Genomic DNA, 281,513 nt, shown 5'->3' with positions numbered 1-281,513 from the left:
GGTTCCTACTTGGCGCTCAAATAAAATTTCATTATGAATCCTACCTAGTACACTGAGTGCAGAAATATAGATCTTAAGGAGCACATACTTATGTCGTGAGTCTCATATTTGATGGGGTGTGATAATGAGTTGAATGGCTTATTACAAAGATATTTTCGAGGGGCAGTTTTGTAATTTCTGCCAAATTATCCATACTGCTTGCGCGATGACATAATTTGCGAGAGCATATCAAAAATTTCGATTTCTTGGTAATTCCTATATATAGATAGATTTAATTTATGTAGTTTTATATTGATAATTATTTTAAAATTGTAGTAAGTCGAATGGTTACAAGTTTTCATTAAAAGAGATTATTTTCAAATCGGATTTTATTCCGCATAACGAAAAACTTTTGTATTTTTATTTTTTAATTGGAACCCATTGTTATATTTTGACCTTGTAGAGGTTATGATTCCAGGCAGAACCCAGCAGGATATTAATTTTCTGTCATTTAAATTATATAGTTGATCCGTTTTGAAGGATTCTTGACGAAACTTTCGCATAAGTCTTTTTTCTATTGATTTAGTAATATAAGTAGAAACGGGAAGCATTGAACTACTATATTGTGCATGTATTTGCCATAGAAAAATTAACCTTCGTTGTTTTTGATCATAGTGTTCCAGTTCGGTATATAATAGTTTTATGTCAATAAAAATTAACGGGATCCATTTGATATAAATCAGGGATTTAATCAAAAAGCTGTCATAAAAATTTATGGAAAGGAATAGAAAAGATATAATTTTTTATTATTTGCTATACATAGTTTTTTTTTTTAAATGTTTATGGATTTGCAAGGGTTTTAAGGTCTTATGAAATTAATTATGCAGAAACAATTCCAGCGTTATATAATTATACAAAAAAATACAGCAAAAGCAATTCTTATATATAGAGATCGAAAATAAATATTATTTTTCTGCAAATCAGTCAAATGTCCAAGTATCCACAATAAAGGTAAATGATTAATTACGACAGGTAAGGAATGAAAATGTGAATGTTTAATATTTAATCTACCAGTAACCACCGCCATCTGCGAACAAGCAAACTGCAACATTTGTAAATAGAACCATTTGCCTAGGCCCAACCCGAGATGGATACCAAGACACTTGAGACATCTCACACTTTCGGATCGAGTGAGCGCCATGGAGAAACTATCAATAATCACTTCGCTGGAATTAAGACAACACTTCAAGAAAACTAAGATAAATCATTAATTACGGAAAGCAAATTGAGACCGGTTGAGAATTTGTAGGAACAAAGCAAGATGTCAGAAATCCACTCGAGCTAATAATGAAGACAGCGCGATGTGATCGGACAAGTGCTTGAAGACCGGGTTCACACAATCCATCAATCGATCGGCCATCGATCCATCTCTCGATCCATCAATTCCCATAAATCATTGAAAGGGCGACTGCTTGATAATTAGAAGTGGAAAACAAACTTCATTTGCTTGGTTCCCAGTGCCGAATTCAATTGTGCAAAAAAGCCATTACACATCCTAGCTGGCAATCAGCCAAATGAGCTCCTAATAGAATATTAACTCCCAAAAAGCGATTTGGGCAACCGCCTAACCGACTGCAGTGGTTATCCCGGGAAATTGGAGTCGCATTTGGACTTAGCACACTCACAGATGCAAAGATACGGATACAGATGCAGAGATACCCGAATAGAAGGCAGGTAAACAGGGCCCAGAGTAAACCAGTTATGGGACCAAACCGAACACCGAGTCCCAAGTCCGGTTTTGAGTCGAGTTCGAAAAGCATTCGAAATTCGAAAATTCGGAGATCGCACCAATACCAGTGCAGCATGTCACCAATACACTGACATTCACCTGAGAGAGAGCGCACCCACACCAGCGAAAGTTCGAGTTCGAATTCGACTTCGAGAGCTCGCTGCCGGACCAGAATCCCAGACCCTCGAGCGGACCTGTGCAGTTCCTCCTTTTCAGCCGTGGGATGCGCATGCGATGTCCAAAGGCAAAGCGCTCTACTCCACACCATCAAAAACACAGCGATACAGAAATAACGGTGGCATGGCCGCTCCACATGCGACGCATTCTACGCACACACTTGTCGCCTCGCTCGCACGCGCACTTGCCCCATGCGCATGCGCGTTGATTGGCTCCGCCCCCGAGTTTCGAAATACTTGACTGACTTTCAATATGGCCACCGTTTTGACAGCTCCTATTGTTGTGTTTGCTGTTATTGTGCTAGTGTGAGTGCTAGTATGAGTGGGATGTATTTGGTTAGGGGCAACCATTTGCCGACGATCCGAGAGAGTCGGCATGCACTTGCCGTCGGCGGAGCGGAAATTAAAACCATAAAGTGAATGCAGATGTTAAATTTTTTTATACGAATTATAAAAAGGAGTTTTTTGCATTATATTTAAAATTATTTACCAATCTTTATAAAATGAATGATAATATAGATCAAGATTTCTTTAGTTTTTAACTTAAACTTCCATATTTTAAATGTTTTATTAAATTGATAGAAAGTCATTGCTCAAACAATTTCACTGGTTTTAAAATAATAAGAAAAATGCATATTCAATGTATTAATAATATTTGTGTCAAACAAAAGAAATTGCATTTTATAATTATTTATACATTTATTTAATATTACATATATTTGTTTAAATTATAAATAAATACCAAAATTTACATTGAAAAAACAATAATAGTTTTATAATATCTTAAAACAATGTATACATTTTTAAAAATTTAGAATGTCGCATTTATATAAGTGCCGAACCTAAGCACATTTGCATATTTTTTGTAATTAAAAAATCATTATATTATTATTACAATCAATTTTGTATACAAGTCAAAATGATTCAGATTTGGATTTCAATTATCGCTAATAACTGTTGAGTTCATAAAACGAAGAGGAAATAAAGCTTTCCGCCTACAACATTTCCCTATATGTTTCAATCTTTTTGTGCGATATGGCTGGCCATTAAAATTAAGTAATTTGAAGACAAGGCAGGGAAATGTTGTCACAACATTCCAGTAATTACCCGTAATGCCAAAAGAACACAACAATCCCGACTGCGACCAGGAACGACGTCGCTAATGATCGAATCATTTCGGATAATGGCCCGAATGAAGAAGCAGGGAACGGTATCTGTAACTGTATCTGGAACTGTTGGCCATAAGAAAGGCCAGCGACAAAAAGCGGGAGAACGAGATACTCGACTCTCCAGAAGCCAAACTGAAAATTGAGCTGCAGATGTAAGTAAATCAAATAAAATCACGTGTCATTTGTCTCTGCGACTCATTGAAAGATAAGATTTTCGGTAGAAAGACCGTTCGCTGGCAGCACCAGATACCGATTCGGATACGGAAGCCGGAACTTGGAGCTGGTCAAATGCACAAAAATGATGTGCGAACCCATTAATCAAGGCTTTACTAAATTTAATATGCGGTTAAAAGTGCTAATGACGCTGGTCGGGCAATCGTTTAAGACCCATCCCCGAGTACCAACCTCCTCCCCACACACAATAACACTTCGAGGAGCGGGACAGGAGCGGACCGAGCTGAACGGATCCAAACCGAACCGAACAGCCGGCGGAGAGCAAGGCAGTACATAAAGTTTAATGAGCAGCCACTTAACACTTTCAGAGCTTTTTGCGTTTTGCTGTCATTAGAATGATTTTTGCCACTAACTACGATCCCAAAACGCACTGAAAGAAAGCCGTATTCCTTGGAGAATGGTTCATAAAAATTCGAACAGTAAGAATTGGCTTACTTGGCTTTAGCATTAAGGAGTAACTCAAATATTAAATATTTATTGAATTCTTTCATTCTTCCATAATTATTTATAATTATTTGAATTGAAAGATATACATATTCAATTCCCTAAAAGTTTAATTTTATACGATTTAAAGTTTTTGAGGACTAACAAAAAAAGGGAAATAGGTGCAAAGAACTACAGGCACGACGGCACTTAAAATATCCTCTGTTAGGATGTTAAATTCAAAAAAGGTATCTCATTAACATATAGACACTTACGAAGTTTCTTAATTTAATAATCTGAATCTAAATTAGAACTTTCCACGTTCAGTAAGAAAAATGGACTACATTCTTGTAGCATTTCTTACTGGCGGTGTACTTACCTATCCCTTTAGCCATTTTGCACCCGTCCCCAGCCTGCGGCAAGTGCATATTTCCTCTCGAACCCACGTCGGCGTCAATGGCTATGACGCTGTCGTCACTATCGGGCCATGTTCGCAATATTGCACTCTCTCAGCCCCACACCCAAACGCCGCTCGCATTTGGCACGAGAGTAGAACCGAAACAAAAACTGAAACTGTTTCTGATGCCAAAGCCTGGCCTTAAAGAATTGGGGGAGGGGGAAGGGGGCACAAGCTCACCGCCCTCACAGTATTTCTTCGGAGGAGGCGTCAAACCCAAAGGAGCTGAGGGGCTTCCTGGGGAAAAGGGAAAAAACGGGAGAGCAAAGCAAGCGCGTGTATTTTCAAAACAAATCGGCAACAATTTCATTAAATGAGTATCATATTAAATTTAATGATGCAGCCGTATTTCAGTTTTCGTTTCGCTTTCTGTGTTTTTCCTTGCCCTCTTTTGGTTCTAGTAGGTGGGACTTAGGATCAAGGAGTTCTGGAGGGGATTCACATGAAAGAACCAGGAAATCCAACGGTAGCTGATTTCGGAATGTCTTCATTTATGTATAGGGATAGGGGCGTACAGAAATCGAGGTGCTTGAAAATTCTATTTGAAGAGATATCCATATTACACCCCTGACCATTGACCCCGAAAACACTCTCCGCTTTTCCTCAACTTGTTCTACTGTTTTCTCGAAACTAAGTGACGGATTGCCATCGTAACTGGCAACGATTATGGATTGTAATACATCTCGCAACTTGCACCTCATTGATAAGTATCCGCCTGTGTGCTACGACATTGACTTTTAATTATCACCGACTCAGATGCCATTTACGAGTCAATGCATTATAATTAAAAAAGGAATAGGGGAAATGTGTTATTTTCAAATAATGTTATAGAAAATGGTTTGCAACTTGTTTAAAGTGGATTATACGAGCTTATAATAAGGTTCACTTTATGAAACATATTTTAAGAGATTTAAAGAGATAAAAAAAACAGTTTTGATTATTTAACTCAAATTGAATAGTTTACATTAAATAATAATATTGAAACCAGAAATTTTTTAAAGTTATACTCCATATTCTCCTATAAACAAATCTAAAAAAAGTATATTGCTCTAAGCTTCTACCTGGTTAAAATACCGATGGGCCAACAATTCAGTGTCCTTCCCAAGCGTCCAAAAATGGGGGACAAAGTCGGGAAAAACTAAAAAAAAATATCCTGGGAAATATAATAATGCGTAAGCTCAGTCAAGTTTACCAGAGTGAGGGAGATAGCATCCGCGGGAGCGAGATGGAGACAGGAACATCGACTGATGTCTGAGTGTGTGCGGGGCGGGGGAAATTAACCAATTTATCTTTGTTTTCTGCAGAACCAGAAGAAGCTGAGGAGAAAGCTTCTGGAACAAAAGCAGAGAACAAAAAGTTTATAGTAAAAAGGCAACAAAAGGATCTGCCAGTACACATCAGCAACAACGGCGACAATGGGGGCAAAAAAAAATCTAGTAAAGGGTGGCGGAGTCGAGGAGTTGCACAGAAAGGATCCAGCCATTATTGGGGGTCCTTCGAGCCGTGGGCGGAGTGTATCGCCAACGTGTGACACATTTCTGCTTTTAAGGAGGATTGCATTTGTTACGCGTGCGTTGCCTCCGCTACGGTTCAACGGCAATCGATCAAGAGCAAACATTTTTCGGTTCGGTTCGGTTCCGTTCAGTTCAGTTCGGTTCGGTTTTTTGGTTGGACTGTGATGTCAGGGCGGGGAACCTGGAGAGAACCAGGCGAGTGGGACAGGGAATTTAGTCAGTTTGAGTGAGTGCACTCATATATTATTCGCCAGCTCCGCCTTGCCGTGCCCTTCCTTCCTCCTTCCGACTCTTCCCCTTTTTGTGTGTGGCATTAACGAGGAGAGGACGACAGCAAGGACAAAGACTGGAGTTTTGAATTTCCACTTCCCAAATTAAATGTTTTTTTAACCAGAATTCATTACAAATAAAACAAACATTTCTTATTTCATTAAAAGGTGTACCAATCGACTTCGAAATATTGTTGATTTATTTGAATGTGTACCGTTTGGGATAAGCGTCGCAACATACTTATGTAAGCAAAAATCGAATCTCTAGTGTGTATTAACTTATACCTTTAAAACATTCCGCAAGCATTCAATTCAACTTCAGTATTCCAGTTTTCGCCAGTGTATCGGCGATGCCCCGCCGCTTCCAGGCACACTTTACCCCTCCCACGCTGAGTCGCTGCCTGTCACGCAATGGTGCATGAAATTTGCCTGCCATCGCGACCTGACTAGGCGCACTTTCACTTTCACTGTGTCCTGGCTAGGGCCAACCCCTACCAAGATCCTGTGCCTAGGTAACAGTTGGCAATATTGCTACTGCCGTTGGGCTAATGTTATTGGGTCGTCCTGCTTGCGGTGTCATTCCTCATTTTCCGTTTTCCTCACTTTTCCATGTGCGCCGACTGCAGATGTGCCGACAGCAGCAGCAAAAGCAAAAATAGCACCAGCCTGTGGTTGTGGCGAATATTACGTGTCACTCTTCACATGGCCACGCATCCGTTGCATCCTTGTTTACACTGCTGACACCCTCGCAAAATCCCACAGAACCCCACAAGGCTCCACTTTCCACGGCTGGCCGGGCAGGAAAGGCAGCTCAGGAAATTAAATTCCATAAATCTTAGCTGCCTGCGAAGGAGTTGCGAGATTTGCTGCGGGGTTAGCTCACTTTTTAATATGCTAAGTGGCTACAGCAACATGTGGTTGCCGAATTGAGAAAACTAAACGTAAACTAAGTCTTTAAAGCGCTAAGACATCTTTGCGAGGTAAGACATTTATATTTTACAAATTACACCACAGTCCAGAATTTTAACAGAAATTAGTAAAATAAAAAGAAAACTATATAACTCAACTGACTTTAAAATCAATCTATTAAAAAGCGTTGCAACCTTAATTATTCTAATTGAATTCCTAGTGTTTTCTTTAAACTTAATACAAGTCATATGTCTCAGCATTGTCCTAGCCTTTAGATGACCTGATCTTTAGTCCGAATGGACGTCAATTTGACCTCCACTCAGTCATTTGGTGAACTGCCGTTTGAGGACATCATACGAGGCCATCGGCTCCATCATCATCATTAGAAACTGTGAAAAGTCCACCGAATACTCGGCGGTGGCCTTAACTCGTTTTTGATGCTGCTGCAGCAATCAGAGGCAATCACGACCCACCACATATATGGCCAGACAGCTGATGAATCGGACGAGGCATGGAATTCATTATCCATTCATCCAACCAATCCGCAGGTGCCGCTCCAAACTCGAAGCCCGTCGCTGGTAATGCAACTTTAATTGCTGATCGTTCGTTAATTGTGGCAAATTATGGTGTGAAATTGCGAATGCAAAAGCCCAAGCCAAGCCAAAACAGGGATTAGCCAAAGAAAAAAGGAATCTCTTGATTAGAGTAATTAATAGCAACGCTTTTGAGCGCCACCAAAGGAAGTCGCTTGATTATGTGCCTGCATATGGAAAAATTGTGGTAAAAGTCGAAGCATGATCTTGATGAATGTTAGAGGAAATAACAATTTTTTTGGATATTGTACTCAAGGAAAAACATCTTCCATTTTGACTTAACTTCCTTTTACTCTAAAATATGCATTTTCTCTTTTTTGTCCTTTGCAGCAGTGTTCAAGCTACGTGGTTTGAACGGCAATATTCCTAATAGCATGTGACCAGCAATCAGGTTTAAAATAAGTATACGGCCATAATAAAATGATTTGATCAGAATGTAAAACATTTTCGTTCGTTTTTATAAGATATTTTTGGCGTAAAAACATAAATGATGTGATGTTTTGATGTCCCACTTTAGAATAATTTCATACTATTTGGAGCTGCTAAAGCGTTCGATTTGAGTCGTGTAACGGAAGTATGGCGATCTTCCCGATCAGGACCCTAATTATGGTTCTTAGTCTGTCTGTCGGAGGAGCTCCACCTGAAACAGAAATAACCCGCCTGAGTTCAGGTGTGTGCATTCTGAGCAGCTCATAAATATTTAATCGCGAATTTAGAAGGCAGCGTCGAGAAAACGATTTAGCCTGTTGCACTTGGATGCCCCGGCTTCTGGATGTGCTGCCTTCCTCTTATACGTGTATGGTCTATACAAGCGTGATTAACAAGAATGGTGGCAATTACGGGAAATTGCTTCCTTGCACCTTCCGCAGAGCCAGAAAAAGGGAAAAATAAAGGAAGGCAGGTTGATTATTTCATACGGAAAATGTGCGTGCACTTTTTACTTAATCGTAAATTTGATGCATGTTTAATGAAGACGTTTCACCGGCGAGCCTCCTCTCTCCAGCTCATTTTGCAATCACTTTAAAAGCCATAATAAGGGTGAAATTTTAATGACTTCATCGGCAGTCCTGGGGCAGTCCGGTTGCTGTTGACATAGCCATTACCCACTGTACCGGCAACACTCCAGTCCACTCCCCATTTAGTGCGTGTTTTTGGACCTAATTCGCCGAGTAATTTTTATTTTTTGTTGCTAAATAATTCGACCGATTATGGAAAACTGCCTTTTAAGTGGCGGTCGGCAAGTGCATTCAACATTCCCAGGTCAGCCATTTTGGAAAGGGAAAAGGTAGAAAGCAGGGGCCCACACAATCAAAGGGGTCTACTGGTTTATCTTTGGGATGCCATTAGAGTAGCGCTCATCTATTGACAGGTAGAAATTTATCGCCTATACGCCGGACTGACCAAACTCAAATGAGTTGGAAAACCAGTTTTTCCACCGATTTCCCAGCTGCATGGGGTCAATGGCTGATTTGGGTTCTATGTCTCTTCTCCGATTGCTTCGTTTTAAATTTAATTAGGAAACAAATCCGTGTGATTTGCATAAAGTCTAAATAGTCTACTGAATCGAAGAAGAGAATGAATAAATCCAAAATGTTACCCGGTGGCCGAAGACAAAGGCTACTGAGTTGGTTAGATAAGCAGATAATTGCGATGGTCATTTTTCATTTCGTGTGTTTTGAAATTAAAAATAAAATCGTTTATATACATTAAGCTTAAGCAATTTTACTTACAGCTCACATTCACCATTTTTATTTCTTTAAACATTTTTATTAAGCTGTTCGAAAATTATATGTAAATGTATGCATTTCAAAATACAATGAAACAACTTGTTGCCTTCGAAACTGGTCGAGCGTAATTGTTATGGGGCTAATTAAAAGCGAATTAAATTTAAGCATCAGTCTCACACTAATGAATATATATTGATAATTACCATAATTATGCAAATGTGCAACCGTTTTATACGGTACGAAGGTAAGTTTCCCCAACCCCAAACCTCTCCCATTTGCATTAAAAGTCGGCGCATGGCCCAAATACAATGATCAAATTGCGGCCAATTTATCTGAGTGTGGGCATATAGGAACCTAAAACGCAACTAGAAAACCCCGTCAACACATGTCCTTCAATTGCAGCAGTCCGATTTATGGGACCGCTCTCCTTTCGCAGAGCCTACCCTTAACCTTTGACACCCTTACGACCCGACCTACTCTCACCCATTTCACCCATTGTGTTCGAATGGAATGTCCTTGACATTTTCGGGATGCGTGGCGAATTGATATGCAAATATTGCCCATTCGCTGGTTCGGCAATCCTTTGTAATCCTTCTCTAAGGTAGTATATGTCCTTCAAAACGTCAATTGTCGAAGGACACTGACCGTCATAAAACTTCACTATGCAAACATCCTTTCACCGCGTGGGCAGGATATTGGGTGTCTGTTTGTTTTGTGTTTTGACTTTATCCTTTGTGGCCCACTGTCTGTCTGTGATTTATGGCCTATGACTTTTGACTTTGACGGGCCAGATGCGAATGGGTCTAGATACGCCAAATGGTAATGGGAATGGGATGTGGCGAAAGCAGTAGATCAGTTTCCATCTCATCGCCGCTACTATCGGTTCTGTCCAGGACTCTCTCAACTCCAACTGTAAGTTTAAGTTGAGCAAATACCTTAACATTTAACAAATACTTTTTAGAATTCACTTCAGACAATTTTACAACAATAGTATGCTTGCAAAGTACAATTTTAAGATTATAGAGTTTAGACTACAAAAACATAATTTTGGGTGTTTTTAAAGGTACATTGCCAAATTTGTTCAAGTTTTATACATTGTGAAAAGAAACCCGATAATAACAATCAACAACAATTAATACTTTTAAAATATTTAGATAATCTGATTTGAAATGATTTTCACGACTTACGTAAAATGGAAACTAACTAAAATACAAAATTTGTTTATTTTTGAATAAAGAAAAGGAATTATTATATTTGTAAATACAGTTTACAAGTTTACGAGTCAATTTGATATATTTTATATTCTATTCCGTAAATGAAAAGAAAAAGCCAGCCTATTTTTTAGGCTTTAATACCATTTTTAAATTACACATCCTCTAGTTTTAAAACTATCATGGGTATTTCAATTTCACATTCCACTTTTCCCCATTCCACCAAACAATCTCTATTAATATGCGTGTGTGTGGTCCTGGCCTTCCTGATCGTTCTAGTTCACTCTTTTCAAAGCGAAACCAATAAATTGGAAGCCGAATAACGAAAACATAAACCGATCAGCCAACACAATCAACGGGATATTTAATTATAATTTTCCTGAGCGAAATAAATGAATTCTGGTAATGAAAATTCGCTCACTTTAATCGACTCGAGCGGCGGCGTGACGATGATCGATTTCGAAAGCCCACGATCCCCGGACGGCAGAGAGTTGCGGGGAAAAGTGGAAGAGGGGCCAGACACACCTGTTTGGCCCTGGTCCGAGTTACTCCACAAAAGACTGCTGCTGCCATAAGACCTTGTTCCAATGGATTATTAATGATTGGCGATCGATCGTGGGCCGATCGAGGCGAGCACTGCTACAGAAATAGCCACAGATTTAGCTGGTAGCCGCAGCAGCAACTCCTACCTTTGGCTCATCCACTTGGCTCCCAAGGCAGCAGGCGTTAGCGTTTAGCGTTAACGTTAACTCAATCGACCTGTCATTTGGGCCTCAGCTGGCTCCTCGCATAATTGCCCCCGTCACTTGAAGCCGTTCTTCGGCACATCATTTATCAGAGCCTTCTATTTATAGGATCTCGATCCGGCTACACTCGGCGAAACCAAGCTGACACGGCCAAGAAAAAGGAGAACTTTCGATTCGGAAAGACGAATTGGACAAATCAATTCGGTGCTATTTAAGAAGGCGAATATTAGAAGAAACTAATATAGAGAGATTTATAGTACTGTAGTACTATGTCAAAAGTCATTGCTTAGCTAAATTTATAGGTGAATAATCAATATCGAGGCTATAGAGTGGTTTTAATTATTGCTGATCAAAAGTACAAAGTAGATTAGTTTCCAGCTTAAAATAGTTAGTCCAATATTATGAACTCCTATTTGAGTGTGGTAAGAATTGTGCGGTTTCTTTGGTTGTAGATTTGCATTGCTGGCCGGCGAGTCATTTATCAATATTTGGAGGAAATTAATTAGGCATCGTTGGGCTCTGTCTTTAATTCGATTTGTATGCGATATCAGGCTGGGTGTGAAATTCACGTTTGTGCTTCATCAATCACCCAACTCCACTTCCAAAGTGGAAGTGGACCGCGCTCCACTCGAAGTGATCAAACAAACGCAAAGTCGACATGGAGTCTACAAAAGTGCTGTTAAAGGATACAGAAAGTCTCTAACGAGGCAGACAACACGGTACCTCGATATGGGAGTTCTATGACCCACCCAATCATTTCGTCGTGCGTCGACACACTTTTCAATTGTTTATGCATTTCGGTTTTGTTTTTCGGTTTTAATTTCGGGCGAGTCCATTAATTTCCGATGCGACCGACTGCCCACGGATCGAAACGGATCCTTGCAGTGGGTCTGAACCGGACTGGAACCGTATTTCCTGGGCTGGACGTGCGTTTAGCACATCTTTGCAGTGGCATCTCATAAGCATTCATTAATTCTGACCACTCCGCTCGTTGTATTTTGTAATTAATGATGTTCAACAAAACGGCGGCTCCTCGGCTCACTTTATTTTGGTTTTGGTTTGGTTTCGTTTGGTTTGGAATGTTTCCTTTTTGCTTGCTGACACATTGGCGGGTGGTTTCTGTTTACTCTGCTCAACCTCATCATTGTTTCAGTTGTTCTTCATATTTTATAGGGACACGCAGGTCTTGGTTTATCATTACTTAATGTTGAATGATGTCGAGTGTTTGTTTTGACGGCGACTGTCCCGCCCGACCTGCTAAATTAAACATTTAGCACTGTGATTAATGGTTTTCCAATTAGTTGCTAGTAACTCCTTTCAAGAGGTGACGTGTAATAAAGATTTGGTTGGGATAAAATCTGCACGAGAGTTGTCTTCGTTGAGGCCGAAAAATACCATACTAAAATGGGTAGACATTGTTTTATTTGGATGTTTTTTTCAGTATGCCATTTGGTAATTGATGGTTTCATGTAATACATACTATTTAGTTTCTAATTTCTACTACTTTTAACCCCTATCTTAATATTTAACTTACCTGAATACGTTCCCCAACTACAAGAGTTGGAATCCCCATAAGAATGCAAATATTTGTGAATCGAAAACACTTAATGCAAACACATTTACTGATTTCCGGTATAAACACGCTGATTCCCAAAGACACTTAGTTCAGGGTAGAGGGGAGCAAGATAACAACCCCCAACACCTAAGAATTACCCCATTGCTTCGGGGACGCACCCAGAGAAGCCAATTCTAATTCTCAGAAAATACTTTTCATAAAAAATTGTGGAGGGAAACAAAGGAAAATATTTGACATTAGATTCGTCAAACTCATGCGTCGAGGGCGTTTTGGTAGGCGGTGTGGGTGGTGTAGTCGGCAAGTGGCTGACTGACTTCAAGGCCCCCGGAATATCTGAACAGGATACAGAACACAGGACCCAGCTCGCGTTCCTGTTCCGGCTTTTTGCCTTTCTGCCCGTCTGCCATTAGAGGCTCGAATGGAAAACGAAAATGTCTGACATTGACAAATGCCATCCGTCATTGCAAACACAAGATTGATATAGATTGGAATGTGACACAAAAATACGCACAACTGCCACCACCATCGCAACGGCACCACCACCATGGCACCACCGGAGCACCACCATGATGCCATGCCAATGGCCGCCATACGCACCATTGTGAGTGCGTGAGTATCCGCAGAAGCCGTGTGCACAGAAAACAATTTTTCTAAATCATGAATATTTAAATTATTTATTGGCCTCGTGTTCAATAATTTTGTTTAGAAATAAAAGCCTTTCAAATTTTTATTTTCGATAGATAGTAATTCGGTATTCTAGCGAAAATATTTTATTTTATTTATTAAAATATCTTCAGAAGTATCAAAAAAAAAAAACATTAATAATCTATTATGCCTATTAGTTTAAGGACGAATTTATTGCAAGGGCATGATTTTGCTTAGCTGTTACTGGTTTTTACATTGACTATGAAATAAAACTAAACATTTTATCCAGTAGCCGATGTCCTCTTAGGTGATTTTCTATTAGGAAAATTATTAAGGACTACAATTTTTTCGCGGTGTACATGTCGCCGTCTGACGATGACACAAGATGACGACCGCTGATGAAAAACGTCGACGTCTGTCCATCATGCCACCCTTGTTTTCCCGGAGAAAAAAAGTAACAGAGAACCATGGTTTCCCGAAAAGAATATCCTTGTGGGGATGAAAAGCGGATTTTTTCACGCTATGTTCTTTCTTGGGTGGTTTTAGGAGTTCCCAAATACGAACCGGGAAACCAATAACGCCAAAACAAAAAAAAATGTACCATTATAAAATCGCGTATCAAAGCAGAGCATCTGTACATATTTTAAATTTGTAGTGTATTATAAAAATACACGCATATTGGGTTTTAAGAGGAATGCTTGAGACCAAGAGCTTAAGGATTTGAGAATAAAGTTTTATATGATTTTGATAAGCTTTGAATTCTAGCAAGGTTTTGAAAAATATATAAAGCCATTTTTATATGTATATCACAAACTTTTTGATCCGCCCCAGTAAAGCAATGTTAACCGCATTTCTCCCATTCGCATTTGTGTGTGTGTGCGTGGCACATAATAATGGTGGATTTTCTTTGTTTGACGTTAATTTTTTATTCTCGTCGCTTTTGTCTTGGCGTCTTTTGTCGCCGGCCTGCAAGTTGCACTTAAGTTTATTAGAAAGAACAAAGGCGACGCGGAAAAACATTTCCAAGGGTGTGGAAATTTTTGATAAATTAATGCTTGCATCCATCTTGCTGCGCAGAAATTTGCATCCCCTAACTCCCCAAAATCTCAGCTGCTCTTCTGCATTTTCCATTTTCTGCTGCTGACAGCGAAAAGTCTAAATCTGTTTTTAGATTGCAGTGAAATAGTTTTCAGAAGAGCTGGCAAGCAAATTAAGTCGATGTCACCCGTGTCGGCACTTAGGCGAAGTTGCCAAACTTTCGTCCAGTCATCGCTCCCCGAATAATAATCAAGTGCTAATTGTTTTATGGTTTTCACAAACTTTCAACTCACACACACCGCAAATCATCGCTCGAGATACGCATCGATTTCAGCGCTTCGCAGGAGCGGGCATTCGTTTCATTTCCTCCTTTGGGCGACTGTAATGAAACTTCCGCTGGCAAGCCCCAGATGATTCCCCTGCCCATCCTGGACGGCACGGGAAACTAATGCCCTGCCATCAGTTGACGATGGCATTCAGATTAAGCGCTGCCGGCACTGAATGAACTCGATGCGGTGATAAAAGCATTAATCAACCAAAATAGAGGAATAATCGCAAGGGGCCAGAGCAGAAAAACATGCCGATACCCAAAAGGAGCCAGCCAATTCTGAATTCGACTCTGAATCCGACTCCAAGGCCCTTGGCTTTACTCGGACGCGATTATGTAATTTGTGTGGCACTTAAAAAACAATTAAATGGTATTCATGAGCTTGAATTATGTTTGTATAGATTTCTGGAACAAACGCCCTGTTCTGAGCAACCTTCCTTGATTTATTGAATATGTTTTTATTTGTATAGTAATTTATCTATATTTGACATTATAGACTTATATGGAGCTATTCTGAAAACAGATAATGGTATACTGATCAAACTGACTCTTAACTATTTTTTAAAATGATCCGGAATAGGACAAATGACTAAATGCTAAATTTTTGTTTTTAATTTATTCTAAATATGTTGTGGTTGTTGGCAGGTAATAATAATACTTTTAAAATCAAGTTATGTGGGAAAATAATTGCCAGTTAAAAATCGAACAAAAATCGAAAAATTGAATCTTCAACTATAATATAACAATATAAATACTAAGATACAACAACGAATGAGTATTTAGATTTTTCTTGGTTCCCCCCACTCATTCCATATATTCAAATAAGTTCCCATATTGTGTTTTGGTGGGAAGCTGCCTAATGAGAAACCAAAACCCCTCGCAGATAGAGACAAAGTACACAGAACGGAACAAGATCTTCGCTTTCAGGAGGTGAACTGAGATCGGGGAACATGAACTCACACTTTGGGAATGCCGACCGGGCCCGACATTGGTTATTAATCAGTTTCCGATACTGCCGTCGACCAGGAGACAAGAGTTTTGAATAAAACTCACAGATGTCTGGGAAGAAAGAGGCAGAGGTGCACTGAGATTGCTTTGAGCACCGAGGACGTGTCGCAGTCACACTTTTGTTGTTAATTGAACGTGGCAAGCGAACGACACTGCTCCCCCAAAATTTCCCACTTTCCCGATGTTCTCCTCCACCATGGCCGATCTCAAGTATCTTCTGGGTATGTCGATGCCTTAGCACTAATGCCGGATTCATGCTAAGTGGTGTGCCACCTCGATCTCGTTGGTAAGTGTGCTGGCGATGGTCTGGGATCCGAGATCTATTCATAGAAGCGCTGTCATTGGACCTTGCCGCGAGATGCCAGCTCTTCCGGCAATTGATTGATCACGGAGTCTGCCTGGGCGATGCACTTTGACGCCTTTGATTCAAATCTAAAAGGATATATGGTTAGTCAATAATCACTCGTACTATTTTACTGAATGCGACTATATCAATTGTGAAACTTCGCAATTTATCAATATCTTCCGATTTGATCATCAATTTGCAGATACATATTTAAATAAGGAACTCGTTAAAATACTTGCATAGTTGCAGAGACTATAAATGAGCTGCGGGTGTGAAACGTCGTACATGCTGTCCTGTTGTCTAGTAATCCAGTAATAATCATTTTGTTTAAATTGATGTTTATTTTTCAATGTTTTTAAAAAACATTCTACTTATGTAAGCCTATCGATCCTAAAAGCCAATATGAGCTTTAGTGGTCGGAAAGCCTAATAAAAAATGCACAATAAAGTCAGGGAGTTGGGAAGAATAAAAGCCCAAAGAACGCAGTAAACAAAAAACCCAAATTTTGTGCCTTTTTTGACTGGCAAGCTGGCAACGCACCCCCTTCTCTTTCTCCCCTATTACCCGTCTCACTTGCTCCTGCAGAGCTGCTGTACGGACTGGCTGCTTCTTCCGAATTTTCGGCTGTTCGTCGTGTCCATCGAGTGATTTTGATGGATTGCTGCCATTAATCTATGACGTACGCAACTACCAAAGGAAATGCCATCATCATCAAAAGCAGCCCAGAAGACCGAGCCAGCAGCCGGGATCTGAAGCCAAGGGAGTCGCTATATGCTCCATAGAGGCAACAGGGAGGGCAGAGTACGGAGAAGGGACTGGACTGGGAACCGGGAAATGGGAACTGCGAACCGGGGCCACGCCACTCGGAAAACAATGAGCAGGCCAATGCCAAGGGCTCCGAAAGAAATCCAATCCATGCGGCATAAATTGAGGGCCTGCTCCTGGCTGAAAATGTAACGTTTGGGAATTGCTGCGTATTTCGCCTTTATTTTCTCAATTTCAAGCTGTTGCCTTTACCTGCCAAGGGAAATAGGAACACGACTAGCACGGTAATTTTTACTATTAGATGTGAAATATCTTGTGATCAAAACTGTTAGCTATTTTTAATTCACATTATAGCTTTATTTAGTTAGTTAAATTTCTTTAAATCTTGACAAACTCATCTAATTTGTAATGAAACGAATTGTAAACAAACTTACGAATTTTATGTGAAAAATGATATAATGTTATTTTTTATAATGTTATTTTTGTTTAATTTTTAAACTATCTTACGCTTGTACTAGAACATTTTTCTCTAAAACTATTCGGTAACATTAAAGATTTCATTTTTACCCCCATCCAATCCGAGTGAGTCTCTCAACTGAGACGCGCCATGTCACACCATTTTTTACCCACAGCAACTTTGCATCCTCCCCCAGATGACGGGGGATGTTTGTATTTCGCGCAGATATTTTTTCACATTTCTACATAAATGCATTTCATGTTTACATTTTTCCAGTGACAAGTGTCTGAATCACTGGGCGCTGCAGTCGGGATGACATATGGAGGCAGGGAGACCCAGCGACACGCAGCCGACAATCGATTAATCAGCGAAAAATAATAAGAAACACGTTCGTCGCTCCCCGCCGAAAATCCTGACCCGCGGCCCCCCAGAGATCCCGGGGATGGAGATGCAACTGCAGTCGGGAATTGGAATCGGAATCCCTGAATGCGGAACTGATGTCGCTCGAGCACTCAAAAAATGGGAAACTCCAACATTTCGGGCAGACGAATAAATAAAAAGCAGCAGCATCCAAGGCAGCGCTATGACAAAAATTTGTAGATGAATAAAACTTTGGGTCGAGTTGGCTCTACCGATGTATTTTCACTGGGCGGGGGATAGGAAAATCGTTGACAAAGTCGCGGGCGATGAAAATAAAGACAACAAAGCCAAATGAACGAAATGTCAAAGCCAAATGACTGACCAAACTCATTACAACGAAACTTCAAATTACCCAAATTAATCTAGTTTCTGTGTGAGCGGGTTTTGTTTGGTCGTTGTTGCTTTCAATGTCAATAAGTTGAGTGGTTTGTCAGTGGGCAAAGTTTTGATTCTTCCCATCGTTCGACCGTCATTTGTTTGGGCTCTCTGTTTTTTTTTCTCCTGTTTTTGTTTTGTCAATTCCCGTGATTTCTCTGTTAACACATTTTCCACATAATGGGGAATTGTGTTTGTCATTTGTTTGGCATTCGCCCGGGGCATTTGAATATTGAAAACAGATTTCACTTCCATTTATTCTTTGCCAATTTCGGTGTGCACACAGTTAATTATATCTTAAACGGTTGCTACGGGTTCCACATCAAAGCATCCTTCAGAACGAGCTGTCACTCAAACAAGTCTGGCAAAAGCCAGACAGCGATTCACCAGCTCTTTGATGTCGGAAACGGCATTTAAATATTTGAAGGATATGACAGCGTGACACGACCTTGTATATAAAGAAAACTTTGCATGATATATAGCATTAGGAAAATTGTGAGTTCCCTAGAAACTTCACGCAGAAGACAAGTTAAGTTGAATTATAAATGGAGAGTATTAAAATTAGTTCCCAAATCGTAGCATTCACAGTTTTGATTTAAAATATTACAAGTTAAAAAACACATCGAAATCAAAAACATGAGAATACTATTTTCAGCACAAGCAATATGTAAATTTTCTGTGTTAAAATTATAAAATTAAATAGTTCATAAATATTGTAGTCCCCAAAACGGAATTAAACTTGAATTTGATTTACAATATACGTACTGTGAAAATTTTCCATTAATGTATAGCTTCTGTACACGAATCTCTAAGTTCAGGTGTAGAATTTTGCATGAAACTCATCCAGCACACATCTCTAGGTGCATTCTGCTGCCCACCCGACTGCATCTAGATCCATAGCCATGTAGCCTCGTCGCCCCGTCGACGCCGTTGGCGTCATTATTAATTTGTGCCTGAGATGCGGGAGCGGGTGTCTGATGCAGAAGTTTTCAAAATGAATTTTTATGCCTCTGCCACTCTGCAACTCTCATCTCTCATTTCGATATTTTTATTTTTCGGCATCACGTTGCTGCCACTCCCGCAGTCTGCCTATGTTATATTTGACATATTGCCGACATTGATAGTATGAGACGTTGCAATGAAATTTGTTGTGCTCGTCAACGGGAGTTGCGGCCATTATTCAACCGCCGAGCGAGATACGCATTCAAATGGCAGGAGATCTCCTTGGCCTAGGCACCCTATACCTCTTGGTGGATTCAATTTAGGCAGATGTTGCGATTGGATAGTGTAGGAGGAGACTCAGCCAACCCGATTGTGGTAAAGTTGGGACAATAATTTTCAAAGAGGTTTAGTTTGAATATGGTACGTATATTTATAGTTTAATCAATTTAATTTAATCGAAAATATAAAAACGGAAATAATATTAAATTAAATAAAATCATTCATTCTGTAATATAAAATATGAGCTGACATATAGAACTAGGATCATCCGCCTCAGTCGTTGCTTTGCATCAATAACAAACGATTTCCTTTCGGCCATTACATTCAAGTCGGCCATTTTGCAAGTGCGCCGAATGACTGCAATTAGTTGTTCCCAAACGAATTACACTTTTCGATGCACGGGGAATGAGTGCGTAATTTCCTTGTTGAGGCAGCCACGCATAAAATGCAATTTTTCACTTTCCCTTTCGCCGCCTGGCTTTCCTCCCTTGCTCCGTCAAAGCAACATCAAAATAATTATGGCCACTTTGGTCATAATAACAGAAGAATTTCCACATGTACCTGTGCTTGGCGGCAGTTTCCTTTGAGTCGGTTTGGATTTGCTGAAATTGCTTTCACATTAAAAACACTCTCACCCACCACAAGTCCTTTCAGCCTACCTGGACTCCGTCCGGCAATTAATACCTTTCACTCTGGCCCGTTTGATGTGCCCTGTCATTCCGACGTCCGCTGCCTGTTGGCCATTTGTTCGTGTCAACGCCGGACCGACTGCCTCTGATGCTGCCACGGATTAGAAAGTAATCACGGCCGATAAGAGCCGTCCACCGGCAAGCGTCTCCGGGGACCTCAAGGTGGACAGCGGTCAAAAGCGCTGCGTTCCGGCCAGACTGGCAATTTAAATTACACTCGGATCCACCACCCAAAATAATTCCACCCGCCGACACTCAAACAAAGTGCGCAATACACACTCTAGTTGTCCTTTTGTATGTCTCAAATTAAATGATTCTAAATAAAATATTTACATATATTCCCTGGAAAATTAATAAGTATGGGCACAAGCCCATAAGATCTTGCGTTTATATGGTCTATATATAAAATGGTGTAAATTTGTATACTGTATGTACATTTTATATTATCTGATATTATGTTTTCGGTAATATATAATATAAAAAAGTGGTTAGTTTTTAAATTGAAATCTCTTTTGGCGATATAATTATGAAAATTATCGTAGTAGAAGTATATATTTTTTCAGTGTACATACCGCCCACACTCGACTCTCTGTTCGGTTACAAATGCCCATTGGGACTTTGCTAATCTGTCATTCGCCATGATGTGCTCCCGAAGGCGGCCCTTCTGGATCGGTTCGGTTGAGTTTGGTTTGGAGTTTGGAAGTTCCACACATGTGCCCAGACAGAGATAGCGAACTGTCGGGGGAGCGAGGGAGAAGGCGATGCTGGGGGAACGGTGCAGGGACACCAACTGGCAATGAAAAAGGACGAGTGTTCATATAAATGACCAAAATGCCACGCACTGACCCAACGAATGCCCATCGCCCATCCCCTGTCAGATCTCACCCACTTCGCAGGCCACCCACCCATCAACCACCGCCCACAATCCACCCTCCTCCCGCAGGACTACGCCCATTGGCATCGACGACATGGCAGATAAAATGTTTCAATGTCCAATCGGGCAATTTGTCAAAATACTCGCCAATGGACATGCTTATTTCGTTTTTTGCCCGATCTGTCCGAAAAAAGTATTTACTTTTTGTGCTGATGTGGAAATTTGTTTAATATTGAGATGAACTTTAATGCTCGAGCTTAGAAAAGGTACTTTGAAAATATAAACTATAGCTTACATATTTGCTTAGCATAGAAAATGGCGTACATCTTCGAATATTTAGTACAACGTTGCTCTATTGCTTTTATTAATTTTCATTTAGAACGGCATCAATTTTCCGTTGTCATATGGTCCCACCCCGTTTGGTTGGCCTGTCAAATTAAAAATACTAATAGAAAACACTTTTGCGCCACTGAGTTATTTAATTACTTTATCCCGACTTGGGCTGACGTGAGGTAAGGTGACATTGGAGCATATCAAATTCAATTCTAGCCAGTTACTCAACAGCCACGAATGCACACGCCGCCTCACATTGCCATTGTTGCTGTGTGTGGGCGCCAGGAGCTGATTAATCACCTGCAATTAGTCAGCATAATTTCCGCTAGATCATTTTGCATTGGCATTTGCATGGCCTGCATATACGCATGTTCCCTGCTGTCTTAGCGCACTGTGAGAAATAGTGCAAAATTTTCATTAGTCTATCAAATATTTTATGCCGATCTAAACTACTCTTAGTGGGCGACAAAACAAAAATGCATAATACATTAGGCAATTTATGAAGATATGTAGAACTAATGTATAATAAATAACATAGTATGATAAGAATAATGTTGTTTTTAAAAATTAAGTACAAAATCATTAGAACTATATAAGTATTTAACTAAGTTGTGGAAATAGCTATGTAAGTAAACTCTGTTTTTGCTTCAAGTGTATTTTTTTATTTGGTCCTCAGAACTTGCATGACCAAGTCAGGCCAAAATGTTGCGAATTTATGTAGTATATTGAATGCATAATATTGAAATGGCATTCCGGATACGGAGCAGCAGCTTGCCGAGCCGCTGTCGTTGTTTGCGATGCTCTGGCCCGCATCCTGAACGCATTTTTAGCTCCTGCTCCTACTCCTGCTCACGGTCCTGATCCTACCCCCTGCCCCATTTCATTCCCTTCGGAGAGCTGCGGACGTCGTTGCTGCTTTGTAACAGTCTGATTTTGACATTGACGGATTCCCCGGCATTTATCATGCACTACGCCCCTGAAGGGGGGCCGAGTCAGTGAAAGAAGCGAAAAGGATACTCTCGGACTGGCCCCGTCTGTGTGCCTTAAATGCCTACCATCTTGGTGGATGACGGCGATGACGACTGGGCCAAAGCCCAGCCAAACTGTGGCAGCATTCCGTCAGAGGTAAGGAACCCTCGATGGCGTTGAAGTTTTCATTATACATATTTGATCCCCGGAACGTTGCGTGGAACAAATCCATATCAGTCAGCAAGCTGACCGGGAAAACCCACCAAGCGATGCGTGTAATTAAAATGTTTTAATCTATGAGATACATTCAGAGCACTGGGGGAAAACAATCATCTAATTAAATTTGAGCCTATGAAGAAGCTATCTCTCTGCAAGCTACACAAAATCATTTTTAAACGTCCTCTTTATGTCTATTTTTATTGGCGTTTTAGTTCGCGTATGATTTTTTTTTAATTCAGAATGTATTTTTGCGCAAAACTTTATTAGCACATGTATTAAAGGGATTGTTGAGGAATATAGTTACAATGTATAATAAATAAATAGTATCCGAATTTTCCCTTTTTCTATTGGATGTTAAGAGAAATGAATAAAATAATAAAGACTATTTGCCTTTGCGATCTCAAGTTTATCATTAAAGGAGTAAGTTGAGAATGCAATTGAAATATCCACACCTAACCGATTGTAATCGATTCGGTTTCCAACAAGACAGAGTCTTCGACGGGATTCGGAGGACGGAAAAACCTGTAGAACCTGTAAATGGTTCCGAGTATTCTGGATCCCGACATGCAAACGAGCCAAATATTAATTGGGATGTCAATTTTAATTTTTCCCTTTCGTTTCTCCGAGACTTACATTTAACAGCTCAATTAATTGTGGGGACTCATGTGACCAGGACGGTGGTTTCCAAGTCCGAGAGCCGAGATTTGAGTTATGCGATCCATTGGCATTATCTGAGGCCCGACTTGGGCGCATGTGACAAGCGGCAACTGATTCATTCGGGGACTATCGATGGTCGGAGGGATCGGCGAGGCGATAAAGATCTCAAAAGGATCTTGCTGACTGTTTTCTCTCTCTCTCCCTCTCTTTCTTCTTTCACTATAGCCTTCTTTTTCTTTGTTGGGGCCGGGGAGAATTAATGAGCGCCATTATAGTGCGACAACTCTTAGTTGTGGTGAAAACGACTTTAAGTCAGTTTAAAATTGAATAATATTAATTCGCGAGATAAGGCGTGTGATCGCGGCCATTAATCAATTAATTAGTTTACCTTTTGTGCAAGTATCTCGGCATTTAAGCGATTCGGACTGCAGCAGAAAAATCCAGCGTGAGCAACTCAATCTAACAGAATAATAATTGCCGAGGAAAGCCTTCAGCTCGGAACAAAACAAACCCAAACACAATATAAGTTATTTCTCCTAGACTTCAAGCTCAAAAAAAATGAAACACCGCCTTGCGGCACTTTTATTACATTTGTTCTCCCATTCTCAGGTTGCTGTGGCTTTTAATGACCGTCGAGCAAATAAAAGAAAAATGTGGTTCTGATTGACGAATTGCGTGCGTATAATTGTGTCTTCCAGATATTTCTGTTTACTTGCGCCATATTTACTCAGACCTCGCATTGTGTGTCTGCCTTGCAGGGGAAATTAAGAGGAAAGGGGAGCATTGGGGCACGGGAAAGTTTAATTGAGGAACAACTGTAGAGAGGCGCCATACAAAACTTTAGCCGGTTCACGCTCACGACTCACGCAAGACAAAACAAAAATGTCGGATATCTTTGAAGTTTCGGCGAACGACAGCCATGTCTGTGAGTCCACCGGTTTCTGTATGTTTTCCACAAGCATTGTTTGCGGCCGTGGAAACACTTTCATAGGTCGTAATTAGGAGGACAAAACGGGAAAGCAGATTACTACGCAGAAGCAGTTAAGGGGGAATACTACATATTCTTCCCGAAGTATCAACGTTTTAGGGATATTATGCAACATTATTCAATCAAATGCAATTATATTATTCTGAAGCCATATTTGCCAAAGAATAACATTATATGCCAAGCACCGGTGGATAAACGCAATATTGATACAATATTGATACTTTTTGGACTAGTAAAATAAGTTGCCCAAAATCATTTTTCTGCAAGAAAAATTTTTTTTGCCAAAAATACACAGCATTTATTTATTTTAAGTTCATTATGTATTTTGTTTTATTGATTTGATGATGATGTGATTCTATATATCTCTTAAGATAGCATTCGTCGTTTTGGTTTCAAAAAACATGTTGCTGGTGCTTACGTACATGTTGCCTTATAATAGCAACAAGTTCTCAAGCAGTTCATGCAAGCAGTGTACGCATGAACACGAGTTGTGGTTGTTGTCTTCGATATATGGATGCTTGGTAGCATGGCTTATGTAGATAAAGGATGTTTCGAATTTTCAAAGCATCAAGCTAGAATATTTCCAATTTGGGATTATAATGACCTCAAAACTCTGCCACTTACCTATAGGTGATGCTGTATGCTCACATTTAAAAAGAACAAGAGTATATAAAAATATTACATAAAAACAGACTTAGTCATAGTAAACAAAACAAATTATGGAATCAAGGGTAAATCAAGCAATGAATTTGCTGTATTTTTTTCATTATGTCAATGGCCTACAAACTGCTCCAATTTTATCATTTGCTACGCCAATACCATCAGCTATGTCTAAACAAAAAAATAAATTATTTATTAATTTACTAAATGTAATTTTCTTCTTTTCCCGTTTTACAATTGCGTTAAATGTATTGCCTGTGTACTAAAATTACTACTAGTTACTATAAAAAGTATTTTCGCCTATTAATTTTGGAGAACTTATACCGCGCAAATGCGGTCAAAAGTTTTTCCACACCTCTGATGTAATGCAAGCTTTTCTTCTTTTAGGAATTTAGTTTGGCTGTGCCATGGCCGTGAACATGCGAGTATAATGCGTGATATAGCTAAAGCTAAATACCGCCGATGCGGAGGCGGTGGTAGTGGCTCTCTAGTTCTCAAGATGTGCTACGTCGAGCGGTGCCATCCGCTGAATCCGAGGATGCATATGCATCCTCACATGTTGTTTCGGCGGCCTCTTTGACACGAAAATCCGCGGTGGATGCCGGTCCTCTTCGGTGCGGGCTACGCAGTGCATATGTTTGATTAAAAATTAAAATTATCTTTTACGGCCCATTTAAAATAAACCGACCAGAGATTTGCTCGCAGTCGCTCTCATTTTCAGAATAACGAAAGACTTTTCATTAGCTGGCGGGACAAGCATCAACAATAATTTAAATATGTTTGCAAGATTACTTTGCAAGATGCTTTCTTTGTCTTAAAAACGGTTGAAACTTTAAAAGGATTTGTTTTATTCTAATAAAAGCAAACACTCGTGAATCACAGACAGTTATATTTAGGTGTAAGTATAAAAAAACAACCAAAACTGTTTTAATTTTGGGTTTGCCAAACGGCAGCGAAACAATTTGTATAATCCTCCACTTGAACGGCGATATTCAAAAGGCATGTTTTACAAAAAAACCCGAATCAAAACCGATTCGTGTATAATCAGCTTAATCATAAATTAACAATAAAAATTCGTGGTCAGCGCCGTCGCCTTTTGCAGATAAATTAGTCAAAGCGACACGCCATAAAGCATTCGGTGAACTCATAAATCCCCCAGCCTCACAAGAGGATGGGTTGGGATGGCGGGTTCTCAGTGGCTGCGATATGGCTTATTACCATATTGATGTTAACCTCTAGTTGGATCAGGGCTCAGCACTGATCTAGCCGCTGGCGGGCGGTCAGGTTTGGTTTAGTTTTGGTTTTGGCGCTGATTTCATCGGAGATTTCATGGAAAGTACAAGAAACATAAACTTAGTTATGCACTGGGAAAAAATGTATAGATGTATAGAAAATTCACCAGAAGGACTTTAACACTGGGAAGTGTACATTTGTATTTTACGACGTACCAAGTTGACTTCAAAAGAATGGAGACCATATTTATGTCAAATATGCGTGCCTGGAAGTTATTAAAATGAAACTTGTTTAGATCACAGCATTAAAATAAACACTTTTTCCCAGTGTGCATAGAAATAACCCATTTGGAGCGACATCTTACCGCAGTGGCCATTACTCATGCATCATACCATGCCGATCTCGATCTCATTACCATTCCCACTACGTGCATATATCCATTCCTGTTCCTACGACTTGGTCTGTGGAAATCGGTGGCATTTGCCGGGCCATTAGATCGGGCTGCCGTGTTGATATTGCCAACCATTCGGAAATTGTTGATTTGGGTCACAATTAATTGCTTTTTGAGCGCCATAAATATATGGCCATCACAACAAAGGGCGCGACAGCGGCAGCCATAGAAGTGCTGACCCCGCGATGACTTATCAAAGTCATTTTAGTATCGTTATATCAGGTCGATTATCATCTCCTGTTTGGTGATAACATGACAGGCACGAAATTTTACTGCGATTTTTAAATATGTGGTTATTACCTACCCCAGCAAGCATTATAGAACGCCGTAACGACAGGCTAATTAAAATATTTATCTTCAATTAGGGTACATATGTATTATGACAAATGTTTTTCGAATCCAATAATTTAACAACGTCATTATTGCTTATCCTACCTGAATGTCTTTCAATTACAAACATTATTTTACATGGTACATACATTAACATTTAGGTACTAAATACAACTCTAGTTCGATTAATTTGCAAAAGATAAATCAGCGACTAAACTTTCCATGACCGACCTAATTTGAATATCACGCTTGATCTAATGTTTTGGATTAGTCGCTCCCTGTTTATCTTTAACATAAGGATAATGCAATTTAATCCCTTCCAGCTAAAGGCTTATCCTTTGCATTCCGGTTCTGGTCTGTCGTCTTCCTTCCCCTTTCGACAGGGTCGAGCCATTTGCAAATTTCCTACTATCTCTATCTACTTACTGGCTATAAACACGGCACGGATTAAGGATTCGGCAGCGGCGACTGAACGAATAATTCGCCAACCGACAATGCTGCGCGGACAAAGGTGTTTTGTTTTTATGACTTTGTAACTCCTTCGCCAGCTTAAGGCGGTAACCGTATGCTCGTGTTTGCGAAAGGATAACTTTACGATCGTTATGGCTGAGGCTGGTGGAAGGGATAGAGATGCAGACCAAGGAGTCCTCCGCGCCCGAGGGTTTAGAGGAGGCGGTACCTGCCGGCTAAGTGGACACAATAGCACGCCTATTCGCAAATGCGAGTTCTGCCAGCGAATCGCTTTGTTTTGACAAAGGCGGGCTTTATTTTGGCTATTTAAAGGATTATGCTAAAGGATTGACTTTGCAGCCTTGACTGAAACCGGGTTTGCAAAAGGATTCCGCCCACATCGAATACTCTTTCCGCGAATCTCGGGGTTTATGGCGAATGAGTTAAGAACCGACTCCGAGGACCTCAAATAAAGCAGAATGCGAATAAAACGGATAAAAATGCTTCGTTTCGCAGAAGGACACAGGAAGAGTTAACGTAACTCTTTCGCAATTTACACGTAAATATTTTACCAGTTTCTTGAGTTTTTCTTTAGCTTCCAAGGAAACGCATGAAAAGGGATGTTGTCTTTTGAGAAACGGGTAAATGTCCTTGCAATTTCGTTTATTTAATGTTGGCTAATTGATGACTTTAAGGAGTCAAAGGAACCAGTAAAATCCGCTTGGGTAATGTTTGCAAAACAAGCAAGAGAACATGGTTTTGTCGAGTTACATAGTTAGTGGGATTAGGAACAAGAACTTTAAATTTATTTAAATTTAGCTTGGCATCATAAGGAAATATGCATCTCTGGAATCTGCACTCTTAATCTTAACATCCTAGCTTTTACGGAATACCCAAACTTCTGTCTGTTACATACTTTGTAACGTACATAGTATTCCCTTTTTTCTATGAGTAAGGGGTATAAAAGTAGTTGACTATATAAAAGCCATAAAATTTGTGACGACTGTACAATATTGTATTTGTAAAGTAGTTTGCTGAAAAAGTGTTATCATGTATGTCAGTTTAGAGCTTTTCTACCCAACCACCATCGTTTATTTATATTTATGGGCTAATTATTGCGAAAATTCAATACATTCAAATTTGCAATGGGATTTTTCAGTTTTCAAACTATTGATATATCTTTATTAACTAATTTTTCTATTATAACTATATTTTAGAAGGTAGGATCGAATCTGATTTATTGAAGATTTTGGGATAAAATAAATTATACATTTATTTTGTAAAATATTTGAGCAAAATGAACATGGTTTGCAAATCAATTAAGTGGTTTTCAGCGCATGGTAGCGCATTTAAGCCATCTGAACTTTAATCTAACTCATTTCTGACCGCCCTTGACTAAAAATTTCTTTCGCACCGGCAAGGATACATTTCACCACTAAGCTTAACCAATGCCATTTCGCACCTAACAGTAAAGGGCCAACAGATGCCACTTCGAACTCACCCACAGGCCACTTTTGTCTAATGAGTCGGATAAATGGTGCCGGGATATATGCGACTGCACATGGATCCCCTTTGCCTTTGATATTGATTCTGATTCCGAATCCGATTCCGCACCGGGATCCGAGTTTCCTTTTGCTTTGCGTTACCCATAACTGTCACGGGTGTGCAATGAAAAATGACCAATCAATGTCTCACTTCAATAGAGGAACGCGCAGCGGCGGAGGGAGCAGGGATGCGGTGCTAGATATACCCCGAAGCACGACCAAAATGTGACATTTTCTCTGGCGAAAAGAGTACATTTAATAGAAAATCCGGGAGACAGCAATGGGTCAGGGATGAGGGGGACTGAGGCGACAAAATGCAGCTGCTCTAATTTGCACAATTCGTGATAAACATTAAATCGTTTGCGTTTCGTATATGTTCGGAAGTAATGTTTCGACCATGTGCAATTCATCAGAAAGTAAACCAAGAGATCCCGTAAGCTCAACGAACTCAGCGAACTACAGTAATTCCAATTAAATATTAGGCTTATACTTAAACTCCTCTTCTCTGCAGCCATTTTCTATATCATACAGTATGTAAATCGGCAGAAGGTAAAACTTGTCTTGAGATATTTTTTTGATGTAAGTAGTTAGCCAAATACCATACTTTGGTCCAAACTATTTTAAGAATTTATTCCAGGCCTTAGGTGTCGCGATGATTTAAAATCATTAAATTTTATTTCTATATATGTATATATATGAAATGTATTTCACATTCCGCAGTCAAATTGCAGCATGCCTCAGACTGTTCTTCACAAACTCCCAAATTAATAACATTGATTTTTTTAAATTCGATAGATTTACTTTACTCGTATATTTAAATAAATAGAATTATATGGTAGGAATATCTTAACTACTATCTGTACAAAAACATGTGTTTCAGTCTCCAAGTCTCTTAGCCATTATCACTCCCAGCTGAGTGTTTTGGGCTTGTGTTTGGCCGCAGCTAATCGATCGCTGAGAACCCATCATGGCCAGCCACTGGGTTCCGCGCGCAGCAAGGCTCCTTTTCCTGTTTGCGCTGCCTCTTTTGCCTCTGCCTCTGCCTCGGCCTTCTGCACTTGCGCACTAGTCCTTGTGCCCAAAATGTCCTGGGCACCGTAGGGAGTGCGCCCTCTACTGTGCAACTCATCGTGTCGCAGCTTCGTTCTCGGCTGTATCATTTGCGTGTCACCTACAAATGGTCGAGAGAAGTGCGCTTCGGTTTCGTGGCGGTACGGCTTTCGGTTCCGCTCTGGGGTAGAGAGCAACTGAGCATCGCCCGACCTCAGGACAGATGGTAGAGGTCCTGTGGATGTTGCTGGTAGCTGCACTGCTGTTGGTACTGCTGCGGGTAGGCATCGTACTGCTGGTGTGTCTGCTGCTGAGGGTAATCATTGAGCAGGCCATAACCATGGCTGTGACTGTGGCTGTAAGCGGGGTAGGCGGCGGTGGTTTGGTGGTGGTGGTACATGGGCACTGGCACCGATGGTGCCCCGGTGGTGGCGGTGCTTGTGGCCTCCAGTGGCGGCAGCATCGCTGTGTAGCCGGCACCACAGTGCTCCGGGGAGCTGTCCAGGGTGCGATCCTTCTTCGACTTCATGCGTCGGTTCTGGAACCAGATCTTGATCTGCCTTTCGCTCAGGCTCAGGGCGTTGGCGATATCGATGCGACGACGCCGGGTGATGTATCTATTGAAGTGGAACTCCTTCTCGAGCTCCAAGGTCTGGTAGCGGGTGTATGTCTGACGGGTGCGTTTCGAGTCTTTGCAATCTGTAAGCATAAGCAAAGAAAAAATGGGTTAGAAAATGACATTTATGACTGTGTTGTGTTTAAAAATATGAAAAATATATACAAAAACATATTTTCAATATTTTAGAAATGTATTTTTAGGGGTTGTTAATCGTGTGTGATGCCTACCTGATGCCAAAGTCTCTTCGATGTGCGACCAATTGAAATCGCCGGCTCCATTCGGGGCTGTCACAATTCGATGATTGATCTCCTGGCTGACAGCTGACGAGGATTTCTCCCCCGGCGATTGGGGTGGCGTGCTGATGCCTTCGACGGGCGACAAAGAGGTGGGCGTGGTTGGTGGAGGGGTGGCAAAGTCGCCATTCTTCAGCTTCTGCGTCTGCGACTGGGGCGAGTAGACGTCCAAGTAGTCGACATCCTCGGAGGCGCTGGGCGTGGGCACAGTCACGTACTCTTGTTCGTAGCTGGGAGCGGGGCTGGCGGCGACCTTAGTGGTTACGGCGGGGGCCTTCTTCACCTGCTCGACGGTGGTGTAGAAGTAGTCGGGGGTGTACTTCAGCTTCTTCACGGGGTTGGTGAGTAGAGCCCTCAGTGTGCTGGGTCGCTCCTCCACGGCGGCGATGATGGAGGCAGCATCTTCTTCCGCCTTACGCTTGGTGGCCTTGGGCGGCGGGGTGGTGGGTTGCAGGGGCGGTACAGTCTGGGTGGTCACCTGCTCTTGGTTGTTGTAGTAGTAGCAGCTCTCCGAGTAACTCTCCTGGGGATAGTAGCCCTGATAGCTCTGGTAAGTGGAGCTGTTCTGATAGTAGGCGTTGCTACCCGAATTATCATAGTAGGTGGGCGGCAGGCTGTGGGGGTGATACATGTTGTACATGTTCATGTTGTCGGCGTAGCTGTAGTGGCTCTGGCTGTTTGTGGTGGCCATATCGGATGTGTATTGCTAGATTTCTTCTCTAACTCTGCGATGTGCACGCAACGCTGGTGAGTTTGCGAATGAGCTGGTCCTGCGGCAGATCCTGCATATATAGCAAAATCAGAGAGCCCTCGGCACACGCTCGCCGTTATAGCGCATAAATATCCCTGCGCATGACACTTTGCCGCCTGCTGTTCGCAGCCACCCCTCCGGTGAAATGTCCTTGCAGGCACGGAGAGGGGAAGTTATCCGAGGTCCTGGCAACTTTATCCGTACGGAGCCTACCTGCTGCGCGGCTTATTACCTACCCATCGCGCCCATTATCATCGCGATTTATCCGCCCGCGCACTTCTCCTACTCGGCGGCCTTGAGACCCTGCTGCAGTAATTACGGCCATGAGGTGCCTACCTATGAGGTGCGCAGAGCGAGAGGGCGACTCTCAGCCGATCTCCCTCTAATTGCAATAATCATAAAGACATAAAAACTGTAAACTGTTGCTGAAAACGTTCCTTCGGCGCAGAGGCTTTTTCCCCGGCCCGTTTATGGTTCCCTAAAAATTTCTCTGGATTTTTGCCAGCGCGCAAAACACCGAAGACTGGTTGCCAGTTGTTCCCGGAATCCGCTGCCCTTTCCCTCCGAATTTATTTCGCGGCACTGGGCGGCCAAAGGATAACATTACGTCCGATCCCTGGGACCAGGACTACGCGTGGCCGAGGGTCGCGTGTTTGCGCTTTTTGTTTGCCCTCGTGGGCAAGCAAGTGCGCAACTCCCGATTCCCAAACTCACTCCTGTGCCCGTTATTTGCCTAAAAACCAACAAACGCACTTCCAAACTGACTAGTTAACAGTAACAGCAAACATCCTTTGCCTAAATTTAAAAAATATTATATAAATTATATGCCCGCCGATTTTTCAAATTAATACTAGTTTTATTTTATTTTTCGAGTTATACTTTTAAAAATGATTCAATAATAGCAAAAAACCAGAACAAATAAAAAAAAATAGCAAAACATCTGAACATAACCTAATGTGTGATAAAGATAAATGAGACCAAGTGGTATCTTAATTATAAAGTACAAAAGAAAGAAAAATCTTGTCTAGTTATCAATTACTTAAAGTGTAATATGTTATATTATCCTCCGGGTAAGGAGATCGCTGGGGTGTACCCTCTTCAGTCTTCGGAGGGAGATGGGATCAGCTAGGATAGTTGCTAGTCGGTTCGGGTGGGCCATAAGCCTGTCGGCCCTTACTCTACAAGTAAGGGGTAAAAATACCACAGGTTTTACGATATTATTATTTCTGGTAATCTACAATTCTACTCCCATCTTATATTTGCGTAGAACCGATTTCAGGTTTAACTCAGCTAAATTGACTGGTAAAAAAACAATCACTTCGCAGCCACTTTTGTGTTTACATGACATTCTGATCGGCTTACGCGGCCTCGATAAATTTTATTAGCCACCCCCGTTTAACACCCCTAACATATCGATACTCCTGACATATGTGTGCATGTGCGAATTCTACCCTTACCCCATCCGCATCCTCTGGCAGATTCCATTGTTCCACAAAATTTATGGCGTTTTTCAGTTTGACAGAAGAGACTGCAGTTCGCATCTCTACGATGTCCTCTGATTGCTATATTGCCAGTGAGTGTTAGCCTCCTTTCTGGTTTTGGAGTAAACTTAACAATAAGGGTGTAAAAACTATCCGACCACTTATGTTTAAATATATCAATCAAAGAAAGGAAAAACAGCTCCCCAAAAAATAAAATTCTTTGAGAGACCGAATTATGTACTTAAATATTTTCTTCTCGTTTTATTAAAATATTGTTAGGATCCCTTTTTAACGATATAAATAAGGGCGAGAGCTACCATTTTTGACTACGTCTTTGATTTTAGATACCTATTGAATTATACTTTAAAAAGAATAATTAGTTGAATTATTTTACATGAACTTGGCCTAAGAGTATAAACTAACTTGACTAGCTGTTAATGAATGGTTTGTTTTTGTAAATATTCAATGATGGGTTTGCGTGGCAAACTTTTTAACTTAACTTTTTAACTTTCGACCGATTGGATTTCACAAATTCCTTTGTTAAGCTTAATCCAAACCTAGCACATGGTCATATAATACTTTGCCCACCCGGTTCTCCATGGAAGTGCAGCGAGCTCAGGTCCAGGACCCGGGCAACTTTAATTGAGTTGTAAGGCCCACATACGAGTGTCCGACCACAACACACCCCATCGCAAGTCCGCACCCAAACCCAACATAGAATGCGAATCCGGAGCTCGTCCCAAGAACTCGTGCGATTTTATTGTCGAATTAATAAATTACCTTGACAGTGAATCGGGACCATCCCATTGTGCCCGACTAGCTGCATGTCCCTTGTCCCTTATATCCTTTGGAGTTCGAACCCCTCCCCGATTCCTACCATCTTTCCTGCCGTTCTTTCGCTGACGCCGTTGCACATTTTTGCACTTCCACAGGGGTTACCAGCCAGATACCCATCTACTCGTATAGAGCTAGACAGCCGACGGTTCGGTGGGTCGGTCCGGCAGACTTTTGATAAATGCACGGGAAGGTGAAACAGGCACGCGCCTGGAGGAGGCCAATGTGTTAATTCCCAGCCCTCAGATATATTCCGGCTGCAGTTGCAGTCAATCTCATCGTTATTTTTCCCGGAGCAGCGTTATCAGCTGCCGTGGGTCAAGCGAATCCAAAGTGACCAAGATCATTAGGAAACTAAGCTGTCATTTCTTGCCAAAAAGTTGTATACTATTATCCACAATCATTATTAATTATTGAGTTGTCGCCATATAAAACGTTATCTGATTAAATTATGCTCATAATATAAGCATTATATATATATATACATATTGTAGTAGTTAAAGCAATTCAAACCATTTTAACATTTTTATAAGTTTATAATTATCTTTTTATTGGGTTACCATTCTTCTGATTGCAACACATTAATATTTCAAGCTTCAAAGGATTTTTATAAATGGCCCAATACAGCACCTGCCAATAATGGAAAAGCTGACTTTTTACATTTTGTTTACACAGATAATGGGGTATTGTTTTTTATTGGCCTATCGATTGGTTATGGTTATCCTGCTGCCTGCAGCCGATTAATATTTAAAACTTCAAAAGCCTATTAGAAATGGGCCAATGCAGCACCTGCCAGCCAGTGGGGCATTACATAAGTTATCCCAATAGGATACTCCAGTGTCAGTTGGTCTCGGGAATTGTTTGTTTTCCTAGCTTGAGAAAAAGTACGATGATCACACGCTGGGGCCAGTTTCCTTTGAAGTTGCTGGTTATCTCCTCCGGCGGTTTTCTCATTATATACCGAATACCACGTAAATGGGGAAGGGGTGATAAAAACCATCGAGTATATCACTCTCATTATCAGAGTGAAACAGGCGACGACCCGCTGGGAATAAAATAGTAAAGGGCCGAGAAAAATTATCAACAAACAAAACAAACAAACTCGAGATTGGTGTAAATTCCCCGACTATTCCGATACACCGTCTATATATAGTATCAGCGTCAATCGGTCTAAGGTGGGTTCGGGGATCCCAGCGTGAGGTTTTCTTTGGTTCGGATCGCAGGCAATTAATTTGATTGCCTCAATCGGCGGCTAATTAGTAGCGATGCTCGAGAATTATTCAAAATTTCGTTTGCGTTATGGGATTTGTTTGAGTTAACCATCAAACTGCACGCAGATCGGATCGAGTCGTTAAGTCTGCGCTGGGGAAATCATTTTGATGAATTTGCCAGATGTCTAGATAAATGAAGTAATCTTCAGTTTCCAAAATTCACTTTAGACTGAAGAGAAAGCTAGACAGGATGCATTTCTGAGTGACCTTCGATCGGAGGCCCACCGACGACTCCTCCGGAGGTCATCTCAATGGGTGGATATAGCGTTTCGTCCTTGGATCGGCACCAATCAAAGTCAAGGATGCCGAGACGCTGTGCTGCTTTTCAGATTTCCTCAATGTTTTGTACAAATATTTTCCCAATGCGTCACGCGTCGCCTGTGTCCTTGGCTTCTGTTCGAGGTCCTGTGCGTCCTACATATCCCTGAATTGCCTGCGATGTCTTGAGCACTGTTGTGTTGACATCGAAGACATCAGGATCAGGCTGTAATGGCTCCTGTCACACTTATTCGAATTGTTCTGCCGCTTTAAAATAGCAATGATGACCCGTAAGCTGAATGAAATGTAAACTATGCATCGCAATAGTACTGCTAATGGCCCCTAGATAATAATTTCGAACTGTTCAAATCTCAGCTAGGACCTCGTTAACACCTTCTGTTACGGACGCTCCAACTGAGCTAAGATTGATGGCTTTTTGCAAAATGTCAGAGTGTCATCACTTAAAATCTATTGATAAATAATGTTTTTAAACTTTGTTTATTCTGTGTTTATTTAACCAGGCTCGAAGGTTTTTAATAATTTAAAAGAAAATTTAGGAGATTATACAATTTGGCCTATAAAATGCAAAGTGATTTTTTTAAAACGGAAATCACAAAATTCACATAACTTTAATCTACAATTTATTGAAGATGAACAACAACTGAATCACATCTTAATGCCCAAGATGGGGTACGCATAAGCATATATTTTCCTTTGCAGGGCAGATATGTCCCGTAGCTATTCGACATCGTGGGACATCAACAGCTAATAAGGATAACGTCCATTAACAATGATCGGAACGGAGGTCTCCGGGGAGTTCGACGTAGGCTGTCAATGCGATTCCGCTGACGAGTCGTACGCCGGGGCATCGAAGTCGCGCGCGCTGCTCGGAATTCGGCGAATTCGCTGATGGCATTGGATGGTCTCAGTTTGAATCTCAGAGCTCGCAATCCGAGGTGAAGAACTCAACTGAACTGGACAGGAAAGCGAAGGAAGGAGGAAGGAGGCCCCCTGCGGCCTGTTTTATAGTTTTATGATGTGCCAATAATATTTCCGCCTTGGAAACCAATTGCGCTGCTTCTCGGCGAAGGATACGCGGGCAATTAAGACGCTTAAGGACCCATGACACGGTGCATTTACTATCCATAAACAGACGACTCAAGTCGGTCCAAGTCGAGTCGCGCGAGCCTCGTCCTCGATTCGGCCAAGCATTTCCAGTCGCGTCCTTCAACAGAACATCAGTCTAATGCGAGACACACGCGTCTTCCCTTCCCAGGTAGGCCTTGATTCGTCCGTGGAAATCAGAGAAATCAGAGGTGGAAATGGCTGGTTCGTGGGCGGTGGCGGTGGAAGGGATTTTCGCTCTGTTTACCCAAAACAGACTTTCCTTCAGCCAACGCCCCCGTCTCGCAAGAAATTGAACTGTAATGGCAGTAATGGTTAGGAAAAGGATTAAGATGTCAGACTCCAAACGTAAAAGACATTTTGTCTGGAAAAAACCATTGAAAAATTGTTTATAACTATATTATAAATTAAGATTATTTCTTAAGTTAACATAAATAAAGTAAAATAAATTAAAAAGATAATCAAAAAACTAAAAACACAACAAAGTATTGCAGGGCAAGTTTTTCTCTTTGATTGAATAATAAGCATTGCATATATATACATATATAGTAATATAACATAATTAATAATAATTAATCCCTTAAATCAATATTTCATAGTAACTTTTTTGGAAGAGAGATAAAATATTATATTATCGTGTTTTGGATTGCTTGTACAGCGGAAATATTGGTTTTGTTAATTTATTTTTTGCAAAAAAATACAATTATAAGAAAAACTAAAAAAAAATGTTCTTAGTTACTATTTGTTAAAAAAAAATTGTTTTCAATTAAAATCTAAAATTACACTCTAAATCAATTTAAGTTATGAAAGTAACCAACTACTTTCCTATTGCTATTTTAATCAGTCTGATCCGACTTCTTCCGCGAAGCATATTTCCATTTCCCGATTTCGGAATTCGCAATATCTATTCAAAAAATCATAACATCATAAAAATGTTTGAATTCGCGGAAACTTTCACCATGTTTAGGTCATAAAAACGAAAGACTTGTAACGAAAAGTATGTGGCGTAAATTAGGTCAGTTTTTAGGAAACATTCCAAAACAATGCAGAATGGTGATTTAAATTAGAGCAAACGGCGACTGCGGAAGGGCATGATGCACAAAACCTTTTGAGAACGCCGGAATTGTTCCTAATCCCCAGATTTGCAATAACGTTGTGAAATATTGTGTAAGAGGTGAAGGTGACGTTTTATTGACTGTCTTCCCGGCTCGTGGGCGGTACCGGGGTGAGGGCAGGAACAATGCCACCAGGACAATGCTAACTAGAGCAGTTCCCAGTTAAACAAACATTTACCTCTATTATGCAAACCCATACGTTGCATAAACTTGCATAATCCGGCGCGTCCTTGGACTGGCTTAATTCGCAGGATACGCGCTTATCCCGAGGAACCTGGCCCTGCTACAGTTTTGAGTTTTGAGGCTACCAAAGGAGGCCTACTACGGTAAGAAACTCGAGCAGAACTCCTACGACCGCCGGCAGCCTCAATAAAGTTTTATTAGGACCTCCGGTCGTAAAGCGATAAAATCATAAATTCGTGTAAAAACTTTTGTGCGTCGCGCATTTTAAATGGAAAACGAGGCCAGGGTCTGAGAACGAGGCCAGGATCTAGAGGAATCCTGGAGACACTACGGCAAAAAATTGTGTCGCGACCCAAAAAAATGCTCGATTTTTTTAACAATGACGAGAATGCGCTAAACACAAAAGTGAATTCGGTCTAAAACGTTTTTACAGCGCGTCGTTTTTTTTATTGTCCCGCGTATTCTAGTTTCCATTTTTTCCCTCCGAGCGAACAGAGAATTTCTCGAAACCAAACTAGAACTGAGGCACATTTTTTGTGTGCTTTATTTTTTCTAGTTCACGGGAGTATTTTTTGACGATTTTTAGCGGAACTGACTTTATGGCAGTCAAGGACGGGTCTGTGGACCAGGTTCCAGAGATCAGTGTAAATTGTCACAATTTTTTGTAGCAGTTCCAGCGAAGACATCGACAATGGCCTCAAGCGGCGTAGATAACTTGACAACCCTAGGATGATAATGGAAGTACAGCTACGGACAGTCAACACCCGATAGGAGGCCTATATTAGATGTAGAGCAGGAAATAATGACCGGGGGATTTTAATTAAACATTTTGACTAGAAAATCAAGTCAAGTAATCATTTGTTGAACTGCAGTAAGTGGGAGTAGTGTATGAACATTTCCAACAATTACTCCCGTTCCTCATAGAATAAAAGGGTTTTATACATTCATTGAAAAGTATATATCTAAGGAAGGAAGCGTATATATATTCTGCATCGGGATTACTAGCCAATTCGTTCTGGCCATGGCCGTCATGGTCAGTAAGAACGCTGTGATCTCGGGAACTATAAAAGCTAGAAAGTTGTACTTAATCAAATAATAATATCACCAATAAAACCATCAAAAATTGTTACCAATCATTTTTAAATGTGTACTACATGCATATGCTTAAAAGACATATTGTCATTTAAGAAACTCGTAAGACAGCTTTCATGTTTTTAAGAATACTTTTTTTATTTTCTAACGGTTCAGAGAGATTGTAAAATTGTCTTTGGGCACACAAAATTACAATAAAATGCAATGTATCGTATCAAAATCATTATGGATATTAGGCGTTTTCTTTTAACAATCTTTTAAGGGAAATAAAATATATCAATACAGCCAAAAACAACTGAGGAACTCACAGAAGAGGGAAAGCTGTCGCATAGAAGGATTGGTGGTTGTTACAAAAAATTTAAAAAGTGCTTAAACTTTTTCAACTTTCTGATGGCAAGATAAGTATTGCTATCATTATGTGTTGCCAGGCTTTTGTTGCTGCACATTCGGGTCTCGGCAAAATGTGGCTGCAATTAAAAACTGTTACGCCTCATGCTAATCAGCCCGGGAAATTTTCTGGCGGAGATGGGTGAAACGAAGGCCAATCCCTTCACCAGCAAGGCAGCCAACCAGCCAACTCCGACTCCGAATTCAACTCCAACCTCGAACGAGAAACATGCCAGAGACTGGCGAAAGAAAGAATTCATTATTTCAGTTTTAATTGCTTTTTTCATACTTTCGAAATTTCAGCGCCAGGCCGGATTCCCCATCCTATACCCTTCAGCCCCGTATTTCTGCGATTTTGCATGTTCGGGCCACATCTTTCACAACCAACAACTGTTTACAAGAAATTCAATTATGACTTTTAATAACCGACAGCTCGGGTCAAAAAGAGCGTTTAGCTCGGAATGATGGCAAATTGCATGTGACGCTAAACGGCTGCAAAAGAGTCCGCGAAATGATATTTGCACATGGGCGGTGCAGATACGATCGTTGGGTGGTTTGCTTTTGGGGCTGTCTGCAATCCCACCTTTCATGCTGATTTCAGGAATTATTGAGCTTTGTGATGCAGAGAAGCTTACTTAGGTCGTTGTTTTCCCACAACCATAACCAAACCGTTTACATACATACAATTATATGCAATATACAATGAGAGTGATGCATTAAAGTTGTAATGTTCATTGCAAAAGAACTTAACTAAAGAGCTCTTGGCGCTATTTCTTATAATTCTTCCTTTTTAGAAAGACTGGGATACATACGTCAAAATTCAGTTTAAGTTATTACTTTGTGCACAATTATTATATGTAGCTTGTAAAACGGAATTGTAATAGAAACAAGACTAGTTAATTTTACATTTGAAGAAAACTTACGTTTCAGAAACTAGATTCACTGAAAAAACGTGAGCCATACTTCCATTGACCCATATTCAGTGCGTATGTTGCATCAGGCTAGTGTGTGTGCCAAGGTGTCTCCGTGCTCGAGTTTATGGGCCTATATGAGTGCTGGGTCATTAATTTTGATCATGCCCAAATATGTGTCAGTCAGTCAGTTAGCGAATCGCACACAGAATTTCCATTTTCAGACACACTGAAAATCCTCCTCCTGCATGTACTCAAATAAGGCAAGGCGCCAACCTGCCCCGCTCACAGATTTTGTCTTCCACACCCCATGAAAACCCTAATTCTGAGCAGCGGAGTCGATTGCCTCAGCTCCACGGCAATGGAGGTGGAAAACTTCACTGGGTTCTCGTGCACATGTGTCGGCGGGTGCGGAGGAATTTTCTAATTTATTTTGTAGCGTCGGTTCAAGGCTTTTCGTGTTTTGTGTGCTTCACGTTTCAAGTTCGCCCAAGCAAATTGTTAATGGAAATTCACGCGTTCGGAATTATTGATTTTTCTGCTGACGCGTCGGAGGCTGGCTGAAAACTTTCTCCATTGACATTCGAATTGTCCAAATTTGACATGAATGGGACGATTAATGGCCAAGGTCGGTGTTCGATTTTGACAGCTCAGATGGGGAATTCCGCCCCCTTGAAACATTTAAATATGTTTGGAGTTGGCATTTGTTTCAAATTTATATCGTACTTTAATGGTTTTGCCGGGAAAACGCTACGTACTTCATTACAAAATAGCGGCACCTGTGAACAGGAGGCTGGAAGCAATGCACGGATATATATTTCCAGTTAGATCGGTGAAAATAGAGTTAATCAGATTAGAACAAATTATTGTTTACATTCTACAAACTAGATTTTGCGAAACCACATGTATTTGTCTGCCCTGGACACAAACCCACCCCTCTATAACTATGGTAGCGCAGAGCAGGATGCACTGCTTGCAGCGGTCCTTACAGCAACACTGTTTCAGATACATTGCAGGCAATGTTGCAAATGCAATGTAATGTTGCAATACTTCGCAACATGGTTAAGATATTCTTTAAAAAAATATTGTGTTCGATATTTAGTTTTCAAGAAATCATTTTTCCTGAAATAACTCCACAATTTTCGCATTACTCTATATTCTGTAAGCAAATAGCTTCAAATCAACATTGATGTTGAAGTATTATATAGTAAAATTAAAAGACTTTATTAAAATTAATAATTAATTTTTTTTTTGGCTTAAAAACGCCTGGTATAGTATTAAGTAAGTAAGAAATAAATATTTAAACCATTAAAGGATTTGATAACATGACAGATGCAAAATTGTTTTAGTTCGAATCATTTCCGCAGTTCAGACGAAGGTTGAGTTTCTTGAAACCGTGACGAAACTGTCTCATTTGCTTATTCCAAACTCTGCTGCAATCCTTCTTTCCCTTTAATGTGGCCTTGATGAGGTGGACTAATTAAAGCGACGCTGATTAGCGACGGCAGGAGGCCAAAAGTAGAGCAAAAGGACACAATAGAGACACATGTAGCTTAGTCCTGTGTACAAGTGAACGCCCGCATTGTTCACACGCATAGTGTGGATGAATAAGGATGAAGCTAGGGAACTGCAATAGAAGGATTCCGTTGGCGGCGCGCCGCAGGACGATAATGAACACAAATGAGCCCTGGCTTCGAAAACCGAATTAAAATCGGGCGAAAGGAGTTTCGGCTAAGAAATTGGCAAGCATTTGCTAAAAACTGCTAAACTACATGTTGAACAATGCCAAAAACCTGTTAGAAGGACATTCAGCTGAGAGTTCGACCTTGGCGCAGTATTTCAAGAGCAGCCAGTCGGGAATTTATTGAATTTTTAGGTTCCTTCTCTTTTTTTCTGACTATGTATCTTTTGTTGCGATCTGATTGATTGCTGTCAGGATTTTAGCTGGGAACGAATCCTAGGGGCTGCTTGAGAATGAGCAGCTGCACTCCATCCCTTGCCGGCCATTTTAAATATTTCACTACTTAGTTTTCACTTTAAGGATACTTTAAAGTTACTTATAGGTTCGTGGCAACTTTCGCCGCTGTCCTGGAGAATTAATCATTGCACAAGTACGCAGCTTGTGGCTAAAGACATGCGCAACAATCCTCGACCCCTTCCCCGAGTCCCATTCTCCCACTTTCCCCCCTCCGAAAATCATCTCGTCCTGCAGCAGCTGCTGCCAAAGCGAGAGCAATATACAGTTAAAGCTTTTCCCACTGCGGAAAAAGCTTGGTTATCTGGCTGGCTGGCGATGTGTCCTGATGTTCCTTGTATATGTATTTCGGGGGATGTGTGTATGCGAATAAAAATTCAATCAAAATGGCGTTTGCACGACGTCGGATGCTGTATTGTTTTTACTGTTTTTTGTTGATTTATTTATGCATTCACAGAATGGCTTGGAAATATTGAAAATGGAATCTTTAAAGATCAGATTTAATGCTTTAGCACTTCCATTTTGTATAAATTGAATGTATAATCATGATGTATACAATAGTGTATGTTACATGTTGCATTAAATTGCAGTTTAAGTAATATAGTGACCTCAAGATATATTCTCATACAGTCTTGAAAAAGCCCAAGCACTTTTAATTGCAAGCTGTTGAATAATTATCTCATGTATCGTTTTAGGTAAGTGTATTACTTTGCATAAAATATATTATTCTGGGGTATGTGTACATTTGGGGATTATAACTTTAACAGAGTTGATGTTAATAGTTGTCATATGACTTTAACAAAGTTGATGTCAATAGTTGTTATATGAATGAATCAGGTGGTAAATATTTATATTGAGTTCCTTTTAAAGCTGATTAAAGCCATTTTACACGCATTACATAAAAGCTACATAACACATTTTAAAATATGCGCGTAAAGATCACATAGTCATAATCTCGTGCCTTACTGCTTCTTTCGTGTACACCAGTGCCTCCTGCCCTGGCTCATCGCTTAAGCTCAGCTGTTGTCTCCTCCTAATGACCTCCAAGGCCCTTCTCCGCAGAACCACTTACCCAGTCTCAAGACCAAGAAGTCCTCCTCCACCCCTAACAACTTGGCCAGCCATCTTGTTCAACTAAGTAGCTCGCCTGACAGCTGAGCAACGTTTGTCATAATCAAATGTGAATGGACTGACACTGACACAGGGGCTCTGAGGACCGAGGACTGAAAACTGGTAGCTGCCAAAAAGCAGAGAGAGGAAATTAATTTAAATTGGCCTTTAATGTAAATGCATCTCTCAATGCATCGCCAAGTGCAGTTGGTTCTGTAGGAGTTTGCTCCGCTCCAGATACAGCTTATATCCCGACTAACACCGACTTGTGCTTGCCCCCAAATGGAGGGTATTTATCAACTACTCGTAGACACGGACTACCCATCCTACAACCAATTTCGAGAATCCCCATTTCCATTACGGATGCGTGAAGAACTCAAATGGCAAGGTATTAACGAATTGTCGTGAGTTTGGTTCGGGGAGGGGTATTCATTTTTCTTGGATCGTTTAATTGGAAACTGTTGCTTTTGCAGTTCCGTTGATGCACTGAGGCAAAATCACACTAAAATTAATTTTAGCCTATCTTGTTATTCAAATATAGAAACTGAAAATATTTGTTTTAATAAATATTTTGAAGTTTGGAAAAGTAAATATAAAAAACTGTCACAAATTGAGTTTTAAAGATGTTACATTGATTTCTATAAGTTTATATAAGTGACTTACAAAAGTTACAAAATTTTTCTTCGTGCTTTTCTATGTTCAGATTTAATTTAAAAATTCCAACTTCGCGTTACGCGCTGTTTTAACTAAAAACAAACTACAAACTCTGCTGATTGTTTCATATTAAAAATTGAGCGAGTGTGTGCGAGGGGCAACATTTACAATCGGAGGCAACATGCAAGCGATGATGAAAAATCGCCTGCAACATGTTGGATGCTGCTGGGGACCCTCCATGGATCTAGAATGGAATGGGATCCGAGAGGATGGTATGCTATGCTATGGATTGGGGTACGAAAGTCTGGCTCTGGCTGCCCGCTGGCATCGCCAACATCAACTCCAATTACAGAAGTACACGCAGGCGTCTCTCTTATGATTTCTTTTTTTAGTTTTTCATTTATTTTCCATCTTTTGTTTTTTTCTATATTTTATATGCTTTGTGGATGATGCGGGCTAACCATAAAGAGCTGACATGTGTGTTTCAAAAACACAGCGGAAAACATATGGCAAAAATATACGACTCTTTCCTATAAGAAGAACAAATCGCATTGGTTCAGAAACCTAAGCTATAAACTCCGAAATACGTATGTTTAAAATTTGTTTTTTTTTTTTTTGTAAACTTATATTCGCCGAAATTGCCGATTTAAGTTTCTTGGCTTGGAAAGTAACCGTAAAGTATCACATACATATATTTTTAAGACACTCACTAGAAATAGTTAGGCACTGCTCACAATTTAATAAAACAAACTTTTGCTTTTTACATATATTACGAACATACTAGTATGACCTATGCCATTTATGTGCATTTGCATAAAGGTATGTTTGTGGTTTCGCAACATAAACATTTGAATCCAAAAATAAAAATCTAAACAATAATCTCATTCAAAATCTTCCTTGGGTGTGTCTTAACCAGCAACTCATTTTTTTGATAAAAATAGCTAATCAACCTTTAAAACTTCGAGACAAACTAATCAATTGAATTCAAATTCAAATGACGCCGAAATCAAACCATATGTTTGTTTAGCTCTGAATGTGTTGCTGGATTGTTGGTAGCAAACATGAAATCGACTTTTAATTAAGGCATTTAGCCAAACAAATCAAAATCGTTAAGCCCCGATGCTGAATGAATCATGGGAACTTGAACTTGGCTACGGCCCAAAGAGAACCCGATCCGCAGCCCCGAAACAGACCGATAAATTTAAATTCAGAGACAACTGCCAACGAGCTCGTTTTAAAGGAGGAATAACTTAAGCTTCAGCAGGAGACTTTGCATTTTGCCAGGCCAATAAAAATGGAAATGAACGCGGGGCGGAGCGGAACGTTTATAAAATAATAATGCGAAATAATAATGTGGCGGTGATTTAGCGGAACAGTGCCACGATTGAATACAAATAAAGTGGGGGAGACGCCTAATATAGGATGATTTCGGCCTAATCTGGAGCGTGAACCGGGGGCAGATGTGTCCTGGAGTGGCTGCCAACTACCTGTTTTTTTTCTCGCTTTTCTCGTATTTCTCGCTTTTCACGGGAGCGCGCTTTTCCCCAAAGCGAGGGAAAAGCTGGAGCGCCATAGGCCGGTTGCCGTGGCACCCTCGGCGCATAAATCAAGGCTGGGGGCGGAGTCTGCCGTGGGTGCAAGTGGGACAGCACGATTTTCGAAAATGCGCACTGTCCGTCCTCTCTCTCGCACTCGCTGGCCGGGTCCTCAAATGATTTACAGTGTTCGAAACGCACACAAAGGCAACGCACTAGAGGGTCGTTTTGTCGGTTTTTATGGCTCAAACGTGAATCGAACGTGGCGCACTTCAGTCGCCAAGCAGCGCGCTCGGTCTTCTGCACACATAAAAAGAAACAGATACACGTTCTCGTGTTCGTACGCGTAGCAATCCGCGAAGTTTCCGCTCGAAAGTCAGTCTTGCGATTCCATGGAAAGCTCTTTGGCGACGGCAAGGTGCCATGGTCTCCCCATAGCGGATACTCTACCGACTAACTCCTTTACGTAGGAGCGGAATTACCTACCCACCTGAAATAATTTCTCAAAGTGCTCATTATCGCAAATAACTAAGATATCAAAGTGCAGTGCTAAAGGCAAATACAATTAATACGAAAATAAAAAATATACAGTGAAGTGCTGGCTAAGAAAACTTATTAAATTTCAACGACTTGTTCGTAGCTTCTGATTGGATTTCCCCAAATCGTCCACATAAAGGTAAGAAAATAGCAAACGTAGAAAAACTAAGCTCTGGATCTAAGAAGAAAATTAAATGGTACTCCAAATGGTTCCTTTTAACCTTTATAAACTTCTTTTTGAGATATTGATTTTTATTTCTTGAAACTCAAATCATTCCGAATTAAAACCGCACTGTTATATGTTTTTTAGAAGAATGATGATTTTAGAGTCACATTAACATGCGTTTCAGTTGTCTTCATTTAAACTTCATTTTCATAATTCAAAGATATATTTTACCCCCAAAAAAATAGAAAACATGACAAGGGGTCAATTATAATAAAATCAATATAGATTATATATTTATATATTTTATGTATATATTTTTGTTTAACAAGTTCAGAAAAAAATCGTATCATTTTACATCTTTTCAATACCTCAAAATGTTATATAAACTAACTGCACATTTAAATAAAATATATATATATATATAATCTTCAGAGACTGTTTTTACTTTTGCGAAGGCCCAAAATGAGTCCTCTTGATTTTATCCCAACTAGCCCAAAAGTACGGAGTTCGAATGTTTATGATTTGGTCCGCCGAAATCGATCTCACACGGACAGTGTCGGTGAGAACAATAAGACTTTAGTCGCAGTTCGAAACATGATTTTCGAACTCCCGAATAACGATCTCTCTCAATAAGAACTTGTTCGAAACACGCGAGAGAGGTGTTTTTCGAACTGCTGCTCTTTCGAACTCACACACACACAGCGATACAATTTGTGGGAACGAATTTCTGGTTTGGCGGTTGATTCGAAACGTTCTCCGCGTCCGCAAAGGTAGTTTCAGTACATGCCTGAGAGCGAGCGAGACGGCGGAGCGGCGCAATGCCCGTTGTCTCTCTCGCACACTTTTCGAATAATGAACGCTGCACTTGGACGACGATATGTAGCCGTATAGTCATATAGCCCTACTTGCTCGTACTCGCAGATACAATTGGACGGGGGAAATGGAGCAGTGTGAGTGAGCCAGAGCGCTGGCGTATCTGTGTTTTTTATTGATGCTCAGAAATTTGAATTATGCCCGAGCAGTCAAAGTGAGACATTGGCGCTTCGAGCACGTATCCGCGGATACACCGGAATAACAAAAAAAAAAAAACACAAAATAAAAAAAGCTCAAACAGCTCAAACAATCCAACACTCAGCTGTTCCGCGTGTAAAGACCCTCGAATACTGTTCGATTTTATCGAAAGATGGATGGACTGCAAAGTGCTTGCATCGATGCTGGCGCTGATGGACAGTCATAAATTCGGCGTGAAATTCGCGCAGATACTTAGATACTCGGCCATAGCGAAAATACTTATCGTGATCTGTGACAAATTGCTCGTGTGCGTGTGTGTTTGTGATACCAAAAGCCGTCCAAATCCGTCGCTTAGCCCTTTGCGGCCAATTACCCATTAGAACCATCCAAAACATTCACCTGCAGGTAGAACGCAAAAGTCTAGCCAGTTTGCCCTCAGGATGCCATCGGATTAATTTCCCAGATATCCGGCTGGTTGTGACAATTGTACCTTTGTAATTGTGCACGTTGATTACCGCACTCAGCACAAGTGAAACAAACTCACTTCAACGGAGGTGAACGCCGTCGGCTAACTAAAATTGTGAGTAAACGAGTTTAAAGGCAGAAAATATTTTAGGCGCTTTCGAACAGGTGAAAACAGTCATGGAAAGGATATTTATACGTTGTCAGTTTTTGTTTTGTATTTTTGGTGTTTTTTTTTTTATGTGTTAAAAACTTATGTAGCAATATTTGGTTTAAAACGATTTTATTATATTTTTTCTTAACATTTTGATACGATTTTATTTATGAAATAATAATTTAACAACAAAAAAGTGTTTTGTTCGTATGTACATATTTTTTTAAGTAAAAATATTTTTACCACCTTAGATTTTATTTTTAAGCATGGTTTTAATGATTGTCTTCGAATTTCATTGAAATTAGATTTTTTATTGAAGTAATAATACTAACAATAGTTCGTTTTCAAATAAAATAAAAAATTTTAAATTGCTTTTATACCTCAATTAAATATTCTTAAAAGCAATCAGTTCTTAAAAAAATCAATGAAAAATATTTTCATACTTAGTAACCGAAACCCGAAACTACATTTTATATATTTCCCTATATCTGGGCTTTGTTTCTGTATTCTGTTGAAGCAATTTTTCATAAGGTTGCGTGTGCGGTATCAACGCAAGGAATTTTCACTTCATTAAAGCGAAATGCAGCCGCTTTTGAAATAATTAAGAGGCACAAAGGCGAAATGTCACAGCGAATGAAAAATGCCTAACAAGCTCCGCATATAGAAGGTTAATCCAGACACATAGCGTTATATACCAAGCCCAAGTAGGGATAGGGATGAAGAAATGCCCACGATATAGGCTTGGCTACTATACGGGGAACTCGAACTCATGCTGGCCAAGACGCCATGGGGCGAACCTGAAATTATGTAAAATAAAAGAAGACGCACTGGGCTGGAACTTCATGGGACTTTGCCAATGACCGAGTAAAGACGATGCTCCTGGCCAGTATTCCACATCCCGGCATGGCATCCCACATGTGCTCTAGTCGTAAGTGGATGAAATTCCACTTGATGTAGGTCACTTTCATTCGCCCATCTCGCCGAGGGTGGGCCAAGATCAAAGAGAGCTGGAGAGCTGGCTGCATCGATTGCATAATGTGGGCACAACACTGAGACAGTTGCAGGCCCAGTAACAATTCCACTCCGAATTGCAGTCTATACGGCTAATTGGAGGGAAGAGGCCAGTCCAAAGTTCTACGAGTGTCTTCAGCAGCGCTGTAATTTATTTGCCCTGCGCCTGTCGGAGACATTCATCATGGCCTAACCCCGGCTCTTCCTGACACCCCCCTCAAATATTTCGAATATACTCGTTCATATTTATAAATCAAAATCGCAAGCACGCAAGCTGAAAATTTGTGCTAGAGTCGTTGATCTATTGGCCGCAAAAATGGCAGACTAGAGTAACAAAATGAAAAGACACTAAACCTCCAGACAAATAATAAATAGAAAAGAGATTGGAACAGCATATATTTAATGCCATTTGTTTAGACTTGAAATGAATGTATTGAACCAAACTATTTTACTTCTCATGAATGCAGCGAGCAAATACAACTAATACTTGTTATAATAAATCTTGAAGCCCCGCCCCTCTACCTAAATTTATCCTAATAGATGTCCGACAGAACTGCTTTCCAAAAATATGACTACAAATTAAGTTGGCCAAGGATTACCCATAAACAGTGGCAAGACCATGATACATTACTCAATTGAGATATCCTTGACCAGAAACAGGACTACTGTAAGGATAATTCAGACTCGACCATTGCGCAAAAGATCATAAATTATCGCAGTGGAGAGGCGAGGAGATGACAAGCTGAACCACAAATGGCCGCTTGCAGCGAGGATCGCAATCGATGATTGGTTTTGAGTTGGGAAAACAATTGGAGAACTCATAAAAATTATGAGAGCCATGACAAACAAACAAACAAACCACAAACAGCAACTGTGACGAGGGTTGCCACGGCAGAAGAAGATGCATGTTTGGGGAGTGAGAAAAAAGACACAAAAAGATGAAGAGGAATAATATTTATGACTATTTTTATGAGGTGCTTACAAATTTTTATGACTTTTTAATGGGTCCGCACACAGTGTCTGGCCCTCTCGCTTCCTCGCGAGCCACCGCATGGGTAGCGTGAGCGGGACAACAAGTGTTGCCAATGAGTGTGACTGCGCGTGCGCAAATACCTTTTATTTATCTTTTTGTTGTTCTTTTTTTTTAAGAGTTGAACTCGTGCGTACCGCAGATTGAGGTTCTAGAGCGGCGTGTTTACATGCACACAAGCTACGCCCCTGTTGACAACAAATGCTAAAAATTATGATTTATGGCCAGGGCTCGTTTGGGTACAAAATCCGTAATGGTGACGACAAACAGCTCGGTGACATTCGTAGGAGAAATAACTGCTTTGGGCGCTTTGTTCGCCCCATAATTAAGATGGCCTTAGGGCCGGTGACGTAGATGATGACGATGACGGAGTGCTAAGGAATGAATGACGGTTCCACGATAGTTGGTTAGGAGAGTCTTTAGGCCAAAACGGATTTGGATACGCTTGAAACTAGATGAGTAGATGTGAGTAGAACTTGTAAAAGTGGCTAAGCATCTGGATAAAGTACAAAAGATTGTTTAGTTGCACTCAATACTCAATACAATCGGAAAGTTTTAATAACGAAATTATTAGTCGTAAACAATTGTGCACTATACTTTACATGCTTCTCATTTTAAATGCTCCTAAGTTGCCTTTTTTTAATTTTTCACTTCTGGCATTTCTCAAATGAAAATCCTTTTTATAATAAGCTCATATGCTAATCCCAACGACATCTATTGATTATTCAAAAGTTAATCATCTTAATTGGGCAGATGCTCAGCGGCTTGCTCACAAAAAGTTGGCATAGAAGAGTCGAACATACCGTCAATGTCTTGAATGAGGGCCGGGAAAGAAAACCCTTTTCAGCTGTCGCCCGGAAATATTTCCCCAATTGATTTATGGCATCGGCAGACGCATGTGCAACTCAATTGCTGTTTATTTACTCTCACTCTGGCTGACTCCTACCCTCCTCTGTAGTTTAGATAGGGTCTGATCCTACCTGTGGCAATGTGAAATGAAAACGCTGAAGACGGGAAAAGGAAATTCGTTCTGCGGTTTAAGTATCGGGGCAAAAGAGAAATTTCACTCCCATTTGGAGGCATATTAAAAGTGTTTATATAACAAAGGAGGAACAAAAGAAAACTCTGTTGCCCGAGTCCAAAATGTCGCTGAGTTCGATCCCGAAGAATTGCCATAATTTATGGGTTTCTTATGAGCTCGACCGACGATCGCCAATCTAAGACAACGTCTGTCCCTCCTCTCTTTCTCTTCTCCTCTTCTCTTCCCTGTCTCTTTCGTTGCCCGCAAAATTCGCCTGCGTTTTTTATTATTCATGGATTTAATTAACACCAATTGAACCGCTTGTCGCCTCAGCGCCGTTTTAAACTATTTGGAAAACAATTTTCGAACTCGTTTAATTTATGGCTTCTGCTTGTCTTCCCCTCTCAGAGTTTTTGGATTTTTTAATTTGCTCAAAATTGAACAGTAAATCGAAGATGGCTCTAGTTGGGGTTTCAAAAATGCATCTGGAGAGAAAGTCAATAAATTTGACTATAGCAAGAATGGTATAAAATGAATAGTTAATACTCTAGCACGTTCCTCTGGTAAATTTGTTTACTTATAATTAATAAATTTGTATTAAACTATGACATCGTTAGTGAAATAAAATTAATATTTGATGAAAACTTTGAAAATTCATGTAAGATCGAAAACTTTTGCTGCTCCCAGTACGTTTGCCATGCAATCAATTGCCACCAAATCGATTCGACCCCAGGTTGTTCAAATATCTGGCTGTCAAAGGTTCAAAGTCAGCCAAGACGCTGATCCTATAATTTCGCAGATTTCGGCCTTGTTCGGCTTAAACACGGGCGCTTGTCTACAACTATAATTCTCATATTGCCAGGTCGAAATGGTTTTCTCCAAAGCACCGTTACCGGGGCCTTATAGCCTATAATCGCTGGAGATCGAACCAAGCCGTGAGGAGGGGGCAGAGACCTGAGGGCAAGTTTACAATATTTCCTTAATTTTTATTTTTTGTTGTGTTTTCCCCGAGAACCCTGCTCATCAAATAAATCTCTGTCCAAAGTTGAGCATTCGCTCCTTGGGTTCTTGGCCAGTTTCGAATGGCGTACGGCGTTTTAATTTAAGCCCAAGTTGAGAGCTCCTTTCATTTGGCCAACATGCTAAAGGGTTAAATTGCCCACTGAATCAAAATTATTGGTTTCAAGCCTCTAAAAAGGGCAGGGAAGTGAGGGGCTTGCATTTGCTGCATTGTTTTTAGCCAATGTTCTCCGTTCTCTGCTGTTGTTGCTTATTTCAATACCCTTTAAGGTGGGTATTATCTACTCACATATACAGATAATTACAAGAGTTTTCCGACTCTCAATACAATTTTCTCAGCCATTCCCAGCCAAGCTTATCTTCAAGTTCCACATATATTGGGTAAATGTAATATTTGGATCGGATCGAAAGGGTATTTTGTAATATATTGAAGCGTATTTTAAATTCGGCTCTTAAACGTAATTTTGCCATCTTCGTTTTTAGTTTTGGGCATGTTCATGTGCAGCGGCCTCGCTTGGCCTCTTTTGCCTTATTGCCTTTTTGCACTTTTTCGGCTCTGGGGCGATTCGAGAGCTCCTTTCCTTCAGCTCCTTTGGAAGCGGAGGGTCAATGCTTTTGTTTGCTATCTGCGCAGCGGAGAATACGAGTTTTCCGCCATTGAACAAACAAGCCCAAGACCAAAGCAAGACTGCAATATCTGCGATGGTTGCACCGAGAGGAGTGGGTCTGGCCAGCAAGTGCAGCCGCAAGAAGTTTCCGCCAAGTGTGTCCAGAAGAGTGGGCGGTCCCTCGGCATTCTTCGGCCAACAGCTCCAGTACGTTTATATATAGTATCCACTTCGGCGGCTGAAATTGCATGCTTAGGCAGCCCCAGCTCTCTCCACCAGCGGAAAATAAGCTCAAAAAAAAAAACCGACTCTTTACCGTTCTCAAAGAAATAATAATAATAACCAAGTAAAAGGCAAGTGAAATTATCAGCGGTTAAGGAAACACTTTGAGGGAGTAACCAATCAAGAGGCCTGAGTGGGAAAGAGGCTTTTGGGTTAAGTTTCTATAAAATCCTGAAAACAGCTTGCTTAGCTCGTCTGTTCAACAGGTATTACTATTCTGTTGCTCAAAATCTTAAAGAAGTTTCATTATATTTTATAAGAAAATTCTGTTAAAAATGGATCATGCAAATAAATATACATGCGAATTTATAACCTCGGTGGTCGTATAGCGATCCCTTTCAAATATGTTGGAGCCAGGAACTGGCTTCCACTCGGGGTATGTTTACTTAAATGGAAATACCTAATCCCCCGCAGCTTTTCCAATACAATGTTGCCAATCGCAAAGTGAGATCTCAACGCTAAAGTGAACAGCAAGAAAAATGTATTTGTATTTTCTGAGTCTTCTTATCAACTTCTGATCAGTTTATTCAATTTGATGTACGCTACAAAAATATGGCAAAGGTATATTAGCCATCAGAAAGTGTACAATTGCATTATAATTTGTGTTAAGAATTGAAAAAATGCTGGCCCTATTTAATATCCCATCCTCTCATTTCCAGACTCCAATCCACGACTACGACTCCTGGCTTCAGAATGGATCCCGACTGCTTCGCGATGTCCTCGTATCAGTTCGTCAACTCGCTGGCCTCCTGTTATCCGCAGCAGATGAATCCGCAGCAGAATCACCCGGGAGCGGGCAATTCGAGCGCGGGTGGCAGCGGAGGAGGGGCGGGCGGTAGCGGGGGCGTGGTGCCCAGCGGCGGGGCGAACGGCGGTCAGGGAAGTGCGGGGGCGGCCACTCCAGGTGCGAACGATTACTTCCCAGCCGCGGCGGCCTATACGCCCAACCTGTACCCAAACACACCGCAGGCCCACTACGCCAATCAGGCGGCATACGGCGGACAGGGAAACCCGGATATGGTGGACTACACGCAGCTGCAGCCGCAGCGACTGCTCCTGCAGCAGCAGCAGCAACAGCAGCAGCAGCAACATGCCCATGCAGCGGCAGCAGTTGCTGCTCAGCAGCAGCAGCAACTCGCCCAGCAGCAACACCCGCAACAGCAGCAACAGCAGCAGCAGGCGAACATCAGTTGCAAGTACGCCAACGATCCAGTGACGCCGGGCGGAAGTGGGGGCGGGGGTGTTTCCGGTAGCAACAACAACAACAATAGCGCCAACAGCAACAACAACAACAGCCAGTCGCTAGCCAGTCCACAGGATCTGTCCACCAGGGACATATCGCCCAAGCTGTCGCCCAGCTCAGTGGTGGAGAGTGTGGCCCGATCGCTGAACAAGGGCGTCCTGGGCGGAAGCTTGGCGGCCGCCGCAGCCGCCGCCGGTTTGAACAACAACCACAGCGGATCGGGAGTGTCCGGAGGTCCTGGGAACGTCAATGTTCCCATGCACAGTCCGGGGGGCGGGGAATCGGACTCCGAGAGCGATAGCGGCAATGAGGCGGGCAGTAGCCAGAACAGCGGCAACGGAAAGAAGAACCCGCCGCAGATATATCCGTGGATGAAGCGAGTGCATCTCGGAACGAGTGAGTACTAATTAAATTACGTTAATAAGTGGCAAAACAATTCCTTGTCCGAAAATCTTAGAATATGTTCATGTAGATGAGATCCGTAATTCTTAAGTAAAATGTTTTTTTATGTACTTATCACTTTACTGACGGCAACTTAAGATCGAATTAGCTAAAAATGAGCTCTATAAATCAACATCCATCCACCGATAGCTTACCTCAATCGGTGCGTCATTGAGTGCTCATTACCACTTCTACGAGACACTTGCCTCACTCACTGGGAATGGGTGTTGCAACTGCCAACCAGCAATCTTCATTGGGCAGCAAATCTTGCCTAGTGCTTAGCACCAAATTGTCTGGCAAACTGTGCCCGCGGTGAATCTTGTCAAAATAAATAAACAATAACAACATTTCCCTCGCACTTACGCTCTCCGGATTTTCTCCAGATCGAAGGGGTGTGGGGGAACGAAGGAACGCTGCGTGAAAACTCGACCGCGAAAATCGTAGCTCGTGAAAATTGTAAACAAACCTGAAGCGATCCGATCCCGCAGCTAAGGCCGACCGACTCCCACAATAACTCATAATACCGCTGCAGATACAGATACAGATGCCGATACGGATATATATATAGGTATCTGGTCAGACAGATACTGCGGCTTGATATAAATCTCAGCACCTCGCTCGGTTTATATTTAAATTTAACAGAACAAATTTCCACCCGAAACTTGTTGGGCTGGAAAATTGTGAACGAAAAATTGTTCGGTGATTTTTCATCATGTCTCTGGCGCGCACACAGATTTTTCTTTCTGCCACCCCCGCCTCCGTCGGATTCCCCCATATTTCCACCTTTTCTGACCCATCGACAGGGCAACTCACGAAGTTGTTTTGGGGATCCAAAGTATAATCAAATTATTGAGAAAATTCTTTAAATTCGCCGTTGGTTTGGGGAGATTAATTGGATTGCAAATAGTTTGACATTTGCATGGATCTGACTGGCTGCAATCTTACCTGCAGCTCGTTTATTATTTTAGTTAAAAAATAATTAAATATTTCTGTTCGGGTATAAATCATTACATTCAGGTTGTGGGAAATATTTTGGCGAGTCTCAGCGGGTGTCCCATAAATCAAATAGCGCACTCATTAGCTCATCGAATGACACGTGAATTTGTTCAATAAAGGAATTAAATATAGGGGATTTCTCCCGCTGAAAGGGTTAATTGCTAATTGCTGGACAGTATATTGAATTTCCATATATGTATGCTTATTCAACCAGCTCTTGACAACCCGAAATCACAACATGTCAGCCAATTAAAGAGTCGCTGAAGTGCTGCCACATGTACTGCATATTTATAGATAGTCGCAACGCCAACAAGTCAACAGATACAGATTCATATTGACTAACAACTTGGCTGATTTTCCATTCCGATTCGCGGGAAAACTCGTTCTCCATTCGGCTCCAATCAATGGGGCACATTGTTATTATTTATGTATCTGTTACTCATGGCAGCCGGGCAATAACAACAAGAACGGCGCGCATTTGTTATGCAAATTGCAGCAAGTGGAAGCGTGGAAGGAATTGATTGCAGCGGGGTGCAGTAATGAAGAGCATGAACTTCAAGAGACATGAATGAAGTAGGCTCAGTTGCAGATACATTTGCAGATCATATGTATGGCATAAGCACTCAGAGATCTGAACGCAGGAAATCGTGTATTTCTGCCGGGGAAGAGCTCGTGTATCTGGGCATCTACGTCTGGCTCTGCCATTTTCCCTGAGTTTTCATGCATCGCCGAGATTTAATTACTTTCTTAATCATATTCGGTTGAGGGCAATGTGAAAGGCAGCCATCTATACAACTATGTGCAGCTATATCTTTTAATATATAATTATATCTCCTAGAAACAGAAACAACTGTAATTGATCTTTGAGTCTATTATGTTAAAGATACATTGAAGCCGTGCAATTAAGTGTAAATATATCGTCGGATTAAATTTTAATTCTAGTTGTTTCTCTATGGAATATAGAACCATGTGCAGTTATTCCTTTTGGTAGCCCTGCATTTAATTGCCCTCTTCTTTAGGAACACAAAAGTAAACAGCCAGGTGGACAATTAGGCTAGGCTCTTTTATCGTCCCAGAGCACAACTTAATTTTCGACAGCAAATGTCTTTATTAGAATTTATTGCAGGGTGTGTTGGCATGTGCAGGATGTTCTATAATTGCCGCCGAACTAAAAATCCCTATTAAAAAACGCTGTTGCAGGTGCCAAGCAGCGCAAATGCCAATAATAAAGGGCAATCTTGAGGGTAGCATCTAAAAAACAGGCGCTGATTAAAGTCCAGTGAATATAACAGCAGCAGCAGCAGCAGCAAAGGCAACTACCAACATCATGTTAACAATTATGCAAATTTCGAGTGCATGTTGCTCTTGTGGGGAGAAGGGGCCGAGGGCCAGGGGGAGTGGCAGGGGCCCGCCTGATTGCATATAATCACGTAAAGTTGTTACTGTGGCAACCATTTTATAATGCAAAGAAAAAACGCCAGTTCAGACGCCATCTTCAGAGCGAGGAGATCGAGGCGAGGCTGTCTGAATTCTGCGAAACACTTTTCGCAACTATACTTTTTAAGAGCTCCTGGCATCAAGTATCTGCCAATAAGCAGAAGAAGCTACATGTTTGGTTAATATCGCATGCAGCCTTGTGAAGTCGTTTGGCATTCATTTGGGAAATTCATTCCCTAATTGACAAGACCAAAGCTGGCAGACCTCCAAGCAGATCATCAAAAGATGTCAGCCAGCGGATACCTGCCACACATTTAGATTCAGATACAGATTCAACGATACTCATGCTGCCTGCCGAAATGTCAAAAGCCTTTTTAGCCGCCGCCCCCTTCTTCCATATGCATATGCATATTGACAATTTGTTGACATTTCTATCTGAACTTTTTTTATTCAAGCAGGCCGCTCCCCAATTAGTGGACTGCTTTATATTTATACAATCTGCCAGGCTATACATTTAAGTTATTCCCCCCACAGTGGCCCCAGCGGAGCCTTAAGTTGGCGGCTAATTGCACATAAAAATATATTCAGGCTTGCATGCAAGTTTTTCTTTAGAAATTTCCATAAATTGCACACAATTCGTGTAATTACCGAATATCGTGTCAATAATGGTAACCAAACAGTAGAATGAAAACGGAAGCTGTACCAAAAATGGAGAGTCCAGAAAAATAAATCTAATGCGCTGGAAAACGCAACCAGCTAAAAGTCTATTTTATAAATCTAAATTGCAAATATCTGTAGTTCTATTTCGCTTGCCGATCGTGCCGTTCAACCCGAAGGCTTTGGCCACTCGATGCCGCAGATGCCAGGATCTGCACAAAATTAATAGTTTGCAAACGAGTTGAATGCCAGATACAAGATACACGACGGTCGCTGCCAGGCAGCAGAATGCATCAGCCTCTTAGACTGCAAATACACTGATCCAAAAAACAAAATTGAAGCTTAATCCAGATTCAAGACTGGTTTCGTTGAGGAAATGGAGCTTCGACATTAGAAATATCCTTCCATCCTAGAGATGGAAACAAGTTAGATATTCTTAATTCAATTTAGTTTGTTGAGAGGGCAGTCCGAAATTCTGAATTTGTTAGGTATCTTTTAAGATGCCTGTAAATAATTATGCATTATAGTTACAGCTTATAACAGAGCTCCATGATCTGCCTTCATCCTGTGCGAAATTAATTGAAAGCAATGAAATTAAAGCTAATTCGCATACCAAAGATCTGCATCACATAAAGTGATTGTTTTAAAAAGTTCTTGAATGGGGACTGCGTTTTTCTCTGTATGGGAACTGGGGTTGAGTTCCCGATCTCGGAAATGGTCTGGGGTGTCGCTGTCTGCTGGTGGACCTGCTGTTGCAGATCCAGCTCCTGCCGCCATGCTGCTTTTGCGCCTGCCAGTCGGAATCCGGAGATGGAGAAGCTGAAGCTGCAGATGCAGAGCCAGGAACGAAAACGCGCCCGGCACTCGCTGCTCAATTACATTTTCATTAACTTGGGACACGACTTCTCAAATAGCTACGTTTAATCATAATGATTGTTATTACTTTTATTTCGGTGCTCTGCGCTCTGCGTTCTAAGGTCCACGAAAATGAAAATGATTTTTATAATGCCCACCGCGCGAGGTGAATGCAAAATGCCAGACATCGGCGCAAGGTGCTGAAAGTGCAGTAGAACATAAATTTATTTCGCCGCTCCTCCGGCTCCCAGATGACGATGATGGCTCTTGCCCAAGCCAAAGCCCATTATTAGCCAACTCTGCGGTATTCTGGGCCGCTATTAGGAGCCTAAAAACAGAAGTGCCTGTCGAATTGTTTCGCACCAAGCGTCACATTTTGGCACACGAAATACAGAGTGTATTTTGCTGGCGATTGTTCTTAATGAATTCGGTGCCCCATTCAGTTTTCGGGGGATGCTGCTAAGCGAACTCATCACTCTGCTTGAATTGAAATTCATTCGGCTTTAAGTTGGTCAGATACGGGCACTGACAGAGAAGAAAAACCCTACAACACAGGGCTACATACAAATTGTAATAACATTGATTAAGATTACCTCGCCGGAAGAGATAAATAATATCTGTAGAGAAAATGTTTTATTTGAATATACAAATTTTTATTTTATTTATGTTAGCAACGCTAAAATATATTTATTTCACTGTAGTGGTTACGAGAATGTCCATCAAATGAAGTTTCTTAAAATATTCATATATATTAATGGAATAAATAATTAAAATTGTGTATATATACATATTTGTTTTTAAAGACGGTTTAGAATATATAGTTCATAAATATGTAGTACAGTGTGATTAAAATGAGCTGCTCATTAGCGACTAGATTCAGCTAGATATCCCCCACATAATTTAATTTGTTTGTAGGTCAACTCTAGTGCAGTTCTATATATACATACCTAGTTCGTTCCCGAAGGCATTGTCTGCCTTAAAAATATCACTCATCGGATGGCTCAAATCAGTCTGTGAAGAAAACGCTTTTAAAGCGTCTTCAACTCGACACATACAAAAAAAAAAGATGAATGATGGCCCGAAGAGCTTGTTGTTTATGAAACTTAGTTGTCCATTGATGCCTTCAAGTGGCAGTCGGCCACATTTTGGCCAAAGTTAATAAAAGCGCATAGAAAGGGGAAAGGAGAGGGTCTAGAACTCGAGGGAGACAGTAACAATGGGGGGCCACTCGCCGCAACAAAGACGGCAATATTTAAGGAGCCAACAATGGCGCCACTAATGACTGATGATGTGCCAGCGCTGATAGATACAGATACATCTGTGGATGCAGCTCGGGAACAAACAAACACATATAGATACGGCTTTTACAGAACCATTTTACTTTGATAAGACATTCTAATGGACTTGCACAGCATCCGAAAACTGTTTACTCTTACTTCATTGTTTAGAGAACCACTGGATCGGTCAGTGCATATATCCATATCTGCCAGATACTCGATTGCCGGCTGGGTAGGGGGAATCTTAAATTGCGAATCAAGCAAAGTAATTGCGATTTGAATGGTGAAAAAGTGCGAGCCATAAATTCAACGGAGTGTCACGGCAGCGCTGCAATGCGAATTTATCAAATTCAGTCGCAAATTGGCGCACATCTGCAGATGGCCACGGATTCCCGGATCCCCATCTCTCCAGTATCCACTTCTCACCCAGTTACCGTTTTCCCCTTTTTCTTGGCCTTCTTCGCCGAGATACGCATAGAATATTAATCTCTTTGCGCATTAACTTAAATGAAATGACGCAATGACGATAAGCGAACCGGACACAGTGGGTCGCAGGGGGAAATTCACTGATCAAATCTGGGAAATCCCAGAAAATCAGGTAGATAGTTAATTTCCTATCTCACTTATCCTAGGGTTTCCGAAATTAAGCAACGGTGTTTATCTTAATTTGCAAACTTGTTTGCCATATTAGATAATTGATCAATTCAAATTTGTACATTTGCGCAGATAAACGAAGTTATATATGTTAATATTGCGGTGCTAGAATAAACAATTTCAAAAAATTTGTATATTTCATAAAACGTTTTCAGAACGTTGTACGCACTTTCTTATTTATTTTTTAAATGCTTTAAGTTATCCACATCTCAACTTAGCTGCCCACTGTCCCAAAGCTTAACCAGGAACTGGTACAGTGGGACCTGGTCTCGAGCGCAGACCATTGCTGGGCAGCAAGCAAAACCAAAGTTAAACGAAAACCATCGCAAATCGCATACAATCCGAGATGAAATTGTGAATTATTAATGCAGGCGGCAAAACTATTTGGCTGAGTAGACAAACCCACAAGTGAGCCGGGTTTTTGGATCCACTCCCCGGACTTTGCTGACTGCGGCCTGAGGAGCGTGTGCTGCCACCTCCTCCATTGAAAATTGAGTTACACGCGTGGTACGGGTGTGTGCGAATGTATCTGGCAGATACATATGTTATCTGCTGTCTGCGGCTACGTGCCCCACGAACTGGCTTACATTTCGCAGATTAAAACCGGGCTGCCCGTTGTGTGCCACCTGAAGCCAATTCGATTTAAATGTCTAGCACTTCCACTTGGCTTTTCCTGGCCATATTTCGTACCAGGCATTGAATTGGGGCTTTCTTCCTGTGCATGGCATACTAAAATCGCCGGGGTTCAAGGGTCAGCTCCACGGCTTTACCGCGCCTGTGTGTGTGTGTGTTGTCTCCCTTTCGCAGTGACAGCTCGAATGCAATGGCAACAATTGCAATTTGTTGGCAACGTTCTGCCCTGAGGCACAGGACCACTTTAGCTTGGGCTGGCTTTACTTTCAATTCGCTCAAGGTTGCACCGAAAAAAAGAAACTAAAGTTTTTATAAATTTAATTATTAAATTGTACGTATGTTTACAAAATTTATTTAGATCAAAAAGAAAATGAAAAAGTGGCACAAACACACCTGCTTTTTTATGCGATGCTGCATTGTATGAAAGAAAATTTTTAAATATATATCGTATTATTCAGATTAAATTCCAAATACATTTGCTTTTCGATTCTAAAGACTACGAATATACTTTTAATGAAACACTTAATTGCCATTATTTTAAAACGGTAATGTACATATTGCTTAAAATGAAACAAATATGTAACGTTTCCTTATAGAGTCAAAGTGAACCAACTCGTGAGATATTTCTTCTTGTGCAGTAACAGATACAAATACATTTGCTGCACTTCGCGCTTCATTAAAAGGCGGGCGGCGACTCCCAGCTCCCAGGCCCTTTGGAGCTCCTTCTCCAGCTCCATTTTCAGTTGCCCACTGACGACAGCAAATTTGCACTTTGCTCGAACGGGCAAAAAAGAAGGGTGAGCCGTCGGGGGAAGGAGTCGAAATTAAAAGATTTTTAAAGACACCTTTGTAGCAAGTTTTGAAAACTTGTTCCGCGCCCAAACTTCACCATCTTCATCTTCATCACCGCAGCCTCGGCTTCAGCCTCCGCCGCTGACTCGTTTCCTCGGGTTTTAATTTTGTTTCTTTTTCACTTTTGTATGCTTTTTTCGTGTTCACATCTTCTCTGACATGTTTGCTGGGCAGCCATGTTGAATACTTTTGTTTTCTAAAAACGAAGCTTGCAAATACATCACTTTTTCCGACAAGTTAGGTTTCAAGATAATTTGGCAGCGCCTGCTGTGTATCTTGTATTTCCATTTAATTACCTAAGTGGCAATTTTTAGACGTGGCTTGGAACTTATTTATACAAGAACCGGTAGAAAGAATCAATATATACTAATATATGAATTTAATGAATGGCAGAAATCAAGAGACGCTTGACGATAAAACACCACACAATCTACAGCTCTATTAGCAGAAATTCGAATACAACTTTCCGCTTGATTAATGGATCTAAGTAGATCGGCTAATGCCTTGTGTAGTATACTCAATCTCAGCCAATTGACCTGGGCCACCTTTAATGCCTCAATTTCAAATCTGTTTGCTTAGGTTTGCTGTTATGCAACCCAGAGCCAATCAGATAGCTGGATTTAAATGCATCATTAAAACCACATCAACTAGCAAATTAAGTAGTAGTGGAGAATCCGGGGGGCAATACCTCAAACTCGAATGCAAATTGTTTTCCATCCGTCTGACGAATCGCAAATGAATTGCCCTGCTTGTGGGGCTCAAGAAATATGGAAGATAATTGAACCTAACGCCATTGACAGTAGCTTTTAGCCCGCTCCCGCCGCACTTTGCATTAATAAAGAATTCATCACAATTACAACAACTGCCACAGGATGCAATTTACAAAGGAAATTATTAATGGAAAGTCAATGAGTGCGACGCGAGTAAATCAAAATCGCGGAGCAAAAAATTCTTCAACGTGCCCGTGATTGATTACAGATCTGCGGTCGGATGTCTGGGGGCCTGGACCTGGACCAGAACCAGACCTAAAAGCAGGACCTGTGGTCATCAGCGCCAGTCAAAGACCCCGAGCAGTTAATCATGGGGCTGCGGGAAAATGAAAATGAGCGAGAACTCCAGAAGCCAGACGACGACAATGCCGCATTTTGTAGCGCGTTCATTCAACTGCAGACGACAGGACACTCATTAAAAATGGGTGCACCGCTACCGAGCGCAGGGTATCTCGATTCAGAGGGGTATCTCGGTTGACGCGGTCTTTTCACGGGGGGAGAGCACTCGAAAACACAGAACAGGTTTTCCGCGCAGCTCGGCTAATTTATGTGCGCATGCGCGACGCTCGCTCCCTACTCGGGAGCCCCATAATTAACTGAGGTAGTCATTTTGGATTCGAACACGAACACACTCCCCATCTCGGATGTGTATGGTGTGTGTATGGTGGTCAGCATCTCCTTCTGCCGGGAGAGAACTCTTTAAATCAGAGATAAACGATAATTATCTGAGCGAAAATGCGCGCATAAATAATTTGCAAGAAGTCACATTAAAATTGTATCTAAAAGATACGCCAGGCCTGATAACCACGCCGCTTGGTGGTTCCTCGTTGAGTTTTATGTGGCTCTCGGTCCATTTGCCTGCTCGGACCCTGGGAGCTTGCGCCGCGCCATTAAAAATTAAAAGCTCATTAATTATGCAGATAATTCATTTATTATATTTTCAACACAATACAAGCTACAAGCGGCAAAATTTGTTACCCAGCTCATTATGTTAGCGCAGGATTGAGGAATGGTGTTCGGCGGGGCTGGCAACTGTCTCGAATTGAAAACAATTATGGAAAGCTCTCCAAGGGTTGATTGTCTATTGCCGGGGATATACATAACAGCTCAAGGGGCGGGGACAGGTGAGGGGGGTTGGTCGGGGCGTCACGTGTCTCCCGGGGGCGTTTGCTTGGCTTAATCCCCGAAAAGCACTTAAGTCCTGAGTGTCCAATCAACAGGTTGATTTCGATGGTAAGCTTAATTGGCTTTTGATTCGCTGGAGGGAGGAACTTCGAGTTCAAGACAGAATGGGATTAATTATGCAGTTAAAAGTTTGACAGCGCTACGCCGCTACATTTTAAACTTTTAATTTTAAACAACTATTGAACATATACACTTAGTACGTTTAAGTAACTACTTGAAAATCAACTAATTACGTGAATAAAATAAAACAAAACACAAAAGTTCTAACATCCTTTAAATTTATTAAGGTTCGAATCGTTCAATTTGCCAACGAACCGCATCAGCTGTTGGCCAAAAAGTCGAGAACTAGAGCTTGTGGCACATGATGTCATTTCAGTTGAATGGCTTTGAGTAAGTGGAGAAAACGGCGAAAAAGAGCTGGAAATGAAATGCTGGGCATTGTGGCGGCTGTCGGGCTGACGAAACTGAATGTGTTCGTGTTGACAACAAACACGGAATATAAATTGAAAAATGCTTTAAAGCGAAATAATCAATTTACGTCTTGACATAATTTCCATTTTTCACGAAACCAAGCCAAAAGCAGCCACGCGAATGCCCAAAAGCATGGGGGCGGGTTGGGTGGTAAGTGGGAGGGCGCAGGGCAAGGCCACGCACAATTCGCACCACAAAACAAGAAACAATAAACCAAAAAACAATACAAAAAGTTCCCCCAGGGTCACCAGAAATTGGCTGCATCCCATTTCCTGGAGTGTTTTTAATATTCTTGCCATTTCTCTGACCGCCATCCTGCGACTGCAGCGCTTCCTTTATTTGAATTGTGATTAATGATCAAGCTGGGCTGCTATTCTGCTGTTCTGCTCCTTTTTGCTTCGGAATTCCCACACTATCCATCCCTCATTCCCAGCAAGGTTGTGACAAATATATCCAGACAGAGGCAGACAGTAGTTGTGACTACGATTTAATAGTGCTTTAATGGTCTGTGGACATCGATGGACCCTGAAACACCTGTTGTCCAGCACGTGCTGAATGCCACAAAGTGGGTGGAGTTAGTGGTGGAGGGGGGTAACACTTTCATTATCACAAATGTCACATCATTTGTCGCCTGCCCCCAAAAATAACACACACAAAATGACTCAAGTCTCCGGGCAGCATCATTTATCACCTAAGGAATGCAACGCGCAGCGCAAGATACAGCCTGCCGAATAGAGGGCCAGATACATGCTCAGATAGCCCGGCGACCGCATACTTGATTAATTTTCTTTTTCCGAAAGAAATTAACCCCGCGGCGGCCCCTTTGACTCCTCCATCTGCCTTCTATATCCCTCCGATCGGGTCGGCCGCAGGGTCCAAGATTTATCTCTTCCAGCAGACCTCAAGCGTGGCACCTCCGGCTCTGCGTCTGATTTATTTCTGGAACTGTTCGAGTTCGAAACATATTTTTGAGGCAATTTCAACTTTCAGGGAGCCGAAAAATAGCTCGGAATTCTTTGTCAATTCAAGCGATCTTGGCCGAGATCACTTGTTGTCTTTAATTAGTTCAATTTGTGACAGAATTCTTCTCTGACTCGCTCGCCTCTTATGAGTAATGACCCGCGGCTGGAATTGTGACATTGATAATGGTTTTCGGTTAAACGACTCATTAGCCAGGGGTTCCTGAGTAGCCAACGATGATCGGAAGTGCGTTGATTTATGAACCTGTCGCTTGGACACCAACCTGACTCAACCGATCTGCACAGGGAGTGAACTTGAGTGTTTTTGTTAATACTTTTAGTATATGTTTCTTATCAAGAAATTCGTACTGCCAGTCAATTCATAAATAGGGGGACTCGCGATAATACTGCCATGTTTAAAGTTTACAATTCGCTGTAAAAAGTACAACAAGTTCAAAGTTGTTTTTGCATGATAAGATCAAAACTGAGGCCGCCAGATGATCATGCTCCCGCCGCTCTCCTCGCTTCCAAGCACTACCATTCCATCGGATCCCAGGTGCTGGGATCTTGGAGTGCCGCACACGTTGCTGACTAGGATGACGATGTTGAAGCGAAGTGTTTTTTTTTTCGCCTGACCAGACGCCGGAGCGTTGACAAATGACCAGTACAAGTGTTTGTGACAAGCCGCAAGTATGTTTTTGTCGTATTTTTTTAATTCTATTTGCGCCACGGTTAGCAGAAAACAATTAAACTTCGTCTCAAAAGGCCCTGGTGTCTGACCTACGCCAAAGGTTTTCAGCTTAACTTTGAACCTGGCAGAGATCGAGCCGTATGCTAATCCCGTGTCAATCACAGAACTATCGAGGAGTATGCAAAGAGACACTGGCGAAACATCGAAGGGAACACGAACATCCCGGCCAGACAATGGCAATTTGAATTGCAGAATCGATCCCGATGACACTGCGATCGACGGAGCTCCGAGACGATCGTCACTTAATAAATTCTGAAACAGATTTTGCATGCAGGCCGAAATGGGATGCACCAAAAATTTCAAATTTCCAACTGATATGTTAAGCGGCTGTCAGCCGAAGTTCTCTTAGCCAAGTACACTTGACGTCATCTTACGCGAAATGCAAATGAAGTGACCAACAACGCAGGGATCTTCCAGTCAATACGAAGTGTTGATACTCTGTAAAACAACGTGTACAAATATGAAACTATGCGTTCATGGTAAAAATTCTATCAAAATAAACGATCCGCAGATACCATTTTACTTAATTTACATTTATTTTTTTAAAATGGAACTAATTCTATTTATTAAGGTTTCAAAAGGAATCGTTCAGTAATTCCTCTGAACATAACCTAATGTGTGATAAAGATAAATGAGAACAAGTGGTATCTTAATTATAAAGTACAAAAGAAAGAAAAATCTAGTCTAGTTATCAATTACTTAAAGTGTAATATGTTATATTAGCCTCCGGGTAAGGAGATCGCTGGGGTGTACCCTCTTCAGTCTTCGGAGGGAGATGGGATCAGCTAGGATAGTTGCTAGTCGGTTCGGGTGGGCCATAAGCCTGTCGGCATAACGGCTGCTGTGGAAATTAATCTGATCCCCAAGAAGGGTAACTTTCATATTTTAGATTTCATAGGCTCAACTCCGTTCAACTTTGCATATAACGTCCCTACCCAGAAATAGGGTATTAGTACAAAGGCAACGCCACAAATTCACACACATGCCGATTCTTCATTCTTGGGGCGATCTGTTTGGGAAATATGTGCACATATATGTTTGTACATGCAAAATCCAATATGTCTATATAGTATTTCACAAATGCCCAGACACAGACAAAGATACAGCGCGAGTCTGAGGCGCTGGCATCCCGATCCGAATCCGAATCCATACCATCCCATCCCATTGAGGTGGCAGGGAAATGGGAACAAACTTGTAAAACGCTTCGAATGTTCGCTCATTGGCGCTGTCAAGAGATCTGGCCCCTTTGGATGCTCCCCTGCAAGTGATATAAGCACCAGTGATATGACATGCCAGGTGCCGTTGGATCCGAATGCGATGGGGCTGCTTTTGGATGATGCTCTGCCCTGTCAACTCGCTGGGGGCTTTCGCCTTAGATATTGCGCCTGGCCATGACGACAGCGATGCGCTACTTACTCGCATGTAGTTAACCAAAAAATAAAGAAAAACATACATACACATACGTAGTCCGAAGAACACGAGAGAAGGGCCAACAGAGATCGCAGTGTTGACATTTTGCTGGGACTCAACGGGTTGCGGATGTGTGCTGATCTTTAGTCGGAAATCAAAAAAATCTGAGTGGGAATTAGTGGCTGATGATGCCTGTGATGGTGATCTTCTATGGAAGGAGGATGATTTGGCATGATGGGGTTAATTTAGATATAATGAGCAAAGGCAATTTTGCTAAAGAAATCTTAACGGTTCCTTGGAAAGTACTCTCGTAAAAGATTATAATTTTCAAGAACTATTTTAACATGCACAAATAATAATTATGCATATTATATTACCTTCAGATTTATGTTTTTATTTAATAGCTATAAATTTAGGATTTGCAAGTATTCTAAAAGTATCTAAATATATTGTAACATGCCAATTTTCGAGGTACTTTCATAAGACTTTAGGCGACCAAAAGTCTTGCAGATAGCGGCACGCATCCGAAAGATACATTTCGCCATGCTGATACTTTCCCCTCCATTCAGCCTTTGAGTGGTGTAAACAAATTGCTACATATGACAGAAGCATTTGACAATTGTAAATGGTTGGCGGCAGTGCAAGTGTTCATCTTGTCTTTTGTTGTCTCCCTGCCAGGAGACTAAAGAAAAAAGATGAAAAAAGAAAGGATGTCGGCGACCCTTGTGGAAAACTATGGCCACAGGATATATTGATTTGGCAGGACGCGTGGGCAAGGTCAGGATTCTTGCTTATCAAATAGTAAAGGGCACTTAAAAACGTCTGCACATCATGCATCAGTCGGAAGTCTGCCAAGTTTTGGGAAAAGTTTGCACCAAAATACAGAAGACGAAGTCCTCTAATGGTAAAGTAGAAATATTACTTGCGGTATCAATTTTGATGGCCTGACTGACAGTTGCAGCATATCGAAATGGGTCAAGACTAGTGCAATTCAATTTGTGGCCACGGCCACAGCAGTTGCCCAAGTAGAAAGAGTCCCTCTCTATTGCCGGCTGATCCGGATGACTGATGGAACCGATGCCGGTTGTCTGGTTACTGTCTGCTCGCTGTTTACTTGGTCATTAGTTTTAAGCCCGTTCAGGATGGCAGTCAGCTGGGGAAGTGCAGGAGCTTTGATGTTGGCGCTATCCCTGCGCTTTGGCCACACTCGCCGCACTTAAACTCGCTTTAATTAAATGACCGGTAATTAATTTCAACTTTAATCAGAAATTCCATTTAGATTTTGGCCGCTGATTGATGTGGCCCGACATCTTCCGCCAACGAAACATCGGAGACCACTAAACTGTGACAGCGGCAACAACGGGGGAAAACTTTTGGAAGTGTGTGGGCGGTTTTCTTTTTTGCGTGTGTGTGTTTTAGTTTTGTTTTTGTTAAAGCGGCAACAGTTTGTATCTTTAAGTAGGCAACATGAATGATAAACTTACGTACAACATCAGTTTTATAGGAGACTAAGCTCTACGAAAGAGAATTGCACGACGGGTCTTTTGAATATCAGTTGCTCGAATATACATAACTACATAGAGTCAATGAGAGTCAAAACCATTGACTTGAACTCTGATTAAGAATAAGCAGCCTGTCCTAAGCAGTAAGCCAAACTGCTTTTCATTTAGCAAGTATGCCGTGACCCATATAAACTATGAACCAAGCGAGACAACAATACCCCAAAATCAAAGAGGGACGCACCAGCAGCAAGTCAGCGGTTGCCGTCTATCACATTGACTGACTGCCACACATTTTGCAGATATAAATACTAGAGATACAGATACAGTGTCTATGGCAGAACTGCCGCCTTCTCAGCTCAACTCTTTATTGGAAATCCAAAACAAAGCGGGCGGGCCAATTGAGTTGGCCGTAATAACACGCCACGGTAAATGGCTTTTAAAAGTCTACTTTGCCACAGCACGCCCCCTCATTACGAACGACGCGCTTCGAACGCCCTCGTGCGGTGGTTCCCTCGAATAAAAAAGGAAAACCCGATACAGATGACAGAATAGTTTTCGGGGGCGACTTGCAAAGAACGGTAAATTGTCATTATCTACCGACGATTGCAGATACAAGGATACAAGTTTTCAGCAAGCGACAAACATCTGTCCGGGGTGAGATACCTTCGCTGAACTCCTCGGGCCAAACACAATTCCAGGCATGAACTTTTTCGGGTGCCACCAAATGGCAGTTTGGCACGTCATATTTATGAAAATGAAATGCGCAACGTTGCAGAAAATCACAATATAAATGAGAAAATTAACTGCCTCGAAGCGGTGAGAAACATAGGGGGATTGGGGATATGATGGTGGTGTCCACTTGAACGTTTGACGATTGCCTAGAAACGCCTTGAAATAGTTTACTGCAGAAACAAATGACTTTCGGGTATTCGCAGGTACATAAAAAAGTGTGGAAGGAGTATTTCAACGAAAAGTTTATTCAAAATTAGTTTATTTAATATATATTTATTTAATTCAATTGAGTTCAGTTTATATATCATGTTTGAATTTCCTGTTAATCAATAGGTATTCCGATATAAGCAAAGTACTGTTGAAAAGAAAACGACTTTAGAGACCCAAATACTTTATTGAAGCGTTTACTACGTTATTCAGAAACTTTCTTTCTAATTGTTTCTTTTATATAATCAATGTATTGTTTTGCTTTAATATTTAATAAGCACCTCCATTCTTGTATTCCAACTGCAACTTACAAAACTATTCCGGTTTTTCTTTCAGGTACTGTGAATGCCAATGGCGAGACGAAACGACAACGGACCTCATACACCCGCTACCAGACGCTGGAGCTGGAGAAGGAGTTCCACTTCAACCGCTACCTGACCCGCCGCCGCAGGATAGAGATCGCGCATGCCCTGTGTCTCACGGAGCGGCAGATCAAAATCTGGTTCCAGAACCGGCGGATGAAGTGGAAGAAGGAGCACAAGATGGCCTCGATGAACATCGTACCCTACCACATGGGTCCATATGGCCACCCGTACCACCAGTTCGATATCCATCCGTCGCAGTTCGCGCACCTGAGCGCATAGGACGCGTGGCACTTTTCGGGTACTGGTTAGAGACTCAATCAGTTGTATCAGGAACCATATCAGACGGCGGCGGCGGCCTCGGCGGCAAGTGGTTATCAGTCGCAGGACGGCGGTCAAATTGGTGGCGGATCGGTGGGAGTGGGTGGTGGTGCGGGGGGGCCGGGCTCGCTGGCCAACGGTGGCAGCAATGGCAGCGGTCCCAACTCTCTCTTCGCCTCCGCCGCCTCCAGCTCCCAGGCTCCCGACTGCATCAAGTATCCGCAGGAGTTCTGATCTCAGGTTATCATCAGGCAGCAGCATCAGCAGCAGCAGGATAACTCCATGGATCGGAATCAGGAGCGGGACCTCAAACAGCTTTTGGAAACGGACTGTGAGCCCGATCCAGAGATACAACTGGAGTTCAAGGCGGACATTGTCGAATGCAACTTGTTCTGCTGCTGAGCTTTGTCCGCCTGCCACGCCCCTGCCGCCTCTTGCCTACCGCCTACCGCCCATCGCCTACCGCCTGTCGCCGCCCGTCGATCAACCAACATCCAGTGATGTTTCTTGTTTGCAACTGATTCGTGTTAAGCTAAGAAACGAGCCATATCCGCATGGTTCGTTTGGGTTTATGATACTGCAGATGGAACCTCGAGCAATCGACGTCACTCTTTAAGAAATTAATCATCAACCGTTAACTAGTATTTGTGATACGCTGAGTCTAACATATCAAGATCATATTATTCACGTCGATTTGAATCAATGACATTAGTATGTGATGTTAGTTTGCTGTTGAATGATATGCATATGATTGATATTACTTGTATATGTCCAAGTAAGGTGTTATCCCACACTCACTTTCTACACCTTTCTAAGCGAGTGCTCGAGAGTCCTGCCAGTATGATGAATCTCTTTCTCTAAGCAGTATTCGAAAAGCCGTTAGTTTGTAAGCCTAGCATAATTTTAGCACGTAAGCTGCACGATGAACAGACGAAGCTGTCGAGTTGAACAAATCTAATATCTGCAATAATTTCAAAGTGATTTCTAATTAACATTAGGTCTTCGTTTGTATCGCCCAATCCCCAACCTTGATCCCAACCAAACCCCCACCCAGCACCCTCCAGGGAGTCCTAAAGAGTGTACTTAATTCCTAGCTAGTAGAGAATATAACTCTAGTTACCCACATAAGGCTTTGTTTAGTTTGTAAATAGCAGAGCGCCCCAGATCGGGGATCGCCTTTTTAAGTTTGTGTTTCGTCTTGAAGAGAAAATTTGAAAGTATCTGCAACTGTTTAATTCAATTTATTTTGAGTGTTTGCGTTTATGTTGTTGAAATTGCTCTAGCAGCTTGGAAAATGCTTTACTAATTTTATCAAAAAACAATCGTTTTATTGCCACTGAAGAACAAATTCGGAAGATAAACAGGAAGTAAAATATTTCAAAATTAGCATAGACCTTGCTATAGTAAATCAGAGTTTTCTTTAGAACAGCAGCCGATCCTTCCTCTTTATTTATTCAAAGGCCTCTCAACAATGTCTGTAAATTTAATTCGGTAGTTAATCGATACAGTAAGCCAACGAAATTTGATTAAAGCGTGAATTGTTAAAGCCTAAAGCTAAAGGAACCCATAACCGTAATGTAAAGTAATTATTTATGCTGTACTTTTCGCTAAGCTAAGGTTAGTGCATTCTAGAACTATCGGTAGTATATGTCAACCTAGATCGTAAGCCTAAATTATGTATATCGAATAGCAAGACAAATTTTAGAAAAAACAAATCAGATTGAGCAAGGCAAAGCAAAACGAACAAAACTATGGAAATGAGAGAATCAAAAAAAGTATACCTAGCACAAATTAATTAATCGTTTTTTGTTTCCCCATTTTGTATATTTGTTCAATCTTAGTTTGTACATTTTCGATTGTGTGTTCAATGCAATTGGTCGTAACCACACTGATTTTCGCAATCAATTGAAATAAAAAACCATTTGAAGTTTTGGGTTAAGGGGCACTCAGAGTCCGCCAGGACAAAGTGGGCGCAAAATGTTTAACTGCATTCCATGTAAAATAAAATTACGCAACTAATTTTTAAAGAAATTCGCATGTATGTATACCTTAATCTGGGTTCGATTGCAATGGCAATTATTAAACAAAAAATGGAATCGAAAACGAAAACAGATAAAACTTCAAGTATAAAACCACAAAACCATTCAAATATAAAAAATAAAAAGTATGTAAACATGTATGAATGAATATGGCATAAAAAATAAAAACTATTTTAAACTGTACACATTTGCGTTCTTTATTTTACGACCATAGATTTAAAATGACTTACCCTGCAGTCTTGTTGGCAATATTTTTTGGCGGCTGACGTTTACATGCCCGGATAGCTCAGTCGGTAGAGCATTGGACTTTTAATCCAAGGGTCCAGGGTTCAAGTCCCTGTTCGGGCGGCAATCTTTTTGCCTTTTTTGGAAGTGTCGATTCGAAAGGCAATATCGAAATTATTATTATCACTTCCTTTTTTATTTTAGAAGCCATTTTATTTATATTGACAAAAATAATTAGCGATAATTTAATAAAAAACAGAAAAAAGGATACTATAGAAGCAAGAAAAAGAAATGTAGCAAAAGATTGTGGTCCAACCATATCGGTTGGGCTGATAACGGCAGTTCACTCCGGTACGCTGTCCCACTACTGCCTACCACGGGAACTCTTGGCTGCTGGTTTTCACCCCTGGCCCGGTTCATCCCTCCTTAGCCAACCTGAATGCCACGGACTCCTCCATGGTACCCATATTGATGGCAAGCTTAGTGCGGACGTTCCGTCAACATGAGCTAGTCCGCTACGCAGTAGATCCCAGCCTCAGGCCATCCCACAATCAGACCTCACAGAAGCGTGATTACAGAAGCTGCCAACCTTCCAGTCGAAAAGCGTTTGGCTAAAACTCAGCCACACGCCTCCGGCTTCTATTCGGTTTGGAGGGAACTGCTTTATCGGTGCACCACTCCATCGACACGAAGCAGTATCGGTGACCGCGTTGCCAACTGCGGTTAATAGAAGCATTTGACCAAAGCAAAATACACCTACTGGCCGAAATGGTCGGTTCACTCTGAGACTATTATTTAGCACCTATTTTGAAGTACGGGGGTCAAATTCACTGGGAAATGGCTTACGACAGCCAAATCAATAGGATCCAGGTTATCCAGAATAGGGCTAAGAAATTGGTCACTGGTTGCGAGTTGTATGTGAGAGACACCACCCTGCACAAGGTTTTTAAACTGCACAGATAAAGATTAAGACTTGCTGAGAATTAATTGATTATTATTTCCATCTTGTTAACAAAATAATAAAATGTATAAATTTTTTAAATAAAAAATCTGACTGCCCGAACAGGGACTTGAACCCTGGACCCTTGGATTAAAAGTCCAATGCTCTACCGACTGAGCTATCCGGGCTTGGCACGAGGCGTCGGCGAATTGCCCTGGTATCTATAGCGAAGTACAAGCGAAAAATTGAAATTGGATCCTTATTCAAATCTGTCCGGACAATTTTTGAAGGAACCCTGCACTTTCACAAGTCTTGCCGTTTTGGCATGAATATCCAGAATCATTTTTCTCTGTTTGTCTATAGCAAATAAATTATGCCTATTTATATTGCTTAAATCATTATAAATAAATAGCTTTTAAATAAAAAAGAAATTGATAATTTCGATATTGCCATTCGAATCGATACTTCCAAAAAAGGCAAAAAGATTGCCGCCCGAACAGGGACTTGAACCCTGGACCCTTGGATTAAAAGTCCAATGCTCTACCGACTGAGCTATCCGGGCATATGATCGTCATCCGCCAAAAAACATTACTAATGCATGTTAAGCCAATTTAGATCTATGGTTGTAAAATTAAGAACACAAATGTGTTTAAAATATTTTTTTTTATGCCATATTCATTCATCTGTTTTATCTGTTTTCGTTTTCGATTCCATTTTTTGTTTATTAATTGAATTTAATTAAAAATTAAGTAAAATATAAATAAATTGAATTGAACAGTTGCAGATACTTTCAAATTTTCTCTTCAAGACGAAACTTATGCTATACTTACATACTACTGGCTCGTTTCTTAGCGAGCCATTTCTTGCAGAACAAGTTGCATTCGACAATGTCCGCCTTGAACTCCAGTTTCAGCTCTGGATCGGGCTCACAGTCCGTTTCCAAAAGTTGTTTAAAGTCCAGCTCCTGATTCCGATCCATGGAGTTATCCTGCTGCTGCTGATGCTGCTGCCTGATGATAACCTGAGATCAGAACTCCTGCGGATACTTGATGCAGTCGGGAGCCTGGGAGCTGGAGGCGGCGGAGGCGAAGAGAGAGTTGGGACCGCTGCCATTGCTGCCACCGTTGGCCAGCTTGCCCGGTTTTGTAAGTTTTGTAAGTTGACAGTTGCAATACAGGATGGGAGGTGCTTATTAAATATTGTAGCAAAACAATACATTAATAACAAATAACTGCTAACCAAAGTTAGCTGTATCTAAAAATATGAATTACAACAATAACAAAAAGGGACAATGACAGATAACACGTTGTATAAATGTTAGTGTCTACTGACCCTCCTTGAAGGAGATCGAAGAATAAGGATTGGTTGCCTTCTAATATCTCTCATTGGTGGGCGAGTACTGTACAGGGCATATGTGTAGCCGATTCCTGAGGTGCGGTGCCTTAGCCTTTCATGGTAGCGACTTGAGTGCTAAGTTATTTCATCAAATACCGTGGGCAGTTTGAAATCCTTGTGCTTGTGGTGGTGTTTCTCACATACCACTCGCAACCAGTGACCAATCTCGTAGCCCTATTCTGGATAACCTGGATCCTAATCATTTTGCTGTCGCAAGCCAAGCCACAGTTAATTTGACACCCGTACTTCAAAATAGGTGCTAAATAATAGTCTCAGAGTGAACCGACCATTTCGGCCAGTAGGTGTATTTTGCTTTGGTCAAATGCTTCTATTAACCGCAGTTGGCAACGCGGTCACCGATACTGCTTCGTGTCGATGGAGTGGTGCACCGATAAAGCAGTTCCCTCCAAACCGAATAGAAGCCGGAGGCGTGTGCCTGAGTTTTAGCCAAACGCTTTTCGACTGGAAGGTTGGCAGCTTCTGTAATCACGCTTCTGTGAGGTCTGATTGTGGGATGGCCTGAGGCTGGGATCTACTGCGTAGCGGACTAGCTCATGTTGACGGAACGTCCGCACTAAGCTTGCCATCAATATGGGTACCATGGAGGAGTCCGTGGCATTCAGGTTGGCTAAGGAGGGATGAACCGGGCCAGGGGTGAAAACCAGCAGCCAAGAGTTCCCGTGGTAGGCAGTAGTGGGACAGCGTACCGGAGTGAACTGCCGTTATCAGCCCAACCGATATGGTTGGACCACAATCTTTTGCTACATTTCTTTTTCTTGCTTCTATAGTATCCTTTTTTCTGTTTTTTATTAAATTATCGCTAATTATTTTTGTCAATATAAATAAAATGGCTTCTAAAATAAAAAAGGAAGTGATAATAATAATTTCGATATTGCCTTTCGAATCGACACTTCCAAAAAAGGCAAAAAGATTGCCGCCCGAACAGGGACTTGAACCCTGGACCCTTGGATTAAAAGTCCAATGCTCTACCGACTGAGCTATCCGGGCATTCAAACGTGAGCAGTCAGAATACGTTTATAAGGTAAACGGCAAGTATTGTTCTTGCAATCATGCGTCACCTAAAATATTTATAATTGTTCAAATAATATATTTTATTTTTTCCATATGTTGTCTGTTTCATTCTGTTGTCCGCTTTTATTATTTATTTTTTATTATGGTAAATTTGATTCATCAATTATTATATGGGGACTGATTTAATTAAGTATTTATATCCCTCCTTTAATAATATTAATACTTTAAATTACGATTTCTTAGTTAATGAGCTCACCGGTAAGTGTGTTGATTAGTTGTCCCTCAATAAAACTACAAAACATTCAGAAAGTATTCGCCTTGGGACTGGAGAATCTCCTGTTATAACAACAATGAATCTGCAATTAAGGCCCAAATGGTGTTAAAAAAAAACATAGTTACAAGAAAATAAATATTTTTGATTAAATATATTATAAAAAGTTTTAAAATGCTTAAAACAAAAACCGTGCGGTGAAAGCTTTGTGTACTGCTTTAAACTGGTTTGTACTGCTTTGCACTAAAACGTGTACGTTCTATCTCTTCCGTATAAATGGAACATTTTCAAATAGTACGCGCTCTGCGCTTGAATAGCTTATTTGGTAAAGCGTTGGATTCTTAAATCATAGGTACAATGTTCAAGTCCATGCTCAGATGAACCTCGGTAAAATATGAGATTTAAAATAAAATCACCTTTTTGGCAATACTTTTTGGTAAATGTTCTGTACTAGTAAGTCGTGCATAGCATAAAACGAAACTCGTAACTCGTAGAGAAATCGTACAGTAGTCAGAGCAACATCTAATTGAACCCTCAGGAAATTAGCACATTTTATTTGTGCTACCATTTACTGTCGACATCGTGGAAATACCCAAATTGTGCGACTAACATCGTTGCCTCTGCATTCGGTATCTATAGACACTGCCATATCTTTTACTCCACGGATGTGTGACTGAGAGTTTTCTTAGAGAGTCCGATGTTTGCTAAACTCCGGCGGCAAAACGGAGAGCCCGGGTTTTTATTGTTGGAACTCTTTAAGGTACAGAGAAAAAAACGAATTACCTTTCCCGAAGTTAACATATGTACGTATCTTATGTATACGCATAGCACAACTTATAGTTATGACGCATTTAGATGGACTACTTATCAAATTAAATGCTTTACATATATAAGGCGCACGTGGGAATCAAGCGTTAATTTATTTTTTCTCCCTGCGATTGGATACGCTCAAGAATTTTTGACACACTTTCCTGTCCCGCCGAAGACAATGGAGACGGGTCCATATAGTATGTACCGATACCAAATAGTGGCCGCTCTGGTCGATTTAGCAACGGACTTGGATGGATGCTGGCTGTTTGTTACCGCCTGCCAAGTGAACTAGAAAACGAATGCGTTTAATTAGCATTCATTACGACGAATCATCAAATTGCCCCACCGCTCACGATGCAACAATAAAAGCAGGGACGAAAGGCCCGAGAGGAGAAAACGTTTGGTGTACATGCTAATTTACAAAATAAACGCAAATATTTAGATGATAAACCAAAGTCAAGAAACGTTTTCCAAACAGTTCCATGACGTTGGGTGATGTGCCAGGGAGAAATTCCACCAAGGCTGCGACCATTAGCAACCATTTACCAGTTACCTGTTGTTGGGCCGGAGGTCCGGGCCATTTCAGGTAGCCATTGCCTAAAAAAGAAAATCCGAAGGGAAATATGGGTCATAAATTAAAAATGGCAAACAAGAATGTGACAATGGCTTTTCCTCGTTAGAGTCGCAGTACCGCTTCGTTCCTCTTTTCATATTTTTCTCGGCCGTTTATGACAGATTCTGAAAAAACAAATGGCGAACGTAAAAAATGCATCGGTATTTTTTTGATTGCATCTGCCTAATGCTGGTACAAACACTCCGTATGACATTATGTCTTATATATTTATATTTCCTTATATAATGAGATGAAAAAGTAATTGTACAGTTAAACGCAGCCAATACTGGTTAATTACAAACGTTATCATCAATAATTTGTTAATAAGGAATAAAATATATAAAGAATAATATACTTTTGGCCAAATTCAGATTGTTTTAAAATGGTTTTGTATCCGATTCTTTATTGGCCAAAGAGATCCAAATAAAAATCAAAGGCCTCTTCGCATTTAAAAGAAGCTAATTAAAATGTTTGTTATATCGGCTTTCATAACGAAGTTGGCAAATGACTGGACTTAACGTAGTCCCCTTCGATGGCTAACTGTAATTATCAGTGCAACAAATTTTAATTTAACGAGCGCATCAACACCCGACTCCGCCCACAACTGTAATCCCCTCCCCGGTGAATGGGGTCTTGCAGGACCTCTTGAGGACCTCGAGTCTCCCTAGCGAGAATTTTCCTCCGCAAAGCGACGGTCTGATTAATGAGGCTTTAAATATCCCACTTTGATTTCATTCTGAAAACACGCGGAGAGTTCTACTCGCCGCTCCTTCGACGAAGAAGTTTCATTGACTCTCAGCTCGTTGGAGAGTACGAAAGGGAGCAGGGGAGTTCTGCAGGGATACAGATATGTGTATATACATACATGTGTAAAGAGAGCTACGCTGGCTGAGGACCTCCTCCGCACACACACACACACAAATCTATTGGGCAACTGAGAGCTCTGGAAATAGAGTCCTGGAAAACTTAGAACAGGAGATGCCAACACTTACTGAAACAGTCGAAGAAAAATAAAAAATTCGTTTACGTAAGTAAACCATCATCATCAACATTATCATATTTATATTATTACTTAAATGTTTTACTTACAGGCCAGGTCTAGAATTTTAACACTATACATCTACACATCTTAGAATGATTTTAAGTATATCCACTTACTGCAAAAAATACAATTGTTTTTTGTTTAATTAAACAAGGTGCATAATTAAAAACAGCTTATAATTAGACTCTAAGCTGAAACATTTAACAGCTTACAATACACTTGGCATAAACGAAACACGGAAATCGTATCAGGGGCACTGTTTCTCATTGATTCGGAACATTTTTAAATTGCTATTAAATATGGATATAACATTTAAAGCTTTTGTAAAAATTTACATTTGGTAAAGGGAAGAGAAAAAAGTCAAAAAACTTTAACAGTGGAAGGTCTTAAAAAATATATTAAAATATTTACTCAAATTTGGAAACAGACAAATATGGGTTATTAAATATATTATATGTAAGTAAAAATCTGTTTATTACCTAACCAGCTAAACTACTAAACGACTGAACTCAAATAGTGTGGTGTAAATTTATCAAACTCGAATGATATATACATATTAAAATATTACAAACTTTTCTGTAGGAAGAATACATACATTTTTCTTCAAGTGTGGTCGCGCGGCTCTCTTCTGCAGCCTGGTTCTCTCCGTGGTTGCTCCATATAACGTTCCTGGCCCGATTCTCTCCCTGGAGTTACGTACTTGGGCCACACACAACCCAGATCCAGATTCAGATCCCGACGAAGGGCGGGACGGTGGAAGCGGGAGAGCGGGCATTATGGCTGTTGGCAAAAACACCGCTTACCGCTCGGCGGACGTCGACTGCGCTGAAATGGTGAGCTGAGCTCACTTCAGTTTCAGTTTGAAATTTGACGCCGAGCGCGGCGGAACGTAGAGCGTTCTGCTCACAGACCAAACAAGAAAATGCGGCCATCGCCCGCCGCTGCTTCTGCTGGCGTCGCACCAGCAATGCGGCCATTATCCTGCAGGAGGCTGCGACCTGATCCCTGGGCCATCCGATTAATAACTCGGCGAAATAAACGAAAAAAGTACTTCCAATCCAGTGCAGAAACACTCCAGAAACTCGGTGCAAAAGTGTTGAAAATACAGACGAGAAATACCGTCGCATCAATAAATTAATTATCAACCCAGCGCAAATTTTAAAAAAGCGGATTTAATTCTGAACTGCAAAGCACATTCCAACCAGGTATGATCCAAAACTTTACATTTAAACAACTATGAATTTTCTAAAAAAAAAGCTGAGCAAAAGTCACCGTGTCACTACGCATGTGCACTAAAAGGGGCTGAGTGGGTGGCTTGGGGAGGTGGGTTGGTGGGCGGGAAGGTTTGGTAGCTGGATGGCCATAGTCAATTGCCATTTCCAAAGCCTGCGCCTGTCCTCGTTCTGACTCGTCGTCGCCCCTGCGTCAGTGTGCCTGTGTGGGCTCCGGTTCGAGAGTGTGGTGGTGTCGCGAGCGCCCGGAAATGTGCTCCTTTCATCCACTTTTCATTTGCGCAGAGCACACACCGAAAAGCGACCTAAACTCTCACCCCTACAGTCCCAAAAGTCGGGCGCAGAAAGAACGAACAAAAAAAAAAAAAAAAAACACGAAACTGAATTTCAACCTCGTTGTCGCGCTATCAGCAGCAACAACAACCCCGTGGCAAAGCGGACCAACCCCCTTTCCATTCTCCCATTTCCCACTTCCAACTTCCCGTTTAGCAATTTCAATTTCCCAGCTCCTGGTGCAAAACACTTGTCCCGCCATTTAGTGCATGGGTTAAGTAGTATACCGAAATATTAGTGGCTGTGCCCAAGAAGCGGCGACAGCTGCTCCAGGCCACCCACCCACCGTGTTCCCGCAGTGAAATCGGTACCGGGAGGCCAAGACGACGATTATCGGGTCCAGATACGTCGAGTGGCAAAGTGTTAAGCCGCGGGATGGGAGCGGGTTGCGGATACGGATGAGGCTGATGGCGATGAAGATGGTGACCCAACCCCAAGATTGCTGCGGCGGCTGCATTTGATGCGAGTGCGTACATAGCGAGTTGCAATACATTAAATGCACCGCGAGAAAATGCAAGCTTGATAATATTTCAAAGTCTAAATCGGGTTTGTTAACATTATACATAAATGCACTTTTCCAAGAACTTTTTGAAGCCTTATAAATATTTGGTTTTAAAATGATGTAAAAGTTTCGCTGAAAATGTTAAGTAAGCAACGTGATTTCTGCCATTTAAAGAAAATTTAGCTCTATAATCTAAATATTTATAGTTAACTGAGACACAGCTGCTTATTAAATGTTTAGAAATACATAATCTACTTTAAAATGTATATGGGCAATCATAACACTGTGGGTTCTTCGAAAACGATACTTACAAAAAGTATACGTATACTTTATAAAAGTATACGTATAAAAGTATGCGTATACGTCAACCTCTTTCCATTGCGCTGTGCTCAGCGGTTAAACTTACTTATTCTCCTGACCAATAAAGCTCAGTGTATTGACTTCTCACTGGGGATAATACAGATGACCAAACATTTGTTTTCCATGTGGCTGCATATAACCCTTTACATAGAGCTGATGTGCAAATTTTGAGTGGGGCTGCGCGTAAGGTGCGTGCCATTCGATTTCTGGCAATATGGCACTGCTTTCGCTTCTTGGGGGAAGCCCCTCGGAAAGCCTCTCTTTTCGTAGGAGAAAGCGGCTGCACTCAAACCCAAATAGTTTTATAGACCGTTTTCCGTTTTACCAATTGTTTCTTTGCTCATTTAGTATGCAAATGGTTCGAACTAAAACCAGCTACTGACTAATAAGCAAATGAGCAGGTGACGGCTAACCAAGCTCGCTAGGTCACAGGCTTTATAGGAAAGGCACAACAAATAAGAGTTTATGGCTATTTTATGCATTCGCTGACGTTGGCTATTGAAACCATGGACCGCGGGCCAGCTTTTTTTGACAAATTCGGAGACCTGTTCGTCTCAGAGTTTGGGTGATATCTTTATGAAGGCACTGGCTGTGCCAACAAGTTCGTTTGTTTTCTGGTTGGGCTTTGACCTGAATCTGAATCATAAATTTGCCTGGCCTGTTGTATAATTATTCGGATTGTCCATATGGCCCACAAACTGCATGCAATGTTGTCTCAAATTCCTCTAGGCAATGAAACCTTTTACAAGCAAATCTGGGAAATGTTTGGTGAGAGGGAGTGCCCGAGATTAGATATGAATTTTGAAAAGTTTGCATAGGAAACGTGCTTATAAATATGAAAGAGCTAAGGAAAGTGTCAAGCGTTTTCAGATTCAAATCTGTTGACTGTTAACGAGAAACCTCTTCCAGTGTTCTGGGTCATTGGGTCAACAAATAATTGAGGCCATGTTGCATAAGTTAAAAGTGCAAGTAGGCAAGCGAATACATAAAGAAGAAGCTTTATATACTGCTTAATAATTTGTAAGATTTACTATTGTATATAAATTAAAATTTCGATACGGAGTAAACCATTTGAAAAAAATCCCCCAAAAACTAGTAGTGGTCTTAAATTCCATTTTTAAAATTAATGATTCCCAGCCGGGCACTCTGTTAGCTTTTACAAGTTAGCTTCAACGTCAGAACAAGCCACTGTTGGCGGTCAAAATTAGTCAACCATTTTGGAAACCCCAAAAAAACCCCATGAGAAAAACATTCACCCCAAAGTTGACCTTGCCACATGCTGTTATTTTTTTATGAGCATATTCCCTTATCGAGTTTCTGATATTAACATACCCTTAGTATCCCTTATCAAACAACCCAATCAACCCCATGACTACTTAAAACCAAAAGGAGCTGGGCTGGGAACTTCTTCCATCTAAATTGGGGTAACTGCAGTATGACATATTTATTGGAATTTCATGCAAATTTTCAAACAATCAGCCAGTCGAGGGGAATCCAGCTGGCCTGCAAACTTGCACTTCATGAAATGCACAGTGAAGAAAACTTGGCGGTATTTGCACCAAAGCTATACAAATATCTTGCGCTATTAAGTAAAAGAAACGATTTGTCGACAGAAGTTCTTTATAGCCCTCTGTTCCACAGAACAAACGTACTCCGCCACCTAGTAGCGCATTTCTGTTGCCCGCGCATTTTCATTAAGCCCACTAAAAGATAAATTAGGACACTAAGAATAAATAAAATGCACAAAGAGAAGAAAACAACCGGAGTCGCGAGAGGAAGGCGCGTATTTTTGTAAACAACAAACAGACACCGACAAAATCGGGATAGAATAAAACGGACACGCAGACCGGTATGCGAGCCCCATACAATGCATATGGGGTAAAGATGCGGATACCTACCTATACAGATTCGGATACAGATGTACAGATACAAAATGCCGCAAGCCAGGGCAGGTTCAAAATAAATGCAAAAAAAAATCGCGGGCCGCGAACCGTTTTCGGAATTTCTTTCTTAGTTCTCTTTTAGCATTTCTACCTGCCTCTCGATATTCGCGGCGAATGGCAGGAAGGTGAAGCAGCGATAATAATATTATTCAGTAAACTGAAACAACCTTGGCCTCCGAAGCTCCCCGCTCTCGATGCATACAACTCAACATGGCAGAGTGCACAGTGGGCCAACGCTGATTGAATAGTGATGTGCAAGCACAATGAACAGTGACACTTGGCACCGAACTGACCAAGGTAAATGATCTGCTACCTTTCCCCTCACCTCACACCGCCGCAAGACGGCGACTTTGATTTATGTGCGAAATTGTCTTCTTCATGTGCTAAAAGCAACATTGCAAAAATGTAGCCAGTCATTGCCCCTTTGTGCCGCCGTAACTGTTGCTGGAGGGTCGATGGTTTACGGGTCTGGTCAGGGAATAGGTTAGCAGATGGTGAGGGGGGGCACACTAAAGAAAATGACCTAGGTCCTGTGCCGCGTATAGTTCTCAGGCGGATAATCAAAATGATTCAAAATGCAAATGAATGAAAATGGTGTAGAGAGTATCCTTACAAAGAGTACTCGCTAATTCCGCCCATTGAAGCAGTAATAAGAGCATCTTGGTTACATTCTTTTTTTCGGTGCACATTCTTTTCTCGCCTTTTCTGCACTTTTCGCGGTACTTCCGGAGGGGATTGCTCTGGGGTTTCTCCTTGTATCTTCCCAGTGTTATTGCATCTTACAGCCGAATATATCCGCTGAGGAGCTACATACTGCCATACAAAGAGAACAAATTGATTCAGTGAGGCTTACATAACTGAGTTATTAGGTTAGTCAAAAGTAATTAATGGACTTCCAAAGCATGCGGTGCGATTGAAAATCGTTTCGGTGTATCTATCAGCGAGTACAAATAGCAAAGGAATTTTCTAAGACTGCCGAAATTATATCTGACTCGCTCGTACATCATACTTATCGGTACAGATAGGGCGGAGTTATCGGGGAAATACTTTGTAAATTAAATAATCAATATGTTTAGCTTACAATGAAAAGGCGATTAAATTTGTCGAATTAAACATGAGAGGCATAACTTACGTTTGTTGTGAGTGTGGACTCAATTTTTAGTTGTTTGAATTGTATATTGTCATATTGTCTTGCTCAAAAGCAAAAACTTAAGTTTTGTATTTTTAAAACGAAAAGGGGTGACACATATATATAAAAATATAACTTTACAACACCCGAGTATAAGTGCGTTTTCTATCATTAGCATCTCGGCATGACTGTACACAAAGACTGTGAATTGTCGGTTTGGATAACTATACGCTCCCAACCGAAAAATCCTTCGCTCGCTTGAGTGCAAAAAATTAACGACAGATCTATTATTTCCATAATATATTTAATGTTGCCAAATATTTGCGCTGCATTAGCGAGTTTTGGGAGGTCGTCGTGAATGTGTATTTCCTGACGATTTCGCGTTAACTTTTGCTTCTGGCCACGTGAAATCAATTAGCATTTCTGATTCGGGGGTGCTGTTGGGCTGGGGTGATGTAATATTTTTTGCGGACTTCGATTTGGCAAGACGGCGATAATTTGGCAAAGGTGCTGAAAAGTGGAGCACTTCGCAGCGAGCTTCAGCTGGATGATCACAGAGGCAAGCGCGACTTTGTCCCAGCTGCCTTTCGCCAGCCTGGTCCTTCACCCTTATATTACTCTTTATTCGCTTCCAAAGTCCTTGCTACCCCCTGTGTGTGTACACATAGGAGAGCCCCGTCTCTCGCTCGCTCTCTCTCTCTCTCTCTCTCGCTCGCTCTCTGAGAGGCAGGGGTGAAATAAAATCCCGAGCAGCCATGTTGAGGCTGCAAAAAGGACAACAGGGGCTGCAGACAAAGAGGCACCGCAGGCAGACAGAAAGAGAGGGAGCACTAGAGGGTGTGCAAAGTCAAGCGATTCGTCCTCCTTCCTTTGTTTACGCAAGATTTGTTGCCATTACGGTCCTAATCCGGGGATTTCTAGGGTAACCGTAACCCGCCGGCCCGAAAGGTTTTTGACTTTGCCAGCTTAGTACTGCCGCTTAGTGCTAATGAATCCTGCTAAAAAGTCATTAATTAATTGAAATTTGATTACAGGACAGCCGAACTACAATGTCGGAGCATCTGCCGGAGCGCCGTCCTCCTCCACCCCTGGCCATTACTCAGCAGTCTTAGCAGGGCTTAGTGCTGAATCATCGGCCACGTCGTTACCGATTCACCAATTTTCCGATTTGGAGCAGGAACGAGAAGGCTTAAAGAAGTGCCGCCGAGTGCTGGGAACCTCGACTGGCGACAGCGATCCAGGTCGGGAGCTTAGCAAGGCGACTCACTGATTGATTTCAGTGCAAACAGAAGACTTCGCAGCTAGCACCTAGCCCATGGGCAGATCTATCATTCATTAAATGGGTGTCGTGTCTATCCAATTTCCAGGCCTCGCACCCATTTTATCGACGTGAAGAAAGTGCTGTAATCCCCCGGCAATCAATTAGATACAAGCGCTCTAAGCACTCCCGAAGACATCGCGCCGTATCTTATCTTATCGCCGCTTCTTCCGATAAGGTCTGGCATTACCTTTCCGCACTACGTATTTCGGACGGCCTCCTAATCTCGAGTCACTCGGTGAGGTCTTGGCTTCAGTTGGTTTCCAGCGGCGAGGGCGAAGACAACGCGGAGCTGGCTTCTCCGGCGAAAGGCTTCCGTGACTTTCCGGACAGGAACCCCGACTCGAACACGGACACGGAGAGCCCGCGAATGCCTCGATTTAATTGGCAGGCCACGGCGGGCTTTGTAATCACATTTATGGGTCATTCCATAATTTCGAAAGGACTACAGGAAACTGCTAGCCACCGCCGCATCACGTGTGGCACTATAAATATAATTTACCCGAGGCGCATGTAATTGCGGCGCTGCCTAAATTACCCCGCCTTGAACACACACATTGTATATGTTTATTAATATTTTCACTTTTTTTTTGCAGCCGCGATTGCCCAGCGGAGTTCATTTCGCCCCAGCGACTGTTCCTCATCAGTTTGCTCCACGTCTACCCTGTAGATCCGAATTTGTTTTATACTAGCTTTAAGGACAAATTCGGTTCTAGAGAGGTTTGTGTGGTTCAATATCCATCGAAAAAGTGTAGCTGATGGCAAGCGATAAAGTGATTTCACAAATAAGTTTTAAGGCCAGAAATGGTGATGTGAACAAATTCGTGCATATGTATTACTCTCTTGATAAGATTGCGTTTATTTGTTTAATTAAATTACTCAGCATTCGCAAGAAATTAGAAAGTAGACATTGTGAGAAACCATACATAAGCTTAATGATGCTCCCTAATATTGGAGCAGAAATTTAAATCATTAACATAGAAGATAATAAAATTGTTATAACTTTTTTGGGATGACTCATTTCAATCAAATAATAACAATTACTGTTGCCAACTAACACATTTTTAGTGCTTACCATAAAATCCATGATAATGAATTGCTGTCTTGGCACAATTTTCTTTGGCTTACATTTATAGATAAGAAAACGATGTATTAAAGTTTCACTTTTCAATGCCAGTGATTCAATGGCGAACGAATTTCAATGAACTTATCACTCATGCTCACCGATAATTAATGTTTTAGTTTTAATTTTAGAGTGTTTATCAAAATAATGAACTTAATAATCAAAAATATTTAAGCCTAAGTGTTTAATGTCAATAATTTCTAATAAGCAAACAAGATTTTGCACAGATTATGCTGGGAAATAAAACAAACACAGTCGACTGCTGATATGATAAGATGTAATCTATTTTAGAGCTTATTCAAAAATGATGAAGATGAATGTGCGACTTTTTTTTGAAAAAAATAAGACATATTTTGTCAAAATAAATTTGTATTTTAAAATTTCCTAATTAGGGAAATCTATAATTTAATCTTTGTAGTCATAAGAAAAATATAATATTTTAGACGTATTTAAAATGTTTTATGCAGGCATTAAACTGTAGTTCTTATTATTAAAATCATCAAAAAATACACTGTGCAATCTGCTGACACCAGGAATATTCACATCCTTCAATTGAATTAAGCAGCACTTTTCAAATTTCTTGTTACCGGACATGGGACACTTCGTTGTTATTGCTGAATTCTTTGGGTTTCATTTAAATTTAATTTATTCGATTTATTCGATGTGTTGCATGAAATTTACATTCTGACAATTTTGCATACAAATTGCCATTACAATTTCGCAAATGGGTGTGGATGGGCGGTTCTTGGCTACTTGGCTGTATGTGTGTGGAGTATCTGTGTCTGCCCCTCAACAAGGCATTTGGGTCAAGTCAATTGTGTGGCGTCGATTTCTGGTCGTGTTCGTGAGGGGAGGATTGTCAAAGTTTGCAGTTCGGCTAAAATGTCCATGCACTTTGCCCAATTTGCATAGAACGCCACTTGAATTGCCCATTATGTACGGATACCTTTTCGTTACCGGCAGCAGTTCGGAAGTTCAGTCTGAGTAAGCAGGACACATACAGTAGCGACAGAAAATGGAACACATTCAATGAATATAGCTATAATTTGTTATCTTTTGGCAAACTTTAGCGAAATCAATTTAGATATTAATAACAGCAGTAGCCAACAGTCAACTATGACTCGACAAGGTTCTACGCAACGTTTTGCTGGCATATACACATAAGAACCTAACTTATTTGAAAATAATATAAGAAGTTATTCTTTTGTTCGACTTATCACTTTAAAAAATTCTACATTATAATTGTAAATAAAATCTTCTGAAATAAAAAATATTTTACAAGGGCATATTACAAAGTATATTATTATTCTCGACTTGCACCCACAGATGCATATGGTATACATGGTATTCCTTTTCATATAATTTATTGATGGTCTATAAGCTTTTGACATTACGAAATGCCACGAAATGTCACGAATAAGTCAGTACAGACGGTGCAATCTTCTTTTTGGACGAGGAAGTTCAACGTACACGAAAATGCTCGGTAAAACTTAGAACTCTTAATTAATTTTGCTAAGTTTGTCATATGGAAATAAAGAGTATTCTTCATAAATTTGACCCTTGGTCAGGATCACTACGCAAGAATAACCATGTCTGTATATAAATATGGTAGTCAAGTTTTCGGAAACGATGATTTTATAGGAACTTGTCATTAAGGAATAATCTATATTTTCTTGTTTTTGATTTTTCTCTGTGAGGTCACTGTAAAAAATGATCCAATTTCAAGAATTTTTAATTTAAGTAAATTTAAGCAATTTACTTTTACCAAATATGTACGCATATATGTACATATTTTTGAATAATGTACAATTATGACTACCAGTCAGTGTCTATGTCTCAAAATTGGACCTGGATTTTGACCGAATAACTACAGACACTCTCTTATACCGATACTTAGATCGATAATACTAGCGATTCACAAAGCGTTTTCAAAATAGAGGAAAGAACAGGCGTATAATCTTAACAAATTAATTAATTTAGAAAAAAACTTAACTTTTTGTGGGTTTTCTTTTAGCGAAAAGGTCGTTGTAAAATAAAATGCTCTTCTAATTGAAAGTTGGTTCATAGAACATGTAGTTAGTCGTGAGCCATATAACAATCAGTCACAAAATAAAAATTTTTCGGTAGCAGAATTTGTTATTTGTAGAGCCACCCGTTTCAAACATGTTTTTCTGTTTTTCTTTGGCCTTTGTCCTGCCAAACTACACTGTAAATAAATTTGAAAAAGAATTTCATAATTACGTTAACATAGATCAGCACCATTAACATTAAATTGTACATTACTGTTGAAAAGCAAGCAGTACTTATTTTTTCGTTTCCTGTACCTAATTTTGAAAATATTGAACTTTTGTGCCAGTCGCTGGTTTTTATAAGGGGTTGTTTTTCTAGGGAATTTTGAGCTCTGTTATTTTGATTATTCAAATTGTAAAATTGTACAGGTTTGTGTATTAGCTAAGCGTGTAAAATTTGCTGATACATTCTACATTTTACAATCAAGTTCGAATAAAAACGAAGCGAATTTGTAGGACCGCACGAGTTCGAATGATTGTAAGCAAGCTTGAAAATGTCATTATGCATTCGAACGAAAATAATACAATGTAAATAAACAGCGATTTTAACTTGTTTTCTCAGTAAATTAAAGAATGATATATAAATAAAAACGAATAACATCCTGTAAGCTGTCAAGCTAAAACAACAGTTGGGAGCATTAAATATTGTGTAAGAGTTCGTAAAGTGAAAATATCTGCTCAAATAAAAATACAAAAAAGTCAAGGCTTGCAAAATAACATAGTAAATAGTAGAATCTGTTAGGAAAAACATGTTTTCAAGTGTGTGTACGCATCTATGTATATATTTTTTAGTTGAGCCTGAGACAATGCACGTCAACGAAATAATCAGGAAAGGACATAAAAAATAACATCGTGGCAAAGAACTAAGCGAGCGGCTGAAATGACATTGACTACTATGTGAACGGAATAAAATTTTATCAAAAATGCCACTGTCACAGACACACTTACTCCGCAACGAGGGTAAGAATTGCAAATGGTTGGAATTGCTACTTTCATCTGGGTCCTTTTTGGATTCCGTTCAAGGGGAACTTTCACTCTGGCACCGTGGTGGTATGAAATCAGAGGGTGAGGGTGGCTGACGAACGAGTGAGTGTGGATGTGGCCGATGAGGGTGAGAGCACACATCATATATGGGGATTTACGGACCCTTCAGGTCTTCTCCAGCTGCCATAGCCTTGTCAAGGGGCTGTCAGTAGCAAAAACAATGCCTTCAGATGGCAGCCATGATAGGTACACAGTAAAAGAAACCGCTCCAAAACAGAAATGGTTTCTGCAACATCAGCTTTTAAATTGTATTCTCTATTAACTACTGTCTTACAAGTTATAGAGAAAAACTGAAGTATATAGTATAAAATAAAATAAAAAAAATAAAATTACGATCAGCTTAAAATTAAAATTATTATCTTTCTTACAGTTAAATTCAGAATTCGATCATCTATTACCTTATAATTAGTATCTTTCTTACAGTTAAATTCTGAATATTCTCTTTTCAGAGTAGCGTCATTCATAAATTGTAGTGTGACAAACGTGAATAGAACATATACAAAAAGAAGGTTTAGTATAGTAAAAAGGTGTTGACAATAGTATCGCTGGCTAAGTCTTGTAAGTTCGGAAGGAATAATGTAAAAAATGTGTCTTTCGATTCGAGTATTTTTCTTTCAACGCGAATGAAATTTTAGAAACAGAACGAGAGAAAAAGTCTGAAATAAAATGAAAAGAAGAGCGTCCTGCTGCATTGTGCAGTTTGATTAATGATCAAATGTCAATTACCGCAGATACTTTTGCTTCTCGGCATTAAAAAAAACTCGCAAAAACAAATTAAATAAGTTTCACAATGTTTGCTATAGGTCTTATATGTAGAATGTGAGAATAAAATTATATAATATATAATAATATAATATAATATAATATAATTTATTTGATAATGTATTTGCTTCGTCGACATTTCTTGTTAACATAATTGACTATTGTACTTTTTAATTAGTTTGTAAGCTTATATTCTCAATTTCATTAATATTTCTCAATTTTCATTATAGGCTTAGAGGCAAGGTTTCTATCTTCACAATATTCCTAACTTTTGACTTTACGCAGCGGTAGTCAAGGCATATTTTACCTTTGGGATAATCCAGTCTCATCCTCTTTCATCCAGGATTATCCCAACAGAAGTCAAGGGACACGGCCCGGCCCACTGTCTCAACCCTTTGATTAGAGCCTAAAACGATGCCCACATTTTTCGTGAGGCCCTTGCAGGCAGAAAAGGACGAAACAAAGCGGAACAATTAACTGCGTCTACTGTTGCTAATTTCGTTTTTGCATACGGAAACAGCGACACGCCCACCGAAAACGCCCACGCGCCTTCGGGCGGCACAAGTGAAGGGATTAGAACGGTAAAGGATTCTCAGCCCACTCACTGGGCTATGGGACATAGGATACTGGATTTCCAGTTTGAGTTCTCTCCGTACTCCGATTGATGAATGCCGCAGGACATTTTTGGTTTTTTTGCCTGCTACTGTTTTTGCTTCACTCTCTGTTGACTATTCCAAGAAATGACAGCTAATTGTTTTCACCTTGCCAATTAGTAGGCCATTTAATGCCAAAACAACCCGGAGCCAAAACAAACAACGAGTGGTATCAAAAAGCTGAAGAGGCATAAATTCTCATTAAGTTTGAATTGGAAACAAATTCCAGGGGACAAAGGAGTGCGGCCGCATAAATAAATCAATGTGCAGCCAAGGCCAGAGCCACAATTATGTGCAACAATGCACCTCAAGTGTGGCCCTCGGCAGGAATCAATCAAGTCTCATCACTCAAGTCGCAACTCCAGTCCTCCCTCCCTTTTTCTTGTGTGTTCCCTCTCCTTTCCGATTTAATTAATGCTTGGCCATTTATTAAATTGGCAGCTTAGTCTCCGTCCTCAAACACCCTGGGTAAGCACACTAGCAATGGACATGGTTTTTTAGATAATCGAATTTTCGACCTTTTAGCCAAATGTTCCAATTCACTTATACTGTTTATACACAATATATTTATACTTTTGAAATGTGTTTCTCATGTTTGGCATCAATAAGCTAAAACTTCAAATTACACCTAAAATGTATCCGGCTAAAATGGTTTACTATACTAACATAGGGCTTATTAATTGCATCTTTATTTAATAACTATTAACAACATTTCTCCATACAATTTTCTTGTGTAGTCTGTGAAATAAAATAATCTGGGTACTACTTTTTCAACACAGACTGTGATTCCAGTCCGCCTCGAAGGATGCCTGCGGTTGGTCCACCTTGCCACTCCCCTCCACTTGCGTGTTGGCTGCCTGCAACCGATCCAGCCTAATTTGTAACCATTAACCCATGTATTATGTTGGGCATGCGAGTGGCCAGGCGATGGATTGGCTCTTTGAAGCCGCCCTGGGATATAAATGGCCACATGAATGGCTGCGCTGAGTTTTGTCTATTAAAAATCATTTAGAACAAATGGATGCAGGATTTGTGATCTCCTCCAGCTGTTACCAGTAGGTGTGATTTTGTTTCGTTAAGGTAAATGGATTAAATTTCCTAGAAACATACGTATTACCTAAGCGGATTCCGGTTTATATGGTGGGGGAACATGATTCATATTTATGTAATTTGAGAGTCTTGTTAAAGTTTAACAAAATAAACTAGTTCTTATAAAACGACGTTTTTAAGAGAACTGCGTGCGGTGGGTCCTTGGTAAGGATAAGTGACAAGTGAAGCTTCCGTTGGTCATAATTACGAGTTCCCTTTTCAGGACTTTTCTCCCTCTCTGAGGGACCCTAAAGTCCCTGTCAAAGTGTTAAATTATTCCCCTAACACGCGCTCATGCTCTCGTAATCACTTTGAGCTGCTAATTTCGACTCCGGCCCAGTCCTCGAGGCAATCTCCCACTTATTTGGCCTGCTCCCTGGACAAGTTCTTGGGTCGTTCCGGTCTATAAGTAGGTCTTAAGCCTTTTATCGCCGGGGGAAGAGTGCGCGCAATTTCCAGTTTCGGGTCCCGGGGCCCAAGGAGCACTACTGATCATTTCGCAATGATAAATTAAGAGCTAAGAGTGTTTCCATGTACCCGGCCGACAATCCACTGCCAAGGATCGGGGGTAGATTGATTATGTCCCCATGTCGGTGGACACTCTCCCGGCGACGCGGGCTTGGGTCATTGTCAACGCAGGCCACGCCTGACTAACCAGCCACAATTTGCAATAGGACCTCGCCTCGAGCCGATTCGGGCGAAGTGAGCTAAGACCAGTTTATCGCACACACTCCCCCGGCAGAGGATCTTCAGTCTCGGAGACGATTTCTTGTTGAACATATTTCCAGAAGCCAACAGGTGCCAATGGGCTGTGATCAATCATTGGCGAATCGATTTTTAATTAAGAACTCTTGTTAGCATTTGGAGAGCCAGCTCCTCTTGGCCTCCTTGGCCACGTTGATTGCCAACAAAGGCCTGTTGAATTCTTTAGCGCGAAATTCCCCCAACAAAGGAGCTCATCTCAAATCGACTCTGAATTTGGCTACCCAGCAGCGTTTGGGCCATGATGTTTAAATTTGTCCTAATTAGTTGACAATGAGCGATGATGAATCAGCGGATTATAGTCGAGCGCACAAGAGTGCACATCTTCTACTGGGATTCGTGTAGGTGGGTTAAGAATCTTATATTTGGGGTTTGTTTAACTCATTCAGAAACAATAATTTTCGAGTTATTGGTTTATAAATTAGTTAAAATGCACATAAAAAAGAATGGTTTTCATTTTGTTTCCATATACAATATATTCTCTTTATTTTGATATACTTCTCGTTAGCGGTTTTATTTGTATCAATAAAATATAAGTACGAACTTACATACATCTAGAGACGCACAACAAATGCCAACTACATTCTTTAATAATAATTATAGTTATCGTAGTTATACAAATAATCAATTCTAATGCTAAGTTTATGCCACTTATCTGCTATGACGAATCGTTCTAGGCTTTATACAAACTCTTAAACCTGAATCCTAGGGTGCTTAAGTAAAACTCATATACAACACTTGTGGGGAATTGGGACTACAACATTATAAAATGGGAGTCGTCTACCTAATGGTTGGTCCTTAACTAACTACGTTCACTGTATACTCCGATTTGTCTTTAACCTTGCCTGAAGTTCAAGGTTATTGATTCGAAATGAAAAACAAAAATCTACAAAGAATGATAGGGGTATTTAATTTACAATGCTGAAGTCATCTTGAAGATATTCCTGCTGATTCTACAGGGCCGTCAGATCGTAGTCCTGCTTGATGTGTAGCTGAAGATTGGTCATGAGATCGGATTGTTGGTGCTGTTGATGGTGTCCATGCAGATTCGTGTGACCCATTTGATTGTTATTGTTATTGAGGTTGCTGTTGTTGTTATTATTGTTATTGCCGCTGCCATTGTTGTTGTTATTGTTGAGGTGCTGCTGAGATCCCGGATAAGAGCTGGTCGTCTCAGGTGCCGCCGGTATATAGGGCGGATTGCCCAGGGACGAGCTGACGTCACCGATACTCTCCAAACTGTCAGAACGAATGCACTGAAACGTGGGATGTAGAGGAAATCGATTAAAATGGCGATCATTTGGACCATTATCTATATTTCCCAATAGCAAAGGCATTCATTTTTTAAATTGATTCTCGTATTCATATTTTAATTGATAATATTTAAATGTTAACTTGTTTTAGCACCGCGTTCTAGGCTAAATACAGACTTTTCATTCCACTGTTCATTATCAATAAATGCACTCGCAAGAGTGCCGATTCTGGGCAGTAGACGGCCCTTAAGTGCCTGTTCCTGTTGACTTTCAGCACGCTCCACTCACCTCATTCATAACCGGAGTCTGCTGCGCCTGCTGCTGCTGCGACTGCTGCTGCTGCTGCGCGTGCTGCTGCTTTTTGGAGGCGGCCCGCTTGGTGGGTTTCTTGACTACCGGTGTTGGGTTGCCGTTGGCGTCCACCGTCTTCTTGCGCACGTTCTTGGTGTTGGGCAGCTTGTTGTCCTTCTTCCACTTCATGCGCCTGTTCTGGAACCAGATCTTGATCTGCCGCTCCGACAGAACTAGCGTATGGGCGATCTCGATGCGCCGACGACGCGTCAGGTACCGGTTGTAGTGGAACTCCTTTTCCAGCTCCAGGATCTGATGGCGTGTGTAGGCAGTGCGCTGGCGTTTTGGCTCCATTCCCGGCTGATAAGACCCGTTCGCTGCACAGGAAAAGACGCAAGTGAATTTTGGTCAGTAAAAACTAAACTTTTTTAAATCAATATCAATGCATTATATTCAATAGGTCTTAATGGATACTTAAAAAAAATAAGAACAAGACTACCACAACGTTACAAGTTATTTTCATTTTCCATAAAACCTCCAAAAGTTAAATATTTCCGCCGTGTATATCTCGCGGAGGATGCTGGATTTTCATAATTAATGATCGGATGATATTAACAATATTGGGGGTGGGTATGGGGCACCACAATTAATACACTTCAAATTGCGTTCCATAACAGGCCAAGTTTTCAATAAATCTCCCAGATAAGTTGACAACCCTTAAAAGGCCCCCGCCGAAGTTTTCTCGCTTTCACCTTGGAACTGGACAAGTCAATGGAATGGTGGAGCGGTTACGGGTCACAGGACTAGCCCGCGGGCACAGGAAAGAGCCGTGTCAGTTGGGACTAGGATAATTAATCAAAATCAAATGGCGCGCAACTGTTGGGATGTCAGGGCTTGTCCTTGGGCCTCCCGAAAAATTACGCGGCCACAGTTAGTTTTTCCGGCTGGAAAATTAAACACATCTGAGGGTTGCATCCTTCCGCTTCCCCCTTCACTTTCTTACTCCGTTTTCTTTCATTTTTATCGCCGCCAGATAAATGCCTCGCACCTGCCACCCGTCCGAGATGGACATCCAAAATTATACGCGCTCCATCAATTTCAATTTGCTGCCATCTCCGCTGATGTTTCTATCAGAGTTACAGCCCTTCGCACTTCCCGTTCGGAGTTGTGCATTTATAAAAATTTCATTGCTCTGTGACAGACAGCTTTCGATTTGATAGAAATATTTCAATCCCAGCTCGGCCGCCCGAAACTTAGATTAATGATATGTGTCCAGCCAACCGTTGACAGGCCCCCAAAACAGGGGAATGGGGCGTCCGTTGGTCTGGGTGGTCCATCAGAGAAAAGTGAACTAACATGGGTCAGGTCACTGCAGATGTACTGAAGTATAGAGGGAACTGGACAAATGCTTTGGAGAACTGCTGACAAGTTTTTATTTTGTTTTCTTGTGCCGGAGTAGCATGTCTAAAGTTTGAGTTGGGAGGTGAAAATACAGCATGAAATTTTAAAAAACCTCACAGACGACATCTACGTTTTTCTGTATGAATAAAAGTTTTGACCGCAAGGTGTATCAAAACAAGAAGTTTTTTAAGAACATCGCAGAAGCCCAAGTCCTAACTTGGACAAAATGTCTAAGATGATGACAAGCTTAAAATGTTTTGTGTATAAATATAAATAAGACTAACATGTAACACTAATCCATCAATTATTGATTTGGGTGTCTAGTGAAAACCCAAAATAACACGAATATAAAATCAAAAGAAACCCTAGAAGGAGAGCAATAAAAACGAAACAAGCCAACTGCAATATCAATTACAAAAACCCCAAAGGAGCAGGGAAGTTAAACAGATAACGAAACAACACCGATCCCAATGTCAGCTGCTCGAAAATGTAGGCGCTGTCGGCGGCGGCATGCTGCGTTAATTCGTTTTTAATAAGTGCGTATCATTTCATTTCAACATTTCAACGAAACTGCCAGGCCGCGCGAAGCGGAAGAACTTCGGTACAGGCCAAAGGAAATCGCAGTGTCATGGCTTAAGACGAAAAACGAAAACCAGAAAGAGTGCCAATTGCATTTAAAACCGGCAAGAATGGCAGCCAATTTAACGAAAATGCCACATCATACAAGGCCAAGGAAATCAAGATTGCACAAGCCCCAGGGGAGACGTTCCTCAAAAGGGGATGTTAGGTGGAAAAGTGCTAAAGAGCTGCGAAAAAGAATTGGCGCCCGCGGGTGGATTCGCTGCGTAGGCAGCAGCTGCTGTCCCTTTCGATCCCACACTTTCGTTCGGCGGTCTGAGTCAGGCTGTCGGCATGTTTGTCCCATCCAAAATTTCATATGATTTATCATGCGTTTGTGACTCTACATTTTCATTCAGCCAGAGCGAGGGAGAGCGTATAAAAACTATGTCAGGCATTATTTCATAATCTGCTGTTGTCTGGCGGCCTCATTTGTGGGCTTAAACCAACCCGATTTTGAGGTGCGGTGGCCACCAGACAACTTCCGGGCTTCGGTTCTTTACTTCATTCATTTTGCATTCGAATCGAGAAGATGCCTGCATATAAATGATTAATTGCCAAGCCGATAAGCAGAGAGTGCGTAAATATCTTTGGTTAATCCGAAAAAGAAATTTGACTCGTGCCAACCCGAAACGAACAACAAAAATTGTAATGAAAAATAGAAAGAAATCAACAAAAATATTTAACGGCTGTCATAATTCATTTATATAAACATTCATCAAAAACATTTATAGCCAGCGTGGAAAAAACGACGAAAACCTGTTCACCTATTAGAGGAAATCGCATTTCGAATGCAGCTAACAAATGCCAAGAAATTAATTTTCGGTCTTCACTAATGAATGCCCAAACGGAGATTGCGCATACGCCGTGTTATCCAGCTGGGTTCTAAGTTTAAAACTTTACTTCGAGCTCGGGGATTTGGTTTTTATTTCTGATATTAAAGTGTGTGAGCTCATGGCAACAACAACAACGAGCTGGGGAAAAAGGCAAGTCAACATTTCAACAACAGCGGGAGCTGCATCAGCAGCTTGTCAAGTGACTTGCAATTTGTGGCAGGCAAATAATAAAAATAAACATGAGCTCATGCTACTTACACATGTACGGGCAGAACACCCAAACCCTCGTGTACATATCACATAAATATATATATACGTTTACATATGTGTAGAATCGTGTTCCAAAGTAAAGTACCCGCAGCACTTGAACTGGTTGCCGAGCTGTGGGAGAATCGTTCTCCAACTCGAATTTTGTTAATTTAAAGGCAAATACTTTGGGCGCTTTTCAACTGCTTAGGCCAAGTGAACAACTAAATGGTAAAATATGTTAATTTAAGTAGAGTCGAACGAGCAAATGTAAAAATATTCTGCGCTGTACTGACCGAAACTAATTGCACAGGAGGAGCTGAAGATTTCTCCGGTTCATGCTTAAAATTAGTGCGTTAAAAATTTATTCGAATTTAGCACATGGGTTTTGTAATCCACTGAATATACTTTTGTAATCCAAAAATGACTTAAGGTAGTTAACTTTAATGTAAAAAGTTGTATTTATATATTGACAAAAGCCCTTAAAGCAAAGATTTTTTACTTATTAATTAATTCAAGTAACTGTTTAAAAATCGTTATATTTTTGTAGGACATCTTGTGAACTTTTATTTGGACTTTCATTTAAATATAGAAATATTGTTTTTATTACTTTTATAAGATCTACCTTACTTGAGCACAACATTCTTTAAAAAAGAAAGTAAAATCCATTCTATTTGAAACGTTTTCTAAGCTTGCTATCGATTTCCCATTTGTTAAATGTATTCGTTTCACTTTCGATTCTGGCACTGAACAATGAAAGAAGCCACTCGAATGACCATCAACAATGTTATTCAACTAAGTCGAAAATTCAGCACTTGTCCCAAGATGAATTTGCTTTGTTGTGCTAACGAAATGGAAATAGAATGGATCCGTAAGATCGAGCGAAACCGAAACCGAAAAGACGCCAAAGTGCAGAGTACCAGAAGAAAGACGAGACAAGCTAAGAAGCTCACGACTCAAACTCGAAGACCGGCGAACAATGGAGAACGCGTAAGACGACCTTGGAGATTCGTTGCTTTCGAGACAAGAACCCACGAAAACCCCACCGGGTTCGTTTATATTTTTCGTATATATGTACATAGCCCGGTGGACAATGGGCAGAGTGCGGCAGCGGCAATAAAAGCTCCGCTAATTAAAGCCAATTTCAATAATTTGCACAGCTCCAGAGAACTTTATTGGCGTAAATTGCCGAACCAAAACAGAGACGGCAATAAGGGGAGTCAAACATAAATAGAAAAAGAGAGAGAGAGAGAGTGAGCTAGAGAGCAGGGATCGCTAATTATGCTTTGTGAAGAATCCAGCTGAGTCTCAGCTGTTCGTGCCCCATCTGTCATAAAGGCGAACTTCTTAATTTTTACTGCGTCATTTTCATCATTGTCGTGCCCTGGGCCGCCGGTGATTACTCCCCTGATTCCTCGCCCTATGCCACCCCCTTTCCCTTCGATTCGCACTCTTGCGAAGGCGCAATTCCAGATGAGTTTTTACAGCATCTGCGGCTGAGACTCATGTATCTGAATCCGAATCTGTATCTGTATCTGCGGCTTGCACTTTTTTGCCCGTCTCGGAGGCTTTTCCGCAAGTCATCGGGTAACTGTGACTCTCAGGCCAACTCTGCCTCATGGTGGAAACTTAATCGTGGACTTGCCATTGAAATTCAGGTACAAGGCTGTTCACGTTCCACTGTTCATTGAAAGCGACTATACCGTGTCTATAGCTCAGTGTCTCCCCCTCTATAAACACGAAACTTGTACGAGTTTTTAGCCGCCTCATCTTGAGCCGCCTTCGTGCATGAAATCAATATTATTCAGTCAAGACATCCCACAGAATTTATTCCGTTCAGTTTTGGCATTAGCATGTGGTCAACAAAATGACTTTATGGTATAATTTCATTAAAGTATTGCGTAACTATATATTTAAATATAATTTTACCGATCTAGGGAACCATAATACACTTCGTCGACTTTACCAATATATGTTTACTTTCCCAATGTTGCATAAATTTGTAATTGTAATTAGATTTGTCCAATGGAATAGACTTACTGAAGTCTGTAAATTATCTAATCAAATAGACTCGAATATTAATATAAGCGCTCTGTTTATTTTGGTCCATCACATCAAATTTAATAGTTTCAACTGCAACCTGATGCAGACCGATTCCATTAACTTTTCACAACCTTTCAACACTTTTAATGGCACCTATTAAATAATCCACAAATTGCTCTCCAAATGCGATTCTCACCTAGCTCTGCTTCTCTCATTCGACGGAGGCACAAGTTTGAAACAAGTTTTAGGCCGCCGCAGGGCCAAAGCAAATTAAATTGGGCAAGAGACCACACGCCACATCAGCGGCATTCATAGTTTGGGCCTTAGTTTCGGTCAAGTGCTAAGCGAGTGTAAGTCATTTGTAAAGGGAACAACATGACACCGACGGGGACCCGGGGTCACGGGTCTGAGTTTTGGGGCACAACGAGACGGAGAAGGAGACGATGCCAAGACGCTGGATAAGATGATGCACTGGCGATAATCAAGCCCCGTCTTGTTCTCGTGGTCGTGCGCTCATGATAAATGTCACAACATTAACATCAAATGACACGGACCATCCGTCACTCAGTCGGAGTTATACCCTACCGATGGAGGGGCGGGGGCTTGGAATCGAAATCCGAGCATGAGCCCGAAGATAAGTTGGTATGGTGTACCTTGCGAGTGTGTCAAATATGCCCCCGAGCGATCGTTTGCTTGCCTGTCTCACTGCGCGCCGCACTAATTCGATATTTTGTTTTTGTTTTTGATTTTTGATGCTGACACTTAGAAAAACTTTCCACAACAAAGAAAAAAAAAATACGGACTTTGTTGTTTTAATTTAAATATTCCTTATTCGAAATAGCATCTTAGAAACTGGCACTAACACAATGAATGTGTAATGGTATGTTAAAATATAGTTATACCATTGCTTTTATATTTCAGACACTCGATTCCTGCTGTTAAGCTAAATGTCATCCTGAAAAAACATAATTTAAACTCCTTTAGTTAGTATTATGTATATTTAGTATATTTACTATTATGTACTATATATTTTTTTCAGTGAAACAACAAATTTCCAGAGTGAAGTAAATTGGGAGTGGGTAGTGGGAACCCGATGAACCGATGAGGCATTTGACAATGAGCGAGTCGGAGTGGCGTTAAGCGAAACGTTATAATTACCCATTTGGGTCAAGGTTATGGTCGAACTGGAGTATCCCTGTGTGCTGTGCTGTGCTAATTAAAAAGCAATCTATCAGAAGTTTCAGACCTCCATCCGATCCTCTGGGAAACGTATTTGTCACCTACTTGCCGCCACGAGGCATCCCCATATTGGTTATATTAAAACAATAAGCGACGACAATCTACAGTTGGCCGTCAGATATTGTTGGTAACACACTCGACACATGGCTGAATGAATTCCCCGTTTGGGGTGTGACAATTAATTAGTAATTATTTCTGCCAGGTCAACACTGTCCACTCAACTCGACTGAGCCCATTCAGTCGGTCTCTGGATCTGGTGAATGAAACCAAGCCAGAAACCTGTTCTCCATGTCGAAGTTGCATTCAGTTTTTGTGCCAAGAATGAGTCGAAAAAGCTTTCATTGTAGGCCTTAGAAAATTACTGTGTATAATTCAGAGAGCCTGGAAATTATTTTCTGTGGGCTAAGCATATGAATGGATATTGTCGTATAGCTTATATGTATACATACATATTTTTCAGAAGAGTATTGAAAAGAGAAGCAGTGTTCATTATAATATCTTCGAGGTTTAGTTTAACGATTGTTTCTTCATAGACAAAAATGTTTCAATTCCGTAACATAAAACTAAATAAAACATAAAACTACATATATGCAGCTCTATACTACATTCCCAGGATGAATCTTTACGATGTATCAATTGGCACCGTACCATTCAGCAGTCCAAGTTGATTTTATGTCACTTCAAGTGCTGAAAGAACCTCTGAAGAGGCCTAATAACCAGGAGCCGCTTGAAGTGCTGATTGCAGCGAGTGGAACTCACTCAACGTTATGTGCATTATATTATATAGGAGTAGTATGTACAGGAACTTGTCGTTTGGTGAACACGGTTCGCCCCCCGCCACAAGGCGTGGCACTCTTGATTTTGATTAATGAGCTTGGAGTCGCAGTTTTCTTTTTTAAGTTACTCGGTTGGCTGGTGTCTTTGGCTTTTATTTTGTTTATTTTCATTTTGGATTTCGCCCAGGAACGAAAATTACAGGGGCCTGTCAGTGAATCAAGTGGGTGTTGGCAGCTAAGTAATTTAATTAGCATACCCCGAAAAATGGGACACGACATGGGCGCGAAGGGAGAGCAGGAGACGAAGAGAAGCTTTCAACTTACCCACTCCCGCCACATGGATCTTCTTCATCCAGGGGTAGATGATCCGTTCGCCATCGGTCGTCTCCGCCATCAGATCCTCATCGCTGTCTGAGTCCCCGAGGTCGTCGTCGTTGTCGTTGGAGCCCAGCTCGTCTGGAGACCGATCCAGCATGAGCCGATCCTCCTCTGACATATCGTCCTAAACAAGTCAATCAAGGCCTCGATTAAACATTCTCTCTTGGCAAATCTGCTACAAGTACTTACGTTTTCGGATCCCATATCATCACACCGCAATCGCATCCCCAGCTCTTGCAGTTGTTGTCCGGCAGGTACAGCTTCTTCTATGCGTTTTTCTAGTTTTAGGCCTGCATGGAATGGAAGTCACTTTAGTTTGGTACAGTGTAATAAGAGTATCGAATTGAAGGGCTTATATATGTACAAAATATAAGAAAATAATATAACATAAGATCTTTTTTAATATTACTATTTGGCACAACAATCTTGCGGGCTTGTTTTAAAAGGTTTTTCTTCATTTGCTCCCTAGGCATATGCCTTAACCCTTGCTTAAGTCATTTTAAAAGCATACAAATGTAACATGACTTTACTGTGGCACTGATATATAATAAAATAATAATACTATTATAACTTTTAACGGGGCACTTTTACGTAAAATTGGCTGGAATTTTTTAATTGAATATAATGTTGCCAGTTTTAAACATATTAAGGCAATGGCGTTGTTATTTCGATACTAACAAGGATCAATTTATAATCTTCAGATTATTGAAATGGTGCTAAGTATATCCTCCTAACAAATCTCAACTGATTCGAAGTGGCAACAGCAATTCTATAAGTATGGTCTCACCTAATTCCTGCAGTCCCAGCGCCGTGTTCGTCGGTGGTTCCGTGGAGGTGCACTGAAGGGGCAAATCCATCATCTGGGAGTGCGGCGAGTGTCCTTGCGAGTGGGTGCTGCCCACACTTCCGTTCGCCGTCCCATAGCCCCCACCATACCCGCCGTAGTATCCATTTGCCGATCCACCCACTGCGCCACCTCCGAGCACTGCCCCACTTCCTCCGCCACCACCTCCATTGCTCGAATTTGGAACGTTTGCCGCCGGGCCGTATCCGTTCGTGGGATCGGAGTGCACCGCTCCTGCGGATATGAATTCGGGGGCGTGGTGCACGTAATAGCCGAGGCTCTGGTGCGGATGGGAGTGTGGATGCGAGTGCGGATGTGAGGGCGGAGTGGCATTGGCATAATTGGAACTGTAACCGCCGGCGGATGCCTGGTGGTGTCCAGATATTGCACTGTTGCTATGGTGGTGCGGTAGTGAGTGGGTGTGCGAATGGGAGTGGCTGTGCGGATTGTGGTGATGCGCCATATAGTCGCTGACCATGTCCGCGGGGTGCATGGAATGCGGATGACCCGTCATCCCACCTGCTCCACCACCTCCGACAGACCCAACACCTGCACCACCACCGACGGCACCACTCATATGGCCCGTAGAAGCGGTCATCGAATAGTGTCCATTGTAGTGATGATAATCATCGGCCACCGGCGGAAACTTTGGGTCCAAGCCATTGCCCATGGACATGGGACTCTGGACATGATGTGGTGCATGCGGATAACCCATGAGAAAAGAGCTCATGACGGAAGATCTGATACCGTATGCGATTTCCTGGCTATTTCTGTGTTGTTAAATTTTTTCTTGGGCACTATCACTTGGTTTGCACATACTCCGAACCTTTTGCTTTTAGTACATTAACTATTGATTAAAGGCGCTGCTTTTATAAGTAGTAATTACTTTTAAGATTGTATTGGTTAAAATAAATCTCGGATTTTTTTATTTTTATAACCAAACATAGGGGTTAGAAGGCTCCCGTTGTCTTCATATTTTCACTTTTATTGTTTTGATTAAACTTTGGTTGCACTTTTTTGTCACTTCTAAAAGCCGTGGGACCTTGCAATTCTAAGAAACTTGATTATGGTGCTTTTTTCCGGTTATAAAAAACGTTTTCACTATGAATTTCAATCCCACACAGGGAGAAAAGTCGGACGTTTCGGTCTTACGAGTGCGCTGCGAATACGAACCGTTCCATTCGAGCCGATTTTTTGTTATGCTCGCTGGCGATAACGCTCCGTGCGAGCGAACCTGTTTCGCCACTCTTCGCTCTTGTTTGTTCGCGCTCTCGCTCGCTCTCTCTCACCGCCATTGCCATCAAAACGGGTTTTCACTGCCGAAGCAATCGAAGGACGGCCCACACACACACACAAACAAAGCCATTCATATGTAGCAGCCATGCCGGTTCGCTTTTTCTCACCCTTCGCCTCGTACGCCATTTTCCACCACTGACCACAGTTCTCTCGCAAGCGCGACTGAGAGGGAGCATTAAGGTTAAAGCGGGACGGCCAGATTTTTGGTCACACCCATTTTGAGTTGCGAGAACAGTCAAGGCATAGAATATTGAACTAGTTCAAAGAAGTATTCTTTAGAAAAATAAAAAGCCATTGATTAAAACTTTAACATTTTATTTCAGAGAATGTCACCCTTACTTTAACGTGTTTATTTTATGTTTATATTTTAATAATGTTTTATTTATTTATTTTACAAAATAAGCTTTTGCTACTATCCACGGATTAGAAAATTAAAATGACAGTACGTCGAAGAGAAAATTAAAAAAGGTTTGGATATTGCCTACATAGAAAGATAGGATTTATGAATTTATTCAATGTTATCTTATTCAATGTTTATATCTTGAACAGCACTGTTTAACTATTTACCTACCCTCGACTGTCCGGCCCTCAGACTTACTATTTTGGTTGTATTTTTGCTGTCAGTGTGTGTGCTGGCACCTTCAAAGTCATGGCGCACGCTCGAAAATTGAACTCGACGAAAAAGTTGTCTGGACCCAAGAAACTCCGCCCATTTTCAGAAGGCTTTCATCGATCCCGGACAAGACGCAAGTGTGGATATGGAGCACACCATTTATTTTCCACTTTCAGAAATGGATTCTGTGCGAACGATGCAGAGAAGAGCGTGGGTAATAACAGTATTGATCGTAACAAGGGGACGGAACTATTGGATGCCGATTTCTCCGTCTGAATTCAGCTACCGAGTTGGAGAGTCCGAGCTGACTTGCAACAATTTCAATTGAACAACCAACGAATATCACTTTGGCATAATGTTCTCCTCTGTGATTATTGTTGTGGTCTGGCTGGGGTTAAGGCTGCTATTATTGTTGTCATTATTACCGTGATTTTTCCTCCGATTTTGTTGTTATGGCGATGACGAGCACATATTCAAATAAAGCAAGCAAAACGTGGAAAATCAATAGAATGATTGTTGTATAATGCACGTCGAGAAGGTCGGATATTTAACGCTTTAATATTGTTTTTAGTAAATATTTAGACTGATTCATAACAATTCATAATGCGGGTAAATGAAAATATTGTTTGTACTTTTAATTTCGTACTTGCTGCCATGTGAAAGATTAATAATTTATTTATTGGTTATATCCTACAACCTGCAAGTAAGTTTTGATTTTTTCGCATAACGAATTCAACAGCTTCGAAGGCTGCTGACCCTAAAGAGCCAGCCCCAACTCCCCAACTCACTTTAAATAAAAGTTAAATTGAGCATAAGTTCGTGTCACACTTCTGGAGTGTGTTTCTGACAGTGACTCTGGCTAATTGCCGAATAATTGGTCCGCCCGTAAACCCACCAAAAATATCTTAACCCCCTCACAATCAGGTCCACGTGCTGTGCCACCTCCGTCACCAGTTCCATATGTGAGCGGTATAGGGGCATGGCCACTAATTAATCGACTTCCAACTGATTCGATTTTGATGGTCACCATCAAAACGTCATTAGGCTAGTTAAGTTTATAAAACTTAAATTTAGTCCGTGGTCCGTCGGTCAGACTCATAGGAGTAAATGTTGGTTTAGGTCTTCATTCCACGTTAAAGTGTTCGAATTAATTGACCAGCGAGTGTTAACTAATGGGAGTTGCATGTTTACTAATTTTACTGTGTGGTTCATTACGCATATTTGTTTACAAATAAGTTTGGTCAAAAACCAAATATCTAATTGTTCTTAAACTAAATTATTACATTTCTCGAAATTTTAGAATTCGTAAACTGTCATTTAATTTTGTATTTATTAGAATTTTTGAAGATACAGTGTAGTTCCTTATATTTAGTGTGGTAAAAACTTTACAAATACTAAAAGCCAAGCAAATTTAACTTTTTAGCAGATAAAATTTCTTTTTATTGTGATTGTATTTTATTTCAAATTTCACTCTTAGCTTCACTTTTCCTTGCTCAATTGGATTCCATCCTTAGCATAGTACACTCCTGAGTAACCGCTGCCTGAGGACCTTTAAAACTCAGTTGCATTAGCGACTGCTACATCGAATTTTCTCAGTTCTGACGTAGATCCTTAGGTGAATGGAAGCACAATGTGGGAGGTTTGGGAAAGTAACAGAATGCGCAGGGATGAGGGCTCCCTGAGCCACCAGGGAGGATGTGGTACAACGAGGATGCCTCGGTTGGGGGACAGTGGGTGTTTGTTGCTATTGCTTGCTCTTTGTCCGGGGCATTTGAGTCCAAATCCCAATTCAGATCCAGCAATCAGTTGCGACTGTCAGGCGGCGGCAGAAGGAAGTTCACTTGCTGCACGAGGCAACACACTGAAACGTGATTAATGATGTCGCATCCACATCCACCGAGGCACATTACGACCACCAATGCGAATACATATAGAGAACCACCATGCTTTGAGTATGGGACTCTCTTTGTTTTCAGCTCGCTTCTTTAAGCCAGCCATCAAAAGTTTGTGATATAAAATTAAGAAGCACTCTACGGCGATCGAATAATATTATGCAAAATGGTGGAATCCACAGCCACTGATAAGTTCACTAATATTTGCAACTAATCATTGGAATGGTACAAGAGACGCTTAAAACAATTTGTATATTTAGAAAAATTAGGCTTAACTTTCAATTCTTAAACTTTTTTGAAGTTATTTTGTATTTTTTTTATTTTTAACCTATGAACTAATGATCGAAGTGAAGATAATAATATTAATATATTTATTACACAATAATCATATATAATATGGGTATATTGTACAGTTTAGTAGTTATGTGTAAAGTATACAGAATATATTGTCTGGATCAGAATCACTTGCTGACCCTTTCTCGACATGACCGTCCACCTATTAGCCCATCTTAAAGGATCAAGAGACTTCAGATTCAATATGGAGATTTTGGAAACACATAACATAACATGCGGCCCAAGTTTGTTTTTAAACTTTGGCAACGCCATGACTCCCAGCGGTTTTGATACCACTGCTGAGTGTTGTAATTTGATTTTTTCACATAGCTGCTAAAGAAATCGTCTGTAATGTGAAACATCACTGAAACCAAAGTCAATACTATTATATTATATATATTACATATATTTGCCAATCTTAAGTCGAGATCTCATAAAACATACGACAAAAAACTCTCTTCGCAGGGATATTTGTTTTAAAAACATTGCAGCTCTCGATTTTTGACAAAACATTATTTAATTAAAAGAATATTTTCTTTAAAGCGCTAATTTTACCAAACAAAATTTTCGAATCTTACCATTCAATAGCTTAGTAACCGGTATCTTTTAAAGTTCTCTTTTGGTTTAAGCAAACTGCGTGTAGTAACTACATTTAATTAAAAAGAAAAAACTTGTAATGTCAAAATACAAACTTATTTTAAACCTACATTTTTGAAAAGGCGATAGCTTTTTCCCTACTTCTTGTTGCCCATAACCCACCCATTTCCTCCACATAGACAGCCTTCAGTTAGAGGCTGGCATTCCAATCAATCTGGTATGGAAATTGTGTTAACGACATGTTGACAAGTCGACGTAGATTCAGCCTAACCAGGGGAACTCTGGGGATATGGAATGGGTGTGGGGGATTCAGGGATGTTGATTAGCTCGAGACGGAGTGAAAAGCTGGAGGTTCTTCCAGCGAAAACAAGAGGACAATGAAGGCTGCCAGGAATCGTTTGCCAAATGATTGATTGAGTGATTAATGATTGACTGACTAGCTTACTGAACGCCTCTAGAGTGTGTGTCTCTCAGAATTAAAGCCAGTTTTGACTTTTATAGTCATTAAAGTCATATTTACAATACCAATCGAAAGTTTTGCATTCACCTTCCCTCCTCCCCAAAGACTCGAAACAATTAAATGTGGTTCAAAAAATCTCAGGCTATTTATCACCGGTTTCAACTGTTTACCTGTCATATTATGCCCAATTCGGGCCTAGATGAACTCAAAGTCTAAGCGGAGATGAATGTTTAACGAAATTTACACTGCGGCTGCTTAAAATAATTACACGAATCACTTAAATGAGTCGAAGTCGATCGCTTTGGGGCTTAAACAAAAAACCTGAGACTGGGATTGGACAGGCACCCATTACGATGACAGATTATCTCTGATTGATTTAATTTTGCTGCACAACTCACCATAATGAAGCCTCCGATGGGGACTCGGAATATCGCGGCGATATATGTTGCATGTGGACCATTTAAAAGCTTCGGGCCAAAAGCGAACCATCGATCGCTTTTTGCCGCCAATCGGTTGGAAAAAATGAACCCCTAATTGCCACGCATTAGCTCCAAAAACTTAAGAAACCTCCTCAAAATTATGCTTAATGATGTTGGCTGTTTACGCATTTTTGTAGCAAAAGCATGTCTTCGAGTTCTTGCAAGAAAGTGAGAAGATCTCTGGGAAGATGCTCTTTAGATCGAATAATTTAAAGGTGTCATTAAAATATTAACATATCACTGGAAATTTGTCATTCCGAATGCCGTAATTAAGTCATCAAATTAGCAACAATAAAAGGATAATTGTTTTCAAGAACCTCATTTTTCATAAGCTCGCCGCAATTATCCATAATTTTGTGAATGACTGTAATAAAATTTCAAAGAAAACGAAAATGAAAATCATCTAATGATGGGATTGATTGAGAAAATTGAATTGATTGCATCATTTGGTAAGTTGTAGACAATGCTACCTATCATATTTTTGCAATAAGAAATTTATAAATACTTAGTTGACAATCTAACAGGCTTAACGATAGAACAAACGGAAAACTTAGTGTTCTTAAAGTATATATGGTGTATACTTTTTGTCAACCCCTTTCAATAATTCAGCTTTGTTTAGCTTAACTTAAATATAGTTCTAGTAAATTATTTAAGAAATGTAGGGCACTTTTTAATAGCCTCTTATTGCCCCACATTTCTTATATAGTCCTTCTTAGTCACGATTTTTTATTTCAAATAAGGCTCAGTTAAAAGTTTAGAGATTTAGAAAATTCGATAAGTTATATCTTACACCACGAGTTTTTATCGAATGACCCAATTATACCGTCCAGGAAGTGACTAAACTTTCTTTAAATATTTTTCACACCATGCTTGATAAATCCCCTCAAAACTTGCGCTTATCCATCAAAGAAAGTTTTTCTTTTCGGCTAGTTTGAGCTAAAAACCTTTAATTTAGTGAAACTTTTTGAAGACTGCCGAAGTCGAAGACGAAATGCCAGAAGTGGCTCAGATGGAAGCGGTAGGGCCGACAAGCTTTGCTCAAATTTCCAATTACGTCTGTGTCAATCATAATTAGTAACAACGGCGATTTTTCATTAAAGGGCCAGGGAAATATCGAACGGCAGCTACGGAGAAGAAACCGGAGACCGTAGACCGGAGAATTCAGTTTCTCACACATATCAACCCGCGGGTCGGGAGCATCTAGTAAAATCTGATGGAAACGGGGAGGAGCATAAACATGGCTAAAAGCGAGGCTCAGTTTGTTGTAACATGTAATTTGGTACGGCTAGCTGCCTGGCGGTCTGTTATGAATGTGACTAATTAAATTTAAAGATATCCCAGAGATTATCAATCTTTGAAGCGCATCGAAGATGGCCAGCGAAAAGGAGGAGCTGGGGATGGGTATGGGGATTTCGGATGGTGGTTCGGATTGGGATTATGGATGCGGGGCTGGCAGAACACCAACAAAATTTCACAAGATACAACGCAACGGGAACAACAACAACAAGCATCAGCACCAAGCGAGCACATTTGTTTCATGATTGAAATAATGATTAATGAACGCGCCGCCAAAATTCAATTCGAATTTACTATGTATATGGCCCGGGAGGGATTGGAACCTGGGACTCGCCGAAAAAACCGAATCCACACTTGAAGAACAAGATTGAATGAAGAGTCCTCATTGGAGTCATATGGAAAAAGTGAAATAAAAACAAATATTAGAATAATTATCAAATTTCTATACTATATTTTATCTGAACCTAATTTTGTATACTAATATCTATAGAACATAATTTTCTAATGGTTGTTTACTTTTTTTCTTTATATACACTTTGTAACCGGATAGTATAAACTTTTCTCATAGTGTAAAACAAGCCAGACGGGACGCCGACCGAGTTCCGTGCGTGAAATCCAGTCAGGAGTGGGACGATACGCCCAGAAAGAGAGAGGGCGACTGCAAATGCATGTGGGCTCCATGCTGGTCGAAAGCAACAACTGCACTCGCCGTCCTGGCCAAGACCATCAATTACCGCTTTTTTCAGGTCCAGAGACACAGAGACACTCTAGGTCGCAGTTGCTGGCCCCTCGACGCCCCCTTCATCAACTAACTCATGAACACCTTTTGAGAACGTTTTCATTTTCTGAAATGGCCAAATGGCTTTGTTAACAGCTTTTGTGCAGTGGCTCGGTTAATAAATGTTTATTTAATTGCATATGTTCACGACGCGACTTTCGGACCGCTCCTCTCTAGAAATCCGATCAAGTTCGGGCTCCGTTCGTTCAAACACTCGTAATTATCATCGCGCCTCGCAATTGAGCAATTCATTTGGCTCCTCATGGCGATAAGTACTTGTCTGTAATGCACAGATTAGAAGCCCGCAACAGCACTTGCAATTGCAGCCCGGAATTCGCCGTCTAAATTAATGAACAAAGCCTAATTGTCTGATGATCAGGTTGCACTTTTTCGTTTCGGTTTCTCAAGTCACGCAGCTCGGATTTTATGCGCGGTTTCAATGCCCCTTGTAAAAAGTGAACTCTGGGGAGTATAGAAGTATTGAGAACAGAATATCGCATTTCAAATCCACGAAATATATTATGCATTTTTTTAACATGTGAGAAGTTGTAATATTCTGCCTAAAATGACTTATTCGTAATACATAACTACTTTTATAAACTTGTATAACTCAGATTTCGTAACCTATTTCTTAACAAATATGTTAATAAAAGAATAAAAAAGAATAATAAAAGATTTAAAAGTAAATATCGTTGCTAAAGGTTATTATAAATGTAATAAGATGTGTATTTTTTTACCCGTTAATAGTTAAAGATTTGTTGAAAAGTATATAGCAGGCATAAGCGCTTCCGACCCTATAAAGTATATATATTTTTGTTCAGGCTCACTAGTCGACCCGATTTGGCCATGACCGCCACCCTGTATGACCGACGTGATGTTTTGTTGGCATTGATCCGGAATTTATTATTATATAATTTATTTAATTTTTATTTGTTTTATTGTCAATTGCTATCGATAGATGAGTAAAAGGTATGTGGTAGTTGAGGAACTCAACTAAAGATGTTTCTCTTATCAATCTTAATACAATTTTTGGTACTGTGTTGTTTACTTAAAGCAATAGTTTTAATAGCAAAGGGATTAACAGTTTAGTTCGGGACTTTTAAAAGAGTTGTTTTATAGTCCTTTCTTCGTAGTGAAATCATCTTCAAGAGATGTCATTAAAAACAGCTCAATTTGGCGAAAATTCTCAGCGGTGCCTTAATAAAGTCCTAGAACCAAATCCAATTGATCTCCCTCGGCTAAATGCACTCTGCATTTTCCATCCGGAGGAGTAACTTTTGTAAGTGCTTGTCCAAGGGTCCAGGCATGTGTGTCGCCAGGAAAACAAATGATCTCCGCTCGCCAGAGGAACCCAAGCGGGTGAAATTCCTTTATTTTTGTTGGTAAGAAATCCACAGGAAGAGCGGCCAAGGAACGGAGAACTTTTCAATACCAAAAAATGTCAGATGAGTCGGCTCAGCGGCAAACGCAGGCCCATGGGCATAATTAATGATGTGCTCCATATTTACGCATTGGTGTAGGTCTCAAGTCTCCCTGAAACTGAAACTTGGACCGCCTGCATGTCCATCGACTGCATGATTTTGGAATTCACCATCTTCCTTTTTTCTACTCCTGGCAAACTGTCACTTTTCTGTATCCGTATCTTTTCTCCGGCGACAAAAGTGACGTGCGTACGTCAGAAACACGTGAGAGAAAGACTTCCCCGCACCATGAAGATCAAGGTTCCGATTCCGTTTCCATTTCCATTTCGCAGATGCATCTGCTGGCGACTGCATCGGAGCAGATGCCTGGCATATCTTTTATCTGTCTGGAAACTGGAGAGCCCGCTCCCCAGACCATCACTCATCCGCCCCACCAAAACCCAAAACTTCCCCATTTCCCCACCCGAAATCTAAGACTCCAAGTTGACAGACAGGTGAAACTTAGTTGTGAGGTTTCCGTGCCGCTTTAGTAAACTTTATAAGTTTAAGAAATAATATAAAAGTTGGAAGATTAGGAAAAGTTAAAAGAGTTGGCAACATAATTCACCGAAAAAGTATCCTTTAAAATGATAGTGTATACCATTTATACCTATAAGGGTATACCATATTTTTAAATATTAAATCAATTACTTTTTTAACCACTCAACTTTAATTATTATCACAAGTAAAATGTTAAAACAGGTTAAGATCAACTCATGTTTTCTTTAACTTAACCATATCTAAGGGCAAGTGAAATTCGTGATGTTAAAATAAAATATTATTTTCTTTATTCTTATCACTTTAATTCCATTTCCTATTGCTGCATTGTGGATGGGGCTGAGGGAAGGAGTGGGTGGCATTTCTGGGGGGTGCCACCCGCACTCAGCTAATCAACGCGACCTCAAAATGTAAATAAGGCCGAAACCATCGTCGAGGGCTCGGTGGTTCTGGGCAAACATTGTCGCCATTTTCTTGATGCTTTTTTTGGGTTTCCTTCTTGCCCAACCCTGATCCCTTGTATCCTGTTCATCCACTTGGACTTTGCTGCCTGCGTAGCTGTCAGTCAAACCCATGCAAAAGATACTTTTCTTTTCTTTCTCCCTCTGGCTCGCTCCCATTTCGCTTTCTCTGCCGGTTTTCATTTCCCCCACTGTTTTATTTTATTTCTTTCTCTCACTCGGTGTTTTTTCTTCTTTTTTTTTGACACATAAAAGGACACGCACCGCGTCACATCATGAAAGGATTGATTAATGATTCTTTGATTTTCGCCCTTATTCTCTTTAGTTACACTTGGGCACATAATCCGCCTCGTCTTCATCGCTTCTATTCTATTTTTGCGGCAGGCAGCAGCAGTTCTCGTGGGTCCGATGTAAAGACTCTGCTGCTAGTCCAATTTTGCGTAAAGTGAGTTTTCAAGAGAAAGTAACCTAGTTTGAGAGTACTGACAGAATCCTCAATTAGAAACTACACGTATAACATATATCATAAGCGGCGAACAGTACCTTGAAAATAATCATGATTTAGATTCAATACGCACCAAAACTATTTTGCAATGACTTAGGCCAAGATAAATCAGCTTTGTTGGCATTCCCAATTCATACGTGTACAGTCCTTTTAACACATAATATATTTTTGTGTGTTCTTAAGTTACTGCCATTTGCATCAGCGAATTAAGCATTTTGGCATATCGATTTGGTTTTGGAAAAAATTCAATAGTGGGTGCTTGACAGTTTTTTTTTTTATACCGATTCAAATATTTAACATTTTTCATAAGTTGGAGCTTAGCAGTTTTCGGAGGATTGTTGGAAGGGTTGGCATAAACATCTTAAGCATTCTTTTATAGTTCCTGACTCGGATAGTAATCCTGGTCCAGAATATATATACTTTATACGGTGTGGTGGTATATATTGTAGATCATTCACCTGGCACATACTTTTCATTAAACGTATTTATTTGTCGAGATTTTCACACTATCCGGTGACTAAGCATTTTTAATAAAAATCAAATGCAGTTTAAGGCAATTATTTTCATTGGCTAATTCCTGGCTCCCTTTTTCCGCGCTCATTAGCAAACCAAATTTAGGTCAGTCAGCCCCTCAACTTTGCGACTTCTCAAGAAAGAACCATTAAACGAAAACAAATTTTAGCTGAGTGCTGCTCATGAATAAAACAAGAGAATGAAAGTAATTATCACCGGCCATTTCACACGTGTGAGTCACACAACCCACATTGAATTCTGGGGCGCAGGATAGTGACAATTAAAAAGGAGAGATGGAATTGGTCTGCTGGGGCAGTGTGGTCTAATGGCCACCCCATTCGAGAAGCCACCCACAGACACCTTAATGAATAGCGCATTTTGACAAAGTGTTGATATTCCAAGTAATTAAAAGGGACTTGGGTAAAGGACACCCACATCCGCACTGACCAATTCCTGGCCTGTGTCCATTCGTTATTAGCAGCTTAGGCAGCTGTTGAGAGCTTTTCATGGGGGATTGTATTTGTGGAAAGTTCGGGGATGGTTTCCGACGTGACATGTGCCCTGTGTGAGTTTCACTTTGTGGGAGTTTCACTAAAGTAAATCAGTTTGGCATTCCACAAACATCAGCAGATTGTGGGCAGTGGCCATTCCTTTGAGAGCGAAGCAAACATCAATGTCTACTGTAACGAAAAGGAAATATAAATTCTTCATCGAATTAATTTATTCGATTCGATTCTTATTCTATATACGACAAATACTATAAATTGGTGGTTAAATAGTTTGTGCTTTCATATATTTAAAAATATGCTTCATATATTAATTAACAATTATAATTGTTTGGTTTGTTAAAACTATGATTATAGTTCTTGTTAGTCTACTTACTTATTTTTTGGAGTGTAGTTCCTTATTTTGGGCCGGCCATTTGCTTATTTTCGGGGGCGGGTCTTGGTGTTTAAAGTGTCGAGTTTAGCGTCTTAAAACTAGAAAAATGACTCGACTCGACATTCATTCCCTTTCTCTACCTACCGGTAATTTTAAAATTCTCTTCTTCGTATCCGTAAAGCGCAGAAGGATGGCCCAAAACGGCGGACAGCGTGGGGAATGGCATCAGCATAACGAAATAAGTCCAGAAGGGAAAGAACTGAAACATTTAAAAGGCGAGTTGCGTAGAAACCTTCATCAACTGGGACTGACAGGTTTTTAAGATGTTCGCACTACCAAACCATTTTGGGATGGAGGGGGCATAACACGATTGCTTAAAAGAAATGAAGACAGCTGTCTTTGTCATGAGAGAGACTTCCAAAAGTTTAAATAATTCTAAAATGTAACAATGACATGTTACCATCTTTAAATATAACAAATCTTTATGGGCTTGGCTTTACCAAAAGCTACTAAAATATTTCTGGGAATGTTATTTTTAACATACTTGTTAAAATTTGTGTTTATTTATTTTGCAACATTTTTAGCATACCTTCAATGATTAGGTCAATAGAAACCTCCATTTTCATCTCAATTTTCCTAATCCGAATTTATATTCGCTTAATTTTTTTCGAAGTCAATCAAGTACCCTCGAATTCGCTTAGAGTCTTAATGTCGGTTGTAAAATGTAGAATGTAAGTTTTACACTTAAGTTGGTACAAGAACCAGCACTTTTGTCAAATGTAACAAATGTAAACTGCTTGCTTAACTGCTTGTGAGAAAAAACTTTGGTTGGTATACATGCTAGTATGAAGATTTGATTATTTATAAAAATGAACAAAATTAAGTAAAGTAAATAAATTATTCTCTAACACGAACCACTTTTGCATGTCTAGTTAAATATGGGTAGAAGTGCCATTTATCAGGAAAACTTGAACCTATTGCATAAAACTCTCTTCGTATCTATTGTGGAAAATCTATAAGGACAACAAATATATTTTGTGGGGATCCCACAATATGCGACAAAACTTGTCTTAAGCATTAGCCATTTATATGAGATGACTAAAATGTTTTGATCAGAAAAATATATAATTAAATATCTTTATAATATGTATAAGAATATTGGTAAAATAATATTTTGATTTGATGCAAGTATATGCAAGTGATCCACTTTCCTCATTCCAATGGTAAAGAAATTAAAAAAAGCATTAATTTTTGCAAAGTTTAATTATATGCTGTGATTTATTGGCATAGTTTTATAACATTCACAATTAAAACCCTTAAAAAATACAGTATGCAGCGAGTTCAATATGCCTGACCGAAATAATGAACAACGCCAGATGCGACCGAATTCAGAGTAGAATCCGATTCCGAAGTCATAAATCCAGGCATTCAGTTTATGTTAATCCAATAAATATTTTGAACCCCGCACTTGCTGGTGCGCGTAATCAATTTTGTTTGCAAAACAATTTGTATTTATTTGACTGGCTATCGTCCCGAACGGGGGTCCTTCTCAGACTCAGATTCCTTCTTTTACTGTTGCCGTGCTAGTCCATCCTGGGACAAATTTAAAAGCTCAATTTGTCCATTTATGTCAACTTGTCACGCGAAGCAAAATAAAACGAATTAATAAAATGGACAGCGTCGAAGCAGAGAAAGAAATAAAGGACGGACAACCTTGTGGAGGAGGATAAGGAAGAGGTGCAGGATAAGTACACTGAAAAAGAAATTAAATAAGTTACAAAGTCTTATTAATGTTAAGCAATAGTTGTAATTATATTTATTCTTACATTGCAAATAATTCCTATAATCATAACAAATTGGAATACATGTCATATCTTTTTATTACATTTTCACAATTCATAATATACTAATCTAATTTTGGAAAATTCGGGAATTATCAGAAAAGTCTTTCTGAAATGTCAGAAAATATTTTGTATATTGTATAGCAATCGTTGTTTACCTTGAAATTATCTGTTCTCTAAACGCGTAAAATATATTCAGCAATTGTTTGTCGCGCAGCGCACCAGATACAAAGATACTTCAGCGCGAAGATACGGATACACCATCATTCATCGCTTATGTTAGCTTCGCCGCCCGTTACGCCCCTTTCCCTGGGCTTCCCATCTGAATTTTCCCGCCTGCCTCCGCCGTTGTCCTTTCCCTCCTGCGCTGTTGGCACTGCAGACAAATGGCAAAAACTGTCGCTCATTCGCATAAATCCTGACGAATGATTTCAACGCGCTGGTGAAATGGCTGTGGGTGTTGAACGCGAAAATGGGGGTGAACGGCGCCGTGAGGAGTTCCACAACAAAAGCAATTATATGTGCGAATCACTTTACGAGGGTCCCACATCTTCCACCCACTTTTCCCTTCCACCCACCGACAATGTGCTGAGGGCTGCAGCGCAAAGCTCAACAAAGGCGAAAAAACAAAGGACATTGCAAAGCGGGTAAAACAAGGAATGGCAACAAGCGAACAACAACAGATCAAATGACAAAGAAATAGCGAACTCAATAAAAGCAACAAGAACTGAGAAAAAACAGAAACCATCCGCACTTTGCAAGCCACCCACACGCTGGATCGTAAAATGGGGGAACGCAGCGAAAATCAAACGATTGTCAATGCGAAAATAAATCGCATTCTTTCATTTTCGTTATTTTGCCAGCACTCGAACCCTGTCATTCCTCCCCAAGGACAACAGCTGCCATAAAAGCAACTTTCGTCCTGGCATCCTTGATGAGACGTGAGGCAGTTTTATATCGCTCGTTCTCTGGCATTTGGAAAAGCTAATTCGATTTAAGTTTGCGCTTTAAATCAGAAATATCAGAAGACATCAACAAAACCAAATGTGACTTTGTGTCCAGATAAACACATTTATTTTCCACTCCATTTACTGAGATAGTTGTACGCGATAGATGCTCGATATTATAATTGATGTCTCACTTGGTTTAGCTGAGATTTTACTGAATGTTTAAATATTTGCCTTTATTTAAACTTATTTCTGGGGGCAATATCCACAATGCTGGAGCTGTGAGCCAACTCAAATATATTAATGTATAGAATATACACAAGTATTTTATATATTCTATCTCTTGTATGTAATTGTCTTAATTTACAGACCTCAAACGAAAATATTTTAAGATAGATATTGCTTAGAATAGGCTGTTAAAATGCGTCTTTGTATCCACTTCCACCACGCCATTTATATCTCAGACTGATAACCAAATAACTAACGTTAAATAAGTAATAAACTAGCAAGTCATCGCCAAGCTTTAAAATTCTTTTGGCCAACAGAGCGATGACAAATGATGTCAAAGTTGTTTCTTCGAAAGTGGAAAGACTGTAGGAAAAACCAGATGAGGAGGAAGAAAAGCCAAGGAAGCATTAAGCTTTCAGCCAACTTGTCGCAGGTGACTTACCAACTACTTAGCACATAAAACATCAACTCAACTACGGCACGGGAAACGAGAGAACTAGCGGAAGAACACCTTCAAATACCTGTGGAAATCGGAAGGAAAATGCTGCTGGTGTCTGAGCGCTGGCTCAGCAATTGGCGTTGCCTTTTAACGTTTATTAATAATTAAGGCCCACGTAAAAGTTGCGCTTCACTTAGCCGAACTCCCCCGTAAAGTGCTGGAAAACGGTGGAAAATCAGAGGCGAAAATCACAACACGACACGCAGAGGAAGTGAAACCACATACACAAACGCGCTGAAGCTATTGTCTGCAGATGCTGTCGGGAAAAGAGAGAAAATTCCGAAAGGAGCTGGGTCTGCTCGCCACGTTTTCCTACATAAATAATGATTTCGATGGGCCTGACGTGGTGCTTTTTTCCTCATTTCCGCGTTCCCGTTGTTTGCTGGGTTATGATGACGTTTATAGGTGGGTCCTGGTACTGGTCCTGCGCCTGATATTAAGTATACGCCGCATGGTGTTTGCCTTGTTTATGTCTGGTATTTGCTTTGGGGTTTGATGCCTTTTCGCTTGCCTCGCAATCCATGCTCTTCGCTTTTGTATTTCTGCGGCATAAAAAGGAAAATCAGATACGCTGAAAGCTAATGTTGAACTTCTGCCAAAAATGGGGTGAAAAATCATATAAAGTGTTAATGGGTGGTGATGTGGAAAATAAACGAGAACTACACTCGTGCGTGTACTAAAAGCATGGTTTCTTAAAATCAAAAAATCATCGAAAAATGATCTAAAATTTCGGTTTGAAAGTTTTTAAATTACACTTACACTTCATCTTCATCGATAATATATCAGTATCGGAAGTAAAAACAAGAAGAATGCACTACACTCACGTTTTCAGTTACTTCAGTTCACTTTTCATTGAGGTTTCTTTCTACCCTGTGAGATACCTGTAGAGACGAGCTTCTGATAATCGAGCCAGCAATCCGACAATGCGCCGAACGCCATTTAAACAAAAGCCCGGAACTACAGGGTAGGTCACGGGAGCGTTACAATTGGAGATCCCATCCGGCGGGCGAGATAGCCGGAAGCAGCCATTCCGCAGTGAAGAAGAACTGCCATAAATATGGTGGAGGAAAACTTTTGGCAGCATATCTGCCTTCGGGGCGTTGAGAAATTTTGTAGAAAAAGTAAAATAACAATTTGGAAAAACACGACAAACTTCGCGCACAGAAACAGAAGCCAGCAAAACGGCAGACAGCCAAGTGTACTTGGGCCAAAAGTTGGTCGTTGGTCGTTGGGCGATTTAGTTACTTCTGCGCGGTTCTGGACGTGGGCAGTCGAGCAGATGTCCTGTCGCCCTGGAAGGACACCAAAAAAACCCGCTGCCGAGCAGCAGCATTCACCTCTAAATACCTACCTTTGTCCACCGCTCGCATCGCATTTAATATTTAAATTTGTTTGCATTCTTAACCCGTTCCAGGAAATTGTGGGGCTTCACTGGCGTCCTGACGTCCTTGTGTCCTGGAAGGAGGAAAGGTTGTGCAAAACTTTATAAGCAGAAATCATAATTTCGAATTCGTATCTACGCTGGCCCTGCAATTTACGATTTTGTGTGCGCAAATGTGCAATTAAATGAAAATGAACTTGTTATTTATGTCTTCAGAAACAGGGCGGCCCAAATTTCCGCCTGACACGCCCTGCTCCATTTTAGCTAGCATTTTAATCTGTAATTTACAGCAAAATTGCGTTTATTTATGACGTCGGGCGAAGTGTGCATAATGGGCTTTGGCTTTGGCCCCACCATAACAATAACAGAACTGCGAGTCTATATACTCCACTATCTGATGCATATTCCTCATAAAAACATATGTATTTGCGTTAATTATGTCCCTTTTTGCCGTTGCACTGTGCGTCGCATTAAAAGCAGGCAGCAAAAAGCGGTTTGCTCACATGTGTCCGCCGCAACACCATAAATTAATGGAAGGACAATGGAATGTCCTGGCCAAATTGTTTTCAGATTCAGATTACAACATACACGATAGTTAGTTTCATTAATTGCAACCTCGGCGCATAAATCACAGCCAGCTGAAAGGCCTAAACTTTATGATATCTCCCGTGAGATAGCATTTTCGGTCTTGGGTGCATTGCGGATTTAGACAAGCCAATTTAATATAAATTCTTGGGGCGTCTCAGCTGCTTGCAGTTCTCGACCCACTTTAATGAAATATTTATTTAACTATGCAACTTTGTTGTTTGATTTAGAACATTCAGATTATTTTTTTTTTCATTGAAACAATATATTTTATTCAAAGTCCACTTTGCATTTAACGCATCTTCATAAAGATAAAGCAAAAAAGCTATTCAAATTTAAAATATTTAAATGGATTCATTCCCTGCTCTTTCATTGGTGTAGAAAATTGCTTTCTTAACTTTACGATTTCCCATTTTATTAGTCGTTCTCGTAGAATGCACCTGCATAAAATGTGTATTTCCATAATTGAATCCCTTTATCGTGCAATGTATCTGCAACTGCAGTCTGCAGTAGCATTGCATTGCTGCCAAGAAGTCAGGGACTTGGCCAGAGTTGCCGTAAACTTTAATTAAATTAGTTCCACGATTTATCGTGGCCCGGCAATCGCTTAAAATGCCCAACGAGATCGGAATCCTTACCCACTTTTTCCCGGCCCTCATATTTCTTCCCTTCGTTCTCTGTTTTTTCGGTGGTGTTGTATCCTTGTACTGGAATTAAAAGGTCTGCCAGTTCCCATCCCTTATACACATTCCGTTCGGATACGCTCTTCGTCCTCTGACCCTTTCCGGCTTTTTTCGACTGCACCAGAAGGTCATTCGCTGTGAGTTATGGCCAAAGCGGTTTGGACCACGTACCTCTCTAATGGGCGCGTTTCGACGCAGGCAAAAAAGGCCGCAATATGAACTAATATCAACGGACTGACTGGGGTGCCCAAAAAATGGTGCAAATGTAAGCAAAGTAACTTTAAAAATATTTAAAAAAAGAAAGTACAATCTTAAAAAATTAACCATTTTGAATTGTTTAAAATAAGGATATTGCATGGCATATCTCAGTTCTAGTTTGATAGTTAAAGACGCTGACTGGCAGATTCCATGGCTTTGTGGTGAAGTAGATAGAAACTTTACTTCTAATTATAATTCCCCAATTTCAGTATTTTGATTTTTAACGATATTTTCTAGAATTTTGGTTGTGCTTTAAGAATTTAGCTCCCGAATTTTCGCAGTTCCGCCGTTTAATTTTCCATGGAAGCATGTTGCGGAACGTGCCAAAAAAAGTACTCAATGAAAGCCTGGCCAAGAAAAGCGTTGAAATTCGAACGAGGAATGTGGCGAGGCATAAAAAACGGAGGAAAACGAGGGAAAATAATTCGGTGCAGGGCCTGTGCCATTTGTTTTCAATTTGTGCGCTGCGCTGAGCACTCGCATTTGATGTTTGCTTTTCCTACTGCGCTTTCCCGCCCCGCTTTTCCAGCATCCAGCTGTGCTTCCGCTAGCTCACATTTTCACTTAGCCGAGTGCTCAGCCCGTGCTTATATACTCGGTAGTTTTCGGTGGCCGAAAGGAAAATGGCTTCATCGGAAGGCGACTGTAAAAATTCGCCATGAAACTCACGCTTTGAGGTTTGCGAACGGACCTTGCGGGGCATTTCGCACCGAAATGCACCGGATGCAAAAGTAATTTCAGCAGCAGCGTGAGCTCAAGAGTTCTCCGACCAAATCTCCCCCAGAACCCCCGAAAGCCCCAAGCCCCAAGCCCCAAGCTTTTACGAGAGTAAAATGTTTAAGGTCGCGCTGCGTGTGGCATGGCCAAAGTTTCCCTGGCTGTTGCAAGCTTGTAGCAAGAATTCGCGCATAAATTTGGTTAAAATTAAACAGGCATAATTGCATGCCCGATTTGATGGTGCCACTTGGTGATGCACATTGTAAGCGGACATTTCGCGTGGCACTCGCGCAGATAAAGACACATTCTGTAGACGGGCAAGCACAGATACGGATACATGGCGCAGGGGCCACATTTGCCAGATGCGCCGACTACATACTCAAATATGAATTAGCATAAATTCAAAAGGTAATTAAAATCTCCGACTCGCCTTCCCCACGACCCTTAGCCCCTGCGTGCCCTTTTGGCCGAAAGCGAACCCCATTAGCCATTATCCTGTGCGTGTGAGCCGCATTTATGCAAACGGCCATTTTGGAAAACGCACTGCAAAAGTCCAGACGAATGCATCGAATGGAGTGGAGCACGAGCCGGAGTGCATTAAACAATTAATTAGTCGGGGGAATTGGAGATTTGTAATTGGTGCATATAAAAGATACTTAAATTAAACGGTTGGCAAACTGATAAGGTTGTGCTCATTGTGGATTCACACATAAAAACAGGGAAAACCTATGAGATTTACAGATATCGAGTATCCGAGATGGGATAGTTTAAATAAGTATTAAAAAATCTATGCATACTTAATATTATAGATACTAAAAATATATGGATGCAGTCAAAATATGTAAATTTTATGTTTAAGTATTAAAGTATCTAAAGTTTTCAATTGGGTTTTTTATGGATTTAAGTTGCAATGCCTTAGTATTTCACTGATATAAATTTGTACCTGTATTCGTATGATGCTGTTCTATCTCAAGGACTGTTTTATTGAGTCCACGATATTCCGGTTCCCACCATTACCATTTCTCAAAAAATACTTACAATGTTCGAGGCGTCACGCCTCCATTCCGTTCCGCTCGAATTTCCAAAACAAGCTGAGCACATAAAATAGAAATGGGCCAACAGCAAATAAAATAGAAAAAACAAAAAGTATACAAAATATACTGAAATTATATGCAAATTTTATGCGACTAGCCTCGGGTTAGACTAAAGTCAGACTAAAGCTTGAATGGAAAAGGGGGCGATGGGAGAAATTGGCGCAGGAAAGCATCACAAGTGGAAAGTCCAGACACACCTCTTCCTCCTGGCGTTGAATCTTGATACATATATGGGAAAATAAAAATACACGAAATTTTGTGGGGTTGACGTTAAGAAGCGGGTTGATTCCTCATGTTCTTGTTCAGGAGTAGGACTTTGAATCTGTATTCCCATTTTCACTTTTGCCTGGGCATACAAGCAAACCAATTTAGAAATAAGTATAAATTGTTGTCATTTTTAAGCCCCTTAATATTAAAATGTAGTAACGAAAACAAAATACTCAACTGCAAATAGTTCTGAGCCCCGACTAATTTCCGGTGCAAAGAGATACAAAAATGAATGATACAGAAGCGAAAACCTGTAGCAGATGCCAATTCGTGTTCAGAAGCAGGCTGGTAGCGGATCTAAGGACCCAGCTCCTGGCTGGTGGTCCTGCCGAGTAGAAGTTATGGGCGGCATCAACTGCAGAGCTAGAAGGCTCCTTCTGGCTGGGCCCAATTCAGACAGTAAATTCCGACCGTTCCGCCCCTGCTCGCAGATACGCAATTGCAGATGCGACGATGATGCTGGCGATTGCGGCAGTTTATTTATACCCACTGGTAAAAGTCAGGGGCGTGCAGAGGGGTCTTTGTGCGCAGGGGCGGGGGTGGTTGGCAGAAGGGGCACCGCCAGCAGGAGGAGGTTGCTGATGTTTGTCGGCGGAGTCGGTTGCCTGGATGGCAACATTTTAATGTAACCCATGATGCTGCCTTTGCCAACCCAAACCATGAATCTCATCTCCGGGTGTGGGCGTGGCAGCTGGAATAGGGGCCGGTGGGTATTGGTCGGTGCAGAGTGTGGGATGTGTCCTTGCCGCAGTGTGTGTTTTTTGCTGATAGATATAGATACACGGGTTCCAGCAGCTCGATGTTGCCAAGCGATAGCGATAAAGACGAGCGCGGCGTGCGATGCATGTTATAATGAAAACCCCTTAAACCAAATAATGCGCACCACCAGTCGCCCACTTGGCCACCCACACAGCATACCACCCCTCTCTAGTGGATATACGCGAAGGGCTGGGAAATCCCAAGGATGAGTCGGGGGACGGAGCACCCTATCTGGGACATTCATTACACAGCAGATTCTTCCAGATTCCGCGCAGATAAATTGCTCATCATTTCACATCGGATTTTGGCTTTCTGGCAACAAACAACAGACAGATTCCACCATCAAAAATGCTGCGAAATGTCTCTCAAGCTATGCGGCAGGGTGTGCAAGAAGGTACATAGTTGGCGGAACGTATAAATGAATATGAATGGCATTCCATTCAGGCAAAACATGAATTTATTATAATCATTACTGGAAAATTTTTATTATTTATTTTACAGCGACTGGGAAATATAAATGAGCAGTACTTAAAGGCATTTGAAAAAGTAAATGAATTGGAAGAAAAGGGCATTACTTAAATACATAGATAGGTAGTGTTCTTCAATCAATTTAATTTACAAGTACTAGAACTAGCTAACATTAAGGGTGATTATTTAACTTTAAATACCAAACAAATATAAACGAATCTCTGATAGTTATATATAAATAATAGAACTGGGTACCGTACTGGGTACTGACCAACTATAAAATATGTTCCCCTTTTACCTCGCAGAGTTTTAGCCCTATCAAAGACCCCTCATTTTCCACTGGCTCATTTTGTCATCGAGCACTTAATTGAGCTGCAGCAAAAACATAAATTAAATGTCAAAAACATAAATATTTTCGAAGGCACACCACGCAGAAACCCAAAAGCTTCTGCTGGCTTCCCCTTCCTGGCTGAAAGTCCCATCCTGTTGGCCCGTTCGCCATTCTGCCAGAAATTGCGGTGGCCCAGAACTTCCGCCAGAAAGCGCCAAAAGAAAAGGAACCACCAAACCACGGAACACATCAGCAGTATCACTGGGTGGCGATGGCGAATAAAGTGCCAGCAGTGCGAAAACTTTTAACATGCAAATGCGTCGCTGGCTTCGCTCTTTGTCTTTTCGTTCATTTTTCCAGGCTGTCCGTCCCTTTTTATTTTAATTTTATTTCGTTTTTAATTTTCACAAAAGGGGACGACCAGAAGCGAACGTGATATCGAAGTTGGCTGAGATAAGTGCCGACAGTTATCTGCCGCACGACCACTCCCCTCCTGGCCACGCCCAACGCGGCCGTCAAGGAAAAGTTTTAATTTCAGTTTGGGCACAGAAATTTTTAACGGCCAGACGCGCCCCGTTTGCATCCGCATCCGTGAGCTTCTCCCGTATCTGTATCTGCATTTTGCATTTTAATTGCAAATGGAAACAGTTATCTAAATTGGTCGAAATATTAAAACGGCGCATCGAGCGGAGTGCCCTTTTTTACGGGCGTGGCCCGCAACGAATCCACCAGATGCGGCCCAACGTGGGACACAAAAAACATTCCGGCGCATTCGAATGCGAACTGCGAAATGCGTTACACATTTTTGGCGCAAGGCCAGCATTCATATCCGTAAAAAAGGGTCAATTTAAGCCCTTTTGCGGTGGGGCGCCATCCTGGTCGCCAAATCCGCACCTCATACTGCCTCGAAATCGTTGGGTGCCACTCGCTGCCCATAAAGAGTTACATATGGTCTTAAATCTTTAAGGCGGATTTAAACAATGGCACAGCCCAAGCAAGCATCAGCTAATTTCATGATGAAGATGTTATAAATACTTTTAATATTATCAATAACTTGTCTTTATAATATGAGCTCTTGACGATACTGCAAGTTCTTAATCTGGCAAATAAGTTTCTGATTAAAATTCGCAGTCCTGACTTGTTCAAATTTATCAAGTTAATATCGGCAAGCATCTAAGCAAGTCCCCGCCCTCGATTAATTCGGGTGTCAATGAATCATCAATAGCAGACTCTATAAGCTCCCAAGTTAAGCCGTTCGTAGAATCTGACCAATCCATTTCCGACTTCCGCCTGACTTTGACACTGACCACGCCCCACGTCGAAAGTTTCCGATCCAAGTTTTGCCATTTAAGGAGATTATAGGATGCCAAATTCGGAGAGAGACGCACACTCTTTGGCAATGCAAATCGTAAATTGAGCTTGTTCCTTTTGTGCACTTGGCTTGGTTTGTTTGGCCAATCGCTCGGGCAATTAGTTAAATTTATTATTTGAGCACGCACCGCAACCGCAGCTGCAGGATCCCAGGGGGCGTGGCCGGGCGGCGAGGACGGGAACAAAGCAGTTTGCATTTGTCTCCGCATGAAAGGATTAATGACAGGCAACAAACAAGCAAACCGAAATCCCACCAAGGCCCCTTCCGTTTCCCGCGCAACCGATGTATGTATGCAATCTTGTCACTCACATTTACTACACTGTGGAAAATAAGCTGGAAATTGGGTCATTATGTTTTGAGCAAGAGGCTATGACACTAGTTATACTAGAATAGACCAAGAATTTTTGTTGAAATATAATTTTGCTTGTGAGTAGAAATATAAAAAAGTAAATAATCATTGGGTCTAATCCCAAATAATATAAATTCTGGAACCGACTCAATAACAACACTCCCACTGTAATATACATATTTTATTCTCTGCGTTCGGACTTTCATTCCGTCGCCATTGTAAATATTTGGCTTTAAGGCACCGCGAGGCTAATTCGTTTTTATGCCCGGACCATGAAATATTTAAATTATTATTTATGGCACAGTTTTTCCCATTTGCATTTGCCATTTTCCATTTTTCCACTCGTGCATCTCCGTCGCTTGCCGCATGTTAACGGATATTGGGGAAAATGGTTATGCATTCGTCCATAAATTGCGCGGGACTCATAAATCAAGCGCGCGAGACTTCAATTAATGCCCCACTATTGCCAGCGATAATTCATTTACTAATTTATCTTTTGCAAACAGAGAGCGGCGTGCCAGCATTAATTACAATGCAATTACTTATGGCGCGCTCTGCGAACATGCTCATAATTATCTGATTGGGGGCGTGACCCTCATTCATTTGCATCTTCTCCGCCCATATTACAACCTCCTTTTGAGAGCCCCATCATAATATGTAAATTTGTGCAGTTACAATCTTCAGAGGGCAATAAAATGGATCTTGTTTGAACATGGCGCGCTACTGCAGACAAGCAGTTTCCTATGCAAGCAGTTTGCGGTGAATTTCGTTTGCAAAACTGCTTGACCAGTGATCTATTGATCGGTTGGCGCAGTTGGCGTCAATTAAATTAAATGCTTGTACATTTTTGTACATTTTTTTGCTGAAAACAAAAATTATTTTGCAATAAAAATAAAAACAATGTAATCCTTGCTCATACAAATTTATGTCTTTTTCAATCCCAAAAATTTGTCTGATATTTAATGAAAATATTGGAATGATTAAACCGGATAGAGAAAATTTCGAAGGTGATATCAATTAGAATATGTTTCTGTTCGAACCTTTTTGTATATTAAAAAATAATGCAATCTTGATTCATATAATTTTATTACCAAGTCAGCATTATTGTAAAGAACTTTTCGTTACATTGATAAACAAAATTGTATATACAAGGTTTTAAATATGATTCACGTTACGAATGTTAAAACATTGAACAAATTTAATTTAAGGAATCAGTGAGGATTTTAGCATTCCGCTCTTGTGCTTATACCTCCCAAAATATCGAGATACGTAACGGATAGACGGAAATGGCTGGAGACTTGGCTAATTATCATGATCGATAATAGAAATATAATAGAAGAAACTACTTTCGATACTGCTAAATACTTTCATCGAATTTAGATACCCTTTATTTTAGCTATTTTTTATTATACTAGGTCTGAAATTCTTTGGTGTCTAGATATATAGTTCTAATAGGGTGGAAATCAGAAATGGTGACACATGCGAATTTTAATCAACTAACTAACTAATACTGAATATATCTAACGCAGTATTGGATAAATAGTTAAAAGCTACATTAAGTTCATTTTGAATTATCTACCAAAAAGCATTTTGATTATTTACACTCTTGGTATTAACAATTTTAAAACAGAAAGCAATCGAAATTATTCATCAAAGTAAATTGTTTTTACCGATAAGCCACTTAAATTAATAAATTTAAATTGCCACCATAAACAGAATGGATCACATAATTCGTTCCTGGCAAATTACCAAATACATTTTAGACTTACATTTCTGGCGACATGCCAAATACACAGTTGCCAAAAAACCTGTACTTGACAATATAGTCAATATTCACTCAGCTCAAACTAAACTTTTTCATAAATGAATATGAGATTTGTTTAAAATTTGCATACAAAATTTGGATTATGGACACGCGGTTCATCTTATCCAAGTCAAGGTCCGATCATAATTTTTATAATTATTATACTTTTCAAACACTCTGCACTAGAAACACAGTATTAAAACACCAAAATCCTTTTTCACTTCAGCACACAATTTGGTGGCTTTGTCAAATCTTCAACGAGATACTCACCCAATCGAATTTCACGTGCCGCTGCCCGCGTTTTATTGTGATGACAGCTCCTTGGCAGTGCATATAGAGTCACAGAGCCGAGCATCATCATCACCAGCCATCATCAACTCGTAAAACCAACACCACGGCCTTTGTTTACAACCGCGTTCGTCGTTGAGGATGTGGAAACAGTGGGAAAATGGGCGCTGGAGCCGCGGAATCTGGGCCACTGCATCCTGGCCAAAAGATCCCAGCCGAATGACCGTCCTTCTGTGGAGGCGGCTCGTTTTGGAATCCAGAGATTGTCGGCGGATTCTGATTCCAGGTTCCAGTAACAGCATCCAATAAAAGTGCAAGTCGGAAGCAGTGTTGACGTTTTTCTAGATTTATTAGCTGAATATGTACGAATATTAGCGAAAAAATATTGCTAGGGTTGAAATGATTTAATAATAAGATGTATGTATACTTTAACTTTATATTGCATATTCGTTTTTGGCAAGCGACCCATATTCAAGACATTCAAGATGTTTTGATCCTACCTTATCCTGTTTAAAGACTAAGTTTGTCATATTCGGATATCCAAAATGAACGGATTTTACAAAATTGTTTATAAATGTTTTGTTTCTAACAAGGTATTCTGAATATTTTATATTTTATTTCGCTTATAATATTGTATTTTTCAATATCTTTATATTATTTTAAGGTCAGAGGATGCCGAAAAGTGTCTAGGATGGCATCACTGGTCCTAAGGTAACCACTTGCGGGAACTGCGCAGGCGTCAACTGTGGCTTCGCATCCGCCTCCATCAGGCTGGAATTCGCTGGTGGAGGAGGAACTGAAAGTGGGCTCTCTTTGAAGCCTTTGTCGGGCTCCTTAGCCAGGGCTTACTGTTGCCATTTTCTGCGGCATGGTGGCGGCAAGGAAAAACCCGATTTCCACCCCTAAATTGGCCAGAGTCTCACGTCTGGCGTTCCAATCGACTTTTGCCGACTCTCTCTCAGGGGAGGTTTTGGTCCGAAAATCAATAAAAGTCACGTCGACGTCCATGTTGCTCTGCTCCTGCCGCTGAGGCCTCAACCTCCGGCTCCGGCAGACAATGAAATGAAGTCCTGGCCAAAGGACGACAGAATGGGATGTCGGATGCGGGGCTGGGAGTTTCAGACGAGGACGCACGTGTTGTCCCTGGACTTCAGGCTCGAATGCGTGCGAGTAGCAGCAACAATACCAATTACAATAAAGACAGACATTTAGCCAGGATTCATTCCGAGGGGTGTCCGCAGGAAGGAAAGCCAGCAGGACATGTGAAAAAAGGAGCTAGGAGCGAGGATGAAAAATTTGCCAAATGTATTCCAGCAACGGGTTTCTAATGGAAACAATTAAGTCATTAGCAAGTGTTGATTTTAGTGAGCGATGAGACGGGTTGGGGATTTAGTTAAACTAATGTGCTCCGGCCATAATGGAGTCCTTTGGGGACTCCGGCTGGATCCCCGCACAAGCTCCCGAATAGTTCATGTACCAGTGGCAGACCCAGCTCGTTGGGCCGCCTTACAAATGCCTCGTATTTTTCTCAATTACAATGAACAACTTACATTCGGGCTCACTTTTCGCCACACAACCCACTCCGCATTTTGGCCATGTGAGTGTTTACGTCAAGAGGTGAACTGACTGCCATTTTTTAACCATGATTGAAGAGTTAAACGCTGTGGCACTTTGAGCGGGCTCGGTTAACTTTTTGGCAAATGACTTTCGGCAGCGTTAACCGTTGGAATACCAGCTCAGAATGGAGGTTACATGCTGTTTGTGGTGTCAAGGTGGGACCTTGGTGGCTCAGATGGGAGCTTTAAGGAAGTTTTACGCGACTTATCTTGAAGGATCTTTTATTTAGGGTTTAGAAAGTGGCAACAAAAAAGTTAATGAATTTTTTGAACATTAAGATATATATACTAGCCATCATTCTAACGAAAGTGTGGCTTTTAAAGTGTAAAGTGTGAATGGTTTATTGCTATAAATTAATAGGATTCATGGAGTATTTGCATCTGCATTTACCATGTATTTTTAGATTCCCTCTCGATAATACAATGAAATACTTTTGCCAATGGCTTCTCTCCTTGCTTAGTTTTATTGAATGACAAACCCCTTAGTTTAGTGGCTTTAAGAGGTATTTATTCTCTCGTGGTATCTAACTTACCCCGTATACAAGCCGACCCAACCACATAGGAAAATACCGATTAAACTTTATCAGAGAACTTCTTTTATTTACTTAAGCATATTAATGTGTGTTTGCACGAGCAGACGGATGCAGAGCAAAATTCATAAGGCACAAGCGGTGGCTCGATCTCAAGTGTGTCCGAAAATAATGAAGTCTGAATGGGAGCTAATTGAATGAATCATTAATAATATAAACACAGGCCGCATCCGGACTGGCGAATTGCCGAAAAAGCGAGTCGAGAGGCGAAAGTGAGGGTTCCAGTCTTGTTGCGTGGGAATGGAAATCAGACGTTGAGGGCTTATTACGACAAGGAGGGCACTGGAATGACGGTCTGGAAGAGATGCAGTCGCGCATCGGCGTGTCCCAGCTTATTGGTGGCATTGCAGTAGTAGTCCCCGAAGTCCTCCTCGCCCACGCTGTCGATGCGCAGCACAGAGGTTGTGGTTCCCGAGGAGGAGGCGGTGTTGGCCACCTCGTGGTGCCGGCTAGACTGCAGGGGCACTCCGTTCTTGTGCCAAACTACAGTCGGAGCCGGGTAGCCCTGCACGGAGCACTCCAGCTCCGCGGAGTGGGACACCATCTGGGCGATCTTGGGCCTCTGGACGGCAATCTGCGGACGGAACTCCACCTCGACCCGGATCAACCTCTTGTCCGGCTGACCCTCTCCGTTCTGGGCGATGCAGTAGTAGCCGCCGCGATCCATTCGGTGCACGGCACGAATCCGGAGAGTTGGTTCCGCCAGCAAATGGCCTCCGGCTGGCATCACGGCATTATGTTCGCGAGCCCAGGAGATCGCGGGCTTGGGAAAGCCATTGGCATGGCAGGTCAGCTCCAGATTCTGACCCTCTGTAACCAAGGTGCTTTTGGGGGTGTTCTCCGCAATCACCGGCGGGGTCTTGATCTGCAGGCTCAGCTTCTTGGTCACCTTCTCCGTGGCCGAAACGAGCACCTGGCACTCGTACGGACCCATGTCACTGACTTCGATGTTCTGAATGCGGAAGGTGTAGATGGCACTTCCGGGCTTGGGTCCGTCGGTGACCGTTACGTTGTACCGCTGGTCGGGCAGACTGAGAATATTCCGCATTGAGAGCACCACCGAGTTGGTGTCCGACTCGCTGGGACGCTTGGCCCAGCTCACGGAGAGCTGTCCCACCTCCTCCACGGTGCAGTTGAACTCCACAGAGTCGCCCACACTGGCCACCACGTCCTTGCTGATCTGGCTGATCACTGGGGCACCAAGCACCGACTCCATGCTGATCGCAAGGCAGATTATAAGACCGATATGAAGCCGCAGACGCGTCATGTCTGGTCTGTAAGAAATCAAAATAGATTTGAGATTTAAAAGTGTATCACTTTATGTTGAATCTTTTGATCGCGTTAGCAATTCTAAATATTTCGTATGTAATGGAGAACTGCACTTTCAATCCATCTTATATTCTTCGAATTTAAAATAATAAACTAAAACTTCAAATATAGAATAATAATTTAAAGTTCACAAGTATATATTTTACTTTTAAATAAGAAAGAATGAATTCTGCACACACACTCGCTTTGAGACATTTATAATGCTTGCACACACTTATCAGTTTTATCGTCTTATTTTAATATAATTCATACATTTCTGTTTATTTACAGGATGTTGCTGTTGATTTTGTGACTCTTTTTCCTCGACTATCTCGGTTGTTGTGGGTTCAATGCGCTTCACTTCGCGTTCGGGACTCGACTGAATTGAAAGAGGCGACCGAGCTCGGCTCAAAAATCCGTATCTCTGCTGAGGTTCTGAGTATCTCTATCTGAGAATCGAGTTCTTCTTTTCGTATTCTTCCTGACGCGCCGACGTCGAGGGCTCGGTTTCTCAAGGAAAGTCCCGAAATTTGTACACCGCGAGAATGAGGCAGATAGACATCATTATAATTGATTACCGCGGCTGTGTCTAGACAACGTTGCTTCCTAATCGTTACACTCTAAAAAAAAAAGATAACCTTTGTTTTCTGATATATCATTACTTCTTTTTTTTAGTGAATAAGCAGGTAAACGTGATCAATTTGATTTAAACTTGATTTTTTTGTAGTTAATGATGTGAAAAAAGATTTTAAATGGTTTAGAAAATCAAAATAATTTACCTTTTATTATTTTACATATTTGTTAATAATCAGTACCAGCTTTTTTCAGTGTATTTGCCGATGAAGAAGTCATCGACGTTTTGGATCTTATCACCCCTCGGTTATGTACTTTGTCGCCTTCACAGTATTTGTATCTGTGTTTGTTCAGTATCTCTATCTGTATTTTGTATCTGTGTTTGCATTTCAGCTCGTATTTAAATTGTTTACTTGTGCGTGAGTTTGACTTCGGGCTCAGTTATCAATGCACTTTCCTTCTGGTCTTTAATTGAATTGTTTTGCTGCTCGCTGCTGTTGTTTTTGCCTCTGCCTCTGGCCCCCCTGCTCCACCCACTTGACAGCCCCCGCCCCCAAGATAAGCGGTCAGTTGCAAAAACAAAGCGCCAGCGAAAGCGGCCGCAGGCGAACTGAGAGACCGCGTGCGAAATTCAAATTCAAATTTGTGCCGCCATTTGGCCGTAAACGTTTCGGGGTTCGTGGAAGGAAGGACAACAGAAGGAGCGGCGGCGGGGTGGGAAAGTTGGAACTCTACCCATTTGTGTGATTTATGGCATGGCGCGCTACTTTCCGCTGGCGGCTAACAACACAACAGCAACGAGGACGAGCGGTCCCTGGAATATCCTGGCCGCTCTGGAAATGCCAGCGATCCCAGCGCCGTCTCTTTAGTGCTGTCTCTTTTGCGCCGGAGCAGGGGCGCATGCGCGAAAAGGCAAAAACAAGGGGGTGGTGTACAACGCATTGAATCGAGTCCGGCTTCAGCCATGCTGGGAAATTCTGAGGGATATTTAAAGAGCAGCATTCGGGAAATTTAGGCACCTTTAACTTGGCTGTTCATAGAAATTCTTTTATACGGCTGATGGTATAATATGCTATGTAACATAGCTTATGTTGATTATAGTTGCACTGAAATGAAAAATCATTCCATTATGTAATACAAATTATATTATATCCACTCAGGTTAGATATGTGTCTGGATCTCGATCAATTAGTTCCTATGGAATCTGATTTAAAGATTAAAAGCGGTCAAATACCACTTTATACTATATGTCAAATTCACTTGTTGTATATAAGCACCGAACCATTCGGAAACTTTCTGCTGGCCAAACGCATTTAATTTTCATATTTCCAGCCCGACTCCTGATCAGCCCCGGGCCAAGTCTCCCCCTAAAATCCTTCGAGGTTAACCCGGCTTTACTCTGCGTGATGATTGATGACGACGCTGTCTGTCTGGCGAAGAAATTCCCCCGAAGAGCGACGAAACTATGGCCACAGTTTCTGGAAAATTAAATCACATCTTAAATCGTTTCGGGGACTTCTGCTGAAATGAGGCCGTTCCCATGGGAGAGCAACTGCATCTGTCGTCCGAACTCGGACCCGCACTCTCACTCGTACTCGTACTCCCCATCTGCCGGAATCCTCGTCTCTGAGTGCACATTCGAATCAGATAATTGTAAATTGTGTAAAATAATAAATTTCCAGTTAACTATCTGCGGACCGCATAGGTCGCTTCTATTCCGTCCCTTTCCCGCTCCCCACAGCCGGCTCTCCTTGGCCTCAGCTGCATCCCGGCAGCGTCATTATGACCATTGCGGCGATTCCTTTTGGATGCAGGTCCAGGTCCTGGTCCAGGTCCTGGCAGGTCCGGCTGCTTCATGCTACGCTCGACTTGGCCCGACCGAACTGGACACACACCGAAACCGAACGAAAGGGACGGCTAGACGGCGTGCGACAGAGAGGGCTGCCGCTCGCATTCAGGCGCAAGCGGATCCAAAACAGAAAATGTCAAATTTTGTAATTTATTACCCGAATCCTGTTTCTGTCAGTGACTCTTTGGGTGTTTCGCTTCGGCAGCGGCACACACGGGGGCATTCAGCATTCAGGGTCGCCGAGCGGGGAAGGGAGAAGTCCTGTGTCACACACTGCGTGTGAATTTGTGGCCCAGTTCCGCACAGTGGTATCTAGCAGATACTTTTTTAATATTTCAAAAAAGCAGGATATTTTAAGGATGCAGTTTTATTTACTATGCGCCCAATAAATACTTTTCTTTTTCTTTCTTTTCTTTAATATATTCCTAAAATGTCAGCTTATACAGAGCTTATTGCTTAGATTTGAGTTTAACATAAACTAAGGTATACAATTGGTAAACAGGACAAGAGCTTATATTGCCCTGTTTAATTTGTATTTGTAGTCAGAGTAACCACTGTACCTTTGTGTGTATCCTTGGGCTTTGCCTATGTGAGCGTATTTTGTTTGCCTTTTGGCTGCAGTCCGACTCCGTCGACTGGAGTGTCTGTGAATTGACTTTTGTTGCCAGTTGGCAGCAGCAGAAGCAGCAAAGCCCGGCCAACAGCAACAAGCTCATGCCAGATCCCAAAAGCAAACACGACAATTATTCGGTAAATGTCATTAAAAAATATTTCACTTAAGGCCTTGGTAAAGATAATAACTATATGCTATTTTACAATCGATTATATGATATTTAATGTATATATTGAGTGAGAGTTTTCTTTCGTATGTAGTCGTTAGAGATTCCTTGGCAAAACAAACTTGAGCTCCAGCTTCCTTAGTCTTTGTCCCAAATCCTTATATATCCCGCGATACTATGATTAAACAATGGAGTGAACAATAGCGAAAAGTATGTAACAGAATAAACTACAAAGTGCACATTTTGTTCAATTCAGGCGACTGAAGCATATTAATATTATTATATTAATTAAAATAAAAAATAAGTGGCACATTCGACACATTTCCAATTTATTCCTAAATTTGTAAATTAAATTTTATAAAGTTCCGAGAAGAGCAAAGAACATTCTGGTTCTACTAAATAGTTTAAATATTCAGGCTTTATTATTATTATCTCAAATGCAAATAAAACGTTCACCTTTTGTCAGCGAGCACAACCTTCCAATCAAACCCGACAGGGGGCTCGACAGTGCTATGTCGAGCGCCCTCTGGCGAATACTTTTTGTACTTATGCAGCTTGCAGCGCTGCCGTACTGTGCGACTACGAACTTTTAAATAAGAGGCGAACATTTTAAAATAAAACATCCTAATATTTCTAAATAATATATTGTAGACGTTTATTGATTTTCGAATTACTCAAAGGAAGGCACATCGATGGAAGGCCGCCAATTGTGTCATCTCTACATCTCTTCGCTCATCCCTAAATAACGGCACTCTGCAGATGCGAAGCAGTGGATCGCAAAAACGCAAAATGTGGGCGAAATAAGTTCGTGAGCGTCTCAAAAGTAACCGGTTACTGAAAATACAAGAACGTTTCCACACTCCTTTGCCATTTTCCCGAGCGGCGCTAGGAAATACGTAAAAATAACGCGGCGGAGTGTTTGGGGAAAATGGCGCAACCGCCGCCAGATCAAAACTTTTACCATCATCCGCTGCCCCACTCGCACACACATCCGCATCCGCACTCGCATCCGCACCCACATCACCAACATCCGCAGCTCCAGTTGCCGCCACAATTCCGAAATCCCTTCGATCTGGTGAGTTCCCATCGCCGCAGAGAAGGGTTCTAGTCCCAGGAAAGCTACAGTACAGATTCCCTATGGCGAACAGCCGCAGTAACCCAGTGCGATCAGTGATGACCATAAACATTTATAAATGTGTTTTCAGTGTCTTGTTTGTGATAGCACCTACTTTTAAAGTATCGTAGCCACTCACTGCAGAATCGAAATAACAATTGATATTATTAATCGTTACAGTTAGTATATTAATTGTGGGGCTCGTGTGACAACATATGCTCTTAGTAATTTTCCGAAATGTTTTAAAAGCATAAGGATGTTTCAAAATAAAAGGATGTTTCGGTGCATTGGACGAATGTTGAACCTGTTGCACTCACAGCTTTTTTCATGATCAGAATATCAGTAATGTCTATTTAGCAAAAGCCCAACCTATAGTCATTGTGTTTACATTATTGTTATCCTGCATTGCATTGGTGAAAGTAATATTGCAAGCTTCGGTCCCCGAAGCGAATCGTCCTTTCACGTTTTTATATGAAGACAGTGTACCCTTTGATTCTTTGAAGCTTTTCGATGAGCGAACGGGAGCGATAAACTACAACTACATACGCCCGTATCTGCCCAACCAGATGCCCAAGCCAGGTGAGCTCAAAGCCAACAATGTCAGCCATCGTCTTATCGGATGTCTATCCCCCAGAGGAGCTGCCCGACTCCCTGGTGATGCGGCGACCACGTCGCACCCGCACCACCTTTACCAGCTCTCAAATAGCAGAGCTGGAGCAGCACTTTTTGCAGGGACGATACCTCACAGCACCCCGACTGGCGGATCTGTCAGCGAAACTGGCACTGGGCACAGCCCAGGTGAAGATCTGGTTCAAGAACCGTCGGCGTCGTCACAAGATCCAATCGGATCAGCACAAGGACCAGTCCTACGAGGGGATGCCTCTCTCGCCGGGTATGAAACAAAGCGATGGTGATCCCCCCAGCTTGCAGACTCTTAGCTTGGGCGGAGGAGCCACACCCAACGCATTGACTCCGTCGCCCACGCCCTCGACGCCCACTGCACACATGACGGAGCACTACAGCGAGTCCTTCAACGCCTACTACAACTACAATGGAGGCCACAATCACGCCCAGGCCAATCGTCACATGCACATGCAGTATCCCTCCGGAGGGGGACCAGGACCTGGGTCGACCAATGCCAATGGCAACCAGTTCTTCCAGCAGCAGCAGGTCCATCACCACCAGCAGCAACTACACCACCAGAGCAACCACGTGCCGCACCAGATGCAGCAGCAGCAGCAACAACAGGCTCAGCAGCAGCAATACCATCACTTTGACTTCCAGCAAAAGCAAGCCAGCGCCTGCCGTGTCCTGGTCAAGGACGAACCGGAGGCCGACTACAACTTCAACAGCTCGTACTACATGCGATCGGCCATGTCTGGCGCCACTGCATCGGCATCCGCTGTGGCCCGAGGCGCTGCCTCGCCGGGCTCCGAGGTCTACGAGCCATTAACACCCAAAAATGACGAAAGTCCGAGTCTGTGTGGCATCGGCATCGGCGGACCCTGCGCCATCGCCGTTGGCGAGACGGAGGCGGCCGACGACATGGACGACGGAACGAGCAAGAAGACAACGCTACAGGTCAGGCATAACCTTATCTGATATCTTTATACTGAGTGTGGCGTTTTTAAATCGAAGCTTTAAGCTTTGTAAAGTGTCCTGTTAGAGATGTTATAGTATATTGTCCACCGGTTCTGAAAGTACTACTCTTTCTGATTGATGAGATTTGGGAGTAATCCAATATTTAACATTTTACTTATAAAGTTTTTGTTTTCTAAATTAGACAGCATTTTTGAAAGTTTTAAAGATATAGCATTTCTTTGACCAGAAAAATGATTTATAAATTTTAATGGTGAAAACAGACTCATATGCTGATGAACATTTGTAGCTATAAATTGTAACCATAATTTAGCAATTTCAATTGAATGTATTCATGTTCTAAGTACGTCATCTCTCTCCGTAGATCTTGGAGCCTTTGAAGGGTCTGGACAAGAGCTGCGACGATGGCAGCAGCGACGACATGAGCACCGGAATAAGAGCCTTAGCAGGAACCGGAAATCGTGGAGCGGCATTTGCCAAATTTGGCAAGCCTTCGCCCCCACAAGGCCCTCAGCCGCCCCTCGGGATGGGGGGCGTGTCCATGGGCGAATCGAACCAATATCAATGCACGATGGATACGATAATGCAAGCGTATAATCCCCATCGGAACGCCGCGGGCAACTCGCAGTTTGCCTACTGCTTCAATTAGCCTGGACGAGAGGCGTGTTAGAGAGTTTCATTAGCTTTAGGTTAACCACTGTTGTTCCTGATTGTACAAATACCAAGTGATTGTAGATATCTACGCGTAGAAAGTTAGGTCTAGTCCTAAGATCCGTGTAAATGGTTCCCAGGGAAGTTTTAAGTACTAGCCTAGTCAGCAGGCGACACGGATTCCAGTGCATATCTTAGTGATACTCCAGTTAACTCCATACTTTCCCTGCAATACGCTATTCGCCTCAGATGTATCTGGGTGGTTGCTCCATTAAAGCCCAGGAATATCCAGCCAGTTACATTTGAGGCCATTTGGGCTTAAGCGTATTCCATGGAAAGTTTTCGCCCCACATTTCGGAAATTAAATTCCGAGCCATCAAGAAAATCTTCTCTGTTACAATTTGACATAGCTAAAAACTGTACTAATCAAAATGAAAAATGTTTCTCTTGGGCGTAATCTCATACAATGATTACCCTTAAAGATCGAACATTTAAACAATAATATTTGATATGATATTTTCAATTTCTATGCTATGCCAAAGTGTCTGACATAATCAAACATTTGCACATTCTTTGACCAAGAATAGTCAGCAAATTGTATTTTCAATCAATGCAGACCATATGTTCCAGTTTCGGAGATTTTTTGCTGCCAAACGGAATACTTATAAAAACCCAAATTCTATTTACATCACTAAGAAGAGCATTGCAATCTGTTTAGCCTCAAGTTTAATTTTAAAATGGTGCACCTTTGACGCTGTCTCTTTAAGCTTTGTATTTTTAATTACGAAAATATATAAGAACTACTCCACTCGGGTAAATTGTGACTAACTACACAACTTAACAAATTTCGGAATTATACTTAGATACTTATCCCATATTTCCGTCCCTTTCTAGAATGAACGAAAACAGTATCTGGTTTTCCCGAAAATCTTATGAATTTAAAAATGCACTTTATGGCACATACTCACACATGCCTGCCATAAAATGTGATTCGCGATTTTTCCGCGAACACCCGCGGATCATAAAACTTTTGCACCAGCTGCCTGTGTGTACTCAGCTACCTGAATCCGTACTCTTATCGCCTGATCCTCGAGCGGTCGCACTATTTAGGTAGGCACTGTACAGGCAGCTCTTGCGGGGCGCCGCCAGGCAACTTGTTGCCCCTATTTTCTTTGATATAAGTTTTGGAAAATCCAGAAGTCCAATAACGCGGCCTACATGAACGAATGTTGATTGGGTTTCTCCCAGTTCTAGAGTTTTTATTGATCTTGGGCGCGTTTTAGTAGGTGGATATGGATGTACTGGAAAAACCAAGCTCAGAATCTATTCTTACTTATCACGATGCTTGTTTTCATATGCCCTTCATCACACCTAGTTTAACAACTATAATTAATAAACTACTTTTTAATGCGCCCTTTAAGAACATATATCATCTTTCGTCTTTCAAATATCGCGAGATATCGCAAAGTATACATCATTTCGTTTTTTATTAATATTGAAAAGCTTTTTAATTTTGTTCAAGTTTTGTATATTGTAATGAAAAACACCCTTCATATTAAATTATTGTAAATACTTTTCGCAATTGACAAAAATATTTAATAATTTTTTGTACACAGCGATGTATTAACTTGGTTGTAATTTTCACTTAGGATTTAAATAAGTTAACTAAGAATTCAACAGGTCAACTTAATTTTAAAAAATTATGTGAATTATAATTTTTAATGAATCTTTTCGACAATTCAAAAAATATTATTTCAAAAATGTTAATATTCATATATAACCTAAGTTAAGATCTTTTAAACTGTACCTCACTCTCGCCGCGCCATTTCCACACGGTTATCCCGTTATGACTTTTCCTTTGTTCCAGAGTATTTTTAGCGAATTCTCGGAAGGAGCAAATCCGATAGCGCCAGTAATAAAATTTGCGAACAATTCCCAAGTTCGAGGACTGAGGATAGGCCCAGGGACCAGAGAACCGAGACAGATTCGCATTCGCCGCGACGAGACTTGAGCATATACTCCTTGGAAGCAAGCAGAGTCATAAACTGTCCAAATCGAGCATGAAACCCCGAGGAGCATCCTTTCTCACAGCGCTGCTTTCATTGCATTATGAGGATAATTGCGGACGGCGAGCGACCAAAAGCCTCGGTTTCACTTTCAGCGCCGCCACCGGAGGCTCTTTCAACAGGTGCTACAAGTTGGACAACAATCGCCTCGGATCTACGATCATCATCAGCCCGTCTACCTGGCGAGACTCCTGCTCTTGCGGCCCAGGAACCCTGGAACTGTCTCTCACGCAACGCCAGATCCTGGCAGGATTTCGATCAAAACAAGCCTCTAGATTGCCCATTGCCAATGGCCGGGAGTCGTCGGACTTGGCTAGTCTCCGAGGTGCCAGTCCAGCGACGAAGGGATTTACGACTCGCGGGCTTAGGCAAATTTTTTCGCAACGATGCGTCGGCGGAATTGACCTGCTTATGTCGTCTACCTACAGGCCCTCCTATATAAGCATTATGTTTGCTTAGGACGACAGATCATTCCACTTTTGACAGCTCACTCGGCAGTACCAGAAAAAAATGTCATCCGTCATGCACTACTATCCAGTTCACCAGGCTAAAGTCGGCCCCTATCCAGCAGATCCTTCCGAGGTTAAATACAGTGATGTGAGTACTCAGATCAAAAATCGAATATCAGCAATATACTAATTTTTTGTTTAACGCTTACAGTTGATCTATGGTCATCATCACGACGTGAACCCCATCGGTCTGCCTCCCAACTACAACCAGATGAACTCCAACCCCACCACCCTCAACGATCACTGCTCCCCGCAGCAGTTGCATCAGCAGCAGGTGTCCTCGGACGAGAATCTGCCATCACAGCCCAGCCACGACTCGCAGAGGGTGAAGCTGAAGCGATCCCGAACTGCCTTCACCAGTGTCCAACTGGTGGAACTTGAGAACGAGTTCAAGAGCAACATGTATTTGTACAGGACGCGCAGGATTGAGATTGCTCAGCGCTTGTCCCTGTGCGAACGCCAGGTGAAGATCTGGTTCCAGAACCGCCGAATGAAGTTCAAGAAGGATATACAAGGTCACCGCGAGCCCAAGGTCAACACCAAATTGGCTCAACCCCAGGCAGAGCAGAGTGCCCACCGAGGCATAGTGAAGCGCCTCATGTCCTACTCCCAGGATCCCAGGGAGGGCACCGCGGCAGCAGAAAAGCGTCCTATGTTGGCAGTGGCTCCTGTGAATCCCCAGCCAGACTATCAACCCAGCCAGAAAATTAAGACCGAAGCATCAACCAACAACAGCATGTGCTCCAGCGCCGATCTCAGCGAGATCTTGGAGCATCTGGCTCAAACTACAGCTGCACCACAGATCAGCACTGCCACTCCAGGAACACCTGCCAACTCCAGTTCTAGTTCCTCTTCCGGGCACTATTCCTACAACGTGGATTTGGTTCTGCAAAGCATCAAGCAGGATTTGGAGGCAGCGGCCCAGGCGTGGTCCAAGTCGAAATCCGCGCCTATCCTGGCCACTCAATCCTGGCATCCCAGCTCCCAAAGTCAGATGCCCACGTGCGTGCATGCGGCTCCCTCAATGAATCTGTCGTGGGGCGAGCCTGCTGCCAAGTCGAGAAAGCTGAGTGTTAATCACATGAACCCGTGCGTAACCACCTACAATTATCCCAACTAATTTGGAGTTAAATAAGTTATACTAAGTTTTACTATAAATTTTTGTTGGAGCTAAGCAACCGTCTCTGGCCCTTGGACGCAAAATTCTAACCCAACTCAGTGACAAAAGCCATGAATATTCTTAGATTATCGTGAAGTTTAACCCTTTTTTTTAATAAATATATATATATAAATGCCTCTGTATTGGAATCATAGTTAATAAACTAAAATTCAAATAATACAAAGCAATATTTTCTTCAATTTAAAATAATCCTAGCGTCTGCTTGGTTGCCGTACAACTTTTATAAAACTTTGCTTTAGTTACAATCCATTTAGTATCCATAAGCCCACTCCACTCCAAAGTGGACACTTGGCTTCTGAAAAGGAGAAACAGAGGAATGAAGGTGGGGAGGAGAGGAGGAGGGTTAATTTTTAGCATTTAGCTAGTGTCCCAGTTGTCTTCGGTTTCACTTTTGCATTTAATGTCCCATTGCGGGCGACTTGAGGTCAAGTCGAGGAATTTCCATTGCATCGCCCATCTATTAGGGCCCAGAAAAGTGTCAACCGCATTAACTCGGACAGGTCCAGCCCCTTCCCCTTCTCCATTCCCAATCCGGATTCGGATCCGGATCCAGGTTCAGTTTCAGTTACAGCGGGTTCCGTTGGTCATCTTGAGCGGCGGACGTGGAGTGTTAGGATTTGATTTATGGACATTTAACCGCACACATTACTTGCTACTGGCTTCGGCGGCTGTCCAGCGTCTTGCAGCGCGGAAATGCGGCACTCAGCCTCAGCTCCAAGGAATTTCCACCAGCCCTTTGGTCCTTGGTCCGGGCCCTTAGGTGTGGAGTGCTGTATGTGTGGCAAATTGCTTCCCCTGGGAGGAAATTGTCGCTCGCACTTGCCACGGCCAAAGGACTCGCAGGAAGTGCACTTAGAAAAATAATAGTGCAGTGAGAGCTATTTGCAAATATTCACATAATCAAAAAACTCTAGTATTGTTCAATAATAATATTTTGCTATACAATTGAACTAGAACTAAACTTGTGTATTTTAATATAAGGAAAAAATCGATTTAGTTACAATTCATCAGTTGGGTCACTTTTTAGGAATTACACATTTTCTTATGACAAGTTTAAATAACTTTTATTTTGGAGCTGACGCGGAACACATTTCATGACATGCTTGGAGCCATCCTAGAATATTGAATAAATTTTTTAAAGTGCACCCATGTGGAAGTCACGGGTCAAAGGGGAGGACCTTGCACAGGGGGTGAATCCTTGGAATTTTCATGCGCGTTGTTGACATTTCCTGACATGTGGTCCGGTTCGCCTCGGTCCTGGTCTGGTTCTGGTTTGGTTTTGGATCGGCCTGCCCTCGCCGGGAGCATGTCCTACACATGTTTGGGCGCTGCCATAATGAATATAGATGCCGCATTGGAGGAGCGTGGGCGTGGCTAATCGCCCGGCAATCAGAGGCAGCTAATCAAACTCGCATAAAAAGCGAACAGCAGGAACAAGTAAACAACTCGACGCGGCCAGCTTCAATTACGCGAAATGCCAATGTAATAAACATGTCCGACAGCGCAGCGCAGATTGTTGCCATTGCTCGAGTGGCCAATTCCTGAGCTCAATCACTCGCTCAGCAGCGGTTTTATTAGCCGGAATAGCGAATTGGCAGCCGGAGCCCATGGCCCGGAGGCGGGAATCCGGAGCCTTGATGACAACGACATGGCCGCAGTCGCTGCCTGGTCATAACAATAAATTCAGCGGCCGCAACGGAGGCTGGGCGAAAAACATTTCAAATTGTTTCTTGTTAATTAAATTAAATATTCACTTGGGAGTCGCACGCCCACTCCCCGATGCCCAACCGCAGCGTTTTGTAATTAGATTGAATCTATAATTTTTATGGCTAATCGCCTCTCGGAAGCTCTTAGCTGTCAACCAAGCTCACCCCACTCCTCAGCAATGAATTTTGGATTCGCGACCAGGACGCGAAATCCAAGTGCTTGAGCTTGGACTCCTTGCGTCAGCCGAGCGAAATGTATTTTGTGTGCAAATGAAATGTCTTCGCTGAGGAATCCCTGTGGTGAAAGTTAATTAAGCGGGTAAAATAAGTTTAATGCATCGTTTTGAGTCCTAAATCGAACAGTTTTAACTTATATATTTTGAGTTAATCTCACAAATTATTAAAATATATTTGCCTATGAACATTTTTGCTTTCCAAATTCATTTGAACCCGGTGCAGCATCATTCGTAAATAATAAAAACCCTCCTAAAAGCTACCCATCTGCATTTGACTCATCCTTTTTGGCAATCCTCAGCCCAACGGTTTTGGCTCCAATTTGGATATTTTTGGCACGTTTAAACGTTATGACATTTCACAGACGTGTTAGTCCCTCAACGCCAGCGGTATGGCCAACACCTGTCGTATAAACAAATCGTGCTGGGCCAGAAAAACTTTGCGTCCATTCCACACATGCCGGTGTGTACTGTTGGCCCAAAAAATGTGCACATACTCGTATAGTGAACAGCAGGCACAGGTAGCGCTTCTTATTCTGTATTCCACGACAGATTGTGAATGCGTGAAAAAAATCACTTCAGAATTTGAATGCCAATTGCCAAGGAGTGGGTCGAGGGTAGTGGAGCATCCTGTGCCCCAAACTGAGATTGTTGGGCTTACAATAGGATTTTCGTTGCCCCAACCGAGGTGTGAGCCGTGATGTTGCAAGAATCTGTTGCTTAATTTATTTCACCTCTATAGTGGGTCTATAATTTTGCATAAAATGGGTTTCTCACTTAAAGGTCAGCATAACTATTTATGTTTTATCAGTTAAACGTACTGTGTACCTAAGAACAAGCATCCATTCATTTTATTAAATCCCCTCCCCTCCCTTCTGCCAAAAGGTTGTGGTTTGATTTTTATCAGTAAATATATTGATTTAGTTGCATAATGATCAATTAGATTTTGTATTGTGGTGACTTTTGACCCAAATTAAATTTTTTATCATACTATAAAATAAACTCTATTGGATAGTGTGACAGATTGGCTTCTAGGCAATCAAACGGACTCTGTGGGTCTTATTTTCCCATCATTTGTAACTGAGGCGGATACTCAATCCCTATCCCGGCGAGCCGTGCCCATTTCACGGATAATTCGGGCATTTCCTCAACCCTCTCCCTCTCAACAGCTGATACGCATACGCAGCATATGCAAGTGACCGCCCATCTGTAGGGTTGGCCGTATTTATGGCCCGTTGGCTGGTGTATTTTTCATCGGTCTAAAACCCATAATTAAATTACGTGGAATTCATTTATAACAATTACGTCGAAATGGCAATCTATGCTGATGATGCCGCCAGGCGGCGAGTTGCTGCCGCAAGGAGCGTACCAACTTTTGCTTACCAACAACGAAATTCGTGCGCAATAAAAAATGCGGTGCGTCATGTGAGCAATTTGGTGTCGTTGTCGTTTGTCCATTTGCTGCTTGCTGGTTTGCTGGTTTGGTGGCAGGAGCGAAATGGTGCCACAACCAGTTCAGGCTCCTTCTGCCGCACTGCAATTATTTATCCCCGTGCACTCTGCCCCGCCCCTTCCCAGCTAACGTGGCCAAGAGAGCCCGGCGCCTAAGCATGTCCATGTCCGGTTGCCGCGTGTGTGCCGGTGTGTGTGAACCGGCTCCTAAATGCCTGGCCCACACGACACAGACACATATCCGCCACCCAGCTCTCGCTCGCCAGGATCCTTTTCGCCACCCCGCCACCCCACACCCCATGCACCAATGCAGGTAATGTGCCAGCGACATGCACTTCCAGGTGAACCATGGGTGCGGGAGCAGGGGGTTACACATGCACTGGGAGAAAATTATTCAAAATGATTAATATTTTAGTTTAATAAATATTGCCATGTTCGGAACAGCTAAAATGTCACCATTTTAATTGCGTTTTCTGTCGTTCAAGTCAAAATAAACAATTTAGCGCCCTTGACCTCAGAGTTCGATAAACCACTACTTGTAGGCATATAGCATCATTAGCAAAATTCCTTTATTTTTTGATTACCTACTGTTTAACTTTAGCATGAATAAAATAATTATAAACCATTTAAAGAATTACTTAATATCGCTTCGTATTGCTTGTTTCGTTTTATACAGTTCTCAAATTTATTGGAAAAATGTACTATTTATATGTATAACAATAAACAATATATTTATGTTGTTTATTGCAAATGTTCATATTTTAATAACACTATGAAGTGCAATTTTAATATTTTTCTTACATTTTGGTATGGGCGATTAATATAAAATTTTGATAAAAACATACATATGTATAAAATATATTTAAAGATTCAAATTAAATAAGTAAAAAAATGTAACGTAAAAATGTAACGTAAACGTTAAAAGTGTAGCGTAAATTCTAAAAGTATTCAAATTTATGTCAAAAAACAATTTTTTTTGAAATAACTTTATTATACTATAACTTTGTTTTTTTAAGCTAGTTTTGTTAAGTGTAAAGCCTTTTTGATCGGTGAAGGAAGGATTGAGGGGGTAAGTTTCAGTTGTGTTGAGATTGCGGCTCTACTATTATTAGACGCCATTATGTTTTATAGACTATAATTGATCCTTTGAGCCATGCTGAGCTCAACATGCATTTGTGCATTTCTTTATCTTACAAATTGTATGAGATTAAATGAAAAGTAATGTGAGTACGAGTATGACTATCAGCCAGAGTCCTAGTAACAGGGTGTGCAGGTGTGTGTTTCTATGCACCCATAATCATGTAAACGATTCAACGCAAATTACTGGCAAAACCAAAAAAAATCTAAGTCGTTATAATTCTGCTTTCGCTACAATAAAAGCATTTGATCATAGTTTAAAATAAAAATTTATTAAATTCATTACCAATCTGTAGAATAAAGCTATACAAGTTGTTTAATATTATTTAATGACTTCTAAAATAAATTTGATAAAAACCATCTCGTAATACTATCGATATTTTTCCCATTGCCCAAAAACATAATGTTGCCACGCAACCAGTTGGTTATAAGCCATAAATAGCACAACCCCAAGTTGCCACGCGATTCGTTTGCCCAGCTGGTAAATATTCAGAGTAAACAAACTGCCACAACGGTCAAATCAAAAACAAATATTTATTTGAATCCGAGGGTCATTATTTAATATTTGGGAACATGTACTCCTTGCAACACCCGCAAATCGATGAATGCTTTTTAGATTCCGAATCAACAGTTGAGGAAGTGGTCAGGTTACTCGAAAACCTTCAAGTGCTCGAAAACCTTCAAGTGCCCAACGAGTAAGTAAGAAACACTCACCAGTGATAAAAATTAAAATACTTTTTATTTAGGGAGGAGGCGGAGGGCCAGGAAAAAGCTGAACGGATTCCCAAATCTCCCACTGAAACAGAGGACAGTTTTATAATCACAGGGAGGAAATCTCCCATTCCAGTTATTTCCGCACCTACTTCTTCCAAAGAGAAATCAAAGCCCAGAACTTTCACCCGCATAGATCGAAGTAAGGATCGCTTTCCCTTCATGCGCCAGGTGGAAATGGATCTTGATCAGCGCTCAAAAGCTCGCTTGGAAAGGGAACGAGTGGCTCAAAACTTTCGAAAGTGGGTCTGGCTTATTGTATTACAAACTTCATTTACATAAATGCATCTTTAGATTGGGAAACGCAGAGTATCGGAAGGGTAACTACGAGTCTGCTATGAAAATGTACACCGAAGCCATCGAAAATATCCGCGACAGTCACATCCTGTACATAAATCGGGCTCTTTGTTTCATCAAGTGAGCAAACGATATGTGAATTCTATTGGATACTCCTCGACTGACGGCTCCCCTTTTATCCCCATAGATCGGGCAAATTCAAACGAGGCATAGTCGATTGCGATTTTGTTCTGAACAAATTGGACGAGAAGAACCTGAGGGCGTGGATGTATCGCGCCATGGCCTACAAAGGCCTTAACGATGAGTCCAATTTTGAGAACTGTGTAAAATATGCTCGCAAATTCAATTCGAAGCAGATGGATTTCATTGATGATTTCCTGGAAAAGCTAAAATAAAATTGGGGACTGGATGATGGATATCTCGTTGTCTTCAATTTTTGGGAATGACCCAGGCGCATTGAGGTAAAGGTTGCTTTTAACTCCATTCGAGTGGATAGCCACTTGAAATGTTTATTTAAATATAAGACGGCTGTCAAAACGAAGATTAAAGAATTTCGAAATATGCATGTTTCTAGCACTACTATTATACCAACATTAAGCCTAATTCACAGCTTTAAGCAGGAGCAGTACCCCGTCTGCGATTTAAAAAGCAACCCTATCCCTTGAATGCTTCAAGTGTTGTTTACATATGACAGCAGGAGTATCGTGTTTGGTAGCTCCTCAACTCTTTCGATTCCATTCCGATGTGCCATTCAATCGAAGTCAGGCTGGCACGCAGGGCACATCCTCCGCTCCCCCCATCCCGTGGCAGCCACCCTGGATGAGGGCAAACAATTCGATGGCGGTAATCAATCTTCCTTCACTCTCTGCCAGCTGACAGCTCCGTGGTGTAGAGTCAAATTGCGATCTTTGTTTGTGCCGGGTCCGGGTCTCGGCCAGGACAGCGGACCGGAGAACGGAGACCGGAGACCGGAGACCGGAGACCGTACTGCGAGAAGCTGACACTCGGCAGTGAAATGCCAGTACACTCGAAGAAATATTGAACGAAGGGGTTCCTCGCATTAATAGGAAAGGTGTTACCTATTTACTATTTTCACTTATGTTAAATCTTGTATTCGGAAATATTTTCATCTATCAACAATACAGACAAATAAAATAAAATAAATCGCAACACTCAATGTTATACTAACTTCTTAAATTAAACAATACAATGGTGGTTATTTATGTAATGTAATTCGTTGTGCATGAATGTATATAAATAACTTAACAAAAGAATTACTCACTTTATTTATATCAGTTTTTAAGCTTAACTAAGCTTAATAGATTACTTTCAGTGCAGATACGGAAGCAGGGGCTTCCAGAGGGTGGAGCACAAACTGGGGGTTGACTGTTCCATTTATGCGTGTCAAAGGTTGCGTGGCACAGCGGAGGGCGACAGATTGAAGCCGAGGCAGGCGACACAAATGTTGTACTTGTCACGGTTGTTGCGGTAGTTGCATCTTGTTCTTGGGTGGGTGTGGGTGTTTTGGGGCAAGGTGTGGGTGTGGGCCATGGGGGAACGCAAAACGGGTCGTCCCAAAATACGTATCCACTCATTAATCCCTTCCATTTAACGCCATTATCTGACAGTTATGTCTCCGTTTTATTGCATCTGAACAATAGGAAAAGGCTAAATATATATAAGCATATAGCGCATCAATCAATTGTTTTCTGCAACTCATGGAATGTTTTTACTGCTGGTTTTATGTCAAGCAATCGAGTAAAAATATTTCAATTAGAAATACATTAAGCGACAGTTGATCACGATAAGATCGAAATAATTATCTATTATGGCCATGACAGTCTATACGACAATAAAAATAATTATTTATGTGTACCAATCGTTGAAGGCCGTTCTTATATATTCAATTCACATGCTCGACATTATTTGATGATTCCCAAGTTGTTTATGAGATTTTTCACTCCGGTAATAGCAAAACTTTACCGATAACGAAATTCTACAAGTTAGTTATTGGCATAATCAAATAACTAATAAAAAGACACGACTCTGTGACAGCTGACGATGAAATATTGTTCCCAAAACAGGGCAAATCTAATATGATCCGAGTGTCCTCATCTCCTTTCCATGTGACACAACACGCCGGCCAAGATGAAAACGCTGCAGAAACTTTCAATATGCTGGAAATCACTTTATGATGTGATGACACCAATTTATCTGAGCTCACTAAGGAGCAGAGGGGCCTTTCGTTGTGACCACAAAATTGTTCGACCAAATGGCTTGCAAGTTGGCTTCACATCTTAACCATGCATAGGAGCTCTGACTAAATTAAAGATAACCTGGCTTGCAGTCTAGAATTATGAAATTAAATTTAAAGTAAAATCTACAATTTGCTCTTTCTGTAAAGGGGTCGACTTAGATTGTGTCAAAATGGAGAATGTAGAATCTTACGGATCATCTGATAGGCTCCTCAGGGCTACAATCTCGTCTAAGAGATTTGTTTTCGGGTGGACTTATGCTATCCCCTCCCAGAAGACCTAGTTTTAGTTTACATAAGCCCGGGCGATCGTAAATCTGTGCTATATAGCACGTAGCTCGGGGGATATGGCCGATTTTATATCGGGCGATTGGATTAGTTTGAAGTGACACTCTTTTTACAATCAGGGATCAGGGTCGGATCGGATAGGATCGCTTACCCATGCTAAGCAGGTAGCTCAATCCTTAGATATTCATAACTAACGCGGAAAACCCCGGGAAAAACCAAGGTCTTTCCCGTTCATGACCAAAAGATACCTGGCCGGGGGATTGGGGTCTCCAAGGCATGCAAAAATGCTGGGCTGATCCGTAGGTACGAGTATCAGTGGATATTTTGGATGATTCTAGACAAAGTGAACTTATAAAACACTTATTTTCAAATTAAAGTCAGTTTATATTTTTATATATTATTCATCACAATTAAAATAATATTTATCTAAGACTTAACTTTTAGGTCATACCTTTAGGTGCCTTGAAAATTTAGATGTACTTTCATTTTTTCATCACAAAATGTTTCAGATCTTAAAATACATTATATTTGACTTTTTGCAAGCATTTATTTGAAAATTTAGATGTACTTTCATTTTTTCATCACAAAATGTTTCAGATCTTAAAATATATTATATTTGACTTTTTGCAAGCATTTATTTGACGAAATATATAAGATTATATAAATAAAACAAATAGATCCAGACTTAACATTAATATCCCCTGAATAATAGTTCCAGACTAGCCTATTTTAAAGAAGGCTCAAAACGCGACTCACACCGCCAAGTGTGACGCTACTTGGAAGTACGTCGCTTTCTCTGGAGCCTGGAACTCACCTTGATTCGGAGCCAGGCTCAAAAGACGCGACATCTACCAGCCCAGACCAGCCGTCTGGGAATTCGAAAGTGTCGCAGGCGGGACAGGTAGGAACCAATCCGATCCGTCACGACTGGCTTCTGGGGTATATAAGCAAATAAGGAGATTCCAGAGGTATCTAGTTAAAAAACATAGTTCACAGCGAACAGAAGTCAGCAAATCGCGCTCTTCAAGAAAAATGTTTGGAATTCAAAGCGAAAACTATTTTGTGGACAACTACTCAGTCAGTGATTTAATGGTAGGATTTAGAAAAATACTGCTTATTTAAATAAAAACTAATCTTAAATTGATCAACATATTTATAGATATATCCTTGCGTCGAGTTCAACGTAGAAGCTGCTCCCGTGGCAACAACAAGATCCTCGGAGAAATCGAAGAGGTCTCGCACGGCATTCAGTAGCCATCAGCTAATCGAACTAGAAAGGGAGTTCCATCTCAACAAATATTTAGCCCGAACCAGGCGAATCGAGATATCCCAGCGTTTGGCACTCACAGAGAGACAGGTTAAGATCTGGTTCCAAAATCGTCGCATGAAACTCAAGAAGTCGACCAATAGGAAAGGTGTCATTGGAGAGCTGACCACGTCTATTCCACCTTCTTCCCAGTCGAGCGAAGATCGTCAAAAGGACGAGCAGATCGTGGAGCGCCTCCTTAGATATGCCAGCACAAATGTGGAAACAGCTGCACTCCGGCAGGTTCATAGCAGTGTCCTGGAGGAGGGTCAAATTACACCACCCTATCAGAGCTACGACTACCTCCATGAAATTTGTCCTGAGTTCATGGCTCTTCCCCAACTGCCTTTCAATGAATTCGACGAAAACTGGGCGAGTTCTTGGCTGGGTCTTGAGTCAACGATTCCTGTCGCAGAACATGTAATTAAACCCAATACACAGGATCAGCAAATGCTACAGAATTTCTGCTGGGACTCGAATAGCTCTTCTGCTTCATCGGCGGATATTTTGGATGTTGACGATGACTTTATTCAAAATTTGTTAAACTTTTAAATATATCTTTGACTATATGTTTAGGCAACTGTATGTACATATATAATAATTGTATTATACTAGCAATATCTTTCTGTGACTACCTTATTATTACTTATTTTGGAGGAAATAAAATATGGTTTATAATAATTATGTGCATTAATTTTTTCAAATAAAAAAATGCTGCTTGTGCATCATCTGGGAATATATTTTGCGAACTCGATTTTCAAAAATTTCTCCATCAGACAAATCAAATATTTTTTAACAATATCAATTTTTGTGGACGATACAGTTGACAAACTAAATTATCTTGACTTGTTTTGTTTTAACATATATCTAATGACCCTGGCTTGTTTTTTTACGTAATGCTTCCTTAAAGTTTCTTTCTTTTTACACATACATCTTTTTCACAGTTTTAAACAATCTCATGGTGCGCTTCGTCACTACGTAGGCTGCTGATCACATAGCTCCCTTCTATATCTATATCTGTCAGGCAACTTGTCCGCCAGAGCGTCCAAGTACGAACACCCCCAGCTGCAGTGGAATAATGTGGCAATATTTTTACACCTGTAGTGACACCCGTGTGCATTAAAATCCGCACATAATTACGAACTCTGTGCGGAGTGGATTGGAGAATGTGGCAAAAAGAGGTCGAAAAAGCGGCCAAAAGGCAAAAAGCAATGCCACCAAGATTGACAGGAGAAGAGGCGCCCAAAACAAAAAGAGCGATGAGCGAAGCGAAATGTCAAAAATACACATACAGAAAGCCAAAAAAGCCGGAGAGCGAGAAACTCGCTACTGTGGCTTTTTCTTCTCATTTTTTAGCTGATGCGGAATGTGTAAATAACAAAAACCAAATAAATTCCGTCACAAGCAACACGTTCGCGTTGGAAGTGAAAAAAAGCGAGTGAGGCAAGAAAACGCCGCGGAAATGATGGCCCAAGATACAGGGGTTCCCGAGCTACACGACCGCAAAGATACAAAACAAACTGCCGAGCCGGCCAATCAGAGGGCCGGAGACTTGTGCGCCCGTGTGCGTGAACTCCACCCCCTGGGCTCTGCGCGTAATGGCTATGGTAACCAGTTTCCAGATGGTAGCGCGCATGTGCCGACCAGGAAAAAGCGTGATGGATGCGGTGGCTGTCGCTTAGGCCACTCCTTGATACTGGGTCCCAAAATCCCAGTTCAGTGCGTTCGGTGCTATTGGATGGAATGGTTGTTGGCTGCTCTCTAGCTCTCGGGAACCGCACGAAGCTCCCCAAAAGCCCTCTGTCTCGCTCTCGCTCTGAAACGGTTCGGTGTCTAAAAAATAATATTTAATAAAATGACAGCTACTAAAATAGTTCAACAATTTTTAAAACTAAAAAGTGATATTATTAAAACGTGTTGAAACCAAAAGTTTTACTGTACGGTTGAGAAGTACTTTAGGAACCCCTGGAAAACCGGTTCTGCGCACCTCTTGAAGGCCAGAGAGGGACAGCTAGTGCCCACACGTGTATAAGTGCGAGTGGAGAAAACTATCTCAGACGAATTGCAACGACTGAGTGTGTGTCCGTGTGTGGCCATTGCAGCGATCGCAGCGACTCTACAAAACTCTACAAAATCAACACATTCCGCATACGCACCGTTGTACAGCGCGTACTTGCACTATCGTCGTTATCGCCGTTGTTTCGTCGGTTGTGTTGGCCTTTCGCGTCGCCATGGCTGCCAAAAGGTGTGCGTCTATGTCGACCTGAAAGCGAAAAACCAACTCCAAACACCACTTGACGGTTGAGCAAACACAACGGTGGCCATATTTACATTCGGATCTGGGTTCCCTCGCCGTCGTCGCGGTTGTCGCCTCTTTTCGCGGCCCACAGATAAGCCCTGACACACTAAAGTTCTACGCCAAACCCGCATCGCGAAAGTTGTGCCGGTAGAAACCAAAAAAAATAAACAAAAAGTTATGCCAGTTACTATGAGCGAGTGCAGACAATAGTGAAAACTGTGACCCAAGTGATACCGGTGAAATTTTCCACAAAGAACGCATATGTCAACGTAAGAGGAGAAACATGGAATACTGTGGTCTGTAAATGATCAACTTAATATGGTACGAAATTCTCTTACACATATTTCTTACCTAAATTTAAAAATAAGTGTTTAAGATAAGCACGAGAAAATCAATGCGTGTCGTTATTTCGAGTTCAAAACAACATATTAGTATAAAATACAAGTCTCTTAAGTCGTCAAAAAGTGTGTACACCAAAAATTTTTTTTCTATAATTGCCGGAATTGCGAAATTAGCTATGCGGCATTTCTTATGTGCTGAGGATATGTTACAGCAATATAACTTTTTCTGTTCAAAATATGTTAAATTACTTACTGACTATCAATCCTTAAAAATAATATACTATCTGCGAACCAAGCCAAGTAACTCTGTTAATTTTTTGTTAAATTGAATATTAAAATATTGTTATGTTAGGCTTTAAATTCTTATTGTTAATAGCAGACAAATCTTAGTCGGAATTAGGTGGACCAAAATTTAATATACAGGCGAAACAATCAATACAAGAGCAATTGTAAAAATGCAGACAATGAATACAAAGGCGATAATGATGAATTTATGGCACAGAACGCTGACAGACTAATTTAAATTTAAATTGGAATATGCAATTTAAAAATGGTCAAGAGTTTGACATTTACAATGTGAAAAATTGGATCGCTAATTTTTGAGTAATTCCTAAATCTGCTTTATAACATATTATAAATTCTTGGTAAAAATATTAGAAATAAATTTTTAACAAAGTTTTTGGAATGATTACTGTTCTATGTGATAATCTTATTCTTATTACAATGGTTAATTCGCTTATTTACGTATTTGTATTAAATCTATATGAATTGACGTAATTTAAGTAACGATGCCAGTATTTCTTAAAAGGATAATGAAAACATTTACGTATTTCGATAAACTATATACTTTATATTAAACGTATATACATATATTAATTACATTATTATGAAATTACAAAAATGGCTCTCATTTCCAGGTTCCCAAGCTGAGGAATATCTAATACACTCAGGAATTGAAATAGAAAGAATCTAAATTCAGAAAAAATATATCTAAGCTATGCAAGAAGTCTGCAGCTCCTTGGACACGACCTCGATGAGCACCCAAATCAAATCGGAATCTCCACTGAACCCGCTGCAGGTGCAAACTGGGCAGACGTCCCTGCCAGTGGTTGGTTGCGGTGGTGCGGGCGCCGTGGGTGGTGTGGGTGGTGTCGGTGGCGTGGGAGTGGGTGTTGGTCAGCCCGGAATCGGCCAGCAGGGGGTGCCACCTGTGCCGGCGGTGCTCATGGTCAACAAGATGACCCCGAACTGTGATAAACGGAGCGCGGACACGGCCTATTGGATGACAGCATCCGAGGGCGGGTTCATCAATTCGCAGCCGTCGATGGCCGAATTTCTCAACCACCTGAGTCCGGAGAGTCCCAAAATCGGAACACCTGTTGGATCCGGCGCCATCGGCGGAGTAGGCGTCAACGTTAATGTCAATGTCGGCGTCGGAGTCGGATATCCGGTTGGCGTTGTCCCTCAAACGCCGGATGGAATGGACTCGGTGCCGGAGTATCCCTGGATGAAGGAGAAGAAGACATCCCGCAAGAGCAGCAACAACAACAATCAGGGTGAGTCCACATGCACCTTACACTGCACCTCACAAAGTATTTAATTTGGCGATCTACCATGTAAAATTTAAAACCATTTTTTGAAGAGTAAGCGTCCTCAGTCAATCTCAAACTATTGAATTTCAAAAATGTAATAAAATGACAGATATTTTCATATACATTTTTCCATATTAAACTGATGACCTGAATCAATTGGGTTCTCTAATCCCGACCACTTTTTCTTGCCGTGTACTGGCTGGTGCAATGCGAAACTCTCATTAATCACGAAATCAATGCAATTTACCTTGCATCAAATGAGGCGCAGCATGGCGGCGCCTTCGCCACTTCCCGTCCAGAAAAACAGGACCAGAACTCTATGTCCGTACTGCCCGATCCCGATCCCGATCCCACTCCCAATCCTCCCTGCACCTTTACCTCGCCACTCGATCACGCACCGAGAGGGTTCGGCTCCTTTGATGGACAGCTCGGTCTGTGCCGGCAAAGATCTGTTATTTGCGATCATTTGTAACAATTTTCGAGAGCAGAGCGGACCAAGCTGGAAATGTTTCATTTATTTCCCTTCGCTTCGACTCGAGTCGAATGTGTCGATTTCATTTGCGCAAGAAATACGAAAAGCGACGAGCAGAGTACAAAATATAAAAAAATACAGAAAACTACGGCTGGGCCAGGGATCGAGGCAGCCGCATTTAAAATAAATGAGGTATCAAGGTTGTCCGACCATACGTTTTCCTGTCCGACTTGCCCAAAACCCGAGCCCCTTTCCTCAGAGCGATTGCAACCTGTTATTTGGGTTCATTTGTCAAAATATTTTTTCCTGTCCCCCTTTTTTGCTTTCGATCGAAGGGGACTGCGGATGCGGAGGGAATGCCGCGTTGCACGTTGCAATTGCAAGCCTGTGCGCCGCTGGCGATGTTGCAGCACAGAAAATACGAATTTCATGTCTGCTGCTGCACCATTTTAAACCAGTGCCTCAAATTCGCCATCTCTGCGTTCTCCTGGCCGAGGAAGGCATACAACTGAGGCAGGAAAAGTCTGCAAAAGGGACAAAATAGTTTCAATTTATCAATTAATTCTGACACACTTTTTAAGCAAGTCGTACATTTAGGTAAATATTTACTATGACATTTACTGCACGATTATAACTAATTATTGTAATAAAACCGTCCTTTGTTATCGTCACAAAAATGTTGCGTTTATGACAAATTTAACCATTAGTTTCAAAATCTGATTTAATATGAGAATGATGGAGCTAAATCTTTTATAATAATTTTATCTGTTACTTTTTTAAATCTGCAGTTAATACTTCGTAGCCAATATCTTAAATTCTTGTTGTTAACATAAAATCAAGAAAACAAGTCCATTATTATTAACCTGACCAAACGAAACCGAATGTTTGTGGGAGCGGAGAGTGTTCACCGACTTAAACTAATACATTGCCAATTAATATTGACCGCACTTAGCAACCATACATCCTGTTGACAAATGAGCAGGACTAATCCCCTGGATAGTGTGTGTAAGAGTGTGTTTAACCGCCAAATCCCAACACGTGGCCAGTGCGGAGTGGCAAATGGAACCGTCAAGGAACTCCCCAGAGGGGAGAAATCTTTCTCCGGGTCCGGGTCTCCGCTTGCCTCTGGTTTCCCGGAGTGAAAGTGAGCCAATAAATAGCGTGAAGCATTCTGAAGCGCCGCTGAAGGGTCAATACATCTTTCACCCACTCCCGGGCACACTATACGAGTATATCTGGATGTGTATGCACGCCGGGTCGAAAGGCAATGGGACGACATGCTGAGCGATATGGATTACAAATGATGTTGTAAATGTCCGTCCGTCGACCATTTGTTTATCTCAGTGTGCGAGCGGACTAGTGTGTTTGTGTTGGTTTAACAGTTTAATTTGTTAACGTTGTCAAATTAATTCCTTGTCAAGTGGTAATCGATCTAAATCATTCTCAGGTGGGCGGATCTGTGAATGGGAAACGGGTAATTCGTTGCCAAAACATCGCGATTGTAACTATTGGAAGAAGTTAAATCTTCATTATCCATTATAAGGGTAATGGATCTTTTTATACTTCTTCCTATTTTGCATGCAATAACTTCCATACTCCAAACCAAAAAGGGCCTGTTGAGCCATATCATTAAATGCCGCATTTTGTAAATTCCGTTTCCTGGCTGAAATAACAATTTGAATCCGCGCACCTCCACCCCCTTTGCAATCGCACATTGTTTACCGCAAATTGTTCGCAACGCATCCTGAATTTTAATGTGTGCGGCTGAAGTCACATCGCTGAATGGGTTGCACGAGTGGAAAGATGGATATTTCGCCTCAGAAATTGTTTTGTTAGCCTGTTTACATGAACATGAAGGGGAAGCAATAAAACTTCCGCTCAGTATCAAGTGTTAATTAGGCGTAATGAACTGCAAGAAAAGTTCGTAACTGTCGAGCAACATGTTCGCGTTCTCCCAAGTATCTGCGAGATACGCGAACGGATCTCCCCAGGACACTGCGATACGTTCACTGAAAGGAGCGGCTTTGGGGGTAAACCAATAAAAAACAATTTGACTTCGTTGGCCCTGGCTATTGAGAGGCGGCAATCCATTCGAAGCGCCATCTGTATCATCCACCCCGCGACCATATGTTGCTCCATTGAGAGGAGTAGCAGTTCATCCTGGTCCTGGATGGTTTCGTGGGTGGAAGGGCGGAAGAGCATAAAAAATGCGTGCGGCACGACTCAAAACTTACCCCCCGAGGATTACGATTATAACAAACCATTTATCATAATATTTATGTTGATGCGATGTACTTTTTCTCAATGAAGGTCTCAAAGTCCGCCAGGGTCAGAAAAAAGTGGAGGACAGGGCCAGGTTCGCGGTGCCTTTTATTAATTTTATTTATCATGAGTCATTCGCACATTTATAATTTTAACCTTTACAGTTGAATTCATTCAAAACGAATTCGGCGCGAATGCGAAAAAAGCTGGGGAGCGATAAATATTCAGCGATATTCCTTCATTCAGAATACTCTAAGAAAATCAAAGAGATTTTTGGAAAATCGCATATTCAGAGGGATGAAATGTTTTCATGGTACTCTGATACTGATATCCCACGATTATGTGGTTGACATTAACAAGCTCATATTAACAGAAAAAATATATGGTAGAAAATTATAAAATTTCACAAAGAGTAAATATTTGTTTTGCAACATAAATTGGGGATTTTAATGGAGCGTATCAACAATGCGATGTTTAATTACACTATCAAAAATATAATGTTTTATTTGATGAATGATAGCTTAGAGCATGCCAATGGTTTATTAACGCACAACTCGCTAGATTTTCTATCTTTCGAGAACATCCAAATCAGAATTAAAGTCCTTTTAACGAGAGAACTTCTCGTGGATAACTGCCTCTAAAAGGTAAAATCATGTCGCCGAGCATTAAATTAATTGGCGGTCGTCAAATAATTTTTGAGCACTAATTACGCGTCAAACGATGAAAAACTTCCAGGGCCAAGGAAAAGGCTCCAGGAAGGCTCAAGGACTTCAATCTTTTGGGTAAGGAGGCCCGTTTTCGGGTCGCTCAATTAATTGTTACGACTTTATTATGGAGATAAGTGCACGGCGTCTTGGCCAGAACAAACAAAGGGTTCTAATTGGCCCACCGCAGCCAGGATAATGCCGGCCAGACGTTTACGCCCCAGAGGGGTTTTCCATATTTTTCTTTCGCTTTCCTTGGCCTTTCCCTTTCCAAAATGACTCAGAAAAAATCTGTTACAATTAGTTAAGCCTGAGCCGGCGGCTGGCCCAAATAAATTTTAAGATTATTATTTTCTGCCACATTTTTTGGGTAGCTTTTTTCTGCGGTTTTATCTGCAAACTGATTTGTCATTATTTTTAAAGGGAAAAGGGCCCGCGAAATTATTTGAGTTTCTTACGATTTTCGGTGAGTTAAAAGTAAAATGTATCTGTTTTATGTTCTTAAGTTTTATCATTACTGGCAACGTTGTAACAAAAATCTTAAATAAGTATTGGGGACTAAATTAGTCTTATATTACATGAATAAAACTAATATATGTATACCCTGTGAGTTACTAAAAGAGAGTTTTGTAACTTAATCCTGGATTATAGACCACATAATCATTTAGGCAAATCAGCTTCCTGCATTAGGACACTACCCAACTCACTGCCATTGTCCTTTAATTTTCCCCCAATTTGGTCATTTGAGGTTTCCCCTAAAACTTTGACGTTAACCAATATCGATTTAATTTTATTTCCACTCATTTAGCTAAGAGCGTTTCAGTAAGAATGGAAATATTTGCCCGCGATTAAATTAAAAAAAAAAACTGGAAAAGGAAAAAGTTGAAAATGGGGAAAAGTGGAGGGGAGAAGCATTTTATGAAATGAATGCACTGACACTCTGGCCTCGCCTTGGAAAAATTTGAATACATTACAGAGGGTTTAGAACTCCCTGCAAATAAACCGTCGGAGCCGGAGCCGCCCCCTCCTCAAGCCCAGTGCACCCCGCCTCTTTTCGGCCAGGACGACGGCATGACAATGACACAAAAGCCGCGCACTTAATCGCCGCGGATCACATTCCGTAAAACCGCGACGATAAAAATTTTTTACGCTCCATTCTTGTGTACTTAGTGGAATGGAAGGACACCACCAACCACTCTACTCCACCACCCGTGGTGGCTGACCCGCCTGTCCGCAATTTCTTCGCCGGAGACGTCTCTCTGTCCAGTTTCCCGCGCACCAGAAAATCAGATCTGAAATTATTTCAATTTGTACGCGATTTATTTTTATGTCTTTTTTTAGAGAGCCCTCCTTCTCATCAGCAGAGATCCGAGTTTAAACGATTTGTAAACATTTGAATTGGATTTTCGGCCATAAAAATAGCTTGTTTGCGACCTTATCGCAAGGACTGGGCTAAGTTGTCGGCATTAGTGCTATCATAAGTAGGCCTATATCATAAGTACACCTATATATTTCCGTAACTCAACTCCACGCTAATCGCACTGCATTCCGCTTCACTGAAGTCACTGGGGGGTCGATTGGTTGCGGTCACTGAGGTGGGGGATGTCCCTAACAACTATAATAAATTAATAAATTACCAAGTTTTTGCATAAAACACAGTTTTACTTATCAATGGGCCAGGCCAACTGCAGTAATTACTAGACAGGTTCAGTCGAGGGTGTTGCCAAAGACAAATGACTGTAAAAATGTAAAATGCAGCCCAGGCAGTAAATGTCATAAATTATCATCACGCACCAAGTGATTGCCGACTACAGATTCTGACTTCTAGATTTTGAGTTGCGCTCCGGTGAGTTGCATAAACAAAGCAAGTCTAGTATGTTTTATAGCTTTTACGTATTAAAAAAGTCTTAAATGAAGGCATTATACCGTTGCGCGAAGTTCAAAGTTCTTACCATTAGATTTAGGAATCAGATATTTACCACTTCTATTTACTATCTATACAAGCAAATAATGAAAGAAGGAATGTTAATGTGTTTAATTAAAGTATAAGCGTACATAAAAATACCTTAAGTTCTTCACGTACCAACATCATTTCCTGTTGCTTCTCTTTATCTTAGCTGTCAGCACTCGAAACAAGTATGAAAATGTTAAATTTATTAAAAAACAACAACCCACATGTTTAAGTTTTGATTAATGCTACCGAATCTCTCGACAAGGCCACCACATGTAACGGCATTTAAAAGAGCGTGAAAAGTCAACTGGGACGAGCGAAATCCTATCCACACACGTGGTGGCCCAACTCCAGGATAACCCCTGTATCCGTAACCCCTCGATGTGAGTGTGTGATTTAAATAAAACTAATGTTTGTGTGAAAATGGATTTTCTGTTTGTCATCGGCTGTTGACTTCCCCGTGTTTTGTATGCAAGGGGCGAACCGCAGGGCCAAAGGATTTCTTCCGCTCCTGTTCCTGGCCATATTCAAATTCGGCGCCAGCAGCAAACAGATTTAAATTCGCATACGCTTAGCACGTGAATGTGAATCCTTAAGGACGACGGGCAGGAAGAGCGTCAACGACGCCGCTTTCCGCCGAGTCATGCATCATATCTACAGCTGCGGAAACCCCTGAGTTGGGAGGGGTTCGTCCTCGGGACAGGACTCGATTGGATTGGGTTGGGTTGGCTGCGGCCTGGGTTTTCAACGTGGCTAGATGGGATTTGGAGTGGGGGTGCGTTGAAACTGAAACTGAAGCGGAGAGCGCGCGTGGTTGCCACGTGATTCCGCTGCTCGTAAATTTTCAAGAACTTCCCATACTTTTTAGTGGTTCTTGTAGTTTTTAATTTGTGGCTCGTTGGGCCCTGTTAACAGTTATTATTTATGCGATGTGCGGAGAGATAGCTAAGTTATGGGATATTTTAGAGCGGATATTGAGTTAGCTACCTGTGATAAGGATTGCAAGTATCACCGAACCCAGGCTCATTTGCAACCCTAAAAAACAAACCATGAAGAGAGCGAAAGATGTCACTTGGGGATGCTTCCCTTAAAATACTCGTATATGTGGGCTTGAGATTCTGCGATTCTGCGTGAGTGAGTGAGTGAGTGTCACAGCATCATCCATCATTTTGGACTTGACCTTTTTCGGGCCGGGCTGAGCTTACGTTTAACGCAGACTAAAGGCGAATCTTTAATTTTGTATTTGCTATCTGGGTGCACATGTTACATCCGATGGATGAAAAGAATGTCCGAGAAGAGGGCGGCAACAGTCCAATGTCAGACAGACCGCATAAACGGCTCTCTGGGAAATCTGCCTTGCAATGTCCCATTGTGAGCTTTCCTGGGCACACATCTCTCTCTCTATAATATAAAAGCATATTTTCCCACTCGGTTTTCACTTTTGTGTCGTGTTAAAAATGAATTTGTCATCTGTAAACGGTCTGACATGTTTGCCAAAAAATAAATCTCATTCACTCTCCTCCACCTTTGTGATCATCTCGTGTCTGGCAAGTCCATTGGGCAATACATCAATTGTTACTCGGTGGTTGACTTAACTCCTGAACGCAGCTAAGCCAAAGTCCAGAGGTCCCTGATTGATTTGCATTGAAAATCGTGATTTTAATTGACATGCGATGAGCTCAGCAATACAACGCACCAATAATTATGTCAATCTGCTCAGCTCGTTGATCGATGGATTCTGCTTAAAGGGGATGGGGTCTGATTTTTAGTGATAAGTGATATATTTATATAAATTGTATATACAAAATTTGATATTCAAAAGAATCCAAGAGAGGTTGTAAAACAAATAAACTTAAATATATAATTTAAACTATTTATTCACCTTTTTTGTTGCCGACTCAATGAGCCGTACAAACTGAAATCATTGAGCACTCGAAACATAAATGTAAACACATGCCCAACGTGGGGGGACTAACACATTTATTTTTGGTGGTTACAACTCTTTCGGAGTTATTAATTGAAATTCATACACAGCTCACACAAATGGAACAGATCGGACCGAACGTGCTCGATGAAATACGCCATAAAAATAGCAATAAGTGGGACAATTATGAACCAATAGAGGCGAGCACATATGTAAGGTGGAGGCAGCACATGGGAATCATGGGGCGTGGGCCAACATGATTTCCCGGGCTTTATAATAGCCCCGAATCGCTTAGCTTGAAATGGAGGGCAGTTCGCGGCAGGTGAGCGGTGGGTGGTGATTATTATAAACGCATCGTTCAGATCATTGGCCAAATGGTTTTCGAACAATTTGTTGCTTCGCTGCTGATTGAATGACGGCTATGCGGAGTGGTGGGCACGGGCTCTAAAGAGCGTGAAATTGATATGCAATTAAAATAATATTTTTCCAGTCGAGCGAAAACGCTCATGATTATTACCGAGCACATATAAAATAATTATTGATATCTCTATATCACGTATAGATTTTTACAGCCACCAGCTGTCAACAAAATGTGCGCGAAATAATAATTTCCATTGATTCGAACCAATTTCGAAAAATTTGTGTATGTCTCGCATTAAAGCCGAGTTCAAGCATTTTGCGCCAGCTCCATTTTCTTCGCTTGTTTTTTAAATTCTTAGAAAGTGCAGAGAGGATAGCAGGCTGAGTGACTGCTGCGGTTAATGGCTTTTGAATGCAAATTCAATTTTATCGCACTCTGTTCACTTTTTAATAAGATTTCCACCCAGCCCCTACCCCATCCCCATCCCCATCCCCATCGCCATCGCCGACTGTCGGCGAAAGGTGCACTCTGTTGGAAATGAAAATTAGTTGCAAGAGCCCAAAAACAAAAAAGAAAGACTGGCACTGATGTGAAATGAAAGCCCAGAGACACGCGACTTGCGACCTGCGAGAAATGCTCTTTGGCGCCACAAGCAAACCTGCCTCTTTCTTTTTTCCTATTTAAAAGTGGTGGTAATTGTACACTCTTACAAAACTATGAAATGTTCGCTTTTTAATATAGTATCTTTGTGTATGTTTCAAATCATATACATATATCAATGGTTTGACAACCGGAACGTTTATTAAGTAATTATTCAAAATATAGATGTTCCTCATTTCTCCATCTATCACTGAATATAAAAATCGATGAATTTCGGATTTTAAAAATCTTTTCTGATATTTAATATTCAACAATATTTATGAAAATTTAGTATTTAAATATGTGTGGCGCAAAAAACATTAATACGTGCTTCAGTTAGTTCTCAGCCTCTTAGGGATGCCATTCGGATTTGACCTTCATGAGAAAGTTGTACATATATATTTTTTCGAGTGTTTTCTGCTCGAGGGGCACTGCCCACAATCCAACAAATTGCGTTTCGTGTGCGAGAGTGGGTGGGAAAACTGTCAGAATGAATGAGTAGCCCGGTCACACCTACTCCCTGTCAGTCAGGCCCGAATTCGCCCCTAAGCAGCCCCCAAATGGAAATGGCAATGGCAATGCCAAGTTGTCCAAGCCGTTGCCTTGAATCGGGCCCGGGATCGAAAATCGAGAAAATAAGGAACTTTAGAGTGCAAAACGGTCACGGGCAGATACAATACTAGCAGATGGATAGATAGCTCGCTACATTATTTTCAATTAGGTAAATGGTCTTTGGGTATGATTAGAAAGTGTGTTCGGGTTCACTAGACATTTTAAGGTGGGACTCAGGGGAAAGTTTATAGTGGGAAACAGAAAAGTTCGCATGACTCAAAAAAAAACGTTGTCCATTTAATGCATTATTCCAATATGTTATTCTCCGCCACTCAACATAACATAATTTTCATTCATTGAAAAGTAGAGTACTACAGATATTTTTCAATTTTTTTTCAAGGCAACTTTTTGCTGTCCATATATCAACAGAAAATCCCCATGAGCTTGAACCGGACGTAACTGCAGCTCCACCCATTAAAGCCAGTTCCATCTTTAACTGAAATAGCCGATCCGGCCCCTCAAAGTGCCAGTCATATTCATGAGCTTCTCATCAGCTGCATATAGAAATGGGAATGCTCGCTGATTATCAAACGAAAATATTTGCTAATCACGCAGCTGCTGCCGCTGCACGAAAATATCAAATATTGCTTATGAAACTGCATAAACTTGGCAGCAGCAGTTCGATGGGAAAGGATGGGGACGGCAGACTAGATGCCAACCCAGTAGGAATTAAGTTCCAGGCTAGACGCTATTATTTCCGACAGCATGATTTTATTTGCCCTGCCCATCATCATCATCATCATCATCATCGTCGAGATCCAACCCCTTGCTTGGGAGCTCCACCCTTCGCCGAATAATATACTTATGAGAGAAGTTTTACGCTTCCTTGAGACTTCCCGGCTGGGGTTTCTTCCTGGTTTTTTGCCATCGAAACTTCTCAATAAGGAAGTTGGATTTCAGAACAGAATTGAGTAGCAGTGGGTTTAAGGAAGTACCGCCACTTGACCGCTCGTTACGTGCTGCATGTGTTGACCACGTCAAACCGGCTGGCAAACTTCCGCTTTCCGAACTTTGAGGTTAATTATTTTCCACTCTCGATACAAGCCAACTTGAGGAAGGAACGTTTCTTACCCGATATTATGTAGTTGTGTGTAGTTGGTATCTTGGAGCAACTTTGTCACCGAAAAAAGGGTGTCTTCACATTTTAATATCGGTGCCTTTACGTTGAAGCAGTCAAGTAAGCACCTTTGCAGGTGAATGAAGTCTTAAAATATTTTCACACCTCAATAAGCATTTAACGATTTCTTTATGCATCTAAATGTGTTCCTTTATGCTCATCTCTTTGTTAAAATATCCATTAAATTCCAAGTCAAAGTCAATACTAAAAAAATTGCAATGAATCGAATGGTAAACATTAAATTGCTTGAAGATGGAATTTAATCTCCAGTTGACAAAAAATGTTATCTAAAATAGCTAAGCAAAAAATCCAAAATTAGTGTCGGTATAACCTTTGTAATCGTACGAATTAATCTATGATCTTTCCCAACAAATACATTCCTAATTAAGCGCTTTCTTTTCTCGTTTCAGGTGATAACTCCATTAGTAAGTACTTACCCAGCTAAACAAACAATTTCTCACCCATTGCGCAATAGTGCCGACCACAAACCATACGATTCTCCAATTGGCCTGAAACTATAAAAACCAAAAACATTTTGCATTCGCTGTGGGAGAGTCTTCAAGGCGAATCGGTAATTTGAGGTCCCAAACCGCAGCAGACTGATTAAATCTTATTATACCAATTTCGGCCAGCCTACAGGGATCTTTGAAAAACCGCAAAGCGAAAAATGTGAATTATAATTATTGTATAGCAATTTCACTTGAAAATTTGCTTAGCCAAATAATTATATCGTTTCTCGGGAAAGATGTGGCCAAGTTGTGACGACCATTTTCTGTCTCGAAATCATCTAGAGTAGCTCCAAAATCAACCATAAGAACTGAGAAAAAACTGAGCCAATCAAGCGTCGACCATTTTGGAGATGGTTCAACGGAAACGTCGCTTTTTCATGTTCGTGACCAAAGTTTAGGTTTACGTTTTTTTTTTTTGTGGGTAGGGAAGAGATATACAGCAACGCAAACACGGCTTAAAATAAAAAACGCAGAGAGGGAAAAATACATATTTTACCTGAATTAAATTGAGTAACAAAACACGAAAGTTTTTCTTATATATCTGTGTGCGCGCACATACATACATCGTATAAATAATTTAAGAAATATATGTAGACCAATCTTGTTCGTGTTTTTGTTCGCTGACAAGGGAGAGAGCCGCAAACACGCTACCAGTTTAAGTTTGGCCCACACCACACACACACCACCACACTCGGAAAGCCTCTCTCATTCTCCTTTCGGCTTTGTTGCGGAGGAAATAATTACATGATTGAGGTACTCCACACACACACACACTGGCACGAATACCCACAATGACAAACACTGGGCACCCTCCCCTCCTCCACACCCCTCCACGACCTCCTACTGCCCACCTCCATGTACATATATATGTGCATATACACATTTTTTTGCCCTTTGGTGGTGGTCGTTGTCTGATCGAAAAGAACATGTCAGGTTTCCCGACCTGGCCATTGCACGCCTTGGGTTCCCCGTTCGAGTATGAATGGATGACCGCGCCATGGCGGCTTTTTGTAGCCAGTGGTTGTGGTTCTTGCTGGTCCGCTATTTGCTCCGTTCAGTTTTTTTGGTCTCTGCACTCGAAAAAATATTCATGGGCTAAGCTGACAGACTGAGACTATGATGCAATTCCAATATATAAAGCTTAAATGTACATATCCTTAAAGGTGTTTACTTTGATTCTAAGTAGTTGGCCTTATATTCAAAGTTGTAAAGTTCAGACTACATCAAATGTTCCATTGGTATCTAATAGATCTAGCAGTTCTCATGGATATTATGCATCAGAGTCAATTAGAATACGAGTAGGAAACCATTAAAATTCAGTTTTAATTTTTAATGCAAAGTTTTTGAGTTAGAATAGTTTAGCTAATATTATGTAAATTTGACAATCTCTGACCTAGTTCTACGGAAACATATTAACTTCAGCAAGATCATTTGTTTATTTAATTTAGTTATAACAGGTATTAACTTTCTCTGCAACAAAATCAAAATAACTTACGAATTCAAATCTGTAAGTTTGATTAGATGCATAACTATTAAACATACAGTACGCGTTAAATAGTTAATGAAATGTGCTTAAGATATTCCAGATACTCAAATCTCACGGTGGTATATAGCATTTCTTGTAGTGTATGTAATTCACGCTTAGCCGCAACACTGTCGACTGGCAACTGGCGACGGTTGAAGGTTCTGGCCAAGGGCAATTATTGTATCGCTGGCAATACCTACCATGCCCACCCTCTCCCTGCCACTGCGACTAACTTACCCCTTGAATCTCCTGCTGGGCCACAAAACGGTAACCACTTTGCTACGAGGTTGTACATTAGTGTGTGTGCCAGGAGCAGAGTTGAGGTCAGCGCATTGTCGTGCTGTAATTGGCTGGCTGTGGGGTACTTATTTCACAGGACATAACCAACCCAACTCCCACTCTGGAAGCTAGGCATATGTGACTATAGTTCTTGTATAATGGCCAAGTCGGTTACCAACCACACAAGGACATTTCAGAGTGTTTATTACTCATTTCGGATATTTTAATTTGATGCACTCAATAACTATTAGTTTCTAAAGAAAATACATCTTCTTCAAAGAATAGTTTTGACCTATTTTTAATATTATCTGAATGAACCTTTTAAATGCCTACCCTTTTTACATAAAATGTATAAATCATATCATATATGATCTATTCTATAATTCCCCAATAAAAGGAATTTTGCTCGTAATATAATTTGAAACTTCCTCGATGCGCTTCACTCAATAGATCATCTATGATGTACGTATATGCTATTACTCCGACTTGTCAGTCATGAAGATTTCCCATTAATTTTGCCTGACCTCTAAAGTTCCGCCTCCCAAAAGAAGAAGTAGACAAAAAAAAGAGACTTTACCCCTGGCCAGAACATCGGAGTCGAATCTTCCCACACCATCCCCCTTGGAAGTGTTTCCATCTGTGGTTTAGTGGCAGGATTAATTTCTAATTTCGCCTAATGTCCAAGAGCTGCCCAGTTCGATGTTTACATTTTGGGTGTCTCGTCTTCTAATTTACTTTGATAAAACGTTACCGTTCGCATTCCCAATTCCATTCCCATTCCCATGCCCTGCCCTGTCCCCGGGCTGTTTTTGTCTCTGCCCCCTGAACGCATTCGAGTCGTAAAGGTAGCCGGACTCGCAGTCGGATTGGGAATCGTAGTCGGAGTCAGTCGGACGCAGAGACCCAGAGACGGAGACGGGCCCACATGTTTGCATCATTAATCATGACGTTTCAGCTCTGACACATTTGGCCGATCGGCGGCAGCGGCAGCGGCTGCAACAGAAGCAATGGCAAGCGGATTGTAATGAACACGTTTTGTAAGGCAGACAACGGCGAGAAAAACGCGGAGACACAGATACAGATACTGATGCAGAAACAAACCCATAGATTCAGATACAAACGCAGACGCAGACTAAAAGATATGCCCAGAAAGCGGATGGGAGACGACGAGCTTGAGACAGACGCACGTCAGCCAGCAGTGGACGGCGGCGACTGCGGATGCGTGTGCACTCAGAGATATTTCTTATTCAGATACAAAATTGTTGTCTAACTACTTGCAAACTACAACAGAAAGTCAGGGCCAAAAACATTGCAGTATATAGCAGAATACAACATAAAATTGTACTTACCTTGCCATTTCTTGGTTACTAATTTACCTGAAAGGACTCTTTAGAAAAATAGGGACTTCAATTGAGAATGTTACATTTTTTTCCAATATATTTATATATATATATTGGTGAAACACTTTTCCAATCAAAAAAGGTTACAATACAGTTGAGGTAAATTATTCTGAGTGTACCCGATGCGTGCCGAATGACGGGAGAGCGGGCAGAGACAATGGGTCGTTTGGAGACAAATATTTTCACAATGGCAGCAAAAGACAAAAGGAACAAAACCCACAAGCAGCCCAGGCAGAAGGCAACTCATGTAAATATTGGCCAAAACTATTTACGAAACTATTAGCTGCTGTTATGGGCAAGACTAATTGTGCCGCTCCGGGGAGGGTGCCTTTATTAGGCGGGATAAGTCAGAGGCAAAGGGAAGATATGTGGAAGAGTTTCATTTGGATTACATAAGGACAACGCACAATAATGAGGTTTAAACGATGACATCTCTCAGACACGGTTTCTATTTGTTAAACCGTAAGGAAAGATGTCTGCCTCCATCAAAACGTCAATAAGCACAGATAAAAGATGACTATTTTCACATAGTTAAATAGTATGGTGAACTTTAAAAAAGATTTTTAAAATATTATTCTGGGATGAAGTATACAAGATTTTCACACATATTTCATCGTTACCTTTTACACCTAACCAACCCCTTTTGTACAAATTTAAACAATGCAGTCCTTAAAGCGCTTTCTCCCTGGCCTCGGCAAGTTTCTGGCTGAAAGGCCATTTGTCCTTGGTATCAGCAGAGCTGCTACTAAACCAAATCTAGGTTGACTTATATACTTCCGTTTCCGGCAGCAAGCATACGCTCCAACTCAGGTCGGATCCCCATCCAAACCTCCGCTTGTGTTCGAGGGATTTTTATGGCCCGCTCTCGGGAAGGGGAGAATGTGAAGCGCAGTGTGTACTTGGCGCTGAAACAGAATTTTATGCAAATATCCTAATCAAATTCACATTTGAAGTTCAACTGTTTTATCCAAAAGTTTTACCTTCTGAAAAAGCCGAGAGCCAAAGCCGGCAGCGTCGTTGTCGTCGTGTGGCAGACGCGCTTGAGACTCGCAGCCAGAAAGATGCCACCCATTTTTAATTTATTTCCACTTTTCCACTAAAAAAAAAAGGGCGCCACTCCACCCCCGGAGTCCGGAACCGCCCATACCTTCATCCGCAGCCGTATCCGGTGCGTGCGTCCGGCGGAGTTTGTCGGGGCTTGGGGTTGGTGTTATCGTCGCCCGTTTACTGTCTTCTGTGCACTCGAAAAATGTTACACAATGTTGATCAAACTAACGAATTTTGTGTACTACAAATATATACTATATATATACTATATTAAAAGCTTTGAAATCATAGAGCATTGTCTATTCAAAATTCCTTAGTCTTGAAAAATCCAAAACATTTATATGTATCTTCTTTTATATTTAAATTTATTTAAATGCATATAATTTTGCGAGTGTAGCCATATCCTCATCCAAACGAAATCGCAGCGGGGGCTGTCGCCCATATTTTCACTTATCAAAACGCCACCCCATTTGCCTCCCACCGCAAACTTAAGTCTGCATATCGAAAGCGATTAAACAGTTACCGCAACTTCAGCTCCAGAGGCTTCTTAATTCGCTGCAAATTAAAACAAAGAATCGGCTCTCGGCGGACAAAAAAGGATAAAAATTAGTCACTGCGGTGACAGTAATTCAGGCCAGGCGCCACATTTTCCCAAACACCCACTCCCCTTCACTTTCCCTTCGCGGGCTTATGCCCCTCCTCTTCCCGCGAGGATTCGCTGCGCCACTCGGCAACAACTGTGCAACATTCGTGGCATCCTCACCGCCGGGTGATTAATTGCAATTTAAACGGTTTCAATTAAGGCAGTGCGCATCCTTCGCATCCACTGCACTGAGCAGACTAACATTTTCGGATCTGCTTTTTCCACCTTTTGTTTTAAATGTATCTTTTCCCTGCGGATGGAATCGATGGCGATGACAGAACCAAATTCACTCGGGATTTGGATATGTTATTGGGAAACATTTAATTTTGAATATGGATTTAATAAAGGCGAGAATCTCTTTAACTTTAGGATACAAATATGCCTATCTCTCCTTTTTTATCAGTATCTAGAATTATGCACATGATTATGCACAATTACTTATGAATTCACACATGCGATTCATCTATTAAAGAGTAATGGTGACGTCTTTTACATATTCATATATATTCTCAAACTTCTCAAGCCGCTTCCAAATAACCAAATCCATTTTTGGAAGATCGTAATGAGAGGTGATGCAATGTCAATGAAAGTATATAAATTGTCATCCCTGCGGACGCCCATTTAATGGTTTCCAATCATTCCATAATCGTTTCATCAATTCGCTGCAATGGCCTGTAATATGGCCAAGCTCAATTGACTTACACCCTCCCGATTGTTATATGTTCGCATGTCCAGGATATGCATAAATAAGCCAAATAAATGTGTCTATATATCATGCGAACGTAAGTACATACGTTTATGTGTGGCCCGAGGAACTATGTGACATTTAGCATATGTCGCCACCTGTGTGTTATGCCCCGGCAAGAGCTACACATGCAGCTGACACGACCCACGTAAGACCTGACGTCGGGGGTCGGAAAACCCTCGAAACGGAGTGGGCGCCAAACTTTGACGGGTGGCAAGACAAAATGCAAAACTTTGGCAAAAAGCGAGTTGCTTAGGCAAATTCGTATGTGAAACATTTGGCAGCAGGCGATTTATTTAATGTCTTTGCCATAGAACAAGGACCTCAAGCAGTTCGGGAGACTAGTGGCAGGCAGTTGCATGTTCCAGTGATTTAAATGATTTATGTCCCAAGACTTTGACTCGAGGGTTAATATCGGCCAGGGAACCAGCCAGAGCAAGCCGACCGAGCAGCAGCAGCTACATCCACAAGAACAACCTGAGCAACAGCAGTAACAGCCACACGAGCAGCATATTTTAGGGGACAAATTCACTCAGCGCACTCAAAACAAAAATATAGAAGAACTAGTGAATAATAGTGGTTTAAAATTAATTATGTTTTTTATACGTATTTTTCATAAAAAATAATTCGCTTGACTTAGGAAGTGACAAGACGGTAAAATTCCTTGTGAATAACATTTACAGGTTCTAACTATTTTTCACACCAAAAAGAATAGCTTTTGATTGTGCAATTTTATTCGTGCCGTCTTGACAAATATTTATTTCAAGTGCACTCGTGGAAAAATGTGCGTATTTTTACTAGTAGAGCCCACTGGCCATAACTCATTTCGGAAAGGCGGCGCTTGTGGCAAATTGAAGGCTACACCACCAGCAGCTCCACCAGAAAGTCCGGCTCCAATCGCACAGCTGCAAGTCGACGAGTTGAAGTTGAACGCATGCGAACACCGTTGAAATTCAATTATCAGAAGTGGCATCACGCATACGCCATGTTGTCGGAGAACGGCCTGGTGCGGACCGGCAATTAAAGCCACTGCCGACGGAGCCGTTAATTAATTTGCATTTGCGACAGGCCACAAAGCTTGTGCGTGGCAGCAGCTAGGCTGAACTGAAACTAAAAACTTGTTGATTGGCCAGCGCGACAAGCAAGACAAGCAAAGCAGGTATACGACGATTATTGACAAACAGGTGGATTAATTCAAATTAAAAAAAATAGAAGGGTTTTAATTTTATAAGAATATAAGAAGTAATACCAAGCCTAAAATAGAATTTTTGAAAGTGAGTATTCAAAACCCAAGTGAGCTCTAAATACGTTAGGGTATAAGTTGCTCGACCAATGTCAATTAACCAATTTGCGTTAGCCGACAACAAACTTGCTCAGCCATTTTATCGAGTGAAGATTTATAGCATTTTTAAATAGTTTTCTGTTGTTGTGGCTCAAATACACTAAGTGGTTTGCGTTGAAAGCTTTGAAAGTAGCAAAATGTAAATACTCAAAGTTAATTGGTCAGGTGCCATTAAAACTGGAATGGGATGAGGAAGTATTTAGTTAATACAATCTGTAGTACGGGGAGTCGCGTAATATAAAAGCATTAAATATATAAATTATTTAATAAGAAACAATGCAATAATATAATTTATGTTCGATGCAGTAATCTTAGCCATTAGACAATAATGTTTTCAATTAAGTTGACAATAAGTATTAGTGAAGTAAAAGGTAAATTATCGGAAGTTTCAGATATAATAGTCCAATACAATGTTACTTTTGCTTCACCCTAACGAAACATATTATATATTATTCGAATTAATGTGTACTTGGAATATGGATTTTTTTTATATATTCGGTTTAATTGGATGAGGGAAATTCCTCAAGTTGTGGCCACTAGCTACCCCCACTCCGCCGTAAGGTTGTCCATCTTTTTCTCGGTCTCCATTTCTCGTTCTTTACACTCGCATACTTTTCGCGTTTTCCTTTGGCGTGCCGGAAGTGACTTTTGCTTTTTCTCTTTTTCCTATTTTTTTCACAATGAATATAATTTTTTGCCGCCGGTTGTTGTTGTTATGCTAGGAGCAGTTGTTGCTGTTCGTGTTTAAAATAAGCAAAACTTACGAAGCGATAAAAATGCCGCTTCAAGAAGTGGAAAAAGAATACGACGATGATGGAGGAGAGAACCCAGAACAGGAAAAATCGCAGGCAAAAAACCAAGTTGGCGTGTAAACGGTTTTTGTTTTATTTTTTCCAGTAATGTTTTTTCCTGCGGCTCCCCAGTAAAATGTACCTTGTGATGTTTCCAGCCGGCTGGGTGGCCAGAGACCCACAGATCCCTCCCCTCCAGATGTAATCCCCCCGCTCGAGAAGTGACGCGGCCACTCTGAAGTTGGCTAAGGGCGATTCACTTGCGAGACAAATGAAAATGAAGCGTTTATTCAGCTTTATTGCGGCGATAAGAAAAAATGAGGCATTATTTCGTTGGTTGTTTCAAGCGGAGTTTCATCTCGAGCTTCGGCGCTTTTTCCAGTCACTCGCACCCCCCTCAATCCGAATTTATATTATTTATTTGTACCCGCGAGTTTTCCATTTTCGCCCTGAGGCGGTGAGCAGTCGGCCTGACCACAGGTCGGGTTTTCCTGCCAGGGACGCCGCAATTTCCTCGAACGTCTCCGGTTTTCTGGTAGCTGACCAACCGTGAGTTGGCGGTTTCCTTATTCGACCGCCTGGGAATCCGATTGCGAGGGGTGGTATCCAGTAGCCGGAATTACTTGCATTTAAATGTGACTCAAATCGAGCGGAAATAAATCTGAAAATGCTTCGCCTGGCTGTGGAGACCGAAATGATTATAACTTTAGCAATGAAAATATTGGTCCAACTTACGATGTTTATTTTTTTAGTGCTGCTATTTATGTGAGCTACTTACAGGTTTATTTAAACCTAAAATCTTTATATGTTTGAAATATGTTCGTAGAACCTCGACCAGAGCATACACTATCCATTTATTACAGACTCCAATGCTTTTCCCTCCTTTCTCTATGACCATCACCCCACAATAAAGTCAATTATTATCCGATCCGACTACTGGGAATTTTGTTTTGGTTTCGATTTTCAATAACTCATCAGCAATAAACCGTGAAAATGAACGGTAGCCAGATCAATCAAAGGCCAGAAATTCGCTCCGTTCAACTGAGATCGCGATACAGGCCATACTCGTATAAAATCCGATGGGCAGAGTGGCGTGAAACCAATGCGATCGAACAATGAAACTCCATTGGCAGCGCCAAACTCAAAAGCACCCAAAGCCGCGCATCATTAATTATGCTCAGTGTTGCTCAACAACAAATATAGCAACAAAAGTGGCAGAAGATCGGACACAAAAGCTGTCAGCACACGCTGATCTGTCAAACGCGGCAGCCGAAAAGAAATGCCAGCGACATCGACAGTCAGTATTTCAGGTCCTCAGTCGCTCTTTCAGCCAGTCAAGCATTCAGTCATCCGGCCATGCAGCCCCTTCTGAGCCGTCGGTACTGCCACTTGGCTTTTGGCTCTTGTCAACGCGACGCTTTTGTTGCAACTCAAACAGAAATATTGATTAATCATAAGGAAACCAGGGGTATATTTCGTCTAGAAGTCCGCCATTGCTGAAGGCGCTGCTGCTACCTATTGCTCTGCATTCGCAGTTAGAGGTGATATCGTGTCGGGCATACTAAGAGCAAACTTCGTGACTTGTCAAACTTATTTTCAGATTTTCAATTAATACAAAATAATTTAATTTCTCACTTAACTGGATAACAATAATAATAATAATAATAACAAATCAAATAACAAAGTGTGTAGTAAACTAAAAAAATGCGTTGCCCAAGAAGCAAGGTTGTAATACAATGTTCACTGAACTATTTTACGTGCAGTGCTTTTCCGGCTCCATTCATGGTGCGTGAGCGACTGAAAAAGCCGTCGAAATGTGTAATCAACTACCCATCTCTAAGGGGCATTATTCATTCATGGCGAGGTGAATCTGGGTTGGTAGTTGGCTCCAGGAGGTGTCAGAGTCAGACTTCAAACGATCGTAAGCTGATTTTTGGCCTTCAGCTCCGGTATTTGTCATTGTCTGGTCTGCATGAGTGTGAGTGGTGTGTTGTGTGTGCAGGGGCCTTACAATTTACTCGTTAAATAATTTTTCATGCAACTGAGACCGAGGGTACTAATCATTCTCGTTTCTACGGCTCGAAGGCGGCACGCTTTCTTGTCCATTGTTTGCGAATACCGAGGAGCTTTCCATCGCCCATTGTGCGGACTTCTGTTCGGGAATCCCACAGCGGATCGGCTGGAACTAAGTATTGTCAGCACCTGAAGAGACGCCTCTTCTAGTGTAATCGCATTCGAGTCGAGCCTTGGTTTAGTTTTGGTACGTACATATATAGCAGACGAAAATCAATTTCCGACGGAGCGAACTCTTAAATCGACATTAATTTTCCATTGACTGCGATGAGGCTTTAAGCAGTTTTTTCCGCTCCCATTTTTAATTCGCTTTCAATCTGGCAGACATGCAAAAACATAATCCACCCCACCCGGAGCACTCTCCACCCCACGGAAATGTAAATTTTACCCCATGAGTGAGGGAGAAGGAGTGCTGGAAAAGTTTCCCTCGCTGATTTTGATTGACAGCTCTTAGCATCCCTGATGGATTTCATATTTTGAGCTCGCAGGACGAAGTGACAGAAGGAGCAGGAACAGGAGCAGGAGCAGCACCAGGCCAAAATGACAGCCAGCGGGAGTGGTAACCTGGCTTAAGAGGCGGACAAACTTTTTACCAAACGGCTTTCATTTTTCCATGGCAACCGAGAAATATCTTTTTATTTTTTCAGCTCCAGTTCACCCAGCTTCCCTATCCGCCGCAGCTAACACATGTATTGAAAGAGCACAATATATAATACAAATATCGAAAATATTTACAAGCTGATGGGCCACGCTGAAAGTTTTTCAATTTGAAATGCTTTTAAGTATTTAGCCAAACTCTCTTTTCCCAGGGTGCCATCTCTCATCTGTGTCATTCAATTTCGGAAAAAATTTAAATTGTGAGAAAATCTGGATAAATCATTGGGAGAAATTAAAAACAAACAAGAAACATTTTTAAAAAGACTATAAATGGTCATCATTGTTTGATTTTCTATTTTCTTTTACTGCTTTTCATACCCTAATGTGTTTTTAATACAACATCTAAGAGATCAAAAAATATACGAATAAAAACGAGTCAGTAAACTAGAAAAGGTTTTGTATTTAAGGAACTTTAAATATGAATGGTAATATGGTAATTATTAATTTACAAAAACCATTTAACATTATACAACTATACAAATTTATAAGAACCCCGACTGCTAAACGAAAAAATAAGAGAAGTAAAAACTTATCTTCCTTTAGATTATATTTTCGAACTTCCCCATTCACGAGACTTACAAAATTAATATTCAAGCATAACTAGACTCTGAATTATTCTCTTGACCTCTGACCTACCTTACCACCTATTAGGTAAAAATAATATCGTAAAATATTTCAACATTAATCAAAAATTTTCACACCTCCAGCGGAGCAAAACACTGTCCCCATTCAGCTTCTGTCCTGGCCAACAATCCTGAGTGTATAGTTTCTTTGAATTGGTTTTCCCTGTTTGTGTAAATGTTCGTATTGTTGACATTTGCTGGTCATGAAAAGTCATTAAATATATTTCTCTAATTTATCTTTCGACTGTGGCAGCTTTGCTCGGTGGTGGTAATGGCATTAAAGTAAAGTTGGGCCAAGTGAAAAGAAAGCGGAAATGTTTGTCTGGCCACCGATGCTCGGCTAGGCTTGGTTTGGGACTTCTGCGGTCTGATCTCGGACCACCCACCCTTCAACCCTTTCGTGTCCGCTAATTAAAACTAATCCCGAGGAAAGGACCCGGCCATTGAGGGTGTTGTTATACTTTTCGCATAACTGTCAATCGGTCTCACAATTAAATGATTGAAGACACTCAGCTCGGAGTTTGTTATCCTTTATCCGTATACCTCATAAGTTCAAGCTGGCTCTTATGCAACCAAAGATAGATATTTGTATTTGTATAGAGAGCTTGCTTCATAGTTGGCCTGAGCTGGTTTAGTTTGAATGCATATCAAGTGGATGCAGATACAAAATGTTTCCATGAGAAATTGACTTTTTCCATTGCTCCAAAGACGACGTCGTCGTCAGATGTCTGTTGGCTGTTGTCTTCCTTTGGCCGGAATGATTAATGGTTCTGCTCTTTGCGCATTCGTCGGCCCACACCCGCGGCAACAAAAAGACATCCACATCCACGTCCAGCATTTGTTGCTCCGACTGTATCTGTATCTTTTTGTGCTGCTGAATGAGAAATTCTACTGCATCGCGCATCAGCGTTTGGCGTTTGGAGTTTTCAGCTACTGAGCCGCCTCACCATTGTCTCCCAGTTTTTATTGTGTCTCCCCCCATTTTTGATTGAATCCGCCTCGGCACTTGCAGATACTTGAGCTGATCGCCCGGCCTTTAAAGTTTTAGCCAACTCGCTGTCGCTCAACCGCAGAGAGCACACATAATTTAAGGCCAAGTCAAGGCAAAAGTTCCCCGTCCCCGACTAGACCGACCAAAAACCTACAAGATAAATTGAGGTCATTTTTTGCCAGTGGCCACCTTTGGTCAGTCCGGTGTCCGGGCTGGAGGTCGGGGTCGGGTTCGGGTTCGAGTTCGGGCCTGGGCTTATGCTCTGGTACGGGTCCACCTTGTTGACCGGCCACAAATGTCCTTAATGTGCATCCTTATGGACTGCGGTCATGTGCAAGTGGTCGAGATGGTCGAGCCCAAAAAATTCCGCCCATTCCCAACTACTTACGTAAGTGTTCACGAGTAGTTAGCGTTAGCCAAACAGCCACGAGTGTACCATTCATTCTGCAAATTCCCTGGCATGTAAGTAAGTGGGGAGCGGATGATTTAGCTGGTGAGGTGGGCAAAGTACACTAGAAAGAACAAATTCGCGCAAATTGGACTTGCATTTCCTCAGGCTCTGATTTATATGACTCCTAATTTACAGGAAATTTAGAATTAAAAATTATTTCATGAAGACCATTTATTTATTTATCCTGACTGAATTCTTTTGGTGACATATGAAATTGCATACAATATAATGGATAATGACCCTTTTTTTCCTGTGTACTGATTATAATATGCATCTGTGGCAAAAAACTTGACCATCCTTGGCGCCTTTGACCATTTGTGCAATTGTTGCAAAATTTACGCTCATTTTAATTTCAGCCCAAAAGAGCGGCAAATGCGTTAAATGTTCCGCTTCTGACCAAACTCTTTCCTGCCGTGTCCGCTTGTGTTTTTGGTGTGTTAGTTCAACCCGAAATATAAACATAAATCCAGTCCTTCAGCAGGAGAGGTGGCGAAAGAAAGGTCCTGTTGGTGGACAACGAGTGCGTTTAAGTGTTAACATGTAAATGATGCTGTTGAAGCAGTTAATAAGTGTATGCCAAGGACTGTAAATCATCAGGAGCGTTTCCTTTCCTTAGAAATTAATTTTATTCGCAGAGCAGGGAGGAGATTTACGAGCAAATAATAACCAAGTGATGATTGCGAGAATTAGACTTGGCCCACCTCACCCTCCCACTGAAAAGCATCATTCCCAGTAACCTAATCCAAAGTCAGCTGCAAAGTATCCTTCGCTCGTAGTTTGCTGATAAGTTTCCATTCTGACTTTTCCGGCATTTCATCCATGCTGATGACATTTCCAATGTCTCCCCAGCCCTCTGGTCATGACAAAACAAAATTCATTTTGTAATTTCCAAGCCACCTAGAAAAGGCCAAAGCCAGCCAGCTGTCATTTGGGGAGTTGGCGATGTGGTCTGGATGGTTGGCTGGCTGGTTGGTTGGTTGGTCGGATTCCATTTTGACCAGGCTGCAGAAATTGCACTCAACTTGGCTGCCTAGCATCTTTCCCACTCCCCCCTTCCGCCCATCGACTACCGCCCTCTGGCACTGCCACGCCCTCCGCCCGATTCGGGTTTAGAAAATTATCTTTTTGCTTGTCGTCGCCAAAAAGGAAATCATATTTTCTGCTTTTGTGCACTTTACTTTTCAGTTTTCGTTGGCTGCCTCTGGCTGCCACTGCCTCCAGTTTCAGTTCGCTCGTAAACAGTTTTCGGGTGCAACTTTTGTGCGAAATTTATGCTTTCGTTCCGTATCTGTATCTGGGCACTTTTCGCACAAGTACATGCGACTTGGTCCTGGGAAATGGGAAATGGCCCTTTGCCTGAATCCCTGTGTGTGTGTGTGCTAGTGTGCCCCACCAGGTGGTGTTTATGGCATCCGTTCTGCGAGTATTGATGAAGGAACTCGGGCTCGCATCTGTAATTCAATCAGTGTCTATGTCTGGCTCCTCGTCCTGCTCCTGCCGGGATCCTGTTCCTTTCGCCATTTGCCGCTATTGAGACTCTGTTTACGCAGCTCGTTCAGCTGGAAACGCCGTGCTTGTTGCCAAAAGGCAAGTGGCGAAAAAATACAAAAATATTTTGCAATCGCATCAATGCAAATAAGGTGGCAGAATTGAACTGCGGCAAAGGTAGCAAAATGTCCTGTTTTCTAAAATGATATGCGCATCTCTTTACTACTCAATGCGAGTTTTATTTAGGGAAAATTTATTTTCACTGAGTTTATGTCCTAGCAATTTAGTGATCCCTATCATTAGAGCTCGTTTTAGTTTCGAGAAGGATGTTTTATCGCGCTTTGGATGGTAGAATATTCAATGGCTCCCGTTTTAGATAAGTTTTCCTCATATACTGGCTTAGACTTAACTTTTAGGCATGATGTCGAAATGGAAGTCTGGCAAAATTGATTATGTATGTAGAAATAACACTTTTTAACTTTACTTAGGACGTTCCAACAACCGTGAATATATTTACCATTGGGATACAATCCTGTTGTCGCCTTATTTTAATTAATATTATACACATTCAAGAGCGAAATATTTTCCATATAATAAAGACCAGTTTTTCAAAAAAATTAAATAGATTTCCCTTTGCTATTCAAATTAAGTTTTTCACGCTCCCCCTGCGAGCTATGTACTTTCCACCGAAGCTTCTGGCTGAGGCTTCCGTTTGGTAGCCGAACCACTTGAGAGCCCTGCTGTGGGCACGTCTTTGGCGCACTGATTGATTGATTAGATTTTTGTTAATTACTTAACGCTCGAGCTGCGAGTGTCGCGACTCAGCGGCGAAGGAAAAACGCTCGAGTCGAGCGACTTACGGCGCGGCATCAGCTGCACTTTTCGGCAGGATTGCTGGAGAATGCTAAAAGTTTTCTTATCTAGTTGGGCGAGTTTCGCTGAATTAGTTATGCCCTCTGACGAGCTGATGGATTGATTACGGGCGGAGATAGAGAGGTGGAATCCTCCAAGCACGGCTCCCATCGCGAATGCAATTTGTTGACGCATGTACCACGGCCACGCCCACACGGGGACATGTTGGTGGGAAAACCTCGACGAACAAATAGAAAAAATTGAAAAAAATTTCACATTCACTCCGCAAGTCTCAAACGAACAAAATGCAATTTCTCAATTGCAGCTGAATTCGTTCCAGAAAACGGCCTGCCCCGACGACTCCGCACCGCGTACACCAATACCCAGCTGCTGGAGCTGGAAAAGGAATTCCATTTCAATAAATATTTATGCCGCCCAAGGAGGATCGAGATAGCAGCCAGCCTGGACCTTACGGAGCGACAGGTGAGTGCTCCGCAATGCAATTTATTCCGCTGCATTCGCACACGGCAGCGGAATTCCATTACTCCGCTGACAAATTGCTCACAGCTCTGGGTGCTCCTTCCCCCCCTTTTGCCACTTTTAATTGCACACACCTGGTCGAAACTCAAACTAATCCCATCTCGGTTGCAGGTAAAAGTTTGGTTCCAAAACCGCCGCATGAAGCACAAGAGGCAAACGCTCTCGAAAACGGACGACGAGGACAACAAGGACAGCCTCAAAGGTGACGATGATCAGTCCGATAGTAGTAAGTACAATAACATTTAAATGTGGGTTATATTATTCTACTAACTATTCTACTAACCGTTGATGCACATAAATAAGATATCAGACAAAAGTTTTCGACTCGTTGACCCTAAAAGGATTCAGAATCCAAAGAAAACTGTACCAAAATTTGAACTCGCTCTTGGGGTTTACCAACAAGTTGTTCCACTTTTACTTTTCGGTTTTGCATGGTTTCGCTTCTGAGGCTTTTACGCTGAAGTAAGAGATGGTGTAGCTTATCAATCATTGTCAGAGCATGGGATGGGTTGGAACCACTTTTGGCAGGGCGGCCCTCGACGTGCAAACCCCTTTCGCGTGAGAGTTCCGAGTTGGTTCTCGACCCTCCGCTCTCCTCTTCGCCTCCAACTTACGAAAACAAATCATCAATATTCCTGGTCATATACCTACTGATTTGCTTTCATCCTATCTTCCCGTGAAATGCAGACTCCAATTCGAAGAAATCGTGTCAAGGCTGCGAGCTGCCATCCGATGATATACCCGATTCCACGTCGAATTCCCGGGGTCACAACAACAACACGCCGAGCGCCACCAACAACAACCCGAGTGCTGGAAGCCGTAAGTTTTATTATGGAATGTGGTAACATATCTAATGATATTTTTAAAATGACCAGTGACTCCAAACTCGTCCCTGGAAACGGGCATCTCCTCGAATCTGATGGGCAGCACCACCGTATCCGCCTCAAATGTGATCAGCGCCGACTCCAGCGTGGCATCTAGTGTTAGCCTGGACGAGGACATTGAGGAGAGCAGCCCCATCAAGGTGAAGAAGAAAGACGATGGTCAGGTGAGTCTGTCATCTTTAGTGGGGGAGTTGCTAATAAGAACGTAGGATTAGACGAATGAAAAAGGTTAAATATAAGAAACTATATTTCTGATAACTTAGTGCGAATTCTAAGGAGACAATACAATATTTGGGTAGCAATTTAACAACCTTAAATATATTTGGCAAACTGACAATTTACAAATCTTATTTATATTACTAACAAATTGCTTTAATACTGCACTTCAGGTCATCAAAAAGGAGGCGGTCTCCACCTCATCGAAAGCCTCGCCGTTTGGCTATGAAAACTCCACTCCCAGTCTGGTCAGTTTTCGGCGGGATTCAGATGCCTCCGCCGTCGGAAATGCACCCACCAGCAAGGCGGTCGGCAAGAAACGCTTTCAGAGTGCCGCCAATGCCATTGCCACGCCCACGCCCCTTTCGGACAGCAATAGTGGAAACGGAAATGGAAACGGGGGGGGAGGCGGCCCAGCTGGCGGCTATTTTCCAGGCTATTATCCTAGTCCCAAGCAGCAGCAGCAAATGCAGCAGCAGCAACTGCACCCGCAACAGCAGCAGCTGCCGCAACAGCAGCCGCAAGACTACTACGGCAAATACGACATCGAATTCGCCGCCTCGCCGCACCACAATCCGCACAACAAGCAGCAGACGCTGCACGGCGAGTACCTAAGTCCCAAGCCAAGTGCAGCCAACTTCCACCAAAACAGTCAACAGCAGCAGCAGAACGACCAGTTCTACTACAACTACAACGACACCAACGGCACTCCGTACTTGAACCACCAGCAGCAGCACCATCACCACGCACAGCACCACCAGCAGCAGCACCACCACCAAAACCATGTGGCCGACTTTGAGGCGCCGGTCAACGGACCCAGCAACTTCAACAATGGCACCTACTACGACAACATGAGTTTTCAACAACAGGCGCAAGCTCACCAACACCAAACGGTGGTCTTCCAACAGCAGCAGCCTCACCAGCCAGCGGCGATTAACCACCAGTAAGTAGCAAGATATTAATTACAATATCTGCTTTATATGCAAGTTTTGTAATTCTGCCAATCCCGTTTTTTGTATGCAAATGGCAATGCATATTTGCAGATTTGTTGAAGACACGAATCTAGAATATATTTAAAGTTTGTATATTCAAAATATATTCAAAATTATTTCATATAATTTTGTTAACATAATATTATGTTCTCCAGTCTCCCCAGTGGCCATTGTTTTTTGCTTAACCATCCATAAGATATAACACTTTCCAACACTGACATCTTAGATAGTACATAAGCCCCACATGGCTTTGGGCTTGGACAAAATTTAGCCGAAGCGCAAACCACTTGCGTCGGGTATCACAACATCCAGACTCTGTCAGTTACTAACGCTCTTGCGAAAATCTGTTTGCGTCTAAGACGATTATTGGCCCATTTAAAGCCCAGTTATAACTGGCTAAAAGTAATTATTAGCAAACATGCGTCTCATTAAACGCTTAAATTATCGCACCAGGCCAATCTTTAGAACTATTCGCAATAGACTTGTCTTTCTTATGTTATTAATTTTCAAAATAAAATACGAAGTTAAAATAATTACATATCTTAACAGTCAGGATATATATTTTTTAATAAGTTAAACTCTATAATTAAGAATATAGCTTTATTTTGTTGTTTTAAAAGGATATACTTATTCTATGCAATAACCTGCACGTCTGCTATTTTGACCTTGAGTTCTGATCCTTTCTCCTTTTTATCTCGCTACAGGCACATGCATCACCTGGGAAGTGGGGAAACATACAGTGCTCTAGGCCTTCAGATGGAGAACTGCGAGGGCTACAACAACTTTGGGGCCGCCGGAACCGGTGGTGGGTACTACGAGGCGGGTCAGCAACCTCCTGTTCCGGCCACCCACGGCCATGGACACCATCCCCACCACGTGCAGGTGCCGGCTCAGGCGCATGCCCACATCCACGCCCACCACAATTCTGCCGCGATTCCCGGAGGAGTGGGAGTCGGACCGCCGCCGACGCACATCCACGGATTCGCCATCAATGGGGGACCGGCTGGTCAGGGCCAGGCATTCGGAAACAACGGAAGCACTGCAGCTGGGACCTCTGCGATCAGTGGGCTGGAGAACTCCAATAGCTCGGACTTTAACTTTCTGAGCAACCTGGCCAACGACTTTGCGCCGGAATACTACCAACTCAGTTAGTTCATGTAGGAAGTGAGCCAGAGGCCAGTGTAAATATTTGTTAGCCTAATTCGCCGCGTGGGCGTGAGTCTTGTATTCTATTCAGTGTCGTAGCGTCGTAAGCACTTTGTCCTTAGCACATATCTGTACATAATAAGCTATTCCTCTTTTTAGTCTAATCAAATCCAAACTGTCATGATTTTCTATTGGCTTCAAGTCAGATGATGCTCTATCTTAAAATTCCAATTAGAACTACAAAAGACAACAAAATTGTAAATAGATAGAAAAATTGAACGACTTTCGCACAAGTCCACATCAATGATTATAAAGTACTGAATTATCTTTGATAAACTCGGTTTTGTATATATCTGAAGTAGCTTAAATCAAAAACGTAAACAAACTGTCAATAAATCTTATGTAAAATTATAAATAAAAGTTTGGATCGCTCTGGATCCAAGTGCAATTTCTCAATGAAAAAAATTTAATTTAGAATCCTAAAGCACTCTCAGTTATTTCGATGTTTGTCATGTTCGTATGTTGATCTACATTTTTCATAATAGTAAACAAATATATATTATAAATATGACTATAAATAATGGAATAGATATCTTTGTAAGGAGAAAGAATAAAAACTAAGTAAGACAAAAAACTTTCAGAATAAAAAATCTTACAAAATACTAAAGACGATTTGGGTTGTATGACGGTTGACATTACCTTAAGTTGCTTTTAATTTAATCCGAAAATAACGAAAAAATTGGTTTCAAAAATAATTTATTTCAAGCCATTAATCTTAATGCTTGTCGCTTCAGCGAGCATCTTCTTAATAATACGTGAATAAGAAAATACTTTCGTATGATCAAAACCAACTTTTCAACTGAACAATACATCTTGGCTACAGCGGTGCTCAAAAATTATTTTTATGAGAAAATGGCAAAGGCGTAATTTTTTGGCAATACTATATTGTACATAGTTTTCGACATGACCAATCTTTCGGTTGGTATTTCCTATCCAATTTAAGTCCCAATTGCAGGAAGTCCCATTTGCAGTACCAGGAAATCAACGAGCCACCAAGATAGGTGTACTGAGTAGTCGTTACTAAAACCTAATTTCCCGGCTGAACGGAGTGCGAAGTGATCACCATATGCACGAAACATTCGAGATAACTCTTTTACGAGTTACAGATTAAGTCCCTTACTTAGTAATAAAATTTAAATTATTAGTGTTTTGAAAAGTTGAGTTTCTCTATATGACGAAAGCTCAAAGGCCTTAAAGAAATCGTCTCTACGATATTTTTAAAGGGTGTTGGGTACTATAAACTCCCTGACATCTTAACAATATACATTATCTCGAAAGAAATAGGCTGACCTCGTTGATTCGATAAATATTATCTACCAAGAAAAATGTCTAGGCCACGGCTCTCGAGGAGTTTGTATTTTGTCAGGGTTAGAGTGGGAGTGGCAAGCTCATCCTTTTAGGTACTTTAGCTATCTAAAAACCTGAAAACCTTTTTAACTTTAAATTTAATTTGGTATTTTGGTGATTCCCATCGGTTCGAAAGTAAAACTATGCCGCTGTACTAGGTCCACAGTGTTTCTTCCGGGCAGCCTCTAAATCGGTTATAGACTAACCCCAAAAGAGAAAACTTCCACTTTTCTCCAACCTTTATCAACTTTTTAGGCCAGCAACGTTTGTTAAAGTATTTGGCATTTGAATAATAAGCTTTAATTAACATTACCACATGGATCAGACAGGCGCTAGTGTTTCTGTTTACAGCATGTTATCTGGCAATATTTCTACATGACACCTATACATACATTGTACACAATTTGTATCCAAGATTCCCACAACATTTTCCCAAGTTTCAATCCTTTTTTTCAAATTGTGTTAATGCTTTAAAAGGAAACTTTTTCCAATTTTAAATCGTGTTTCCTATCACATTGTTATAGACTTTAGACTTTACATGGTTATTTATTCAATATAGTGAAACGCTCAAAAACCCTACGAGTCACGTCAGAAGATTTCTTTTATCCCGGATTGCACTGCAGGGAACCGAAAAAACATCTAATGCCTTCATGCAAAATAACGACATTTTTAACAAGTGACTAACTAATTTTGATGAAGGTTTACTAAAAGCTTCTTGTATTTTAGCAATTCAATGCAAATAATTTTAATAAGTATACTTGTACTCGTAAATTGCAAGGGTATACAGGATTCGTTGAAAAGTATGTAACATGTGGGAGTGGCTACGACCACGCTTCAGATAAATGTTATTAATTTATTTTAATTTATGGATTTCAATTTATCAGATAAGTAACGGGTATCTGATAATCGAGACAATCAACTATAGTATTGTCTTTTATATATTTGTTCGGACACCTTTATATACTTGCATGAGAAATTGATTATATTAAACACAGTTAACCTGTTATCAGTAAAGGACTTGATCACAACCCGAAAGAAGTTAAACAACGAAATTAAAAGGCAGCTCAATATTGAGAGATGTTAAGGATTTGGTGAGACGATTGTAAACAATTTTCTGGAAAATACTTGAACTTAGCATTGCTCTAAGATCAGGAATCAATAAGCTCGATTCTATTATGAAATGCCGTGGTTATGACGTCTATATTAGTGCTACTTATGAAGGTCACTGCATCTCAGCAGTCAAAAAACCGATGTTTACGTGATAAGTGCTGCAGTACGCCGAAATTGCAAACTCCTTCATGAAAGTAGCTGTTTGTGTATGCTTGAACATTATGAAAAGATTGAACAATCACAGCAAGTTTCATGGATATTTTTTTTTAATGAGGAATTTAATTTTCTATGCAATAAGTATGATTCTATACGAATTTCTTGGAAGTGTACCATTTCTGAATGGACTTAAGTTTGTAGTCCCCTCTATCCCATTGTTTTAATTTAAAAAAATTTTGTTAATAGGTACAAGCAAAATGCGAAATGGGAAAGCCGATCACTGAAGTTCCGTCTAGCAAAATCAAATCGAAATCCGGCAAACGAAAAAATCGTTTATATTATATATCCGTAAATTGCTTTTATAAGCACACATGAATATTTCACACCGATCTGATTATGATTTATTATTCGGTGATAGGATTGGCCAACGTCCAGACCCGAATCGAATCATAGCGGGTATAGCAAATAGATATCTCAATGGAAAGGAACGATTGAAAGAAAAAATTCAATTTGACTTTAAAACTAAAAGTTTGGAATTTCAATGTCGCAGCCTAATTCAATTAATTGGCCACACAGCCACTCTAATTTAGCCCTCACGAAGCAAAAGTAATTAAATTGTATTGGCTCGCGAATCGAATTGAGCCCCAGGAAGTACATATCCTTTGGGACGGATACAGTGAAATAACCTTTTTAAATGTGAAATATATGTTTATATTTAGTAGTCGTTCGTAAAACTATAACAAAAAAGGGCTAGTCAATGCGGAATGTCAGTTCTTAGTGATGGTAGGCAACAGCGGGGGCGGCATAGTGAGTGGGAGCAGCGTAGTGGGTAGGAGCAGCATAGGTGGCATACGCAGCGGGGGCAGCATAGTGAGCCACTGGGGCAACAGTCTTGACCACGGCGGGAGCAGCGTAGTGAGCAACTGGAGCCACGGTCTTGACCACAGCGGGAGCAGCGTAGTGGGCGACAGCAGGGGCGGCGTAGTGGGCAACGGGAGCGGCGACGGTCTTCACAACTGGGGCAACGGCGACGGCCTTGACCAGGGGCTCACGGTTCACGACGGCGTTGAATCCGTTGATGGGATCGGCGGTGTACTGGACGGTCCTCTTGTAGCCGTCGGCGTCGATCAGGGAGTACTCGCCGCGGACCACATCTCCATCGCGCTCCTCCACCTGTCCCTTGTTGTCACCGGTCAGCTTGTCATCGACTCCGTAGGAGAAGCGGTACTGGGGATGGGGGTCGTACTCCTCAGCGGCCTTGACCACGACCTTCTGGGCGACGGCCACGGGGGCGTGGGCGTAAGTGGCCACCGCTGGGGCAGCATGGTACACCTGTGGGGCAGCGATGGGAGCATAACCGGCGCTGGCCACGGCGACGAAGGCGAGGGCGAAGACGAACTGTGGAATATATTTGTTAGAGAAACGGGTTATGTTAGGATACCAGAGGACTCACCTTGAATGCCATTTTAAAAGGTTTTTGGAGTCCTGGGTTAGTTCTTTGCGGAAACGGTGCTGAGGGCTGAATGATACGGTTTCTGGCCGGCCAGCCATTTTATAGCTCCCGCTTGCAGTTTCTGCTCAGGTGAAGCGAGGTGCTTACGCTTGGCCTTCTGAATATCATGCTCCAAATTAGCGCGAAGTCACCGCTCTGCGAAGTCAACGGCAAAGTCGACAGAGACGCCGGCAGAGAACCAAGAGAGGAGAAGGGATTTGCGAATGCGAAACGCAGTCCAATTATTTAGAAAGGATTCGACGGATTCGCGCGGGATTTGCCTTCTGCCAGGTGCCCACGTTAAAATTGGTAGTTGGGAATGGATTGCATCTGCTAATAGCGTTTCGATTATCCAAGATTATTAAAGGATGGGATCGTGGATGTCGGCTGGGTGGCCTTGATTCGCACAGACTTCGCAAAAGGGCATTTATTTGGAATGAAGCAGCGTTTTTCTATATACAAAAATAATCCATTGTGTAATATATTTTTAACGGCCATGTTGTTCTAAGATCCATAAATTCCATGTTCCTTAGGATACTAGCGCATACCCATAGCATAATGTTGCAACATAATGTTGCAATTGATTACCAGCTCAGCTTTTAGTTTTTGGAACATTAGTTTTCAGTAGTAATAACCAATTATATGATTATATATGTTAATCTTATTTTCAAGAGTTTTTTCTTATTCAGCTCATTGTAAAGTTCATTCAACTTCTTAAAAGAATGTGTGGTACCTTTTTAAACTTAACTAAGATTACAATTACGAGGGATTACAAATCCGTTCGTTTAATTATAATTATATATTTATAGAGTATTCAAAAAATATTAATCAGATTTCACAGTGAACTCTAAAGATAAGGAAATCTTTGAAAAAAAACCCAATAAAAACATTCGATTTGCTCTGTAAGAAAAAAATACATAATCAGTATATCTTCTTAAAGCGATCTTATACAGCGTTATATAACGAAGTAATTAGCCATACATTGCGGCCGGCCAAGCCCTTTCGGTATTAAGCAAACCTTTCCCCAAAGATCTTTCACTCTTTCGGTGCTGACGGGTTTAGAATCTGTGGCCAAAAGCATTTGCACACCCACAGAGCTTAGCGCCGCGAACAGGAAGTACAAGTTATTGCCCGACAACAATCGCAACCGAGAAGCATTTAATATATTTCGCTGTCACCGCGAAAATAATGCGTGCTGTCGGCGTATTGGGCCAAAGCAGAGCAGAGCTGGCAGCTTGATTTACTATAAAAGTTGTCGATCGGACACAGAAAAGTATCATTCGCAGATCCAGTTCACTTCTGTAAAGAACTACCAATCAGCACTCCTAGCAACATGGCCTTCAAGGTGAGTCATCTCGATGGAAATCCGGGATCAACTGTATACGAAATTCCGGTTGGATATCTAACGCTCTTGAATTTAGTTCGTCTTCGCCCTCGCCTTCGTCGCCGTGGCCAGCGCCGGTTATGCTCCCATCGCCGCCCCACAGGTGTACCATGCTGCCCCAGCGGTGGCCACTTACGCTCACGCCCCCGTGGCCGTCGCCCAGAAGGTCGTGGTCAAGGCCGCTGAGGAGTACGACCCCCATCCCCAGTACCGCTTCTCCTACGGAGTCGATGACAAGCTGACCGGTGACAACAAGGGACAGGTGGAGGAGCGCGATGGAGATGTGGTCCGCGGCGAGTACTCCCTGATCGACGCCGACGGCTACAAGAGGACCGTCCAGTACACCGCCGATCCCATCAACGGATTCAACGCCGTCGTGAACCGTGAGCCCCTGGTCAAGGCCGTCGCCGTTGCCCCAGTTGTGAAGACCGTCGCCGCTCCCGTTGCCCACTACGCCGCCCCTGCTGTCGCCCACTACGCTGCTCCCGCTGTGGTCAAGACCGTGGCTCCAGTTGCTCACTACGCTGCTCCCGCTGTGGTCAAGACCGTGGCTCCAGTTGCCCACTACGCTGCTCCCGCCGTGGTCAAGACTGTTGCCCCAGTGGCTCACTATGCTGCCCCCGCTGCGTATGCCACCTATGCTGCTCCCACCCACTACGCTGCTCCCACCCACTATGCCGCCCCCGCTGCCACCTACACCTCGTACTCGGGTCCCGCCGTCGCCTACCACCACTAGATCCTGACTAAAATCGACGCTGTACATATATAGAATTGTTGGCTTTATTATTACTGTTCATTTATTTATTGACAGCACCAATAAAAAAATGCATACAAGTATGTAGACATATATCACGAAAGACTAGAGTGTTTTGAGTTGCTTATTCAGAGGTAGATTCCTGGCAAAGGACTCTCAGAGGTCGTTCACATTGTCCTGTTCTGGTTTGCATTATTTATGTGCTTGTTTTCATAACGAGTTCTTGCCTTCAGTGTGCGAAAAAGTTCACAGACATCGTAGGAGCCAGCCTCGCCAAAGGATTGCTGCAGTCTTAGGGCAATGAAATTCCTGTGGTGCTTTTGGTGGTGCAGTCTGGACTTTTGTTAAGATCTTTCAGGGATGCTGCCAGGGGCAACGAACTGCTTTGGCCTGCTTGATGATTTCGTTACGAATGCGGATCTTGATCCTGATCCCGATCCCCTGTCTGTCTGAAGGGCAGACAAATTTCTGGGCTTTGTGTCGGTCATTTCCATTTAAATGGCAGGACTCGTGCACCGCAATGCAAAGAGAATCCCTTTGTTGTTAATTTTTGTAATATAAAACGGAAATTATGGGGTCATGACTTTACTTGCCGGGTGATAAATGGCCCTACCTACCACTCATCGGGGGAGCTGAGAACTGAAACTCTGACTTTTTCTAGTTTGAGGCAGAGTTTTCCCACAGCTGCCATTGAAACTTTAGGGGAGCTAGGCAGCGTGCACCTGTTGTTTTTTCTAAAGAACGATTCTGAATTTAGGGTTCAGAGTTCTTAAGGGGCCGTCCAAGGTCAGACTTCGAGTGTAATCTCAGCTAGCCAACTGCTTCCTTTGACATGACCCTTTTTTCAAGCCGAAGTCCTCCGACTAATCAAGTGGAAGATTTCTGATTTTGGGTGCTCCGGCTCGTCGATACGCAACCAAAACCCTTCTCAACTTAACCATCGTCATTATCATCCAGAGAGCAGAAAACAACAATGCAAACTGACAATGCAACCGGCCAAAAACAGAAAGCACAAGCCCAAGGAAAACAAGGGGAATAGGGACAAAATCAAGTAACATGCCCGACGATGTGAATTAAAGGATCGTCGAACCTCAGCAGGGTAAACAGGCTTTTGATCGCCGACTTTCGTATAAATAGCAGGCAGGGACTCCTTGTTGGCTCATTCAGTGTTTTGTGTTGAGTCCAAGAGGTTCGGGATCGGGAGCAGCTTGCGATCGCGCCCTGGGTTCAGTCAGACCAATCCAGCCAGCAAAAACTCACCTTTGGATACAATTATTCTGGATACAGCCTGCATCCACACAACCAAATGGCAGATACGTAGAGGTAAATATAGGGAATGAGTGTTAAATTGAAAGTTACAATAAAATATTTTATTGATTATTTTCAGATTTAACCCTTCTGTATCGGCCTTGCAGCTGCTAACTAAAGATAACAAAAAAACCTATGGACTCGGCTACCACCACATCCCACATCAGCACCCAGTTGATGACTATGAACACCCGGATCCGTCCAAGAACTAAAAGCTAGGGCTCCTTAAGGGCTAGCACCTGGTCAGAACTCCTATTGGCACTCATCACGGAACATTGAATCGTTGGAGGCCGCACAACACCGCACATCTGCCATCCACCACCCATCCATCCATCACCCACCAAACGTCGTCTCGGCCCTTTGGACAAAATTTACATTTGAGTTTAAGTTTAGGTGTAAACAATAAACAAAAAACAACAATAGGCTACCAAAAAAAGCGAAAAATCCCACCGAGTATTTATTTTTCGGGTTTCTATCTGGATTATATCGGCTTATCCGTAATTGATCAGATTGTTAGACGATGATCAAGAAGTTTGTCAAAGGCGTAGCTAAATGCCAACAGTTTATTGAACTCGTGGTTCTGGAAATTGTTTTATTTCTTAATTGTGATGATTAGTTGTTCGGCAAGGCATTGTACAATTCTATAAGGTTAATTTAATATTTTTAATAACTTTCCTGGACACACCCATATTATCTATCTTATTCGTCACCTCCGTGACTTTTACTTTGCAGTGGGATCTTAAAAATAGTACTCAAATATTTCGTTATTATCTTACAAGAAAGGCCACCGTACGAACAATAATTTATGTGTATCAAGGTCAGGTCCGGCAGCAAAGCCTATAAACTGTATGTGAGCCGATTGCCACCAGAAGAAATCCAGCAAACAGTCAGCAGATTTCAAAGGTGTACGCACAGGTGCTGCTGCTGTTGGTGTGGCGACTACTGCCAAAATTGAGACATGAATAAAAAATGGTAAGTGGACTGGTTTCTGTGCAAGTTTAATTGGCATTATTCGAGTCGCCGGCTGGACAGCGGTTACTCCGCACTGTAATCGCCATAAACTATTTCCAGCTTAACCCTTGGCAAAGTGCGCTCGCCGATGATTAGGCCAAACAAGTGCCAGTGCTCAAGTGCTCGGCTGGAGTGTTTCCCTCGGAAATTAAGCAAACTAAATTGTAATTAACAGACGTTTTTTCAACAGTTGTCCAACAGAGACAATGCCTTCCAGTTAGCCGGCCGATGACGGTCAGCAGGCTACCGAAGTGATTACTTTTATTATTTTCAATACAAATTCGTTCCGTTGGAATTTTTTAATTCGGCGCAGCATTGACCCCACAGTGGGAATCATGGCTGGTCAGGGGCGGAAAAGGCTGCTAATTAAATTAAGCCGATCTGAGGGCCACTCCTACTTCCTAGCCTATCCTTCGGGGATACGGCTGTGCCACGGATATACATTTTCCAACATTATTTGGGTTTTAGCCGGCACTCGACTTCGACACCCGGACACCCGGACACCCGGACACCCGGACATCCAAACAGCTCAACCAATTTCCAGCAAACACTCGGCCCGGTGATCAATCTTAAATTTTCACCGCTTCTGTCAGAAATGTGCGTAGTCGACGACATGGGACGACATCGGCATCATGTGGCTTAGTTGTCCTGGTCCAGCACCTCTCTCCCAAATACCTTAAAACACTGACAGGCAAAACCCAAAATGCTGGTTGACGAATGAGGCCGAGGCGGATGAGTTTTCTCTGGGGAAAGTCGCAAGAATACCGTCTGCATGCACCCGAAAAACTCCTCAAATGAACCATGAATGGCGGCACTTTTAGTAATAAAATATTGTTATATATGTTACTGCTTCACAGTTATATGTATATGTACAATATTTTTTATTTTTCCAAGTATAATATACGTTCTACGTCATTTCTTAAATGTAAATACATCTAGAAATATTTAAACTTATTCAAACATACCTCCAGACTACCAAAGAAATGCTATCATTACTCTTTCGGACGCTTACTTATACTAAAAAATTATTGGTTAAGATATGCAACAAGCGTTTGCAAAATGATTTCAGGTAAGCAAATTCATAAATAAGCGTAAAATGTATATGAGTTAAATATAAATGAGTTCCTTAAAGTAAAGCCTTTTTTTAATTTAAAGATCATATATATCTTACTGGCTTGATTTCAAACGTATATTTATGATTTTTGTTTTAAATATTAATTGTTCCCTAAATGTAAATGATTTCATTATAAAGCTGAGTCCTTCCTTAGGCCTTAAAACACATTAAATATGTTGTTGAATTTAAGCTCCTTGGGAAAATAACGGATTTGATCGTCATGTGACTAAGCACGTAGGCTAGTAGCGTACTAACTTCCGGTTGGTATTTCATTTTGTATCTAACGGATCTTGTTTAGCGGCATTTCCCTTCCAATTCTAGCACCCATTCCTACGATGACTTGGTGGAATAGAAACGAACGGGAACTGGTTTGACTCGCGGCCAGACGCACGTCAGACGAGATTTGAATCGTTCTTATAATCTGTGGACTCATTGTTTGATTGTCGGGTAATGAGCTCGGACCTTTTGCACAACAATGGCGAGTATCAAATTTGTTAATTAAAGCGTTTGCTTGAAAGTGAAATGAAACTAAATTTAATTGATGTGAATTGAAATTGAAAATGAGTGACTAATTAAATTGGCCTTAAGCGGTCATTGCTACCAGGACTTGATTTTTAATATATTAATAGATAAGTCGTCACAAATAAATTAAAGTTCCCAGTTAAGATATTAAATATCCAAGCGGGCTTTTTTCATAAAAATCATTTGATAGCTGGCTTCATTGATAATAATATCTCTAATTGGTTACGAGTGTGAAAAAGATATTGATATAAAGCTCATAGTCCAATTAAACGTTACGGTAATCAATTTTTATATAAATTAAAATCTACATTGGCAGTCATTGATATATTTATCTATTTTATAAATGTACCACAAATGATTTAGTTTAGCCAAAAGAAACATATAATTGTGATACATTTGAGTACTTTTTTACTTTGGCAACGACCTTCAAATGAAATTCTTTCGTCGCCAGCCCCCGCACAATTTATTACATCACTTGGTCGCCGGTTGAGTCACTTTCCTGCCCAATTCGATTTCGACCATGATTGAGCACTTACCAATGCCACAATTATAGCTGTAAAGCTGAGAGCAGAAAGCTTCAAGCTGAAAGCTCAAACGTTACTTGTTCACTTATCCATGTGAGGTGATCATGCATCTTTTTTGGGTCATTTACCATGGGGAGGATAGAGGAGGTGTGTTTCCAGATGTATGTATTTCTCGAGTGTGCGCGTTTGTGTCAAGTGCAATGCTGTTCATCGATCCAGCAGCGATTTATTGGGTTACTTACATGACTTGAGTGAGCCCCACAACCGCAAGCCTCAATCCCCCGATCTTCAAGCCGCTGATCCGCGGCGGGTTGCTCGCTTAAGTCTTTTGTTTGTAACGACTTTGGTTGCTTTGTCCGCTATTCGCCGTCCGTTTCCCATTCATAACAATAGCGAAATGGGTGTGACTCGTGGGTGCAAATCTTTTTTTGGGTAAATCTAGCGATCGGCGGAGAAGGAGGCATGCAAATGTATTACGATCGAAGTGATTTTTGTAAGCAACCGAGTTAAAAAGTGAAAGAAAGGCCTGCGGAGAGACAATGGGCCAACGAAAATTTCGTCTATAAATACAAATGCATCGGCGGTTCAATTATTATTCAAAGCACGCACTCCACAGAAGGAGGACACAGTCTCGCTTCTTTCGCTCTGCAATTTGCCAACCAACCTCAAACACTCGCCAAATGGCTTTCAAGGTAAGCCAAGGCTGATGTAATTTGCACCTTGGCAACAGACTATACTGATTTCCATTCCAGCTCGTTGCTCTGGTTTCCTGCTGCCTGGCAGCCGTGTGCGCTGGACTTATTCCTGTGGAGCAGCACGAGCAGCATCCCCATCTGTACCAGGCCCACCAGCCCCAGCATGTGATCTACCAAAAGCAGCATGAGATCCACCCCCACGGCCACGAGGTCTATCCCGATGACCCTCATCCCAAGTACAACTTCGCCTACGATGTGCAGGATGCGCTCTCCGGGGACTCGAAGAGCCAGGTGGAGTCCAGGGATGGGGATGTGGTGCAGGGAGAATACTCCCTGGATGATGCCGATGGCTTCCGCCGTACTGTAAAGTACACCGCCGATTCCGTTAATGGATTTAATGCCGTTGTCCACCGCGAGCCCCTGGCCCATGTGCACCACAAGGTGGTGGCTGCTGCTCCTGTTCAGTACCACCACGCCCCTGCCGCACCAGCTGCCGTCATCAAGAGCTATGCCTCCCCCTCCCAGGCCTATGTCGCTCCCACCTACGCAGCCCCTGCCTACACCGCCCCCGCCTACACCACCCACCAGGCTGAGCAGCCACAGGAGCAGGAGCACCAGCAGCACCACTACGCCAGCTACGAGTCACCCGCCCACTCCCAGGCCGCCCACGAAGGTCATGAGTACTACCACCACCAGTAAGGGGTTTCCAGCCACAGATCACCTGACAAGCGAAAGTATTATTATCGTGCATCCCATTATGAGAACTCATTTAGCTCATTAACCTAGTTCTGTTGATTAGTCGTAACCTGTTTGTAAATATTCTCAATAAAACTTTCACATATCTATGTAATGCGATTTGTTATGAACTTTCTGGATGTATGATATGCATTAGTTTCAGGATAATTAATTTAAGAAATTGGCATTTCATTATTGAAAAGAAAAGGAAACAATAGTTTGTTTAAAGAAAATTATTTAAATTATTTTGAACAAAGTTAAACAACTTATTGCTTAACTTGAAAAATTCATTCAGTGAGTCTGCCTTATAAATGAAAAGTGCGTACAAAAAGAACAATCGACATTAATTTTATGAAGTGTGAGATTTACATTTTAAGCACTTGGCTAGTATTTCCCGATTGGTCATGATTAGCGTGGCAATTTAGCGCGAATACGTGTCCGTGCTCGATTTTCGCACTTCAATGGAGAGGGGTAAATCGAGACCGGTTTTTAGACTTGCCAAAATATCCGGTAGCAACAATCGCACTTTTTGCAATTTTAATGTCGCACACAAATTGAATCTCAAATTACTTGGGACATATTTGCTGGTATCAAGTCCGACAACAACTACGTATACGACTATACAGGCTCTGCCGCTGACTCGGACCCGAAATATGTGTGTCCAATTGCGGCCAAGAAATAATTTGCTCCACATTTCCCACACAAAGGTCTAGCGCAATCACATTAGCCAGACCTCTTGGCTTTCGCTCCTCTTTGTTGGCCAGCTGGGTTGCTCGGCTTGGGCTTGGCTTTGGCAACGGTTGGGTGCCGGCACAGGGGGATAATAATCGACAGCCTCGGCACTGGCAAATGCCCACCTTGGATCCCATTGAAATCACAAAATGTGATATTTTGTTAAGTACGCTCAAAAATTATGGTATTCTTATTTAATGCATAAGGAATCTAGCTTAGGTGAAACTAATTAGCTTGTATTATTTACTGGTTATTTGCAGAATAAAAGTTTGACTACAGCGAACCTACATATAAAATGTGTATATTCTTCAACAGGATCCGGTTCCTGTCCGTCTGACTGCTCTTACTCGTATGAACATCAATATGCTGATCTCTACAGCGTATCTGATAGTCTATTTATTAAGTTTAGTTTGCTCCCCAGTAGTCCCAACTAGTAATAATAATGACAGATAGCCGCAAAGAGTATATATTATATAGGGGAAAAAATAAAAATAAAATTATATAGTTTACCTATAACTCTCTATAATTAGCTTTAATTTAATATTTATAGAGTGATTCTTCTAGTTCTAAGTCTTTCTAACTTTGTATTGACACTGAAAATCTGAATAGACAAAAATTTTTGCCATACAGCTATTACTCTAATGTTTTGTAATTGTTTCCATATACTATATAATATATAGCCAGTTAAAAGCGCAAAAACAAAATTCGAGACATCACTATATAATAATATCTAATGCAATAAAATATTTATGTGATGATTTCAGAAGTGCACATATTATTTAAGCCAAATATTTGATAAATATTTTTTTTTTTTAAATTTTTTAAAGATTGTGCAGTATTTTTTATCGGTATATAATATGGCTAATACATCGAATTGAAACCCATTAGGTTGTCATTAATAAAAACGCTATGTCCGTGACTTAATTTTATTCGGATAAAACAAATCCGAAATTGTTTCAACTGCCGTTGATTAATTTCAATTGATGCAGATTTCTTTTCATTAAAACATTCAAATTCCAAAAATGATAAAAACATTTGTAAAAATATTTGTGTGTATTTGTAGGAGGCAATTGTAAAACTATAACAGTAATGGGTTGAGAAACGTAAAATGGCAGTTCTTAGTGGTGGTAGGCAACAGCGGGGGCGGCGTAGGAGGTGTAGGTAGCGGGAGCGGCGTAGTGGGCCACTGGAGCCACGGTCTTGACCACGGCGGGAGCAGCGTAGTGAGCAACTGGAGCCACGGTCTTGACCACAGCGGGAGCAGCGTAGTGGGCGACAGCAGGGGCGGCGTAGTGGGCAACGGGAGCGGCGACGGTCTTCACAACTGGGGCAACGGCGACGGCCTTGACCAGGGGCTCACGGTTCACGACGGCGTTGAATCCGTTGATGGGGTCGGCGGTGTACTGGACGGTCCTCTTGTAGCCATCGGCGTCGATCAGGGAGTACTCGCCGCGGACCACGTCGCCATCGCGCTCCTCCACCTGGCTCTTGGAGTCACCGGAGAGCGAGTCCTGGACATCGTAGGCGTACTTGTACTGGGGATGGGGGTCGTACTCCTCAGCGGCCTTGGCAAGAACCGGCTGGGCGTGGGCAACGGCGACAGGTGCATGGGCGTAGGTGGCCACGGCGGGGGCGGCGTGGTACACCTGCTGGACGGGCAGAACACCGGCGCTGGCGGCGGCGATCAGGGCGAAGAGGGCGATGAACTGAAAGGGGGATAGCAGTTAGGATTTGGGGTCTTTGGTGGGGCTAAGTCCTCGGGGCGAACCTTGAATGCCATTTCGATTTGAATTGATTTGGCTGCTGCTGCTGCTATTGGTTGCTGGAAGGCGAAGTGAACTGTGAGGGCTACTGGGCCAACACTTGGCTTATATACCGAGATGGAGCTATTTCTTCAGCTGCTGCTACCATTGAATGGCCGAGCTCGCTTTTGCCGGCTGGCCACGCTCTTGGCGTAATTAGTGCAATTCATTTATGCTAAACGTGTGTGGAGAGGGAAAAGTGAAGCTTGAAGGCGTGCTCAATCTTTGTACCTCTGTGTTTTGTCATCAAATAACTTCAATTTATCCGAGAGATACGGAGAGCGTGCGCTTTAACACCACCGTTTGCTAAATCCAGTTAGCTTACAATATTGTGTGTTTGTGACAAAAAAGTCCCTTAAAATGAAATTAATTCAAAACATCTTAGATATCGTGGCTTTATTAAATTAATATCATTATTTCTTATTACTCACCTTTGATTTCCATAATTTTAAGGTAGTACACAGGCGAACAGCTTGATAACTTGATCAAAACTTTCTTATAACACATTTGCATTATTTAATGTAGGTTAATAATGTTTTACAACTTTGTAGGAAATTAGTTTTTAATATATAATAATTAAATTATTATCCCAACATAAAATATTCATTATGCCCTACCAAGACAATCTTATGGATACAAACTCAAAACACTTTTTATTAATTTGACTGGCAAGTATTTAAACTAATAATATCAGAACTATTATTTCTTTTTTATAATTATCAACAAATATGAATAATATGCCACCAAGTTTAAGGAAAATAGTAATTAAACTTGTCTTGGCGTAATCAATTAAGTGCAGCTGGTTATTTCGATCGATCGAGCACTTTCAAATTGGCAGAACTGAAGAAGGTGCGTGACCATTTTTACATGCCACCGGCGCCGCTCGAGGTGATGCGCCAAAAATGAATTCCAATTAGGTGTCATCAATGTCACCAAGTAGCGTATAAAATCAACGGCCCACAATGGGTCAGACATTCAGTGTTTGGCTTCGGCTCAAGACAACAGTTAATCAAATTCATCCAACTACAATGGCCGCAAAGGTTTGTGCGATCAATTGGAGGATAAACGTTCCGGGGGACTACCAATGGATTACCAGTTTCCTTCGCCTCATATTGACATCGTGGATAAAAGATCCTAAAAAGCGTGTAATTTATTTCACAGATTGTTATCGCTTTGGCTCTGTTCGCCGTGGCCCATGGAGCCGTCCTCAGAACTGCTGCTCCTGTGGCAGTGGCTCCTGCTCCGGTACCAGTTTTGGCCAAGACTGTTGAGCTGGAGGAGGTTGATCCGCATCCTCAGTACACCTACAGCTACGACGTGCAGGACACGCTTTCTGGCGACAACAAGGGGCACGTGGAGGAGCGCGATGGTGACGTGGTCCGCGGCGAGTACTCCCTGATCGACGCCGATGGCTTCAAGCGCACCGTGACCTACACCGCCGATTCCATTAACGGATTCAACGCCGTCGTCCGCCGGGAACTCCTCACCGCTGTTGTGGCCGCCGAGCCGGTGGTGAAGGTCGCTGCTCCACTGGTCAAGGCCGCTCCAGTCGCCCCCATCGCCCCTGTCGCCTTGGCCGCACCAGCTCCCGTTGTGCGCTCCGCTCCAGTGGCCGTTGCTGCTCCTCTGATCAAGTCCGCTCCCCTGGCAGTTGCCGCTCCCTTCGTCCGCTCCGCCCCTCTGGCGGTGGCTGCTCCCGCTCCTGTTCTGCGTACCGCTGCCTATGCCACGCCTCTGCGGTACACCGCCCCCGCGTACACTGTCGCCCACTTGTAAATACCCATGCGACCTTTGTTATTCTGATAATAATAAAATGTGATTTGTTATGTTAATTTGAATTGTGGTTTTATTTTGAACTTAAGTTCTATTTTTACCAACACAATTTAATTTCAGTTTCAGCATTTCCCAAAGCATTATTAATTATTTCATTCATAATATTACCTCCAAAACCATCAAACGTATATATTATATGTGCATATATACTTTTATTTTTACTACCCATACCCACAATATCAGCATGATTTGACTAGCTATCCGTAAAAAATCCTTATTTAATACCTCAGTTTGTTTGCTTTTCTTAAGCGGACTAGTTAATTCTTGATACATGAAGAGTGTATTAAATATAAATATATTTATTAAATTCGTCTAATGTGCTTTTCAATTCAAAGCAAGTAATCAGTGTAGGTCAGTTCCAAGCGTGTTGAGCTGCCTGGTAACATGATATACCACTCAAGGCAGTATGGTGAAAGCGTTTGATTCGCAATAGCCCGCGGAGGGTCAGATAGACACCAAAATCCGAGGGTCTCTCCCAAGACACTAAGCCGCACTAGATTTGCATGCGGATTGCGGATTGCATAAAAGTGTCTCTGGCCCCCGGCGTGGGCAGTTGTAATTGCCCATATTCCAGTCGATAAAGTAATAAGGTAAATAGCATAGCGGCAATACAATAATAAATGTATAAAATAAAAAGTGACAAAAATTATTTGCCCAGCAGCGAATTAATCAGTTTCAATTCGTTATTCGCATTTGGTTTTGCACTCGTTCAGTGGGTATAAAAAGCAGTGCTCGTGGTCCAGTAAATCATTCCCAAGCTTCACCGTCTTCGCAGCAGTTAACGGATAACCACCACCAGCCCTCCTCCAAGTTCAGAGCCATGGCCTTCAAGGTGGGTAATCCTTACATGACAGCCCGGTCCTTTCAATTACCCCTCATTCCTCCCGCAGTTCCTCGCTGTTCTCGCCCTCGTCTCGGCCGCCAGTGCCGGAGTTCTCCCCGTCCAGCAGGTGTACCACGCCGCCCCCGCCGTGGCCACCTACGCCCATGCACCTGTCGCCGTTGCCCACGCCCAGCCGGTTCTGACCAAGGCCACCGAGGAGTACGATCCCCATCCCCAGTACAAGTTCGCCTACGATGTCCAGGACTCCCTCTCCGGAGACTCCAAGAGCCAGGTGGAGGAGCGTGATGGCGACGTGGTCCATGGCGAGTACTCCCTGATCGATTCCGATGGCTTCAAGCGCATTGTCCAGTACACCTCCGACCCGGTCAACGGATTCAACGCCGTCGTCAACCGCGTGCCCCTGGATCACGTGAAGACCGTGGTGAAGACCGTGGCTCCTGTGGCCGTGGCTGCTGCCCCTATCCCAGTGGCATACCACCAGCACCACTAAGGAACTCTCCTGCTGACTTGTTGAATCCGTTTGTAGATCAAATAAAATGTTGAATATTTGTAAGCTGAAAGAAATCGAAACGAATTTTTCCTTACGGTTTGTGAGGGATCTCGCTAATTAGCAGGCATTAGCCAATCAAAATATTACACATACAATATTGAAAAAAATATTATAGTAAACAACTGAGTTTAGTAAACAACTGACCATCAAATGGGAGCTTCACCAGTACCACCGAATAATCGTCAATGGAGCCGCTTACTCTGCATCACCTTGGATCCTCTTAAGTCCCTCTCCAGCATATGCACTTTGTAATCAATTTTCTGCCGGTAATAAGTCATTAAGGGCCCAAATTGACCAGGCGTTCGCGTCCGACCCATTTTACACCAATCAACGAAAATTGGGGTAGACATCCGATCGAAAAGAAACGCATCGATCGGAACAATTCAATAAAACCATCTGCGTCGAAGGCTTATTGAATTTAATGCATGTAATGCGGTCCGCTCTCGGAAACCAGTTAAGGTCACTAAGCTGCAGCTTTGAAGTGGCCAGAAACCTTTCGCCAGTCCCTCGATTATTGAGCTCCACTTGAGAATGATATACGCGACAACATGGGACACAAATTACATATTCTCATTATCTGACCAGCCAGCCGCCTTTCCAGGCCGGACAAGTGCAAATATGCCAAGGTACCTCAAAGAGGACAGTAAACAGCAGACAACGGACGGCGAGGGTTAAGGTCAAAGTCAGTTGGCATTGTTAATTACCGTTGGAGCGAACGAACGGACTTGGCTGCCCATTTCCATTCCCATTCCCATGTATAGCATGTAAGTACATCGGCCCAGAGATCCACGCCACCAGTTCAGATTTAATGGCAGCGCGCATGCGCAACTCGCGGCGAGGCACATAAAGTTAAACAGGCGAATTACAATCATGCTCGTGTCGCATTGAAACCAGACCAGACCTAAGGCCCCGTTTACACCGGCTCCATGAATGAGTAAACGACTTTGGGGCTTCCCTCTTTCAATTCCAATTTATATGCGCTGGAACCACTTTATGGACCTTACCCTGGTCGCTCTTCTGTCGCGCATTTTGTGCGTTCTTGGACGTGTTGGACTGCGGTTTCGCTGTCCACTTATGCGACATTACTTCATTGTTTCTTTATGGCGGCAGTGAGTGCTATTTTGTCAGTAGCTGTCGCTTAACACGCGTTCTTTCCTTCAGCGGCGACCTTGAAAGTGCTCGTGGGAGAGTGAAAGTGAAAGTTTCGTTTGTAGCGGGCCAGAAGTGAATTAAATGAGGATTTTATCTGATTGTAATGTAGTGAACGTGGCAGGGAATAACACAATTTAGATGTTGGGAAACAAAAGAGCGTATTATTTTCACTTCTCATCAAGAGTATTATTTTATAAGGGCATTATAGAAACAACTTTAGACGGTATATATGCAAGTATATATGACCAAGCTAATATGTTTAAAATGCTTATATCATATCTTTAATATATCATCAAAATATCCAAGTAAATAAGTAAATTAGTAAATAGTAAATAAGTAAATTTTTAAATGTCTAAGAAAAACAAAAATTTCAAAAAATTATTTCCTAAAAAAGGTTGTAAATGTTCCAAATCCTTTATCAAAGGTTTGAAAGTCAAGTTTTTTCTTTAATATTTCCATAATCTTATATGTGTTAGGTAAATTTAAGCCCCAAAAAATACAAATTTGAATAGGTTAGGCCATTCATATGATTTATCCGTCGATTGTCATAATAATATCATTCGTTTGTACCAAAATAATTTTTGCAAACAGAAGAACTGATGGTCTGATAATTTGAGTTATTAACACCCTTAGTAAAATAAGGTTAACCCGGCAGATCTATACCCTGTATAGGTAATAAAGCACACGCATTTCCAAAAATAATAGAAGCCAACTCGATATTCATTCAATTAGATCACATCCTTTATTTGAGTAACAACTAACGGCAATTATCGGGTCGTGGTGGCCTATTCGTGAGCATTTCAATAGGCGTACGAGATAAGAGGCGAAGCGAACTGGGTCTTGACGATGGCGGGTCCAGCGGCGACCAGAGGAGCGGCCTTGACAGCGGGCGCGGGGGCGGCGTAGGCGAGGGGAGCCGGGGCGGCGGCGTAGGCGAGAGGTGCTGGGGCGGCGGCGTAGGTGGCGGTCAGGGGGGCGGCACGGACCACGGGGGCAGCGACGGCGGCACGGACAACTGGGGCTGGAGCGGCAACGACGGCAGCAGGAGCGGCGGCAACGGCGGCCACCAGGGGCTCACGGCGCACCACTGCGTTGAATCCGTTGATGGGATCGGCGGTGTAGTCCACAATGCGACGGTAGCCATCGGCGTCGTTCAGGGAGTACTGGCCCTGGACAACGTCGCCCTCGCGGGTCTCCACCTGGGTCTTCGAGTCGCCAGAGATGGCGTCCTTGACGTCATAGCCGTAGGTGTACTGCGGGTGGGGATCGTACTCCTGCACCTCGGCAACGGCGGCCAGAGGAGCGGCGGCGGGAATGATGCCAGCGCTGGCCACGGCGATGCAGGCGGCGAAAAGAATGGTGAACTGCAATTGTTCAAAAGAGTTTCTCTAATTAGTTTGACTATCTAAAACCGAGGGTTGTTCTTTTCAACTAATGAAGCATTTGTTTAAGCATTAGTTGCAACTACAAAAATGTAATAGAAATGGGAAATCGATTTCATTGAACTGATCTGTTGATTAAATAGTCCTATGCGCTTTCGTCACTGTTTGATTCATCACTGTCTCCAACACTTTAGAACTGTGTCCTTACTTTGAATGCCATTTTTGGTTGTTTAGGTTGCTCTAGATACCGAATTTGGTGTTGAACTGATTTGAACAGCGTCCAACTGGGGCTTTTATACCGCCTCGATGGCTCTCTGCCCGGGTTCGATGTCAGCGACGTGCACTTGCGTCACAGAGCCACGCCGCTCATATCAAATGCGAGACGCTCAAGACTAGAAGCGGCTCTTACTGGTGCGCTTAAGGGAAGCATGGTGGGGGCGAGCGGGCCATAATTTGAGGTAGGACGGCGGTGGGCAGCACGCTGCCAAGGCTGCGCGGTGACAAAGCCGCGGCGAGCATAATGCCTTCTTGATTGAATTGGACTTGAGCGGGCAGCCCAGCCGAATTAATATTGGCCTCAGAAGTCGCATACCCGAACGTGCACTTGGGGTACGGGTCCACGTCCACGCCCCCTGCCCCAGAAACCACCACCCCCACCCCCAATCGATCCAGCAGTAATGATGATCGGCTGCCATTTGCTTGCGCTTTCGAAAAGTGCTCGCTCGCTAATAGCCACCATATCGTATGCAGCGCATGCGCAAATGCATAACAACGGTTTTTCAAATTGGCTGTGCACTTGCCGGCCGAGGCACCCATACCGATTTCCAATCCCAGTCCCCTGGCCAGCAGATTTCGAGTAACCCCACTCCCCCACCGACGACCTTAAACGTTTGTTTACGCTGGCTGTCGCTCCAGTTGGACGCTAATTGGATTTCAAGCTTAACTTTAGTTCGACACCTCACTTCCGAATGCCCACGCAAAAATAACAGAAGTGATTGCGGATGTTTTGGCGGCATTTGGAATGCCCATGACTTTTAATGTTCTTACATATGGCTTTGGAATCGCTATTGTTACTCTTTATGGGATAACCAAACTCGTTGTGTATAAGCTTATGTTGTTATAAATGGATAATATATCTGAGATATAAGATAGGTACTATATATCATATAGTATATGAAAAGAAGAAACCAAGAATATAATCCACAGTTATTTTAAAGAGTTTTATTCAGGTTCTAGAACACATATGAAATGGCATGGGGATGATGGGCATGGTGCACGGTGGTCTTCAGCACGGGAACGTGGTGAGAGACGAAGGAATGCGCCGGCGCTGAGTGATGCACGACATGGGTCACTGGGGCATGGTGGACCACTGGTGCAAAGGATCGATGCACCACAGCCGATGCCTGGGAAAGCGGCTTCAGGGCTGGCAACTTCTTCAGAGGCTTTAACTGAACTTTTGGAGCGACTGCTGTAGCCTGTGGCTTCACAACCACCGCGGCACTGGAAAGTGGTTCACGACGCACCACGGCGTTGAATCCACGGACATCATCGGCGGTGTAGTCCACGGTTCGTCTGTAACCATCGGCATCATTCACGCTGTACTGACCGCGGACCACATCGCCATCCCGAGACTCCGATTGGGACTTGACATCTCCTGTCTCTGGATCCTGAACATCATAGTTAAATGAGTACTGCGGATTCGAATCATAGGTGTCCTCACTTCCGGAAGATTTCGCGGGCAGTAGACCAGCTTGAACCAGGCCGATGACGGTCACAAATATCGCAGTCTGTATGTGGTCAAGGATTAGATATAGGCCAACACATAAAGAGCTCATGACGTACCTTAGTCAACATGCTGAACGTATTTTTAGGTTGAAGAATTAGGTTTGCTCCTGTTGGTAGTTGATTTTACACAAGTTTACTACGGTCCGCAAATCGGCTTTTATAGGCGGCTTCCTTGCCGTCGACCCAGTGCCACAGTGCCCTGTTTCTGCATCTGGATCTTAACAAGGTCATCGCGGGGACCTCCAGCCCAGTCACTTTGTAGACCGCCTAATTGGCGTTGAGATGCCCCAACAAGTTTATCGGGCAATCGACAGGTTTTCAGACCGTTTTTACTTGCTGTCGGGATATGGGCTCCTTCCATAATTTCGTGGAGTCATTCCTCAACAAAATTCGGCGAATTTTTATGTTTTTTATTAATTATTTAAGGACAACTTGCAAATGTAATAATAATCGCCTTACTCAAAAAAAATCAATTTACGAAAATTCTATTTCAAATATCTGTCGACCGTCTTAGCGATGAGATTGTAATTAGGACAGGGAACATTTTTATTAAATATTTCCGATTGTTCGCAGACTGCTCAAATATGTCGCCCAAAATATAAGCCTTAATGCAAAGTTTGGCTTAATAATGTACTGTTATGGCTCATTTGTTGCAGTATTAGATCGAAATAAAAAACCATTACCTTTTCGGAACAATTTTTGAATAATCATAGTCAGCCCATAAGTATGCAAGAATATTTTTTCTTTCTGACCAACAGGTGGTGCTAAATTTCCTGACTTCGCTTTCCTTATAAATAAATCAAACAAATTCATACAGGTAACAAAACGGTGTACAAAAATGTTCTATATTGCCTTTGTAAAAATATTTGTTATTCAATATAAAATGTAAATTTAATATGAATAAATATTAATTAACGAAATGAGTTTAACTATCTTACGAGACTAAAATGATAGCGCCTCAATTGTTTTTTCTTATCTGTTTTCTTCGCTATATTTCAATGCTACGATATTTGTAAATGTTCCCAAAGTATTTTACTTTCACCACGAGACTCACCCAACTGCCTGCCTGCCTGCCAATCAACAAATAAATCCTATGGCTAAGCATTACTTCAACTTCCTTGTTCAGCTGCTTTGCACAAACATCGTACTTCTCCAGGGAAACAAGGGTAGATAGACTGTTGTAGCAGTAGGGGCTGTTCCATGGAGAAGTCTGCTCCGATTGGTTCGCTTCTGCTGCGAAGCGGATAAAGCGAGTGTGCAGACTGTTGTCTCGCTTTAACTTTATCCGATTCAAAAATGAAAGACTCTGGCCATGCCATAGGATTTTCTTAATGCCGGTTGGCTTTATTATCACTTACAAGCCGGTTTTAGCATAAATTTGCATTTTAAACAGTCAAGGTCAATCACAAGTCCTTCTGCTATGTTTATCACGCTCAAATTACACAAAAGATTAAATTAAGTAAACATAATAAGCTTGTCATTTACAATCCACAATCTTTATTATCCACTGAAAGAAATAGATCACCCTTTGAAAACTGACAAAGTTTTAATAACGCTTTTATTGGTTTTTTTCCCAATAGTACTTTATTTTTGGAGCCCATGCAACAAACGCCAATTTGAGGACATTTTAGACGACTCTTATAATATATCATATAACCATGTCCTAAAGGACACACATATAACATACTTAAAAAATCATCCATAAAAAGATAAAATTGAAATTAAAGTTTTTTGTGAAAATGTGAATTTTAGGGTTTAATACAGCGTGTAGGAGATGTTGCAATGAGAAGGGAAAGATATACATATTTTTCTTTAGTAAACGTCTCTCAAATTTTAAGCTTTCCGCTTAAAACATTCCCGAAAATCATCTTTCTATTACAAATATTGTTAAAGGGGGTATGCGAAGTAATAAGTAAAACAAAAACTGTAATTCATTTTACTTAAGCGACCGTTTTCAATTCATGTGTGGGGAACTTATTTTAGCTCAATGTATAGACTGTCTAATTAATATATCAAAATTGGAGGAATATTTCATATAGAGAGGAACGAACCAAAAATATGTATGAAAGTAACTCATCTTTGTTGTATCATACTTTTGTAAAAGAAAACTGTAGTATTCTGCTGAACTCCGACGAAAATCATGTCTTAAACCAATGCATTACATTCTTATAAATTAAAGTACAAAATATTGGATGTTTATAAAAGGTTGCTTTAGCGGCTGTAAAATATAGCGATTTCTTTTTGGTTAAATTTGAAATTCTGAAATGTAAACCACATGCATTAAGTAATAAGTATTAATTTAGTATGAGCAGGTATAAACATATGTTTTTATATTAAAATTACATGAATTAAATTAAATTTAAAGTTCTTTGAAGTTTTTGTTCAATGTACTGTGGATATACTAAGCCATATGTCAAATTTGATTTAACTAAATTTTTATGCGTTGAAAACAAAATTAAATACTTAAGAGTCGTTTAAATAGATTGAGTAAGTATTTAAAGGGTAATAAATATACGGTCCAATTTTGCACTGTAAAAAAAAAGGAGAAACTTTTACTATGTTTCGAGGCGACTCATGTCGCCGACTGGAAGCCACCTACTTATATTGAGGAATTTCTATAAAAACTCAAAAAATTAGGCGTCGACAATTACAGGTATCAATCAAGAACATACTGATCAAGATCCCCGCAAAGGGGTTTTGGAATTAGCCGAAAAATGAACATGTGATGAATTCAGCAACTGATTGGGGTAGGAAGCTTAAAATCCTATTCATAAACTTAATGAGTTCGCCTGGGTCGAATTCAAATTCAATTAAAGAGGCGGCGTACCAGTTAGGACGACTCTTGGCCCATATGCAACAGGCATCCGTCGCCGTCTCAGCAGAGCCTGATAAACTGAATTTGGTTAATTAATCATTACAGGAGCGAACAAAACGCCCGAGTCAAAAGCTGCACAAAACCGAAAGCCCAGGAAAGAAAACGAAACAAAAAAAATGGCACAAATATCGATTTACCAAAAATTACAAAGGAAACCCGAAAAGTACCGCCAAGTTTTGTTCTTGGAGCGGTGACAGTCGGCGCCGGGCAATCCATCAATTTGGTTGCTCTGCCAATTACGCCAGTTACTCGTCACGTCACGTCTCGAAAACCGGCGGACAGCGGACATCGGCCAACGGACACCGAAAACCGAAAACCGGACAGATACGGGCTGCCGTGGGGAGACACCAGGCGGCACTCCAAGTTCTAGAGATTTTGGAGCTGTAGCTGCGGCGCCCCCATCAACTTGGCGTCAGCTTGTGGTCAGTTTTCCACTATTCCGATCGGCTGTAGAGGCTTGACGCCTCTCGGGGCTGTTGGGAACGTCATCTAGCCCATATATCTTACTTCCGACGCTTTCATGGCGCTAAACAGACGTTGATGGCGCGACTTACAAATCCCCCGAAACCTATAAGGTGCGACGGGCACTTGACTGGACATTTATATGCACTTACAGGTGGTGTGGAAATCGCTTCTATGGTTAATCGATTGTGATATGATGATCTTTACAGATAAACATACATTTATATTGGGATTTAAGTGGATCATAATTGAACAAAGCTCTATCAGATCTTGATCAGAAAGAGGAAAGAGTAAGCAAATCAATGTGGTTTACGAAGGGTAATGCGTATTGTATATAATGCGTATATATATATGTAAGCGTACATGTCTTCATTTTATTTTTGAGCTTTTAATTATGTATTTATGTTTACCCTGGAATATTTTTAAATATAGTATGTTTATGTTATAGACTGAGGAGTGTCCATCTCTCGCGCCTTCAAAAAATACTGGAAAGTATAGTTGCTTCGAATAGTCAATTCAAATAGGAATTCGTAAAATAAAAATAGAGAACTCTAATGTAATATATCGATAGAAATTACAAGCAAGAAAATTTAAAAATATAAAAAAAGTGTTCAAGAGTGCGGTACCTTTAACGCATTGTGGGCGTGGCAACATTTGAAAACAAATTTGAGCTGTGTCTTCGTGTTCGGAATCTAAAATTTCTAGCTTTTATAGTTTCTGCTATCGAGGAGATCATACGGACAGACGGACATGTCCAGATCAGACCAGCTATTGATCCTGATCAAGAATATATATACTTTATATGGTCAGAAACGCTTCCTTCTGCCTGTTACATACTTTTCAACGTATCTAGTATACACTTTTACTCTAAGGGTAACGGGTACGAAAAGTCATAAATTTACCATAAGTATTACGCTGGATTTGCACAAAAGTGTCGAAAAATCCTTTATACTATTAATACAACTATTAGTCTTAACGTAATTTCATGATAAAAGAAAGATCGGAGTATATACATATAACTTTTTTATTGCAGCAATATTTTTGTGTAAGAGTAAATACATAGAGAAAGTAAGGTAACGGTTTCTGCCATATGTACATAAATATAAATAGTTATACTTATACTTTTTAAAGGCAATAACAACTTTGAGTTCGCCCTTTCGATTGTTAAACAACTTCATTACAATAAGAAAGATTTGCCGAGGGAGGAAGTATTGCATAACACCCCAGGATCTGTCAAAAATTATCCCAGTCCTAACTGAATGCTAAAACAAGGATACCTAAGCCTTACATGTATTTCGCTTTAGCCATGTGGGACAGTTTCAGGTTTGGAATCGGGATTGGGCCGTGGTATGTTAGTTGTGTACATACATATGTATGTATGTGTGCACTGAAAGACACTCGCACACATCCTGTTACTATTAATTGCTGCTGTCCGAAAATATAACAAATTACCTTGGAGCGTTGGGCAGGACCGCCCGAAAGGACGAAACGAATGGCCACTCCAGCCGACCTCCCCCTCCGAAATTCCCGTGCGAGTGTAGAGACAAAAACTTGTGAAAATGTCAATCAAGTTGAACAAAAAACGAAAAATTCCCAATCCGAGAGTGGAAGGAGCGAACCTCGAAGTTTTCCAGACAGCCAAAGATGATGCATTGTGCGTGAAAGGTGCATGAAGATATCTGACGGTTGTATCTCTATCCCTGCCAAGTGACAGACCCATACACCGGATAACTCTTAGGGGGCGCCTACGAATTGCATCCCACTGAGTCAGAGTCAAGGTCCGGAGATAATGTCAGGACTCGGAGTCAGTCGGGGTCGGGGAAGTCGTTCGACGACGATTTAAATTCCACAGCGCTGCCATAGATGAGCTGTCATATGTGCAAATGACGATTGACAGCTGCCACAGTCAGCATCCGTTTGCAGCTCCTCCTGTTCGCAACCCCGGTCCGCTCCCAGACCCAAAACCCATTCCTAGTGCCCGGTTCGCATTTCCAATCCCATAGCAAGCTCCTCTTCGTTACCTGTCCGTCAATTCATTTGGGAATTTCGAGGTGCTAAAACGTGCCAAAACCACAAAACAAACACACAACATTGGGTTTCCAGTTAAAACAAGACGTCGAGCATGGTCAGGGGCGTAACTTGCAATACTATCAGCAGGCGGCAGGGGTGGATTAACTTCGACACGAACTGGGCCCAAAACATGTGCAAAAAGATTTTCGGGGCGAAGAGTTGTCTACTATTTCGTATTATAAAATTAACATTTTATAAAGAGAATTTAATTACACTTGAGAAACAATTCTGATATCTTTGACAGAAATTACTTTAAATAATAGTTATACAAGGAATTAAACACAATAATATTAACAAAAAAAAGTGGATTAGAGTAGAGTCTTGAATTCGTTTGAATCAGAAATAAATGGTCTTTATATTTCCCGCCTGCCATCATAAGGCGAAAACAATTTTCCTTTTAAATTCAGACTAATAATGAGATTTTTAGTAAACTATTACGGTGATAGGAAATAGAATGTTAGGATGTTTCAAAAAATTTAAAGTAAGATCTAGAACAAGGTTCTTAAAAATGCTTGATGTTTTTAGGTGGACCGACGACCTATATAGTGTTTTCCATTAATGAAGGATCATTTTATAGAACTGGTCTACTACTGATCATCCCCAGCCAGTTCCACGCCAGCTCATTGCATAATTTCAAGTCCCTCATAGAACTCCCATCTTGAGTAGCCGTCAATCCGCTCCTGCCATGGCGACTAGCAAAAAAAAAAACGATCAAACAGGGAACGAGAAAATCTAAATGGAAACGGCAACTGCCAAAAACCGGTAGTCGATATACGGGTATATGTATATACATATGACTAACCCCGAACCACTGATAAGGGCAGTCATCCGAGGAATCCCAGGGAGCGAGCGAGACGGCAGTCGCAACACGCATGCAGCAACCGCGAGAGGAAGCGGGACCACAGGCAGTCTGCAGAGGGGCGTGGCCAAGACCAGCGGTTGTGCGGTTTGAAAGAAACCGGGTTCGGGCCAGTAATCAGTCACGACTTGGTAAGCGCGCAGGCAGCACGTCGTCGTCATCGCCAACGGGAGTCGTGTTTTCGGTTCGATACAGATAAAACCCACGTCGATAGCCCTCGACCGTCGCGTAATATTCTTAGAAAGCAAACAGCTGAACAACTATTTGAAGAACTGTGTGGCAAGTGAAGGGTAGTTAGTGATACACCGGTTATATCGGAGTGGCCAGAAAGTGTGGTTCCGGCTGGACAATATGATGGACGTAAGCAGCATGTACGGCAACCACCCGCACCACCACCATCCACATGCCAATGCCTACGACGGCTACAGCACCACCACCGCGGCGGCAGCCAACGCCAGCAGCTACTTTGCTCCGCAGCAACACCAGCACCACCTGCAGCAGCAGCAGCAGCAACAGCATCAGCATCAGCAATTGCAGCAGCAGCAGCACCAGCAGCACCTCACCTACAATGGCTACGAGAGCAGCTCCCCAGGCAACTACTATCCGCAGCAGCAGGCGCAGCTGACACCACCGCCCACGAGCAGCCACCAGGTGGTGCAGCAGCAACAGCATCAGCAGCAGGCGCAGCAGCAACAGCTCTATCCGCATTCGCATCTCTTCAGCCCCAGTGCGGCGGAGTATGGCATCACCACGAGTACGACCACGGGAAATCCGGGCACGCCGCTCCATCCCAGTAGCCACTCTCCGTCGGACTCCTACTACGAAAGCGACTCGGTCCACTCATACTACGCCACCGCCGCCGTGGCCACAGTTGCTCCGCCCAGCAACAGCTCACCTGTCACTGCCGCCAATGCAAGTGCCACCAGCAACACACAACAACAGCAGCAACAGGCAGCGATCATCAGCTCCGAGAACGGGATGATGTACACCAATCTGGACTGCATGTATCCCACGGCCCAGGCGCAGGCCCCGGTTCACGGATATGCCGGCCAGATCGAGGAGAAGTACGCCGCCGTGCTGCACGCGAGCTATGCACCCGGACTGGTGCTGGAGGATCAGGATCCAATGATGCAGCAGGCCACGCAGTCGCAGATGTGGCACCACCAGCAACACCTGGCCGGCAGCTATGCCCTGGATGCCATGGACTCGCTGGGAATGCACGCCCACATGCACCACGGCCTGCCCCACGGACACCTGGCCAACTTGGCCAGCAATCCGCACCAGCAACAGCCACAAGTCCAGCAGCAACAACAGCAACAGCAGCCGCACCAGCAACCGCAACACCCGCAGAACCAATCCCCAGCGGCACACCAGCAGCACCAGCAGAACTCCGTGTCGCCCAACGGTGGAATGAATCGCCAGCAACGCGGAGGAGTGATCTCGCCCGGTAGCTCCACTTCCTCCTCCACCTCCGCCTCGAATGGAGCACATCCTGCCAGCACGCAATCAAAGTCGCCAAATCATTCCAGCAGCATCCCCACCTACAAGTGGATGCAGCTCAAGAGGAATGTTCCTAAGCCTCAAGGTAAGTTGAGCTAGAAAGTAAACTCGGAATAGGGTTTCAATGGTTGAAACAGGGTCAAACTACAACGTCCCAAATCGTTTCATTCAGTAAAAATAATTAAAATGTTTAAATAATTGTTCTTGCTGAACTTTGTGTGAAATTTTACTTTACTGAAATAATGGAATTTTCATTTCTTTTATTTAAGTATTTTGAAATATACACTATATATAATAGAAAATTGTCACAGAAAATGCGCATACTGATATATTCTCTAATCAAATCAGATGATGATTTATGATGATGATCTCTTTATTTATTTCTAAAACTGATCAAGTAGTCGTTGCATGCTAATTGAAAATATTGAAAATCTATATTCGTGGGCAATTCGAATGATGCGAGTTTTAGGCGTAGAGTGAAAGTTTAACTGCAAATTTAGAACCCATAGATTAAGCCAAGTTGTTTTATCAAGCGCTCCAATTTCTTTCTTTTCTAGTAAATCGATAAAAATAAATTTAAATTGTGCAATTTTTAGTTAAGTTATTCACACATTCTCAGGCATTTTAAATAATGATTGCATTCTAAGGGCCACTAAGCGCGTCTCATTAGGCAAAGTCTCTGGCAATTAAGGAACATTCTTAGCTTATTGCCATATTTTAACTTTTCAACTCGTATGGTTCGCTCAATAGATCACATTTAGCTTACGGAATATATTAAGTTAATCGGGCAGTAATTATGCAAAGAAATTCTATACAGATGTATGCTGTTTTTTTTTTTTTTGAAGAAAAGCATAAGAAAGAACCTCAAGTAAATACCAAAAAGCGTAAAACGATGACTTTCAAAACTGATTGACAGGCCAAGATACAAGAATCAGTCAACCAGTAAAACCAGAAGAAGACGAATAAAAATGTGAAAGAAATGATGTCGAACGAGCAGATTAAACAATATCTTGAGTACATTTATAAGTAATGCCTATATACCATTTCAAAAACTATCAAGAATAGAATGATCACAAGTATGAAGAATTAGAACTGCAGAGATATTAGCAAGCATAAAACAAGTGAATGCGTCAGACAAAATGTCAAGAGAGACGTCCAACCGAGGGCATGTCACCTAAAAATATTCCTGTCTCTTCAAATGCTAAGGATTTCTTCAGCCCCCGGCTACAGAATCTCAATTCTCCCCGACCTCCACGCCCCTTTCCGCCTCTCATAACAGTCGCCGTTCTCCTGGACTCTCCTTTGGCACATTTCTTGCATATTTCAGATAATTTTGTCAATGCCTGTGCAGAGTCAGTCAGGTTGTCACTTGTCACATTGGCGAGTGGAGTTTTGTATCTCGGAATTAGCCAGCTAAGAAAATGTATTCGCTTTGATAAAAAAGATTCGAAAAGTCCATATTGTATGCGATAAATAAAACGTCGATTATCCGAAAGAAGCAGCTGCCACTGAAAAAACGAGTATTTTTATTGATACTTCGTGAATTGCATAAAATTCGAGCGTAAGCCTTTAATTGCTTTTCAAAGAGTTTGAGGTCAGCCGAATAAATAAATAAATAGCAACTAACTGAATGGGGCATAGGTGTTTATGGCTCACCCTGAGTTTTGTAATGTACATAATTATTGGGAAAGGTTGTAGAACAAACTTGAGGTCGCGTTTTGAATGGTTTAATATTTTAGGTTAAATATTTCTATTAATACAGAAAACTATACTACAAAAAATGATATAGTTTAAAGCATGTGGCCATGCTGAAAGGTTTTTCCAATAAAACAAATTGTATTTATTTGCTACCCACATTGCCATACTCCAGCCATCCTCCCAAACCTGTTCACCGAATTCATTTGGCCTGTGGGCCTCTGGTAATGCACTTAACCTGTTCATGAATCGAGTTGCACAACTGACGCTGATCGCTGATAGCGGAGCATCGAGCCTCGGACCACTTACAGTTCAAACGTTAATCCCCGGCTACACCAATAATCATACAAATATTTGCTTATTAATGCTGAAAAGTGTCATTTACATGCATCGTTTTCAATTAAACGACGCCACAGAGGCCCGAGTCGAACGCAACCGATCCGAGATCCCAGATTCCAGATCCCAGATCGCCGATCCAAAATCCCCACGCGCCGCACCCAAAACCGAACCTTACAGCTTGAGGCCCAAATACGAGCCCAAAAGCCCCACGGATGACGCGTGCAAGTGGAACCAGGCGCTAATATGGGGAGCAGGGTGGGGCAGGGAGGTGTAGATTGCACAGAAAGAAAACTAATTAGTTGAAAATATTAATTGTTATTTCAAAAATATCGCCCACATATTGAATAACTATCATGCTAGCCATACTTAGGTTTATTTTGTATTAATAAAGAGATCTTTTATAAGATTATTGTAGCTCGGAAATTGTATAGTTTTTATTTTAAGACCTAATAACCTATAGAACTTTTACCTATAGATTCGATTTGGAATATGGTTTTTCTCGATGTGTTCCAGGGGCGACCGCAAGTCAAACAAACAATTAAAGCGGCTGGGAGATGCAGCTCGAATCCAGAATGAAACTGGCTGCATGGGGCGGGGGCACAATTTGGGGGGCAGGGGCTGCTCCCCGGCATGCCGAACTGGAACTGGAAGTCAAGTTGGCTGTCAGAAAAAATGATTATTTAAATAAGAGTCTCTCGTTTGAGCCTCACTGCAACCGAACTGTCACTGAGCAATGATCTGCTGCCTCGTGGCTCCCCTGGAATCCCTGGGATGCCGGGGCTGCTGGGGCTGCATCTTGGTTTCTGGATACTGGATGCTGGGAGACGTTGCTCGCTGTGAGCACATGCTTGGGTCCATCTGTCATGTCATCCATTTTCAGGCAGGGAAACAGCATAATCAGCAATCGTGGTTATAAATGGTAGCGTTCGACATATTGGCATTCACGCACATACCGACTGGATGTCCGCTGACCAGGCCACGATTCAAAGAGTTCTCTAATGTGTTAATCAGCATTTTTCAGTAACCAGACCGAGATCGGTCGTGGTTGGAGCAGGAAGGAAGAAGGGGCTTGCTCCTATTGCCATGAAGATTAATGGACATTTTTACAGGGATTTGTCACTGACTAGGAATTGGTTTAAGATACACAAATACACACGTAGAACTTTCCACTTTTTCAGTTACCAATGTCAATCAATGCGCGAAATCTCGAAAATACTTTTGGCAAGATTATGATGACACCTAGATAAAACTAAAATTAGCCAAAGTTGAAAAAATAAACCGACCAAAGAAACGAAAAACTTATCCATCATTCAAATGTCAGAGTTAAGGAATTTAGAAGTCTTTGGAACTAAACGTTTGCCCCATTCAAGTGGAATAAGTGGAATTAAATATAAGTTGTACATAATTTGGCTTAAATTAAGTTGTAAAATATTTAGTGTCTTTACGAACATTTTTAGTTAATTTCTCTACATAAATACACTCCCACCTTCTCTGATTATCAGCTATCTTCCGAATTTCTATCCCTTATTAGCACCCAACTAAAGTTTTTACGACCTGGTATGGTGATAACTTTGTATGTTTTTATTAGCCTTTTGATGGGCCCTATCGTAATTGAAAAGTTCCCATCGAGGCGGGTTAGCCTTGTTGTGGTTGAACAGTTTAATTAATGCATGGCAACTGGAGGTTCGCTGCTTTTTCTGTTTCTGTTCCTGTTCGTGTTTTATTGTTTTTTAAACGATCTACCACTTTGTTCGTGAATTTCGCCCACTCCCCCGAGACACGCAAAGCTACTGCCCAGAAAATATGAAATATGAAAAGAGCTGACAAAAGTGAAGGAAACTCGAATTAACATAAATGTTGTTGGAAAAAAGAAACAGACGAGAACTTTTGGCCAAAAGGCTGCAAAGGTGTTAGTTTTCTGGGCCAGCAGAGGTTCAGCGGTCAGGGGTCAGGGGTCAGGGGAGTGGCCAAAGAGGGGCATTCGCTTGGGGTATTCAACATTTATTTGATGTGATGTTTTGATATTTCTTGACACCAACACGCGACGCGGACCGAAGAGCGACGAATGTGCCACAATGAAAACGAAATGAATTAATTACGTGCATTTCAAAACAGAAATTGGTAAGATATATAAACCAGCTAGCGGCGACCGAGAACCCCGAAACAAAGACCCCTGCCCAAAATGAGGCAGACTATTTAAATGAAATGATATTGTGGATAGAAAAGTGACCACCAGGAATGCGAGATAACATCAAACGCTTGCCCAAGCCCTGCCGAACCGAGCCGCACTCAACCTAACCTAACCGAACAGAACTGAGAGCTCGACCGGGAGCCCCGCCCGCCTGTCTGTCACCGACGTCGTCATCGTCACTGGCTGGGGCCTTTGCTGTGATCCGGGTCACCAGTTGGTTAGGGATCGCAGCGTGAGCGAAGCGAGATCTAAAACAAAACAATAATGAAAAATAATAATGAAAAACAAGAGAGAACGATATAGTTGATTTAATCGACTATCAGATACCCGTTACTCAACAACAGCGAGTGCTAGCGAGTGGGCGTCTTCTGAAATAAACTTGAGCTCCGTTTGCATCTCGAGTTTATACGAACAGACATAGGGACAAACTGGCATGCCCAGAATATATAATCCTTATAATTCTTTTAAAAAATTTAATTTTTCCATCTAGCAGTCTATGTAATTATTAAATTGTCATTCAAAAAATTGCGAACCATCAAGTTAACATAGGGAATCATTCAATAAGGAATCAACTACTTTAGTTTTATCGAAAATATATTATTTGTAGGCAAGACAAAAGTTCTATTCAAAGCAAAATTTAGATTTCTTAAAGATTTCTAACAACTTTTTTGTTAAAACTTTTAGGCTCTCAATCACGCTCCCATCGCTATCTTAGGTTTTCGTTCACCTCCTCCAACCTCAACCAAAAACAAAAAAGTCCAATCCGGGACCAAAAAATGTATGGCATGTGTCGTGACAAATTTTGTTCGCTGGCGCGCGCTGAGTTAACATTTTTGAAAGCGTATTATTAAATTTCTTTCCCCTCTCTATGCTTCGCGTTCACCTTCCCCGCACACCCCTCAGTCCAGGGCTGAGGGGTCCAAGTGCGAGGGAAACCCCCGAACCCCAAGGAGCCTAGCCTTGGCCTTAGACTCTTTTGCCCGATCAACGAATCGATTTGTTAGGCGATAAGCCCGGTCAGTACTTACAATAATTACCACTTAAGTAGGACAGGAAAGGGTCAGACTCGGATCCAAATCCCTATCGCCCTCCAAATTACCTTTGCTGCTAACCGAACTCCGTCTGCACTGCCTCCGTGACATTTACACACCTAAAATGTCAGTTTCCATAAGGTTTGACTCGATTCCAGGCGAGTTTCTCGCTACAACATGGGAAGCACATTAGTCCAGTCCGCGTGACAGGCAAACGAGTTTGGAAGGGGAGAAACTAACAGAACTGCTCCCAAAAAAAGGGAAGACGGAGCGCTATAGGAGACATTTCAACAATCAATTATCGGATACTAGGATACTTATCTTACGTTCTAGTTTCTAACTGACTTAAGCAACTATTTTGTGATTGAACTATTTCTAGTTCAATAGAAACTTATTAAACTTAAAGATCAAACTACGTCTCGAATTTGTATTTTAAAGGCCAGAGAGAGCTTAAATGAAGTCATAAAAGATTTCATAAAGTCTTCCATCAATTTGGCCAAGTTTCAACATACCCTCAGTACTCTGAGGCCAAGGAAAACGAATACGAGTAGAAGAAAATGAAACTGACGTTTCGAAACTGTGAGGCAGCCCAACCACCGCTGCATTAAAGGATATCCCCCAAGGGTGCTCTTTCCCGATGTCCTTGCTGGCGCGGTGTTATGTAATATTAAGCACAAATATACACACTGTGATGATGAGGAGTTGTTTGCCCGAGCGGACATTTGGTGCAAACAGTGCGCCAAAAGCGGAGGATACGGATATCTTATCTGCTGTTTGCATTCGCTTGGCGTTGGCCCAAGGTTCTCCGTTCCTCCACATCCGTATAGCATGGCGCCCCGTATTCCGTTTCCTTCGGCGTCGCTGGCCGCCTTAATACTTTTCAAGTGTATAATTTAGTAAATTATATAAGTATCGCGTTACGTGCCCTGACACAAGCCCAAACACACTCAGCCCCCTCCACGGCGATATCGACGATAAATGCGGCTCAATATCTTTGGGTTGGCCTTTTGTTTTCCCATCGTTCCGCTTGCAAAATTGCACAATGTCATCGCAGTCTTTCGACTTTCCAGGGAACTTTCGTTCTGATAGGGTTATCAATGTACAGCTAATTGATTGTGATTTATTTGTGACTGGACTTTTGGGGTTCAGCTCTGTCCCTACCAAACTAAACGCTATTTTTAAGTCGATTTCCTAAAAATATATTTTAACTGAAGTGCCACTGGGGGTGCCAGTGAAGTGGATTATCGCTTGCGGAAGTTGTGAAATAAGCCCAAACTGTTATCAAACAAATAATCTTGCCATGACTTAATTAATAATAATTATGCTAAATATTTACAGCTAAATAAAGAATTATGTCAATAGCAAAGGTGTATGAAATGCGCCCCGAACAGGTCTAAAAACTCTTTTTTGATGGAAAACCCACTCCACTCAAATGGATTTTCGTTGTAAGCGGCGTCGGTATACAAAATACTTTGCGACCTAATGAATCATTTGACGAGACAAACAGTAGTCGGCCAACAATTTAAGCTGTTCCCGAACTGATTTGCGTTTTAAAAAAAGTGGCCAAAACAATGAGACAAATGGTTGGGGGCAATGAAAACTTTTGCTCTGCGGTGCTCTTTGAATAGTTGGTCAAAAAGCTCGAGCATTTAGCAATTGATCTGCGAATCAAAGGGACCGCTCTGAGCCCCAGAGCTCCACAATTGTCTCGATTTCCCAGTGTGCGAAGGTGATTTCATTCCAATAATAATTCTCTCCGTACCACCGAACAGTAGATAAAATGGTAAGCGAAAGCTGTCAATTTGAAGTCCCATTGTCGATTTCGATTATTGTTTCCAATTTTACTGCTCTCGCCTCGGACTCCGTTCGACGATACGAGTATCAGGGCACATTAGGGAAGGTGTCCACCACTCCCAACTCCCGATCCCACCGATCTGACCTACCATAGCACCGATAACGGCAATGGACGGCGGACGGCGGACGGCGGACGTCGGGCGGCTTTAAAGTGGACATTCTAGTGGCCAGAAAGGTATTAGCCATGAACGCCTGAACTTCAACTTGGCTGCGAGTTGATTTATTTAGTTTTCATTTCGGCCGCTGATGGATGTATCCTATCTATCTTTAGGCCCGGGCACTAGGGATAGAAGGGTGGTATCAGGGTATTAACTGTACGACCCCATACGGGCTTAGTTTAGATTGAAAAGATTTGATTCAATGATTGAGAATTTATGGTGAGCAAAAAGAATTAAAGCGTTGTGGGAATTAGGTACTCAACTATTGATTTATATGCCATGCTCCATAATAAACTTATGGGTAATGCGACATATTAAGTATGCACTCATAAAAGTACATTAAATTAATAAAATTCTTTCCATCTTAATAACATTTTCAAAATGGTACATATAACATATTATACATTCATTTTGCACTATACCTTTGAATAAACAGAGTACTTTGAACCACATGATTCATGAGTTCATGCCCAAGTGAGTTCATTCCTAAGCCTCGCCACACTCGCCTGTGACAGTTGCAATCCAAGGACAAGCAGAAAATAACACCAAAATTAAAATCTCAACTTTGTAAGAACAGCTAAGCAAAAAATACACAGGGAAGGAAGGAAAAATGATTTATTATATAGAAATTATCTCATGTAAACAAGTCAAGTCAGTTGGCAGTTCGGCTAATGCCACTTGTCTCTTTGCAGGCCCCAAAACCACCGCCCACCCCCTCGCACCAGTCGGTTAAATTTGTTAATTTGTCCAATGGAAATTTATACACACTGATACATTTTTGTGGGGCCTCGGAAAATCCAAAGTAAACCCGAGGCCTATGAGCCAAGTCCCAGATATACGGGCCGAATTGAAGGCGACGGCCTGAAGTCTGAGGCTCGGCGTCTTGTCTGCACGAATTTCCACGGCGGCCACGAAGATTGATGATGACATTAGCATCATTGTCGAAAATATTTCGTTGAGCCAGCGAAAGGACCAAAAGCAGCAACCTTTTCTTGCCAACCAACCACTTGAGAGGCAAAATGTTTTGAAATTTGTTTTGTTGACATTTTAATTTGCAAATACTTGGTGTGTGCGAATATAGACATGGCCGCGTGTGCGAACGAATGAAGCATTAATTGAATTAAATCATCAAAAAGTGGTGGACGGAAGAGGGGACCTGCGGGAAAGGGGCGTGGGGTTCCTGGACGGGAGGGGCCATGTCAAGTGGAGCCACTCAGAGTGTTGACTGTCAGCCACACGCACACGAAACTGGAGTATATAGAAATACATATGTATTCTGGGCCAGCCCACAGTTATTTTTTTTTTTTTTGGCATTTGGCAGCCATTTTCATTCGAGCCTTTTTTCTTCCTTCTTTTCTTAGACCCTATCAAACACCCTTATTTTGCTCATTTCAACGGCTCTATATATGTATGTGCGATGTAATCGTGTACGAATACAAAAAGGGAAACTATGAACATCCACACATTCACATCTGCACATGTGTTCGTGCATTTTCGTTTGGTGATCCGTCATCTTGTCAGAATGTATTATTCGAATTAAGATTTTACTTTTTTTCGCTGCTGCCATTGAATTGAATTAACACAAGACCGAGAGAGCAGCTGTAGCTCGCACAAATGAAAATCCAACCCCCTCCATTTTCGCCCACCCCCTGGAATCGGTAATTTCACTACTTACTCACTTCTATTTCTGTGCACACCAAGCACACTCTAGTCCAAACTTAAAAATAAATCCCCACCAACAATATTCGGCCCAAAAAAAGGCTTTTAGTCGGAACTGTGGAGTTGTCACTGCTATCGGCTGGGGAATAAGAAAGCCACTTCAGCCAATTATCGCCAAAACCGGGATAGATAATCTAGCAAATAATTGTCACACAAAAAAAGACTTAAATGAAACATATCACTGGAAGTACTCATTCTACAACAGGTGATAGAAATATTTCAAATGTAGTTAACACTGGAAATAGGTGCAGAAAAAAGTCATTTAAAACAAAGCCACTTTGCATTATAAGGTTTGTTCTCTATAGAAGCTTCCACGTTATAAACTAAAAACTTTTTCCACTTTGCATGCCATCCAAGTTCTTTCTTAAAATTTGGTTATAACCCTCTAGCATATAATCCCAACCATATCACAATCGCCTCGATACAACATGCCTAATTTAATTTTCTGCCTCAAACGCACTTCAGGTCGCCTGTGTTGGGCAATTTCTTATCGGTAAAAAAGTATGTAGTACAAATAATGTCGACAATTTTGATTTTCGGGTCTATCGGATGGCTACCGGAATTCAGCGTAATCTATAGAATGGAAAACACAAGTAGAATAAACAGAAAACAGTAGCCAAAACGTTGCTATTAAGATAACACAAATATGTGCATTCGAGTATCTGTGTAAATATTTAAATCGAGTTTAGTGTTGTCTTGTGTGCGACGGCGACATAATTTTCCAAAAGGCAAACACACGATTGAGATGTTCGATAAGCGAGGGAAAACTTCTTCCGGGCGACACGAGAGACAGTTAACAAGATTAGGAAAATGTGTTCGGGCGCCAGTTGAGACATTTTCCAATTCCAATTCCCCACGGAGCGTTAATATCTGACTCAGGCAAGTCCCATTGCTTTCGTTTTGGATGTCTTTCGAAAACCTGGAACCCTTTGTCGAACAATTTCCATGTGTATTAGACATCGTGACTAATAAGCCGCGGGACGTCTGCTATGCCCATACAAAACTTTCAATTAAGCTGGAAAACTTTGCCTCACCTCTGTGGGGCTGTGGCGGCGGTTGTACATTTTTTGGGGAACGATGATCTGTAGATACATTTATGAGAATTCGGTTTTTGTGCATTTCACGATTCGTGTTCGAAATGTAGATACCACGATACGACTGCATCATCGCATGACATGTGGAAAAAGTCACGGGTTGACAGGCGGCCAATAAAACTGACAGAATGAATGGACATGGCTCGTGGATTTTCGTATTTTCGACGGGATTATGCCAGTTTAGTCAAGTCAGAGTCCGATTCCGAGTCCGAGGGTCCTAACTTCGGACCTCGGAATGCCAAAGAGTGTTGACTGTGCCTAATTAGCTGGGTCAATCCTCCCCCGAAAAGGGTTATTGGCTGAGATTGCCAACTCAATTAGTGCTGACTGACCTCCGGTCAGTCTGACCAGCGAGTTGAACATCTGTCCCGCCCAAGAACACTGCCTCCGTTTATTGCAAAATGTTACGGTCTATATTGGCTCTTACGCTTCCTTGCGATGGCGGCCATAAATTACCCGCAGGTGATCAATCACTTCGTCACCAAAGCCACCGATCGCCAGAGTTTTTGGTCAGCTTTTCGTGCACTTTTATTGCCCCAGATTAGAGCAGATTCTGAAAACTTTTGCCACATGACGTTGGCGTTGTTGTTGATTTTGATGTTGGTGTTGTGTTTAATCAACAATTAAAACAATTTACTTTTAATTGAAATATAATTTTCTATTTGCACTCGAGTTAAATATTATTATCAATTGAGCCGCTGCGGCGGCCAGACGCCGTTCCACGCACTCCGTCCGTCCGACGGGCTCGGTCGCAGGCCCACTTAATCGCCCCAAAACGGACCCCATGTAATGCCACCCGGCTCACAGACTGCCAGCGAATGTGGCCGAGTGGGGATCTCCGTAAAGTGGCAGTGGCGCCTGCATAATAGAAGTGATAATATCATTATATCATATCAAAATGGCCGTTCCACGGCGGATGACTCACGACCCGGGGAACTGTACTGTGGCGTGGAATTCAAGGACAGAGAGTAGACTACGGCGATTGAAATTATGTGGGAAATAGATAAAAGCTAACCTACGACGGGCAATTCAATATACCAATCAAATAGTACAAGGTGATCTTATTATAAGCCAAAATCCGTATTGCTTTGATTCTTTAAGGTTTTTGTTAGATTGGTTTGAAACCTACATAAGTCTTTTCATCATTTTATTATATACTCATATTATTAGACGTCTTCTTTCACTAAACCTACATTTAAAAGTCTGTGATTTTGTTAGGCCAAATATTTGGATTATTTTCCATGTGTAACTTTCACTATAAATGACTCCCTTAATTTGGCTAGGACAATCAAGGTTGATGTTGGTCTTCCACGGATTTTCCTCAATCAACCTTTCACACGAGAACTGTGTGATGAACGGGAAGATATGCGAAAGTCAACAATCGTTTGACTGCGTTAAACCTGCAATTGTAATTACCGCTAGTTGAGATGTTATCGAGTTACAGTGACTTCGCGTGGCGCCCCACGCTGCTGCAGTTACCCCCCTTTTGCCAACCGACTCATCCGCCCCTGCGCTAAATTCTGCTGCATCGACTCTGGTGTTTACATTGATTGTCAACAGTGTCACCTAAGCGCCATGGTGCCAGCCAAACGTCCCACCCACCCCCTCAAGATGGCCTTCAGCAGGGCGGGGCGGGGTGCATGCCTCGGAGTGTCCCTACTTTCCACCGCTCCACGCGCTCCCCGCCGCACCCACCACTCCGAGCACTGAAGTGGAAGCGATCCCCGATAATGCTCTCTAAAACTAATATTACAAAGTAGATATCGGTTGGCGCCGGACAAAAGCGACAGTGCCGCCAACTGGCCGCGACATGTTTGACAACCCGAGCGACACCAGCATCGAGCGAGGCAGCGGTGCCACTAGCGGAGGCCGTGCCACAGTGAAGCAGGAGTTGCGAATAGGACAAGTCTTGGTGTTTTGCGCTAACAAATAAAGTAATAGCTGCCAAGTTAGCTTCTATATCGGCAGGATTTCTGACAAAAATAGAAATATTTTATAAAGTGTATTACATATATATCTGCTTTTTATTCCAACTAAGCGCATATGCATAGTAAAAACCAAATAAGGTTAGTTAAGTTTAGTGGCAATAAAAAAACATCAAAGGTTTAAGTTTTTCCTCGAAGGAAGAAAACTTTAGCATCACTCCCATTCATCCATCTCTCCTAGAACCTAGAACAAGGAATAGATTTTCATGTCCCAAAACATGGGACGCCAACATACTGGCCCACTGACCCTGCAAAAACTCCAGACATCTTGGACTTTGCGATCTCTGGCGGCCTGGACCCGGCAAGAATCCAGACCAGGGAGGTGGAAGACCTTCTCTCGGACCATAGTGCCATTGCCGTTTCGGTCTACGCCTCAGCCATGTTGAGATCCGCGGGTAAAAAGTTAATCTTCAAAACGTCCGACATCAGCAAATACCACCACTGGCTGAACAACTCGACAGTCACTAATCCACCATTGGATACCCCTGAACTTATAGATGCGGCCGTTGTGAACCTCACCTCGCAAATTCAGGAGGCAGCAACTTATGCTGCTCCAAGGTTCTCTAACCAAACGAGGGACAGAAGTAGAGACGTCCACTTTTGGAATCCTCGGGTTAATGAGCTCAAGTCAGAGAAAAGGCGTCTCCGACGGGTTTGGTTCCTCTCCAGGAACCCTAGAGACAAAACAGCTCTCAACAGAGCCACCAAGGAGCTGAAGGAAACTCTGGCCAGGCTAAGGAAGGAGGCCCTCGACAGCTTTGTTGGTAATCTCGCGCCGGGTGATCCCCACCACAACCTGTGGAATGTTACCAAGCGCATCAAGAGGCCACTGAAGAGGATCCCGCCCATCAGAAGACAAGACAACTCATGGTGCAGAACTGAGACCGAAAGAGCCAACGCATTCGCCGAGCACTTGGAGGAAGTCTTCACACCAGCCAATCGATGTTCCCCAAATGAAGCAGCCGAAACAGCCAGGCTCCTGTCAGAACCTCTCTTTGATTCCGAGTCGATACCCCAGGCCACGGAAGAGGAAATCAGCAATTTAATAGCGGCAATGGGTAACCACAAGGCTCCAGGCGATGATGCCATCAATGCCATTGCTTTAAAGCTCCTCCCCCCTATTAGCAAGTCACTAATCACGACCATAATAAATAAGTGCTTGCAATTGGGGCACTTCCCTTCATCATGGAAACGCGCCGAAGTAGTTATGATCCTGAAGCCTGGTAAACACGAAGCCAATCCCGCCTCCTACCGCCCGATCAGCCTACTACCAGTACTCTCCAAGATACTCGAAAGAGTATTTTTGACCAGAGTATTGCCGGTGATTGAGGAGACTGGTCTGATCCCTGATCACCAGTTTGGCTTTAGGCGCCGCCACGGGACACCAGAGCAAGGCCACCGAGTAGCGCAATATATCCTGGACGCCTTTGAGAATAAGAAATACTGCCTAGCAGTAATGCTGGACATTAAGCAAGCCTTTGATCGTGTTTGGCACCCCGGTCTCCTCCTAAAGCTCAAAAACGGCCTGCCCCAGCCATATTTCAAGTTCTTAAAATCGTTCCTGGAGGGCAGAAGATTCGCCGTCAGGTGTGGAGAAACGCGCTCAGACGTCAAAGAAGCCCGTGCAGGAGTTCCCCAAGGAAGCGTTCTCGGTCCGCTCCTCTACAACGCGTATACGGCTGACCTGCCGGTGATACCGAGCCAGTACATTATGGCAGCCACTTACGCCGATGATACTGCGTTCCTAACAACAGCAGATACCCCAGCAGAGGCCTCCCAGACTATGCAGGAGCAACTAGATCTACTGAACACGTGGCACACGAGATGGAATATATCGGTAAACAGCGACAAGTCAACCGCTACCACCTTCGCAACTAGACGCGGCACTTGCCCACCAGTCAGTTTCAACGGGTTCCCAATCCCAGAGGTAGCCAATCCAAATTATCTTGGCTTTACACTGGACAGGAGACTTACATGGAGACCACACCTGCTAAAGAAGCGGAAACAGGCGGAGAACCGAGTCCGTGAATTCTACTGGCTGATGGGCAGACAATCTAAGCTACCGACTTCCACTAAGCTCCTTATCTACAAAGCGATCATAAGGCCAATCTGGACGTATGGCATTCAACTGTGGGGCACTGCATCGAAAAGTAACATCAACATTATCCAGACATTCGAAAACAAAACGCTCCGCACAGTCACAAACGCTCACCCTTTCCACGATAATGCCACTATACACGAGGTCCTCAGCTTCCCCTGGGTGAAGGATGAGATTAAGAAAAGCAGCAGGCAGTACATGCAGAGGCTTCAAGACCACCCAAACAACCTGGCACAAGACCTGATGGACACCAGTCAACGCACCAGGAGGCTGCACCGATCACACCCTTTGGACCTCTCTGGGATTAGACACGCAAATTAAATTAAATTATATACATACATTATTATATTCTTCATACATACAATATCGACAGTTATTGTATAGTTTCGCAACAATTTATGTAATCAATTAATTCTCTACCGTTAAGTTTAGTCATCAAATTTAATGATTGTCCGCGAAGGACAGTTTTAAATTAATATATCCAAAAAAAAAAAAAAAAAAAAAAAAAAAAAAAATGTCCCAAAACTTCAGTTCCATGAATAACTTACTAACTCTCCCACACCACTGTACGGCGATTGGCGGCGGCATATTGACAGCCTAACCGGAATGCAGTAGTAACTCGCAACTGTCACAGTCTGTGCTGCTGTTACTGCTACCGTGATGTGAATGTGAATGTGGATGGTGATTATGAATGCGACTGTGACTGTGTTTGCTTAGTTTGTTTGCCCGCGAGCGGGAAATTCAAATGCAGCCCAAGCCACTCGGCACGGTAATCCTGGGGCTTGTTTTCTTAGACATTCCTGTGTGCATTACGATAGGAGATGTAGAGCCCAGTTCGAGTTCGAGTTCGAGTTTCCAGCCGGACCGAGCTGGGCACTTATCGATCGATCCGCAAACAGCTCCCAAATCCCCGAAAGGTGCGCGCGAGCTACTGTGCGGATAATGCGACTGGATGCCAATTTGGGTGCCAGTAGCACTCGGAGGAGTCATAAATTCATCACTCATTCGGCCGGCCCAGTAAAATGTGTTTATTGCCCGTGGCTTCTGGTTTGATTTATAGCACTCGCAGCGGCCAATTGACTAAAAACTGTTAAACCAACTCGATAACTAAACGGGATCGGGCATTCCATACTAATATGGCCACCAATCGGCACCTTTTGACTTGATCGTCGTCACCATCATCGTAGCCATCATGAGGAAAGCCTCGAGGTTGGTGGGTGATGGTCGCATAATGACCATTAATTGGTTGGTGCTATAGGAAAGTTCCTTAAGATTTATGATTGTGCTAAAAGGTTTTTTATGAGCTTCCAGGGCCAACGATTTATGTACCCTACCACACCATAATACTCCATAAATTAAACCACAAGTTAGACGTAGTATACAAGCTAGTTTAGTTGAATGGAATCTATTCTTTAAATTTTCCATAAACTTCTTCTATAACGCATTTCAAAATCATTCTTAAGAACTTGCAATTATCCGCTTTCCAACGAGTCAAGACATGACCAAATTTCCGGACTAGCATAGGGTCTTCTCAGGTCCGAGGCAAACCTACAAATATAATCATTCTTGACCCGCCCACGAACCGAAGTGAGAGCTAATATCAGAATCACAGATCCAGAGATACACCAGTAACCGAATGCCCGCTGTCAGGATAATCCCAATATTTTCAAACAAACCTATTGAGCGCATTAAGTCCTTCTATGGAAAGGCAAACGGCCAAAAGGAATTATTTTCATCATCGTCGGCTTAGCCACGGGGCGCATGTCAAATTATGAATAAAATGCAAAATCACGCAAACAAGCCAAAAGTCAAACGGAAAGGAGAGAGTTCTTGGCTAGAGGGAGGGAGGGAGGCTTGGGGTAGATGAGCTGGCGAGGATCGGAAATCTCACAATGATTAGCTGCGACAGCTAAGGATCAGCGTTAGGGATCGACCTCTTCACTCCCTTGGACATGGGACCACAACAAAGAAGAGGACAGAACTCAGTATTACACGGAAGAAAATAATATACTCGTATTGTGTTCTAGATATTAGAAAAGCTAGTTGATAAAACTGAACTTTGATAAATGATTGGAGGATCTAGTATTATGTTTTTTGATTATTTACTTAATACTTTGATACATTATGCTGCGTTATGAAAGGGTTAATATTCCTAGATTGATCTTACCCCTTAGTACATTACTTCCTAACTGAATATCTATTTCCATTTCATAGCTTTTTGGTACAAATTTTGCACAGTGTGCCTGACAACCCTCTTTCTTACCTTCCAGCACCGAAACTACCTGCCAGTGGAATCGCCAGCATGCACGACTACCAGATGAATGGACAGTTGGACATGTGCCGCGGCGGAGGAGGCGGCGGCAGCGGCGTCGGGAGCGGTCCCGTGGGCGTTGGGGGCAACGGATCCCCCGGGATCGGAGGCGTCCTTTCCGTGCAGAACTCCCTGATAATGGTGAACAGTGCGGCGGCGGGAAGTGCCCATCCCAACGGCATGGGCGTGGGTCTGGGCAGCGGATCCGGATCCGGACTGAGCAGCTGCAGCCTCTCCAGCAACACCAACAACTCCGGCCGGACGAACTTCACCAACAAGCAGCTGACCGAGCTGGAAAAGGAGTTCCACTTCAATCGCTACTTGACGCGGGCGCGACGCATTGAAATCGCCAATACGTTGCAGCTAAATGAAACGCAGGTGAGAAAGAAAGTATTTAAGAGTATATTTAATAGCGTAATTTATTAATTACACCTTAAATTATTAAATTTGTAAGCCCATTCAGAAGAATCATTCAACCTTTTAAGGTCATGAAAAGGGTTTAGCTTCTGTTTTGTTAGTCTATTATTACATTTAGTCTATTATTGCATCATATCCATATGCTTATAATAACTTGAGGCACAAATTTAAATTGTTTTTGATTGAACGTATCTATGTCCAACTTGGCTTTAACGTGTTTTTTTTCCTTTGATTGCAGGTCAAAATCTGGTTCCAGAACCGCCGCATGAAGCAGAAGAAGCGCGTGAAGGAGGGCCTCATTCCGGCAGACATCCTGACGCAGCACTCCACGTCCGTGATCAGCGAGAAGCCGCCGCAGCAGCAGCAACAGCAGCAGCAGCCACAGCCGCCGGAGCTGCAGATGAAGTCGCAGGGCAGCGATCTGGGCGGGAATGAGCTGGCCACAGGAGCACCTTCGACGCCCACGACAGCCATGACACTGACTGCACCCACGAACAAGCAAAGTTGAAGGGCTTTCTTCGATGCTGGTTGTAATTGTTATGCTATTGTTGTTGCTGCCGCCAAAATATTGACGCATTTCGTTGTGATAAAGTAGTAGAAAGTGCAGAGAGGATCGGAAGGAAATAAACTAAGTAATTAAACAAATAATACATACAAATGAAACACACACATAGCAAATTGAAATCCGTAATCAAACGCTAGCAAACTAGTGGAATCTAGGAGTCTAGGTGCCATATTCATTAACGTAGGGGCTGTAAATACTTACACTTACATTTCGCATTGCCGCAGCTGAAGTTTATTGGACTAGCTTAAACTGAACTCAGGGTTAAATTAAAATGAAACTTACTTAAACGCACGCAGAGCAATTGACAAAATACTGATGCAAACAGAATCAAAACGGAAATCCAAACTCTAAATCTTAACTATTTAAAACTTTCCAATAACTATAGCTAGTAGAACCCCTAGTTATGTATATTCCACCCGCCACCACAATTCGTCTGTAGTATTATTAGCTAAGTTCTAGGATGCCCGAGTTATTCGTTTTGTGCTTAAAAGTAATCGGTAAATCAATCTTGATGTACATCGACGTCTGTATATTTAATCTAGTCCTAATTGTAATATAATTATAACTGTACACCACTTGTATGAAGAAACAATAAACGAAGCCCGATTGCAAATTGTTAATAAACAATGTGGACACGTTATTGCGAGTGAGGGCGGGCATTACAAACATACTATAGTATCTCTAGTAGTATGTATTTATTTTTGCTAATCTCCGAGTTCCAAGTACTCCTCCGATAAGAGAAGTAACATTCGACTGGGGATTTCTACTGGAAAGAGCAGCCCCCCAAACAAACCCAACCCAACCCAAAATACTGCATTTGATATCTTGATTAATTGCAGAGCGAGACCCATGGTCAAAATACCATATGCAAATCTATCATTTTATGGACAGACATGGCTGGGGGATTAGGTTATTTTTTCAAATTTATCACATGTTTGTGAGAATGTGAATTTTTCGCGGATTTATTGATATTTTTGCAACAGGAAATGTAGCCAGGAAATTCATCAAACTCCTTTGACCAAAGCGGTTTTGCATATGGTTGATAGATAGGGTTTTAAGACCCCATTATTATAGATTGTAAGAAACCTGAAATCGAAACGAGACTTCATTCTACTGTTTTCTTTGCGAGTGATTCATGATTAAGCCAGTAAATAGTTGCAATTTTCAAAATGATAAAGAATACTTGCTTATTTGCCTTTAAAATTAACAGATAAAATAAATAAAGAAGGAAAAGTAGTTTGTCTTAAACTAATCAAGCTAGTCTCAACAACCACTATTTCAAGAAATTTCACTTTCGTGAAAAAAAGTGAAAAGTAAAAAGAAGAAGTAACTTCTGCAATTAAAAAGCAATGTGTGCAGATCGATTTTGTGGTTGAAAACAGCCTCGAAACACAGACTTTTTCTCAATGATTGTGTTAATTACAGCCATAAAATTTACTCACTGATGAAGATGCTTTGATTTATGAGAAACCTACAATACATTTGCTAGCTTATAAATAAATGAAATTGTTAAAAAGTTTTTGTTAGGAATTTCAGCATTTTAGTAAAAACACCGAAATTCACTAAACACAATCAGCTAATCCTGTCACCAAAACTATTCGGGGATTTTCGGAGGTACCCTGTTCTTTAGACAGAGTTTTTAAAACATAAACAATATATACATATATGAAACCACTTCAGTTTTTTAAAATGATATATATGCATATACATACCAATGATGTACAACTGCAAAACTGAATTTTTTATTGCCAAATTGTACCACTGCCTTATGGCAGCACTGTAAATTACATCAGCTAAGAGCAACGAGAGTAAGTCCGAAAAGGTTGGTGAAAAGGCTAAGATAACAAAAGCCTGTTTTGGCGCTCTATCTACGGTCACACTGTAGTTTAGCAATCACGAAATTCGTTTAAACTTGACCACGAAATTAAGCGATAATTGACGATGTGGATTAGCCAGAACACCCAAGTTCGTTTGGTGCCACTAAAGGATCCGCCAAAGACCATCCGATACAGTTTCGTGGAGACCAAGTTCGGCCAGATGATGATGGGAGTAATAAATCCAATATCCGGCGATTCGAAAAACCAAGTCGCAATTGGTGTGCTTCACTTCGTGGATAAGAACAATGTGAGTACCTACAATGAAGTCCAAGAGCGGTGGCCAAAATCCGAACTCTGTAAGGACGATGATGCGGTTAAGTTGGTGGCGGATAAACTGTTCGGAGGCGACAAGGAAAACTCGCAGGCGATTCCCATTGCCATCTATGGAACTGACTTCCAGCTGTCCGTATGGCGAGCTCTGGTGTATATGAAAAGAGGAGAGACCTGCACCTACTCCCAACTGGCCGAGCGCATTGGTCGCCCAACGGCGGTCAGAGCAGTGGCCAGTGCCGTGGCCAAAAATGAGGTGGCCATCCTTATTCCTTGCCACCGGGTTGTGTCCCAAAACGGAGCTTCGAAGTACCACTGGGGCGCTGCCCTCAAGCAGCAGCTGCTGGCAGATGAAAAGTCACAGAACTAGTAAAAATCGTTACTCGTATCTTTATTGAAACTCAACTCCGCACAATGGTCTTACTGTTGGGGTGGTAAGGAATTTGAAAATGCAGACAGGCTCGAGATTGTGCACTTCCTACTTATAAACTGTACCTACAAAATAAGAGCGATACCCTCTACTCCCGATGCAGCAGCACGAAAATGGCCAAAATAGAGAGAATGGCCCACTGGAAAGTTGGAAATTCGGGCTTAGTGGCGATAAAATAACACAATAGTCCTCAATCTTACCTTAACCTTGGGATATTCGTTCATGAAGATCGTGATGATGCCCACGTAAGGCAGGAAGCCCCTGGCCCGGCCCACAATGTCCTTTTTGGTCAGCCACAGCTGGTTGGGTGCATACAGGCCCCGGTCGTCCACGTTGTTATTGTCGCCCTTGGTCAGGAACTTGACGGATCCATCCTCTCTGTAGAAAAGATTGATTGACTTGATTTTAGTATGTACTCTCGCAGGCGGCCCACTTCTTACAATACTCAGGACTCTAATTAACATTTCAGATTATATGTTATTCAAAAAATTATACAGAATACAATTTAAAGGAATCTTGTCCAGTGACTATAAATTATTTAAAACAATGAAATACTAGCTTAACTTAATGACGTGTCTTATCTGTTTGACCGGCCTAGTTTTAAACCTACAAATTGTATCTAAAATAAAAAAGGATCTATTCTGTACCGCACGTGAACTATTTTCAAACCCTTTTAGAAAAGATGTAATTCGCATTTTCCTTCACTGCAGGAGGAACACTTTTACTAGCCACTGTGTTCCATGCACCTTCTCATAAACGAGCATACGGGAAAGTCTACAGATTTACAGATCATTTCATATGATCACAAATAGTTTTCACATAGGGTTTTCAAATAGTTAAAAAACAGGATTACACAAAAGTGGCACTAACTAATTTAGTTTCTTTCCCTGGCGATTTGAAACTATGATGCTCATTCCACCTAACTGATCAAGGATATAAAAATGCCTACTTGAACAGCTAGCACCCAGCATGACATCATGCCCCAAGCTTCTTGAAAGCCCTTTCCGGGATTGGTTACCATATCCAGCCCCAGAAAACTCACTTCTCGTGCAGCTTGATGACGCGATGCACAATGGGTATGTCCCTGCCCTCCACCTTGAAGACGACGATCTCGCCGACGCGCACCGGCTCCTCCTTGTAGTTAGTGAGGAAGAGGAGGTCGCCGCGGTGGAAAGCCGGCTCCATGCTCCCACTGAGCACCACCACGATCGGCGACTCGCTGCCGGTGACCACCATCAGGCCCTTCCAGATCATCAGCGCCGAGGAGACGATCATGGCGAAGCTCAGCACCTGGTACAGCGACTGCGGGAAGGAAAGGGCACGGATCAGGATGCTATATGGGTGCATTGCCCGGAGAAGCGGTGCCGCTTACCTGACGCTTGTTCATTCTGTTGAAGTCGCCCAGCATCTCGTCGATCTGCAACATGCTGGCTACGCCCATGGCTGCGGCTGTTTTTTTGCGGTGCTTTTGGAGGAATTAGGCTATTTAAATGCAATCGAAAAGGTCCTTAATAAAACCTTCTTGGCTTCGTCCACGAAGACAGAAAATTTCCGACACGTATGTTTATGCGGAGTTGCCATACGGTGTGTGACGGGTGCGTGTGGATCTTTGTGCAACTATTGTTCGGTCACACTATTGTTTCCCAAAAACTCTCGCCTTTTTTATGACTTTTTTTTTTGGTATAAGCATTATTTAATTCTCAGAGTTAAGCTTGTTACTTGCACTCGACATTAGTTCAAGTAAGTCTTGTATTCTGGTCTTCGTGTTTCCCCTACGAATGTTTGATAAGCTCTAGGATTAAAGGTCACCCTGTACGAAAAATCACAATATTTATTCGTATACGTCTTAACTTACCAATTTCGCACATTAAAGGCTTCTTTACCTTGTTTAATAGTATTATTATATAATTTATAATATAATTCCATATCATAGTAGCAAAAGTAAATTAATAGGGTGGTAATTAAAATAATAGTTCTTAAATATATTTCTGAGTTAACGGTAAATATTAAAGAATACCCCATACGGGACAGAGCGATAGTGCTGCCAGACCGAGTAATCGATAAGTTAGCGAGTTGCCACCACAATGTGACCGGAACGTTTTCCGAACTTGGTGTGACCGCAAGCGAAAACGTGAGGTGAGCGCCATCGGTTGCGTTTTCTCGCGAAATATATATCAGCTAAGCGGAGCAAGATGGGCGACAACTTGCTGGATCCGACGCAGCTCATCAATGGGCTGGCTGTGATGCTGTCCTTCTTCGTGGGCTACCGATACGCCCTGAAGCGAGGCGATGCCAAGGACTCCGGTGCCGAGGGAGCGGCGGCCCCGTTCTCGCAGGAATCTTCGGTGTCCAGCGGATCCGAGGCTTCAGTTTCGGATAAGGTAAGAAGGAAAGGCTTCGGTAGGCATTCAATGGCCCCAATCCACTTGGTACTCTGAACTTATGGTAGACCCAAATCCATCATCGAACGCATACAAACGCATAAACGCATAAAAGTAGTGTCATTCTTTGTTGTACGGTAGGAGTTTTCGAACGTCGTACTCAACTTGCTTTAAAGTATGATTTCTTAACATAAGTACATATATAGCACATGCACATTATAATAATTATAATACCAACGCTTGATTTTACAACAAAAAACATTTCATAAACATTGCAGGGCTATGGAGGCTTGAACGACAACTTTAAGATGGTCCTGGTGGTGCGCAACGATCTCAAGATGGGCAAGGGCAAGATTGCCGCCCAGTGTGGCCACGGAGCGGTGGGTGCTTACCAGCGGGCCGTGGTCAGGACTCCTCGACTACTGCAGTCGTGGGAGAACTGCGGTTGCGCCAAGATAGCCGTTCGCGTGGAGAGCGAGGCGGAGCTGATGGCCATCAAGAAGGCAGCCGAGAGACAGCAGCTGAACACATGCCTCATCCGCGACGCCGGTCGCACGCAAATTGAGGCCAACTCCAAGACTGTGCTGGCCGTGGGTCCAGCGGCTGCCGCCGACATCGACCGGGTTACCGGCCACCTGAAGTTGCTGTAAGAACCGCACTTCGAAAACTCTCACAGGCCATTGGCATTACTTACTCACTCAAGTGCAACCCGACAATTCACAAAGCAATAGGGCGCATCGGTGGAGCGGTGGAAAGGCTGAGGATGGCGTCATGCCACCGGGTGGAGGACGAGGAGGACGACTGTGACACGCAAGCTAAGCTAAGATTTACGTTATTACGTTTACTGTGAACCGAGCTATAAAATATTAAACGATTGACAGTCCAGCCTGGAACTGCAAAGCTCCAAAACGCATGTTTTTGTAGGGGTTCAAGTGGGAAAAGAAAAATTCCTTGCTCCAAAACGTTTTAACATATATTTAAAAAATTAAATGTGTCTATTCCAGATTTAATCTATAGGGTTTTTTGAAAAGTAATGATGAGAATTGTTTGTTTCTAGGATTCAAAGTTATGAAAATTATATTTAAAAAATCATTTTTTGAATTAGGTTTAATAAAGTGTAGACATTAACATTAAAAAATTATCGGCATGAACAAAAAATATTTTTTTTTCAGAGAACATATTGCAGTATTTCCAAATCCGTCAAAACATAATGCATTGTAAAAGTGTATAAAATTGTTTCACAGTGAAGCTCAATCCTATTATTAAATCTATGTTTTATGTTCTAACTAACTAACAATAATTTCTTATCACTAAAACGTCCAGGCATAATCATTGTCTCCATGCGGCGTCTGTTGCTGCTGCAGTTGCTCTGGTTGCAGTGAAGGCATCACTTGGTGCTGCAATTGCTCCATTCCCTGCACTTGTTGGAAGTCTAGCTGCGGTGGCTGCTGGTAGTCGAGATTCGTGGGCTCGTTGGAAGAATCCACCATGTAGATCTGCGACTGCGATGCTGCCTGTCCCATCTGCTGGTGCTGCAGGGCGTAATCCCCGTCGTCGAAGACCTCCTTCTTGATGCGCACTCGGGAACCATCGTCTTCCTCGTCACTCTCCGAAATATCCAGATCATCATCAATGCCCATTCCGTTGTTCATGGTATTGACAGGCATTTCCGGCGCCATTTGCATGGCCATTGAATCGTCCATTCCTAAGGCTGCACCGGAAGCGGCACTTGTGCTGGCTTCGGCGGGATGGTACGGCCCATTATCATCCTGCTCGTGGGAGAGGAAGTTGGTGAAGGCACCCTGCAAGCTGCTGGGCTCGCCGAGGCTCTGGCGCGGCTTGTGCATGGCCAGGAAATCTGAGGGATCGTAGTTGGGGTCCACGTCCATGGATTCATCTGAAATGTTTTGAAAACTCTCATTAGGAAAAGCGTACTCAAAGTCCTAATCATATATGGGATTATAGGAGTGGGGACATGGACATCGAGGGCACAACACAAACACGAAGTAAGGATAATAAAGACCTTGCTGCTGTTGAGCATAGTAGCCGCCCACGCCACTCAACTGCACCATTGCTTCGGCCACCTGCTGGCTGTCATCCTCGCCGATCGGCTCCTCTGCTTAGGTGATTTGGGTAAAATCAGAAACAGAAAAAATCCAAACACAGTCAGCGAATTAAAGTGGTTTCTAGATTAGTATTACTCCTCAAAGCGCGTGGCAAGAACCGTATTAAACATAAAAAATTGGAAATTTTATAATGGAATTTAATTGAGAATAAACGATAAAGACTATCTAATACCCACCGCCAAACTTTCAGCTGGGAAAATTAATTGTTCTCAAATGATTTGGCAATTTAGAATTCAAAGATCAAACCAAATTATCGTATGCGGTTCTCTTCTAAGAATGAAAATAACTAAGTAAGCCTTAGTATGAATGTACCCACCTGCCATCTGATGAGCATCTATGTCGATCTCTGTCTTGATGTTCTTGGGGTCAAACATGCCATCCATGGCATCGACAGGCGCATTGATACGTTCGCCCTGATCCAAAATGCTGGCCGCATTGTTCTCGTCTTCGGAGACCTCCTGGAAGTCCTCCTCCTCGTCGTCGTCCTCGTCGTCTGTGGAGCATTGGAGGTCTAACGGAAACCAAATAATTTTAATAACATATCTTTAATTTTGATCGGAGACAAGTGCATAACCAAATACTGAAAAAAATCAAATCATGTTTAAAATGTACGAAAACGTAGAATTAAATTATAATCTACAATCATGCAAAATGTTAGCTACTAAGCTAATGATCTACGAATAGTGCTAGTTAGTAATTAAAGCTCGAATATCCAAATCGAAAATGTGGTGCGTGTAAAAAGCTGTGGAACCGGTCAGTAAATTTGGGTTTGGTTTTGTTGTGTTGTGTTCAAAAACAAGATGCAAGTGAGTAGTTGTGAGGTGGCTCGCAGGCTTAGTTTCAATTAGTCGGCGATTAGAGGCTTACCTTCATCCAGGAAGTAAGCTTGCGTGTGACTCATGTTTGAGGCAAGGCTGTCCTTCCTCGGACGCCCCCGACCACGCTTAACCGGATTCTGGGATTTGACTAGAAAAAGGTAAAAGTTTTTGCAATTCGTTGGTGGCAACAGTGAAATGTTTGCGGTATTGGCCCTAATAGATACATCTTGTTACATTTTCGAATATGTATGTGAAAAAGATTTCCCTTTTTAGTTATTAAACAGCAGTTCACTGGCCCTAATAAATCCAAATGTTTATAATAAAAAGACCTGACAAAGTTGACCAATTTAACATTTAAAGTTAACAATTCGAACAAACCCAAAGACAATTCGCAAATATTTAAACGCAATTGAAATTACGCCAGATATGGGTAAAATCTAGATAGTATATATGGGTCCAAATATGCATATATTACGCACTCATCTTTATGATGTGCAATACAAATTCTAAGTATGCAAAAATAGGGCATTTTACAATTCCATAAGCTTACTAGACATATATTCATATGCATGCATGGCGATCATGTCCAATACCTCAATATCTACATGAATGTCTATACAATGAATCTGATTCCATCCATTCAGAAAATCAGTGTTACTACGCTTAAATTAAAGTAAGTCTGGGATTAGTATAAGCATAAGGATCCTTTCGGATCCGTGTCAACCATAACCGAACGTTCTGAATTCGAAATGTAAAAGAGAGAATGATCAATACCAATAGTTCTTTAGAGGTCCACGAAAGAGTAAATGTAGAAATGGGTATGTATGAGGTTCTAGTAAAGTGCCACAGATCCTTGACCGATCGATAAGGCGAAATAATAAATTAGTAACTGAAGCCCAAGCCCACTTACCCTCCTCAATGGGGTCGCGCTGCTTGCGGGGCCTACCCCGTCCGCGCTTCACCTCACCAGGACCTGGAGGAGCTGGTTTTCGCACCGCCGGCGCCGTGTGCGACGAACCGGCCTCGGCGCCCATGCTGCGATGGATGGAGTTCGATGAGGAGGCATGTCCCGCATGACCCTCGACGTCGATGTAGTCATCTGCAGGCGAACTGGCCCTACTGCCACGGTCAAAGTTGTAGTCATCATTGCCCCAGGCTTCATCAAACTCCGGTGCATTCTCTCTAGCACGCTCCTGCGTCTTAGCTATGTTATTTTCCAACTGGCCGCAGTGCTCCGAAAACTAGTTTAAAGCAATATCATTGTAAGAACAACGGTGTATATGCAGAACAAAAGAGACCTACCTCAATTAACTGGGTTTGGGCATAATCCAGTATCTTCTTTGAGAACTTGGTGTAGCGGGTGTCACTGCCGTTGTACTGCTCACAGTTGGTGGCGATCAACTCGATATCAGCCAGATACTCGGCACGACTGTGATAGCGATGAGCTGTTTTTGAAAGCGTTGATTAGTATTCACGAGCGATTGGCATTTGTTCCCAAAAAAGGATATCTAAAAGCTTACCTTCAATATTTTTGCCGATTGTTTCGAGGTCCATGGGTCGCTTGATAACCGTGTAGTAGTCCTTAACCTGTTTCTTGTTGACAGGCTTAAGGAAAGGCCAGCTCTCTGGTAATTGTTTAATCTGCGAGTGCAGCTTGTCAAAGATAAAGGAGAGCGCAACTTGGTCATCGTCGTCCAGAAGCGGGTTAATTGCCTTCTCGAGGCGCATCAGTTTGTCTTCGCGCTCTGCGAGCAACTCAAAGCAACTGCTGAACATGCGTTGGGCTGCCAAGGTGTATGCACTCTGCGGTCCATTGTAGATCAGCGAGTTGTCCACAATCTGCTTGAGATCCTCGAGGAACATCTCGCGACTCGTGTAGCGCCTTTGGCGGATATACTCCCTCATCGTTTGCAGATCCATCGGCTTGGTCACCACGCGGTAGTAGTCGGGCACCTTTTTCGCGCTTACCGGGAACAGGAATGGCGATACATCCGGCATAGATCGCAGCTCATTGTGGATAATCTCCAGGATAGAGGACAGTACCACAACGGGGTCTGTGCGCCTGCGATTGGCCGTTTTATTGTGTCGCTGCAGATAGTCACAATGAAGATCACCGCCCACTCTGCGTTTCTTCTTGCCCATCGCATCTCGGGGAACCTTCAAGGTAAAACCAGAGCTAGATGCGCTGCGGCGCTTGCCATCATCACCACCATGACGCTTGAGAATCTTACTGCTGAGCGTTACTTTAGTGCCATCGACATTCACCAGATCATCGTCATCCATTGTCATCTCCTTTTCGCTCTGCTCATCAAAATCGTCAGCCAGAGATGGATTTGACTGGGACAGACTGCTTTGCATGCCAGAATACAAGGGACAGGCTTTGTTTGTGCGCATGTGACCAACCTGTCCACAGGCGCCGCACTTCAGCTTTAGGTCTGGCTTAAGTTTGAACTTCTTGCGCGAAGGACTGACCTCCTTGTAGCCGCTATCCCGCTCCTTGTGCGAATGACCGCCCGAGCTCTTAGGATCTCCTAGGGAAGTGGGCATGCCACCTGGCTGCAGCTTCTGGTTCTGAGCTAGCTGAGCCAGGCGTTCGCGCTCCTGGTTGCGCTTGATGCGACGTAGCTGCTCCTGAATGCGTCTCTTTTCGCGCTTCATCTCCTCCTTCTGCTGCTCATCTAGCGTTGCGAACTGCTTGATGAACTGCTCGTCCTTAGTGGTGCGAATCTTGATGTAGGCGTCGATAACTGGTTGCCGCCGCACAGTCTCCACGCGAGTATATTCCTTGCCGTCGTTGCCTCTGAAGGTACGCGTAATGCGAAGGATTCTGCCCTGGTTGTTAGTTGCCAGCATTTGCTGTCCGGGATCCTCCTTTCCTTTGGCTCCCTTGGCTCCGCCACTACCACTTGGTCCGCCGTGTTCTTCGTCAAGCTGGCGAAGCAACTCCTGACGCTCCAGCTCTTCACGTTCCCTTGACAATTGCGTCGAGGTTTTCTTGTTTGACAGCATGTTCTCAAGATTCTTGCCAAGTTCTTCGAGATCAGATTCCTCGGAGGCCGAGGACTCTGCCTCATCAGTGGACAGCACCTCAGAGCTGGCCAGCACTCTGTTTTGCAGATCGAATATGCGCTGGCACTCTTCCTTATAACGCTCCTGATGCTCTGCAATGGAGAACCGGTTGCCACGAGAGAACTTATCCATTCCCTCTTCACCGGCCTTGGCCTTTTCCGTGGACAGGGTGCGCACCACGTCAATGACCTCCCAGCGGGAAAGCTTTTTGATCTCCTCCTCGGGCACCTTGAACTGCCGCAACAGCTCTTTTGCACGTTGGAGTGGCAGCCGACGCAGATCTGCATCTGTTCCTGTGACCGACCGTTTTGGCTGCGACTCTTGCTCCTCCTTTGTTTGCTGTGAGAGTGATTGGAAGAAAAAATATTTAAATAAGTTGGTTTTATATTTTTATGTAAAATATATTACCGTGGGCTTGTTTGGCACTCGAACATATGAAAATCCCTCTCCACATCCCGTTGGATCGGCTGGACCACTCAACTGGAGTAAGCACTTTCCCCGCATGGCTTGGATATATGCGCGAGTCGTGTTCCAAGGAGCCACCTTTACTTCGTCGTCAAGCTTCAGTTGCGCCTCCTCGTCGTCATCTTCCTGAGGTGCGAACAAAAACTTCTCCCCATACCCAGCATCCTAAAACAAGAAAAAATAAAATATAGAGCTCAGCAAAACAAGTAAGATTAAACAAGACTTCGCCATGTTTCCAAACACATACCTTTAAGCGTTGTTCCGCCGCGATCATGCTAAAGTACGCGCAACACTGCTCAGGTGACACCATGGCTCGGATCTCCTCCTCGGAGGGAAGGCGAAACTCCGGCTTTATAACCCACCAATTGGAGTCCATGCCTGTTCGCTTGAAGTCGGCGCACTGCTTCAGACGCTTGCGGATGCTGCTCTCAGAATGAGCGGGAAAAGCCTGTTTTATATCGTCCATTCGAATGCGGCGCGGGTTGTCGCGACTTTTCCAGAACAGGCGGTAAATAAACACCTGACCAAACAAACAAATTGTTAGCAAGTGAAAGCCAGATAAGATCTCTGGACTTACCTGCAGAAAGTCACGGGTGAAGTTGTTGGCCCTTTTGGAATTCGGACCGGGTACCTCGTACAGCGGACACTCCTGACCCACTGTGTATATTGAATTCACCGACCGAATCCAGTAATTGTTACGCGTGCGAATGACGAGAAAATCGTTGTGAGCCATCTTATGTGGATAAATAGGCGCTCGGTACATGTTGTTCTCAATCGCCTGGATGCACTGGCCAGGATGCAGGATGCCCAGGAAGGGACTGGTGTGCGCAAAGGCCACTTCTCCATAAACAAAATCTTGCGGCCCACTGTCCTTCTCAGCCTTACGCTTGTAGTAGTTCTTTATCTTGGAGCACATGCCCACCTGGTTTATCAGGGGCGGATGCTCTTCGCAGAATTCAGCTAGCACGATGTCTCCGTCCCTTCCGCTTAAATCCTCTGGGTTGCGCATAAAGAAGACGTCTCCGCCACCGGAGGCAATGCGCTCCACTTCGCGCTGCTTCGCCTTCTTTGCGATGGTCTTCAGCAGTGGGAAGACAGGATGAGAGATAGACTGGGCCATTGGCCCGTGGGAGTACTTCTTTAGGGGGGGACGATGGAAGGAGCGGAGCTTCATCGGGCCCATGTGCGTAGGCACAAACGGAGCTCGCAGCTCTACCACCGGAGTCGAGTGCTGAATGAGATTACCGCCCACCTTAAGTCGTAGGGTGGGTTCAGTCTTCGGTGTGTAGTACCTGCAAGGGAATCAAAATCTGCATTCTGCATTCATTAATATATTAAGAAACTTACGTGTCATTGGATATGTTGAAGGGGTCACGGTCAGGACTTTTGGGTGGCGGCGGTGGTGTGTCCTCCGCAAGCACGTTAATCACACCCGCTTTGCCAAGTAGGATCTTAGACTTCTTCACGTGAGGATGCGGTATCTTGATCTTAGGTGGAGGACCCGTGCTCTTATTGATTTTAGAGGGATCAATGTCATCGGGAATACCCAAAATGATGTTTTCGTCGTTGGGATCCAAAGTGAGTACCTTCGGCTTGGGCACCTTGCTCACTTGTTGGGCATCCCAGATTACCTCATCCTCCCACTTGTAGTATATTAGCTCCTCATTTTCCACTGGAAAAAGGCTATACCAGGTGTCATCAGGTGCCTCCGCAGGCTTTGCTTGAGCACTAAAATCAATTGAAATATTAGTGTAAAATACTTATGAATTCAACTTTCAAATAATTACTTTTGCTGGGCCTTTTTGCTTGATGCTCCCGAACCCTGCTTGGAGCTTCCACTGCTGTTTCCCACGGGCATAGACGGTTTGCCCGGCTGGCTAAAGGCGCCTGCCGTTCTCGATCCGCTCGATGGCAACCATCCGGCTGCATTTGTCTTTGAGTTAAGCTTTTGTAGCACCTTGGCCTTGATGTCGTTACCGTCCCAGACCACGTCGTCTTCCCAGTGCAGCTGGGAGACCATGAGAAAGGCATCATCCGCAATGCTTGGATCCTCGACATCATCTTCTGGACTCTTTACACGCCGTTCATCCTTGATCTGCGGCTGAGACGAGGTGCTTGCTGCCTTTGTCTTGAAGCCGTAGTTGAAACCCTCTCCGGAGTCGGGCACCTCTAGCATATCATACCAAATCTGTGCAGGCCCAAACCGCCAGTCAGCCACCTTTGGCTTATGATCGCTGTTCTCGCCGTTGTCCGGTCCTTCTGGACGCACATCCTCGCTGTTGAAGTCGCCCAGCAATTTGTCCTCGTCGTCGGACATGCATTCCGCTGGCGTTGGCTCTGCAGCATAGTGCAGACTGAAGCCTCGCTTGCGTGGCTCCTCAGTATCGCTGGCAGAGTCCGAACCACCAGTGTTTGTCGTCTGAAAGGGTTTACGAGAAGTTTCCTGGTGATCCTGTCCCGTTTAAAAGTACTCTGATATTCTACCTTCTGATCCCTGGATTGATTTCGCTTGCGGCGGCGATTGCGCACGTGTCGCCAGATTTGGGGCAAACTCGTAGGTTTACCTGGTCCGAAGAGACGGGAGAAGCGTAGCACCTTTTGGGGACGAAAGTCCGGAAAGAGCTCACGCACATCCACATTCTGGTACTTGGACGGCAGTATGTCTGCCAGTGGTGTATCCAGCTTCCGATCCGCATCTTAAAGAAATGAACATTGACAAAGAATTCTATTATGTTTTCAAATAATTTTTACCCTTTAAATTAGTAGATTTGGAATCGTCACTGGGACTAGATGCATCATTTGACTTGGCCGGTTCCTCAGTGCCGCTGCCAGAGCCGGAGCGCATTGGTGCACTTGGTGGAGGCATTAGTTCCTTGTCGTCCTTAGCTGCAACAAAATGTGAGTTATTCCCTCTGTATAGCAATAGGTCTGAACCCAAACTGAGCGGTGCAAAATTAGTCGTATGTCACTTTGACAGGAAATGCATAGACCTTTTAAAATTTTAGCAATATCCTCTCCTCCCAGTGTGAACTGATTAAATTGTACATTACGGTGTTACTTACTCAACTTGGCCTCTACTTTGGAAGCTGGAATGGCGTCTTCTAAGTCATCATAGGTGGTTGTTTCCGCGGGCGGAGTGCGTGGGCAGTCCTCGGATAACTCAGTGATGTCAGAGTAGTCTATGGCATCGTCCTGAGCCTTTACAGCGCCATCCTCCCTTTCCTCACTTTTAACGCCCGCTTTGAGCGCATCAAAGGCACTCATTCCTCCGCTGGCACTGGCGGCTGGCTTCTCCTCCTCCTCGTCATCCGACAGAGGCTCGGCCTCCTTGCGGTCGATAACCTCGAGCAGCATAGAATCCAGACCCAATCTGAAAGTTATCCATATGCAATGTGAAATGCAATTAAAAGTGTCTCATATCTTGTGATTTAAGATATACTTGAATGATGCCGTGTTTACATATGTATGTACATACATGTGATGCCACTTGCACTGAAAAAGATGACTGCATATGTGTTACTCACTTGGAAAGGGATCCAATGTTTTCCCGGAGCTCCGCATCGAAACCGGTGCCCCCGCGCCCCTCTCCGTCATCGTCTTGCAGCAGTCTGCCCTCGGAGTCGATGTTGCCGAAAAGAATGCCGGTCAAGTCCAATCCATTGCCGATCGATCCCTCGTCGTCGCTGTTGTCGGATTCCATCTCCATTTCCACGGGCTTACAATGTTTACGCGGCTAAAGTATATTTTCTTCGACGGAGCGTAATTGCATTTTTCACACGCGTAAGTGTGACCGTCGATGGACAAGGCAAAGATACCTCATGGCCGCAGGGACAAGGGTTGGGAGCTTGGGAATGCCAATTGAGTTTTGTACCGAAGGTTGCTGTCCAAATAGAATTGCTCTGTAATATTTATAATTGGCAATTTTGTACCATGGATGGCCATAAGTGGATTTTTATTACAAAATATACATTCCTTTTTTATTCGTACTTTTCATTTATATTATAAAATAATTCTGAAAAGCGCTTATCTAAGCCTCCACACACTTAACACGATCACTTGTGGTTGGATCACATTCTATCAAAATGTAACTTTATTCATCCAAAAATATTTTATTCAACGCTCCTTGGTGAAAAAATTGCTATATTTCTCTATTTTTTCAGATTTTCCAGAAAACGGTAGCAAACTATCATAATTACTGCAGATATCAAAAACTTAAAATCGGGTTTGAGTTTTGATTGCATACTAAAGTAGGCAGAGTTTACAAATTTAGTCATCTTCAAGAATCCGATTTTGAAACTTGTAGATAAAATGAATCTACGGGTTTTCAATAGGTTTTGGTTATAAAATGTATTTCCGATATCCACAAATCGGAAGCCATCCACAAATTCTTAAACTCTAAAGAATCCTATTAATTCAATGAAATTGAATCAGCAATGAAATTGCATTCATTGACTCAGTTGTACGAAATCCTGGAAAGCAACTGGAGTTTTTGCTAATATTTTTCCGTGTCCGACTTCATTGTACCTGAAATTGGGCTAGCTTATTTGCTCAAAAAATTACCTTACCTTTTCCAAGATTTCTGTTCCCAGATATGGACAAACAACTTAGGCAATTATATTTACCAAAATCACAGCGAGATCACAGCCAGATCGACTCGTCAAGTGATTCTGCACTCTTCGAGTAACGGGTGTTTATCAGCGGCAGCAACATCGCCTTATCATCAGAGGTAAATACAGAGGGAACCAGGCGTAGGGATTGATAAGCTAGTTTGATTACTCCAAGCTCAACGAGCTAATAATTTTCGAAATGTAGTATTTTTTGCACAAGTGTGACAAGTGGACAGGCATCTGGGAAATATGGCTACGGAAACCGTAATTTTAGCTTACTCCGGTGGCCTGGACACTAGTTGCATCCTCAAGTGGTTGCTGGACAAGCAGTATGAGGTCATTTGCGTCCTGGCCGATGTAGGCCAGAAGGAAGATTTCACCGCCGCCGAGAAGAAGGCCCTTAAGATTGGCGCAAAAAAGGTGTGACAACCAGAAGTGTGACATACATATGTCGAACGAAATTTGAATTCGAATTCTTATAATATGTTTCGTCCTATCGACTCAGGTTATCGTGGCCGATGTCAAGCAGTCCTTCGTGGAGGACTATATCTGGCCGGCCGTACAAATGGGTCTGGTGTACGAGGAGCGCTATCTGCTGGGCACTTCTCTGGCCAGGCCCTGCATCAGTGTAGCCCTGATAGAGGTCGCCCGCGAGTATGGAGCCAAGTACCTGGCCCACGGAGCCACCGGAAAGGGAAACGACCAGGTGCGCTTCGAGTTGTGCGCCTACGCCCTCAAACCGGATCTAAAGGTACGTCCAAAGTTTTTAGAGGTATCCGTACTAATTGATTGGTAAGACCCCTCACGGTCAGATTGCCTCTCTTATCAGCACCTTATCGCACGCCAAGTCAACAATACAGTCGTGCTTACCCAAGTTGTCTGACTCTAGCTACGTTTACATATATGAGTGTAATCTATAAACAAATCTATGTTACAAGAAGTGCCGTGAAGTTCACGGCGCCGATAGAGAAGGTTCCGGTTTAAGAACCGGTTCGTCGACATGTTGATTGAATGTTCCTTTTCAAGACACGGCTTTAAGCCGTTTTGTTTGCTACTTCGAAATCGCAAAGCTTATACTATTTTTTAGTTTTTCTTAATTTTAAATAAAGAAGTCAAGAGCTTTTTGGATCGCCATGGTTTCTGTTGCTCAGCCGGAAGAATATGTCATCACAATGAAGTGAACATCAAAATCGATTTATATGAAATAGTCATAAAGCCCCATTTCAAGCTACAAATGTTTTTTTACTTCAAGTACACTTATAGAAACTTAATATACAAATTTAAAGATTTGACTGTGCTATAAACGAGAAATCGACTTTTTTCAGATAATCGCTCCCTGGAGGGATGTAAAATTCTGCTGCCAGTTTCAAGGTCGACAGGACCTCATTGCCTATGCCCAGCAACACGGCATCGAGGTGAGCGCCAAGCCAGCCACTCCCTGGAGCACCGATGCCAACATCCTGCACATCAGCTACGAGTCCGGAATACTCGAAGATCCCAACACAGTAGCTCCGGAAAATCTCTACCAGATGACAGTCGATCCCATGACTAGGGCTCCGTGTAATCCGATTCGCTTGGTCATTCAATTCGATCGGGGACTGCCCAGCAGTGTGGAGGATTTGGCCGGCAGACGAGTCTACACCAAACCCCTGGAGATGCTAGATTTCCTCAATAGGCTTGGCGGATTCTATGGCATTGGGCGGATTGACATCGTGGAAAATCGCTTTGTGGGACTGAAGTCACGGGGGGTGTACGAGACGCCTGGAGGCACCATCCTCTTTGCTGCTCACCAGGACCTCGAGGTGTTTGCTTTGGACCGCGAAGTACTCCGCACCAAGCAGGTTCTGCGGGATCGCATGGCCGACTACGTGTACAATGGCTTCTGGTTCAGTCCCGAGGCAATTTATGCCCGTAAATGCATCGAGTTGGCCGAGCAGCGGGTCTCCGGAAAGGTCACCGTGGAACTGGCTCCTGGCTATTGCCGTGCCGTCGCCCGGAAGGCGTCGAATAATGTGGGAGCTCTTTACAACGAACAGCTCGTATCTATGGACGTCCACGGTGGCTATGTGCCTCAGGATGCCGGTGGATTTATCGCCATCAATGCGGTCCGAATCAGGGAACATGTCCGAGCGTTCGGTGCCTACGAAGTGCCAACGAAGAAAAACTGAACGAAAAAGCTAGAATAAATTAAAATTTCATATTGTGTTACTTAAAAGCATTAACAATACATAAACATTTATAATGACCAAACCGAGGCGATTGAATACACATTGCTTTATTCCAGCTTACTAAAATTTGACTTACACAAATAATTTTCATTTAAGAGGACTATGACTACCTAGTTCCAGTTAGCGGACATCAATTTTGCCAATTAGTAGACACCAAGAAAAGAATGGACAACAATAAGACACATCGATTATCCGGACGACTGGCACAGTCTCTGGAACAATACGATTAGGAACAACATTTTTGCCGCATATGCAAATCCTACTCTTTTCGTTTGTTTTGTTTCTTTTTTTTCTTTAGTTTTCTCTTCCTGGGAGGAACATTGTCCTTGTACAATCCTTTCACATTTCCAGGTGGAGTGTATCTGACCACGAAAACCCCTTGCAGAGAACTAAGGAACGGTGATCATTTCCGACCGAATAAGAAAATAGGAACTTACTTTATGTTTGCGTCGCCATAGCCCAAGGAAACGGACGACCTCCAAATCATGGCAGTGAAATCTTTAGCCTTGGGGTCTAAGATATCCAATTTCCTTCCTCTATACCAGTTTTTGACACATCTCGACAGTGCTCCCCTCTTTACTTCAAATTTGCAGATGCTTTCTGTATAATCCTTGTTAGTGGGATCCGAATAGTTAAGAGTCGCCGACTTGGACAGTTTCTGGTGGTTGAACCTCTTAGGCAAGTAGGGTTAGAGGAGCTGGCTTTAATCATACCCAAGCATAACTTTGGCATTCGTTACTGAGTACGTTGTCCAATTTCAATTTTGGGACGCCATGGCGATTTCTTCTCTTGTTTATTTCCCTTAGAACAATTCCGGCATTGTCATAGTTTATGGCAAAGTTCCGATCGAACTGAAATGGATGTTGGATCGTAAGATGTTACAGGCACGTCAATCTTGTCAAGTACCTCGCTTATTGCTACCAAAAACATAATCACTAGAATCCTTATTAAACGCATAGTTTTGAGAAGAGGCTCTTCGGGAGTCTCACTACGAAAATTTTGGCATCTAGTATTTTAACATTGTGGCGTTGTTCTGAAAGGTTTCTGTATGCTCGATTGTACACTCAGAGAAAAAACCGTTCTCAATTGATTTGAGAATTTAGATCTCAAAATCTAGCCAAGATTGAATCATGCTCAGCAAACTCAGATCGATACTGCTTCCGTCTGAAATTGTCAATATTGAGAGCGTATTCTTTTCGAAATCAAGAAGGTTTCATCTCATGAGAATGATGATGCACAACCGATCTCGGTTTTTTTGTCGTTCTCAATTTTTGTGAGTGTACAAGTTTGAACTAGAATAAGTTGCACTACTTCTTTCACTCAATCTGTGCACCTCAGTAATGCCCAATCAAATTCGAATCAAGTGCAGTCTAGCTGAATAAAATATTTTACTTTGTATGTACATGCACTTCAGATTGGCAAGTACGAGTAGTTGTGTAATTTCTATTGCAATTGTTTAATAAATCTGCTGCTCAAGTGCGGCGGCGGGACACTTGCAAAGGCAGTCGAATACACAATTAATGAAATACTATCATATAAATAAATATACATACATCATTCCCAATATTTGCCAGAGCTGAGACAAAAGCAAACAGAGGAGCCAACACATCTGCTCCAGCATGGATTTCCCAATTGCATTAATCTTGTTTCCGGAGTGGCCCAGGTCCGGCGAAAGACGAGCAAAACAAAGGATGCTTCTTGTGAGTACACAATCGCACATACATAAATGCAAAAACTAATATTATTACAACAAATAAATAGAGGAAAGTCCGACAGCAGCAGAAACACCGGATTGGGTTGTATTTCAGGCTTCTTGGATATTTATACGAGTATGTCCGTCTGCATCTGTGCCTCCGTGTGTAGGCAAACATTGTCCTTCTATTGACATGAATTGATGAGCGGGCAAGACATTTCCCAGCCCAGGGATTCACAGGGCTAACGACGGAGAATCAAGCGATGACAACTTTCGACAGATCCAGAAGCTCCCGAAGGACATCGAGCACCAATATTTGACTTGGTCTCGTTGGCACAACTACTTTGGGATAAGGACATATAAACTGCGGAAATATAAAAGCGGAGAGTTCTGATTAGCGCATGAGGTTGAAAAATAATATTTTTCTAATTATTAATTTAGGTGCTTAAATAATGGTTGCATCAAGCTTGCAAGATAGTGTATCTATTCCTGATGAGCACAAGACCGATTGCTCTTTTTGCTTGAAAACCGGAGTGCCGAATTCAACGGAACTGTGCCCCAAAACGCCGTTGTCTGGTGGTCAATCGCTGGAGCTTGGCAACAAATTCGGGCCTCGAAACCGCGCCTGTGAACCAACTTAACTGAAATCGAACTGTACTCGGGCCTCGTGCAGGCCATCCATCCATATCCATCCATCGGTGCATCCAGGAATCTATCCATCCATCAGTGGCAGATACAATGTTGCTTTTGTGGGCTGCGCTGCCTTCTGGTGGCATACGATCAGAATCAGACAACGTTGACGCTTCAACTTTGTGCTAAACTGGGCGAACGGCAAAAAGGGCTTTGCCCAAATGTGGGCGAATGCAACGCCATAAATGCTGAAAAAGTTAAGCTCTCGGTTTTTGCGGGATTATTTGCGAGCGTTCAAAGGATGTCGTTAGTCCTTTGCGATTCGCAGGCGCAACTTTTGCGAAACCCTGCTTTCTCTCTGGTTTTTGCGGCCCCTGTGTATATATATATGTGTGTGTGTCGCCTTTATTGCCGTGCTGCTTATTGAAGTTGATAAATTGAATCAAAGGTTAACTTTGTGAAAAGTGTGAAGTATGATTAACAACACAGCGGAAAGCGGCTTAAAGCGCGCATTTAAATGGCTGCTGATTTTCGCCACTTACACGATGATATCCCTCCTAGCTGGGCAAATTGATTAGTCGAACTGTAAACAGAACTCAAAAGACCAGCACCAAATTCCCCAGATACGAAACAGAATGATAAAATAGAAGTCCCTGTAATTGCAAAGAGAAACACGCTCCGTCTCATTCTCTGGACCTGTCTCAAAGCTGTCGGAGCTGGCAACAACAGCAAGAAATTTATGGCCAACTTTAACTGGAAGCAGGAGCTAGGAGACGAGGTATCCTGGCACGCCCAATACACTTCAGCAAACATAAATTTATTTATGAGCATGTGTCCTCCTACTGCCCCCATCCCCATCCTTCTGGGATGAATTTTAATTGCTCCTCATTGTTTTGATAGCACCCCATACAGCTGCTCCCCCCGCTCACCATGGAATGACAGAACTATAGGGATTAGAAAAGTCCTGACCTATGGCTGCGTTTCCAGGACACTTGAGTTTGTAGTTCATTCTGGAATTTGTAACAAAAAAAAAAATGGATATGAAACTATAGAAAAGGCTAGTTTTTAAGCCTGGTCTTCAACACTTACTTGATTGTAATGCACTTGGTGTTTTTATGGTTCATGCTTTTTAGTTCATTATTCTTGGCCAATGGTTCGCCGATTTGTATTTTATTTGTCCCTGCTGTGAAGATCCTCCTCCTGCCTCATTGTATTCAAGATTCGTCTTGGTGTCCTCTTTGCAATCCAAGCGAAAGTCCTGACCTCTTTCGAGCGCTTTGATTTTAATTATCACGCAGTTGCACTCACCCAGCTGTGCCGTCGCTGTCTCTGTCTCCATGACCTCTGGCTTCTGACTCACGACATCCGACATCGTACTTCCGATTTCCGGCACCCTGCTCCGGACCTTTCGTTCTGCTCCTTCGCGGCGCCAAAACTATGGGCAAAAGGAATTTTAATATTGAAATTTGTTTGCGCGGGCTTTGTTGTAGTTGCTGGCCCTGCCGTTGGATGCATTCTCATTTTGTAATTAAGTGCAGACAGAAGTTGAAATCAGGTCACTCATACGCCCCATTGGCCGACGGTGTGACGCGGCGTTGTCCGTGAGAAAACTTAATTTTTCAAATGAATGAATTTTCGCGTCCCAGCAGCGGAGGCGCAATGGCTTTTCAAATTATTACACTTGGCAGCAGAGGAGAGGAGCTCCTCTGTTTGTCTTTTTCATTTCCAAGTCGACGGCAGCAGCTGCAGATAATGTTGAAGGGCCAAGATCTGGGGACGAGCGAAACTAATTAATTTCTGAACATCCCAGGTGGACCTAGGAATTCATACATTTTTTGCGCTGCCGCGGGATGATATTGTTTTCCAGCTCCCTTTCACGTAAATATGCAAATCGCAGAGCGAAACTTTTTCTGTGCAATTGAAATTGAGTTTTAAAGTTTCGAAATCCATTTTAATGCATTTCGCTCCACTCTTTTCCGCGCATGCAGCTCGCAAAGGAAAAGCGGGTAAAAGCCGGGAGCACAAGGTAACTACAAAATTCCAGATACAATTTTACAACAGAATGTTGCCCTGCCAACGCGGCACGTGGAACGTGGCCAGATTATGCTGTATTATCACCTGTAAATCCTTATTGGCAATCAAAACTTTGCCAACAGCGCTGGTCCTGACCAGCTCCAACCTCCCACCCCCCCATTCCACCCATCGCCAGCTTTCTCTATTTTTCGTTAGTATTTGTATTTGCTACTTTCAATGGATTCTGTGAAATCTGCGAAATCTGTGCATGCAGGCAAACTTTTAATTTTATTGGAAAACTTGTTGAGTTTTTTCGGCACGGCATATTTTTATGTCCTTAACGAAAAAATGGGTGAGGGTCTTCGGAATCATAAACGTTGTGCTATCAGTTTTCCAATCATTGAAACATTTTTATTTGCGTAATTAATCAAGTTTCCAAGTGCATCTGTAGCAAGTGCAATTAATTTCTTTTTGCCTTCACGCAGATAATTGCCTTAAAAATTACTTCATTCCGTACTATCCCAAACTATTAATAGAGTTCTGGCAACTTATTACTTAAATCTGAAGGACCATTCATCCGCTATGCCAAAAATATTTTCGTAAAAAACCCATGCAATCAAAATCAAAATAAGAGTCCTTGCTCAAAAACGACCCAGATATTTTTTTCACACAGCCTAAGCCAAGCTTCAAAAGTTCGAATCCGCCCGAATCCGGCTGCTCTGCAATTGATGTCCCAAAGCAATTACCAGCGCATTGTGCCGCTGACAGTGTGGATTTGAGAGGCGGTTAAATGCCGCTCCGGATTATTTTGGCAAGGCCTCAGCCGAAAATCGCGGAACTGTTTTGAAGGCTGACAAGCCCCAGTTCGATGTGTGGAAAATTGCACCTTGGCCCACACCTTCGCCTACCAGCTAATCACGCGGGCGGTGGCAAGGATGCAGGACGAGGATGACAGGATGACAACCGCATCACACGGCACCGCAGCATATTTCCGTCACCGATTGCCTGCCGATTGCATCGACGGCTTGCCAGTCGCCTGGATGCATTGCCATTAAACTGCAAATCCGCAGTCGAGCAATTCTCGCATGTAATGCTGATGTCGACATTTTACTGCTTCTGCTGCCATCGATGCTGCAACTGGCATTGCTGCTGCTACTGCTACTGCTGCTGCTGCTGATGATGCGGGCTCGTGTTTTGCCACAACAGCGCGCCACTGCCAGTGCAGCGACACCTTCTGTGGCAACAAGGAAGCCGGCGCAGACATTTCACCCCTTGCCAGGCCATTTGCGTCCCCATTTTTGCGCCCTCATCCCCTGAAAACTGCAGCTCTTAAGCATGGCTGCTGTTGTTGTTGTTGCTGTTGCTGCCACTGCTGCTGCGATCGGCAGCTGCTGCTGTTGTGGATTTTTGCATCGCCCTGCCAAGGGGAGCTAAGGACACAGGGCGCAGGATGAGGGGCAACTGCGGAAACTGCAGCAGCAACAGCCATAAAATCCTTTGCAATCAGTTGCATGCAACAAACACTTTGGTTCATGTTCCCACAGCGTCTCCTCCGTCTTTTGTGCAGTGGGCAAAATTACACATTGAGTTTGCAAAATTCATTGCAACATATTTACATCAAATAAATGTGTGCAAATATTCAATAAATAATTGGACATTTAACGTTTGTGAAAGCACTTAAAAGAGTACTTAATAGTACCTTAAAAATGGGCCTACACACGAAATGCATTTTTTGTTTATATAATTGCATTAACATATATTATTACTGACATCCCGACTATACAGTTGTAGCTTCCATATTTTAATAATTTTTTCTCGGGCTAAACTTTTATTTACAGTGCATCTAAGGCACGGCTTACAGGGGCTTCAGCACTGCGAGGGAATCGAACCCGGAATCAACACACAAGCTTGGACCCCAGAAGAGGCCACATTTACGTTTGTCTATTTGGGATTTCTTATCGTTGTTGCTGTGGGAGACACAAACACATACGCAGAAATACAAAACAATTTCCTAATGCTAAGAATTGGCTTTTGTGCAATTTACAGTTCTCGGGTACTTAAAAATAATTTGAAATCTGAAGTGTTGCTGCTTTTCCGATAACTCCCAAATGCGAAATGAATGTCCGCACATTAGACGATGGGAAATTTAAAGCTATTACCATGTTGAAATGGTACAAACTTGCTTTTGTAATTGTTTAATCACACCTTAATCACACTTTAAAGTCTGATTTGCTATTAAAAGTGAGGTGAAGATTCAAAGGAATTGGCAGTGAATCCTCGAATATTTATTATCTTTCCTAATTAACCTATTAGGAATCCGTATAGCGTAAATAAGCAAATGAATCGTTTGAACCATTGTTTGACATATCACCTACAATGCTGTACATAATTAATCGGTTCACACATTCCAAACTAACAAATATTATATACAATTCCTGTTAGACACAAATGTTGCTAGAAAATCAAAGACAACAGTGTAGTCTAATAAAATTCATTGAAATCCATTTGGATTTCAGCCATTTAAAGTCCGGATTTTCGCCTGACCCACGGATACTATTGAAAGTTGAGCCGAGCTGCCATTGAAGAGATTAAATTCACATTCCATTTCATTCCCTACGTGGATTTGCCTGCGTAACGCAGTTGAAAACTAAACTCCGGGCTAACAACTGTCGGGTGTCCTGATGTCCTGGTGTCCCAGTGTCCTGGCGACGTGTGTAGCTGTCGCACGAAACTATCGAACGGAAAACAGAAAGCCATCAGCCTGATTTGTACCCCAAATGGAATGGTGTGTACGACAAACATTCGGATATGGTATAAAAATCCGCTCGACATCAAAAAACTAGTGAGACACCAAAGCGGGCAAACTTTTTGAATATTTAGCAGAAATGTCAGCGCACAAGAGCGAAGTGGAACAACTGACCGAATCTGAATTTGGATCACAAAAAATGAATGCTGTGCATTGTGGGGCACTGAAAGTGCCGCAGGGCACATGGTTGCATTTTATCCCTGCTGGGGTCTGCGGGAGAATGGGGAAATATTTTTGGCACTGTCACAACATCCGGCGTGCCACATGCACTTCACCATCGCCTGCCAACTGAAGTCGGTTAGTGGCCTCAGCTCTTGGAGTTTCCCCGGAGAAAGGTGGGTACTCCCCGCAGTGACTGGAAAGCATACTTTAAGATTCCACAATTGGGAGAGCGCTGGTGAAATGAATTGTTTGCGGGCAATTATTATTTGAGAAGCATTTTAATGATTCCAGCCACTTAGGGGCGTAATTAGAGCATCTTTGGCAGCAAGCGCCGCACAACGAAGAAGCGCTCCGATTCAGTTGCAGTGGCAATTATAATTTCAATTTTACGATTTTTCAAGTACGAGTTTTCCGCAGCCAAAGTCGGTCTGCAGCTTTTCCGGCACTCTTCCTTTCAGCTCCCCCCGCTCTCCCAATTGTCTGGCTTTTGTTTATGCCAGTTGTGTGCTCCGAAGTGCTTAGTCTTAATTCCGGGCCAAAGACAAAGAAAACGAAACAGTGTGCAGCTGGCTGGGGTGGAAATCGTAGTAACAGATACACTAGTGCCTGTTGGAAAATGTGTTGCATACCTGTGCACGCACTAAATTTGTGTCCTTAAAATAAAAACTTACTGAAAATATGAAGATGTTTGCGAATAATTATAGTACGGATATGTTAAATGTTAAAGTGACTATAAAATTCAAGGAAAAATCTTTGGTGGCACAATTGGAACAACCACTGTACATGTGCAGCTCCAAGTCCAATTCAGTGCAGCACAGTCGCTTGTGGAAGTTGGTCATACTTAATTGGAGCTTGTGTTGCTCCAAATGAGTTTTTCCCCACCAGTGCCACGTGAGAGATTATGGGGAATATTGGAGCAACACACAATTCAGCACAACAATGGAGCCGCACTCTCCTCGGGGTTCACCGCTCTATCATTAGCACAAAGACCAGGATAATCAAACGACTTCACGTGCCTGAAATGGAATCCGTTTCCGATTTCCTTGCTCGCCCAAAAACCGATTTGATTTGATTTCTCCGTGCCGCCGTGTCAAACGTGTTGGGATCCCTCGTCATCGCCACCGCTCCGAAAAACCCATTGGAAAACATTTACATTTGCACCGACTCGTGCTCGTTAACAAAGGATACATATGTATCTCTTAGATATTTGGCTTTTGTGCTCCGTGCGCGCAATGTGCTCGGAGTTTTTCTTATTCCCCGATGCTTGACTGGATTTAAATGCCGAATTGTTAATGCAGCACACAGCAGCCCGAGCGCAAGGACATGTGCTCACCTGTATCTGTATCTGTAGCCGTGGCTGTATCTCCCGAGTGCGAGGATGTAATCACTTGTACTTAATATGCAGATGATGACAATGTGACAATCAAACCGATTCCAGGTCGCCTGGCATTATGCATTATGCGAATCGAATTATTATTATCATTGTTATCGTTATCGTAAAAGCAAAGCCAGAATGCGCATTTTCCTCTTCCTTCGAGGGCAGATTCGCAGATTCGCCCGGGGCATAAACGCATTAGAGCCTGCCTTGTCCGCACTTTGAATTCTAAAAAGGCAATTTGTTTGCATTATGATTCCTATCTTTCTGTTCGAATGGTTTGTTTTCATTTCGCATTTCTAGTGAAAATAAGATATTGGCGAATTCAGATGTTTTAGTCGAGAGAGAAGGTCTAAGTAGAGGTGTAACTTTAGCATCGCTAATATACCGAACATATTACGTAAAACCCATAACGATTTCATTTCATCCACTCACCTGAACTCCGTTAATCGGTTGAATAAGGAGTGTAGTGTCTGTAATTTTGCCGCTCAAAAAAACACAAATTGGTGCCTTAATAGCTGCGGTTAATCATATTTGTAACCGGCGGAGCGTCGGAGGCCAATCTCATGGTAAAAAGTTGACCCCTTTTTGGTTCCACCCACGCTCTCATTGCGGTCATTTCATTTGGAAAATGCACATTTTCATCTGGCATGTGTTAATGCACTGGGCGGCGGACGGAATGCAGCTGAGTTTGCGGTATAACTTCATAAAAATGCCAACCGGTTGCACTGCAAGATTTACTGCAGTCGGCAAAAAGTGCGGAGGAAAGCAAACCGTTGCCAGTCAAAAGTTTGGCTGCGATAAATGGACTGACGAACGCGAAAGGATAACAGCAGGATATATCGTTCAGGAATACAAATGTGGGTAGCATGTTTGTTTTTGCCCAATTTGTTGCTGCCCTTTTGCGTTTTTGCTCTGTGGCATTGTTTTTTGGTGGGGGAGCACACTCGAGCCACAAAAGCGAAGGAAAAAAGGAGCAGGGATCGTTGGCCCTCGCAATTTTAACTGAAATGCAACAGGAGGCCGCGTGTTAATGCTGAAAAAGGACAACAAGCCAAGGACCCTTTTGCAGCAAAGTGGCGAAGTCGTGACGAACTCTGAACTCCAGTGAAAAAAGGAAAAAAAACGGAGAAGCAGTGGGGCAGCTCCCAGCTGGATGTCGCGGTCACTTTTCATGCTTTCTACTGAGCCTTTTCAGATCCCTTTTTCATTAACCCGGACCGGGCTCGTGCTGAATTTTCTGGGGCGGGCCAGCAACAAATGTCTGGGGTAAAAGTCACGCGCTGAATTTAATGCCCAGCCAATGCCCCGAAAACGAGGCGTGTCAATGACTCTGGGTCCCCAAATTGTTGTGCCAGGCAATCCGATTTCTGGCATTTCTCTGATTGCCCCACACACAACATGATGGCCAACTTTCAGTTCTGCGCTCTCGATTTCGAGGTTACCCATACGCCCCGTTGCACGCACAGCAATTGATAGATGGATAGAAATCTGTGGCAGGCCCAATGTCAGAGGAAGGCAACCGCAGCATAGAACTTGTAGTGTCTCGTCTTGGAAATGTTCTTAAACAATTCGCCCAACTGTCGGAGAACTGCCACAAAATTCCAGCTGACAGGATTGGTTTCTGCGGAGAACAAGGCATTTGGATATCACATCCGTTATGTAGTTTCTACTTTATGTTTGGTAAATTCTTTTTTCTGTTTAATTATTCTGATTCTACCAACTTGCGCTTGGATTTTCGTATATAAAATAGGTTTAATTCTAACAGCAATTAAAACCGAAAGTGTATGTCTGTTTTAGAACACAATTTTAGTCCGACAGTTTTCGAAAACCAAATTTGTTAATTTTTTTCTATAGGTTCCCTTTAACAAACTTACGTTTGAAATTCATTCTCTTTCATCTCCCGCATCCATATAATTTTTGGGGAACTTAATTAGAATTTAGCTGTGTCTGTGAGCATTTCTTGTTTTGCCTCCGGAGCCCGCATATGTTGCGCAAATTTAATTGCTCTACAAAGCCGCAAAATAGACAAACAAAAGTTGCCGCACCGCCCACACACAATCGAAAAGCATTTGGAAGGAGTTGAACATGAACACAAGACACAGATTTCGGGACAAAAAACACAACAGTGGAGACCGCAGTGGCAGTCGCAGTCTGCGGAGGCAATTTCAACTTTTCCCAGTATGTACTTAATGGAAAATGACTTTATTGTAAGCCGGCTTGCAGGCCTCTAAGCGCCAATTTTCAACACTTGCGTTATTTTATGAAAGCTTTCCTCAGCAGGCTGAGAATGTATACAATTATGCAAAATACGAAGAATTTTCCACAAGGAACAGCCTCCTTTCTTTCTTTTAATATTCACATTCTGGCGGAAACATAGACTCAATGTTGTGGCAGTACGCCACCAGTGATCTGTCCTTGTCATCCGGGAATATTTTACCCAAGAACTCGAGCAGTCCAGGCTGATTCTGTACAATTTCGGCGTACTCTTCAAACGATATCACCCCGTCCTTGTCGGTGTCGAATTTTCCGAATACGAACTCGCACATGTCCTGCACGGAAAAGTGTGCTGAAAAGCAAGCATAATGGTCAGTAATCTCAGGACACTCACCGCTCGCAGTTCGTTGACCTCGTCGTCGTCATCGCCAGTGAAGAATTGTTCAATGGCCACGCCGACCACCTCGCGATTCAGAACCACAGCACCACCGCTTGTATAAACCTGTAGTTCATGGGAAAATTTAATAAATAAGTAGCTACGACTTCGGAGTAACTACCTCAAATGCGAACTTCATTCGCTCCTGCAGACTTCCGTTGAAGAACACACAGAACAGCCGCATCCAGGCTTCTGGAGAGACTGATCGGCCGTCCTGCGTGATGTTCATCGAAATGCGGTCGATGATGGTCACGTCGAAGATCCCAAAGCTGACGAGGAATAGATTGTACAGCTGGCTGGTGGACATCATGCGGGATCTGTTGTTCAGGGCGTACTTGTAGAACACGATCAGCAGGCTGACCACTTCGCTGGTGGAAAACTCCGTGGAGGCAGCGAAGCTCTTGATCAGAGTACTGTACATGGTGAGGAACTTGTTGTTGGCCATGTCGTCCAGGGTAAGGTCGATGCGGTTCATTGTGTTTTTTAATGGCAATGGTAAACAAGTAATTATTATTTAAAATATTTTTTAAGAGAGTACTGTGTAATGTTGCGTGTGTTTCGGGTGTGTGATGAAAATGCCTAACTTATGAGGCTCTGGCCTGCTTAAAAGGGTGAGGGTTATGCAAGACAAATTGCAAATAGATTGGGTAAGTCGCAGCCGCAGCCCAAGGAATCGCAGGGAATGTAACGAGCGCAATTTAAAAGCGATAAAACAACGCCGCGACATAAAACATACATCAGCCACGCTACATGGACTACATCTGTCCCCCATTTCGAATAAATATTTGAAACAAACCCGCCTGATGAAACACACAAAGGCTGAGGCAAAAGCTGAAAGCTGTGCGCATGAGAAACGCGAATATAATAATCCAAACAAAAGCGCCGAGATGGGTGTAAAGCCTTCCATGTGGAAATTCGGCGGAAATGGCTGTGTAGCCATTTTGTTTGGGGTAACAAATGTTCGGAATCTCCTTCCCTTTGTTGTGTAATTGTATGCCCCCTTCGGAACATACACACACTCACACGTGCCACGCCCACCGAAATACCAAAAAAATGAGGAGGCGGCTGAGCCGCTCGACACGGCATAATAACAATAAAATAAGTGGGGATGAGGAAGGAGGAAGGAGGAAGGAGAGAGGGCGGCAAGGATTCACGCTCCTTAATGTCTCCACAGTTGACATCGCCAAGTGTTGGCGGATTTACAGCCGAGTTGGGCTGGATTTTGGTATGGACTTTTGATTGATATATTTTTTGTACGGTGTTTGGAAGAGACTTACGGCATAAATTTGTTAAGCAAGACAAATGGCGCGGAAACGAAATTGGAAACATTTTAATTCTCATAAAACGCTTAAAGAGGACAACCATTTAAATTTTCAAATTAAAGAAAAGCAGGCGAAGGAAACATATGCCAACTGCACTAGACATATCAATTCAATCATTATAACACCTCGATCGATCATCGAACAATATCATATATCCAGTCGTAAATCAAAGTAAAGAGTAAATCACCGTGAGCTTACGTGAACCATGGAAAACCTAGACTCCACTGTCGATAGCACCGAGAACAGCAAGTTCTCGGCCCTGTACGGCGGATTGATCAAGGAGATCGCTGCAACCTCGAAAATGTCCACATTGGACATCACCTGTTTGCTTTGCGTTTACTACAAGTTCGTCAGGTTCAACGGACCTGCAGCCAAGCAGATGAAGAAGAATCAGTTCTACCAGATCTACTTGGTGCTCTTCAACGTGGCCAATGTTCAGGTGATTGAACGCTCCCTACTGGCCATCACCAAGGATACCAAGTACGTGAGTCCCCGTGCCTGGGTTGATCTCTTTGAGCTGTATACCACAGAGGATCTGGAGCGCCGTATGAAGTTTGCCTTCGAAGTGAGTAATGGATTGTTTAAGCACTTTTAGAATGCTAATAGGGTTTTTTTTTTAGGTTTATGACACCAAGAACACCGGAGTTATCGATCGCGAGCAGGTGGGCGTGGCATGCGAGAAATTCTTCCACGAAGGCGACGACGAGGATGAACTAATTGAGCTCAGAGCTGTAAGCTTACTTTTCAATTTGGAATAACTTAATACAATTTACTCACTCACAGGACATGACTGAATTTATTATGAAGAAGTTTGATGTGGACAAGGATGGAGTCATTTCGTTTGAGGACTACTCCTCGGTTGTTTCCCAACAGCCCGTTTTGGTTGAGTTCTTGGGCTGGCTATTTCCATCGAACGAAGAAAGGGATCTCATGGCCCATGTTATCAACATGGACTCCATGCTCAATTATTGTAACCCGGACGCAAAATAGGCTTGTCATTTGATTAAGCTTGATCACAATAAATGAGGACCAAATGGATGCCGCAAAAGTAGTTGCTCAAAATTTTTGTATGATTACAAATTCATAATTTTTATAAGCATGATATATCAAATTTCCACCAACACATTTAAAATAAAGCAAATGTTTCGCGTGAGTTGTCTTAAAAGGACTTGCGATTGGTTCTTTTTTAACTTGGTGTATATATAAGGCGATAGAGTGGGCGACTCTATTTGAACTAGCCAACCTACGGATGCATCATTAGCTCTCCAAAATCTCTATGTTCATATTCTGCAAGGGTTTCTGATCAAGTGGATATTTACACATTAGGGGATACTGTATGAGTAAAGAAGAACTATAAGGACGCGCGATGAGCCGCGTTGGATACTTATATTATTCCAATAGCCAAAAGCCCAAAAAAAAGCGAAGCAGGAAGCCTTTGATTTTGTACTTGAAAGCTATATTAAGCATTGTTATTCAAAATCCATCTGCCAACCACAACATAACACAAAATACAAAAAAAATTAAAAAAGAAAACACACAAAAATAAATAGTTTCAAAAAAAGCAAAAGTAACAAAAAAAAAAAAACAACCATTACAAATAAATAAAAAACAAAAAAAAAATAATTTAGCTATGGAAAACCTAGACGCCACCATAGATAGCATGGAGAACAGTCGGTTTGCAGCGCTCTACGGGAGTTTGATCAAGGAGTTAACCCTAACTTCGGAGTTGTCCCAGACGGACATCACCTGTTTGCTCGTCGTTTATTACAAGTTCTCAAAGGCCAACGGACCGCAGTGCAAGCAGATGACGAAGAAGCAGTTCTATCAGATCTTCTTGGTGCTCTTCAACGTGGCCAGTGTCCAGGTGATCGAACGCACTCTGCTCGCCATCACAAAGGATACGAAGTATGTCAGTCCCAGGGCCTGGATTCACCTCTTCCATCTCTACACAACCAATGACATTCATGTGCGAATGCGATTTGCCTTCGAGGTCAGTCCTGGTATCCTTAAGTAAATTTGTATCGAAAATACTTTGAGACGTTTTCCCACAGGTCTATGATACCAAAGGCACTGGCGTTATTGATCGCGAGCAAGTTGGCACGGCTTGCGAAAAATTTTTTTACGGCGAAGACGAAGATGAACTTAACGAACTTAAGGCGGTAAGTAAACATAATTACTCTTCACTTGAAGTGGTAATTAAAACAGCTGGATGGATATTACTAATTAACAATCTGATACTTTAGGACATGACCGAGTTCCTCATGAAGAAGTTTGATCTGGACAAGGACGGAGTCATTTCCTACGAGGACTATTCTACTGTCGTGGAACAGCAGCCAATTTTAGTGGAGTTCTTAGGTTGGTTATTTCCATCAAAGGAGGACAAAAATCTTATGGCCCATTGTATTAACCTGCAACTTAAAATGAATTAAAGATGATATTGGTGGTCTGGAAAAAGTGTTTACTGAATAGTTCCCTTTTTTCGAATGCTAGAATCCCAGCCTGAAACGGACACCTAAACATTGAGCGATACTTTTTATTTAGGCCTTAAAATGCCAATTCTAAATATTGCTTTTGACCAGCGGCATCTGAATTAAAGCAATAACTCCTACTGTGGCTTATAGTGGCCCAAGCTCACCTTCACTGCGGGCATTTGTGGTCGGCTGGGGTCCTCGACCCAGTTGAAGGCATCTCATAATTATATGATTCACCACAGCCGCACATTCCACAGTGGATGGGATTGCAGTGCCTGTCGGAAGTGGAAGTCGGTTAAGTAGCTCATTAACTTCAATACGTTTGATTACATTACGTACGGTTTTGTGCGGTGTTCAGGTCAAACAATTTGAGAATTGTGTGTAATGTGCTCTGGCTTTTCCGCCCGCCCTCTTCATCTGATAATTTGCCCGATTCAATTGGCATTTGCAAGTATTTGGGACACGGCTAAGCCACTGAATGCTCACGTATTTGCCATGATTTGGCATTTATGCAGTGGCATTATGTGATTCGAATTCATTTACATTATGCTGCCAGCGGGCGGCTTAGTTACCCACCAAATCCCCAAAAATCTGCACTCGACACCATAGTTAAGTCACAGCAACTTCTAGTTTCATTTAAACTACGAAAACGGGTTGGCTTGATCGACTCGCCTGGCTGCAGTTGACAACTTCCAGTCTGGAAACCCCATATCAACGGTCTAAGCCAGCATGTGGCCTCGGGACTTGAGTTGGCCAGAACTCCTGGCCCTCCCAGTTGGCCTATTGTTGAACAGTCCGCCGTCCGTCGTCTGCCGTCGGCCAACATGTTTGAGTCTCGCTGGCATCAACATTAATTATCCCTGATAGTAATCATGCAATTTGTACGTGAGCCTGAGCCTCAACCGAGCTAGCGCTCCTCCGGCCATCGGCATCCATGCTGCGGTCTTTATTGTGGCATTAACAGCAGCATCCGCATGGCCTGCAGCCCCGGCAGCATCATTACGCTCATTATTGCCGTCAAAGGCGTGCAGGGCGTTCCGCCGGAGGCCACGGGAGCCGTGGAACCTGAGAACCAGGGAGGTGGAGACCAGCCGACCTGGAGGAGTGGCAGTCGGTCTGGAGATCCGGGGACAATGCGCGTTTGATGAATTGCATTAGGACATGTATGTAATTATAATCAATTAACCCGGGTGGGCATATGGTGCCCAGCAATTTAGAGGACAGATGAGTAAGGTAGAGCTTATGGGACTCGATACCTATGCTTTTAAAGGTGTAGTTAATATTTCTAAAGACCGTTTTGTTTGTTTTTCTCCTGTTTTATTTTCTATAATTTTAATAATAATTTGTAGGTCTTTGCAACACTTCCAATGATCATTATATTTCAACTTAATCATCTTGACTTTAATCCCACAGAAACAAACGTTTAAATATGGCTTAAACATGGCTCTCATCACCTAGAATACACCCAAGAAACTCCCATTTCCAAATTGTATCTCGGAAATCTAACCGCAGTCCATTGACAATCCTTGGTGATGGCGACAAGTGACTTTTGGGCTATCAATGACCAAGCCGAGTTGGCAAAGCAAAGAAACCATTCAGCTCAGTGGACAATGCAAACTTTGGGGCCAAACGGGGCGGAAAAGTCGACCCGCTGCAATTTTCGATTAAAATTCCAGTTTGCAATTCAATTAAACACTAATTAAAAGACATTTTTCAGCCAAGCGTTCCCTTTGACAACTTGACTCACTCACTCGCCACTGCCACTGCCACTTTCTCCACTCTCCCCCGGAGAAATGTCCGTTTTGTCTCGGGCTTTTCCCCGGGGATCTGGGGGCTGTCAAAGCGGCAGCGGAAGTTAGGCCACCCACTCGGGATAAGGCGACTCGACAAATGCGCACAAACTGTGATAAATGAAGGCGAATCGAGGGGCCACTAGGTGCAGGAAGATGAAGGACGAGGGTGGGGCGGGTCCTGGCATAATGAATGCCATGGAACAGCCGGCAAGATAAAACACAAGGAAAACGAACCGAAGCAAAGGGAGACAGACAGGAGGCCAAGGAATCAAAGCCAAGTATTTTTTGCTGCATTTCTGCACCGGCTTTTGGCTTTGGCTTTCTCTGTGACAGTGTAAGCGACTGAGTTAATTTCTGGCCATCTCAAAGGTTCACGGAATTTGAGTTCGTTAAAGTAAATTTCATCTCCGCAACTTTTTCGTCCTGTGCCGTCCTCATACTCGTCCTCTCACTATTCCGGGTGGCAACTACTTTGTGGCAAATTGAGAAGGGAAACACAAACAAACCCGGTTAAAAGGCAATAGCGTTTGTCAATTGTATCTCAAGCAGTGGCTGAAAAACTGTGTGTTTTTCTACTTCAGAACTTTTTTTTTGAAAAAATTCACTGAGTAACGTGTCCACTTTAAAGGAGGAGGGCTAAGAGTCTTTAATGAGTTCTTAAATTTGTTTAAGTTTAAAGAGAAATATTATTAATTATTATCAGAAAACTTTAACGAATCTCTTTTAGAAAACTTACATTATGTCTTTCTTATCAGAAATTTAATTTTCAGAAATATTTTTTTTTTTTTTTTGAAGGTATTAAGATAGCGTTAGTCCATCACCCATCCTTTAACCAAATTGTAATAAATTTACTGTAAATCCAAAAGCTAACTTTCTTACTTGCCTTTCAAATCCTAAAAATCGATAATAATTACATCATTCAATATGCTAATTATCAATTTCACTGACTAACAAGCGAACTGCCCCGAATTAATTACCAGAGCTCAGAACTTTGGCTAATTACCCGCTATTTTGCGGCGAATTTTGCAATGCGATACAAAAATGTCGGCCAACTTAGAGCGACTAAGTAGAGCTCGCATCTGAGTGCAGCTCAAAGTCAGGAGCCGTCAAAGGCGGAGCGCTTTCCATTATCCGCTTGGCTGTGCTCGTCAAAGCAAGGAGCGGATGAACTGGCGGATGCAACCTGGCAGGAGGGGGACGATGAAGTGGGCTCGGGGACTCGGGGACTCGGGGACCAGCGCCTTGTCCTGGCCAGAAATATTGGATGGCAATTTGTCGGAAACTGCTTAATTGCATCGCAGCTCAATTTTGCAACCCTTTGCCATTTTCCCCGTTTTTTTGTGCTTTTCGTGCCAAACTTTTTTGCTCTCGACATCGAACCAGCTAAACGCCTGTGTATATCTTCTCATTGACGGCTTAGTTGCATATCATTATGATAAAAGTTCAAATTATTGGCAATTTTTTGTGTTCCCGGCATGGCCAGCACATTTTTTGGCCCTGCCGCGACCTTCAGCCCTTCGAAAGTTTTGTTTTCTTTTGTTGCCCTTCCAATTGCTATTTTTTTACGCGGTGCCTCTCAGCGCACTGAGTCCGGCTAATGCCGTAATCCGATTTGGGATTGGAAATTCATAGAATTTTCATAAAAAAAAGCAAACAAAGGAAAAATGAGAACAAAAAAACATGCACACCAATAATAATTGCCAGGACATGGCAACGGCAACGCAAACATAAAAAAAAACTCCGAGTACGGACGTGATCCTCGATGGGGAAAAATGCGGAAGTGGGTCCGCATAAATTTTGAACTAATTACAATTTCAGTGTCCGGCACATTCCCATGCACTCGCTGCAAACGAACAATCAATGCAAAAACTATAACAATTAAAAATACAAAAGTAAATACTAGAAAAAAACGGGGCAAAGAAGCCACTTTCAAAAAATAAAATGACAGAGCTTACGATTTGGTCAGGTGAGATTTTTAAGTTGCATATTTGGGTACCCTTACTTTAAGTTTCCTTAAATTTTCATTATTACAAAAGTATTTTCTGGTGATAGCATCCTAGTTTTGGAATTTGCATCTTAACAAAATTAGAGATTCTTTATATTGATAGTTGAAAAGTAATCTTATTTATTTTTATTTACAAAATTTTACATTTACAAAATCGATTCTTATAACCAGCATTCTAGGGTATATCAAACACAGGGAATCACGGAAAGATTACAATTTTTGGGGAGTACCCTTAATGGCTGGACTTGGTCCATGAACCCACACATTTCGATAGGGGAAGGAAGTCCTGCAGCTTTGTGTGTGCGTTTGGGCTTTTGGCTTTATGCTGTTAAACCCATTTGGTGGGCCGAATGCCGTCTGCTCGACCACAGTGGAAACTCATTAATTTATTCTTCGTTTCGTTTGTTGAACTTAAAATAACAGCGTTAATCCGCTTAGCGCTGCCATTCAACTAAAAACAACGCCGAGAACAACAGCTGGTGAAGGCTTTTCGTCTGGCTCAATCACTTGGTACACTTAAAAAAAAAAGTTAGTTTAAAGGCAAAAGATAAATAAAATGTTAGTCTCTCCTGGCTTCATTGAATTGTAGAACAACTTATGTATTTAACTTATTTATAGCTTATCTACCTCAGCTTTTTTAAGTGCCTTGTTGTATAGTTGTACTGCCATCTCTTTCGCTGACTATATTCCCGTCTCTTTCGCGGGCGGTGTTTCAGCATTCAGTGAACTGCGGTTTCCACTGGCAATGACGATGGCGATGGGGATGGGGATGGGGATGGCTATGACGATGACAGTGACAATGTCGCGCCGCCTACAAACAAAATGAATTAAGGAGACCGCAATGACATAGTTACAGTGGCAAACTCTGACACACTCACACCGAGGACTTATCCATAAGTGTGTGTGTGTGTGTGTGTGTGTTAGCTCTCAAGTTTTAAGCTGACTTCAAGTTGTTGGCGAACTCCGGGACAAGAAGTCAAGTAATGACCCGAAAGCCAATGGAGGAAGCACTTGGCAGTGGATTCAACTCGCAAATGCAAGTAAAACTTTAATCCTTCGAAAATAAATTTCCGGAAATTCGTTACCTTTCTTAATATCAATACTGTGTTTCTCAAAGAGCTCGAACTATTGAGCCCAGGGATCCACGTTTCGGAGGTTTGCTCTTATACAAAGCTATAAACAAATCTGGTTGGACCCACACAAGCAGTTCTATATATAAACACATATACATACATACATATGACTATATATATATCTTGGCATCACCTTTGTTTTGGGTCTGCCGAACAACTCAATGCGCATAATTTCATTTTTTCTCCACTTTCATGGGGGATTCGAAGGCCAGACTCTTGGGTCTCCTAAGACAATCGAAATTCGATAATATTCGTGTGGGAAAAAAGAAAATAACAGCAAGGAAGCGATGGGGCTGTAACCAAAGAAAGTGCCGCAGGACACACAAACGGGTCAGCAAAAGGAGCAAGCCGGGTGCCTGAGCGAAAGCCCATCAAAATAAACTACAGCTTAGCTTTGAAATTCGATGACAGAAGGGGAAGATGTGGAGCCTGGAGGATGCGCAATACAGAGTAAAAAAACAATGAAAATGCCCCGAATGCATGCTAAATAGAGAATTTACGTAAATGGATTTCTAGGCATTTTCGCATTTTAGCCTGGGAATTGAATATAAACTTTGTCCGTCTCGCTCTCCCTCTCTCTCCCTCTGTCGTCTGTCTGTCTGTCCCTGTCTCTGAGCTTGTGTCCTTTTCTGTCCATCGCAAACCGACATGTGAGTGCGAGTGTGTGGGTGTGCGGGTGTGCGATGCGTGTGCGTGTGGTGTACCAACATTAATAGGATAAGTTTAGGCAAAGATTTCGTTTTATTATGTGCAAATTTATGAAAGCCTTTAGGCCAGGACCCTAGCATTTTAATCGTTGCTCCTTGCTGAAGGCCCAGGCATTTATGTACTTATATACCCTGCCGGCAGCCCTCTGCTCTGCGATCCGGCCACTTTGCCAGCCAGTGGGCTGTGGTGAAGGAATAATTGGATATCCTTGTTACTTATTTACAGTCCTTCTCGGCACTGCACTGCAACTGCCCCACTCTGACAGCTCCGACTCGGACTTGGACTCTTGGATTTGGTCTCGGACTAGCAGCTCCGAGGGCTGCGACTGACGTTGACGTTAGCTTGTTAGCTTTTCAAAATGCTTTAAGTGCTGCAAAGTATCCATGGCAATGGAGCAAGCTGGGCCGTAAATGTTTCACTAGATGGTCGTTTTACATTTCCTGCCAGGCAACCATTTTATACACTATGCATTACTGTCTACTCATGGGAAATAATGTTGTGTCTATAATGTTTTTTATTTGGAATAAACTTGAATGATTTGCAATGTTTTTTTATTTTAAGCAACAACTTATCTAAAATTAAGTTATCTTGAATGGTTTGTTTGTGATCTATTGAAAGTAAGGATTGGTCCCATTACTAAAGTATAAATTATACTGGACCACTACTAATATTTTCATTAGGGGTCATTAGTTTATTCTGCATATATTTCTTTTATCATTAAGAAGCCCAATTATCATCAATTTTTTTAAAGGTAATTCAGTTTGAGTTCTATACCTTGTGGTACCCTTTCCATATTCCCCATCACCTTTCCCAATAGCAAACATCTGTTGACTTTATTTATTATCCTGTGCCATCCACTGGGTCAATGATACGTGCCTCGGGCAGTGTGTCTTCCAATGCACTGTAAAATTCAGTTGATTGCTTCCCATGTTTGTATCCTCGTTTCCTCGTGCCGTCCACACCCGCTGCAGAAATCCGGCAGGATGACAAACAAAGACGGCAATTCCAGATATTTTTTCACCAACTCGCTGTGCTTCCGTGTTTAGCAGTTCTCGGCTTCCGCTGTTGCTTCACTTGCTCCCTGCTGCTCCTCGGAATGCTCCTCCGCACCCACACCCACACTATTCCGATGCGCTTTTCCAGCCCGCAGGATGTTGGCTGGGGACGAAGACGAGGTCGTTCAGCAGGGGCGACAATCTCAAATGGGAATTAGCGCGGTCTGTAATAAGGATCGCCGACGCAATCGCCGGGCGCACAATCATTGGCCTGTGTAAACCTGCACTTAGCGTGGTCATCGGTCCGCATGTACTGCGAGTCCTGCGAGTCCTGCATCCTGCGGATACGCCACTGTGCATCCCAGCTGGGCGCAAATGGTGGCACGCTTTGTGGGGCTTTCGCCTCGCCGGCTAATTCCCAAATGGATGTTTAGTGTAAGTCGACCCACTTCGCCCCATTCCTTTTACAGGGTACTCGAGGCACTAAGAGACTTACTAAGCTCGCGGAATGATTTTAAAAACCAATGCATTACTTATGCTTCGGCGTATTAAGGTGGATTATCAAAATGTGGTAACTTAATAGGACGAATAAAATTTAAAAATGAGTACTTAAATGATTACATGGGCCCAATGTTTTTGTCTTAAAATTCATTTAGTGCTACAAAACCTTATAAAAACAGTGTTTATTTTCTAGCTAAAAATAATTTATTTTATAGCCATAAATCACTTATGCAGAATATGATGTAAGATGGAATGTATATAGTAAGGGGTAGTTTGGACAGTTATTTCATTGGTTCTATAAAGGTAAAGTATTCAATCATTAAGAATATTTACTTTAATTTTATTAGCTTTTGGTCTGAAATTGCCTTCTGATTCCTCTATTGACCAAGACCAACAATAGAATACTGGGTATCCCACTGTTGGATCACTTTCTCCCAACCTTCTTAGGTGTCTCCACGCGGGCATCCCTGTCGCCAGTCGCCATTGTTCGCAGCTTTAGCCGCGTCCTCTTTATGTTTTGCTTAATTTCTCTTTCTCTTTTGCTTCCTTTTGTTTTTGTGGCGGCTTTGGGTCCAGTCTTGGATCCAGCGTAATTACGTTGCTTGTTATTGTTGACAAAGTCGCCATCGCCATCGCTATCCCCGTGACCATTCCCAACGCCATCGCCATCGCCATCGAGTCCCTCCTTCACAGATTTAGAGTCCCAACTCGAGTCGCACATTGTTGCTTATTTCTGCTTAAAACTTAATGACACTTTTAGTTAATTATCGCGGTGGATTTGCAAAATTAAGCGATTCGGGCATAATTACAAGGGATTATGTGGCCAGATTTTTTCCACTCCTCCTTTTAAGCTCTCGACCGCAGTGGTTGAAGGACCTGGGACAGCAGATTTCCACTTTGATGGCGCATAAATTAATTCTGCCTTTTCGGTTAAACACAATTTGCCATTTATTTAAAAGGTTTGTTTTTAAAGTAGCTTGACTCTAAATATTTTACCACACCTTGGCCCTTTAACATTTTCCTTTCTTCGTCCTTTTTCTTGGCCAGTGCAGCACGGCCAACTTGAGCAAATAATTTGTGCGTTAAGCTTAACGCAAACCCACACAAAAAAGAGAAAACCTGAAACCGCAGGAGAAACTTTTTAGACAACAATTTCGCAAAACTTTTCACAAGTGCTGCAAGTCGTACCTCCGGCAGAGGAGAAGAAGGATGTTGGCAAAAATGCCGAATGTCGATGTGGATGTGGATGTGGCTGCAGATGCGGATGAGAATGCGGCAACTTGTATTTGCCCACTTAGACAACGAACGAGTTAAAATTTATAGGTATTTCGGCCAAAATCTCGCCGAGTATAAACCACTTAGGCTGGGGCCCCGAAAGTGGGCTTGGCCAGCCACTTTTCGAGCATTCTCTTACCTCGAAGCAGCAGCACTGTTGGCTGCCGCTGCACTCGCAGCGCATAAATCAGCCATGAAGAGCAGCCATGTGGCAGGACCCCGGCTCACGCGTATGTGGTTATGTGAGTGTCCACGTCCGTGTTACCAAAAGGCAGGTGGCACAGTCGAAATGGTTCTTAAGACTGCCGAGATATGCTTAAATGCAGGTGCGTGCCGTTGCAGCACTTCCATACCCAGTGATTTTGCTTCAGGATAAGTGAAGGTTATAAGTGACGGTTAACTTTCTCTGCAAGCGTATTGAAACATGATATCAAAACTAAGTTGAGTTTTTCGGAATATAGGAACATTAATTGAACATAGTTATTATATATCTCTAAAAGCATTGAAGCTGAGTTACTCTAGATCTGTTAAATATTAAAATAAAAATGATATATTTTCATATTATATTCAATTGCACGCAATACGATCCAAAAACCAATCTTGCCGTCTTACAAAAAGCACCTTTTTAAAGCAGCTACCTGTACCGCATCTCTCGGACCGTCTTAAACTTTTTGTTTTAAGTAAAACTTTGCATGTATTTCAGTGTGCTCACTTCTCACTACATTGCCTTTTAAGCGGAAATATTGAAGGCAAACTATAAATATAGCGAATAACAATAAATTGTGAGAACCAACAAACAAACAACAGCAACATACAAAGGTCCTGGGACCAGGAGAGCACTTACCCGTAGGCTTCAGGCCAACATAAAGAAGATTTCATTTAATTTCTGTGGTCATCCAGCTGGAGTGGTCTGGCTCGCCTTTTCGAGTGCTCGAGTGGCGGGAAAAAATCAGCATAGAACTGCATCGAAAGGGGTGGCCAAAATGGGGTAACAGGTTGAGCGGAAGGTAGTGCGGGGGGACCTGTAAGTGGATCCAGATCCAACATGAGTTGCATTTGCATACAAAGAGCTTTAACTGTTCTTCTGCCGTTGTCATTTCTTTATTGCACTCCTGCCCCACTGAAAGGATACCGCACACACACCCGCACATGCATGCATGTCCAGCCGCTTATGCATACAACTTTGTCATGTATGTGTGGGATGACAGGCTATTTAATAGTTACCTGTTCTGCTTCTCATCTTCCGCAATGAAGTTTACGAAACTTCCGAAGAATAGCTTTTAAATGTGCTTGGGAGGAATTTCTGAATGCGGTCTGGCTCTGTGGATGCGATTATGTTACGCAAACAAAGCATAAACCACTTTTAGTTGGTAACATCGACGAATGTTGCATTTTCGTAGCATACTTTTTGGCTTACTCGAGTGTGTGGATCAGAGCGAGCCACTGCACTAATGTTTAACTAGCGATTTAAACATGAACTTCACCTAACTTCACTATAATATATATACTGTGTTGTAGGTAATTCAATTCTTGTTCATTTGAATGTAATTTGAATCTGTATTATGAATTATTTAAATCCTCCATCCAGTTGTTATATTTGTAGCATCACCAACCAGAAGCTGTGTAGTCATAATCATATAGACTAAGCGTATTAATTTTAATCGATCGAGTATCTGGATCAGTATTCATGGGAAGCGTTAAGATCCTATCTGTAACCGGAAATTAAGCTGGGCTTGAAATTTTCCCTGGCTCGACTTTATCCCGGGAAGTTGACAACTTGAGCGGATTTTTCGGGGGAACAGCATAGTTAACAGCTGCGACAGATTCCTTTGAGCCCCTGTCCTGAGCCCAATGGACATCCGGCGCTGGTTTAATAATTTAATTTTTCACCACCCGCTTTTTTTCTTTTTCGGTGCACCCAACTTGGCCATGAATTCATCGGCATCCATTGGCAGCAGCTATATACTATTTATACAGGCGGGCTGCTGCCCGTGGATAGAGCCGGTTCCGACTGGTCCTGGCTCTGACCGAGAGCATTGAGGCCCAGCCAAGCAGAAACTTGGCAAACAAAACCGGATGCGTGGGCAAAGGAACTGGGGGACGGCTTCAAGTTTAAGTTGCCCGGAAATTGTCTGTTGTAGCGATATCCTGCAACGTTTTTATATTCGCGTTATGAACTTGTGCCCGTCCGGGAATTTCTGTGCGTGTGTTTGAGTTTGGATGGATTAATAGCAGCAACGTCTGCCGCACGCGCTGACCCCAATGGAAGCTCCTCGTTCCTGAATGCGCCTCCTGCCCCGGCCACTTCCTTACCTTTGGCTTCATCATGGTCATCATAATTTTCTCCACTTTTTTCCCAACTCTGCTGGTGTCTTTTAGCTTTGTCCGTTTGTTTGTTTGTTTCGTTTTTCCCTCCTTTCACCGTGTGCGTGTCTTGCGAAAGTTTTAATTAATTTTCATATTTTGCGCAGGGGAAGTGTCCGAGTGAGACGATGCGGCCAAATGCCCTGGGGCGTTTTCCGAAAGCGAAATTTCCCTTTTGGCCAGCGAGAACTGGACAGGTTCATCCGAGCCTTGAGCTATTTCAGTTTGTGCAACGATAAGTAGGGTAATCGAACAAATGCAATTTTTTAGGGACATTGAATCATAAGATAAGAATTTTGTAATGTAACTGTTGTACAAAATGAACTACCAATAATTTAAGAGATCTCTTTACTCATTTTAATTTGATTGATATAATTGGTTAATAGTTTGTTTCTGATTAAGGGGTTTTGCACGATGCCTTAAATAGAAAAGCAATCTTTAGAAAGCTAAAACTGTTTTTTAAGTGGAGAAACTGCCAACGTGTGGTTACTTATTTTTATGCAACTCTGACTCTGCCCGGAATTTGGTTAGCAGCTTCCCAGGAACGTGCTCATCCTCTCAAGAGCTGCTGAAATTGCTGCCAACAATGGTGAAATCTAGCAGAGCAAAACGGATGTTCATTTGGCATTTGGCTCCCACACACACTTTCCGGATGCCAACGGCCAAGGAATGTTTCCGGAATTATTTATCGAAGCGAATGCAGCCGAGGTGCACATTAAATGTCAAAATTTATAAGCACAACGCACTGACTCCGAAAACTCTTTGCGTTTGCCTGCTGCGTTACTGTTGTCGTCGAGGTGCACTTTATGACGTCTCCTTAGCCGCATTTGGGATTTGGCTGGGTCGTCGTGAAAGGGCCCATCTAGGTTAGTCGTTCGGTTGGCTGGACAGCTTTATCTGCGGCAAAAGTGGCTGGATATTTCAGGGTGGAGAGCGGAGATGCAGTGCACACACATTTTTGGCTTCTATTTTACAGCTAGCTGCACAGTGGGCATGCACTTGAAGGTGTGTTGCGATTTCTTAACCATTTTCTACAAATTGGAATTAACCACTTTTAATTGTGTGCCCTCGAATATGTAAACAGCAATGTTTATAATTTCTTCATGAAGCTTGCTAGATCTTATATTGCACAGATATCCAACAGCATATTTAAAGAAAATTCGAATTGTTCTTATAAACACCATTCTTTGCTCCATCACAGCGTGTGACAACAGTTTTATTATTAATTTCTTGCAATCAATTTTCAGACCATCTTCGTTCGATTTCATTGGATTTGAACTTGGAACGGGTGTTTGCGGCTGGAATTCGTTTCCACGCGGGACCTCAGCGGCATTTCCATTTTTCATCCCTCACACTTGTCTTGCTGCGATGATCGCAGCGCTTTTGTCGTCATCAGACGGGCATCCTCGTCCTCATCGCCAACCCATTCGCATCCCAAAGTCGCTGCTGGCCATTGTCGTTCATCCTGCGTCCTTATCGTTCAGACTCTTGCAAGCCGCCGCTGACTCTAAATAATCCTTTCCATGCGACACAAAAAATAAAGGAACACACACAGAACAGTGGCAGCCGCCGCAGATGAGACGATTTCGCCGGCGGAGGGGCATTGCGAGAGGGGGCTGTAAAATCCAAGTTAGTGCGCATAAATCAAGCCTTTAAAACGTGCCTCGCAACCGAAATGTCCGCCAAGGAAGGATGCAACCCACCGCCGCCCACCGCCACCCACGGGTCCACCCACCATCACCGCCCACCACCACCCACGCCGCAGCTGCTCCACTCTTCCGTAGCCACAACGTCGTCGCAGCCATCGACGTTGCCCCAGAAGTTGTGGTGGTTCAGTTTTCCGTATGCAATTTTATGCAACTGTGGCACATCCGCCTCTTTTTCCATGTAATAGCCGTCCTTCCATGCCCGACCCGAATGAGATACCCACCCACCCAGCCTGCGGTCGCATGTCTGAAATTGTTTACAACTGCATAAAATTTATAATCTTGAAGAATTTATATATTTATTTATTCCGAGCCGTTCATTACTGAGCAGGAGGAGCAGGGGCACCAAATCGGGAAGATTCAACGTATGGATTGCAGGGCGTTGGGCGTAGGAGTAGCAAGCCAGCAAATTTAGACGCCGCAATTTTGTTAATTGAATATTTTTCAGCGCTAGAAATCATAAAGCCTGCCAAATTAAATAAGGATTTGCTCACGAAGATATGATTTTATTTCTTGATTTGCCGTAATTATTACTGAAGCGTTTGCAATATTCAGACAAAGCTCCGCCCTCTCAGGGCTTAAATTTTAATTAAATTTCGATTGCGCATTGCCGGGGGAATTGCAAACAGTGCTCTGATGAATAACAAAAATAATTACAAATATCAATTCAAAGCAAACAAATTGCCAAAAAGTCGAACAACACGCAACATCAACACATCTTAGGTGTAAATCCAATAGTAATTGAATTTCTTTGAAAAGGTTCAAATGAAATTGACAATTTCCATAAGCACTCGAAAGTCAGTTATTTGAATTCAATTAAAAAAAAATAGTGTTAGCTTATAGTGTCCAAATCACATATCAAATGGCCAGATATCAATGACCCTTTACACATTCGAGACAACAAACCAACCAACCAACTGTTAGCTGTGAAAATGCAGTGAAATTGCAAGAAGTGGTAGGAAAAGTGCTTCAAAATTTTGGCCTCAACTTACCCCTTTCACTTCCTCGCCGACTCCGAATGCAGTGGAGCATGTTTGCAGTTCGTTTGGATCATTTCCATGACGAAAGCGAAAGTGAAGACAAATGAAAGTCGTGCGAGGGAATACATTAAAATGAGACTTCCTTTGACCGGGTCGGAAGTGAAAGCTCGCTCCCTGCATTATAAATATTCAGTGCAGTGAACTTATATATCTGGATCCATAACATTTCGCAGCCCTAAGGACTCAAGAAATGTAGGTGAAATGCGAATTGTGAGGTTGGAGTTTAAGGGAGTGTTTTTGCATATCAATGCGGATTTAGGAGGTCGATGGCAGTGCTTCCTATCGTAAATAGTACATATGTATATATTTGGTCGGAATCATATAGTAGTATCCTAGCTGGCTTTGTCCGTTCATCTGTCCGTATAAATGGAAACTACATCTAAGCTAGAACGTTAGGATTAGGCAGATCAATTCCCATTTCTATAAGTATGCTAAACAATTTTTAAAATGGCCCTGTTATTTATTAACTTTGATATATTTTTTCATAGTCCCTGACTCGATGCACCGCACGCATCCTTTTGTTAAATCCATTTGCACCTGGCTGACTTTTTACTTTGTCGAATTTATCGACCCACGAATCCATCCGTGGAGCGGCCAAACATTTGCATCTATCATTACTCCGGCTGGGTCAAGCGGGCGGTGCTGGGTGCTCTGGATCGAATCGTTTTTATGGAATCATAAAAATAATTAATTGATATACAAGTATGCGTGCTGGCGTAATTGCCCGACCAGTGGGAGTGCGAGGGCAAAGTGCGGAGATAAAGAGCACCGGGAATACGAACAAAAATATGCAAGGGGATGCGTAATGAAAGCATTGCAATTTTTCAGCTTTTTGCCGCCACTTTACCCCATAATCCCCCAAGAGGCCAAGGCCACTGGAACCGCGTTCGAGAACGGATGCGGATGCGGATTCGGATCCGTGTTCGTGGTCCGGGGCCCGTTACGGATATTACGTAATGAAAGTTAACAATTACGCCCCGTGCGTGGGCTTCAATTAAATTTTTGAGTTGTGGCCGTTTTTATTGTAACTGATAATAGCATTGTAATGACACTCGGACACCCCGTCCAGTCCTGCGTCTCCAGGTCGCCACATGGAGTTAAGCGGGCATCCCCGTCGTTGCTGCAGTCCAGCATTTTCATTATCCCATTGTGTGGCATGTGAATGCGGACGGTTGCGGGGTCGGCCAGGCCATATTGAATCGCATGTGGCGTGAAATTGCCGAAATCGGGCAAACAAAAATCTCAGAAATGTTCAGCGTTAATGGCTGTGAGATCGATTTGGAGCAGCATCTCCATACCCAGCCGTAAATGGCGTGGATTTAAATTAGCGCCGAGGGGAATTGGGCGAATGTGGATTC

At 42.1% G+C, this 281,513-nt stretch overlaps 26 protein-coding genes, 3 long non-coding RNA genes and 4 other non-coding genes across 43 annotated transcripts; 18 read left to right on the top strand and 15 right to left on the bottom strand.

Annotated features, from left to right (window-relative positions):
- The first annotated feature begins 10,108 nt into the window (after positions 1 to 10,108).
- LOC116801728 lies at positions 10,109 to 17,990 on the top strand. The gene is made up of 2 exons (XR_004362191.1): positions 10,109 to 10,151; positions 17,636 to 17,990. It is a non-coding gene; the product is annotated as an uncharacterized LOC116801728 (long non-coding RNA).
- Positions 17,991 to 29,581: 11,591 nt separating this feature from the next.
- On the bottom strand, positions 29,582 to 31,508 carry LOC6614171 (segmentation protein fushi tarazu). Its single transcript, XM_002038582.2, has 2 exons — positions 30,669 to 31,508; positions 29,582 to 30,521 (listed from the first exon to the last, which is right to left on the bottom strand). Exons 1-2 carry the CDS (start codon positions 31,423 to 31,425, stop codon positions 30,037 to 30,039), a joined length of 1,242 nt encoding a protein of 413 aa, XP_002038618.1. The 5' UTR covers positions 31,426 to 31,508; the 3' UTR covers positions 29,582 to 30,036.
- A 14,172-nt stretch (positions 31,509 to 45,680) lies between these two features.
- LOC6614169 (homeotic protein Sex combs reduced) lies at positions 45,681 to 72,623 on the top strand. 2 transcript variants are annotated; one of them, XM_032721261.1, is made up of 3 exons: positions 45,681 to 46,092; positions 53,378 to 54,357; positions 70,087 to 72,623. In XM_032721261.1, exons 2-3 carry the CDS (start codon positions 53,412 to 53,414, stop codon positions 70,392 to 70,394), a joined length of 1,254 nt encoding a protein of 417 aa, XP_032577152.1. In that variant the 5' UTR covers positions 45,681 to 46,092; positions 53,378 to 53,411; the 3' UTR covers positions 70,395 to 72,623. The 2 variants fall into 2 exon arrangements, with proteins under 2 accessions (XP_032577152.1, XP_032577153.1); XM_032721262.1 differs by lacking the exon at positions 45,681 to 46,092 and adding an exon at positions 47,136 to 47,710.
- A 124-nt stretch (positions 72,624 to 72,747) lies between these two features.
- Trnak-uuu lies at positions 72,748 to 72,820 on the top strand. The gene has a single exon. It is a non-coding gene; the product is annotated as a tRNA-Lys (tRNA).
- Positions 72,821 to 73,752: 932 nt separating this feature from the next.
- Trnak-uuu lies at positions 73,753 to 73,825 on the bottom strand. Its single transcript has one exon. It is a non-coding gene; the product is annotated as a tRNA-Lys (tRNA).
- A 301-nt stretch (positions 73,826 to 74,126) lies between these two features.
- Trnak-uuu lies at positions 74,127 to 74,199 on the bottom strand. The gene has a single exon. It is a non-coding gene; the product is annotated as a tRNA-Lys (tRNA).
- Positions 74,200 to 75,967: 1,768 nt separating this feature from the next.
- On the bottom strand, positions 75,968 to 76,040 carry Trnak-uuu. The gene has a single exon. It is a non-coding gene; the product is annotated as a tRNA-Lys (tRNA).
- Positions 76,041 to 84,584: 8,544 nt separating this feature from the next.
- Positions 84,585 to 85,425, bottom strand: LOC116801471. Of its 2 annotated transcripts, none has more exons than XR_004362034.1 (2): positions 85,348 to 85,425; positions 84,585 to 85,297 (listed from the first exon to the last, which is right to left on the bottom strand). It is a non-coding gene; the product is annotated as an uncharacterized LOC116801471 (long non-coding RNA). The 2 variants fall into 2 exon arrangements; XR_004362035.1 differs by having other exon boundaries at positions 84,585 to 85,294.
- Positions 85,426 to 93,575: 8,150 nt separating this feature from the next.
- Positions 93,576 to 104,226, bottom strand: LOC6614160 (homeotic protein deformed). Its single transcript, XM_002038577.2, has 5 exons — positions 102,988 to 104,226; positions 102,390 to 102,490; positions 102,147 to 102,324; positions 94,661 to 95,040; positions 93,576 to 94,375 (listed from the first exon to the last, which is right to left on the bottom strand). The coding sequence occupies exons 1-5, from the start codon at positions 103,772 to 103,774 to the stop codon at positions 94,073 to 94,075; spliced, it is 1,749 nt and encodes a 582-aa protein (XP_002038613.1). The 5' UTR covers positions 103,775 to 104,226; the 3' UTR covers positions 93,576 to 94,072.
- Positions 104,227 to 131,167: 26,941 nt separating this feature from the next.
- LOC6614159 (protein amalgam) lies at positions 131,168 to 132,887 on the bottom strand. Of its 2 annotated transcripts, none has more exons than XM_002038576.2 (2): positions 132,766 to 132,887; positions 131,168 to 132,458 (listed from the first exon to the last, which is right to left on the bottom strand). In XM_002038576.2, exon 2 carries the CDS (start codon positions 132,449 to 132,451, stop codon positions 131,450 to 131,452), a length of 1,002 nt encoding a protein of 333 aa, XP_002038612.1. In that variant the 5' UTR covers positions 132,452 to 132,458; positions 132,766 to 132,887; the 3' UTR covers positions 131,168 to 131,449. The 2 variants fall into 2 exon arrangements, with proteins under 2 accessions (XP_002038612.1, XP_032578034.1); XM_032722143.1 differs by having other exon boundaries at positions 132,782 to 132,886.
- A 37-nt stretch (positions 132,888 to 132,924) lies between these two features.
- Positions 132,925 to 134,756, top strand: LOC116801590. The gene is made up of 2 exons (XR_004362112.1): positions 132,925 to 134,127; positions 134,398 to 134,756. It is a non-coding gene; the product is annotated as an uncharacterized LOC116801590 (long non-coding RNA).
- Positions 134,757 to 136,433: 1,677 nt separating this feature from the next.
- On the top strand, positions 136,434 to 139,888 carry LOC6614158 (homeotic protein bicoid). Of its 2 annotated transcripts, none has more exons than XM_002038575.2 (4): positions 136,434 to 136,768; positions 137,311 to 137,386; positions 137,442 to 138,388; positions 138,771 to 139,888. In XM_002038575.2, the coding sequence occupies exons 1-4, from the start codon at positions 136,622 to 136,624 to the stop codon at positions 139,053 to 139,055; spliced, it is 1,455 nt and encodes a 484-aa protein (XP_002038611.1). In that variant the 5' UTR covers positions 136,434 to 136,621; the 3' UTR covers positions 139,056 to 139,888. The 2 variants fall into 2 exon arrangements, with proteins under 2 accessions (XP_002038611.1, XP_032578433.1); XM_032722542.1 differs by having other exon boundaries at positions 136,705 to 136,768; positions 137,289 to 137,386.
- A 1,695-nt stretch (positions 139,889 to 141,583) lies between these two features.
- On the top strand, positions 141,584 to 142,921 carry LOC6614155 (protein zerknuellt 1). Its single transcript, XM_002038572.2, has 2 exons — positions 141,584 to 141,720; positions 141,784 to 142,921. The coding sequence occupies exons 1-2, from the start codon at positions 141,634 to 141,636 to the stop codon at positions 142,750 to 142,752; spliced, it is 1,056 nt and encodes a 351-aa protein (XP_002038608.1). The 5' UTR covers positions 141,584 to 141,633; the 3' UTR covers positions 142,753 to 142,921.
- A 4,885-nt stretch (positions 142,922 to 147,806) lies between these two features.
- On the top strand, positions 147,807 to 148,824 carry LOC6614154 (tetratricopeptide repeat protein 12). Of its 2 annotated transcripts, XM_032721325.1 has the most exons (5): positions 147,807 to 147,821; positions 147,890 to 148,035; positions 148,087 to 148,353; positions 148,406 to 148,528; positions 148,596 to 148,803. In XM_032721325.1, the coding sequence occupies exons 2-5, from the start codon at positions 147,914 to 147,916 to the stop codon at positions 148,801 to 148,803; spliced, it is 720 nt and encodes a 239-aa protein (XP_032577216.1). In that variant the 5' UTR covers positions 147,807 to 147,821; positions 147,890 to 147,913. The 2 variants fall into 2 exon arrangements, with proteins under 2 accessions (XP_032577216.1, XP_002038607.1); XM_002038571.2 differs by lacking the exon at positions 147,807 to 147,821 and having other exon boundaries at positions 147,914 to 148,035; positions 148,596 to 148,824.
- Positions 148,825 to 151,926: 3,102 nt separating this feature from the next.
- Positions 151,927 to 152,908, top strand: LOC6614153 (protein zerknuellt 2). Its single transcript, XM_002038570.2, has 2 exons — positions 151,927 to 152,042; positions 152,110 to 152,908. The coding sequence occupies exons 1-2, from the start codon at positions 151,983 to 151,985 to the stop codon at positions 152,806 to 152,808; spliced, it is 759 nt and encodes a 252-aa protein (XP_002038606.1). The 5' UTR covers positions 151,927 to 151,982; the 3' UTR covers positions 152,809 to 152,908.
- Positions 152,909 to 154,038: 1,130 nt separating this feature from the next.
- Positions 154,039 to 186,324, top strand: LOC116801573 (homeotic protein proboscipedia). Its single transcript, XM_032722014.1, has 9 exons — positions 154,039 to 154,876; positions 155,814 to 156,452; positions 166,941 to 166,955; positions 182,272 to 182,429; positions 182,598 to 182,712; positions 183,174 to 183,305; positions 183,362 to 183,534; positions 183,760 to 184,529; positions 185,283 to 186,324. The coding sequence occupies exons 2-9, from the start codon at positions 155,894 to 155,896 to the stop codon at positions 185,728 to 185,730; spliced, it is 2,370 nt and encodes a 789-aa protein (XP_032577905.1). The 5' UTR covers positions 154,039 to 154,876; positions 155,814 to 155,893; the 3' UTR covers positions 185,731 to 186,324.
- A 2,760-nt stretch (positions 186,325 to 189,084) lies between these two features.
- Positions 189,085 to 189,948, bottom strand: LOC6614151 (larval cuticle protein A2B). The gene is made up of 2 exons (XM_002038568.2): positions 189,851 to 189,948; positions 189,085 to 189,795 (listed from the first exon to the last, which is right to left on the bottom strand). The coding sequence occupies exons 1-2, from the start codon at positions 189,860 to 189,862 to the stop codon at positions 189,172 to 189,174; spliced, it is 636 nt and encodes a 211-aa protein (XP_002038604.1). The 5' UTR covers positions 189,863 to 189,948; the 3' UTR covers positions 189,085 to 189,171.
- Positions 189,949 to 191,164: 1,216 nt separating this feature from the next.
- On the top strand, positions 191,165 to 198,051 carry LOC6614150. The gene is made up of 4 exons (XM_002038567.2): positions 191,165 to 191,234; positions 191,311 to 192,006; positions 197,082 to 197,198; positions 197,259 to 198,051. The coding sequence occupies exons 1-4, from the start codon at positions 191,223 to 191,225 to the stop codon at positions 197,898 to 197,900; spliced, it is 1,467 nt and encodes a 488-aa protein (XP_002038603.2). The 5' UTR covers positions 191,165 to 191,222; the 3' UTR covers positions 197,901 to 198,051.
- Positions 198,052 to 199,682: 1,631 nt separating this feature from the next.
- On the bottom strand, positions 199,683 to 200,538 carry LOC116801716 (larval cuticle protein A2B-like). The gene is made up of 2 exons (XM_032722862.1): positions 200,437 to 200,538; positions 199,683 to 200,374 (listed from the first exon to the last, which is right to left on the bottom strand). The coding sequence occupies exons 1-2, from the start codon at positions 200,446 to 200,448 to the stop codon at positions 199,787 to 199,789; spliced, it is 600 nt and encodes a 199-aa protein (XP_032578753.1). The 5' UTR covers positions 200,449 to 200,538; the 3' UTR covers positions 199,683 to 199,786.
- Positions 200,539 to 201,450: 912 nt separating this feature from the next.
- Positions 201,451 to 202,302, top strand: LOC116801482 (larval cuticle protein A2B). The gene is made up of 2 exons (XM_032721373.1): positions 201,451 to 201,510; positions 201,632 to 202,302. The coding sequence occupies exons 1-2, from the start codon at positions 201,499 to 201,501 to the stop codon at positions 202,244 to 202,246; spliced, it is 627 nt and encodes a 208-aa protein (XP_032577264.1). The 5' UTR covers positions 201,451 to 201,498; the 3' UTR covers positions 202,247 to 202,302.
- A 728-nt stretch (positions 202,303 to 203,030) lies between these two features.
- Positions 203,031 to 203,717, top strand: LOC116801478 (larval cuticle protein A2B). Its single transcript, XM_032721343.1, has 2 exons — positions 203,031 to 203,135; positions 203,194 to 203,717. Exons 1-2 carry the CDS (start codon positions 203,124 to 203,126, stop codon positions 203,635 to 203,637), a joined length of 456 nt encoding a protein of 151 aa, XP_032577234.1. The 5' UTR covers positions 203,031 to 203,123; the 3' UTR covers positions 203,638 to 203,717.
- Positions 203,718 to 205,568: 1,851 nt separating this feature from the next.
- On the bottom strand, positions 205,569 to 206,512 carry LOC116801721 (larval cuticle protein A2B). Its single transcript, XM_032722886.1, has 2 exons — positions 206,440 to 206,512; positions 205,569 to 206,213 (listed from the first exon to the last, which is right to left on the bottom strand). The coding sequence occupies exons 1-2, from the start codon at positions 206,449 to 206,451 to the stop codon at positions 205,650 to 205,652; spliced, it is 576 nt and encodes a 191-aa protein (XP_032578777.1). The 5' UTR covers positions 206,452 to 206,512; the 3' UTR covers positions 205,569 to 205,649.
- Positions 206,513 to 207,463: 951 nt separating this feature from the next.
- Positions 207,464 to 208,588, bottom strand: LOC116801560 (pupal cuticle protein Edg-84A). The gene is made up of 2 exons (XM_032721940.1): positions 208,074 to 208,588; positions 207,464 to 208,018 (listed from the first exon to the last, which is right to left on the bottom strand). The coding sequence occupies exons 1-2, from the start codon at positions 208,083 to 208,085 to the stop codon at positions 207,464 to 207,466; spliced, it is 567 nt and encodes a 188-aa protein (XP_032577831.1). The 5' UTR covers positions 208,086 to 208,588.
- A 5,809-nt stretch (positions 208,589 to 214,397) lies between these two features.
- Positions 214,398 to 233,863, top strand: LOC6614143 (homeotic protein labial). 2 transcript variants are annotated; one of them, XM_032723232.1, is made up of 3 exons: positions 214,401 to 215,867; positions 232,217 to 232,635; positions 232,913 to 233,863. In XM_032723232.1, exons 1-3 carry the CDS (start codon positions 214,634 to 214,636, stop codon positions 233,180 to 233,182), a joined length of 1,923 nt encoding a protein of 640 aa, XP_032579123.1. In that variant the 5' UTR covers positions 214,401 to 214,633; the 3' UTR covers positions 233,183 to 233,863. The 2 variants fall into 2 exon arrangements, with proteins under 2 accessions (XP_032579124.1, XP_032579123.1); XM_032723233.1 differs by lacking the exons at positions 232,217 to 232,635; positions 232,913 to 233,863 and adding an exon at positions 223,743 to 228,074 and having other exon boundaries at positions 214,398 to 215,867.
- Positions 233,864 to 234,975: 1,112 nt separating this feature from the next.
- LOC6614142 (methylated-DNA--protein-cysteine methyltransferase, inducible) lies at positions 234,976 to 235,791 on the top strand. The gene has a single exon (XM_002038559.2). The coding sequence runs from the start codon at positions 235,181 to 235,183 to the stop codon at positions 235,754 to 235,756; it is 576 nt and encodes a 191-aa protein (XP_002038595.1). The 5' UTR covers positions 234,976 to 235,180; the 3' UTR covers positions 235,757 to 235,791.
- Positions 235,754 to 237,398, bottom strand: LOC6614141 (signal peptidase complex catalytic subunit SEC11A). Its single transcript, XM_002038558.2, has 4 exons — positions 237,189 to 237,398; positions 236,859 to 237,118; positions 236,017 to 236,194; positions 235,754 to 235,955 (listed from the first exon to the last, which is right to left on the bottom strand). The coding sequence occupies exons 1-4, from the start codon at positions 237,255 to 237,257 to the stop codon at positions 235,905 to 235,907; spliced, it is 558 nt and encodes a 185-aa protein (XP_002038594.1). The 5' UTR covers positions 237,258 to 237,398; the 3' UTR covers positions 235,754 to 235,904.
- A 515-nt stretch (positions 237,399 to 237,913) lies between these two features.
- On the top strand, positions 237,914 to 239,106 carry LOC6614140 (probable peptidyl-tRNA hydrolase 2). The gene is made up of 2 exons (XM_002038557.2): positions 237,914 to 238,197; positions 238,476 to 239,106. The coding sequence occupies exons 1-2, from the start codon at positions 238,009 to 238,011 to the stop codon at positions 238,845 to 238,847; spliced, it is 561 nt and encodes a 186-aa protein (XP_002038593.1). The 5' UTR covers positions 237,914 to 238,008; the 3' UTR covers positions 238,848 to 239,106.
- Positions 239,107 to 239,187: 81 nt separating this feature from the next.
- LOC6614139 (transcription initiation factor TFIID subunit 1) lies at positions 239,188 to 248,462 on the bottom strand. 4 transcript variants are annotated; one of them, XM_002038556.2, is made up of 16 exons: positions 248,200 to 248,462; positions 247,738 to 248,045; positions 247,427 to 247,561; positions 247,160 to 247,371; positions 246,463 to 247,094; positions 246,023 to 246,403; positions 245,253 to 245,967; positions 244,923 to 245,195; positions 244,619 to 244,840; positions 242,662 to 244,549; positions 242,444 to 242,586; positions 242,052 to 242,382; positions 241,191 to 241,289; positions 240,640 to 240,834; positions 240,221 to 240,313; positions 239,188 to 240,094 (listed from the first exon to the last, which is right to left on the bottom strand). In XM_002038556.2, exons 1-16 carry the CDS (start codon positions 248,379 to 248,381, stop codon positions 239,508 to 239,510), a joined length of 6,396 nt encoding a protein of 2,131 aa, XP_002038592.1. In that variant the 5' UTR covers positions 248,382 to 248,462; the 3' UTR covers positions 239,188 to 239,507. The 4 variants fall into 4 exon arrangements, with proteins under 4 accessions (XP_002038592.1, XP_032579119.1, XP_032579120.1 ...); XM_032723228.1 differs by lacking the exon at positions 240,221 to 240,313; XM_032723229.1 differs by lacking the exon at positions 241,191 to 241,289.
- A 1,028-nt stretch (positions 248,463 to 249,490) lies between these two features.
- Positions 249,491 to 251,536, top strand: LOC6614138 (argininosuccinate synthase). The gene is made up of 3 exons (XM_032722310.1): positions 249,491 to 249,702; positions 249,788 to 250,033; positions 250,608 to 251,536. The coding sequence occupies exons 1-3, from the start codon at positions 249,532 to 249,534 to the stop codon at positions 251,448 to 251,450; spliced, it is 1,260 nt and encodes a 419-aa protein (XP_032578201.1). The 5' UTR covers positions 249,491 to 249,531; the 3' UTR covers positions 251,451 to 251,536.
- LOC6614137 (Golgi-associated plant pathogenesis-related protein 1) lies at positions 251,518 to 252,604 on the bottom strand. Its single transcript, XM_002038554.2, has 5 exons — positions 252,417 to 252,604; positions 252,224 to 252,361; positions 251,948 to 252,168; positions 251,774 to 251,899; positions 251,518 to 251,722 (listed from the first exon to the last, which is right to left on the bottom strand). Exons 1-5 carry the CDS (start codon positions 252,465 to 252,467, stop codon positions 251,641 to 251,643), a joined length of 618 nt encoding a protein of 205 aa, XP_002038590.1. The 5' UTR covers positions 252,468 to 252,604; the 3' UTR covers positions 251,518 to 251,640.
- Positions 252,605 to 262,508: 9,904 nt separating this feature from the next.
- Positions 262,509 to 263,433, bottom strand: LOC6614135 (EF-hand calcium-binding domain-containing protein 1). 2 transcript variants are annotated; one of them, XM_002038552.2, is made up of 3 exons: positions 262,964 to 263,433; positions 262,801 to 262,908; positions 262,509 to 262,741 (listed from the first exon to the last, which is right to left on the bottom strand). In XM_002038552.2, the coding sequence occupies exons 1-3, from the start codon at positions 263,315 to 263,317 to the stop codon at positions 262,541 to 262,543; spliced, it is 663 nt and encodes a 220-aa protein (XP_002038588.1). In that variant the 5' UTR covers positions 263,318 to 263,433; the 3' UTR covers positions 262,509 to 262,540. The 2 variants fall into 2 exon arrangements, with proteins under 2 accessions (XP_002038588.1, XP_032577654.1); XM_032721763.1 differs by having other exon boundaries at positions 262,608 to 262,758.
- Positions 263,434 to 264,257: 824 nt separating this feature from the next.
- LOC6614134 lies at positions 264,258 to 265,332 on the top strand. The gene is made up of 3 exons (XM_002038551.2): positions 264,258 to 264,729; positions 264,785 to 264,895; positions 264,948 to 265,332. The coding sequence occupies exons 1-3, from the start codon at positions 264,370 to 264,372 to the stop codon at positions 265,152 to 265,154; spliced, it is 678 nt and encodes a 225-aa protein (XP_002038587.1). The 5' UTR covers positions 264,258 to 264,369; the 3' UTR covers positions 265,155 to 265,332.
- A 371-nt stretch (positions 265,333 to 265,703) lies between these two features.
- LOC6614133 (guanylyl cyclase-activating protein 1) lies at positions 265,704 to 266,618 on the top strand. The gene is made up of 3 exons (XM_002038550.2): positions 265,704 to 266,154; positions 266,216 to 266,323; positions 266,408 to 266,618. Exons 1-3 carry the CDS (start codon positions 265,795 to 265,797, stop codon positions 266,591 to 266,593), a joined length of 654 nt encoding a protein of 217 aa, XP_002038586.1. The 5' UTR covers positions 265,704 to 265,794; the 3' UTR covers positions 266,594 to 266,618.
- Positions 266,619 to 281,513: the final 14,895 nt, after the last annotated feature.

The sequence above is a fragment of the Drosophila sechellia genome, chromosome 3R (genome assembly GCF_004382195.2).
Source record: "Drosophila sechellia strain sech25 chromosome 3R, ASM438219v1, whole genome shotgun sequence".
Taxonomy (NCBI): Eukaryota; Metazoa; Arthropoda; class Insecta; order Diptera; family Drosophilidae; genus Drosophila; species Drosophila sechellia.
Note: the sequence above shows the minus strand (reverse complement) of the source record. Positions and strands in the feature narration are given on the sequence as shown.

Coding starts and splice junctions, on each gene's coding strand:
- LOC6614169 (XM_032721261.1), top strand. CDS start 53,412: ATGGATCCCGACTGCTTCGCGATGTCCTCGTATCAGTTCGTCAACTCG. Junction 54,358..70,086: donor GCGAGTGCATCTCGGAACGA/GTGAGTACTAAT, acceptor TTTTTCTTTCAG/GTACTGTGAATGCCAATGGC.
- LOC6614140 (XM_002038557.2), top strand. CDS start 238,009: ATGGGCGACAACTTGCTGGATCCGACGCAGCTCATCAATGGGCTGGCT. Junction 238,198..238,475: donor AGGCTTCAGTTTCGGATAAG/GTAAGAAGGAAA, acceptor TAAACATTGCAG/GGCTATGGAGGCTTGAACGA.
- LOC6614158 (XM_002038575.2), top strand. CDS start 136,622: ATGGCGCAACCGCCGCCAGATCAAAACTTTTACCATCATCCGCTGCCC. Junction 136,769..137,310: donor TCCGAAATCCCTTCGATCTG/GTGAGTTCCCAT, acceptor GATTCTTTGAAG/CTTTTCGATGAGCGAACGGG. Junction 137,387..137,441: donor CAACCAGATGCCCAAGCCAG/GTGAGCTCAAAG, acceptor TCTATCCCCCAG/AGGAGCTGCCCGACTCCCTG.
- LOC6614142 (XM_002038559.2), top strand. CDS start 235,181: ATGTGGATTAGCCAGAACACCCAAGTTCGTTTGGTGCCACTAAAGGAT.
- LOC6614143 (XM_032723232.1), top strand. CDS start 214,634: ATGATGGACGTAAGCAGCATGTACGGCAACCACCCGCACCACCACCAT. Junction 215,868..232,216: donor GAATGTTCCTAAGCCTCAAG/GTAAGTTGAGCT, acceptor CTTACCTTCCAG/CACCGAAACTACCTGCCAGT. Junction 232,636..232,912: donor TGCAGCTAAATGAAACGCAG/GTGAGAAAGAAA, acceptor CTTTGATTGCAG/GTCAAAATCTGGTTCCAGAA.
- LOC6614133 (XM_002038550.2), top strand. CDS start 265,795: ATGGAAAACCTAGACGCCACCATAGATAGCATGGAGAACAGTCGGTTT. Junction 266,155..266,215: donor GAATGCGATTTGCCTTCGAG/GTCAGTCCTGGT, acceptor GTTTTCCCACAG/GTCTATGATACCAAAGGCAC. Junction 266,324..266,407: donor AACTTAACGAACTTAAGGCG/GTAAGTAAACAT, acceptor CTGATACTTTAG/GACATGACCGAGTTCCTCAT.
- LOC6614141 (XM_002038558.2), bottom strand. CDS start 237,257: ATGGGCGTAGCCAGCATGTTGCAGATCGACGAGATGCTGGGCGACTTC. Junction 237,119..237,188: donor ACAGAATGAACAAGCGTCAG/GTAAGCGGCACC, acceptor TCCTTCCCGCAG/TCGCTGTACCAGGTGCTGAG. Junction 236,195..236,858: donor GTCATCAAGCTGCACGAGAA/GTGAGTTTTCTG, acceptor TCTTTTCTACAG/AGAGGATGGATCCGTCAAGT.
- LOC6614159 (XM_002038576.2), bottom strand. CDS start 132,451: ATGACGCGTCTGCGGCTTCATATCGGTCTTATAATCTGCCTTGCGATC.
- LOC6614134 (XM_002038551.2), top strand. CDS start 264,370: ATGGAAAACCTAGACTCCACTGTCGATAGCACCGAGAACAGCAAGTTC. Junction 264,730..264,784: donor GTATGAAGTTTGCCTTCGAA/GTGAGTAATGGA, acceptor TTTTTTTTTTAG/GTTTATGACACCAAGAACAC. Junction 264,896..264,947: donor AACTAATTGAGCTCAGAGCT/GTAAGCTTACTT, acceptor ACTCACTCACAG/GACATGACTGAATTTATTAT.
- LOC6614137 (XM_002038554.2), bottom strand. CDS start 252,467: ATGCGTTTAATAAGGATTCTAGTGATTATGTTTTTGGTAGCAATAAGC. Junction 252,362..252,416: donor TTTTGGTAGCAATAAGCGAG/GTACTTGACAAG, acceptor CATCCATTTCAG/TTCGATCGGAACTTTGCCAT. Junction 251,723..251,773: donor AAACAAAACAAACGAAAAGA/GTAGGATTTGCA, acceptor GTATTGTTCCAG/AGACTGTGCCAGTCGTCCGG.
- LOC6614160 (XM_002038577.2), bottom strand. CDS start 103,774: ATGAGCTCTTTTCTCATGGGTTATCCGCATGCACCACATCATGTCCAG. Junction 102,491..102,987: donor GCTGGGACTGCAGGAATTAG/GTGAGACCATAC, acceptor CATTCCATGCAG/GCCTAAAACTAGAAAAACGC. Junction 95,041..102,146: donor GATCCATGTGGCGGGAGTGG/GTAAGTTGAAAG, acceptor TTTCCTGTGCAG/CGAACGGGTCTTATCAGCCG.
- LOC6614138 (XM_032722310.1), top strand. CDS start 249,532: ATGGCTACGGAAACCGTAATTTTAGCTTACTCCGGTGGCCTGGACACT. Junction 249,703..249,787: donor TTAAGATTGGCGCAAAAAAG/GTGTGACAACCA, acceptor CTATCGACTCAG/GTTATCGTGGCCGATGTCAA. Junction 250,034..250,607: donor CCCTCAAACCGGATCTAAAG/GTACGTCCAAAG, acceptor GACTTTTTTCAG/ATAATCGCTCCCTGGAGGGA.
- LOC6614150 (XM_002038567.2), top strand. Junction 192,007..197,081: donor CCGCCGTCGCCTACCACCAC/TAGATCCTGACT, acceptor TAAATACAAATG/CATCGGCGGTTCAATTATTA. Junction 197,199..197,258: donor CTCGCCAAATGGCTTTCAAG/GTAAGCCAAGGC, acceptor TTTCCATTCCAG/CTCGTTGCTCTGGTTTCCTG.
- LOC6614155 (XM_002038572.2), top strand. CDS start 141,634: ATGTCATCCGTCATGCACTACTATCCAGTTCACCAGGCTAAAGTCGGC. Junction 141,721..141,783: donor CCGAGGTTAAATACAGTGAT/GTGAGTACTCAG, acceptor TAACGCTTACAG/TTGATCTATGGTCATCATCA.
- LOC6614153 (XM_002038570.2), top strand. CDS start 151,983: ATGTTTGGAATTCAAAGCGAAAACTATTTTGTGGACAACTACTCAGTC. Junction 152,043..152,109: donor ACTCAGTCAGTGATTTAATG/GTAGGATTTAGA, acceptor ACATATTTATAG/ATATATCCTTGCGTCGAGTT.
- LOC116801573 (XM_032722014.1), top strand. CDS start 155,894: ATGCAAGAAGTCTGCAGCTCCTTGGACACGACCTCGATGAGCACCCAA. Junction 182,430..182,597: donor TGGACCTTACGGAGCGACAG/GTGAGTGCTCCG, acceptor TCTCGGTTGCAG/GTAAAAGTTTGGTTCCAAAA. Junction 183,535..183,759: donor AGAAGAAAGACGATGGTCAG/GTGAGTCTGTCA, acceptor ACTGCACTTCAG/GTCATCAAAAAGGAGGCGGT.
- LOC6614135 (XM_002038552.2), bottom strand. CDS start 263,317: ATGAACCGCATCGACCTTACCCTGGACGACATGGCCAACAACAAGTTC. Junction 262,909..262,963: donor GAATGAAGTTCGCATTTGAG/GTAGTTACTCCG, acceptor CATGAACTACAG/GTTTATACAAGCGGTGGTGC. Junction 262,742..262,800: donor AGGTCAACGAACTGCGAGCG/GTGAGTGTCCTG, acceptor TTTTCCGTGCAG/GACATGTGCGAGTTCGTATT.
- LOC6614154 (XM_002038571.2), top strand. CDS start 147,914: ATGTACTCCTTGCAACACCCGCAAATCGATGAATGCTTTTTAGATTCC. Junction 148,354..148,405: donor GTGGCTCAAAACTTTCGAAA/GTGGGTCTGGCT, acceptor ATGCATCTTTAG/ATTGGGAAACGCAGAGTATC. Junction 148,529..148,595: donor CGGGCTCTTTGTTTCATCAA/GTGAGCAAACGA, acceptor TTATCCCCATAG/ATCGGGCAAATTCAAACGAG.
- LOC6614171 (XM_002038582.2), bottom strand. CDS start 31,425: ATGGCCACCACAAACAGCCAGAGCCACTACAGCTACGCCGACAACATG. Junction 30,522..30,668: donor CGAAGAGACTTTGGCATCAG/GTAGGCATCACA, acceptor TTATGCTTACAG/ATTGCAAAGACTCGAAACGC.
- LOC6614139 (XM_002038556.2), bottom strand. CDS start 248,381: ATGGAGATGGAATCCGACAACAGCGACGACGAGGGATCGATCGGCAAT. Junction 248,046..248,199: donor AACATTGGATCCCTTTCCAA/GTGAGTAACACA, acceptor GATAACTTTCAG/ATTGGGTCTGGATTCTATGC. Junction 242,383..242,443: donor CCCAAACCCAGTTAATTGAG/GTAGGTCTCTTT, acceptor GCTTTAAACTAG/TTTTCGGAGCACTGCGGCCA.